Consider the following 287,392-nt stretch of genomic DNA (forward strand, 5'->3'; position numbering starts at 1 on the left):
CTCGGCTGTGGAGCCAGCGTAAACCTCACAATCCCTGCCACAAGAGAAACAGCACTCCATTTAGCAGTCCGGTCTTCCTCTTGCAAGGCCGGGACCCTTTTAGCGGCAGGTGGCAAGTGCGTTGAGTTGCTGTTGCTTAATGGGGCAAACATACACATGAGAGACTGGAAAGGACAAGAAGCTATTCATACAGCTTGTCGAAATGGCAGAGAAGAGATCATTAAGCTTTTGTTCAATTATGGGGCAGATGTGAACTCTTTAACCCCGGAAGAGGAGTCTCCACTGTTTCTGTTCCTTGAAAAAACAGGCAATTTAAGGAAGCTAAATGTGCTGAGGGAGCTGCTACGCCTAACCTATCCTTTGAAATTAATGAATTCCGAAGGCCATCTCCCCAAAGCGCTGTACAATCCCAGCTGTGAGCTACTGCATGACCTGCTCAGGGATATGGCTGCGGAAGTCTGGTCCTTGCAGGACATTTGCAAATTCAATGTCAGGAACGTATATAGAGGAGCCATGATATGCTGGCTAAAAGAGAGGATTCCAACCCAGTTGTGGAACTCCATATACATTCGTCAAGAATATTCATATGCTTCAAAAATGAAATGATTCCTTTACTTGAGGCCCAACACCCATTCTGGAACATCATTATACCAGAATAGTAGAAACTGAGTTCCAATATGCTAGCTAAATAAATGAATGTAGAATTGACTGTGCGTTTTCAACTAGTCCTAATTCTCTTGAATATTTCAGTAGTGCTAACTTACATGAAAGGTGAAATATTCCTATAATGGGACGCAGAGGTACATACAGATACATTGTCATGAAAAACAGTTTTGCCTTCACTTATGAAGGTGCAGGTGGTGACAATGATAACCAATAACAAGAATAAGATATAATAAAGCTTGGGTGAAGTTCGGAGTTATTTTTTGAGAAAGAAATAAAATAAAGGCATGGGCAAACCTGTAATTGTAAAAGGGTTGCAATTAGAAATGATTGAACAAGGACATTCTATACCTTTCCTGGATCTAAGCTAGTATATTTAATCTTTATTTTATATATTTCAACTAGTATCATATCCTTAATTCATTGAGTACCTCTAGAATGTGGGAACTGGTTTCTCTTCACAAAGAAAAAGACCAAAGTCTTCTGTCTGAAAAGTGTATTTTAACTTACTTTAATGTCCCGGTGCATGATTTCCATACTATGGATATAATACACTCCTTCAAGTAGCTCTTGGAAGATTTTTAATATCCCTTGATTGTCTACGTGGTGATATGGACCTTTAATATAGAAGTACGTCGTTATTGTTGTTGAAGCAGTTATTGTTTTTCAATATACAAAGACAACACAGAACATCTATGTTAACAAACATATTCTATCCATGTTTAATAAGATATGACAGGTGAGCCTTTCAAGAAAATGTCAGTCTAGATAATGTATGAGTAAACTTCAGCCCTCCAGGGTTTTTGGACTTCAACTCCCACAATTCCTAACAGTCTCGGGCCCCTTCCTTTTTTCCCTCAGCCACTTAAGCGACAAACAGGAAAGGATCTCAAGAGTTTTAGATCACTGTGGAGTGGCAAATGCAGAAAACTTTCAGTGGCCACATCAAGGCAGAAAGTAACTTGGGATATACAGGTTGATCTCTGGGTGATTCACAAGGAGTTCAGACTCACAACTGGGATATACAGGTTGATCTCTGGGTGATTCACAAGGAGTTCAGACTCACAACTGGGATATACAGGTTGATCTCTGGGTGATCCACAAGGAGTTCAGACTCACAACTGTTAAAACAGATGACTCTCTAACCCTCCATCCTAAATTGTATGAAGTGAAATTTAGGTAGCCAAGAATGTTTCTTTTTAGGAATATACCTCAGTTCAGTTCCAATATTTAAAACAGATACCAGAGTTCAACATCTATATCTAATCTAATCTAAATCCATAATAAAAGTGAAAACCCGTATGTATGTGGCACGCAAATAATACCATTCTCAAATGACCCGGGCACCGCCAGGTCCCTTTGCTAGTTCTATAATAAAATTGGCATATTTTGCACCTGAGTTTCAGGGTTCAAGTGCAAGCAAAGTAGATCCCATAAAACGGACACTTCTTTCTGCCCTGGAGAATAATGACCATTTAGACATGAGTTCTACCATCAGAAGCAGAAAATAACATTTCAAAATCATGGCAACCTATTTTTTTAAAAAAAGTTTAAAGCTTACTGGAAGCATCCTCTGCTTTGAAACAGCTTTTATTTCGGTCAGCAATCCAGTCCCACAAGGATATTTCACACAGCTGCATCTGTATGTGAAGCATCAGATGATACTCCATCTGAAAAGGAAGGATCAATAAAGGTTCTCTCAATGTGCTACATGTATATTCTTCTAGGGCTGTATCCAATATGGTCTTTGTGCCTTCCAAAATCCCATGCCTCCTCCATCATCCCCCAACACACAAAACCTCTTAATGTGGAGAACTGGACAATGCCAGAGAAAGTTACCAGAGGGAACCACCTAAAATTCCTGACACAATTAATGGATACAGTGTTCCCTCACTACTTCACAGTTCACTTTTCCGGATTCACCGTTTCGCGGTTTTTCAATAAACTTTAAAATAATATTATAAATCATAAAAACTACAATTTACAGCCTAAGGAAGGGAGGAAGGAGAAGCCGAAGGGAGACAAAAGGAGCCCAAGTGGCAACGGGTGGAGGAGGCGGCGATTTATCAACACACGATTGGTTGATAGACTAGTGTATAATTACTAAAATAATGTATAATTATTAAAATAAATATAGTGCCCCTACTTCGTGGATTTTCACTTATTGTGGGTGGTCCTGGAACCTAACCCCAGCGATAAGTGAGGGAACACTGTATATATTTTAGGCATGGTGCAGGAAACACACATTTTTACACAAACAATCTGATTTCTACCCCTCCAAAATGTATAGTACTGGGGCCTGTTTGGGGAGGGAATAATTGAGGCTGCAGTGGACCTATAGAAAAGTTGTAGAAGAAAGCAATTTAAATGTTGATTTCCAAAAGGAATGAAAACCAAGAGGAAATATTGTTGGCAAGGAGAATATTACATACCAATCAAAACTGTCACTTCAGAGCTTGGGAAATGGCATTTTACAGCAAAAGGATGTACTGTATATCATCATGATGTTTTTTTCAATTCCAATAAAAATTGGGTGGATTTTGTACCTTTTGGAAAGAAATATGCTTACATTCTGTGTTTACCTCACACTGCTGCAGCAAAGAAACCCCTTTCTGGGATGACTGTTCGTCACTGTAAGAATCATTTGTGCTCATGTTATGTTGCTCGTGATCACCGTGAGGCACAACGGACGCAGGATTTTCATTGTATTTTGAAATACCGGAACTGTCATTTGAGCAGCTGTTTTTGTTCGATTTGTGTACAGCGTTGCTTTCAGAATTTTCATCAACAGAATCTTCAGGGTTGAGATCGGCAAAGATAATGGAACTACCATCTTCCATATCCTGATCACAGCATGGGTCTCTGCAAAAAATGTGAGGGTGATCCTCAAAACACTATGCAAAAACTCCCATAAGAGTTCACAGAATGTTGTACTAGAACTCCTCTTTCTGATATTTCAATGTATTTTTATTGTTGCTATATAGCCAACACAAGGTACAAAGAGGAGAAGCAGGTTAAACAGTTGCAGAAGTCCTTAAAAAGAAAAAAAGGTCCTCAAGTCTCCTAAGCCTTTTCACTTAAGTACAATTCTATTGAGCTCACTGAATCTCACTGTTTGGAGAAAGAATTGAGAGTAATAGGAAGAACCTCTACACTTCTGGGTTTAACTTTTGAAGATTTAATTAATATGTTCTGTCTCGTAATCTCTAGCTCTTCCATGACGACTGAGAGCTCAACTTTCACTGGAAGGTTTCAATTCATGGATGCTGACAGACAAAAGAAACAGCCTCTACTTCTTTGTTAATTTATGGAAATACTTGCTATTAATCAGGCATTATGTAAAATATTTATCTTCTTCAATCTCCTAAGATAAAAATAAAAGTCTTTGCATGTTCCTCAGGCTAAAAAAACATTCCCATGGTAAGATCAAAACATTCTAAAGAGCTATTTGACAATATATATGGGATACATACACAGAACTTCCTTGCTCAGAACACACTTTGAGTGATGGCAAATTTAGATTTGATTCACCTATAATTGAATGAGAAACATTAAATTTTATTAATCACTTTACAAAATACCCCTACATTCATTTCCCCAGCCTCAAAAGATGATGATGAGAATTATTATTAATCAACTTTATAAACGTATAGGTAATTTAAATCCCAATATATTCACTAAAAATATTAAGGTAGCCACCCTGAGTCTCTTCAGGGAGATAAGGGGGAATATAAATAAAGTTTATTATTCAGTCATGGCAGTTAAAGTGATGATGGATGCAACCTGGGATGCACTGCGTATTAACTCCTGCATGGCAAAGTGCAAGTGACACACAGAAGTCAGAACGTTGATATGCTATCCTCACCTTTCAGGCATGTTGGTTGAACATGCTCCATCCAAGCAGTGTGGTAACCTACAATATTTGGGTGCTGCAGCCCAGCCAACACTTTCACTTCCCGTAATACCTTTAAAAAAGACCAAAAATAACACATTGAACGCACTGGACTAACCAGCATCTAACATGTAACAGCTCAGAAGCAGGTACCAAAATAAAACAAGAGGTACCCCATTCTTAAACCAATTAAAAGTATAATTCTTGTGGCAAAGGGTCAAAGCTCAAGCCAGAAGGCATGCTTTCCATGCTGCTGAACACAGAGTTAACTCCTGATGTCTCCAGGCTAAAGAACAGGTGGAAGATTTGGGAAGTTCACAGGAGGAACCTATAGGGTAGATGGATAAATAACCCAATCTAGAACAAGGCAGCCTCCATTCATGTAGCAAAAAAAGGCTTTTTTGATTCAGAGTATGTGAATGGTTGAAGAATGCATACATACACACCTTCATGCAGTCTCTTTTGGTGGCCTTCTTAATAAGAATCTTTTTAATTGCATAGAACTGACCATCAAGCTTGTTTCTGACCTGAAAACAGATTGTCCACATGTCAATTAACATCAAATTTAAATCAACATTAGCTAAATGACATTCTATATGCATCTCCACTCTATATCACTTTTGTCCACTCACAATACTGCAAAATGATTCCCTGAGCACTAATACAAAGAAAGGTGGGATAAAGATGGAAGAAAATATAAGGCAATCAGGCAGATTAATCACCAAGAGAAGTCTTTTGGCTTCACCTTCTGCTTTTAACTCACCCACTGAAAACTCAGATTATTATCACAGCTGCAAACTAGGATAGTTGCTAAACAAGTGTAATATCCAAACCTTGTCCCAGGCAAACTGATTTCATTCCTTTTTTATGAACAATACTTCTCAATTAAATTAGTAATTGGTTTGTTCTCGTTAGGTCTATCTATACTTTTTATCCCAAACTCCCTCCAATATGAAATCCAGCCACAATAAAGAGGGGAATACCTCCTTACTGGTACAATTTTCATAGAAATATTAAAGAGGAAGAATAATAGGATGGCTAGGATGATGTGTGGCCAAACCAATCAGAAAAAAAATATTATACAGAGAATTCTTTAATCCAAGTGATCATGAAGATCAATGGCCATGAATATTTGTTTAAAATACCATTTTGAGAAAACATACTACTTACTCTGAAATCCTGTACAAATCTATCAAGAAGTAAATTCCCACTAAATTCAGAATGCATATCCTCAAATGATAGGGTACAGGATTGTAATCCTGCTTGTTTTTCATTTTAATGTAAATAGTTCTTAATAAGTTGCTGATGTATAGCATTAAAACACCTTGTATACTGTTCCGTAGCCTCCTTTTCCAAGTCTTGAAATCTCATCAAATTCATTAATGTAGCGAGAAGTCTGTGCTTCAAAAAGAATACTTTCCCTACTTTAAAAAAATAGACAACAGTTGTAACTAAAAGAAATGTTAGCAAAGGCATCATAATTTTTTTGAGGTAAAAGAAACACATACATTTACTTTAACTTATTCAAAAATTAAAAGTACTGAAAAAAGACCCTTCTTTTAAAAGACTTTTACATTGTTCAGTACGGACAAATCACAGACACAGGTATGACATTACTAGATGCTAGAGACACGTTTTGATGTAAGATACACATTGACTTGTCTGACAAATAGCACCACTACAAATTTCCACATTGACATAATAGTAAATCCCAAACATCTATATATATGGACTGTCTATCCAAAACTCAGGAAGTTCTGCAGAATTAGCTTCTTGACCCTCATGAGATATCACTATCCTTGTCAAAACAAGCTGAGAACATGACAAACTCAAAACATGCTTTCAAATCCTGGTTTATTCTCAATATATAGTTGAAAGAAAATATAGTTCACTGAATTCAGAACACCACAGGCAATTCTGCTCTATTTAAAACAAAAAATAAAGCTTTCAGTATTATCTACAGCTTGTTACCTAACATTAAATGACCTTTTGTTCTAAGTCTAATACTAATTTGCATTTTATAACTGTGAAATGGAGACTCTGATAATTATCTTAAACATGTGCACTGGGAATAAGCCTCGCCGAGCTCAACAGATCCCATTTCTGAATAAAAATGCTAAACAATACAGTTGTCATAGTTCTCTGTTTATAACGTTTTAGAGTTTATAACGACAATCTTTGTTATAGTTCTTTGATCTCTTACCTGTTTGTGCATGGATTGCCATTACCAAACTCCTGCAAAACATAACAAAAAGCAAACATTTCATAAACAAATGGCTGAATAATGTATATGAATGTAGTAACGTATACAGTATGTTTAAAAACAGCTACTAGTTACTTCTTCTAGCAAAACTAAAATTAAACAAATCAAAGAAATGTCAGCCTTAAACTTTTATTTAGGTTTATATTTACATAAAAGCTAGACTGTCACAATGCTCACTCTCCCAACCATATATCCTCTGTCGATTCGCCATTAATCCAGTCAATTTTGGGAAGCGAAGGACCAAATTGGAATGCCAATTTTGTTTTTTCTAAACCTATACAATTTCTCTCAATTTATAAACAGATTCGTGAATTACTACTGAGTGCATTAATATTTGTCCAGAGAAGACCAACAATACTCAAATGGATAATCATTATAGCTCTCTCACCAAAGCATGGTCAGGGAAATATAACTACAATTCTATAAGTCTTGTTTAATTAAAATTGCACTTTCAGTTCAAAGCTGTAGCTAGCACAGTTCATCACAGAATATTGTGTCCAAATGAACTGCAACGTATTCTCTTGCCATGAAAGTGGCATTCCAGTACAATAAAATAAGTGTCAGAACATGAAGGAGGAATATTAATATAACAACATTATCACATCTCCAGCATCCTGTAGCTTGTATATTACAGCAAATCTGAAAAGATCTGAAATCCTATGGTTTGTATATTAAAGCAAACCTGTTCCATCTTTACTAATACTGACAAGTGCAGAAAAAGGATAAGACAGGTAAGCCTACCTCATTTAGTATTTGTTTGTTCGCTGCTTTCATTAATGCGGCAATGGCCCTATTATGCTGCAGTCTCAGACTACTAAATTCTTCACATACAGCAAAATCAGATAGCAAGCGCATTTGAGTAAATGTTTTACAAAGTACTGTAGAAACAAAAATAAAACAAAAATACTTTATGAAGTCGGGAAAAAACTTGCGTTTTAGGCAACACTAAGACTCTTAAAAGCTCCATTATTTTTTATGCCCTGATCCTTCTGAAATTGCAATTACCTCTTAATAAAGAGTATAATAAAATTCAAAGATGCCAGTGCCTGCCTTCAGTCACTGATAAGCATCTCCCTATTAAGAAGCCCAAGCTAAACTCTTACTAACATTGAAACAGGCGTCTAGAGCGTGCAGGATCTTGTGCGTAGATGTGGCAAAGATGTTCCAGCAGAGAAACAAGCAACAGCTGGTTGGCAAACGATGATGTGATGTTCATTATCTTTTGAGAACCATTTAAACCTCGAAGCTCTGTAGGCCAATCAGAATCTGAAAATGAATGGGCAAAAATTGAAGATGAAAAGAAATAAATTGAAGAAATAGAAACATTGAGAAAGCAAGTGTCCCATTATTAATTCTCCCCTATATTAATGCTGACACAAGATGACATAACTTCCAGACAGTGAAAAAAAAATTTGATGGCAAAAACACTGCTTTATTGCCATGCAAAAATTGTAACCCCAATCTCTGAACTGGTTTCAGCAGTCTTCATATGCTTAAGAAGATTTTTTACCACATGGATACTGGAAAAATGAACTTGTCACAATCCATCCTTTACCAATAACACATTTATAAAGAACATTAATCTTTCTCTAACCAAAATAGCCCCGTCTCAGTACTGGAAGAAATACTAGCATATTTGAGGGAATGCCTATGTTCACAGAAACCTAAAAAAAACCTTTAGATTAAAACCTATATCATGAAGAGGTTGAGATCGAACAAGATATTCTGTGGGCACATAAATGGTTTTAACTGTTTGCATAGGGGAATGGAGTGTCCTCAAATAGAGCACGGTTGGCTGGTCAACTGGCTCCTTAATTGGCCCTCCACACACTAACATTTTAGTTACAGATTCTACTTTTTAAGTGCAGTACGTAACAGACTTACCCCTCCAACATGTAACAACAATATTCAAGGGCAGCTTCTATTTAAGCACCAGCCTAGCCAAAGATGACAAAGAACTCTTTGAAAGTAAGTGGTTGAAATAAAAGTTAATACAGGAATCCATCATCCCTCTGCATACAACACAAAAACTTCAGTAGGAAACTGTAAGAGGAAGGCACTCTCCACCCCAAATATGCAGCAAGTCTGTAACATTTCAAGCCTTCTATAATGAGGAAAGTATGACATGACTGAAATCCTCGCCATCAGGAACCCATTATCTGTTATCCCTACCTATTGTTGTTTCTTTTTTGCTTTGCTTTTGTGTAATGTATCATCTAATTTTAAATAGGCACAGCATTAGAATTAAAAAGAATATGGTTGGCTTCCGTGCAATACAAGGGGGATGAGAATCATGTGACTTTCCAGTTATTAAACACCAATCTCCAGTGTTTCTCCTAATATTTATTGAATACTGGGAATTGTTGTCCAACAGCTGAAAAATCACATGATTCCAACCCAAGTCCAATAAAAAAAAGAAACTGATGCAACACTACAGTACCCAAAAGCCCTGGAAAGAAAGCCATAAAACAGATTGGAAGAAATGGTGAAACATCCGCTTACTTCTCTGTCTCTAGAGAAAACTGATGCAACCACATAACTCCTTGGTTATGTAAATCCCTCCATTCCTAACACTGAGACGTTAAACAATCTAGCTTGACTAGCAGCATTCAGAACATATCAGAATCTGTGAAAAACTCAAAAGGATATTAAACTGTCTAATATATCTGACCATTACATGTCCTACTGCTGCTCTTCTCAGATTACATTCATTCCTTAACCCTTGTGAAATCCTTCTATACCAAGCAATTTAAGTCACCCTACCAGTTTGTTAATATACAGCAAGTCAGCTGTGAAGATAAAAACAACTAGCATACTGCTTCAGGAGAGGTTGTTTAGTTTAGTTTTCTAAAATCCTGAAGGCTGGGTTATTTGCCTACAGGGAGTCTTTTGTTGGGTTTGCTTTGTTTTTACAAGATAGCAACCCACAGAACAATAAAAATGACTGGAAACAAATTAAAACCACTAGAGAGCACAAAAACAACCTTTCCTACCCCCACGGAGAAATCTCTGCAATCATTTGAAAAACTCTGAGAACCCCTGCATATTAATAATTATATATCTATAGCTTTTGAAAATGTGGGGGTTTTTTTCCCTCTAGTATAGGCTAGTTGTCCCGACATGAAATCCTGCATAGAATAGTTGTATGTGGTTATATGTACTGTAGTGTTTTTCCCCCAAAATAAAATAAGTTATTATTAAAATGCCTGATCTTTTACTGAACCCTTAAGCAAACTCTTGAGGGCTCCTGATTGAGACTCTGGGCCCTTCCACACTGCCATATAACCCAGAATATCAAGGCAGATAATCCACATCTGCTTTGAACTGGGTTATCTGAGTCCACACTGCCATATAATCCAATTCAAAGCAGATAATGTGGGATTTTATACAGCTGTGTGAAAGGGGCCTCAACGTAACAGTGGGGTTCTTGCAATTCCATACTGATTTACGGATTGTGACTCCACATTGATACTAAGGATTGCCACTCCCATCAGTCCCAGCCAGGGATGTTGGGAGCTGCCATTCATCCCATCTGACAAGAAACACTTGGCCTACCTTTAAGTATAAATGAAATATTAAATTATAGGGTTGTTGTATGTTTTCTGGGCTGTATGTATGGCCATGTTCCAGAAGTATTCTCTCCTGACGTTTCGCCCACATCTATGGCAGGCATATACCTCACCACCTCTGAGGATGCCTACCATAGATGTGGGCGAAACGTCAGGAGAGAATACTTCTGGAACATGGCCATACAGCCCGGAAAACATACAACAACCCTGTGATCCCGTCCATGAAAGCTTTCGACAACATATTAAATTATAAGTTAAAATGCAAAGATGAAAATACACTTAGGACAGAATTCAGCAAATTTAAAATTCATGGTTGAAAATTGCCAGAAGCACCTTAAGAGTTTGGCCCTTTCACACTGTATCTACAGTAGTCTCACTAATCCAAGCTAAAGAGGCCGGCAGAAGCTTGGATAAGTGAGTATCTTGGATAATAAGGAGGGATGAAGGAAAAGCCTATTAGACATCAAATTAAGTTATGGTTTTACAAATTAAGCGCCAAAACATCGTGTTATACAACAAATTTGACAGAAAAAGTAGTTCAATACGCAGTAATGTTATGTAGTAATTACTGTATTTACGAATTTAGTACCAAAATATCATGATATATTGAAAACATTGACTACAAAAATGGCTTGGATAATCCAGAAGCTTGGATAAGCGAGGCTTGGAAAAGTGAGACTCTACTGTATTTGTTTTCTAACTTGTGTTTCCCAAACACAGGCCTTCCAGATGTTTTGAACTTCAACTCCCAGAATCCTTGATCATTGACCAAAGCAGCTGAGGCTTCTGGGAAGTGAAGTCCCCACCACCTGGAGGTCTAGCGTTTGAAATAATCATACAAATTATGATATTGACTGCGAAGGCCATTCCCCCCAGAGCTTGTTATGGCTTTATGAAAACCAAGTCCTAAAACCAAAGGGCGCTCGCTTCTGAGGAAAAACATTTCCAATATGGTTGCCCCCCCCCCCTTCATTCGACCTAAACGCACCGTCTAATTCCGGCCCCGCGGCCTGGTCGTCTGGGAACTCCAAAGCCGGGGGTGGCGAGGCCTTCTCGGCTCCCCGGGGCCCCCTCTGGCCCACTTTCCCTCGCCACATGGCGGCCAACCGACCCCTCTGAGGCCCCACAGGTCCCACTGAGGGAAGACGATGCAGGCCGCGCAGGCGCAGTCGAGGCCCAAGCCTTCCGTCTGAGGAAACTAGGCCCGATAGCGCCCCCACAGGCCGCTGAGGGCAGCACATGCCACTTCCACACAGCTGAATAAAATCCCACAATATCTGCTTTGAACTGGGACATATGGCAGTGTGGACTCAAATATAACCCACTTTAAAGCACATATTCTGGGTTATGTGGCTGTGGGGAAGGGCCCTACGTTTCTTCCCTCTGAACAAAAGGCCTTTGGAAGGCTGAATCTGTCAAAGGTCAGACGCCAACTGAGAGCCAAAATATAGTTTATTAAAGTAATAGTCCAAAAATAGTTCAGTAAATTAACAGAGACTTGAAACACTTAATCTTCAGTGTTATTAGGCAGTCAAAGCAGGAAAAACGCCAAAAGCATTAATTGTCATATAATCCGGATTAACGAGAGAGATAATCCGGATTTAACATAGAAAAATAATAATAATAATAACTTTATTTTTATACCCCGCCCCATCTCCCTTACATGGGGCCTTGCCCGATAAAACAATCAAATATCAAAACACAGCAATAAAACAATTATCCAATAAAAACATCAATTACAGTAAAAACAATAGTTAAAATCAACATAAAACATACAATATTAACACTGGAGACTAATTCATAGAACCCAGGCAAAGTGCAACATGTGCCGAAATGGGGAAGGTAATTTCACAGTTGAAATGGACAAAGTGCAATATAACATTGGCAACACCTCGAGAATGGGGCTATTATAAAATGGGCAGATAGATCAATCCGACACCAAATTAAGTGTTAGAATACTTGAACTCAGCCCAAAAGCTCAAAACGGGCTTAAAATGTCAAAACAAACAAAGGCAAACAGTTATGAAGCCCCAAAAACTTTCCCAAAACCCAGAAGTACAACAGCGATTCCAAACTGAAACAAGAACCCAAACCAGGCTAAAACGCTCTTTGCTGTGAGTGGCAAAAACAAGTGAAACTGGAAGAAGCTGAAGAATTAGCGGCAAACCGCTGCAGAGACAAACACTGAGCCAGGAGTTAAAGGAGCAGAACGCTGTAACGTAGTCAGGCCGGTCCGAAGTCGGGATAAGGAGAATGCGTCAGGGTCGGAAACAAAGCCAGTAGTCAGCAACAGTAGACAGCCACAAAGACAGGAACGACGCCAAGCCGGGTTTGGGAGCAAAGAGATAAGCCGAGTTGGGTTCCAGTCCAAGGTCCAAGGGGTGAAGTTGTCAGAAGAAGGTCCACGTCATGGAATGGCACAAAGAGCCAAGACAACGGAGGCGAACAACAGATCTGTTGCAAAGTCCCAAGCCAGTCTTCAGAATCACGTACAGGAAACCCAATGGTGCCCAGCAACACCTTGCCACACGCAAAGCATAGTGACCCAACATCCCCAATTTATTTAGGTTTCCTTGGGCGTCCAAACCTCTAACGCCCTTGGATCAGGTGTCCCAAACTCCTCATCAGAATCTGAGCTCCAAACAGCCAACGCCCTTGGATCAGGCATCCCAAACTCCTCATCAAAGATCATCCTGCCCACACCCAACTCTATCCACACCTGTGGAACTACCCTCATTCCTCCAGGCAGACCATGTGGGATCTGCTTCTGAAGATACCCAAGTCTCTCCAGCATTTACAGCATCCATGGACCCTGATTCCTCCCCAAGATCCTCCGGAGCCCGTGCCCAATCTATGCCAACTTCCTCCATCACCACTAGTTCCTCAGCATTCATTTCCAGCTCAAGATCCCCTCCCAAGTCACCACATGAATCTTCCTTAGAAGACTCCTCATCAATCTCCCTGTATAAATCTTCCAGCGAGCCCTCCACGCGAGGGTTCTTCCTTCCTCTCCTGATCCCTCAGAAGACTCATTCACAACAGAATCAGTGGACACGGCGGACCGACTGAATATGTCCCCTCCACTGTGAAACCAGCAATGGGTGGATTCTTCCCCTTGGACTGTTTTGGCTCTGGCTAGAGTCTGATGGCCTTTTCAAGTGAAGAATGACACAAATCCTTAAAAGAATAGCCTTTTATATATTGCCATGGGTGACCAACTTAAAAATATTTATATGATGCAGAGGAGGGTGAAGGGAGACTTGCAGGCCACATGTTCGACTTCCAAATCTGTAGGACATGTTTGTCACATGTCTTTAAGTCAACTCTGACTTCTGGCAAACCTTTTATATCAGTAGTTCCCAAACATATTTGGCCTACTGCCCCCTTTCCAGAAAAAATATTACTCAGTGTCCTGGAATTTTTTTTAAATTTTAATAGCAATTAAACAGAAAGTTATATGTACCTGTGGCCATCACCGCTCCCCTGGATTACTGCAGCGCCCACTAGGGGGCAGTAGCGCCCACTTTGGGAATCACTGTTTTATATGGTTTTCTTGGCAAGATATGTTCAGATTGTTTGTTATTGTATGCGGCCGATCGGGTTATTGCAACCCCATAGCATCTTATTTAGGTACATTTCCACTGTAGCATTCATGCAGTTTGATACTTTAACTGCCATGGCTTGATGCTATGGAACCATGGCATCAAGTGATAGTTTGTGACCTACAATATCTGCTTTGAAGGGGAATATTTGAATCTACACTACCATATATCCCAGTTCAAAGCATCTGTGGGATTTTCTGCCTTGATATTCTGGGATATAGAGCTGTGTGGAGGGTCCTTAGGCTACCCGAGTCCACACTGCCATATATTCCAGTTCAATGTGGATTTTATACTGAAACAGCAGGCAAAGGTTTTGAGGCAAGAAAACAAAGAGAGTTCTGAGTGCTGCAGAAAAACGAACGTTTATTCTCAGTGGCCACAGAGAATAAGCATAGGAAGGACCCTTTCCTGTAATCAGGAAAGTAAGGGTACCGAACAAAGAAACACCGGACCTTTTATATCTTTTACAATGGTATGCATGCGTCATTATTAGGCATCTTCCATCATCCATTAGTGTCAAAAAAGTCTTACTTTTGCACTTTACTAAAAGCTACTTTTGCATTTTCCTAAAACATAGGCTCCTTTCAAGACCTCTGACCCTCTATTAGACCTTATCTAACTGAGGAATTTCCCTATCCAGGCTTTTTTAGGGTCCATTAGCCCCTTCATGGAGCCCCGATGGCAAAGTGTGTTAAAGCGCTGAGCTGCTGAACTTGCAGACCAAAAGGTCACGGGTTCAAATCCCGGGAGCGGATTGAGCGCCCGCTGTTAGCTCCAGCTTCTGCCAACCTAGCAGTTCAAAAACATGCCAAATGTGAGTAGATTAATAGGTACTGCTCTGGCGGGAAGGTAATGGCGCTCCATGCAGTCATGCCCATGGCCACATGACCGTTGTCTACGGACAATGCCGGGTCTTCGGCTTAGAAATGGAGATGAGCACCAACCCCCAGAGTCAGACGTGACTGGACTTAACGTCAGGGGAAAACCTTTACCTTTTTTAGCCCCCTTTATGGCACCAGGTTACCTTAAGCTTATTTTGACACCCAAAAGCCTTAATTTGTCTTCTGTCCACTGGCACGGAGCTTATCTGGCTTTTTGACACTTTAAGAGATGTCTCTGCCACTTAGGGTTGAACTTTGGTCTCTGCGATGAGGAGACTAGGTTTTTGCTCGGGCAGAATGTATTTCGGGGGAATATATGCTCACACTCTGCTGTGGTTTTATATTTTGCTTATTCCTATTTCTAATATGATTACATTCAATATATGGTTTCCAATACAAGTATTATATTTTTCCAATTCACCTTCATCAATACAGCTGTGAGGAAGAGGCCTAAGTAGCCGATGATGACGCTCTAATGGATTTAGTAGCCTTACTCTTGAGCAGGCATGTTTTGGATTTCAACTCCCACAATTCCTAACAGCCAGTAGTTGAAGCCCAAACACCTGGAGGGCCGAGGTTGGCCCATGCCTTCTCTTGAGCATAAGCGCGGGTTCTTCCAAAGGCGGGTTGTGATTGGCAGCCGCAGCAGCTGACTTCCTGTTCCTTCGGCCAAGCCCTCCCTGGCCGCGCCTGCGCCCTCGCGAGAACCGCCTCGCCCTTTGCGCATGCGCCCTCAGCCACGCCCCCTCCTCGCCCGGCCTGCAGTCAAGTCCCCGCAGCGCCCCCTGCCGTCCGCCTCGGGAGCGCGCAGGGGCGGTGCTGGTCCCTGCGTGACCCGGAGCCCGCTTCGCCTTTCCCGGCTTGGCTGCGGGGGCCCCGGATGCTGGGACGTCATTGTTCCCCGACGCGGGCCGAGCTGAGGCGGCGGAAAAGGCAGCCGGCAGCAGCAGCGCCGAGCCAGGTAAGCAGCGGGGGCGCCTCCCCTCAGGCCCAGGAGGAGGCCCACGCGTGCCCGGCTCCCCACGCAGCCGCCGCGGGAGAGACAATGGCGGGGGGCGAGCGCCGAGGCCTGCTTCCAGGCCAGGCCCAGCCCACGCCGGCCGTTAGCCCGGAGCCCTCAGGCCCGGAGCGTGCCCGCCTGCCTCCCTCCTCACTCACCTCGGGGCCTAGTCAACTCCACATCCCTCTCCCACGCGTTGAGGGTTTGGGTGTGCTTTTTCTCTCTTCATCCCACAGATTTCCATAGCCATACATACCCTCGAGTCTCAGTTATCTGGCCCCCGTATGGCTTGAGCGTCCACTGTTCCAAATGGGCCCACAACATGTGTCAAACCACAGGCCCGCCCTCAGGATCCGTGTCCATTTGTGTGGCCCTCCAGATGCTGGGATACAATTCAAGGGGCCTTCCACACAGCTGAATAAACCCCCGCATTTTCTGCTTTGAATTGGGATATATGACAGTGTGGACTCAGGACCCTTCTACACAGCCATATAACCCAGAATATCAAGGCAGAAAATCCGACAGTATCTGCTTTGAACTGGGTTATCTGAGTCCACACTGCTATTTATTTATTTATATATTTATATATTTATTTATTACAATATTTATATCTCGCCCTTCTCACCCAACAGGGGACTCAGGGCGGCTTACAAAAAACACACATATAAAAATTACACAGTGCAATATAAATCAGTTTTAAAAAAATTATTATTACCTTACATCAATATTCATAAAACACATTATAAAATACAGATAGGCATGTTCAAAAAGACATTTATTTACAGCATTTCTAGCCCGCCTTTCTCACCCGAGGGGACTCAAGGCAGCTTACAATAATAGGCAAGAATTCAATGCCTGACACAATACATTAAAACAACATATATCACAGTTCAAAGTAGAAAATGTGGGATTTTCTGCCTTGATATTCAGGGTTACAGTATATGTCTGTGTGGAAGGGACCTTGTATTGTTGTTTATGCCCTGCTTTTTCCCTCCAGACAAGATAGACAAAATTATACGATACATTTAAATCCCTGGGTTGCTGTGAGATTTCCCAAGCTGTATGGTCATGTTCCAGAATCATTCTCGACTGACGTTTCGTCCATATCTATAGTAGGCATCCTCAGAGGTTGTGAGGTCTGTTGGAAACTAGGCAAGTGAGGTTGCCTGCTATAGATGTGGGCAAAACGTCAGTAGAGAATGCTTCTGGAATGTGGCCATACAGCCCGGAAAGCTTGCAGTAATCCAGTGATTCCAGCTATGAAAGCCTTCGACAACACAATTGGTTTTATTTATCTTATGTTGAATGTATATATAAGGCGGAACAGGTACATTTTAAAGTGTAACTCCAGCTATGTATTTGTGTGTGTGTGCGTGTGAGCTTTGGATAGCATAGCGAAGGGTTAACACCCATATGGTGCGGGGTTTTTTTTTTACTGTCTGTGCCCCTGTTCAGAAGATTCCACCTCACTTGCAGTCCCTGTGATAATTGGATTTTGGAAAAATTGGCTTGTTGTGGAAACAAGGATTGGTGATACAGCTTCAGTGGAAACATCTTTCCCCAATAATAATAACTCTTTCAGGAGTGAATTTACATTCCAAGGGGTAGTTTCTCCCACTTCCTGTTGTTTTACCCCGCTCCCTTTTGAAACTAGGAGTCCTTTGTAAGTTGAATGTTTGTAAATGGGAGACTACCTATATATGTATTTTATGGTCCATTGTTTTATCTGGATATTTTAACTATGTGGTACCCAGCCTCCAACCATGAGGAGAGCCGGGTAACAAAATAAATTTTATTCTAAATGTTGTTAGTATTGTTATTATTATTATTATTATTATTATTATTATTATTTAATGAAATATCTTGAAGAGGGGACCCAAAATTCACTTTTGTTTCATATACCCTTTTTACTTCAAGCATTTTGTATAGGAAACAAATGTTAACATACATTGAACCATCAGAAAGTGGAAGTGTCATTATCTCAGCTATCCACATGGACTTTTTGGATATTGATGTATTGTGATCTCGGAGTTCCAGATTAGGGATGTTCAGTCTGTCATTATTGGGCTATCTGTATGTCTGTATTTCTGATGATAAAATTATATGCTAACTTTAATATGTGATTGTCTTTGAGTGTGTGCTTTATGAGTAATACTTATGTGTGTCTGTATATATTTGTGAATGTGTGAAGAGGTAAACTTATGTTTACAAATGCACTCATACAAAGTTTGGAGTGTGTATGTATTGTGCACACACATTCATTTTGATGTGGGAACCTGTATAGTACTAGTGATAATTTTGTATGTCCCTCACCATCCCCTGCTTGTGGGCCCTTGCACATTCATCTTTAAGTTGGAATGGAATTTATTTACAGTTATTCCCTGCATCATCCCCTCTTTTGGAGGAGAAAGTTCTAGTTGGGCATTTCTTATTCAAAATATGGGGAAGCAGAAGTGTTCTGGATTTTGGATTTTTGGGATTTTGGAATGTCTGCTTTTCTATATACAGTACATAGGTAAAGGTTTTCCCCTGATGTTAAGTCCAGTCATGTCTGACTCTGGGGGTTGGTGCTCATCTCCATTTCTAAGCCGAAGAGCCAGCGTTGTCCATAGACACCTCCAAGGTCATGTGGCCACTGGCATGACTGCATGGAGCGCCGTTACCTTCCTGCCGGAGCGGTACCTATTGATCTACTCACATTGGCATGTTTTCGAACTGCTAGGTTGGCAGGAGCTGGAGCTAACAGCGGCCGCTCACACAGCTCCTGGGGTTTGAACCTGGGACCTTTCGGTCTCCAGCTCAGTGCTTTAACGCACTTCGCCACCGGGGCTCCTATATACAGTAGATAAAAGGTAAAGGTTTCCCCTGACATTAAGTCCAGTCATGTCTGACTCTGGGGGTTGGTGCTCATCTCCATTTCTAAGCCGAAGAGCCGGCGTTGTCCGTAGACACCTCCAAGGTCATGTGGCCACTGCCATGACTGCATGGAGCACCGTTACCTTCCCGCCGGAGCGGTACCATACAGTACATACATAATATCCTAGAAATGGGTCCGAAGCCTAAACAGGATTTGTTTAATGTTTCATATACACTTTATACACCTAGTCTAGAAGTAATTATATAGAGTACACAATATTTTGTCCATGAAACAAAATCTGTGTACACTGAACTGTCAGAAAGCGAAGGCGGCATCATCTCAACCATGCATGTGACAATTATGGATTTGAGGGTGTTTTGGATTTCAGAATTCCAGATAAGAGATGTGTAACATGTACCCATATGTCATGTCTACATTCTTCTCCCTCTCCCCTCTATTTGCAAGGGCATTTTCACTTTCCTTTCCTCTGTGTGTGTCCCTCCCCTTGCTGTGGAAGGGGATTTGCTTGGGAAGTCTGTTGTCATTCCTTCACAATGTGAACTTCCCAGTGCTTGGTTGCCATGGACACTGCCTCTCAAACGAAGGATTCCTTTGCAGTCCCTTCTTCTCTTCCCTCCTCCTGTGGCAGAATTGGGCCTTGATGTGGCAGGGATGAGAATTAGCATCAGCTAGCACTTGTACCTTCTCCACTGCCTCTTGGCCTGAAGCTGAAACAGCCACCCCTTACTCTCCTGTTTGTTTCTTTCTCCAGCTGGGTTGCAGAAACTATTGCTCTATTTGAGCAGCGGTCCTTGTCTCCCATATGGATGCCCTTTTTCCTGTATGCACGCTGGCCGTGTGACATGTTGACATCCAGACTGTGTTGCTTTGTGTTTTGCGTGAGTGATATTATAGCATCAACACAATAGATATGTGGCTAGCAGAGTTGGCTATCAATATGCCTTTTTCTTATAGGATCCATCCTCTCAAGGGAGGAATGTATCAAATGCTGTTGCCTTCCAGTTGTGTTCATTTTTAGGGGTAAAGGAAGCAGACATTCATAGAGGCTGTGCTTTCTGTGCATACTGGCTAGCCCCCCTTCCTCTTCAAAGGCAATTTTTAGGCTGCGCTGTTGCTAACATTATACTCTGTTTATCCATAAATGATGTTGCAAACACCACAGTATCTTAAAATCGCCTTTAAAACAGGCAGATCTCCTTTTGCAAGTAAATTGCTTGCATTATAAGATAGTGGAATTGATTATTTCAAGAAGACCAGTTAGTTGTAAAAGACTATTCTGCAATTAAGTTGAAAGGTTCAGGTATGAAGCTAACATGCTGTCCTGTTTCTTTTCACTCTTTAAGTTTTTTTGGCATTTTTCTGTTTGCCTTTGATCTATTATTGTCGCATTTCAAAAGTGTTGGTGAAACACCTTCATTTTGTAAAAGAGGAAAGAGGGGGAAAAACCTCTTCACGCAGGCTCATCCACTCTTTGAAGTTACTCTTTTGTCTGGGTTCACATCTGTGTTTGTTGTTGAATTATCTTATCTGAGTAGCTGACAGTTCTGAGTTTTTTTATTACTAGATTTGCTCCAGGCATTTTCAGGATTAGGCCCTTGAATTGCGGTTTACTCTTGTCCAAATGAATTATGGCTGCTACATTTTTAGCTTTTATGCAAACATATCTGCTGTAAGATTTGCAAGTGAAATCCTGCCCTGTAATTGTGCAATTGATTTCTTTGTATGAAAACTTCTTAACTCTGCAGTCCACCTTCTTCACTCTCTTTTGCACATTGTACCTTTTTCTGATTAATGAGAGAGAGAGTTATATTTAAGACCTCCTCTGCTTTCATTGCTATTCAAATTAAGACCAAACAGGCACAAGCAGGAAATGAGTAAATACTCAGGCATGTTTAGTGTCAGTGCAGAGACGGTTTCCTTATGTTATTGGGCAATTATGATGATTTAAGCCCTATAATTCTAACAGGAAACATTATTTAACAAGGACTTTGGAGAGCTGATAGTTTTTGAGAACACTGAAGGTTTTTATGTTTAGTTGATTTAATATTCTGTGTGTGAAATGCTTCCACTGCAGACTAGCAGTAATGGCATTGCCAAGGGTGTCATTGTTGATTGGAGGCTGAGAGGTTACTGAACCTTAAGAGTTTCCTGGTGTCCAAGAATTGAGGATTGCTACAGCAAAATGTATGGCACCAACATCAGCTGTCCAACAAACACATTTTTTCTGGGATTTCCTTGTTCGCTGAATGCTCCCTGTCTCCACTTCCATCCCTACCCCATGGATCATTTGCACTGGATGGAGCCCTGTTTCTGGGTGACCCACTTTGCCATTTTTGGGGAGCAAGGGACCATTGCTCATGTCCACATCTGAACTTCAGGGTAGCTCTCCTTGTGCGTCTGTTGTTTCTTCCAGCCTGGAGAAATACAGCACTGATAAATATAGTCTGCATTGTAGCTTTAGTGGGCCAATAATCTCTTCTCACCAAAAGTGAAAGCAGGGCAAGCTGATCAAGTGTAGCCCTACATTTCTCTGGGCAGCAGGACTTTTGTAGTTATGTCAACATATTTAAACCAGAAAAAGTAAGGGTGCAAAGACAGCAGCATGAGTCATGCAGACAATTACTCTGCCACCCAGGATATTCTGTGTTGTGATAGCTTTATCTCCATTTCTAATTTTCACATTGATTCCAGGGGCAAAGTCATAAGTATGGCATTTGCTAAACTGGGGGTGGGAATGGTGTAGTCCGACACTGGGAACAGATGATTCTCGCCTCTGTATACAATTCCCAACCTTCAAGGTTCGTTGCTGTAATTGGGGAGGACAAAATGAAGCATGCAGATAGAACAATAGGCAAACCTCTGAGGTATACTTGCATTCATATAGATACAGGACTACCCTTGTATCCACAGGAGTTACATCTTGGATTTCATGTGGATATGTAAAAGTGTGGATAATAGCAAACACGATTGAAGTGAAGGACTCTTGGCCCAAGAATACCATGGAGTCACATTGGAGGGCCTAGAAAATGGCTAGAGATGACATATTTTGGTCACATATGGATGAATGAAACAGCGGCAATCCATTCTGTGGTTATGGTGGTCATATTGTTCCTTATTAAATTCATTTAATAATTTGATTTATTCCCAAGTAAACATGGTGGTATACCCTTTGGTCTCAAGCTTCTTAACCCTCATCTCTGTCTAACAAACTGAATAAAATATATTATTGGAAAAGGAAATTTACAGAACTATACTGATTCACTATATAGGAAAGAATGTGCATCTAAATATATTATGTTTATGTCAAGTGAGAAAGAAATGGAAATACATATTTTAGTTAGAAAATAGTGAAATGTGTAAGTGAGCAGCTAAGCTGAAATATGCTGGTCGAGGTACATCCTTAGGCTTTTCTTTTTAAAGAAAACTGATCAGCATGGCAACTGTAGCTCTTATTTGTAGCACTGATAAATTTAGTTGCTGTGTGCTGTATCTTTGTAATGACTAGAAAAAGCTGTTGAATACTCTTGAACATAAGAGCCTTCCTGTGTCTGATGAGACACAGCTCAATAGTCCTGCACGCTGCCTCTGAAACTGGAGGTAATGCATGGCCATTATGTCTCATGACTCTATAAATTTATCTAATCCCCTTTTATAGATGTCTGTGTTGGTGGCCACTACTTCCTCCTGTGGAGATCTTTTCTCATTTCCTTTAGACAAAATGCAGCTCTCTTCAAGTTGTTTACACCTGTCAAAATCATTTAACACCTCAGAAGCTTTTTCCAAAAAGTTGTATGCTGTCCAAGAATATATTCAAGATTATACTTGCCATTCAAGCAGAAAGAAAACAGTTGCTTTTTTTAAAAAAACAACAACGTTTGTACATATTACATCAGTTGATAGAACACAACCATTGCATTTTCTTTATATTTCCATAATGTCTTTAGGGTATGAAAAAGAGCATATATGTTTTTGCCAAACAAAAATATTACAGTTCCAAAAGGGGTGAGAATTGGGGGGGGGGGGGGGATGCATGGTGACTGGCAAATGTACTCTTCTACTTTTCTCATTTCCTTGTTGATTTTCCTTTTAATAGGAAAAAAGAAGCATATTGTATCATAAAGGTGAACTGAACTCTCTTCTTGTCTTGCCATTTGTCAAAGTAATGTTTCTCCCCCCCCCACCCCCTTTTGTTTCTCAGAGATGAACAATGACCATAGTTGACAAGACGTCTGAGTCCTCAAAGCCTTCGGCTTCTGAGAAGCAGCCTCTCAGCTCCGTGGCACCAGCTTCTGGAGATATGGACTCAGGCTCTGCAGGATGGGGTGCTGTGTCGTCTTCTCTGGAAGCGCCAAAACACAAAATCACTTTGGGACCAGTACCAGGAGCTGCTGTATATTCTAATTCATCTGTACCTGATAAATCCAAGGCCTCAGCTCAGAAAGATTTGTGTAAGGATTACTATTTCATTTTATTAAAGAGAAAACACTCCCACATTTGTTCAATCATTGTGTTGTCATTGTGTGCATTCAAGTAATTTCTGACTTAGAGCAACCCTAAGAACAACATGTTATTACTAGGGAAGGGGGAGGGGTGTGTTGGCAAAATTTGTTCAGAAGGGAGGCTGAGAGAGAGCAGCTTGCACAAGGTCACCTTTCAGCCAAAGTTTCCAGTTTATTCATTTTTTAAAAAAAAGGAAATAAAATTAATTATATTTAACAGAAGTCTTTGTGACATACTTGCCATTGTTTTCATTACTGTGTTGTTCTCAAAACATATAATTGCAGCGATTGGTGATGGCATCGCAGCACCCCAGAAGGTCCTTTTCCCAGCAGATAAGATCAGCTTAAAATGGCAAAAAATGCACAGAGTTGGAGCTGGTCTCCAAAACCTGGGCAATACGTGCTTCCTGAACTCAGCTTTGCAGTGTCTGACCTACACCCCGCCACTTGCCAACTATATGCTTTCTCACGAACACTCCAAAACATGTGAGTATATTTTGACATTTGGTACATTTCTCTGAATATGTCCATTAAAAGTTGTTCCCTACCTGGCACTGTCCAAATATGTGAATTAATTTGCCTTTCTGTCTGCAGGTCATGAGCAAGGATTTTGCATGATGTGCACCATGCAGAGTCACATCACCCAGGCCCTTTCGAATTCTGGCAACGTTATCAAGCCAATGCCTGTCATAAATGACCTTCGACGTAAGCTTGTTTATCATCTTTGACATGTAGTGCATGCAATATGGTTTGCTCCCAATTAGGCCTGCAAACACAATAACCCCCCCAGCCAGACCTGGCTTTTCCCTGTTCGGTAGTTCCTAGAAAGCAAGAAATGCAGGAGCTAAGCTATACTTTTAGGGGCATCATAGATGGCTGGTGTGATGATCTCGGTATAGTAAGTCCTAAGCTATGTGGGTTTGATCTCCTTATAGGATGAGGAAGTCATGCCCTGGAGCCAAATTCAGACCTCCTCGGATTCCCACTTGGCTCTCAAGGGTTCCCTAGGTGAACATGTCCCCTTCCAGTTATATAACTGTTGGGTTTCCTAGTTCCACACATGTTTTTCCTCATTTTGAAAGGCTGAAATGCTTTAAGCTAAAATTGGCTGGTGTTTTTGGCTCCACTTTTTTGCTTTTGGCAACCCTCCATGAGCTTATCTGAAATTGAATTTGGCTCTTGGGCTGAAACAGGTTCCCCATCTTAATAAAAACATAAATAAAAATAACTTAACACTATTGGTATAACTGTATTCTTTGCTTCTTAGGGATAGCAAAGCATTTCCGTTTTGGCAATCAGGAAGACGCACACGAATTTCTACGGTACACTGTTGATGCTATGCAGAAAGCATGTTTGAACGGTAGCAACAAGTAAGTTGTAAACACAGTAATAGTAATTATCCCTATCCCTTTTTATCCCTTTTGTTTCTCTCATTTCAAGTATGTTTTGGCTTCTCATGCATCCTCCTGCTTTTTCAATTTTCAGATTGGACAGACATACTCAGGCTACCACGTTCATTCACCAAATATTTGGAGGGTATCTAAGATCTAGAGGTATGTCCCAAAATAACCCCAATTCTGTCTGTTTTTGAAATTTATTAGGGTGCTGTAACTCCTAGTTTTGATTTTGTCATACTATGCTTATATTTTTTTCTTTGAATTTCAGTAAAATGCATGAACTGCAAAGGAGTTTCAGATACATTCGATCCTTATTTGGATATTACGCTAGAGATAAAGGTATGCTAATTGTGGACAATTTTATGCAGTTCTTCTACCACAGTAGAGTAATTTGGAGGGAGGGTGAGGTTTATACATAAAACACTTCATTGAAACAAATATTACCATGCATTTTATTTTCCAATCCAGAATATGGAAATGCTGCCCGATCATGAGCATGATCAATAAGCCACTGACAGACCAATCCTGCATGAATTTGTCTAATTCCGTCTAACCTTACGGGTGTCACCACATCATGTGACAGTGAATTCCATACATTTAATTATGCATTCTATGAAGAAATGCTTTAACTCAGGTGATTTCCAAAGGATTAGTTGTGTTTGTCAGTTGCAGCTAAACCAAAGTGCAGTGTCACCTTTTAAAAAATAACTAAAATTGCAGCCAGCCCTCCGCATTCACTGGAGCACAGATTCCCACGAAAGTAGAAAAAATACAAATAAGCATTGCTATTATTTTTAATCTCTCCAGGAATTTGCAGACCTTCAACATGACTCTGTGATCAATTCCAGTAGAGGTTGACCACAGAGTAGCACTGGAGGATCTAGAGCAGTGGTGTCAAACCCGTGACCCTCCAGGTGTTTTGGATACCCAACTCCCTGAATTCCGGCCCATTGGATAAGCTGGCTAAGGGCTTCTGGGAGTTGGAGGCCCAAACATCTGAAGGGCCATGGGTTTGACCCCTCTGATCTGGAGATTCCTCGAGATAGTATTTCCATCAAATCCGTGAATAAATATCTGCAAAAGTCAAACCCGCTAATGTAAAGGGCTGACTGTAGTCCGAAGCTCATGTTATAGTAAATGTGTTGGTCTTAAAGGTGCCACTGGACTGTTCACTGTTTCAGGCAGCATGTGTCCTGGAAAAAAACATGCTATGCCTATGACTAAAACAGAGATGGTTAATTTGTGGTTCTACAGATGTTTCAGGATTGCAACAGCCATCATCCCTCACCACTGGCTCTGCCAACTAGAGTTAATGGGTATTGTGATCCAACAACTGATGGAGAGCTGCAAGTTGCACATCCCTGATTTATTACTGTGAAATATGGGTTTACAAAATGTGTGGCTCAGTGCAGGTGGAATGTGTTTGATTCTTATTTGGAAATCCCAATGCGCTGATTTGAAGCACTTGGTATGTTGAAGGGATCTCCATGTAATGAGTCAATAGATTTTAGAATTCTTGTTAAAGCGAATATGTTTATTTATTGACATGTGATACTCACTTCCATTTTCTTTTCCTCTCATTTTAGTCTGCTCAAAGTATCAATAAAGCTCTGGAGCAGTTTGTCAAACCAGAACAGCTTGATGGTGAAAATGCCTATAAATGTAGCAAGTAAGAAGAATATTACTTTCTATCTCTATTAAAAGAAAAACCTGGATGGATTTGTATGTCTTGCAGTTGGCCCTTCCATATCCATGGATTCAACCATCCACAACTTGAATTGCATACATTTCCCCTTCCCCATTCCCACACATAAACCCAAACCTTGATTTTGCCATTTTTATAAGGGATAGCAGATACCAAGCCCTTTTGGATTTATATATATATATATATATATCAGCCAGATTTTTAAACCTTACATGTGTATAATGCAAAAATCCAAAACTAAATGGCATGCCCCCCTCCTGACAAATAAATGAGACATGGAGTGAGTTGGAAAAATGATTGTTTTTGCTTAGGAGAGTTAACCTGTTAGAATCAGCTATGTTGAACTGACAGAATTTATTTATGACTGCTGGCATGTATACCAATGACCGATCACTGTGTAGATTATAGAAAGAAAAGTAAATGCAAAAGAAAATAATCCTGAAAGATGAAGAGGTTGTTCTCTGTATGTTTTAGATGTAAAAAAATGGTTCCTGCGTCAAAGCGGTTTACCGTACATCGAGCCTCAAATGTCCTCACCTTGTCCCTGAAGCGATTTGCAAATTTCAGTGGTGGCAAAATCACGAAGGTAACAGTGTGCTACAGTTGTACCTCAATGACATTTTATAGTGCTACATATGAATATTACAGCACGTTACAATCAACATGCTGAAATCGAATTTGAGAAACAATAGTATAAAAAGACTAGCTGTGCCCGGCCACGCATTGCTGTGGCAAAGTGGTGGTGGTATTGTTTAAAAGTTGTTGTGGAATTTTTATTTGACGTTATTTGTATTTTTTTAAATTAATTTTATTGTAACTTATCTTTTTTATTTATTATATTGTACTGTTTTGTTGTATTATTTTTAGTTATTTTGTTATAGTATTTTATTATATTAATTTTTTAGTGTTTTTAATTATTTTAGTGTTTTTATTATTTTTTATTGTATTATTTGTATTTATTTTATTTTTTATTCTTTTATTAACACTGGGCTGAGTGGGTTGCTAGGAGACCAAGTGGGCGGAGCTTAGCCTTCTAAACTGGCAGCAATTGGATAAAAACAATTATTCCTCTCCCTCTAAGTAGGACTTTATTTTTCTTTTCTTTTTGTTATATCAACCTAGAGGCATGTATGATGGGTTGTGTTGTCAAATTTCGAGGTTGGGGGGCCTGTAGTTTTGTTGTTTTGTGGGTCGCCGTGATGCCATCACTCATTTATATATATAGATTAGGAACCACTTATATAGAACTTATGGAAATGTAATTTTTGTAATGGCTTCTTTTATACATACGATATTGATTTGTATCTATTTTAGTATAAGGTTTATTTTGTTTCCCATTTATGATATTTTACGCTTTATAATTTCATTCTTTATAATTTTTATGTTGAATAAAGACATGTATTTTAAAGGATTTGTATTTTTAAACCGAGGGTAACTGGATGATTTGTCCCACTGAAGTATTTCCCCCAAAAATGCAAGTCTTTTTCCTTTTCACTTTAGGAGGTAAAATATCCCGAGTATTTGGATATTCGGCCATATATGTCCCAGCCAAATGGAGAGCCAATTATTTATGCATTGTATGCCGTTCTGGTCCACACTGGCTTCAGCTGTCATGCAGGACACTACTACTGTTACATTAAAGTAAATATACCTTTCATTTCCTCCCTCAATATTTTCTATGTGTAGCCTTTCTGTGAAGTATTCAGTGCTTTGTAAGGTTTATAATGATGACTTGCCATCTAAGAATGTTGATTCAAGTGGGGTTCTTTGGCTTTAGGATCACTTGATTTGTGAAGGCCTCAATGGAGTACAAGTTTGCCCACCCCACCAATTAGCTGATTTAAGCCCATAGCTGTTGATTTGCAATTATCTGGAAGAATGTCTCTCTTCCTATGGCAATTTCATCCTCTTTTTGTAAGCGATTTTTAACTAATCTGTTAAACAAGATACTAGTTATCTTGTCTTCTTTCACCCCATCTACTTGCTCTGTAGTGATAATTTCATTGCCTTCTCCCACTAGAGGGCAGTTCATCTTGCTTCTGGTTGGCAAGTTTTTCTTCAGTATAAATCAAGGCATTTTCTTTCTAATGTTCACAACCCCACTTGATGTTTAGAATTGTAAGCACATTGGAGTGTTATGAAATGTTGGCCATTGTGGTGATGTGGGGTAGAGGAGGAATCTTTTTATTAATTATATTATTATATATTTAACTATATCTGCTGCCACCAATATAAATAGGTTTTATTTAACCGCAGCCACCAATTGTGGAGAACTCAGGCAGAGGGAAATTTCTTTATCTTTTCTTATTCACTTTAGATGGTATCATAACTTAGTTTTGAATATATGTGACAGAGACTTGGATATGGAAGAACAAAAAATAAGTTTATTTCAGGCACAGAGCTTAGTGGTTACAGTAACTTCTTTAGAGGCACTTTGATAATGGTTTCAAAGCTATGAACTGATCACTTTGGATCTAACTGGGATTGCTTTCCCTTCCTACTCAGACTCTACAAATAAACCTAAACCAGTCACCTAACTTGCTTAATTCAACACCACTAGAGATCTGAGTTTCCCTGGTTTCCCTAACCTGGAACCAGTGTCTTCCCTGTGACTAAAAATCACAGACTAAACTTTTTAAAACATTCCCTCCTTTTCTTCCAAACGGCGGTTGGCTCCGCCCTCGTTGCTATGGTAACCTGCCTCAGAATGCTGAGCTGGCTACCATCCCCCACGCAATGGTAACTAATACCCTTTTAAACATAGTTAAACATGACTTTTTAAACGAAATTAAACAAACATGACATCTATAAATCAAAATAAAAACATTTCTTTACAGCCATAATAATAATAATAATAATAATAATAATAATAATAATAATAATAATAATAATAATAATACATTTTATTTATTACCCACCTCTCCTGATGACTCAAGGTGGGGTACAACAAATTTTAAAACATATGAAAATAAAAAATACAATACATTACATAAATTAAAACACACACACACATATATATATATATAGCAGGAGGGGAAGGCGTTATCTGTTTCTTTGGTGGGTTTCAGCAATCTTTGTTTCATCAATCTTTCTAAGGATTCCTTTGTTTTACGCAACCCTCCAATTTGTTTGAATTCCAGTAGCAGAAATTATTTATGTGCTTTAGTGATAACAATAGCACCAGAGATGTCTAGCTGAATAAACCTGAATACACTCGCCTTGTTTAGCTCCCCATGCAGGTCATCTGTGAAAATAGTTTCAATCCCCAAACCAAACCAGTAGCTTGATTGGGATGTTTCTAAATAAGGGCTAGAAACCATGTAGTCTGGCAGATGATGTTGGTTTGCTAATCATGGTTTATGCTGACCATGATTGATGAAAGCTGCATTGCAACAGCAATGATCCCTACTCCAGATCTAGAATTCAGAAAAACTTTGAATTCAACTGTTAACATACACCTGAATAAATATCAGAGCACTGCAGTTTTGTAATCAGCTCAGTAATACAAAAATACTAGGCCAAGATTGCTGAGAGGGTTCCTCGCCTGTTCTCTCTTACACACCACATTAACTCTCTAGTTTTCTATATCTTCTAAAAGGGCATATCATGATCAGTAACATATTTTGCTCCTAAGGAATAAGAAATTTGCCTATATAGTGACTTCTTTTTTCCCCTTTTATAGGCCAGTAATGGGCAGTGGTATCAGATGAATGACTCCACAGTCTCAAACAGTGACATCAGGACGGTATTGAATCAGCAAGCCTATGTGCTTTTTTATATCAGGTAATATCAATTATTCCTAATGCTACTTTCCTTTGTACACTGTCTTTCTATAATTTCAGCAGACAAGGGGGACACTGTGGTCACAAAACAGCAAAAAGTCTGGAGGCAGATTACACATTTATGGACCCTTTTGTTAATGTTCATCTGATTTAAATGGGTTGGCATGTTTGAAAGTTGATGATAAATAAAAAATATCTTAGTCTTTAAGGTGCCATGAGATTCTCATTTTACATATCAATATAAGCCTACTGCTAATTGAATTCAAAAAGTAAAAGGGACTTAGTATATTAAATCCATATTTTTTTCCTTATTGCCTTTTGTTACTGTTCAAGAAAAAGTTGGTAACGTAATCTTAGAGAAGAATCAGTAATTGAGTTTTGTGATACCAGAATGATGATTTTTGATAGGGATGAAACCTAGGTTGAGATCTTCTTTGTACTAGCCTAGCCTTCCTTGTTGCTGTAAAGGGAAAACCCCACTTCACAACTCTTGGTGAAAGAGTTGGGACACATTAAATATACCACCTTAGGAAACAAGATTGAATTATGCACAATACAAGGTTGTACAAAAAGCTCAATCAACAGGCTCAGTTAAGAAATTGTATCTTTTTATGTATTCCTTTAGGTCCCATGACATGAAAAACGGTGGCGAACACATTCATTCGGCTCACACTCCAGGGCAGTCTTCTCCCCGGCCAGTCATTAATCAGCGAGTGGTCAATAATAAACAGACTGCCCCAGGATTTATCGGGCCACAGCTCCCTCCCCACATGATTAAGGTAATTCTTTCTTGTGGAGATTGACATAACATAAGCTAGATAAGAGAGCAAGTGTTTATTGAAGGCTTTAGCTTCTAAAATAGCATTATTGCAACTCTACTCATTTGCAAATCCAGAAAATGTGACAAACCATGGTTCAGAAAACTTAAGCCTTGTCAGTAGGGTTTCTGAATGGGACTAGTGTAAATATGGGATAAGTGAACAGAGAATAAGCTCCAAAACTACAAAATGTTTTGAAATGTTAGCTGTTACACTTTCGTAATGGTTGTTCTCTTATTATTGCAGACGTCCAATCATCTGAATGGAACTGGATCCCTAAAAGAGACGGCCAGCAGTTCTGCGATTGCTAGCAATGCCACCCTCAGCAGGCCGTCTTCTGCCCCTCCGGCCACATCCATCCCAAACTGGACTATGAACAGGCCCGCCACTGCTACCGCGCCTGACCCTTCCAAAAAACAAAAAATAACCATCAGTATTCATAATAACAAGCTGCCTGGTCGCCAAAGTGTCTCTCATGCCAGCTGTACCTTGGACAACCTGAACAAGCCAGCCCCGTCCTCAACCATTTCCAACCCTTCTGCAGTGCAATCTACCTCAAGTGCTTCGACAGCATTGGCTGCTAACCAGGTCCCCAAACAGACCGCTCCTAGCGAACCCTCTTCCAAGCTGGTAGTGAATGGCAAGTCCAAACTCAGCCCCAGCATGTTGGTCCCTTATGGGGCTGAGTCTTCAGAAGACTCTGACGAGGAACTGAAAGGACTAGTGAAGGAGAACGGCCACTCCAAACCTTTCAATGGCATTTTAACTGAAAAGGCATCCACGGTGTTAGAGAGCTCCTGTTCGTCTTTTCACAATCCTGAGAAGGAGGTACCGCCACATGAGCCACCCAAAAACATTACAGTCGTCTTTTCCATTAGTCTAAATGATTCCTCTAAACAAAATGGACAAATATGCAATGATTCCACTTGCCAAGCAAAGCCTGTGAAATCGTCAGAAAACCCATTTTCCAAAACAAATGGATTGCCTGGAAAAGTGAGTCCATTTCTACTCTGGTTTCTAATAATGTCTCCTCCCTCATTAAGGCAAAATGTTTTTATTCTCATCGTGATGCTGAACTACACGGTTGGTTTTATCTGCTGCCCATCTTCAGAGGGGAATTGTGTCCTGTAATTCCGATTGGGCTCCAGAGTCTTATTTGGTCCTTTCATTCTCTGTTCTAATCTTTCTCCATTTCTAATTAACAGGGTACACCCATAGCTTTGACGCCTGTTCCTGAAGACAGGATCGTAGACTCTTTCAGATACAATCAGCTGAAACCTTTTTCAGGAGACATAAGGTAAAAAAGGCCATCCATGCCTTTCCTTGTATTATCTCTTAGGTGTTCATCAGGACTTCAGAACACTTTTAGGAAGTTGTCACATTAGTGTCATATTCTAGTCTTGTTTATGTCATGTAGTAAAAGGAGAAGCAGTCTGTGCAAAATGATTGCACATTTCTTGTTTACTAAAGCCTTCCCCAGTCTAGTACTCTCCCTATGCAGTGGATAACAACTTGTGTCATCATCTCGAGAATGCCAGATGGGAGAAGGCTGGTCTGCTATATATTTCATATCCCCTTTTTCCTTCACTTCCAATTTCCAGTGTCGCTCTTTTAAATAGAGGCTGGATGGCCATCTGTCGGGGGTGCTACCAAAAAGTTGGTAGAGTAATCTTAGAGTAGAGTCAGTAGTTGGGTTTTGTGATACCAGAATGATGAGTTTTGATAGGGATGAAACCTAGGTTGAGATCTTCTTTATAGTAGCCTAGCCTTCCTTGCTTCTTGGCAGGGGGTTGGACTGGATGGCCTACGAGGTCTCTTCCAACTCTATGATTCTATGGAGCTATCTATTTATTTGATGTTATATCTTTGCCTCTAGTGCTACATTGCTAGACATATTTAAAGTCAAAATTGTAGCTCTCGTTCAGGAGCTGAAGAAGGTATGTTTTCAAATCTGTCTCACTGTGTATTGTTTTTCCTGGCCAGTTCTAAATATCTCTTTCTCTCTTGGTGTCTTATTTGCAGTGCTAGTGGATCAGAAAAACCTTTGGAAGAGGGTGGCTGTTCTGAAAAGGTTCCCTGTCCCCTCACCAGTGATGTCCAGAATCTGTTAGCTCCTTCGGACCCTGAAATCACGTCTACCACAGAAGACCCCTGTGAAAGGGTTCCCTCCCAAACAGGTGCCGTGCCTCTTGAGAGCCTTGGGCAGCACGGCCTTCCATCCACCCCCCTGAGAGCAAAAGAGGACTTCCCTGGAGAGAGCAATGTGGAGGACCACGCAGAAAAGACGAGAGGACCAAAAGAAGGGAAGGCAGCTTGGGAAAAGAGCGCCGAAGTTGCCAGAGGAAACGCCGATGCAACAGAAAAAGGGCCACAGAGCCCTCTTTTATGGGCTGACAGTGAATGTAGTTCTCAAAAGCTTGTTGCTCTAAACATGGCAGACAAATGCCAGGAAACGCAAGACAATGTGAAAATGTATGAGGATGCCTCGCCTACTGAAAACTCCTGCACTTTGAGGCCAAATGTGGTTGGGGAGAGTTCGAAGGATGACCAAGGAGAGAATAGTGAACAATTCAAAGGAAACACAGACAGGCAAGAACTGAGATCCCATTCTCCCTTCAGGGAGAAAGTTTGCACCTCCAGAAAAACTGACAAAGAGCACTATCGTTCAAAAAGGAAGCACTCGGAAAGCGAGGAGGAGGTGGAGGCGACAGCAGGAGCGTCTTCCCGGAGCCAGGCGGAGGGACACCACAACAAGAAAAGGTGCTCCTACAGCAAGGAGAGAGTGAGGCCACAGGAGCATTATCGGCGCGAACATTACAATACAAACTATTATAGGTTCCCATGTAGCCCGGATCCTGGGAGAAATTTCGGGAAATACCCCCCTTATAGATCACGCAGCCGAGGGAAAACAGAGTCTGAAAGGAGCAGACATTGTTATGAACGGTCTTGGAGTCGAGAGAGATATTATCAAGATGTGCCCAGGAGATGGGAAGGCTGTCGATCTTCCGATTACTATTATCCTTCCCACGTCCCCAGGTATAATCAGGATAAAAAATTCACTCTTTGTGAAAGAGACTATAACAAGTCGAGTCATGTTTACAATAGCCCATATAAGTATGATTATTATAAAAACAGATGGACTCATGACCAGGAAAGGAAAAGGAAATGCCAGAGTCCTGAGGGGAGCCAGGGCACCCCAGAGAAGAGGCCCCAAAAGACCGTGCAGAGTGAATCTCTGGATGAGCAGAGAGGGCGGAAACACAAGAAGTCCAAGAAGAAGAAGAAGTTGAAAGACAAACACAGAGAAAGAGATCACAGGTTAGTGGCATCGCAGGGAGCGGGGAAGGCGCCCTTTGAGGATGAGCAGTTGAAAGAATTGAATATTTTTAGTCTGAGGAAGATTGAGAGGTGATAGCCATTTTTAAATATCTGAAGGGCTACCATATGGAAGATGGAGCAAACTAATGTTCTGCTGCTCCAGAGAATAAAATGTGGATCAGAGAATTCAAATTATAAGGGAGAATATTCCGACTACACAATAGGAAGAACATGGTGATGGCAAGAGTGGTTCTGCCGGGCAACCTGTCACTGGGTGCAGCTGTAGATTCCTTTACTGGCAGCAGTTTCCAATGCTATGATTTGATGTTAACACTATATGTTGTGGCTTTTAAAAATCCCAAAATGGGTTTATAGTGGTAAAAAACACGTGTTCAAATCCATAGCAGAGGCTATGTGACTCACAACAATACGAGTCATATTTCTTGCTATAGTCACCCCTCGCCCTGTCAACCTCTCTGTTTCAGAGCATTTTAATTCTGCTCTTCAGATAGGAAGTAGAGATGAGTAATAAAAAGGCTCCTGCCCTCAGGCTTACAAGACAAGGCACCGGTGGAGAAAGACACGGGGAGGGAGCCAAAATGAATATGCCTTTGTGGTTTGTTGGAGAAATCACCTCTAAAATCATTACATTACTACAAAGTTGGAAAGACAAACACTGGGAATGCACATCCCCTCCTCCTCCTCGTATTCCCCCAATTGTGGGACTCCAGTAAAACAATTAAAAATTAAAATACATGAGAAGGAATTCTATTAAGCTACATGGGAGTTTGCTGGCGGCTTAATATATACAGGACAAGGCAGGAAATTATTAAAATGTACTTGGCTACAATGAATCTGAGTGGGAATAGCCATCGCCTCTTTTCTGTCTCCTAAACCTAAATCTGCAGCATGCACTTCTCTAAGATTTGAAAAACCAAAAGACTGGAGCCTGAACTCATAACTCAGAAAATATTTAAAATGAAGTGCATTCTTCCAAATGTTGGTTAGCTCTTAACTAACAGTCACCCCTAGCAAGTATAGCCATTACTAAAGATTGATGGGAGTTGCAGCCAATGTTCGAAGGGCCCTCCTGACTTCTTCTCCTTGCATAACTATGCCGAACCATTAGGATGATGGGTTGATTTAGGAAGGATAGGATGAAAGGGATACCTATATGCAAACTCAGAAAGAGTGCAACAGGACAAAAATAACAAAAATCAAAAACCACACTCTCAACTTCAGAGAAAGTCAATGGCACCCCCTTTGAAGAAATCTTGCCAAGAAAACATAGGATAGTGTTGCTATATAGTGAAGGGACATAAGGAAAAGCTAAGTTTAACTTATGTACCAAGCTGACCTTGATGAGAATCAAAGAATGAAGTATAAAAACAAAAATAGGGAGCAAAGCTATGAGTGTAAAGTATAAGGCCATAGGAAGTGGCCGCGTTTCTCACTTCTATGGCCTTGTCCCATGTTTGGCAGTGGGGTAAATTGAATTACTGTTTGCCACTTGTGCTGAATCTTTTTGAAAAACTCTGCGCCGTTGATTTTCCTGTTGACGTCTTTCTGCTTCTTCCAGGCATCACCAGGATTCTGACCCGTCGGCATCCAGCTCTGAGGCTGAGGTTCACAGGCATAAACACAAGAAAAAGAAGAAGAAAAAGAAGAAGCGTACGAAGAAATCCGAAGACTGTAGTGAAACTCTGGTCCCTTCCCTTCCAAAGGCAACAAGTTTGGAAACCAAGAATCTCAAAACCTGGGAGGCGACAAAGTCTTCTTTCGAGGCTTGTAGAAAGCATGGCAGGGCCCACCAAGACGGAGACACAGCTGTTTGCCAGAAAACAAAAAGTATAGAAGGCTGCAACAGAAATGGCTCCTCCCCTTCTACAGATCATAATGTAGGTAAGTGACTCCGAAGGAAACCTTGAGAGGCCTCCTGGGAATTACTTATCGGTATTAGATTTATATCCCTGCCATAGGATTGCACCAGAATTTGTTCCCACGGTGTCGCTGCCTTCGTAATGTCAGTCATAGCCTTTCACATTCCAACCAAGGACTGGGCATCCTTCTCACCCCAGTGGATCATTCTCAGCACAAGCTGTTGCCGTTACTCACTTTCTAAAGTGTGTAAAACATTGTTAGACACTGTACCAACACACAATGGGCCTCACCCATAGGCCTGCAAGGAAACAGGCAAAGAAAATACTTTGGCAGTGATGCTTAAGGTTACATAATTCTTTTGTATGGTGGCCATATTGAACAAGAGATGGATGGGAACTTCATTTTAGTTCATGTTTGAGAGGTGGTTTATCAAACATCTTCACACAGTTGGTTCGGGAAATAGGGATAACTGGAACTAGCCTGTAATCCTGATGTTGTGTTGTGGGATTAGGGTTGCCACATAGAACTGCTTCTTTCCATATTGGGCTTTGCTGCCTGTTCCTGGGTGATAATCTCATTTCAGTTTAGTTTTGATAAGAATTAGCTGAAGTTTTGTATCTGATGCAGAATATGAGGGTTTAAAACAATAATGCAAGATGCAAGGATAGATTTGCCCAGGACTAATAGAGACTGGTCAGAGAGAAAGGGGCCCAAATATCAGCTGGTCTCAGCTGCTGTTGCAGACAGTGTGGCATATGAGCCATAAGACTTATATCAGGTCAGTCTCCAAAAATAACCTTATCTCCTTTGCCTTTCAGATCCAGACTGTCCGCTGGAAGCCATTCCACCACAGCTTGCAGGATATTTATAAACCGCAAAGCGATTAACTCTATAATTCATAATTGGTGCTTCAGAAATACTGTACAGGATTTTACCGTGGAACCCCCTTTTTTTTAGTTTTTACCTTGAGACTTTCTTTTTTAAAAAATAACTGAAATCCAAAAAAAAAAAAAAAAACACCGGGGAAACAAACAAACAAAAGAAGATGGAAACTTTCTACAATGGCTAAACGCCGTGAAACTTTACCCTGTAAATGCAACACTTAGGATTAATGCCCTGGGACAGAACATCTCAGATGCTGCTTCATTACAGACTCAGGTTGATTGTGTTCTTCATGTGCGATTGCTCCGCGTCTACATATCTGGTGCAAGGAGCGAGGAAACAACCGAATTATCAAGCTGCAATGCTCTCTATTTAATTTAAAGAATTATTTTTTAAAAAATCACACACAACTTAGGATTTTTGCAAGAGCTTCATCTGTTCTCTGTGATGTCTGCTACTAGAAACTCAACTTTGTTTCTTTTATTTCCCCCCGTTGGATTCTTGGATTTTGCAAAGCGTGCCGTTCGGACTCTGCTTGTTTTTGAATGTATCTCACAACACGTTCAAAGCCCCCCTTTTGGCACTGCTCTGGATGGGGCTGCCTCTATAGGAGGCCCTCAGAGACCTCAAGGAGCCACTGAGGTGGGGAGGCTTCTTGCCTTTCCCCAAAGTCCTTGGGCTAGTGAGGTCTGCCCCTGGCAGATGCTGGTCTCCCCAATTGCACTGCTTCCCCACTCTGGTCTTCCCAACTCTTCGGCCAGGTTTCCCTTCACCACTGAAGGGTTTTTCTTTGCCCCTTTTTGTGGCCTTCTGCATTCCCCTCCTTTCCCTCCATTGAATGTTTCTCCACCTCTGTTTTGTTTGCTCCCTCCTTCCCTTCCACAGTTGTCCCTGGCTCCTTTGCGCCCTCCTTCCATTCCCAGACTTTTGGGTGACGGCTGCAGTTTCAAAAGCCTGTCCCTACCTCGGGCCGGCACGGGCCAGAAAGAGCTGTTCTCCTCCTCCCGTTGTTTTTAGATCCTGTTTTTATTTTAATATTGTAATGTGATGGTTGTCTTGACGGATCTCAGTTCTCTGGTTTCTTTTTTGTCCCTTCAAAGTTTCTAGTTTCAGACACATTCATACTGTGATTTAATTTTTTTTAAAATGATGAAATGCTATCAAACTGTGATACACTTAATTCACTGGTCCTGCATCAGGAGACGGAGTGGGGAAAACTGTATTAAATACAGTTCATCTGAATAATCTGTCTGGTTTATACAAGCTGTGTTGTTCAGAGATGTCTCAAGTTTGATCTTTGTTTTTTTAAAGATAAAAGCACTTGCCCCACTTGTAAATATGGCATGTAAAATTTATATAGTATATAAATACAGCAAGTCAAAAAATGTTTTCCGGTGTGTACTGTGCACTTTGCTTTCTGCCTCGATTACCTGAGTGGAGCTAGTTTCTGTAAGCAATCATCTTGGCAGCAACTCTGTGACTCCATCCACATTTTACAGCCTCTTAGGTTTGGTCATAAATTGATAACATTTAGATTTAAACCAATGATAATATGTATATCAAAAATCTTACACAATATTTTGGAGTAAAGAGTCCTCAAAAATTGCTGCAATGAACAAAATACCTCTGAACACATCTTGCCAAGAAACCTCCCTGACGCTCACCATAGGACCGAACATACTTGAAGGCACATGTGTGACCCAATGTTCTCATGCTGTGGGCTGCTCCAGGACAATGGATTCCTACAGTGAAAGTCACAAAAGCATTTTATCCAAAGTTACATACTAAGACACCTGCATTTTGGTGGTGTTTCTTTTGTTTTAAAAAAAGCACTTTTGTACAATTTATACTTTTATTTCTGAAAATGGAGCCTCCGTGAAGTCTTTTCTTCAATAAATGCTTGTTGACTATTTAAAACAGCCACACAGAGGATTTCCACTCATAGATATTTGTGTAACATAGATAACAGACTATTTCATGCAATTAGTTAGCATACAAGATTAACAAATCTTCAAAAGTTCAAATAATACACAGATGTACAATATATACATTATACCTTACATTTAAATGTCAATATAAGAAACATTCTTCAAGAAAAATACAGAAAGAGAGAAGTGGTAAGCCACTTGCTAGGTTTGCAGCATTTGGGCTTCAGAGGGCCAGTGCACAGGCAGCCTTGGCCTCCTTCATACATCGGGAGCACAGGCTTCCTGAGCCATGGCCAGGGCTGGCCTTGGGGCCAATGTCAAGCTAGGAGAGAGATGGGAACACGTCCAAATGCAATGCCCGTTGTCACTCACCTTTGGCTGCACTGGCTCAGATGATGGAGAACCCAACACTGAGACATGGCCATCTCCAGTGACCAGAAAGAAAGGGGAATTGTAATGTGCTCATTTCCAAAGCTGGATCTTGGTCTTGTAGACAGTAATGTTAAAAGCAAGGCAAGATCCAAAAACCTTCCTTTTGACCTCCTGCATTAGAAAGATATGTGCTACATTGTTTTAAAAATAAGAATTTATTTTAAAAATATGAAATATTCCAAAGGTTTTATATTTTGTACCACACACTTCCATGCCCTCCTAAAAACTAATCAGTGTGAAATTCCCAAGCACATTTATCTCTTTCTCCTCGGCTTCATTACCTGCCAGGCCAGCTGAGCTTAAAGTGCTTCAAAACTTAACCCTTCAAAATCCAGAGTCTGCAAGGTTTAAATCAGTGGTTCCCAATCTTTGGGCCTCCAGGTGTTTTTGGACTTGAACTCCCAGACATCCTGGGCAGTTTACCAGTTGCTAGGAACGGTGGAAGCAGAAGTCCAAAACACCTGGAGGCCCAAAAGTTGGGAACCACTGGATTAAATAGTAACACTGGAGAAAAGGCAGCCCAGTCTAGAACTGCATTTAGTTTAATGTTTCTACTCTCATTGTGGGAAGAAGCCAGAGGGAATGACAGCCTGATTCTTCTTGAGAAGTACAACCGACTCTAAAGTATGTTATGGATTCAGAGGAGGTCCTCTCCCTCGCTTCTTTCACAGAGTCACCCTTTTAGGAAGGGCTAAACTTGTCTTTTTTGTCTACTGAATGTGGCCCTCATTGCAAGGCAACCTAGTAGTAAATACATGTTCCTGCAGAACTTCAGCAGGACCCCAATAACTCTGCCATATTAGGAGATGGCCTCTGCCTTTGAGGGCCAGAATAATCAAAATACTCCCTATGATCAAAAGGGAGCCTGAATAGGGAATTTTACTTCTTCATAAAGGTAGTACCTCAAGGAGCCAAAACTTTCAAAAACTATTCCTAGTTTTGGCTCAGATTTGAATCCCTGCTAATACTGTCGCATACAAACATCTGCAGACTTTCTATATACATCTAGGCAGAGAGCTACTCTTCCATTTAGCCTAAAGCTTCTGAGCACCAGACTTACTTGGTTTGCACGTTCTTCACTAATGTGACTTTGCAGTGGATGAATTATAAGCAGCAGTATGTGTTGTCAAAGGCTTTCATGGCTGGAATCAATGGGTTGCTGTGAGTTTTTTGGGCTGTATGGCCATGTCCCAGAAGTATTCTCTCCTGACATTTCACCCACATCTATGGCAGGCATCCTCAGAGGTTGCCTTTGCAGATGTCTGCCATAGATATGGGCAAAACGACAGGAGAGAATGGTTCTGGAACATGGCCATACAGCCTGGAAAACTCACAACAATGCAACAGTAATTCTTCCCACATCCTTACCTCCTGTTTTAGAAAGAGTGGGACAAGAGCACTAATACTTTTTTTTTGTCATGAAGATTACTTTTAAATTACCAGAATCTCAGGGTAAAATCCTACATAACTATCTGCGATTGCAAAAAGTAGATCATTGGCCAAAACGGATTCGCTCTCCACTCCATGGGACTCTGCATCTTGGATGTGCCTCAAAAATGGACAGGAGAGGGTTCAGGGAGCGCAAAATTCCACACAAAAATACACAAGATGAAAGGATCTGCCTAAATAGTAAGAGAAGTGAGGGAAGAGACATGGGACGAAAACACACAGCAAAGCAGAAAGCAGAAGACCTCACTGGAAGAAGAGCGAGACCAGAACAGAAATCCAGCTACACTGGGAGTGGTTCTATGAGTTTCAGCATCCTGGCTTATTGTTCTAATTAGTCCTTATTGTCCTAATTAGTCACCTAACATTATGGCACAGGTCCTTCATTTAATATTAATGGCCTTAATAAACCCACGATTGTTGTGAGAAGGTGGCACAGTGGGGCCATTGCTCAGTCGCAGTGTCATAAAACATAGCTGCTGATAAGAGACTGGACCGTAGAATCCTCAGCTGGTTATCAAAAGCAACTGTATTCATAAATCTTCATTAATACAAAAACTAAAACCAGAGTTGATTCAAGAGTTTCTGCCACCCGCAGCCTAGAAACATAGATACTTCAGGTCACTCCCATATTCTCTCTTCATTAGCAAAATAATAGATTCTTACTCTTTCTTACTTACAACACATTTAAATATTTACAGTGGGGGAAGAAAGGCAAGATCTCAAAAGGATGGAAAATTAAATTTGTAAAAGGCAGACGAGGAGGAGAAAATTAAAGCTGATTGTGAAAAACAACTCTGTAAAATCTGTACAAATGGGCAGAAAAATGGCATTAAAATGCCATTAAAGCAGGCATGGGCAAATTTGGGCCCTCCGGGTGTTTTGGACTTCAACTCCCGCAATTCCTAGCAGCCTCAGGCCCCTTCCTTTTCCCCCTCAGCTGCTTAAGCGGCTGATGGGGAAAAGGAAAGGGCCTGAGGCTGTTAGGAATTGCAGGAGTTGAAGTCCAAAACACCCGGAGGGCCCAAATTTGCCCATGCCTGCATTAGGGGGTGAAATCAGACTGCTGCATGTCTTCACAAAACAATATAAAACAACAAATGACACCCGACATAGCTCAGATTCGGAAGACATTTCAGGTTAACATCTGGAAAAGGGAAATAACACATTTCCAAGGCATCTAAGAACCCAAGATAAGCTGCAGCAATACTGCCGAAATGCATTGTTTATGACCTTTTTCTTCGGGAACTTCATGTTTTCAGTACATGGCCAGATGTTTATGAGAAGGAGGTCTGTTAATCATATAGCTGCCAGACTAGTAATTTCTAAACGAAGTGCTGCAGACTGGATGTGAGCTGTATGCAAAAATCATCTTAGGCCCAAAAGGCCTCTGTGTTGCAAAGGCTAAGTAGAATTTTAGCAAAAGAGAGCAAGACATCTGCAACCATGGCAGGAATAGGGAGTGCTCTGCTAGTTGTGAAGGCTAGACTCAGCAATCCTGGGCAAAGGCCCCAGAGGACAGGAGGGAGAGATCACACATCCAGGTTCAACAACACAAAAAACAGCACACACTTCCTTCCAAAGTGTAAAGTTCATCTATAGATCAGTCCGTGGACTTGGGGCCTCTTCCAGCATCTCGTGGAATATTAACGATCACAGACTCCATATACGCTGCAGGAAAGTGGCTACGCTTCTAATACAAATCTTGTTTTCTTTGAACTTTACCTTGGCTTTATGATGCATTAGCAATTTGGCTTAGGTGGGTCCGCGGGATTAGTGTTATTTTTTGTTAGCAATTCTTCTCTTCCTGGTCGCCAACATGTCATAAAAAGGATCCTTGCTGATACTTGCCCTAATAAAAAAGGAGACAGAAATTTGTTGTCAGCATGCACATTCGTTAGTGCACTCTACAGACCTTTCTTATATTGCGATATCCTCCATTTAGGTGAGTATGGATTCCATATTTTTGGAGGGCTGAATGCATAATGCATTCAGATGGGATGCACACTGACCCCATCACACCCAATATGTACATTTTGAAAATACTGTGCTCTGACTCATCACACCGCAGAAAACGAGCTTCTCCCAATCCGTTCAAATGCCTCTCTACGTTCAAATCCCTATTTTTCCTTAATATACTATAATTCATAGCAGGGTTTGGGCTGCCAAATGTACAGGCAAACCATAATTTGCAGTTGCCTGAATCATTTTGTTCTGTCTTCCATCTGCTTTACCACTTTCATTTCTGCAGGTGCAACAGTCCTAAAAGTTTAAACAACAGCCCTAAGTTAAGGCTGATCAACTCAAAAAAATGCCAAATCATCGTGAACACAATCTGTAAGTCTACAAACCCATTTCAAACCATGGTTTCCTATACTGGTCAGCCAGTCAATCATAAGCCATGGTTTGCCCTTTCAATAGTCACGCTAATGTGCCTTCATTTCATTTTTATAGCAGGCATACCATCTTCAGTATTAGTCTTTAGCTAGTAGTTCGTGTTCCCTGCTCATAATGTGTTGAAGCCAGAGACCAGATGGCACAGATGGGATTGAAAATACCTCTCCTTGCAGCACAAAAATTGCTCCATGGGCTATTGCCGGCCCCATAAAATGCACAATAATGTGAGGATTCCCACTGAGAGCATCTACACTTTCCAACTAATGTGAAATAAGGTGCATGCATTTAAAAGCCAGAATCTTGTTAGTGACATACCCTGGCATAAGCTCCTTATGTGCTTTCAGAGGTTTTGTGGAAAAAGAGATTCCACATCTTGGATCTTTGCAACTCCCAATCATGGTCTCTGAACACTAACTGTCTTTTCTTTGACCTCCCCCCCCCCCCCCCCCGATGCCTGTACTTATTTCCTCATTTTGCATTTATTCTGTCTGTTGGTAGAAAAGAAGAATTCGATAAGCTTATCATGTTTCTAAACACTTAAAAATATATCAGAAATCAGTTTTCAATTCACCATCATAATTTTGCTCCTTTTTCTTTTGCTTATGAAATGGAAAATAATTCTCTATTAACTACGTACAGACTTCCTAGAGATAGTCATTAGACCAGATGGCCGCCCTAGCTTGTGTTTGTGACTGATTTCACGGTGCACTAAACACAAGGAAATGTGGAGTTTAGTGCCAGGAAGTGGCCATAGAGCCCAGGCTGGGAGCCTTTAAGCCAGGATGCAACACGTTTACGGGATCTGTGGGTCACCTGACACAGGACGCTGCTGTGCCTCTGCTTTAAGGAAGGACTCACTTGATGGATTTGATCCACTCTTCCTTCTCTTCTGGAGTGGGAGCAGATATCCTGTACACCACATGGTTGCCTTCTACCACTCTGCCATCAGCTTCCGTCTTGCAGGCTTTAATGACTTGCCCTTTATGGCTAGGGTTATACAGTTCAAAACAATTCTGGGGAAGAGAAAACAAGTTGTCATTGAAAGAGCACTCTATATTTGCACCAATATGACAGGTTAGTACATGCAGTCCCCAAGTTACAAATATCCAAGTTACATCCGATTCTTAGTTAAGACTGGAGGTGAGACAACAGAAAGAGAAATCTCATCCTCAGAAGGGAAATCCACTCCTGAAAGAGTATCATGGGGACAAGGTGCTTCCACTGAAGCTTTATCACCAATGCTTCTTTCCACAACAAACCAAAAATTTCAAAATCCATTTATCAAAGGGACAGAAAGCCAAAGTTGACTTCTGGAGGCATTTCCACTTCCATGCATTCAAAAAGGCTAGAAGCCCTGTCCAGGGATTGATTGACTAGTTAGGAATTTGGAGACCGCTTTTCTTTATTCCACCGAGACACCAAGGTATTTTATGTTAAAGAAAATATGCTATAATTTGATTATCTTGAAGCAACTGGTTTTCTGTCATCTATATATATAAAAGGGTAATGAAATTTCAGCCTAGGACAAAACAACAAAACTACACATCCCAGAAACACTAAAATTGACAGCACAACCCCTCATCCATGCCTCTATGTTCATACAACAAAAAGAAAAGAAAAATAAAGTCCTAATTAGAGGGAGATGAATAATTGTTTTTATCCAATTGCTGCCAGTTAGAAGGCTAAGCTCCGCCCACTTGGTCTCCTAGCAACCCACTCAGTCCAGGGGACAGGCAGAGTTAGGCCTCAGGCTTCTTTCACACTGCCTATAAAATACAGATTATCTGATTTGATCTGGATTATATGGCAGTGTAGACTCAAGGCCCTTCCACGCAGCTATATTACCCATTTATAATGGACTTAATGTCAGGAGAAAACCTTTACCCTTTACCTTAATTACTACCAATTCCTCAATAGTTTATTTCCCATACCACCATACTTCGCCACAGCAACGCGTGGCCGGGCACAGCTAGTTTTAATATAATTTCTCTTGTATAACTTGTACTGGTCAGGGGTTCCTGACTTCATATTTGTATTGTTTTTTCACTTTCAGTGCTAGAATGTTAAGCAGAAAGGGGGGCTTTTAGAAACCTCAAATGAATACCCTCCTCGCTACTTGAGTATTTATTTAAAAAGGTTAGATCAAGGGTCCTCAAACCAAGCATGTGGCCTTCCAAGATCCTTTCCCTGGCCCCCGCCCTAAACTTTAGACAAAGGTCACCTTATGTTTGAAATGACTTGAAGGTGCACAACAACAATCCTAATTCACTTCTCCTCAACCCAAACCATCACAGCTATGGAAGTATGCTGCCAGATGCTGGTGTTTTACAATATATCTGCAATAATCCTAACTCCACCAGGTTGGAGAAGGCGTCTCTGAAGGAATGAGCTCCTTAATATGAGACTATTGTAGACGTGGAAAGCTTGCCTTCATTTTGACAGCTTAACAAAGGAGAAAGCCTTACTGGTTTTCTCGGATCCTCCACTTCTCGTATGCTGAGGTTTTCCAAGGGTATAATCCCTCTGGGCTCCTTGTCCTAGAGGTCAAGGAAATATAGTGTTTAGTATACAGTTTGGAGTTATTTGGAACTAGGAGCTGAGGGAATATGATCTGCAATATGACATACTCACTGTTGTGTATTCAAAATAATACAGGCAATTATCTGTCAGTATAAACCACCTCCTTTTCCACGTTTTCACTCTTCCGCCTATAAGACATAAGGCATCCTCAAGTTATATCAGCTCAATTCCAAAGCCCCATGCATTGGGCAAAAAGGTTAGGTTGGTTACCTTGTTACTTCATTAAATAGTTAAGGCTCGTAAAAAAAAGATGGTTTAGGTGGAAAACAGACATTTGAACCAAGGTTAAATAAACACAGGGGTTACTGGAAATGTCTTGTTGATCCTAAGACGATTTTAAAAGGTGATGCTCATCCCTTTTGGGTTCTTCCAGACACACGGTTCCTGATGTTAGAATGAAGGAGGAAGGTGGCTACGCAATAAAAGATTCAGCAGCAGTCTTCAGCCAAACAGTAACATACAAATCTTTCACATAAATCATTTTCTGTCTACCAAATATTCCACTCATTCCCACACCACTATACTCAAGACCTCATCTTTGTCAAAAGAAAGATAAAAAGATGCATTCTCCACAATTCAAACTCATTTTTAGAACAGGCTCAGACAATCTCCAAAAGGCCCTGCTTCTATTGTGTTCCGAAAGTTCTCTTTCCTCAAACCTCAAGGGGGAAAAATGAAATAGAGATATGACTTTTGATGTTATCAATGTGCAGGCCTGGTTTCTCTGCAGTTAAAGAGATTGGGAGTTGCATCATCCATTACTTTGCTATTTAATCCCATTAGCCTTCGCTCTCAGCCAAGCTGATCTTGTTACTAAACAACACTTTGAACATCAGGCGCTCATTAAAGAATATGGTTCACCCGAAGATTAATCATCTTAAATCAATCACGTTGCTCAAACCAAGGCAGGGGCATAAAAGCACTTGCAGTCCCTACTCGGTGTCCAGAAAAGTTTGCATGCATGTGCTGGTGTCATTAGAAAAAAAAGGCCCTCTGAAACTACGGAACCATTGCAGGAATACGTTATACATCATGGAGTTTATTTACCATCAGTGTTTATTTACCATGAAAATCATAGTTTATGTTATTTTAGATGCCTGAGCTCTCACAGCACTGCTTATGATATCTGCCATAATGGTACATTTATGTGTGTTGGTGTTATATTCCAATCTCTGCCACCTCTCCTTGGCCAGTCCTGGCCACATTTCACAAAGCTTCCTATGTATTCAGATGGAAACAAGTAGTAACACTAAACCACCAGTGGGTTGCTGGTCTACCTGCCACATGGCTGAAATTGTTGATCCCTACCAACAGAATGGATGTTGCTCCATTTCAGACACAGAAGGACAGCCACTGTCGCTCTCTCTTAGGACCTTTACTTCTGCAGTTCTCAGAAATGGATAGAAAGACACAAAGGCTACACTGTGGATGCTTCTGTACAAGATGACGCAAACCCAAGCGATGTAAGCAGAGCTTAAAGAAGCACTAATGTTTCAGGGATAATTGTGGATAATGACAATGGTTCAGATACAGCTTTTCCCAACCTGGTATCCTCAAAGTTTATTGGCTTGCAGCTCCCATTACATCTTCATCAGGTGGGGATATACTGCCAGAATAGAAGACTTCAGAGAAGGCAAAAACAGATACCAGAAACTAACTTATTTACCTCCTGAGCACTAGAGGAAATAATTAAAGCCAGACCTTTGTTATTTACAGCAAATTCTTCAATACCAGACAGTTTAGCTGAGCAGCTGCCAGCAGACTCTGTTATTGGAAGAAGAATAAATACAGCCCAGAAGACTCACATCCTGGGATTTGTCGCCTGTAAGATCTTTGTCCAGCTGTAAAGTCTGCTAGGAAGGACATGAGGAGGGATCTTATTTCAACCACCGCCCCCTCAATTGGCCCACAATTAATCCTGGTGCAATGCCTGAAAAGTAACCCAAAATAAACTCATGTCTGAATCTGTTCCCGAGACCTTGGGTTAGCCTTCTTTGCCTGTATATACATCTTTTTTCTTCCTCCCACCTTTGATAAGGGGAACACCAACTCCAAGGTATCAGCAACTTCTGTTCACCTGTTAAGAGGCCTTATTTTTACAAATGAGGGAGCAAATCCAAATTCTGGTTTCGCAAGAACTGGTATGTCAAGATCCCTGATGAGAGCTGTAGAGAGCAAGCACTGCAACCAGTACTGCCACTGAAGACATGTGAAAGATTGGGAGCCAGAAATTCTGGAAAGAAGGTGAAGGCATTTCCTGTCAATATGGAAAATACAAAACCATATTAGCCCAAAGAGCCTCTGTAGCTTCCTGGAAGCATGAAATACTCCCTTTCCTTGCCAAATCCATGGCTCACCTATTCTCCTAGGGCAAACCTCAATTCTCTTGTGTGTGTGTGTGTGTGTGTGTGTGTGTGTGTGTGTGTGTGTGTGTAGTTTTGACTATCATAGAGAAGGGTGGACAACCCTGTAGTATTTCCTTTGCTGTCTGTGCCCCTGTTCACAATATTTCACCTTACTTTCTGTCCTTGTGATAATAGAATTTTGAAAAATGTGGCTTGTTGTGGATACAAGGATTGGTGATAAAGCTTTTCTAGAAATTGATTTTCCTTCCGAGGGTAGATTTCCCTCACTTCCTGTTGTCTCACCTCTGTTCTTCACTGTGCGTTTTTTGTAAGTCAGACATTTGTATCTCAGGGACTGCCTGTAGTCCCAGCGATGAAACACAGGCAGGGACCTATGTGGCCAGTGACACGGAGATTATAACTGGCCACTGCCATATCAGGCTGTACACACTTGGCTCTCCATCTCCTTCCTATAGGACTAACTTTCCACAGTCTTTGGTGTACAGTAGAGTCTCACTTATCCAACGCTCACTTATCCAACGTTCTGGATTATCCAACGCATTTTTGTAGTCAATGTTTTCAATATATCGTGATATTTTGGTGGTATATTCGTAAATACAGTAATTACTACATAGCATTACTGAGTATTGAACTACTTTTTTCTGTCAAATTTGTTGTATAACATGATGTTTTGGTGCTTAATTTGTAAAATCATAAACTAATTTGATGTTTAATAGGCTTTTTCTTAATCTCTCCTTATTATCCAACATATTCACTTATCCAACGTTCTGCAGGCCCGTTTATGTTGGATAAGTGAGATTCTACTGTACTTAGAGATCTGTATGTCTGCTCAACACAAGTTGACACAATTGCCCCTGCTACTGCTGCTGTGGTATTATCTCAAGAAGCCTTCCTTTCCAACTTACTGCAAGGGAAAATATACCTATGTTTTAATTTCAATTAAATGCTGGCTTTTCACCATTCACATAAAACGACTCTGGCATCCACTTGCCAATATAATGAGCCCCAGTCTGGACAGCCTACAAGTGTGGTTCTAATTACTCATTTAAGTGTTCAAGTAGCTCTCTCAAACTCAAGTGAAGCTGAACAGATGAGCTTCAAAGAACTAGCCAAAGTCTGTCACTAGGTATCAAGCACAGGAGGGAAAGGTACAATTACCTGATCAGAAAGACAAACCGAGTCTATCCAATTATACCTAACTAGCTGTGGCCGGCCACGTGTTGCTGTGGCGAAGTATGGTGGTATGGGAAATAAAGTATGCTTTTTAACATCTACATGAAACCGCTGGGAGAGGTCATCCGGAGTTTTGGAGGGTGTTGCCATCTCTACGCAGATGACACACAAATCCACTACTCGTTCCCACCTGACTCCAAGGAAGCCCCTCGGGTGCTGAACCAGTGCCTGGCCGCTGTGGCGGACTGGATGAGGAGGAACAAGCTGAGGATCAATCCTGACAAGACAGAGGCCCTCCTGGTCAGTCGCTCGTCGGATCGGGGTATTGGGTGGCAACCTGTGCTGGACGGGGTTGCACTCCCCCTGAAATCACAGGTCCGCAGTTTGGGGGTCCTCCTGGATTCAGCGCTGACGCTTGGAGCGCAGGTGTCGGCGGTGGCCGGGAGGGCTTTTGCACAACTCAAACTTGTGCGCCAACTGCGACCATACCTCGTGAAGTCTGACTTGACCACGGTGGTGCATGCATTAGTTACCTCTAGACTGGACTACTGTAATGCGCTCTACGTGGGGCTGGTCCAACGTTCGGCCGCCAGACTAATAACGGGGGCGAGTTACAGGGAGAGATCTACTCCCCTGTTTAAGGAGCTCCACTGGCTGCCGTTCATCTTCCGGTCCCAATTCAAGGTGCAGACCATCATTTATAAAGCCCTAAACGGTTTGGGACCCGCCTACCTTCGTGACCGTATCTCCTATCATAAACCTGCCCGACCTCTCCGATCATCAGGGGAGGCCCTCCTGTCGCCACTACCTATATCTCAGGCTCGCCTTGTAGGAACAAGGGAGAGGGCCTTCTCTGCGGTGGCCCCTCGCTTGTGGAACTCGCTGCCCATTGAAATCAGGCAAGCCCCCACCCTTTTAGCCTTCAGGAAAGATTTAAAAACATGGCTCTTCCGGTGTGCTTTCGGAGAGTAAATGTTCTATGCTACTCCCCCCCGATATTTATCCTCTAGACTGGTTCACTATCTGATGTCCCGTCCCTCGAGGTTTTATTCTGATCCCTTTCTCACCCAGAGTTTTAATTTTTAATCTAGTTTTTAAATGTAGTATTCATGCGGCCCGCTCGTGTTATATTGCTGTTTTGATCTTATGTTGTACTGTTTATTTTATGTAATGTATTATTTAATTGTATTATGTTATGGTTTATTGTATTGTCTTGGGCATGGCCCCATGTAAGCCGCCCCGAGTCCCCGTTGGGGAGATGGTGGCGGGGTATAAATAAAGTTTTATTTTTATTATTATTATTATTATTATTATTAAAGTATTGAGGAATTGGTGGTAGTTAAGGTAAAGGGTAAAGGTTTTCCCCTGACATTAAGTCCATTATATATGGGTTATACAGCTGTGTGGAAGGGCCTTGAGTCTACACTGCCATATAATCCAATTAAAATCAAGTGGGCGGAGCTTAGTCTTCTAACTGGCAGCAATTGGATAAAAACAATTATTCCTCTCCCTCTAATTAGGACTTTATTTTTCTTTTTGTTGTATGAACGTAGAGGCATGGATGAGGGGTTGTGCTGCCAAGTCTAGTGTTTCTGGGATGTGTAGTTTTGTTGTTTTGTCCTAGACCGAAATTTCATTACCCTTTTATATATATAGATATGGGGAAATAAAGTACTGGTACACCACACCTGGCTACTAATTTCACAGAGTCGAAGATTCACTGAACCAGGACTGAATGTCAACTAATGTGAAGCATTAGGAGCACCTGAAGAATCAGTGAGTGTTTGGGAATATTAAAAACATTGGAAATCCATTGGCTTCACCCATCTCAAGTTAGTCATATTAAGTGACAAGCAGGGTAATCCCACAAATGCTAAAACGAAGGAAAGTGAGCAAAACAGAAGGAGGAAGGGGAAAATAATGAAAGAACAAGCAACAGAACAAGAGAGGGGCTAGAAAGCCATCAGGTACGTACCTCCTAATGCAGAATAAGCAGAGACAGCCAGTCACAGAACAGAAAGGTGATAGGGTCATAGGCCAAAAGGAAAACAAGAAGGCACATTTAAACCACTCGTTTAAAAAATCATAGCCAAAAGTCAAACCAACAGAAATTCACAAATATGGGAGTGAACCTAAAGACACATAGGGATAACCTTTGGAACAGACAGGAGCACTTCATTTGTGTTCGGAAAAGAGAGAAATCTTAAATATTTTATCACAGTTGTCTTTGGAATGGTAGAAAATGAGCATAATGGTTATCTATTTGTCTGGTATTTCTGTAAAAAGCAGAGATCAATTTTTACTGACAGGCTTAGTCCTCAAATACCACACAAAATTGCAAATTAGGAAGAGGTACAAAAATAGTGGAAAATGTAAATTACTTGGCAACATTTTGATCAGAAATAAGCACAAATCCCAATGCATTGGATTTTCACAAAAGCAGGGTCAGGGGACAAAGCACAGATGAATACAGAAGGCAAAAGGGGAAATTATCCACCTACTGACCTAATTTCAGCAGCCAGCCTTCTCGGTCTGGATTAAAAAACGTATGGGTTAAATCATTCCCATCATCTTCTGGAATTTTAAAGGGCTCGTTTTTAATGCTTTCATATAAATTCTGAAAGAAAATGGGGAAAAGGTTTAACCTCAATGCTGGGAAGGGGCAGGAGATGGCCAACAGATTCTGTTGAAAGTTCTCAGAGACTGTTCTTTTCAGAGGATTTTCTTAGGCAGGAAGTGCAAATATTTACCTGATGATGCGTGATTTGCTCAATAGGCAGTTACACAGCACTTAAAAGGAAAGCATGGTTTGGATCACAATCTGCAAACATGTCTGGTCGTTCAAAACACTCCAGGATCACACAGAAACCAAACGGATGCATGGAATTCTCCATGTTACAAGTAACTACTTTACAGAATGTTAAACAAAAAGATCTCTCTTCTAAAAATAAAACATTCCCTTTGAAGAGCTACAGGAAGATGCATCTACCCATAAGGCACACATCTCTGTCATATAAGAATGATAAGCATCTCTCCAGATTGAGAAGGAAAAAAAGAAAAGAAAAAGAAACAAAACCACAGAGCATCCATTGCAACAGTAGGACAGATACACGTCTCGGGATCTTATGAAAACATGTTTATTTTAAAACCTTTAAATACTACAATCTCATTTCATTAGCATCCTGAGATGTTTTCTTTCCTTTGTGCGCTCATATGTGTGGCCTTTGTTTATTTTCATGTGTGGGTTTCAAATGTGGAGGTGGAAAGCAAAAGACAAACCACCCTGGTAAAAATGATAGCTGGAGCCCCTGGTGCAATGGGTTAAATCCTTGTGCCAGCAGGACTGCTGACTAAAAGGTTGGCAGTTCAAATCTGGGGAGCGGGTTGAGTTCCCGTCTGTCAGCTCCAGCTTCCCATGCAGGGATATGAGAGAAGCCTCCCACAGAATGGTAAAACATCCAGGTGTCCCCTGGGCAACGTCCTTGCAGACAGCCAATTCTCTCACACCAGAAGTTACCTGCAGTTTCTCATGTCGCTTCTGACACACACACACACACACACACACACACAAAACCCATGATAGCTTAATCCATGGTTTAATGCTGGAAGGATTTTCTACTCTTCAGAAGCTGAGTGTGCAGCAAGGCAAAGGTCTAGAGCTCAATGGCAGAGTAAATATGATTTGCAAAAAATTAAAAATGCCAGATTGAAACAGCAATTTGAAGGATTCAACATCTGGTTCTTTGGTTCTGTCAGTCAACAAAGTCACTCTCAACTAAATGGACCAATGGATCCAGTAAATTTGAAAATAATAATAAATTTTATTTTTACCCTCCACTATCTCCCCGAAGGGACTCGGGGCGGCTAACAAAGTACAGCGAAGAGCCGCATATAGACAATACATAAACCTCAAAGAATAGAACCATAAAATTGCAATCATACACATACATAATTACAATATAAAACATTAAAATGCATAAAATGCAGTCATATAAGAAAATGTGAATGAGTCTGTGGGCCATAAAAGATGGATCGTTGTTGCTACAGAAATGCATTGCCACATGAGAAATATCCTACGATGCTGGTTCCCATAGGGATCAGTGCCAGAACTGAACATGTATTCCCTGGGCAAACATCAAAGCAACAAGTCAGCAGCACACTGACCACTTTAAAAGCAGCTTACCCGTAGTAATTCTTCTGGGAGGTCCCCGCCTTCATTAATGCCTCTATTCATAGATATGAATCGTTCTACTGTTGGTTTGTCTCTCACATTGTGATTGTGAAGGCTAGTGTTTAACATAATGATTGCAAAAGAGAGCACGTAGCATGTATCTGAAATGCAACATTAAAGCAGATTGATTAGTCTTGGCTGATCATTATAAAACCAGGCGACAACTGGTTATGAGTAAATATGCAAGGTCAGGGTTGCAGTAAGTCAGAAGTGACTAGAAGACATACATCAAATGTCTAAGCTGTCCTATAACATGAAGCTCTCTTGAGCAACTTCATCACATGATTCCTTCTCTTCAACGCCACTTGATTCCACAGCTCTGATAATAAGGTTGTTACCAGTTTCACTGTTACTATTATCAATTCATACCAGACTCTAGTGAGATATAACAAACATGAATGGGAGTCCTCACTACTAACCTGTAGACTGGAAAACTCCAGGGTTACAAAGGCAATAACGTGAAGCGAAAGCTTCCATCATACGATCGATTTTTTGAGCCTCTCCTGGAAGCCGGAAACTCCACAGGAACTGCCTGTCAAGATATACATGAAACTGCACATCAGACAAGAACTGTTGCGATATCTTATCCTAAAACACTAGTTATGAGCTCATCTTTATCAAAATTATTTAAAATACTTTTCAAAATACAGAAATAGCAGCATAGCACCATATTTCACAATTAGGGGTCTATCCTTTTGAATGTGTTGTGTTTGATATACCTGTTTTAACATTTTATCTTGTAAGATTGTCCTTTTCGATTGTTTTACCAATATTATTGATTTATTGTTGTAAATTTGTGTTTTTGTTTTGATTTTATATTGTGATGTTGGGCAAGGCCCCATGTTAGCCGCCCCGAGTCCCTTCGGGGTGATGGGCCTGGGTACAAGAATAAATTATTATTATTATTATTATTATTATTATTATTATTATTATTATTATTATTATTATTATTATTATTATGTTGTAGACCAAAACACCAGCCTAGAGCTTACACAGAGCATTGCTCGCTGAGTTTATAAACAAAACCCCTTTCTTATCCCTCCTTGGAGGTTCTACAAACAATGTGAAAACTTGCCTTTGAGGCAAAGAAAACCAACTTTTTCAAAATATAGGAGCAGACTTCTTTTGAAATACATGAGCCCATAGCAGCCGTTAAATGAAATGTTGCATATGTCAACATAGTTAAGAAAGGAGGGGCAATTCAAGCAAAGTTCAGCACATTCAAGATCAATACAAGATTTAAGCACATGGAATTTGTTTATTACCGTCCGCCTGGGTTCTACCTCATTTTAAAAAGAGAACAAATTGTCCCTCTTCTGATGCTGATGCATGCTACACATTTTGCTTTGCTAAGTCACCACCAGTTTGTGCACTCTGCCATTGAGAACGTTTTACAGTTTTGACCAGATGATGTCTGTTTTACAGTTATGCGTATTCTTAACATTTAAAAATAACAAAATATTCAGGAATTCTTTCATCTGTTCTTATTAACTTACCTTAAGGCTTGTACAAGATTAAGATCTGCAAACTCATGGAGTTCAACAAAAGCCTGAAGTACTTTAATATTAAAGTCATCCCTGTAAAGCAAAACATAAAAAAGAAGTAAATTGGTGGCTAATTTTTATTTTAATATTCAGAATCATTTATATTTTAGCCTATATATTTCCAAAGCAGGACCTATCAATAGCAAGGCCATGTTCCAGAAGCATTCTCTCCTGACGTTTTGCCCACATCTATGGAAGTTGTGAGGACTGTTGGAAACTAGACAAGTGAATACAAAATATACAAAAATATACAATATACAATAATGAAGCATGAACTATACTGGATAATATATGTATTTTGATTTTTTTAAAGGAAAAAAGTAGATGATATATAACTAACGCTATTACTCTGACTAGGCACCATTCTGAATTTTTGCAACATTAACACACATCAGTATGAATGGCTGCAATCCTCAGGGTGTGTTTGAAACACATCATTAAATTAAAATGTTGTCGACCAACTTCCATCTCAACAAGGAGGTGGATTTTTTGTCAAAGATTTTGCCTGCATGTTATCACCTTCTAAGTGAAACAAAACAAATATTTTCCAGTATATTAACGGCTGCATTTTTGTTGTATAAATACTACAAAACTTCTTGCCAATGGGAAACAAGCAGATCAACATACCAAAGGAAGCGTTTTTGTTCCCAAAAGAATTATACTAAGATAAGAATTCACATTATTTACGGTACCTAATATATGCAAACATTATATTTTGGGGAAATATATACCGTATATACTCGAGTATAGGTAAAAGGTAAAGGTTTTCCCCTGACATTAAGTCCAGTCGTGAATGACTCTCCTCGAGTATAAGCTGACCTAAACATAAGCCAAGGTACCTAATTTTTCCCTATGATTACCTTGTGGTACAAAACAACATACATACATTCATACATACTCTGGCACATTCATTTAGAAAATGGGAACAAACAGTGAACATTTGATTTTTGGGAGGATTATTTTAGGGGGAAAAAAATCTGCTTCAGCTGGACAACATGTATTTATTAAACTTTCTCAGCTGGAATTTCCCATTTCATACAATCCAATTATATTCATATAGACCAATATACTTCTCCCTTGTAAGCTTATACTCCTCAAAGACAGATGGGCACAAAGGAATGTGTCTTAGATATATTCTTAGCATGCATATAGGCATTTAACCAATGGAAGAAATGACAGGAAAGAGAATGGAAAATTCCTAGACATTGCTATAGCTAATACCCACTTGGTTAAAATTTCAGAGATGATGTATCACAATACTAAGCTTTGTTGAACTAAAGAATGAATTCAGCAGGACTTACTTCCATTTAAATATGGAAATGCACGTGAAATAGACAAATGGATCAAATCCCGAAAGTTATGTAACATGCATCTAAAAGAGCGTAACTGAAGCAATGTAGGCTCAGAGGATCATCAGCTGTACAAATGATGTAAAACTATCCTATAAGACTTCTGTGGGCAGTAATCCTGCTAGTAGCAAACGTGCATGGAACTCTGTATTTGGACTTGCTAATTAAAATATATTCCAAAGAGCAGATCTTGGATAGCCATCAATTAGTTTAGTTTTTTGATGCCGAATATGAACAGCACAAAAAACAACACAATTCTATTGCCCAGTTTATATTAGATCACTTTGAAAACTTGCTGTGCTGTGCATTCAAGAACAGCACACCCCCCCCCCCCCCAAAGTATGTTACTGCTTTTATTTCTGCAATTTTATGAATGCAACCGGGTTTGTCCCATATCCTTGTCTCCAAAAAGCATTACATCACAACAGGGCATCTGGTCTCAATTAAAGAAATTTCAATGCTTGCCAAAGTCTGTACTATTTTGAGGCACTTAGAGGGGAGGCAGTGTTTGTGGGCCGATTTGAAAACTGTTTGCCGACTGGGGAATCAAGACGAAATTGGAAAAAAAAGTTCTCAAGAACTTTGCAAATATATTGTGTATTATAGTGCTTCTTCTTTCTAAGTGATTTCCCCATGGGGGCAGGATGATCACTGTGACTGTTGTTTCACAGGCTTTGTTTTGGGCATCCTCAGATCTCAGGTTGGCAGCACGAATGTCTTTGTTGATGGTATCCATCCATCTTTTCTTTGGCTTTTGTCCATGTGGTACATCATGTATGTTTATGTGATCATACAAACAGCCTCAAGCTGTGTTGGAGAATGTGCCTGGCACACAGGAGGTCCCATGATCAATCTCTGGCATTCCCAGTCAGAAGGAGCACAGAGCTGATGGTGAGCATAGCCAGCATAGTACCATCTTATTTAGTCATTATTATTTTAAACAGCCCCTAAACCAAACTTATATGGATGATTTACAACCATAATACACTTATGGATCAATATAGGAAAGAGATAACTAAATGGATGAGAGAAGGATCATAATTCTATGGCTCATCCATAGAAAGTCCTTTCATCCATAGATTTACCTTTCGCCGAGATAATCTCCAATGACCGTTTTATTTAGCCCTTCTCCTTTATAAAGGAACTGTGCAATGTCCTCAGCCGTATTCTGCAAGAGGTCGTTTTCTATCAGAAACTGGATTCCCTAAATGCAGAAGGAAAATTCAGTATTTTTCCCCTTGCTTGATGTTTGTTGTTATGTGCATTCAAGTCAACTTCTGATTTATTCAGAGCCACAGTTGCCATTTTCTAATTGAGGGAAAATGCTTGAACAAGGTAATCCAATAGGTTTCCCCAGCTAAATGGGAATTTTAACTCTTGCCCTAGTTCAAAATCCAAACTACTTCATGACTACTCAATCCGATTGTCAGTCCCAAGTAGACAGAAATAATGGAACATTCCTAGATCTTGACTTACCAAGTTGGTTCAATGGATTGACCCTTGTTGGGACTAGAAGTTAGGTCATATTATGGAAATACTAGGAAACAAGCTATCTTATAGTAAGAGCTTGCACACAATTGACAGATACAGCATTATATTGTGTTTGGCACAGCAAAGCCTCATTCACAGATGATGGCCAACTAGGGAGGGGCGTCTGGCACAAGCAGCACAGCTAGAAAAGTCAAGCAGAAAAGCAATTACCCACTTCCTTGAACGTGGGAGTTCCAAGTTCTAGGCAAATGTGGGGGGCGCTTGTGCTGGAGACAGCCAAAATGAGTTTGAAAGACTCACTGACTACAACAGCCACAAACACAGACACATAGAAACCAGGCTGCCCTGTCTCTACTGCTTCTCATTCAGAGGCAAAGATACAGAAGGTAATGTTGCAACTGACAAAGAAGACTAAAAGGCAAGAGAATAATAATAATAATAATAATAATAATAATAATAATAATAATAATAATAATAATATTCTGCTTCTTCTATCTTCTTCTTGACTTTGTAAAGAGCATTTGCTGGATGCTGTTCTCCACCCCAATTGGTATATGCAACACATAATGTTACATCATGACAGCTCCATGCGGGGACATGAGAGAAGTCTCCCATAAGGATAGTAAAACATCAAAACATCAGGGTGTCCCCTGGGCAACGTCCTTGCAGATGGCCAATTCTCTCATTCCAGAAGCAACTCAGGTTGCTCCTGACATGAAAAAAAAATGACAGAAAGAAAGTGAGGTGAAATCTTCTAAACAGGGCACAGGCAGGAAAACAAACAGCACAAGGGTTAACACCCTTCCCTATGCTATCCAAAGTGTGTGTGTGTGTGAGAGTGTGTATGAAAAGGGTTACACTTTAAAAATGTACCCGTTCCGACTGACAAACAAATTCAACCTATGAACAAATCTACAGAACCTGTCTTGTTCATAACTTGGAGACTGCCTGTACATATATTTTCTCTATATGTATTTATCTCTGTTTTAATAAATAGGCCAGAGTGAAGAACCGGGGGGCCAGGAAGACATCATACCAACCTGAGAGCCAGGAAGATAGTTCCATCTTGTCTCCTGTGCCATAGCAACATGCTATGCTAATTTTATACACACACATATATATATAATTTATAATAATTTATAAATATATAATATATTGTATATACATATAATATTGATAATAATATTATAATGGGATACAATATTATACTACTAATAATACAATATAATAATATTAATTATATATTATATATTAAATGTAATATTACTAATAATATTACCTTATAATGATATAGTACAACATAGTAATTTAATGCTTATATTGTGCTATGCTAATAATATATTGTATGTTCATTTGATTTGTAAAACGCTCTGAGACCCCTTCGGGTGAGAAGAGCAGGATATAAATGTAATAAATAAATAAATAATCACTGCTTCTTTTTATCTTTTCCCCTTATTTGTTAATAATTGTTAGATACAAGTAAAATAGTTAACACTTGTGGTTTTGTTGAAGGTAATCATTAAAAAATCTAACAAAAATGAATTAGATAGTGTATGTTATTATCTATTCTATATGAGTCCTCAGATGCAAATTACAGAGTTAATCTGCTCATAATAGAATTGATATTTGCACAGGCTAATGATCTGACAGACAGCTTGATTTGGGAAATTTCATTGTGAACAGATAGAGGAGATACCATCACATCATTACAAAGTACATTATCAGATAAATCATTTATAATAATTGGAACCATGACAATCAACTGCAGCATTATCTTCAATAGCATTTTAGTATCTTGACATTTACATGGGATTCGAAATATAATGCATTGTACCATTAACCGAACTTGTGCTTTTCTTTTGATAAGAATTATAGTCTGTTCACCCTATTAAACATAGTGGCACTTATCTCTGAGTAAAACATATATCTATATACTCCAAACTAAAACATAAGGGATGTACTATGGTAAGTCGTAAAACCAGTAAAAGGATCTCTAGTTTCATTAGATTTTTTTAAAGAACAAACACGGAGGATGTTTGATAAGAATAAGAGCATCATATAGTGGTCTGGCCCTACATTCAGCGGAAAATCATCCCACTAAGCAAAGACAATGTGCTCAACAAGTCCAACCTACTTTTATCAGAGTAAACATAATGCCATTTGAACAGTCTGGGAGGCTATTTTGAGTCCATGCAACAAATGTGCTTTATCCCCCTCCTCCTTGTTTCAATTTGTTTTCTTCTGGCCACTTTCTCTCTCTCTAAAGAGTGTGAAGACTGACAATCAGCCCCTCTTTTGAAATTACAAAAGGAGGCGGCACATTTCACTACAAAAGGCACCATGTATGCCAGCCATGTTTCCCCACATACTGGCAGCCATTAGCAGCTAAGGAACTCATTATAATCCTAACTATCATACGTCAACTCAATTTTCCCCATCTGCATGCTTCTAAAATTACTTTGTTTTCAATGCTTCCTGGATATTCAGCTGTTTCAAGAAAAAAAATTACCACCCTTCAAAACAAAGTAAATAAACAGAAAACACACATTTAACAAAAGGCTAGCAAAATGATATTAGTCCTGACCAAAGGGAACAAATAAGGAACAAGGAGTTAAGGAGGATTACATGTTTCATTTTCTCAAATCTGAACATAAACTGAGCAGCTTTATTTATTGTGCTTTCCAATAGGAAGAGTATTATGCACATATATGGACAAAGTTAGGAACAATTCTAAAGCCAAACCCTACAAAGCAGCAGCCTAGAAAAGAACTGGGCAAATGGAAACACTCCTGGGCAAATGGAAACATTAGCTATAAAGCCCATCAAGCAGGTTCCCTTAAGGCAATGGTCAAAACATACATACGGTATTTCACCAGGCTTTGGGACTGACTATTTTACCTGGCACTGCAAATAGTTAAATATTTTCCAATTTTCTGTTATGCTGTATTTTGTTATTAGTTGTTACTTATCTATAAGTTATCTTGCACTGATCCTACTCAGGTTTTTTGCTGCTTGAGGTAAAGGATAAAATGCCACCCCTCTCCAATTGCATATATGAATGCCAACCAGACCAGGAACTGAAACACACTTCAACACTTGTGAAGTGACATGATTCAATAAGAAGCACAGATTCTCAAGTGAAAAAGACAAAACAAAACCACCCTACCTTCTTGGGATCCATGTTGAATTTTTTTCTTCCCATAGCAATTTGTTTATTTCTTTGGGTGGCTTTGCTGTTTTGGGGGTGACAGGAAAACAGAAGTTAAACATCTTGAATATTTATATTTTAAGCTTTTGCCACATGTTCATCTTTAGGGGATACAACAGCTAGGTATCCTACCTCAAAGGGAAAAAGAGACACTTACCAGATAAAGCAACTCAAAGTAGCTTTTATTTTATGTTAGATTTTTTAATAAATGGTACCAAAATCCCCTGACACATATTAGAGCAACAGCAGCATTAAGAAGAGGATAATGCTTATGGTTTCAACCCACAAACCAGTTAAACTGGATTATTTCAATCCAAGCCAATTGTATGTAATCTTTTGAGCCGCTGCCCTGGCAAATAAGCATCTGGAACTTCTGCTTTGCCAGCACATACTGTTGCAGTGGTTGAGCAGGACATCTGCCAATGAAGCCACAGAAGTCTCCTAAACTGTGCCACTAGTATCACACAAAGATGTTTTGCAGGATAGACTTCAAGGCGTGGAAGGCTGAGGATATCTGCACAGCATACCAAATCAATAATTTGTCATTTCAAACCCAGATGCACTAGAGCAACACACTCAGTATTAGACAGAACATGATAATAAAGGTAAAGTGCATCCTTGGTATATGCTGGGGTTTGATTCCAGGACTCATCATGGAGGCCAAAATCTGTAGACGCTCAGGTCTCATTATATACAATAGTATAAGAAAATTGTGTCACTGAAGCCTATGCTGCAGCTATTTTTCCCAGTTGAAGTGCCAGCAAAAACCAAGTGGTTGTATCCTATTCACACCAACAAAAGCACACACTCTCCAAACCAGTGCTTTATAGGCATGTGCAGTAAACCAGTAACTGTACAGAGGTATGTCAATTTCAATTAAGCTCTTAAGCTGCAGTGTGTCTCTTCTTCATCCCCAAAAGAGGCAAGACAGATAGTGTACTGGTGGCTATAAAGTTTGATTCCTCCAAGATCAAAAACAAAGAGGTTTCCAAAAATTCATTCAAAAAGGTATAAGGAACAAGATGCTATCTGTCCGTAAAGCACACACGTTGGAAAGCAAGCTTACCTTTCCTCCACACTGGTTAGGTTATCAATTTCTGTCATAACCTCAGCAATTTCAAATTTTAACCGCTGTCAAAAATAGAGAAAAGTACAAATCAGTATTAAACAGTTTCTCTAGCAAGCGTATAATTTTATTAAGATGACCTATACAACCTAACGCAAATATCTACTTCACTCTATCTACTTAAAATATCATTATATATGCTTCATGTCAATAACATTATCTTAACAGCAATTTGCATTTTAAAACTATGTCAGTGTAACATAACTCAGCACATGGTGACATGCAGTACTGTTATTTGTAGTAGGGGAAAGAGTCTTTATTTAAGAAAAATGATTACCTCTATATCATCAATTAATTCTTTTTTTCTCCTTCGAATGTTTAAAAGCTCTTCTCTCTCCTCCACAGAAAGGTCACTGGGCACTATGGGGAAAAAACGTACACACAATTATATATAATTGATTTAGACTCTGTTCTACAAGTAAAAACCACATTCGCATCAACAGGGCTTATGTCAATGCAACACAGATGACATTCACAGTAACTAACCTTTAGCAAAATAGCAGTGTAAGTACATAGAACTATGAATTAATTAACAAATGCAGTGATCTCTCAAGGCTTGGAGGAGTCATGAGTGATTCTCTCACTATAAAAGGCAAAGTACATTTCATTTGATTCTGTATTGTGTTCATGCTACACTTATTATTCCAGAAATAAGGAAATACTGAAACATTCTTCATCTTAATTCTATTATCATTCTGTTTTATATCCAACACATCAGTTTACCATTTAAGCCATTGCTAAAGAAACTAGAAACTGTTGTTAATTAGAGACATTTTGGTTTCATGATTCCTATTGCAAAAGGGAGAGTAAAGAGGCTGCAAGTGTGGGCTAGAGGATCATACATATATATCATATGAATTACAGTAGGAATTTTGTTGGTATGCAAGACTAAGCCACAGTTTAATATTATATGCACATGACTGTTCCTTTGGCCCCGGCCCCTGGCTCCTGTCTAAAAGGAAATTAAAACCATTTTCTCAATTTTAATTAACTACCATTTGCTTGGAGCTATGGCTATTTTTAACCATTATTATCAGACAAGAAAACTACACATAGCATGTTTTGAAACTGGTTTGCTTTGACAAACTATAGCTATGTAAATAATACAATTTATAATAATATATAATATTATTATATATTGTATATGCATATAATATTAATAATATTATTAATACTAATAATACAATATAATAATGTTAATTATATATTATATACTAGCTTTGCCCAGCCACGCATTGCTGTGGCTTATGGGAATCCTTTGTTGGCCAGGTGGAATAGCAGTGAATAGCCTTGCAGTCTCAAAGCCTGGCCGTTTTCTGGAGTAGCTGGAGCTTTTTGTTGTATGAACGTAGAGGCATGGATGAGGGGTTGTGCTGCCAAGTTTAGTGTTTCTGGGATGTGTAGTTTTGTTGTTTTGTCCTAGGCCGAAATTTCATTACCCTTTTATATATATAGATTACATGTAATATTAATAATAATATTACAATATATTGATATAGTACAATATAGTAATTTATTGCCAGTATTGTGCTATGCTAATAATATAATATTGTGTGTAAATTTAATTTGTAAGGCGCTCTGAGTCCCCTTCGGGGTGAGAAGGGCACGATATAAATGTATTAAATAAATAAAACCAAACATTTTGAGAAAACATAATTAGTTGGAAATGGTCTGTATGTCATATATTTTCTTATTAAGATAAACTTTTGTAATTTGGAGATAGCTTTCCCTTTCTGACAATGAACATCTTCAGGCTCTCTTGCTTTTCCATACAGAACTCAACACTTGAAAGTTTTCAGATAACTGTATTAGCACTTCTACTCCATGAACATGTAAGAGAATAATCTGGAAACTTTGAAATTAGTCTACAAATGATAAAAGCTGTTTTTGCCTAAACTCGTTGAAAAGCTTAAGCGGCTGAGGGGGCAAAGGAAGGGGCCTGAGGCTGTTAGGAATGGTGGGAATTGTCCAAAACACCTGGAGGGCCCAGGTTTGCCCATGCCTGGTACACATTCAAACACACATATACCAGATATCTGAAACCCTGTATTTTGACTATACTTGGACTGAAAGCATACTATAGAACTGCACTGGAGGTCTTAGAGAAAACTACTGACACTTATGGGAGGGATATATTTTTCTGAAGTGTGTCTAAGTGAAACTATTAATATCGAATCTATGGATAAGGGAGTTATACTATACTTCTTAAATTAATACAAACCAGCCCAGCTTTCCACACAGGAATGTAACGTCAAACATACATGATATTCTAGCTGTCAAATTGCTGCCAACTTGTAGCCCAATTCATACCAGTAGGAAGTATTTCAGAGGAAAGGTCAAGGATGTTATTTTAGAGAAAGAAACGGTGATTTCCTGCACTTGGCAATAAGCTGTTTCAGTCCAAATGACCAAACAGATGAAGCATACCATGATGTTGACATGATGTTACATAAGGAGTTTCCACTTCTTTTAGTGCCAGAACTCACAACAAGTTATTTAATAGGATAAGTATAGTACAGTTAAACCCCTTTATATTTTCATTTTGATTTCAAACAAAACCACAAAAATCTTGTACATATTTGATGTCTTATTCAATGGCAGACTGAATTCTTCACAGTGAGGGCTATCTTTGGGTTGCTGTGAGTTTTTCAGGTGATGCGGCCATGTTCCAGTAGCATTCTCTCCTGACATTTCACCTGGATTTATGGCAGCTAATGTTCTGGGCTCCCCAACATAGTTTATAGTGGGATCAACTCTTACCATTATCTTTCCAACTACAAAAGAGTTCTAAGGAAACCATGTGTTTATAATCCTGAGCAGAGCCAGCAATCCTATACACAGTTTCCTTTCTCAAAGAGGAAGGCAGGAAGTCATGTATGGAACGGGCTCCACAGAATCTTTGGATGAGAGCCACGGGGTACAGATGCTCCTAGTTAACAAAAGACTTGGTATACATGGTCTATTTTTGTGAAGTTCTCCAAAACCCCCTCCAGGCAGGCGTCTCATATTTTAGTTTCCACCTTTGAACGCTCAGGCTGATAGGAACACAATTTGCAATCTGGAAAACCACCAAGCTGCAACACTACAATTTATTCATATTCTCCCTCATCTATTTCTGTTTTAGCCATCCCCACATCCACATATTTTCAACCTAATTCACAGTGTTACATAAATACCGCTTCCTCTCAACCTTTTCCAACACTTTCCATGCCTCATTCAGGGTTAGCAGGCTTGTCCTCTGATGTCTCAAAGGGTAGAACTAGATGTTGTGGTTTTGAGTTCAAGGAGGGTAGTTGTCAATCTAACGTTAGAAGGAACATCTTGTCAGTAAGAAAAGTTTGGCAACAGAACCAGTTGCCTTGAAGGGACATCCTTCTCTACATGTCTCTGGACAGCTACCTGCTAGAGATGCTCTGGATGGAGTTGCTGCATTAGGTATACTTTAGACCTGAGGTCTTTTCCAACTCTATGATTCTATAATATGCATGTTTCTATAATGAATAAGGCACATACCTAGTTCCACCCACTCACCAATAATCAAGTTTTGAAAATATGTATTTAAGCAAAGGTAAGACATGCTTTCTATTCCCACCTACCCTTCTTGCATCATGTTTTCAAACCTGTTACCAAGCATGCTTTGAAATGTGTGCTTTGTTGATTTTTTCCATAATGAATGGCACACTATGGACATAAACGCATATTCAAAACAGAATGAATGGACAGACACAACTCCACTCACATTCCCAAGTGACACCATTGAGGAAGTTATGCCTTCACAAAGTTTATGTAAATGGACACACCCTGAGTTTATAATATGTAGGCAACATTCCAGTTATAGTTTTTTACAAAGAGCCTCAAGCTATTTGTGTCATTTCAGATCATTAAAATACTGTCTGTCCAACAGAATAATCATTTGCACTGTGATTGACAAGTTTTACATTCTCAGTTTTACCTTACAAAGAGGAGTGCAGTTTCCCTAAACTCATATCATCCCCACTTCTCCCCAGAGCCCCAGAGTGACTTGGTTTCCAGTTTTATTGCAGCTTGCGCTCTTGTCAAAGCCAGATCAACAGTTTCTAATACCGTGTTTCCCCGAAAATAAGACAGTGTCTTATATTAATTTTTGCTCCCAAAGATGCTCTAGGTCTTATTTTCAGGGGATATCTTATTTTTCCATGAAGAAGAATTCACATTTGTTGTTGAACAAAAAAATGAACATTTATTATATACTGTACAGTAGTTGTCATCACAAACCAGCATAACCAGACAAACTGTGAATCCTATCAAGAATTTCTTGTTACTACCATTATTTCCATGTACAACAATCTATGGTACGTACATTTACCAAATCTGCATGCTCTGGTGTTCTGTTTGGCAGGCATGCTTCCAAACACAAACGGTGCTAGGTCTTACTTTTGGGGGAGGCCTTATATTTAGCAATTCAGCAAAACCTCTACTAGGTCTTATTTTCTGAGGATGTCTTATTTTAGGGGAAACAGGGTAGTTTAGAGGGAATAAGCCAACTCCAAACCTTGACTTGTTTCTGCTAACTATAGTTAGGATTCGTCGTTATTTATGTTTTGGCAACATGATAGTCAGTGGTTAATCCAAAATTTATGTTTCCAACATCTCCACAGAGACCCAGGAGGTGAAAAGGAGAAGAATATGTGGACCTAAGGGATTCTGGGCTTGTTTTCATAACTCTAAACTATGCTTGGTAGGTAGTTTCAAAGTTAGACAAACTCTGTGATAAATGATTCAAGAAATTACCTAATATAATATAACAAAAGTAGTAGAGCTCTGGAGTAGAACTCTGGAGAGTAGGATCCAAATCCTCCCTCAGCTATGGAAACCCATTAGGCAAATCACACTCTCTCAGCTTCAGAGGAAGGCAAAGGCAAACCTTCTCTGAACAAATCTTACCAAGGAAATCCTGTGATAGGCTTGTCTCAGCATCACTATAAGTCAGAAAGAACGTGAAGCCACACAACAACAAATAAAAAGTATATTTTAACAACTGAAACATAAAAGTGGCAGCATGATCAAATAAGCAAGAAACTGTATTGTGCACAGCAGTACAACTCACGTCAAGAGATACTAGTAATATACTGGGTACTATGGGAAAAGGGAAGGGTTCACATAATTCATTGGAATGAATATGAAATATTATAGGAAAGGGCCTCCAAGTTTTGTTCTGCAAATGTACCACAAAGAGCTCAGAGCAATAACAAGGAGGTCCTTTCCCATATTGTTTCTTATCCATTCTGCAATGGGGGCAATTCTCATGGTTCCATTGTGCAATAAGTTGCACAAGAGTTTGTATAAGCTCGCTTCACCAATTTCTACTCATGCTGCAGCACATGAGGAGAGAGCGGTAGTTCTGTAACTCTGAGCCAAATCCATCTCATAAGCTGCCTCTATCATATTAAAAGCCGTCGCACAGAAAACTGCTGTGAGGAAAAACTTGAAATACAACAGACACATGCCAGAAAATACCAAACTGTCTTCTAAAATTAAACATCATGGTAGTACAATGTCCATATAGAAAAGAAAATGAAAAGGGAAAATAAGGAAATGCGTTGGTCCTGTGCCAAGCTTTCCCTCTTGAGGAAAACAGGAAAAAAATAAAATTCAAATATTCCCATATCTAAACACGTAAGATATGATCACCCCAACTGAATTTTTCATACTGAAGAGGAAGTGGGGAGATAAGCAATAAAGTCAGCTTTTTCATCCAGATCCAACATCAAATGCCTTTGAGAGTGGCCTAGCTGAGGTTGCTTCCTTCAAAAAAGCAGAGTGAAAGAAAAATAAAGTAAGGATATTGCAGCTATGAAAACAGTGACAATTAAGGTAAAGCTTTTCCCCTGACATTAAGTCTAGTCGTGTCCAGTCACATGTACCTAAGGCTCAGATAAACTGAATTCTGAAGTATGTGAAATTTTATGTTCTACACTTTAAAGGAAAAATATTTTCAACACAAAGCCTATTCCAAATCCGAATGAAACTTGTAGGCTTTGTTTAATTATTTCAATGTGTGAGTTGAAGAATATATTTGAAATAGAAGCACTGGATGTACTGTTGCTTTTCCCAAACATTTTCACACCGCATCGTTTCTTTCCCACCCTACCCTTTTCCTTCACTGGATTTTTACACAATGACTAAGACTTGAGCACTATCAAATCATACTCTCTCACACACATGGAAAAACCACCCTTACAGCTGGATCCTGTGTTATTCCCAGATGTAGAATGATTATGTGGTACATTCACGAGAGCCAAGCAAGAAGTGGGAGAATTTTTCCTACATCCCAATAAATTAATTTTTCAACATGGAACCAAATAGCTTTGTGTTTTGACATTCATCAACTTTTTCCCGAATTTAAGCTTCAAAATGTTGGAGGAACTTTTTTTTAAAAAAGCAACAACAATAATGACTACAGAAAGCCAAAAGGAAATAATCAGTTCCATATGGACTTTTAAATTTAGCACAACGAATGAATGTGTGTGCCAAGTCCATCCACTATCAGCTCCACAGGCTGCTGAGAATTATGTATTATTCATTTTGATTACCAATTCCTTTCAACCTCTCAGAACAATAAAAGGAATTTGATCAGCCCTTTAACACAGGTTTAAAAAACAACACCTTAATTATGCTCCAAAGGTGCACAAATATGGTCACATGTAGTGAAAGCACAAGTATGGGGGTTTTTTTGCCTGCATTACATTAACATCTATTTTTTAAATCATTTATTAATCTGTCATTGTGAGAGAGCCTATATGCATATCCTGAATATCCATAAGTATAACCCAGATAAAATCATAAACAATTTCCAGAAGTTGAAAACCATCCAAAAATTGCTAAATTGCATAGGGGATGATGGGAGTTATAATCCCACAACATGGAGGATGTTCTTCAGCCCCGATCTCTAGTCTCAACAAATTAACTTGCTGAGACAGTGACTCATGCAGCATTGATAGAAAGGGGGTGATACATCCTCTCACACAGATGTTAGGAATAGAGATGGACAGATTCATCTGTTTCTCATCTGTGCTATTTTTGCATGTATGTCCATTCCAAAGAATGTATTCTGCTTCTGTGTTAACTTGGTTTTTTAAAAAAAAAATCTGCAAAAATACATATTTTAATACATTTTATGTGGAATTTTGTATGTTTTAAATTTGCAAAAATATTTTTGTGGCATTTTATATTTTCCGAGTCTTACAGATGCCCCACTCTCGTTGACTCACCATGCCTCCCTCTTGCCCCAAGGACTTGGCACTAGGTAGAACATATGGAACATGAAGTTCAGAAAGATCACATGGCACAGCATTCCCTAGACAGCTTTCATCCTGCTGCTAGCAAGTATTGCTTGAAGGCTTTCCCAGAAAAGGTGACCAGTGCCTACTACTCATAGCAGTGATCTCCAGGTTGCTGGGGGGGAAATGGCAGAAGACTTCTTGCCCTTACATGGACTTTCCATAGGTATCTATCTCACTGGCCACTGTGAGAAATAAGATTCTGGAGTAGATAAGGTCCTTCTTATGTTCTCTCTGACTTGGGAAGATGAATGCAACAGGCGGTACACCTTCTGAAGTGAAAAAAGGCACTAAAACAGTTTGTTCTTCTTTAAGACCCTGACAGCACAAGGGTTGCCCCTCTGTTATGAGGAATAAGGCAGATCCACACCACAAATGAGCCATTCACCAGTCTTTTAGCTGTTCCAGATTTTGGCCTTAAGGACAGTTGCAGAAATTTCCTCTTCAGTTTTTTTTAATCGTGTCAGAAGCTAATCGAAACAAGTTGCTTCTGATGTGAGAGAATCGGCCGTCTACAAAGACATTGCCCAAGGGACACCCGGATGTGTCACCATTCTGCTGGGAGGCTTTTCTCGTGTCCCTGCATGGGAAGCTAGGGCTGACAGATGGGAGCTCGCCCTATCTCACGGATTCAAACCTCTAACTTTCAGGTCAACAGTTCAGTTGGCACAAGGATTTAACCCATTGTGCTACCACGGCTCCACTCCTCTCCAGTCACTTTTATATACTCTTATGCATTTTCACTCTCAATCACAGGAATTCCTGTTTTGGTATATCTATATTTTAACCTCTCTAATGTGTAATGTTCTCAAACTGTGCTCCTCCAGATGTTTTGGACTTCAGCTCCCACAATTCCTAATACCTGGTAAACTGACTGGGATTTCTGGGAGCTAAAGTCCAAAACACATGGAGGAGCACAGTTTGAGAAACATGTTCTAATTCATTATGCTTCATCACACCTAAAAATGCCTTGCCAGCATTAAAACAAACCCCAATCACTTAAATTTGCTTTAAGAGAGAACAACGATGAGGATGAGAATGACAGTTTTCAGATTTTTGAAATGTTTACATATTTTAATGAAACAAATTGTCCTCTTCTTTGAGAAAAATGTAGACCCTTTTGCTGAACAAATGGAAACGTACGACGCAAACTCTGCAATGCACTCTACTTCCTCACAGTCAGCATCTGTTAATGTTTCGTTCTGCAAATGTGTTGCTATGAAACAGAGAAGCAGCAACCAGAACTTCCTCTGTGGCAAGCTATATCCCACGTTCTTACCAGAAGTACACTTTCCTAGTTACAGTCCCAAAACATTTCTTAATTCACTTTAGGAAAAGTTAATCTGGGTAATTCTACTACGAAGTTGGACAAGATGCAATGACTACTCTGGCAACTATGTAAGGATCAAGACTTACACACATATATATGGCTCTTTCACACTAGCACTATTAGTCTACTTTTAATTGCCCAGTTATTTATTAGATTGCTATCCTATTTTTCTCATCCAAGACTTTGAACACTGCCTAAATGCAGATACAGTGTTCCCTCACTACTTCGCAGTTCACTTTTCGCAGATTCGCTGTTTCGCGGTTTTTCAATACACTCTAAAAGTGTGTTGGGTGTTGGAGCCCCGGTGGCGAAGTGTGTTAAAGCGCTGAGCTGCTGAACTTGCAGACCGAAAGGTTCCAGGTTCAAACCCCGGGAGTGGCGGGAGCGGCCGCTGTTAGCTCCAGCTCCTGCCAACCTAGCAGTTCGAAAACATGCCAATGTGAGTATATCAATAGGTACCACTCCGGCAGGAAGGTAACGGCGCTCCATGCAGTCATGCCGGCCACATGACCTTGGAGGTGTCTATGGACAACACCGGCTCTTCGGCTTAGAAATGGAGATGGGCACCAATCCCCAGAGTCAGACATGACTGGACTTAATGTCAGGGGAAACCTTTACCTTTACTAAAAGAATATTATAAATCATAAAAAATTACAATTTACAGCCTAAGGAAGGGAGGAAGGAGAAGCCAAAGGGAGAGAAAAGGAGCCAAGCGGCAACAGGAGGAGAAGGAGGCGATTTATCAACACACATTGGTTGATAAAGACTTAAAATAGTGTATAACTGCTAAAATAATGTATAAATATTAAAATAAATATAGTGTCCCTACTTCGCGGATTTTCACTTATTGCGAGTGGTCATGGAACCTAACCCCCGCGATAAGTGAGGGAACACTGTACCTGTAAAGTAACAATGGCATTTTCAGATTCCTATATTTTCTTCAAAGATAGGAAAACATTGCCTTTCATTTTCCCCTTAATGTAAGCAGGCAAGGCAAAGAACCTGAAGAAGACCTCTGAGTACATAATGGAATCTTTCTAGCAAAACTAATGGAGAAATATATATTTTAAAATAAATGCACATTCTGTCCGAAGCAGAAATCTACCTGGCCTGTTTAAGAAGGCTCTTTAAGGCAGGCTTGTATACAAGTGGGACTCTGAAAGATCACATGCCCCATTTCCTCTCTAGCCATAGGGAGGCAAAAGCAAGTCCTTTTCGTGTGAACTTTCAAAACGCCACAGCTGAGCATTTCACAAGGCAGACTGTCTGCCAGAATAAGGCCTTTCCTCCATGGAGCCAGGGCAAAGATCAACATCTCTTCTGAATGTCGCCTGAATATTTCCAGTTTCTCCAGCTGCGTCAATCTTGTTCTCTTCCAGGTGCCCTGGCTGGTATCGCAAAAAGAGATTAAACGAACAATTTTTCTATGGTGGAATGCTATGGAGCAATGTATACAAATAAATAATCTGATTAGATAGTGGTTAGGGACATGGAACAAAGCACACAATCCTGCCAGAAGATGAAGAGAGGAAGCAGATGCTAGAGTGATCGTATGAAAAGTTCATACACTAAAGAACATCCTTTACATTCAGATCTGTGCTGCAATGTTAAATTTATAAATAATCCCTTTGAGCTATTCCTAGACATATGATTGCTTGAAATGCAGAAGTCACATTTAGACCACCAGATGGTTTGCAATGGCCTAAATTCTATACATTTTACAACAGCAACACTTTACACATACATATAGCGCTAGCCTATTTCAACTCAAACTAACTCTTCACTGATACAGTACTTGCTTTTTCAGCACTCCAACTTTTCCTTTACTAGAGAAGCACTCAAGTAGGAGGCAACTTGTAATTCTCCATGTGCTCCAGCTCCCATGTGCTCATAATACAAATCCATTTTGCCATCCAGCCTCTGTTTAAAAGCCTCAATTGTTTTTAAGCTCCTTCAATGTGCTTGGATTTCCCCCCAAACAACAAGCTACTCTTGTAAGTAGGAAATATATGCTCCACATTGTCCCAAATGTGCTTCTTGCCACAGAAATTTAATAACCACCACTTTTACTGGATGCCACAAACATCCATGGCACACACACAGAGCAAACAATACAAAGTACATTCCTTTCCTGCACAGAGATTATCTCTATGTTGGGAAAATATATGTGAGACTGACCTCAGCCTATGCACACTGTTTTTTCAAAGGTGACACATGTTCTCTTAGATAAGAACATTGCATACCAAGGATGGGAAAGTGTGTTCAACCTGAGGGATGAATTCAATTTCTGAGAAGTCCCCCACAGAGCACTGCAGTAGCAGTGAGGGGCAAAGACAAAAGGGCAAGACCAAAAATACAAGTCTGTTGAACCTTAAAGCTCTTGCGGGAAGTAACTAAGCATCAGATGAGAAATTTGAAACATTTAGAATTAGGAAAAACATGCATAAAAGCCAGGAAACCACAAAATGCTATGAAGAAGAGGGCATTGCCATCTAGGCAAGTAATTTAGGACTCTAATAGACTTAAACCAAGGTCCTAAATTCCCCCTGATGTAGAATACGGACATGGGAATGAATGGGTTTGTGGGCATCCCACAAATACCACAAGACTATACATTGCAATCCTATCCCTAGCCACATTGACCTACAGACCACTGCAAGTGACATTTCTTCCCCACAGTGCAGGAAGTAAACCCCTTAGCAGCCATGTCTCATTCCACCCTCTGAAAAGAAAACATTGAACTGTAAATCCTTACTCTTTGCTCAACCTGTTTAATAATTTAAATCTTCCGGAAGTGTCACCAAGGTCCTTCCCTATTCTGTCGCCTTCTCCTTTCAAGATCAGACATGCAATGCATCCTACTAGATGCATCATTGGGACAGGCAATTTCAGAGTGAAACAGCACCAATATTTTAAATAATCTCCAAAAAAAGGGAATTAAATAAATTAAACACAGATGTTCACAAAGAAACCAAGCAAGTGTGTTTTTACTTCGTAGCAACTAAACAGGTCAAGCCATTTCCTCCCTCAGAGAAGTCTCATGGGACCACAAAAACACAAGAAGAAGGAAATACAGCTGTCCAGCAGTCTGCTGGGCAAATATTTTACACAACCAAAAACTGAATAGGATAACAGAAAATAAAAGATCCAAGTAACAATACAAGGATGAATAATGACTGTCACAGAAGAAGAACAAATCAAAAGAACGTCCAAGCTACAAGGGGAATCATTTAGAAATAAGAGATGCTAAAATGAAAGCTGCCAATGCAACTTTTTCTTGTTCCAGTGATTATGTGTGTATTTTACATCAGGCTGCAATTACACACTCACTATTATTGGAGGATGTCTGCCTAACTCAAACAAAACATTTATAATTGTCAGTGGATGAGTGGATGATACAGTTGTTAAATATCCTTCATCCTGCACCTGAACACCCACAGGCCTCCTAAGTTGTACTACACATTTAAACCTTGCTGTATGACTGCTTTACAAGTCATCTGGCTGAATGCCTTTCAGTTGGCATCAATACTTCCTGGGAAACACCCAGAACTTAATTCTCCTCCCTAGAATAGTGCAACTCTCCAGTTGGTCAATGGAACATTTTTTTCTTTGAAGCACTAAAAAAAAAAAGCAAGAACAGCAGGAGCAAATGGTGACATTTATATTGAATTGAAATATGGATACACATTTTCCTACTGGAAATGAATGAACCACATTTGGATTGCACAATGGATACTTATTAAACTTAAAAATCTTGCAATGTTACATATTTTATCAATATGTATATTTCAAATATGGTAAAAACGTTTGGCCCTGTTGTTTTCACTGCTTTTACCATTTTTAGGTCATTCTCTAGTTGATGAAGACACATTGTCTCAATTTAAAAACTGTGAAATCAAAAACCTATATTGTTTGCAAGATGTATTTACAGGGCAGCAACATAAGTCATGGGCTAAAATAACACAACAACTGGATAACATCTTTGCTTTATGCTTTCAGATTTGCCAGGTCTTATGTTTTATATCCCACTCTGAAGTAAAAATAAAGAAAATTAATTTAACTTGGGTCACTATTATTTCAAAACAGAGAGTAAATCCCTCAGACAATACTATGCTATATTTAATTTGCTTTCATTCATGCAGACATTCATCTTCTCTCACAGAAAACTGAAAGACTAAGAAATAGGATACTATTTCTCTTGAGTCACTGCAAAAATTAATAGGCGACATTACAACTCTTGATGTCCGACAATAGTTTTCATTGCCGCTTTTAAAATGTTCAGCTTTTTAAAAAATCAAGAACAGAAAATCCTCCCTAACAGTGCAAAAAAAAAACATCCTGATAACACAGTCTATTCATAAACAGAACTCTTATTTATTAGAAAAAAGGAAAGGCAACTTATAAAGCAGCTACAGTTTGGAAGCTCATTTCAAGAAAAGAAGTAATAAATCAAGCACAATTTGTATGCAAGCTATATTATATGATGAATTTGTATTCAAGGACACTCTTGCTTTTAAACTCAGAATGGCATTCTATCATCAAAACAAAGTCTTACTATTTTAATGACAGAGTCTACTGATATTGAAAGGACACACAAAATCTATGTCCAAAGCTACTAGCAACAAAGATTCTCAGAAAATCACAAAGTTGGAAGAGAACAACAAGGGCCATCCAGTCCAACCCACCTTCTGCCATGCAGGAACACACAATCTCATCAGTAGAAGCTACAGAAATATAAAAGAATGCTAGCCAACCAACAGAGAAATCCGTGTCATCTCCAAAATTAAACTGAGCACAAAGTTCATTGTAATCAGAACAGAAAAAATTAAGACTTATTCGCATGCTTCAATAATTATGCTATATATCTTTTCAGCAACAAAACTGTATTCATCTATTAAAATGCTGCCTATGTAGTAAACATATAACAGGGGGAGCTCAAAAACTCTGGAAAGTTCAAGAAAGTTAAACCACAAAGCCTTGCTTTCCATTCCAAAGCTTTTTGTTCAATACGTATATTTGTTTGTAGCAGCACTTACATGTTAGTATTATACTGAAACTCATTCAGGCCCCCAAAGAAAAAGACTTTAGTGGCAGGGAACAGCTACCAAGGCTTCTCCTCTCTACTGCCCCTTATCATTCATAGTTGACACAAAAATGCACTATCAAGAGAGCATTCATACAAGACTGAGATAAAAGAGGAGACTGCCTCAAGGGCACCAAATTCTTTGTTTAAGTTAGATAAGTGACATCATATGTAAAGGCTATTATTATTAGTAAACATAAGCTACACCCTATTTTTAAAATGCAAAATCTCAACTTGCTCCTTTTGCCTACTTATCCAACCTTCCATGGCTATAATATCGTATATGTAATATGTGTATTCCTGTCCTAGAATATGTGTAAGAAATCTTTAAAGTAATGTCTTAACATCTACTGCTAACTTAAAGAGCTAAGGAAATACTTGCTGGGAAATCTTAATGGCAGCACTGCTTGTTTATGGGATGCCTTCCTGCAACATGTCACTGATTCATCTTAGCCTTTTTTTCCCTCCTGTGAAGATAAACACACCACACCCACCCAGCTTCTTATTCCTGGTACTGAAGTAGCAGCCATAATACTACTATTACTCATACCACATTTAAAGAGCGCATATTTGTATAATAAATGCAATCATCAAAACAGAACAAACTTTATTCTCAGCACTGAAATGATACCTTGAATTTGCATATGTAACAGCTAAGAAATTGTGATTTTTATCATCTGCTAACCCTAAGGCTAACCCACACAAATCCTCTTAAACACATGTGAAATAGCTCAATCTCTTTTCATTTTAAATTGTGCATACATTATCATACAGCAGCCAGAAAGACCACACATACTGTAGCTAAGGATACCATCAGTTGTGCACCTTGGCTATTAACGAGATGTGTTTACAAACACCCAAGCAAATGGCTATGGAAACTGCATCCCTGGTTGGAACTGGATTAGCCACTCAGCCATGCCTGCTGCACCTTCACTAAGACAGCAATACTCCCTATGTCCAACTATGCAAAAATCCTGAAGTAATTAATCTTCCTGTTGCATAGTTTTCAGCAAATTATATGCTGAATTTCAAGCAAGAAGATATTGCAGCAGCATAAAGAGCACAGAATTATTTCACTGTGTCAGGAAAAAAAGAACAAAAAATTTGCTGTCAACTACAAAACATCACTGGCATGAATCAATGGTTTAAATCAATGCTCTACGCGTCTACATGTAGCTTCGAATCTTTCCAAGACAATCTCTCTTCCTTTCTATGAGATCTTTATACTCAGGCTTCGTCTTGCATTAATACAGCCCCTTTTCTAACCATTGACACAACCCTTAAACACTATGCATTCATTTAAACAGTTGACCTTTCAATCAACTAAACTGAGGAGGGGGAAATTCACAAATTAATGGGTAGACCACAACACAGAGTTCTCTATTGTCCTCTCTGATGAATGAGGCAGTCCTAATAAGATCAGCAAACGCAGGAGTTAGCAAACGCGGGCAGCGCTTCTATTCCCTTGTCAGAAAGACCAATCCTGCTCCTCCTTCAACAGCCCTTCCTTTTGTGCAGCAAGCAGTAGTCGGAGAACTACTCATTACTTATGATACCCACTTCTCTCAGTCCCCCTCCTGATCTTAAAAGGCACAAATGAATATATGAAAAGGCAATCTGTGGATGGTAATGTGGGCATAGAGTTAAAGGTAAATGAATGGGAGTTGTGTGTATTCGGAGTACAGGGAAAAAACAATGGGAGAGACACATGCAAAGGAAGGGTGCTGTGAACGACAACAAACAGGAGAAGGTTTGGAAGCAATACCTTGAAGCCAGGAAGGGTAAGAAGGAACAAACAGGAGAACGGCTTGGGTTGCTACGTGAGAACATGAAATGGCAGCTGTGTACAGAAGCAATGTGAAAGTTTTCAGAGACATCTTGTTAATCACATCTTTGAAACCTGAGATTGTTCAACAAGACCCCCTATAGGTTTGTTGTTAAGTTGAATTTGTATGTGAGCTGGAACAAGTACATTTTTAAAATGTAACTCCAGCCTATCAATCAATGTATCCATCCATCCATGTATCCATCCATCCATGTATCCATCCATGTATGTACCTATTCAAAATAGCACAGAGAAGGGTTAACACCCTTGTGGTGTTTGTTTTGCTGTCTGTGCCCCAGTTCAGGAGATTTCACTGCACTTTCTGTCCCAGTGATCATTGGATTTTGAAAAAATGGCTTGCTGTGGAAACACAGATTGGTGATACTGCCTCAGTGGAGACACCTTTTCCCCATGATAATAACTCTCCAGGAGCGAATTTCCCTTTAAAGGGATAGATTTCTCTCACTTCCTGTTGTCTCACCTCTGTTCTTAATCGTAATGTTTGTAACTCGGGGACTGCCTGAAGAGACATTCAGGGTATACACCTGCAGAGAATACCATCATGCTTGTGATGGTAAGGGGACATGATAAAACATAACATTGGAATCAAAGCAGGGATGGGAGATTTTCCCCTGAAATGCAACTTGCTAATACTAAGTTGTGTCTGCTGTGGCTAGCTTAAAGAGTTTTCTCCCACAGGTTTGCTTTAAAAACACATACAGAGCTATCCAAATCAAACTCAACTCTCACAATATGTAGAAAAACTGGAGCCTGAGAAAGAACAGGGCACAAGAGAAGCAGAGCAAAGATCACATGTCATTTTAATCACTTAAAGGGTTGATCCAGCAGGACTTGGGCTGCCTGCTGTCAGTTTTCTAGCTGATACATTTCCGGTAAAGGGGTCCATTGCGTTCCAGATTTCAAGACACTCAGGCTTAGGGGTGTAGCCAAGATGGACTTTAATCCTTACAAGAAACTGCAAGTACAAAAAACAAGGCTATCCTTGGAAAACAAGGGTGTGAACCCATGCAATCGTTACGGGATCAGAAGTCCAGCAAGAAAGGCAAAAGCCTCCGGAGAGAGTCGGAATCCAATCTTCTAATCCATCCCTGTCCACTCAGTTCTCCTCCAGCTCAAAGTATGTTTCATCGACACATGGGGAAGTATTGATGGAAGGATTTAAAATGTTCTAACTAGATATGGGAGAAATTGAGGCACGTTTCCATCACTGTCCTGAGGAAGCCACACACAAATACTAACGCAATTTGTGAAGAAATATGCATACTAAGAATGCCAGTAGCTAGCCTTTTGGACTTGAAGCCATGCCCCATGACAACTGTAACAACATGAATGTTCTGAAAGGAAGGGGGTTTTCCTTATCTGTCACAATCAAAAGGGGGCAAAAACTACTATCACAAAGCATTTTGTGTTCTTATTTAACCCAAGACTCTGCAAAAAGTGTCCTCCTCCAAAAATGCATACACCTTTTAACACAGGAACAGGCAAACTTCAGTCCTCTGGGTGTTTTGGACTTCAACCTCCACAATTGGGAATTTGGGAGTTGAAGTCCAAACACCTGGAGGGCCAAAGTTTTGCTGTGCCTGTTTTAACAGCTGGATAATTTGCCAGCTAGATTACTGAATGTATAATAGAAGAACACATATTATAATAATTATATGAACAGAATAACAAACTCCATCTCAAACTATAATTGTAAGTCAGGCCTTCGAATTGTCATTCCCTTCCGCACTATCAAAGCACAGAGTGGTAAAACAACACTGAAAAGCGTCTTTTGGAATTGCGTGAAACTTCCCGACTATTGGAATCATAGATTCAAAGAGTTGAAAGAAGCCCCTAAGGGTCATCTAGTCCAGCCCCTGTCTTCCATGCAGGACAAGCACCATCGAAGCAGCCCTGACCAATGGATACCACGTGTGTTTTCACAGACAAGAAAGACAGGAAAGAACTCTTGTGTTGTCGAAGGCTTTCATGGCCAGGATCACAGGGCTGTTGTTCTTCTCACACCCTGGACTTTCCACATATATATATTAACCTTCCTTGCTTACTTTCTCCATACCTCACAACCTCTGAGGATGCCTGCCATAGATGTGGGTGAAACGTCAGGAGAGAATACTTCTGGAACATGGCCATACAGCCCGGAATACATACAACAACTCTGAAAGAACTCTTGTCTGCCTGAGGCAAGTGTGAATGTTGCAACTGGCCACCTTGATTAGCACTGAATAGCCTTCCAGCTTCAAAGCCTGGCTGCTTCCTGCCTGGGTTGTGAGGTCTGCTAATCAAGATGGCCAATTACAACATTCACACTTGCCTCAGGCAGACAAGTTATTTCTCCCACCCAGATATATAAACTAACCCACTTGCCTAGACCTCATAACCTCTGAGGATGCCTGCCATAGATGTGGGCGAAACGTCAGGAAAGAATGCTTCTGGAAAACGGCCAGACAGCCTGGAAAACTCACAGCAACCCAAAAATATCACAACTTAAAATATACAAAAATAAAACAGTATATTATTATTATCAGTAGTATTATATTTAATATAATGGTATTATATTAAATATTTTATATTTAATATATTAGTTCAAAACACCTGGAGGGCCGAAGTTTGCTTAGGAACAGAGATAGACCAAGAGGGTGAAAAGGAATTGCGCTCTGCACATGCTCAGGGGCAGTGGGGGGGGGGGGGGAGAGGAGCGCCATGGGAAGCGCCCCGAGGGGCCTTGGAGGTCTAGAGCTCCCAGTGAAACCCTCCCTCACTCACCGCTCCCCCCTCCGCCACCGCCTTCCTCGTCCATGTCGGCTCGTGATAGACGTGCGTCCTCCCCGCCTGCCTTCCGCCGCGTCTCTCAACCTTCTCCTCAGCGGATCCGACGAAGCCTCAGCCTTGGCCCCGCCCCTCCTCACGTGACCTTCCCCCGAACGCATAAATATGCGTCTCCTCAGCGACGGCCTCTCAGAAGAGGAGGAGAAAAGAGCGGGAATGGCCTTTCTGTGGAGAATGGTGGGCCAACTGGGCCTGTCCAAAAAACAAAACCAAACAAAACCCCAGCTTTCCCTACAACTTTCCTGTGAAAACAAGAAAACATGTCCCCAAAAGCCATCAGCTTTCCCCACAACTTTCCTGTGAAAACATGTCCCCAAAGCGGATCCCAGACATGGTCCCCACAAAGTATTGTGAGAGTGGCCTCACAAAATGGCTTCCTCATCCTGTATAAAGTTATCTCCAAGCTATAGGTAGGAGACGCATAGGACAAAGTGCTCTCTCTTTTATATTATTTTAATTCTACCTGCGGTACCTGGCGTTGCCCAGGTTATTTTAAAAAGTCAGTTTTTACATTTGTACTAAATACAAATTGACTACAACAGGGGTCCCCAAACTTTTTAAGCAGAGAGCCAGTCCACAATCCTTCAGACTGTTGAGGGACCGAGTTATCATTTGAAAAAAAATGCCAATTCCTATGCATACTGCACATCTTATTTGTAGTGCAACTACAACAACAACAACGAAAGAACAATACAATATTTAAAAATGAAAACAATTTTAACCAACATAAACCCATTAGGATTTCAATGGAAAGTGTGGGCCTTCTACTGGCCAATGAGAAAGTCAAGTTAATTAGGATTGTTGTTGTTGTTGTTGTTGTTGTTGTGTGCCTTCAAGTCATGTCAGACTTTGGCCGAACCTAAGTCTAAAATTAATTATTTACTGCATTTATTTACTACATTTATTCACCCCGAAGGGGACTCAGAGCAGCTGTATGTATATACAATATATTATATTATTAGCATAACACAATATTAGCATTATATATTACTATATTGAACTATACCACTATACTATTATATAATATGTAATATATAACATATAATTAATATTATTATATGGTATTACTATTAGTATTATATTGTATAACATAAGATTATCACTATTATATGTATATACAATATATTATATTATTAAAACTGATATAAAATATTATATTATAAAACTGAGGGCGGGGGCCAGGTAAATGACCTTGGAGGGCCGCATCCGGCCCCTGGGCCTTAGTTTGGGGACCCCTGAACTACAACATTGACATTATGGCAGGCTAACCCTGAGAAACTCCATCAGTACTTAAAAGTTTGTTATATTAGGCAAGTTTGCACTACATGCATCATCGGTGGGGTTTAGTGTGCTCTCTGGCCGTAAGGTAAACTACAACTCCCACTATGGTGAGTCCGTCCCCTCAAACCCTTCCAATAGGTTGAATTAGTTATGGGGATTGCTGTGTGCCAAATTTGGTCCAGGTCCATCATCGGTGGAGGTCACAATTTCCCTGGTTGTGGGTGAACTACAACTCCCAGAAAGGAACTCCTAGTTCCCCCCCAAACCCCTCCAATAATCAAATTTCGGTATATCTGTGTGTCAAGTTTGTTCTGGATCCATCGGTGTCTGGGTTCATAGTGCTCTCTGGATGTAGGTGAACTATAACTCCAATTCAAGATGAATTTTCCCAAAAAGACCTCCAGTATTTTTTGCTGGTCATGGGGGCTGTGTGTGCCAAGTTTGGTCCAAGTCCATCTTTGGTGGAGTTCAGAGTGCTCATTGATTGCAGGAGAACTATACATCCCAGTACTTACTTTCTTAAGCAATCCCTTGTAGCTGAAGGATGGTCCTCCAAGTGTAGTGTCTTGGCGATGGATACATAGGTGATACATCCCAGCAGGGCCGTAGCCAGAAAAAAATTTCGGGAGGGGTTTTGAAAATTTCGGGGGGGGGGGGGTTTGAACCCCTAGCACATACCCCTCCCCGCTACAAACCTGTCAATATCTGCTTGAGATAGTGCCTGGAGGGACTCTTAATGTTTTGCATCTCATAGACTTAGCATGGGGATTTGGTTAACCAGTTAAAATTCATGAGTAAACGAAAAAATTTTTATAACTTGAAAAATTTGGGGGGGGGGGGGTTGAACCCCTAACCCCCCCCCCCCCCTCGCTACAGGCCTGCATCCCAGTATCTACAACTCCAAAATGTGAATGTTGCAATTGGCTGCCTTGATTAGCATTGAATGGCCTTTCAGCTTCCAAGCCCGGCTGCTTCCTGCCTGCATTGTGAGGTCTGCTAAACTTGCCTCCAACAGACAAGAGTTCTTTCCCCCATCCTAGACATCATTCCACAGATATATAAACCCCACTTACCTAGTTTAAAACAGACCTCATAACCTCAGAGGATTCCTCCCATAGATGTGGGCAAAACGTCAGGAGAGAATGCTTTTAGAACATGGCTGGAAAACTCACAGCAACCCAGTATGCTGATGCCTCCCTTTACTATATAGTGATATAATGTTGTTTGGGCTATACAAAAACTAATATTCCGTCAACGTACAGCTATTAGAGGATATGATTCTGAACAAGAGAACCCTGAACACTTTAACTCCTTATATCTTTTAGGTAGTCTTCTTCATCTTTTCCAGGATCTTCTTCGAACCTAACTGGAGTAGATCTGGACCACTGAATCAATGTTAATTGTTCCACATTTGATTTTAATGTAGGGCAAACATCAATAAATGAAGAAGAACGTGAGACAAATGTTTATTTTCAGTCTACAATGATAATGTATAATAATAAAATACATAGTGACTAACATATATGATGGAAATAGATATATGGAATGTAATGCAAATGTTTAAATCCTTCCAAATAATTGTAAATGTAAATATAAATGTAGGGCGTATTGGTGACCTAGATTCTAGGACCTAGAATCAAAACCGGGTTGATTTTTCCTTTCAGATTTCCATTTAAAGTCAGATGTTATTCATCCCCTCTGATGTGTCATGGAAACATAGTGATAAAGTGTAGTACTCATAATGTTTGAAGTATGAAAACATAAAAATAGCTAGAGAAGCTACTATGAAATGAGCTTCTCCAATCGGATTATAAAACTAGAAACACTAACTTTGTGCATTTTAAATAGACTATAATCTCTTTTATCTGTTTTTCATCAGTAATTGATCTGGGTGGAATTTAAGACTCTTCAGAAGCAAACTGGGTCATTTTATTCTGTTTAGCAGATAGGCCTTAGTACTTAGTGGCGTATCAACATCAAATGCATAAAACTTTTATAATTTGTGTCCCAATGCATAACAAAAGGTCATTTATACTACTACAGCCAGGTTGCTCCAGCCAGAATTGGCTAGGGAATTTAGGGACTTGTATACACTAAAGCAGAGCTTTCCAAACTGTGTGTCACATTACGTTAGTTTGTTCCCTGCAGTGTGTAGCTGTGTCACATGAACATAACAAGACACGTATGGTGTTACCATAAAGCCACAGGTTGCTTGAAGGCACATATATCCACATATGCTAAAAACGTATTATTCCCCACATACTCGCTTTTTCATCCAAGTAAAGAAGTGGCAACTTTTCTTACACACATCTACACACCCAAACAGTCACAAAAATCACATCTCCAAGACCGGAGATCAATACCAGGCCTTTAATGATAATTAAAGTCCTTTTCTCATCTCCCTCCTCACCCATCAGGTCCTTCAGGCAAAACCTTGGCAACAGTCTTATTAAAGCTAATTGAGTCAGTCAGACTCGTAATACCACAAGAAGAACTGGCTTTCATTAATTAGCCAGATGTCTCGATGTTGGAGGAAGTACATTGGCAATTTAACAAGCCTACTTTTACACAATGTTGTAAAGAGCAAATACAACTTCTGAGGATAGATCTTTCAAAGCACTGTGAAAATAATAAACATAAAATATACATGTTGAGTTGCTACTTCACCACAGCAATATAAATCCAGGGCTTAGTTTCCGGTAAACATTTAAAATGATATTGAAGGCTCATTAAGTATCCATAAAGAGAATAAAACATTAATTCACAGCACTGAGTATGTACACAACATAAACACAGGCAATGTTATCTACAGAGCTCAGAAAATTTGCCTTTTAAATGGATTGCTCTTAAACTTATTTGGTAGTCCAGGAATGATAATTCCAAGAAGGTAAATTTTCAAAGATCCATTTGTGTCAGAATTAGTGTATCAGTGTTATAAGAATAAAAGCGGAGCACAACCTCTCTCCTTTCCCATTCCTTTTTGTTTTAGAAGGTAATCTTGATTAATCATACCTTGTAATATTTCACAGATTAAAACAGGGCCATTTGTGGCCATGCATCATTGGTCAAGACACAGATATTAATAGGAAAAAAACACACAAGCTAGGAAATAATCTAGAAGTCGGCTTTTGTTTAGTATGAATGCTGAAGGTGCATCCACACAATTGTCCATGGTTACCAAAGGTGTTTCAAAATGCGCCAGCAATGAAGAGGTTCCACAAATCTTTTCCCACCCCTTGTGGTTTTGATGGCCACAGTTTTCAAAGGATGACTCACCATCTGTTGAATTTAATAACTGGAGAACTGTACGCAACATTGGCATATTACTGTAACTTCACAGCCTCTCTTTTCCAGTCAATGTTACTTCAATTATATGAACTGTATCACATTAAAACAATGCAGATTCAAAGATGCTCCAAAAAAAAAAAGCTATGACCTTTTTGGGATGATTCTAATACAATTCAACAATTGCTACTCCATCTCAAATGAATGCTGCAGGTGCATCCACACCACGCAACTGTAGTACTTTAATATCACTTTAAGTGCCATGGCTCTGTCCTATGAAACCGTCAGTCGTTTGGTGAGGGCTTAGACTCCTCTATCAGAAAGCTATAGTCCTACAGTTCCCCAGGAGCAAAGAACATAATTTTTTTGTACTGCACCAAACTACAGATCTCATGTTTCTACGCTGTGGACATTCACTGCTGGACTTCATTCATTCCAGCCTGTGTCTGTTGCTGTCATCAAACTCAGCATGGAAAAGCAGGACAAGAAAATCAGGAACCAAAGCATTTGAAATGGAAATGGAGTAAATAGCTCAAGCAGCACTGCTGTAAAAAATGCCATCCTTTTAATAACGAAAGCACTAGAACTTCCCAGATTTGGGAAATACATATTTAATTTAAAAATGAGAATGGTTACATTAAAATAAACTCTACAGAATTGTCATTAGTAAAGTAGATCAGGCAAACAGTTTATTTTCAAGCTTAAATTTCCTCACATGCATTTTTATAAGGCCAATTATAGTTTCATTACCAAACATTTCTGCAAGTTGCAATGGTGTTAATCCTCCCATTGGACTTTGTACATCAGCAGTGGCATTCAGCAATAAATAGCAAATTCCCAGATGCCCTGAACGGATATGAAACAAAGAAAGTGAGAGAGGGACAGATTGATTAACTTTTAAAATATAATGTATTTTATGAAGTAATAGGGTTTCCCAACACATTTTTTGTCCATCTAACATAGAGGGCCTAAGGATTCCCAAACGGAATATTAAGATATTTACCCAAACTGTTGGGGAGTCCAGAAGAACCTCAAATACATCTGAAATTGTTACACTACATCCGAGGTCCTAATGCAATTATAGTTGTGTGCTATAGAATATTCTGCCAAATGGTTAATTATCCCTGACCCCTTATTCCATTTATTTCTGGAAAAACCTCTATCTCCACATTCTTAAAGTTCCCATTAGTCTTATCAAATAAAAATACCTGGATACTGATATGCATAGGTCCCCCATCAGGAAAAAGCCAGAGTATAATTGAATAAATAAATAAGGTCTCCTTGAAATGACAAACAGGAGCTAGAGGGAATAGTTTTCATCCAGTATAATAAAAAATACTTGATTTCCCAAGTCAAAGTACTGCCCTTGCAGTCAGAAGTGTGTCCCCTCAAAAAGACATCGATTGTATCCCATTGAAAAGCTCTATCAACTTGTCTAATCTAGCCTTTAAAAAAGACGATGGTGCAATCTATGCACTCCTTTGTTACTGCAAAACTAAAGTGCTGGCCTAATATTTAATCTGTTAAAATATTTATATTCCAGCATTCTGCCTAACAACCAACCTCCAATAAGGGAGATTAAATGTACAACAACATAGGAAGTTCTTTTTGAAAGGAAGTGATGACTTAAAAAGCTCTGAAGAAGTAAAGATGAAACATGTCCATGACCTTGGGCCTCAGATAAATAAAAACGTATTGGCAAGTAATACTAAATGAAATAAAATGGCCCAAAATATTACCATAAACAATAGCAAAATGTAGAGGTGTTGCTCCATCACACTGTGGATTTTGGACATTCACATTTATACCAGGGTAATGCAAAAGCAAAGAGACGAGATGCATTTTCCCAGTGTTTACAGCGGCATGAAGAGGTGTGTTTCCATTTTCTGATGCTTGGTTTACATCAGGTATAGGAAATGCCTAGAGGAAGAGAAGGAAGAGAAAGGGACAAAGCAAGAAATACATACAATGTTGTTCCTTAACCCGCTCCTAAACCCCTCCTTGGGTTCCCTCCAGAAGCTCATTTCGTTCCCATTATTCTTTGGTGATTATATAATACAATAAAAGTACCCTAAAGGGCTCACAAGTCAGTGCCACTGTGTCCTATGGGATTTACATGCAGGTAAATGTGTATGCAGCATTAATACATTTAATTCCTCCTAATATTAGCAGAGATCGAAAAGGGTAAATAGAACAAAATCTACACTACTGACCATTTCCAGGAAATAATCCAAAATCTTAGACTGATCATATATAGTGGCTAAAAATAAAAGGTTTCTGTTTTTTTCATCCACAACACCAAGATCCAGCTTTTGGCTTCTAACAAGATAATCCAAGACATCCGGGTATCCCAGCTGAACTGCCTGGAGAGCTCTGAGGAGAAACAAAGCAAATATGCCAACAGTTAACCCTGGATGGAACAGAATGCCAAAAAAGCAAAAGACTTTGCATAATTTACTTTTCTAAAGAGATTGATTGGCAATGGCCATTTACATTTCTAAGATCTTTACTCAGAAGCAAAGAATACCAAGGACAGTGAGACCGAAACCCTCGGTCAGAGGAAGAGCTAATCTAACTAAAAGAATCAGATTGAGATAACCTGTTGCGATTGGTCATATTCATAGTATCATGTCTTTCTAAGGCTTCAAGGTACCAAATATCAGTTTAGAAGAGGCATTCTTCTTTGTCCCACATAATAGACAAAAGACCCCTTAAAGGCACTAGATCATGTCTGTTCTTAGACATACACACAAAAATAAATGTGCATCTTCTAAAAAGAAAACCAGTATCCAAATAATAATTTTTATTCACCAATTAATCCGTTCTTTAACTGATCAAGTCAGATTTCTTGGTGCTGGCAACAGTTTCTTCCATTTTGCATCTGAGAATCAGACAAAACATCCTTGGCTGCAATGCAGCACCTCAGATACAGTTCCCTAATAGACTTGTCCATGAACAGAGGGATCTTTCTGAACATGTAGAGTATTTTTGGTTACAAGAAACAGCAAGAAGCCCCCATCCAGTCAGCTCTGGAGTGTTCCCCAGACACCTGGCTCAGCCTCCTTTCTTTAAGAGTAGATCGTCTTTTCCCTGGTGTGATATGATGCAAGCTTATGGCAAGACTGAGCAACATCTGGGGGTGGTAAATAAGTTTGTGTATACACACAGTATGCCAGTTGCAGAATGCTAAGGCAGCTCTGTTTTCCAAAGAAAAATGTCCTGAGAGGGCACACACTGGCCAAACCATTAAAAGAATGCCCACTGCTAAATATGCTAAAATTTAATGAGATCTGTAGGCGGACTCAAATACTAAAACACTGGTATTTGGGCAAGCTACATCAGACTAAATAGCCTCTTTGTCAGATTAATGGAATATTCAAACAAATACTAATTTGGTCTTTCATAAGTTCAACCCTCAGAGATCCCAGTAAGCACAACAAATGAATAGTGAGACTGAGTTGGAAGTCCCAAACATTGAAAATCTGTGATATCGACTATAAACCAGTAGCTAGGCAGAACAAGAGTAATTTTTCAACTTGCTACATAGTTCTGAAACAATGGCTCCCCTCCCAATATTATTGGACTGCAACATGCATCAGCCTTAGTAGTATCAATGTTGAGCCAGCATTTAACTATTGCTGGAAAGCCACATTTTCTACCCTGATGCAGCTCTTACATGGCCATGCTCTCTTTGACCTCATTGACCTTGTGCCATAGATCTTGCAAGCCCTAGTCACTCTCACTATCTGAATGTCCAATGTTACATGAAAGCAGAAGGAAAAATCAGAACAAAATAGATTCTTGTGTCCAGTTACACAAGATAAGATCAAAGAATGACAAAGGTGAGAAGCAAGATAGAAAAAGGCAAGATTGTTTAGTGTTCATCAAGATTTTATTTTTTCTTCTTTTCAATAGTTTATTTTAAAAAATAACAGTAGCACAAGCAAATATGTAGTTTCTACAGCTCATACATCATGCTGACCATTCTAATAGTAAGAGAAAGGTTTTGGATTAAGATATATTTTAGGTGACATTGGAATGTTGGGAAACTGAAAGACATTTCTTTTAAAAACCCAATATTGAAATAGACTTCAAACTTTTGGCCTCTATCTCCCTCCTGTGGTGCAAGTAGGCAATTCCCAGACCGGTTTCAAAAAACTAGTAGTTCTGTAGATTCCGAATTTGTTCCCATTTGCTACTGCTTGACTGAATTGAAAAATGCAACTGTTAATATAGTTTCCCATGACGTATAAATGTTGACCACATTTGCACAGCAAAACAAGTCATGGTGTGGTTTGCTAACAATTGACATGTTATGAAATACAAATCTTTCTCTGCTAACAAAACATTTTTCTAGCACTCACAAACCACAATCTGAATCCATAGTTAACGGTGAGCTTACAAAGGATGGCTTATGATCCAACCCACAACTGTGGCTTTTTTCTTTTTCTACTCAAGTCAGAAACATAGGCAGGCAAAAGAGACAGGAGATGAACAAATAGAATCATATAGTGTTTGCCTGTCTGTCGTGCAATTTGGGATATAAAAACACAAACCATGGATTATCAAGACATGCAAATGTTGAAATGAAAGAGCCATGTTCACCCAGAGCTAGATGGAGACAATTAGCAAAACATAACAAATGACCAGATTTATGGAGCAAGAGGTGAATGGTAGATTACTGTATTAAAGAAATGTTTTCACTGCTGAAGGGGTTGTATGTCGTGTGTTAGGATCAAGGCAATTATGATCTTTTTAAAAAATCAGTGTAGACAAGATCTCAGTTACGTATGGCAAAGTAGCTTCAGTCTCATGCAATCTTATAGTGATTTAGCTATGCTGATCCCAGAAGCATCAACAACTATTAAGGATATGTAAAAATCTCAGTTTTTCTACTGCCTGGAGTATATATTTTTTATAGAAGAGAAAACCTAACAAATGAAACTAGCAATGAAAATAAAAACATTGATAGTGTATTGTGACCTTTAGTGTTACATACAAAATTGAGTACAGGCACATATTTAGTTCAAGGTTATTTGAAAGTATTAATTTGCAGATAATGTCCACAATCCAACAAAAGTCACTCCCTTGTGCAAGTTCTGTAGAAAAGAATTGATTTTAATGCATGTCCCCAGTGATTTCATAAAGCAGTGTAACATTTGTATCAGTTCTATAATAAGGAAATAAGGAAAACACACTACTTAAGGAATTCCTTTTCTAAAGTATGCTTACCTTTCTTTAACCACTTCATTGGATTGCTTTCTATTGGCAGAAACAGAACTCTTGTCAGGTTGTTCAGAAGACTGCTGGGTATGGACCAATGTCTTATAGAACTGAATTTTAAAAAGCACGACATTTAGTGAGCAATCTTATATCTTAATTCCAATTCTGTCAATACTTTGGAAACATACACTTAAAAAAAATAAAACCACTGAATGCTTTTGCATCATTTTATATAAAGAAATCCCCTTTATCTTAAAATTATATGCAGGCTTGCTAAGGAACCATTTTGTTGTATTTTGATAGAATCTTAGCTTGACAGTGTAATAAAATTGATTTTATGAAATACACACAGATGTTCCAAAAGTAGAAGGTGCCAGCTTTACAAGTACGTTATAATCTAATCCATAACTTAATTAAATTGAACCATCTGAAGTTTTGTTGACAATATATAACTCTTTTAACATAGCAGGATTTGAAGGTGAGCATTCAAAGAACCTGGAGACCTGGTTGAGATTCAACCATATACTTTGTCTCCCAACTGGTTTCTAGTTATTTCAGCATCAGCCATTGATGTGAAAAGGTTTTGAGAAGAGTGAATAAGTACAGTTTATAAACAGTAAACAAGGAAACTGGCTTACTACCATTATAGCCAAACAAACTGTTAAAACAACTTGCACAAGATGAGGTTGAATACAGCACTTCCCTTAAATTCTTCAGTTTAAAAGTGATGTTAAGTCATACTGTCACAAATTTCAGCAAATCCATTCCATTCAGCTCTACTGGAATATTTCAAGTGTTTAATCATCAAATTCAAGTCAAGGATACAGTTTGCATTAAAATACAAGTACATCAAATCCATTCATCAAGACACTTTTGAAAGAAATGCTATAAAGTTACATATGTATATACACACAGATTTTAAGCAAAGCCAAGAGAGTCATTGCAAGCATACCCAGCAGTCTTCGAATCCATTTTAATATGAAGACAGGTGTGCTGTGTAGCACTGCTTTTCAAGAAAAAGAAACTCAAAGTCCCCTGGCTTGCAGAACAAACTGTGTCATTCACTGGATTCCAGTCCTAATAATTCATTGCACAGATCTTTAAAAGCTGTTGCAGCTCAAATTCTATTTTTCACAGCAAAACACTAAAGACCAAGAGCCACCTCCTTTTCCCCAAATGCTTGAAGACAGGGCTTTGGAATACATGATGTTGTAGTTTCTAATTTCACTATGTTCTAACTGGACAGGCCCACTTCTGAGGAATTATGGGAACAGCAGATCACCAACATCTGCAGTTCCACAGATCCCCCAGTCCTGATTCAAGAGGTAAATATTCCCATTGGCTCCTGCAGTCTAGGTCTCCATCTTCAGAGGTTTTGTCAAATACAATTTAATACAACAAGCACACAGGTTTTTTTCAAGCAGAGATGCCATTCAGGGAGAGATGAGGTGCTTCAACTGACATCCAATACTGTAAAATACATGTGATTATTCTTTAGAAGCACTTATGCCACACTTATGAAGAGGCACACAAGAACAGCAGACACTGAAAGCTGACACTTTAGAATATAAAATAAACAGCCACCCTGGAATCTTAACTCCAGACCCCTACTGAAACTGACAAAGGTGCCTCTTCTTAAGCAATACCTAAATGCATCATGATGATGTATCTGTTTGTGAATATCAAATGACTTAACACCAAGTAATAGTTATAAAGCCAGTTATGTTTTGCAGAAAACAGGATTATGTGATCATGCCTTCAGCATATTACAAGAAGTTTCTTGAATATTCTTCAAAAAGAAATTAATTAGTGAAGACAGTTAACAGCATTGTCAGGATCTACACAATAAGCAGAGAAGAGATTTCCAGATAATTTTACTATCACAGCTCTATTAAGGAATAGTGCTTGGGAAGGCTATTTTTAGCCCCCAGAATTTCCAAACCATCAGAATGTGCAGTTGTTACCACTAAAAAATCTCACAGTGTAAACAAAGGCAGCTACATTTAGAAATGACCCTTCAACAACAGCCAAAATCAGAGATACACGTCATGTTTATAAGTCCCTAAATTACTTCAGGAATGGTAGTATATGCTCACAGTAACATGCACAACAGGGTTGCACAGAACAGAAAGCAGGAATTTGGTGTTTTTTTTTTACCATGTGTAAATATGATGAAAAATTGATATGTACTACCATCACATGCATGAAACAGATCACAGTACTGCAGCATTCAAATACATCCCTGTAATATGATGTATATTCTATGTTAATTCACAAGTGATTCTACAGAGAGGGCAATCTATGGCCCCACAGACATTTCAGATTTACCCATCCAGCCAAGCTATTGGGAAAAAAGTATGGAGGCTACTGCTGAAACCCCATTGAGGGCCATAAGCTCCCACCTAATGATAGCAGGATGGGGTCCTAAAGACTGTTTTCCAGTCTCCAGTCATTTTGTAACCCCAATGTTATCCAAAAGGCTTGAAAAGCAACCAAAATATTTCCATAATATCTAACAGCTAAAAAGTATTCTGACATTTCACTGTAATGCTAACTTGGTAATGCTATTCAATCTCAATTGTCTAGGTTCTTAATAAAAACACATTACCAAATAAAAATAATTAAAGTACTTCATCTTGGCACCTGGTGGATTTTAAAACAACCTTGCAGGGAATACATAAAATAATCATAATTAGCATTTCTGAACTACTGTGTTTTTACCTTCACTATTGCTTGCCAAAGACTGGCGAGTGCAAATGCTCGTATAGCTAGCAACCACTGAGTTATTTGAGGGTTCTTGATTGTGTACTGTATGTTTGAAAGCATTTCCTTATATTCAGATGCATCTACTGAAGACATGAGGTTTAAGTAGTCAAGAAAAACTAATGCATTCTGGTTGTTCAGAAGTCCCATGTGATATTCACTGAGTGAAGCAGCAAGAATAGAGTTCAACTCTGAAGGCTGGATTTCATTGGAGTCTGGTCCCTCAAGAAACGCAAGGCGAACTTCATCCTCGATAACTCCCATTTCCAATTCCAACAGTTGTTGTTTTTGATTTAACTGGAGCTCAGACAGCCAGAAATGTGCAAAGTGAACAAAGTTGTCTCCAGAACAACTCCATTCCCCCATCTCACTAATGAGGTTTTGGGCTGTATCCAGCCAGCCCGCCACTGCAGTACTATCAAAATTATTAAAGTGCTTCTCAAATAGATCTTTTTCTGGGGAAAAAAGCACACCAAGTGATTCCTTGGAGAAAGCAACTCCACTTGCCCCTCCACTCTGATGGGGTGATGCTTTTTTGCCAATATGAGGCAGCGGGACAGCTTTAAAAAGAGAACAGTTCCTGATCTTGAGAGAGAAGAACTCCTTTTGCAAATGATTATTATCCACTTGAGAGCTTTTCACTAATGAACAGATATTTGGAAGATGAAGGATCTCATTCTGTTGATTCAGGGCATTTTTATGTAGCTGCTGATGTCCTAAATCATCTTCCTGTTCCATATTAAAACAGATATGCATCATTCGCCTGTCCTCCAAGCTCTGCATTGTATTGAACCACAGTATATGGTAGAAAGCCTTTTAGTTGCAGCATGAATTATGAGTTAATGAATCTCAATATGAACCTGAAAAAGAGCATAAAATAAATTAATATATTAATATACACATTATTACCAGGTCCATAAAATGGGATCTCCATAATTGTAATCTACTAGGAGCATATCTGTTTTAGATAGAAAGTGATCCTTTTTATTATAAATCGGTTTGTTGGGCTAATTAAACACACACACATAAATCTATAGCCACAATAGCCACCATTTCACAAAGATTTGTGTTATACACCCACCCTTAAGAATATCTGCACAATACTTTCAATCTTCACAACTAAATAAATGAGATTTTGAAGCTGCGAGTGTTGAATTCATGTTGTTACTAACAATGTCCTATAATAACTCTACTGAGTAATCAACTGCCATAATCTAAGTAAAGGGGTTTAAGACTATTGTTCTGTTCTAGCATACCTTACTTTCTTTTTAGAAGTGGAGCACTACAACTTACTTTTGTCCTTTACTTAAGTGAAGGATCTTTGCCCAACAAAACTGACACCAGAATTTTTGTTACATAACAATAGCTTACTTTAGCCAATAGGATACTAGTAGGTGATCTATGATGTCATAATCTGAACTCAAATAGAATATAGGAGTACTGTACTCTCATTTTTAAAAGGAGTTTGCTGCTGGAGATGATAACGATAATATTTATTTTCCAATTTGAGGTTGATTTATAAATGAATATACAGTATATGGTACTTGTCTGAATGAAGAAAACAGGAAATCTAACTTCCCAGATAATCTGGGATAAACAGAAAATCTGTTTCACGTCAGATGTATCTGTGAGGGTGGTGGAACAGAAAAAGGGCTTCCCAAGCAGATTTCAAAGCATGGGCTATGACATTTCCATTCTTCAAATAACCTAGACTAGAGCATACAATAATTTATAGATGAAAACCAATGCAAACTATTCCTGGAATCAAACTGGCAAGCAATGAAGTTGTTGCAACAAGGGAGTTTTGTATTCCCTGTAGTAAGTCCAAGATAGTGATATGGTTGCAATTCTTTGGACAGTTGAGGTTTTTGAACCTTCTTCAAAAGCTGGTCCACATACAATTTGTTACAGTAATTCAATTTGGACGAAATCAATGTGATCAGAATTGATGTCTCGGAACAGATGCAGCTGGTGGACAATATTTAACTGTGCAAATGCACTCCTAGCCACTGCTGGAACCTGAGCTTAGGTGCACACTGAAGTATTATCCCATCCGGGACAGGCTGAATACCTATCCCAGATCTCTTTCAAGGTGACCTGGGGCACCTCTAGCCTTGACTGGATTAAGTTTCAGTTTGTTTGCTCTCGTCCAGTGCATTACTTATACAAGACACTAGTTTAGGATAAAATCTTGGTCTGTGGAAGAATGGAGAAATAGCACTGGGTGTCATCTGCAAATCGATGGCACCAAACCCTAGAACTCCAGACAAGCTCTCCCAGGGGTTTCACACAAATAGCCTAGGTAACCGAACTGAGCCCTGAGCTAACACTCAAAAGGTTGTACAGGAATTCCTCAGGACTACTTTCTGGGCTTACCTCTCAAGGAAGGAACAAAGTTAAACTCTGTCCCAACTCCCATTCCATGGACAACGGTATCAAAACCTGCCAAGATGTGTAGCATAACCAAAGGGATATACTTTATCTGTCTAGCTCCAAATGTACATCATCCACCAAGATGACCAAAGCTGTCTGTGTCATTGGCCAAAAAAACCAGATTCAGAACTCATCTCATCCAAAAGTCAGTGCTAATCAGGATAATCCAATAGTTTTGGGATAGGCAATTTGGTGCTAAATATTGGACTATTGGATTATGACCTGTCAGGATCAAAGCCTATCGCGTAGCAGTTTCAGAGGTGTTCTTTTAATTTATTGGGTAGCTTAAACTGCTGAAGGGAAAAGGATGGGGCCTAAGACTGTTAGGAATGGTGGGAGTTGAAGTCCAAAACACCTGGAGGGCCCAGGCCTGTTTTAAAGTGTACTTCCAAAGAAATATAGGTCTCTTCTCCCTCACAGACCTCAAGGCCGAACTCTAGCGAGGCTTGTCTCCCTCCTGGTATGCCTCAAGCGCGGCCCCGCCCCTTTTCCCTCACCTGCAGCCGGACGTTGAGCATCATGGAGGCCACGACGTAGAGGTAAGGGAAGTTGATGCGCAGCTTCCAGGCCAAGTCGAAGAAGATGAGCAGCGTCCGCGTGAGGCCCTTGCAGAAGACCCCGTAGGAGCGCGCGGCCACGGACTGCGAGAGCCGGGCGGACAGCGCGGAGATGAGCGCCGCCACAGCAGCCATCGACGCGCCGCCCAGGCCCCGCCCCCACAGAGACCCGGATGTCAACGGAGAGGAAACACAACAAGGGAAGGGGGCGCTCGCGGGCTGAAAACGTTGGGTCCGCAGACTCGGCGGCTGACGTCACCACGCACGGCCCGCCCCCAGCGTGCCTCTTGACCAGTCGCTGCTTTGCTTTCCTCCAATGACACCTGCCCCAGTTTGGCGCCTAAAATCTCCTCCCCTTTGCATGAATTGGCCCTTTTGTACATTAATAATAATACAGTAGAGTCTCACTTATCCAACACTCGCTTATCCAAGGTTCTGGATTATCCAACGCATTTTTCTAGTCAATGTTTTCAATATATCGTGATTTTTTGGTGCTAAATTCATAAATACAGTAATTACTACATAGCATTACTGCATATTGAACTACTTTTTCTGTCAAATTTGTTGTATAACATGATGTTTTGATGCTTAATTTGTAAAATCATAACCTAATTTGATGTTTAATAGGCTTCTCCTTAATCTCTCCTTATTATCCAACATACGTATTCGCTTATCCAACGTTCTGCCGTCCCGTTTACATTGGATAAGTGTACTGTAATAATAATAATATCAATATTAATATTACAGTATAGTGTCATAGTACAATATAGTAATATATAATGCTCATATTGTGCTATGTTAATCATATAGCATATTGTATATACATATAATTTGTAAGCTGCTCTGAGTCCTCTTCAGAGTGAGAAGGGCGAGATATAATTGTAGAAAATAAATAAATAAGAATACTAATAAGGAAGCAGCCAGGCTTTGAAGCTGCAAGGCTATTCAATGCTACTCAAGCTAGCCAATTGCAACATTCACAGGCAGTCAAGAGGTCTTTCTCCCACCCTTGACATTCCACAGATAAATAAACCCCACTTGCCTCGTTTCCAACACAACCCCTGAGGATGCCTGCCATAGGTGTGGGCAAAACGTCAGGAGAGAATGCTTCTGGAACATGGCCAGACAGCCTGGAAAACTCACAGCAACCCAATAATAATAATAATTGATTACCTGCCTCTCCTCATAGATTGAGGCAGGTTACAACATACTAATAATAATAATAATAATAATAACAATAATATATCTGCCTCTCCTGATAGCTTGAGACGGGTTATAACAAAATCGTAATAATAAAAATAATTATTTATTGCCCACCTTTCCTGATAGCTTGAAACAGGTTACAGCAAAGTAGTTAATAATAATAATAATTTTTTACCTACCTCTCCTGATAGCTTGAGGCGGGTTACAGTAAATAATAATAATAATAATAATAATTTATTGGGTTGCTGTGAGTCTTTCAGGCTGTATGGCCATATTCCAGAAGCTTTCTCTCCTGAGAAATTTAAGGACCAAAAGGCCATGAAGCCCAGTTTTTCACAGTTTGCCACTTTGTGTCTCTTTAAGAAATTAAAAAGAGACATTATAATAGCAATAACAACTAATAATGTTTATAGTGAAGGTGGTGGCAACATGCCATATATCATCAGATATCTTTTACTTCGTACTATTTAAAAAATACAACAAATAAAAAGGGTGGGGGTGTTGTATTCATCACCATGGACATTATTGCTCTGATCTTGTATATTCTCTGTCGTTCTGTCTCAGATTTTCCAGAATGACATCAGCATGATTCTTCTTGCAATCCACACCCACATACAGTAATTTTGCTGCTTTCCTGCCAAGATACACAATGCAAAGCCAATATAAAACTAAACTTCCTCAACTACACTCCTGCTCACTTCAAGCGAGGCTCGAGGATTGCCGGAAACACACGAAGAGCCGTACAATTCCGGAGGAAAAATCCCCCCCCCCCCATCCTGAATATTCCTGGCACAGAAAACGCACGGCGGCCGAATCTTTCCGAACATTGACGAACGCCGCCTTAGGCCAGGATCTGCCTGAACGGAGGAGAGACTTGGCTTCCGGATATGACCGAACTCTCCCGAAGGCCTTCATCGAAGGGGCGGGGATTAAACGAAGAGGGGCCGAGTGTTTCCGAAGCTCTCCCATCCCTCCTCAGCGGCCTGGAAGACTAGGCCGGAAAGTGGAGCTCGAGCCGGAAGTGAGCGGGGCGGCCGCTTCCTGTTTCCTTTCGAGCGCCACACTCCTCCGCCCCGCGTTTAGGGTGGTGGCTGTTCCCTCAGCAGGGCTTTCGGCGGTTATTTGCCCCTCAGCCGCCTCGAGGCCCACACTCTTCTCGACGAAGCCTCACAGAGAGCCGCCCCGATGCAGGCCATCAAGTGTGTGGTGGTGGGAGACGGGTAAGGGCCTTCTCTTCCCTCCCTTTCTTCTTCTTTCGAGGGTTTGAAACAGAGGCCGGGTGGCCATCTGTCGGGGGTGCTTTGATTTTGCTTTGCCTGCATGGCAGAATAGGGTTGGACTAGATGACCCCTTGGGGGTCTCTTCCAACTCTCTGATTCGCCCATTGAGAAAAAGGAGGGAATTGTTGCTATGATTCTTGGTTTACTTTCTCCTCAATGCTTGAGATCAAAAAGTGTTTTGGATTTCAGATTTTCCCCATACTTTGGCCCTTTCCACATAGCTAAATAAAATCTCACATTTTCTGCTTTGAACTGGAGTATATGACAGTGTAGACTCAGATATCCCAGTTCAAAACAGATATTGTGGGATTTTTTGCCTTGATAGTCTGAGTTATATGGCTGTGTGGAAGGGCCCTGTGACTCCAAAGCAGGCCTGGGCAAACTTGGGCCCTCCAGGGGTTTTGGACTTCAACTCCCACCATTCCTCAGGCCATTTCCTTTCTACCCCTCAGCCCCTTAAAAGAAAAGGGCCTGAGACTGTTACGAATGGTGGGAGCCGGATTCCAAAGCCCTTGAATGGTCCAAGTTTACCCAGGTCTGTTTTATTTATTTATTTATTTCCGGTATTTCTACCCTGCCCTTCTCCCCTGGGGGACTCAGGGCGGCTTACAAATTGGCAACACAGTGCCATCACATAAACAATACAATACAAAAGGCATTAAAAACTAAAAACATTTAAAACATCATAAAAACCAATATACAATAATAAAACATTACCATGCACCGAGGTAATGTCCTTTCATTCACTAGGCCTTGTTAATCCAGAGTCTTAAAAACCGACCGTGCCAAGCTCGAAAGTTCATTCATTGAACGCTTGAGCACATAGCCATGTCTTTAGTTTTTTTCTGAACCCTAGAAGGGAAGGAGCCTGCCGGATGTCACTGGGGAGGGAGTTCCAAAGCCGAGGAGCCACCACCGAGAAGGCCCTGTCTCTTGTCCCCACCTGCTGTGAAGCAGGTGGGATCAAGAGCAGGGCCTCCCCAGATGATCTTAAAGTTCTTATGGGCTCATAGGATTTTAAAGTGTAACTCAAGCCAAATATATATACATATTAGTTTTGGATTGCATTGGGGGTTAGCAGCCCCGTGCTGCTTGTTTTTCTGTCTGTTGTTATTCAGAAGATTTCCCTTCACTTTCTGTCCTTGTGAGAATTAGATTTTTTTTAAAATTGGCCTGCTGTAGACAAAAGGATTGGAGATAAAGCTTGAGTCGAGATCCCTTTTGCCATGATAATGACTCTTCCATGAGTGGATTACCCTTCTTAAAAGTAGATTTCTGTCACTTCCTGTTGTCTCAGCCCTCTTATTAACTAGGAGTTGTTTTTAATTCGGATATTTATAACTCCGGGACAGTTTGTAATTTTACAGCCTTTTTGTCATTTATAGAAACAGCCACGTTTTGAATACTTGTCCTCCCCATTTCTATGGGGGAGGGTACAGAAGTCTTGAAGGGGTCTGATTTTATGTTGAATACTTAGGTACCCAGCAATGCCCAGGTTAGGTCTTTTATAATGATAAATATAAGCAGTAGTAATTGTTTATTTTGGGGTTTAATGAATAGTCTCATAAGATAATGTGGAAAGATATGAGTGAAGGATAACTCCCATCATCCTGGATCAATTCCCCAAACACTGCCAGTATTCAGAATTGGTCATGTTGGGCATGTGTGCCAGGTTTGGGCCAGATCCATCATCCCATTTGGTTCACGGTGCTCTCAGTATGCAGTTGAATTGTAACTCCCAAAATTCAGGGTCAGTTCCCACCAAACCCCAAGTGGCTTCTGTTAATACAAACTTCTTTTTGTTTATTTCAAGTTTGAGAAGTGAACAGATTGGGAGAAAGAAAAGAAAAATATGGAAACAAAATCCAAAATAAATTAGGAATCAAAATTCAACTCAATTGCAAGATCTATATTTGTCTCAATAACAGCAGGTCTAAACATTTGACTAAGGACTCTTCATGTTGAAGCAATCACAGACCAAGGGCAGGCTGTGCTATTGGGTATCTTCTCCATATAGGAACTACAGTTGTTTGTTTGTTAACTTGGGCTGAGCTGGTTGACATAAGACTGCAGTACTTCAGCTGTAACCCTGGTATTGGTGACAAAAGGAAAAGATATCTCACTATGGAAGACAAGTCTGGTGTGTGTTAAAAACAAGGGGGTAGGGTGGTTTACATGGAATAAGAAAGGACAAAGAAGGGCAATAAGACTAAATATCGGGTATTTCAAGCGTGTACGTGAAATTATAACCATATAGAATCTGGCAAGGCGTGGTGTGTATAGAATTACTAGCAGAAGAAATTATGAACTTAAAATATAGTGGATGGTATTGCTTTTAAACCTGCTGTAGTATTAGTGTAAAATCTCTGTTCTGTTTTGAGGTTAACAAAGGAAACCCACTTCCTGACACCATACTGTTCAACCTATTTATCAGGAAGCCATCAAATTGTATTCATTGGCCTGGTCTTTAAAAGTTTTTTTTAACTCAGAAGTAAGTCAGGCTTCTTGATCAGACTTCTTTGGGATATTAAGTTACTAGTCTGTGTTGTCTTATCAGTTAAGATATTAGGTACACCTAAAGCATTTACTTACAAATTATTTAAACTAGTGGTTTTCTCTGTGTCTCTAAAGTTTATTTGAATAGTAAATAGTTTGCACAGTTTTAGCTTTTAGAACATAGTTGAATTTTATCTCAAAATAGGAGCATTCTCCTCTTAAAGGATTTGACCTTCAGAAATCCCTAAGCACCTGGTCATCCAGATATCTAAACTTATAATGGCTTTTTTCCTACCTCTGGGTAGTATTTTATGTATGATCTTAGTTCTCAAGAATTTGAAATATTTTTCTAGCCATGCCTCTATTGGTTTTTGATTTTCTTTTAATGTACATGGAGGAGCAGAACATATTCTAGAGTTTACATTCATGTACTTACCTTAAGGAAAGGGGAAAAAAACTCTTATCTTCTTGTGGTTGCACTCTTGGTTTCTTATTAAAAAAGTTTTCAGAAGGAGCCTCTTGTGAAGAGCAGAGTGACTAATTTCTAGTCATACGGAGAGGAACCTGAACCCTTTTTCTTTGTATACTGCAAATTCCCTGTAGTGTATTTTTACTGTCGAATCTCTGACAGTGAAAGTCAGGTCACTCAGGGCTCTTCCAGACAGGCCTACGTTTTCTGTTTATCCCATACTATCTGGCACTGCGGACTCATATGATCCAGTTTAAAGTAGAAAACCTGGAATCAGATCCTGGGATATAGACCTGCCTGGAAGGGCCCTGAGTGACCTGACAAGACAAGTATGGTATTCAATTCTGAAAATGTTGATAAAGAATCTAAAGACTGATAATGGAATTCAAGATGTAGACCATTTTGGTAGTAAGCGAATAAAGTACCCCTTTCAGGATATTTATTTAATATATGCTAACACTCATACAGTTGTCAAGTGTGTAGGCTGAATGTGTCTTGGAAGTCTGGATACACCCATATGTTTAGCACACTTTGTTCTAATGTCTTGTTTTGGAAGGTGTTTCCATGCAAAGAAATCAGGGATCACAAAGGTTTGAAGGTACTAAACATTCCCTAATTTTTAAAATCCTACTTACTTATTTCCTATAACAGTTTGTGCCTAAGAATGCTTTTATGAGCCACAATATACATAGAAGTATAAATAAATATGAAACATTTTAATCTCAAGGGTTTATTTTATTTTACAAAATAGGTGTAGTAGGAAAGGGAGTGAATTTTTGTAACTGTCTGATCCTACTTTCAGTGTTGGCAGTTGGACTAGACAGGAAAGATCAGGCAGAATGGAACTATAACAGCCACTCACCTATTTTGTTTGTGGTAATTCTTCCATAATTTGAATAGTTACATGCCTGGCATCATTATCTTGTTACTTAGAGAGACATTGGCCTTAACTGAATCTTTTCAGAGCTTTTTGTGTACTTGAATGGAATGAATTGTTGCAGAGTTTGGGATGATTAAACCATGTTGAAGTTGAGTTTCTGTACAGAACTGATTCACAGGGCACAAAGCCAGAAAGCTGAGAAGGCAGGAAGCCTAGAATGGAAGAATTTTACAATGGAGGCCTGTGGGACTTGCTTGTTCCTGTTGGCATTTCCTTGTCTTAGTGTTGCGTTTCCCAAACTGGAGCACTCCAGATCTGTGACTATAATAATTTCTCTAAAAAAGAAATGTGACAGAACCTATAAACTCCAGAAGTTCTGCATTACAATAAAGTTCCTAGAGAGGGATGGGGGATTTGTTCCTTGGTACACAGTAAATAAGTCCTGGCCTAGAATGTTATTCATAAATAGAAGGGGGTAAGTTCATAAAAAAGACAAAATAAAATATCCCATAATCGGATTTTTGGAAATTGTTCTCCCCCAAAATCCCCAGGGCAAACAGCTCAACATTCTTTTTGGGGAGGGGGAATAGGATTGCTCCCCTCAGAAGACCCCCCCCCCCTTTTAGGCCTACAACTATAGAAAATATTTCTTGAGTATAATACCACATAGCTATTTTCTGGATTATAAATAAGCAGTATCTGAATACATTTGGTAGCCTCCATCCCATTTTGCTCTTCCTAAAACAACCTTTTCCCCCTGTGGCTACAGAATTTCTAGAAATTGTACTTCTTCCGTTCTTGTCTGAGACATGGAAGTAAAGCCGTTGGTTGTCTTGAAGTCCTGAAATGTTGACTTCAGAATTTCTAAAGGAGGGTCAATTAATGAAAGACTTGGCAAGTGTGTGGGCCAGTTATTACTGCATACGTGGGTGGGGTAACAATGAGCTAACAAACCTGACTTCCTTAATAGTTTTGTGTTAACAAGTTTCTTAGTAGAGATTAAAAGCCTGAACCTAAAGGTGCATATTTCTACTTGCCTGATGCAAACATGAAGAAATGTAGCTCTGTCAGTCTACAGTAGAATGATAGAAATGTACACTAGCAAACAAACTGCAATTCATACATTTTTAAGAAGTTGAGAGATAATTTTATAGAAACCACTATAATGTTGCAAAAGGAGTGCATATTGCAAAGTGATGTGAGCCTGGAAGTTCCCAAACCCTTCCTTAAGTAAGATGGAAAATAAAGAAATAGAAGAAACAAAAAGTCAGACTGTTTGGACTTCATTTTTCATATGTATGTTGTTTGATTTGAAGAAAAAGTTTGCTGAAACACATTACTCTAGCCTTCTAGGATGAAACTGAAGCTCCTGCATTTCATTGGGGGGGGGGGGAGGGGGGTGTAGTTAGAGTTTCATGGTTAGAGTTTTGAGGGTGAAGTACTGTCTGGACAGGTCTGTTATACTCCTTCAAATGCATGGAACAACCATAACAGGCTTTTCAAGGAATGCTAAGTTATATAGCCACACCTTGCAATACCTGTGCTCACTACAAATGTCAGTATGCTTAATGCTTACATAGTGGCTTTCATTTTCCATGTTCTTTGCAGACTGTGTGATTACAGGAATAATCAGTCCTTTGGAAGGCAGTTAGTGCGTAACTCTGGTTAAGGAAGCAATCCTGGAGGTGGGATTGCAAGTTTAAAGTCCTGGTCTTGAGTTTATATTGCTAAATAGTCTTGCGAAATCATCCTATGCTGCTACTTCCTCTAAGATCTGCTAGAGCTGTTTAATATCTCCAAAGCTAAAGCTCCCTCTATGCAGACATACCCCATCATAGCCAGCTAGAGGCATCTGGAAAGTCCACAGACAGCACAAAAAGTCACCAGTTAAGACTTTAAACCACAATCCTAACTGATTCTGAATGGATACTACAGTTTTCTAGTTCATGTACCAAGTATGAGTGATGTGTTGAAAATTTCTGTGGTTAATTCTGGTACATCTGAGAAAGGGAGAAGCTACATCTTATGAGAGTATAAAACTTACTAAGTTGAGACATGATCATTGGGAGATATCATCCAGTGTTTTGAACTTGGGAAATTCTGTTCCTGTCTGACAGGGACTTTCTGTAGATATATCTTAATATCCTTTTAAGAGAATAAAATTGAGCCCGGGCTGTGGCGCAGGCGGGAGAGCAAGCCAGCTGCAATTAACTGCAATGAATCACTCTGACCAGGAGGTCATGAGTTCGAGGCCCGCTCGGAGCCTATGTTTGTTTGTTTTTGTTCTATGTTAAAAGGCATTGAATGTTTGCCTATATGTGTAATGTGATCCGCCCTGAGTCCCCTTTGGGGTGAGAAGGGCGGAATATAAATGCTGTAAATGTAAAGGAATGCGGAAGTACAGCCACTACTGGACGGTGAAGCAACAGCTCCCCCTGTGGCCGGAATCGTGAAGCTGGAAAAATGTTAAAAATGCCTCTGAGTTTGTCTAATGTATGTTGTTTGTCTGTTGGCATTGAATGTTTGCCATATATGTGTTCATTGTAATCCGCCCTGAGTCCCCTTCGGGGTGAGAAGGGCGGAACATAAATACTGTAAATAAAATAAATAAATAAATAAATAAATAAATAAAATATAAATTCACATTTTCCATACCAATTTTTGAGAAGCATATTGAAAACTGGATGGAGACTAAAGAAAAGAAGAGGTAGCTGATGACAAATGGTCCCCAGAAAGCGGGAACTGAAACAGATCCTTTGTCTTGAATAACGTCTGTTCATTTGGTAGCAAGAGGGGAGATCAAATTATTGTTACGAGACCTTGAAAACTCAGATTCCTGCCACTCAGACCCTGCAAATGAATTACTGGGTCTGATTATCTTCAGCTTTTGATGCAATTTCTGTAACACTTTCCAATGTGAAAAATGTTAGGCCTCTGTTTTCATGGCAACCAAGTGAAGGTTTAATTTGGGAGATACACTTCACCCAGTGCAAGTACAAAATTAATTTATCTTGATTGAAGGCAAATTGCTTCATGTAATATCAGATGTTGATGCATAATTATCTGTGCTGAAAGACTTGGTTGTTATTCTATTGTGTCAATGTGTTCTTATTGGGATTTTTTTTCTTTTACAGTGCTGTAGGTAAAACATGCCTACTCATCAGTTATACAACCAATGCATTTCCTGGAGAATATATCCCCACAGTGTGAGTAACGTTCCTTTTTTAAATTGAATCCCTTTCAATATCTGAAGCTAGGGTTCACATCTCCACCATGGAAAGCCAGTGGGTGACCTTGAGCCAGTCACACACACTCAGCTTCAGAGGGAAGCAGAGGCAACCCCCCCCCCCCCCCAAAAAAAAAAACTTGTGTGAAGAAAATCCTATGATTGCCATAGAGAACCACCACTAAAAGAAATGACAAACTGCACAGGGCGTTTTAGGAAAACTTTAGGAAAATGCAAGCGGGTTTATTCTAGCACCCAAAACTCACTTAAAGAGGGGCTAGATCAGATCTCCAGATAATGGAGTGAGCAGTTGCAGTGGGCATGACATAGGGGTTTTGTTAGTGTGGCTGCAATATTATATTTTTGGCTCAGGACAGATCCCAGAATTAGCCAAACGTCTAGTCTACTCCCAAATTCTTCTTCTGTATTTTGCAGCTGGTTTGGGGTGGTGATGGCAGGAAAGTTTTTAAAAAGGAAATTGCTGCTCCAGGCAGCTTTCTCGCATGTGCTTTGCGTGTTTTTGTTCCCCTTTTTAAATGATAAGGCCTGGTGACTGCAGAAATTCTGCTGAGAGCCACAAGTGGGCAGGGGGCTGCTTTTTCTTCCTCCCTGCTGCATTGGATATTCACAGCTGAACCAATACCGCAAGAAAACCCCTATATCTCACTGGCTTTCTAATTTTTAGCAGTGTATTTCATAGAAAGAAATAAACTCAGTATTAAAGAATTCACTGACCTTTCCGTCTTGTCCTGTAGCTTCGACAACTATTCGGCAAATGTGATGGTTGATGGAAAACCAGTCAATCTGGGCTTGTGGGATACAGCTGGGCAAGAAGACTATGACAGACTACGCCCGTTATCCTATCCACAAACAGTAAGCCTTTACAGTGGAAGACTTGAAATATGTTAGTGGGTGATGGGGGCTTCAGACAGTAGGTTTGCAGAAGATTGAGCATGCTTCCAGTTTAGCTTCAAATGTGTTGATCCAGATACAAATGAGGATGATCCTTGTTAGTCTAAACAACAGACCTGGGGACGAGTACCTTTCTGTTGGATATACTGTTGGATCTCTGCACTTCCAGGCTAGCTTTTTGGGGTGCTGACACAGTTGGCTTTCCTAATCCCCCATCAAGAACAATTTCAGGTGCAGTGATCTTGCAAAGTCAGCCCAGTGAAGAGGTCAGTAGAAGTAGGGCAGGTCATGATAGTTAAAAAAACAATTTTTTCAGGTATGTTTCTGTGCAGCAACCCAGTCATGAAATTAACTGCATATTATTTTGCCTGTGCCAGAGTCCTGTTGTCTAGCCACCACAACATAAGCAGCTGTACTGCAAAAGTATGCCTCTCATTTGTTTCTGCGGGGCTCTTGCAGTCATTTCATACAAGCGTTCTCACTTTTTAACATGCCATGATGTAATTACAAACCTCCCTTAATACAGCTGCTTTCTGCTGCCTTGCTTCCTTTTCATCACAGTTGTATGTGTCACGCTTTTAACACGAAAGCTTACTCATCTGGTGTTCATTAGTTGCTCCCAGGAGGATGGGGTGGGGGAGAGAAGTGGAGGCAGCACTGTTTGCTTTCCTTGGAGCTCTGCATTTGCTCTGTGGCTGAGCTCAGTGACTTTTAAAAGATTTTTAATTTAGGGATATGTCTGTTGAGCCAGAGAGATTGAACTGTGTTGCCCAAACGATGTCCACCCATACCTCACTCAGAATATACCAGAAGAATGTCACAGTTAAATAATGGAGCGAGGGCACAGACTGGATTGGCTAGCAAGCCCTCGATGAGAGGTCAGCAACTCCACTAAAAGGCAGCCTTTGTTTGTGCTTGCTTGTCAGGCACGGTCTGACACTATCTTTGCAGAGCGCTGGTGCTGATCAGCTTTTCACTGGGGTGCAAGGGATGAATTGTGACAGAGGGGCTCATTGAAATGAAAATGTGGGCTGTAGTTCTGCAACGGGTTCATTTGGATCCTTTTGGATGGCAACAATTGGAGCAAGTGTATTGTGTGCCGCAAATGGAATTGCCATGTACTATCCTTTGCTCGTTCTTGGGTATAGGACAAGAAAGGAAGGATGCAGCCTATTCTTAAATTCAGCAGCTACTGCAACTCAGCTCTTCAAAACCTACATTTTCAAAGATAGATTAGGCAGTTAATCCCTTGCTTTGAGTTAATGTCTCCCCCTAGACATGACAGATTGACAGTTTTATTTCAAGTAAAATCTTTTATTATATAGTCAGATTTTTAATGACGTTTCATCACAAATAGGTAAAGTAAAAAAATACAATGGCACCCAGAATAAAAGCAGTCAGTAGAACAAACAGGATGCATATATCAACAATCAATACACTTGGAAACTTTTTGATAGTTAACATTATATGTGGTCTGTGCAGTTCCAGCAAGAATTGTGGGTCCAAAGAAAACATGTTTCTTTGTTATGGGACAAATGCAGGGTTTTTTGGTACACTATCATCAGAATTGGGTCCCACTTAATGGATTCAGTTAATTTTTGATTATTTGTCACATGGAGTAAGATTCAAGCATGAGCATTTTTATTTTTCTAATCTCATTTAATAATAGTCTAGGAACATAGGTTACAATTTTACTTGCTGTTTCCGTACGGTGGCCTTTTCCTGATTTCGTTTGCAGACTATTTTATACTTAAGTTTCCTGGGAATCTATTTCTGATCCTGGTATTTGCTTGCTCACACTTTGAAAAAGACATTTTCACCCCAGGTCTTAGAGTACGGGATTGGCAGTGTTATATTACTGTTTCTGAGAGAACTGCCGGAAAAGCTAGAAAGAAAATAAAAAAGCCTTCTTTGTTCCTTAAGAAACTCCACTGTGACTCATCTGGGGCAAACACCGAGTGATGAGGAAAGCGCACACCTCAAACATTAAGCCCCAACAAAAGGAAACCCGTCACTGTTTTTATGTCTGTCCAGCTCTGATTGCTTACCTGTTCTCTTCTGTTAATGGGTCAAAAGCAAACGAAAGATCACTGCTGTGACAGCTACAGTACAAGAGGTCTTCCAAGGATAAAATGGCCAAAAGAGCCTTTGGTTCTACAAATCTAAAGCACTTTCTATCTCTTGCAAGTAAAAATAAAACGCCTTCTAAACATGCCCATGCAAACCCCATGATTTCAGGGGAAGAATATTTAATTGCTTGGGGCCAAATGTGCTTCAGCAAGAACATTTGTGCCCCTCTGGCTATCTGTGAAGTTTGTGCTCTTAATTTACAGTACAGTAGTGTTTAACCTGGCTTGGTTGAAATCTCTGCAGACTTACTGTTCAGTATGTTGCAGAAAAGTACTAGCTGGTCCACTCAAGTGCGATTATCAGGGCAAGCTCTTAGAACTTTAGAAGAACTAGCTTTTAGTTCATCCTAGTTGAGTTCTCTATCCGGATTGATCACAAAATGGCTCAGGAAAGAATTAGGCTAGCATACTTTCCCCAGGCAGGCAAACATCTTTTAAGTAGGGAAAGGTTAGGAAAACACTCAATGGTGCTGTTTGCCTTCCCATCTTTCTGAAGCTTGTACAATCCCAGGAGGGATGCACCATGTGATTCAGCTGATCATGTAAGTGTAGAAAATGATGGACAAAGCGCTGATTTTTTCCTTTTTAAGCCTCTCATAACCTTAACCAAAGTTGTTTCATGCTATTACTAGGTTGAAGGAACCAATGGTAAGGATTTAACTCCCAGGGTGAAACGGCAACAGCTCTGCGTATGTAATACTTTCAACCATTAAGCTCCAAGCTCTCTCTTTTTCCCCCTTTTTTGGCTTCTGCTTCTGCTGCCATTAAACTGGCTTCCCATAGTCTAGTGCCTTCATGTTGTCATATGGATTCAAACAACCCTAAGTCTGTTTTTCTCTTATAAAAGTGTTTGACCTTTTTCAAAACCATACATCAGATTAGGCTTTTATTGTCCAGAGTCCAATTATCTGAAAGTTTTTAGGCAATCTCCTCTTTTTCTGAATGGGGAAACTACAGAAGAGCCTGGTGGAAGGAGGCTACAGTGTGGCCAGGGGCACTTCATCACTGGCAAGCCGGAAGAATCGCAGAGGGCTATGGGAGCACAAGGATGCCAGGCGCTGCTTTTTGCCAGTCAGTCTGCTGCATGGATGACTATTGTTGCCAGGGCTTAGCTGCTGAGGGATTCTGACCTTAACAGAAAGGCTGGAGCTACAACTCAATCAACTAACACTCTGAAACACCACTGATTCGTTAATGACTGATCTGCACTTCACAAAATCTAGATGTAGGTATGGAGGAGACTAGAGCAGAAAATGCCCATTTTCTAGTGATTAAAGATGAGCAGGACCTCACACGGGGCACCTGAGCAATGCAGGGGGTCACTGCTTTGGCCCCTTTGCAACGGGCTCAGAAGACTACAGGTAACCTCTTATGAACAAGGCATGCCAACTGGAACACTCCCCAAGTCATGATATGGAACTAGATAAGCCTGTCGGGAATTGAACACGGCTAAAGGGCCTGTATTGGGCTAAAAACAGAAGAGGAAATAGTAATGCAGTTCATGATTCAATTCAGTAGCATGCATAGGCAGTGATGGGTTTGAATATTTCCCTGAAAAAAGTGTGTGAGGACCTTTAGGGAGGAGGCAAAATTCTCTCTTCAAGGCTTTCTGATGATTTTGAACAGCATTCTGTTCATTCGTTGTATCATAAAGTGGATTTGTGGTATCATAGCTGCTGGGGATTCATCTATGTCACGACCCCCCAAAAATTGCCTTGGCAGCCTCCTGATTGAAATTTGTCTTGAGATGCTGGGAAATCAGCATCGTTCCTAGTCACTGGGTGTGTCTTGGCACAAACCGTTGTGGTTGGTCCCATCTTTCTGTTTCCAAGGCACCTCATAACTGGGAGTCCGACATCATGTCCCAGTGCCTCCGAAATGAGATTGGGGGGGGGGGGGGGGCTGCTAGGCTGAAAACGTCATTTTGTTGAGGGGAAGAGTGCATTATCAATTGCATTATAGTTATGATGGCAATGCAGGATCTTGGATTTAATTTTTAAAAAGTGCATTTAGCTATCTGTTCCATTCTGAGGGCAAGTTGAACATCTCTGCCGCTCAAAGTCTATAACTTGTCCCAAGACAGCAGGGCATTGATGTTGCTTTAATTGGAGACCAGTGAGAGTCAAAATACGTCACATTCATGTTTTTTGTAAACTTGAGATCACCATGTTAAAAGTGAATATAAGGAAGGCAATGAACGTGCTTCCAGGTAAGTGTATTCATTGTGCTCCAAGACTCCGTACAAAAGCCACATTTTTATCTGTCTTGGCAAGAAATGCCCAACTGAACAATTGTTTCACAATTCGAACCTCATGACAAAAAGTTTTCCTTGGACCTGTTTCTGGGGTCAAAATGTTATGTCTGTGAAGCTAATTAGTTCATCAGTTCCTTCAGTTTTGTGTGTGTTAATACTGTTATTGCCTGGAAATGCAGGCAGATGAGGTTTTAAGGTGTTTCCTTGCCACCACCTCAACAGGCTATCTTTTTTGTAACTGGAAAGCTCTGTGACTGGAACGAGAAGGCTGATTAAAAAAAAAACCCATTAAGCCAGGGACGTAACTGCTGGAAACTAAGATTCTTAAAATAATGTTTTACAGGATGTCTTCTTAATCTGCTTTTCCCTTGTGAGCCCTGCATCCTTTGAAAATGTCCGCGCAAAGGTGAGTAGAAAACTTCTTTAATCCTTTAGGTAGTATTTTCTATAACATCTTAATTTGTATGTCTTCCAGTAATAGAATAAATAAGTTTTTTAAATGCTGAAATGAAAACAGAAAAACTGTACTTCCTAAAATGAGGGTTCTTGAATAATCCACCATGATTTGTTTTAAAGTATACCGCAATATATCCGATTGCAATGTTGCTAGAGAATTGCACTCAGAAAAAAAACTTTCCGGAAGTTCTATTTTGCATTGTTACTTTATAAAAAAAAGTTGTGCCAGTGTTTGCTTGACTTCCTGTTCTTTCCCCATTCTTTTCTGTTATATCTACTAAACGATAAAGTGCAGGCAAGGATTGTGTGGGTTAACCTTTGTACACAACTAGAATCCTTTACAGCCATAAATAAATACAGTCCTTCCCGATTCCTAGCTCAAGTCCTGGAGGAAAGGAGCGGCTGCGTCTGCTCTCTCAAGCGGTTCTCAGAGAAAAGAGGGACGTGTGTTCCAGGCCTGCAGCTGGGCGCTGGAGACTGGGCTTCTGTGCTGTGTGTTGGAAACAAGGGCATGATTCACGCTTTGGTTTTTATGTGTTGGGTACTGATCAGTTGGTAGGCAGTTCATGAGGGCCTAAGGCTTCTTTGAAGGCTGCATACTGTTTTTCCAAAACTTGAAAATAATCATCCCATTTGTTTTAAGTTGTTTATCAAATAAATGCTGGCACTTTTAGGCAATCCTCGGGTTATAAACAAGATAGGTTCTGGTGGGTTATAAATAAAGTATTATATTATTGGATCACATAGGGAAGAGTTAACACTATTGTAGTGTTTGTTTTGCTGTCTATGCCTCTGTTCAGAAGAGTTCACCTCACTTTCTGTCCCTGTGATAATTAGATTTTGAAAAATGTGGCTTCTTGTGGAAACAAGGATTTAGTGGAGACACCTTTTCCCCATGATAACTTTTCCAGAACTGAATTTCCCTTCTAAGAGGCAGATTCCTCTCACTTCCTGTTGTTCTTAATCATGAATTGTTTGTAACTTGGATATTTGTAACGTGGGGACTGCCTGTATTTTTAAAAATACTGTATTATGTTCCTGATCATTTTAGTAATTTAAAACTAATTAATTAACAAGTATGATAAATTCCTTCATATTTTACCTTTTACTGATTTCTTTTCAAACTTGAACTTTTGATATGTTGGCACTAAGACCAAGTGTTTTCAAGTGCTGTGTTTCCAATCCTAGTTGAGTAGGCTCTCATAGAATCTGTCCAAATGGAGCCGACCGTTGTTTTTCCCTCTCTGCAGTGGTATCCGGAGGTGCGGCACCATTGCCCCAACACCCCTATCATCCTGGTGGGGACCAAACTTGATCTCAGAGATGACAAGGACACTATTGAAAAACTCAAGGAGAAGAAGCTGACTCCCATCACCTACCCACAAGGCCTTGCTATGGCAAAAGAGATTGGTAAGCCAGTTGCAAGACTGTAGGAATTTGGTCAGGCTAGAGAGGGATTTCAGGCTCCGTTCTCATAGAATCCTACAGTTGGAAGAGACCCCAAGGGACATCCAGTCCTGTCCAGTCCCCTTCTGCTATGCAGGAGCAGACAATCAAAACACCCCTGACAGATGACCATCCAGCTTCAAAACATCGGATGGAAACATATTCTATTGTGAAACAGCTCTTAATATTAGGAAGTTTTTCCAATGTTTAGATAGAATCTCTTTTCCTGCAGTTTGAACCCATTGCTCTTGTGTCCTAGTTTCCAGAGAAGCAGAAAACAAGCCTGCTCCCTCCTCAACGTGACTTCCTTTCAGATATTCAAATGTGGCTCTCATGTCCCCTTTCAGCTTTTTCTGCAAACCAAACTCAGCTCCTTGAGTTGTTTCCAATCCTTTTGGTCACCTTCCTCTGGACACATTCCAGCTTGTCCGTATCCTTCTTGAATTGTGGATCCAAGAAATGGAGACACTATTCCAAGTGAGGGCTTACCAAGCAGAATGGAGTGGTACTATGACTTATACTATTGATGCAGATTAGAATTGCATTGCCTGTTTTAACTGCCACATCACCCTGTTGATTTATGTTCAACTTGTCCACTAAGACTCCTGGATCCCTTTTACATGTCAAATCAAGTATCACCCATTCTATATCTCTGCATTTCATTTGTATTGCTTCAGTGTCCTGCCGTACATTTCTCCCAATTTCTTTTGGCCCAACTTTAATCTGTTGAGGTCATTTGGGATCCTGATGCTATCCCATCCTATTTGGTCTCATTTGCCAATTTGATAAGCATGCCTTCTCCTTGTGCAGGTGCTGTAAAATACCTAGAATGCTCGGCCCTGACGCAGCGGGGCCTCAAGACGGTCTTTGACGAAGCCATCCGGGCCGTTCTCTGCCCTCCTCCCGTAAAGAAGCGGAAGAGAAAATGCCTGCTGCTGTAATGATGCCCCGACCCCTTCTCCGAACCTTCTGTGCTTTGCTTGGAACAATGGAGCATTCACATCAATGCCAAGTTCTTCAGTTTTTAAAAAAATTAATTCTCTTCCATCAAATTTTTTCAACCCGTCATCAATTTCATATGCCCCTTTGTTTAAAAGGTTAGATTCTTCTTTCTTCTACTAAAGAGATCCTAAAAAAAAGACAAACCTATATAAAAGCCTTATTTTCTTTCCATGTCCTTTTTGCTCAGATTAATCAAGTGTTGCCAAATTATATGCTCATTACTATGTTGCATTGTTGTGCTTTGTTATATGGAGCACAAAACCTGTTTTTTAAAGTCAAACAGGTGTCTTTAAAGATACTAATGTTTATTAGGAATTGCAGAACTTTATAGTTTTTTTTCCAGATATCGTATCAGTAGGAAAACGCTGCTGTTTTAATGCATTCACATTCAACCAATGAGAATAGTATCCTTTCTCATGCTTGAACAAATGCAATAATTGACGACATCCAGATTCCACTTTTTTGAGGGGGAAAAAAACTTTCTTGCTTCTATGGACTGTAACTAAACTGTTTTTCCTTGAAGTGTATTGTCTTCCTTGACAGCAGCGTATTGTTTTGATGGGTGAGAAGTTATCTTGTTCAAGGGAGATTTCCCAACAGTATTTTGACACTGTTAAGATCAATTTACACTACATTGTCAATGCTAGTTCAATCAAATGCATTTTTCTCGTGTGTATTAAAACCAGTAAGACAAAACCCTCTGTTGCAGCAAAATAATAGATGAAGAGATGGTTGGTGTTTTTATAGATCACCTGTTTGCATTTCCCAGTAGGGCATTCATTTACTACAATTTTGAACTGGTCATTCCCTCCCACGTCCTTGCTATATAGATGCTTTTATTCTGGAAATCTCTTCCTTCTGAGCAATATATCTTGTATTTTAAAACCTGAGTATATTTGCATTTTTTGTAGACTAGAATATTCAAGCATAGCCTTGTTTCTGTCTTGTTTTCCCTCCTTCTACCTTGATATTCCTGCTTTTGAGAAGCTTTTTTTCAGTTGTCTGGTGACTTGGTGTAAAAATCACGTGCAGCAGATATATACCACTTCTAGTAACCTTTTTTTATATGTATATTTCACACCACCTTAATGACCTTTCTCTAATGTCACCATTTGCCAGGTGTTCTGACGCTGTAACTTTACTAATGCTGACAATTGCCCTCTTAACCTTGCCATGAACATGTACTTCCTGTTGGTTGATCTAGTTGCGGTAATTGGGTCTGTAACGTAGTACTAACTAATCATGTTCCCTACATCCCAGAGGCTGGCAAGAACACACTGAATGACGACAACCTGTCAACTACTACTAGAACAAACAAAACATTTAAAAATGCGAGTGCAAGATTATGAAGTTTTTACATTGATCTTTTTGGTAATGCAATTTAGCAGTATGTTTTGCATGTATGACTTAATAAATTCTTGAATCACACTCGTGGTGGGACTTGGATTTCTAAAGTTGTATTGATATATGGCCTGTATCCCTATAGATGACACAAAATCTGCTGATGCTGCAAATGCTGATTAGTTATCAGTAAATGATTTTTATATCTATTTTATATACTTATATACACCTGGGGCTGCGTAAACGTTTCTTGGGCAGAAAGGGGTCACAAAAGGAAAAAAGTGAAGAAGTCATGGGCTAGAGAATAGGAGTTGCTTAATTCTGGGTTTGCCTTTAAAGGAACACACTATTCCAAACTCAGTTTGCCTTAAATAACTATCCCTCCTTCAGAAAGGAAGTGTTGATATTCCAAATCCTTTATAAGACCTTCCTTACATGACTAGAATCCAGGTTAGACTGTGGCCAGGAGGAGTCGTTCATTTTTAGCGCAACACACAGGATTTTGTAATACAGGCGAAAAGGAACTTGCCTACTTTCTTTGAAAGTGAATCAGGAACTTAATCTATTAAAAGCATTAGCTAGAATTCTATTTAAGTTCTGCATTTTCTTGAAGACTTTTCTCAAAGTCTTCAAGAAGAGCCACAATGCAGTTGGGAGCCCCCCCTTCCCCCAAAATACTTTAAAGGGACTGGGATGAAGAGGGAAGCTTTCTGTCAGAAATAACAGACTCATGATCATCATTTTGATTTTAAAAACAGAAAAAGTCTTACGAACATTTTATCACACCATAGTTCTAGCGCCACCACAAAATGGCTTAAGTCCCAGTAATAAATAATCTTCATTATGAGAATGTTTCCCGTACACACACATTTTCACTGTACATGGGCATGAAATGCTTTTAAAACCACAAAGTTTTGATTAGACTAAGCTCTTCGGGGTTCTCCTCATGAAGCACATCCCTGCTTAGAATAAGGGGTTTCAACCCTTTTAAAATTAAATATGTATTTATCAGGGCTGAAGACCTGTAAACAAAAATCACAAGTATTGCATATGTATCCCAAGTATTACTTAAGCAGGAAAGTAAACCAAACGTTCCTAACATCCATGATAGTGCAATGAAAGGCGCAAAGCCCAGCTCACCTTACTAGGACCTTTGTGTCTATCCAGGCAGTCGATGAGTTGTCTTGAATTTAAATGTTCTTTCCCTGTTAGTGGTTTTTTATTTCCATGTTGACAAGCACCTATTAAACCTGCAGGCCTGTCCAGTTCTATCAGGGAAGCATAAATGAAAGGAGGCCCAATGCCTTCTGCCTCACAACTGCCTCAAAGCGAAGTCCGGAGTCCACTGTAACCACTCTTTTCTAGCTTCCCGCTCATCAAATTCACTCCTGCAGAGCTCTGGATTATGCTTAAAATCCACGATTGGCTCCTTTGCTCCAGTGAAACTGAAGGGTGTCATCTTCAAAATGACATGATACATTGAACAGTCCACAACGCCAGCCACAGCGTGAAGTGTTGTGTGCTCGTCATCCTGGGAATTATAAAAACACAGCTTCAACCTCTATGTTAGGCATGATTTCAGTACAGAGGGGCTGCTGCTCTCACAAACAGATACATGGCTGCTGTTTCCCTAAGTCTACAGTTATACAATGTTCACAGATGAGTCTCCTTGTGCTTGACAGGAAAGGAAAGACGTGTTGGCTTCAATAAGACTGTTGAGGGCTTTGAGGACGACATCTGGCATGTGATCCGTCAACATCTTGGGGCTGATTAAAATGTTACCAAAGGCAGTTTCTTTTGACCAGTTGGCAGTGTACCTGACGTCTGAAGTGCACCACCTGCAAAAAGGGACAAGAGATGTAAGATGTGAGCATCTATATCACACTATTATTATTACTACTACTACAGCTACTATTACTATCATTATATTTATATCCTGCTGTTTCTACAAAAGAGACTCAAAGCAGCTTACAGTAAAACCAAAGGAAATACAATTTAAAACCTAAAAACATTTAGCTATTAAAAAGTAAACAGTTAAAATCCTTAAAGACATACAGTTCAGAGCAGCAAGAAGCAGGAACAAGCATTTACCTATTCTAAAGTAAGGGCTCACTACACACAAGTGCTCTTGAAAGGCCACCATATTGATCCTCAAACTCTTAACTGCTCTGTGTTGGAAAATTAACCTGTCTGCCTGGGGGATTATGAGGGTTTTTCTGATGGCTAACACACATCCAAAAGGTCCCAGGTTCAAATCCCAGGAGCGGCGTGAGCGCCCGCTGTTAGCTCCAGCTTCTGCCAACCTAGCAGTTCGAAAACATGCAAATGTGGGTAGATCAATAGGTAACCTCCGGCGGGAAGGTAACGGCGCGCCATGCAGTCATGCCGGCCACATGACCTTGGAGGAGTCTACGGACAACGCTGGCTCTTCGGCTTAGAAATTGAGATGAGCACCAGCCCCCAGAGTCAGACATGACTGGACTTAACATCAGGGGAAACCTTTACCTAACACACATCCACACTCCCTTAATTTTTCTAACAGTTGTTAAAAAATATCAAAACTCCTTGAATGCAAAATATTAATTCAGGGATCAAAAGAGCAGCAGGAAGCCTCCAGGCGCCAGTAAACAAAATGACCCAGCAATTTACCTTCTTGTGCTGTTTTCCTCCACAATGTGAATGATTCTCCCAGGGAGAAAGAGGTGAGGATACTGAGGTGGAGAGTTTAAAGGTGAGTCGTCATCCAGACTGTTGTAAGAAGGTGACCGGTGGACCATGAGGCTTTCTTCGGCCAGGAGAGGCTGAGCCAAAGCTACCTCGTTCCGACCATCCAGTTCAGTGGGGAAGTTATCCGGTTCCCCTCCAAACACTTCGTACCAACAGCCGTGCAGCAAGATCTGATACTGTGTGGCACCAAACAAGGGAATAAACAGAACAGATGGTAAGTGGTGAAACCATTTGGCTAAGTGGGATCACACCCAAATCAGGACGAATACTGGCACCCACAACGGCTGAGGGGGAAAAGGAAGGGGCCTGAGGCTGTTACGAACCGGTGGGAGTTGTAGTTCAAAATACCTGGAGGGCCCACGCTTGCCCATGCCTGAACTAAGCCCTGCTTTAATGCCTCACCGTGGCAAAACCCCTGTCGTATTGTTGTAGTGTTTACCTTGGGTCTGTTACAGTTGGCCACAATTCTAATGATCCTTCTCTTCAGGTCTTCCATGTTGGGCATACTTAACCTAGAAGGCAGAAAAAGCAAAAGCAGTGCTCAGGTTCTCCACCAAAAAAAAAAACAAAAACACACATTTCAAGTTGGATCACATAATAAACTGTGCACATTCTTACCTTGGAACGACGTCTTTTCCAAGAATGATGGAAACAATGAACTGCTTACTGTAGTCCGCAAGCGATTTACTTAAAAAGAATAAAAGAGAATCAACAGAACCAAGTAAATGGTTAGCAGGCTTCAGTAACTAAAATACTCATTAAACACAACAGCCTCTTTTCCAAGTGTTATTTTTGAGCCAATTTTTTTACCATTTTCTCCTGACGTATACACAAGTACAGTAGAGTCTCACTTATCCAACACTCGCTTATCCAACGTTCTGGATTATCCAATGCATTTTTGTAGACAATGTTTTCAATATATCGTGATATTTTGGTGCTAAATTCATAAATACAGTAATTACTACAAAGCATTACTGCACATTGAACTACTTTTTCTGCCAAATTTGTTGTCTAACATGATGTTTTGGTGCTTCATTTGTAAAATCATAATCTAATTTGATGTTTAATAGGCTTTTCCTTAATGCCTCCTTATTATCCTACATATTTGCTTATCCAACATTCTGCCGGCCCGTTTATGTTGGATAAGTGAGACTCTACTGTATATACAGTAGGGTTGTTTTCTCCTGACGTATACACAAGTATATATAGTAGGGTTCTCTCCTGACGTTTAGCCCACATCTATGGCAGGCATCCTGAAAACGTCAGGAGAGAATACTTCTGGAACATGACCATACAGCCCGAAAAACATACAACAACCCTGTGATCCCAGCCATGAAAGCCTTTGACAACACATATATACAGTAGCTCCAGCTAGAACAGACCCACAACACTGCTTCTGATCCAAATTTCCCCAGTTTAACAAAGTTCATTAAATTAAGCAAACCTATGACTCTCCACCCTCAGTGGATTTCTGCTTTTGAACAAAGATAAACAACTGTTTATGATGTACCTTAACAGACCTCCTGGTGGAGAAAAAGCATAACACTTCAGGTTTGGGAAAGCGTTTTTGAGCATGATCGCCAATATGGAGGCCGTTCCTCCTCCTAAACTGTGTCCCACGACAACCAGTTTATATTCCTAGAGATGGGAGGAGAAAAAGAAAAGTGATAGTAGACATCCGCACGAAATCATCAGCTCAAGTCTTTTTATCGGGACTATGTGACGACATCGGCAAGGCCACAACTTACAGGAGCGATGGTGAAGGCTTGGTTCAAAATGCCATCGTTGATTAGTCTCTGGTAAATGTAGTTGGCAGCCTGGGTTATCCCCTAGGAGGGAAGAGTGAGAGAACTCACAAGCTGTTTCTCCAGTTGACAAAGCTGGTGAAGGTTCTGCATTGCCAGACATAAATACAACGCTGCCTACACAGTAGAGTTAATTCAGTTTGACACTACTTTAGCTCCCGGTGCTCAATCCTATGGAATCCTGGGAACTTTAGTTTTATGAGGACTTTGATGCTTTCTATCAAAGTGTCTCAGCAAACTACAAATCCCAGGATTCCACAGGATCAAGCTATTAAAGTGGTGCCAAACTGCAGTCATGCCACAGTGTAGGGCAGGCCTGGACAAACTTGGACCCTCCAAACAGACAAGAGTTCTTTCTCCCACAATGAACTTTCCACAGATGTATAAACCACAGATAACAAAAGACCTCACAACCTCTGAGAATGCCTGCCATAGATGTGGGCGAAACATTAAGAGAGAATGCTTCCTGAACATGGCCATACAGCCCGGAAAACTCACAGCAACCCAATCCCACAATTTCTTATTTCACTTAAGAACATTCATTTTCCCCTAGTCAAAATGCAAGAATATATACTGGCTGACCTGCCCAAAAGATCAGAGCTAAGGTAGCAAAATCCATACTTGAGGTCAGAAATGGAAATGGCGATGGCTTGGGATGATACAAATCAGACACTGTCATTGTTATGTTGCTGCTATCATAATTTTAAAGAGCTAGTTTTAATTTTTGAATAAGTTTTAATGTTTTTATTGGAAAGTGTTTATAAAGGTTGTATACTACTGATGTCATGCCCTATTGCTAGTAAAATAAACAATTCATTCATTCATTCATACTGGCTGACCTTATGTACAAGACCGTTTTCCAGGACATCTTCTAAAGTTAAATTTTCACAATCCGCTGACAGGTCTGTGAGGACGTCCTGAAAATAAAAAAAAAGGAAGCAAAGGTCAAGCTTTTTCATTGCTTGGCAGACACCTCAACTGCAAAAGTCTGCTGTCAACAGTTATCTTTCCAGAGATTTCATCTGTCATAAGAAGACAGAGGGTTCTAATAGCAAGATATTCTCTGGGAGCAAGTTTAAAAAATAAGAAAGTAAGTACGTATATACTTGAGTATAAGCCAACCCAAATATAAGCCGAGGCACCTAATTTTACCACAAAAAAACTGGGAAAACATTGACTCCAGTATAAGCCGAGATACCAATAAAATTACATTAATTGAGGCATCAGTAGTTTAAATGTTTTTGAATCTTTACATCAAACTGTAATTTAAGATAAGACTGTTCAACTCTGATTAAATCATTATTTTCATCTTCTTAAATGTAAATGTGCTTATGTATCCTTTTAATAATAATAGAGTGAAATAATAAATGCAATAATAAATGCAGTAAAATAATAAATGTAATAATAAATAGAGTAAAATAATAAATGTATTAATAAAAATAGAGTAAAATAAATGTAAAAGTAACAATAATAGCGTAAAATAATAAATGTAACAATACCAATAATAATAGAGAAAAATAATAAATATACCATATATACTTGAGTATAAGCCCACCAGGACCCTCACTCGAGTATAAGGCGAGCAGGTTTTTTTTTTCCAGTCCTAAAAAGGGCTGAAAAACTAGGCTTATACTTGAGTATATACAGTAATATATATATGTAGTGGTTTCCCCAAGTGATTCAATTATCTAACATTTTTTTCATCTGCAAACGTCTATCCAAAACAGTAAGTGCAAAGAAGCATAAAACATGCAAATGAATACTACCTCAAATGACAAGGTTCCTCTCACAGCTACAACAATGGCCTCTTTTTTGTGATCCAAAGCAACAAAGAACGGTATCTCATAAATCTGGAAACAGAAAAAGCATGATATAAAGGGCCAGGCTTTAGCACAGCAGGTTAAACCACAAGCAGCGGTAAATCTTGTCAATCAAAAGGATGACTGTTCAAAGCCCAGGTCAGGGTGAGCTCCTGATCTTTAGCCCAGCTTCCACCAACCCAGTGGTTCGAAAGCAAAATGTGAGTAGATAAATAGGTACTGCTTAAAAGCAGGGAGGTATTTTAAAGCTCCCATAAGAAAAATGCCAGCAGTTCAATCAAGGCGGAAGTTTACAAACAAAGCTCTTCAGCAGAGAGATGGAGCGACAGCCCCCCACCCCACCACCCAGGCACAAAAGCCTCCAAGATGCCGAAGATGGGAAAAGCCTATATATACCTTTATCTATGTACAATTATCTGTCTTGTCAGTAGATAAATGGCATTGAATGTTTACCGCATATGTATGCTTTGGCCAAATGGCTCACATCAAAGTCCCAGAGAGATTAGAGTACAAGTAGGATGTTTCTAAGAAGGAACGTGCTAGAATGTTTACCTTATTGTGAAAACTGATGTGAATGAAATCTCTGTATTGCAGCCCTGTCATTTTTAAGATGGATCCAAAATGCATGTTGAAACGGTCATCACCGATGATATCCGTCTCTACTGGGCTCCTTCTGCAGCTTAAGAGGGAAAAACAAGATGTGCAAAAATTAAAACATTATAGCAAAGAGCAGCCTTGTATTATTTTAAGGAAAAAAATCAGTGACTATATCATAGAAATTCCTTATTTCTCTGTTAAGAGAAAAAGAGGCACAACAACATCTACTGAAATTATTTTTTAAGAAAAGCTTAAGTCTTAATACACTCATAAACAACAGTTAATATTACCAATAATATTACCATATAATTATATAGTACAATATAGTAATTTAATGCTTATATTGTGCTATGCTAATAATATATTGTATGTACATTTGATTTGTAAGCTGCTCTGAATCCCCTCCAGGGTGAGAAGAGCGGGATATATATATATATAGTAAGTAAATAAATAAATAAATAAATTCATCTAAACACATACAGTAGAGTCTCACTTATCCAAGCTAAACAGGCCGGCAGAAGCTTGGATAAGCGAATATCTTGGATAATAAGGAGGAATTAAAGAAAAGCCTATTAAACATCAAATTAGGTTATGATTTTACAAATTAAGCACCAAAACATCATGTTATACAACAAATTTGACAGAAAAAGTAGTTCAATACACAGTAATGTTATGTTGTAATTACTGTATTTATGAATTTAGCACCAAAATATCATGATATATTGAAAACATTGACTACAAAAATGGCTTGGATAATCCAGAGGCTTGGATAAGCGAGGCTTGGATTAGTGAGACTCTACTGTACTTTAAAATGGGATTTCATCTGCTGAATTATGGAAAATGAATTCTAGCAGGCAAATCCTCAAGCAGATCCTTTTCAAATGTTACATGGCATGCAGCAGTGTTATTGCTCAATAGGCTTCTACAGTGAACATTAATACTAATGTTTTATGTAGTTTAATAGATTTGTTGAATGGTTTTATTGGTTTCGACTATGTATCTTTAATATTTCTATGTTAATGTTTATATGTGTTAGGTTTTAATTCACACATTGTTATGGTTTCCGTGATAGTTGCTTTGAGTCTCCTTTGTCAGAGAAAAGGTGGGGGTATACATATTAATAATATAAATGTTACTACTGTTGCTAATAACTTGCTATATTTTTTTAATGTATAGGCCAACCTACCAGTCACCTTTAAGCTTACAGAGTCCTGTAAAAGGGTTTGTCATGATATAATAGGGCCAACCATAGGTAGCCGCAGCAAACTTCATATAATGAGCAGCATTTTCCAGTTCTTCATCCAAATCATTTGCCTGGGAAATGGAGACAAAATGCAATCTGTAGCAGCCTGCTGTTTCTGGTTCAAAATCAGTCTGTTATGTCAACAATGTGGCCATAAAATGCTAAAAGGGGGAGAATCCTGCAGCCGATGGCACATTTATCAGACCCAAGGTCTGTAGGCCAAATCCAGCCCACCCTGTCCTCCTCCAGATGCTGGACTACAACTCCAATTCGACCTCATGACTAGAGTGGGTGGGAGTTGGGATACAGGAATATCTGGGAGGCTGCAGTGTGTTCTGTTTAGTCAGGAAAGGGGGGGTTGCATTTAGATACAATATAAATAAATATAAATATATTTATATATTTATATAAATACTGTAAATATATAATATTTACAAATATAAATACTGTAAATAAATAAATAAAATAGATATAAGGCTTATGGGTATGATGTCTGACATTAAAATCCTCCTCAACCTTTCCCCAACCTCAGAGCTACATGTGCTGTTGGGTTGCCATTCCCATCATCCCCAATGCACATGGAGAATAATCATGGAACCTATGGGCTCCATGTTGCCCTGAATCCACATTGCCATATAACACGGTTCAATGTGGATTTTATAAATCTGTGTGGAAGGAGCCTTTGTTTTCTGAAGCAGCAAATGCTGGGAGGCAGCAGGAATTGGGAGGAAAGAGCTCTCCATCCCTTTAAGGAAGGCAACTGCTCTCATGCAAAGTGAATGGCGCAGTCCCATCTCCAATATCAGAAAAGGAGAAGATTCAACAGTTCAGCCCAGTGGGGTGATGCCTGGAGATGGCCCTGAGGAACGTACCACAGGAGACAGTGGCGACTGCGTGAGAACATCATCAGGCTCTTTAGGGCAGTTTTCCACTTTATCTTGCTCTTGGTGAAGCAGAGTCAGGCCTGCTGCCACATCGCTAGGCACCAAGTCAGTATCCTGCAGAGAAAAAAGAAACACATTACTGTAGGATTGGGGGGGGGGGTGGATTCAAAGCATTCTGTGCAGCTTCTTGGAGACAGCAAGAATCTTTTTGGTTGGAATGTGTTTTATACACAGGCATACATAAACAAATATAACAAATATACCAAATAATTGCTGTATATACTCGAGTATAAGCCTAGTTTATCAGCCCTTTTTTAAGATTGAAAAAGCCCCCCTTGGCTTATACTTGGGTGAGGGTCTTGGTTGGCTTATATTTGGGTCAGCTTATACTCGAGAATATATGGTACATTTATTATTTTTCTCTATTATTGTTGCTACTATTACATTTATTTTACTCTAAGGTAAAAAGGTAAAGGTTTCCCCTGACGTTAAGTCTAGTCATTTCCGACTCTGGGGGTTGGTGCTCATCTCCATTTCTAAGCTGAAGAGCCGGCGTTGTCCGTAGACACCTCCAATGTCATGTGGCCGGCATGACTGCATGGAACGCCATTACATTCCCGCTGGAGCGGTACGTATTGATGTACTCACATTGGCATGTTTTCGAACTGCTAGGTTGGCAGAAGCTGGAGCTAACAGAGGGCGCTCACTCCACTCCCCGGATTTGAACCTGGGACTTTTCGGTCTGCAAGTTCAGCAGCTCAGCGCTTTAACACACTGAGCCACCGGAGGCTCCTTTTATTTTACTCTATTTATTATTACATGTATTATTTTCCTGTATTTATTATTATTATTATTACATGTATTATTTTACTCTATTATTATTAAAAGGATACATAAGCACATTTACATTGAAGATGATGAGAATAATGATTTGATCAGAGTTGGACAGTCTTATCTTAAATTTGAGCTTTATGTAAATATTCAAAAACATTTACCCTACTGATGCCTCAGTTAATGTAATTTTATTGGTATCTATTTTTATTTCTGAAATTTACCCCCCCCGGTTTATACTGGAGTCAATGTTTTCCCAGTTTTTTGTGGTAAAATTAGGTGCCTCAGCTTATATTCGGGTCGGCTTATGCTCGAATATATACGGTATTTTAAAAACGTCTTCCTTCTTACTGCAAAATAGCTGCGGAAAAGCTCAGCGATGCTTGTAAAAGCCACTCGGTGGTCATCATCCTGCACGATGCAGCAACACAGCAAGCGGATTCTTTTCTCCCAGACGCGAGTTGCTGTCTTCTTGACATTGTAAAAGAGCTGGTCGGACTGACTGCTCTCCAGGTTGCGGTTGGGGCAGTGAGCCACGTAGAGCATCTTCTTCCCACCAAGAGGATCAAAGACGACCACAATGGCCACCACAGTGAAGACAATGATCACCCAGCTGCCAAGGAGAACAGGACATCAGAGCCAGTCAAGGAGGACATACGGGCACCCCCCCCCTCCATTTTTTGGGTGTCAAAATTGCATTTTTGTTTTCCTTGCCTAATAGTTTCACCCCCATTTGAAGCTGATTCTCCCTTCCTTCTCCAAAGGCAAGGCAGTTTAAAAACTACAAACTCTGATGGGCGTCTACGAGATGGGAGTCTCCTTACCTGGCAATGACTGTTCCAAATATAGCACTGATCATTGTCTTTTCACAGTTTATTCTGCCATCTGAGACCCAGACAGCACCCACAACAGCCCAGACCAGTTCGGGCAAAAAAAGACCGAGGCGCAGGTACAGCAATTTTGGAAGAGTCTTCCTTGGCCCAGGGTTGGAAATTGTTCCTGGAAAAAAATGGTTGAAAGCTACTACATCTGCTGTATTAACTAATCCATCTAAATGGGATTACTATAACACAATATGAAATCTAAAGAAGCTTCAAGTGAAGATATTAATACATGAGTTTGCCAAACTGAGTGGTCTAGATGCCTTCCAGCAGGCATCCTCAAACTGCAGCCCTCCAGCTGTTTGGGCCTCCAACTCCCAGAAGTCTTAGCCAGCTTGTTGAATAGTCAATAGCTGGAGGGCCTCAGTTAAGGATGTCCGCCCTAAAGGTATCGGCTCCTGTTTGATTTTGGAAGCTAAGCAGGATCAGCTCTGGTTAGTATGGGAAACTGCCAACAAATGCCAGGCATCACAGGCTCTGTTTCAGGGGAATAAACTGGCAAAACCACCTCTGAGTATTTCTTGCCGAGGGAAATCCTACAAAATTGCTATAAGCATTGCATAACATAATGTAAAATGTCATTTACCTTGCATGCTGATGTACAAAATAGAAGATAAAGCACATATTACAGCCGCCAGGAGAATAAGGAGGACAAGAAGGTAGCTGTGCAACAGTCCTCCTCCATCACAATTAAATTGTCCTTTGTGAATAGAATACAACACCAAAATCCCAATCCACCTGCAGGGAAGACACAGAAAACACACAAATTATTTATTTATTTTTATTACAATATTTATATCCTGCCCTTCTCACCCAATAGGGGACTCAGGACGACTTACACTAAAACACATATATAAAATTGTGCAATACATTGTGAATCAATTAAAAAGTTATTAAATTACATCAGACATTCTTAAAAACACTTATAAAATACAGATGGGCATGTTCGAGTCTAAAAGACTGGGTCTGTCAATTGAGTTCCAGCATACATAACCAGCTGAAGAATGTTGGGGCACACTGTGGTTTCACATGGGAGACAAACTCTCTGAGGAGAGCCTTTTACCCCTATATAGGCCTTTCTGGATGCTGCGAACTTTGCAAGAAGCCCTTCTCTTGGTCCTGCCCACTTCAAATGCAGATCTGGGAGAAACATGAGAAAGAGCCTTCTTGGTGGCTGTTCTCATAAGGCTAGAATGGCTCCCTCCTTTCCTCTCTAGAAGCTGATGATGGCATTTTTATTCCAGTAAATATAAGGTGTTTCAAAATGTGGGCCCTATTTCAAAGCAGTATATTTATTTATTTATTTATTTATTTATTTATTTATTTATTTATTTATTTATTTATGTATTTATTTATTGTTGTTATTATTATTATTTTATTTCTTACCCGCCTCTCCTCTTGTCTTGAGGCAAGTTACAACATAGCTAAAAACATGTAATCATCACAAACATGGTAAAATATACATATACAGTAGAGTCTCACTAATCCAAGCCTCGCTTATCCAAGCTTCTGGATAATCCAAGCCATTCTTGTAGTCAATGTTTTCAATATATCGTGATATTTTGGTGCTAAATTCGTAAATACAGTAATTACAACATAACATTACTGCATATTGAACTACTTTTTCTGTCAAATTTGTTGTAAAACATGATGTTTTGGTGCTTAATTTGTAAAATCATAACCTAATTTGATGTTTAATAGGCTTTTCCTTAATCCATCCTTATTATCAAAGATATTCGCTTATCCAAGCTTCTGCCGGCCCGTTTAGCTTGGATAAGTGAGATTCTACTGTATTAAAATGTATTTCTACAAATACATTATTTTATGATGGCATCATGGTACAATTACACAAAGAGTCACAAACCATTTAATGAGTTATTATCAGGTTTTACTAACCTATAGCAAAATGTACTGCTTGATGTTCCTCCCGCAAAAACAATTCTTTGGCACTTTAATAAACCTTTGCCATGTTTTTATGATAGAAGCAATTAGGAAATGACATGTATAACCCATGAACAAAATTGTGTTACACAGTGTAATCAGATTGGCTAATTCAAGATATTCAAGTAATTGCCCCTTGGAAATATCACAGAAACTACCAGCAGAGTTGCACTAAGCAATTAACGTTACACAACCAATTACAGTATTTAAGGAACAGAACTAATGGAGATCAAAGACTGCCTAACAAAACTCATAATTCCATGCATCATTTCTGAGGACAGTAAAAACACATGGCTGGGTGGTTGTGGCTACGTAAGACTAAAGGGTAAGCAGCTTTGCTCTCAGCTTGAAGCTCTCAGTAAAAGTTGATGGTCAGCTGTGCCTTGCCTCAGAAGACCTGTGACTATAAGCTCAGAAGGGCCTGGATACAGGATTACCTGCGGCCTAATACTGCTCTAGTAACCTACCTTCAGCAGTGATTGAAAGCCAAGGGGGAAAACAACACAGTAGTGAATGCCCTCCAGTTGGATTCCCACACTGTGCGGATTCATACATCCTGATAACCCAAACTGTAGTGGTCAAATTCTTACATGTGTTGCGCCTTTGAAAAGCTACCATTCCCAAAACTACCCAGTCACTGACTAAGGACTATGATCCGAATTATAAAAAAACCCCTACAATTTGAACCAATTCCACAACAAACCATAGTTTGTAGCCAATCACCACCACAATAACAAGTCAAGGTTTATTATCAACTATGCCTTATTTAAATCTGCTTTGGTTTGTTTTCATATCCAAAGCCAGATCCATTGCTTGTTTCCCCAAATATCCTCCCTGGTCCACAAACAGAAAAACAAAACAAAATAGGCTGGAAAAAACAAACTGGTTTGTCTGGTCATTTCTTAGACAATTTACACCTAAAGTAATAAACTAGCCTGGCTGAGCAAGATCTATAAATATTCCTGGTACTTGCATTTCTCAAAACACTTGAATTTGAAGGACACAACAAAGTAGTGGTCAGGGCCAAAGATAAAAGTATGTCACCCAAAACACCAACATATTTAGTTTAAACCTCTAGCCACTAGCTAATGCTTGGGAGAGACATTTGAGTCTTTTAAAATGGGGGAAAATCTCATACTGACTTTGAGAAAACACCTAAGGAAGTGACATGGTTCTCTACATTCAGATTTGATCCTGAGATTCCCTATCCTTGAGCTAGATACAGCTTTATATTTTTACTTGCCAGGATGGCTATATGGAAGCTCAAGGGTGAAGGATAATATATTATTGAGTAATAGCTGCTGAGAAACAATGCTGGGTGTGGGTGAGTTCTGTCTTCACATCTTGGTTATTTATTTCCTCAAGGCATGTGGCTGGCCAACAGGATGTCTGATTAGACAGTCGTTGGCTTCAATCAGAACTACTCCCATACAGCTTATCATTTCTAATTCACTGTATTGCAGATAGGATAATATCCTTAAGCAAAATCAATTTAGCATTCATAAAGACTTGGACTCTTGCCATATTAACTGCTTTCGTTTCTCAAAAGGTAGGTGCTCACTAATAATTTGAGTTTACAATTGTACCACTCCAGAGAAGACATGTCTTTATCCAATTTTATCATCACTTTCCCCAAGAAAAATGGAGAGTTATAAATGTGCAGCAATGTCAAAAATGTGATAGATATCATTAGCTTCTCCTTAGGATTTCAGTATACAGATCCTCCAACTGCGCAAACAAGTAGTTAAGAACTTAAGATGACTCATGCTGGATCAGAGCAAAGCAAGATCTGGTCCATTCACACAACAGCCAACCAATGTACCCCCAGTTCATGAGCAGGATATAAACATAAAACACATTCTCCTGCACCTGTTCCCGGCAACTGGCATAGTGAAGCATATAGAGATAAATACTGGAGGCAAAATATAAACATCATGACTAGTAACTGCTGAAAGCCTTATCCCCGATACATTAATCTAATCCTCTTTAAAGGGGTTGCTGTCTCTTCCTATAGCTTAAGGCCGCAAGTTCCAAGTCATTCCTCCGTTATATCATGTTTGAAAGATGAGACTTTACGCAGCCTATATTACATTTTTAAGCATGCAATTAAAACAGAAAGAAAACCAAATATCAAAACAGAATTATGTTAAAAGCACACAGTTCAAAAGGAGGACACTAAAAAAAAGAAAACATCCAATGAGTAACAAACTCCACCCTTAGCAGCTAGCCAAATGTTAAAGGTGTTTCCTTTCCTTACTTAGTTTATCCATACCTCACAACCTCTGAGGATGCCTGCCATAGATGTGGGCGAAATGTCAGGAGAGAATACTTCTGGAACATGGCCACACAGCCCGAAAGACATACAACAACCCAAATGTTAAAGGTTTGACTCTTTTTCTTTTAATGCTTTTCTCTGTCCTTTTAGCTTGCTTACATTTCTGATACAGGTATACGAGGCTGTGATATATGGGGCTTAATTTTAATACTACCTATTCGGTTCTTTGCCCCAGCATCTGCTTTTAAACTGAATGCCAAACTTCACTATTGATAAATATGTGGAGTTACGAAAATTATTCATTTTTTTTAGTATCATTAAAAATATTTTGGGTTCTAGTAAAAAAAAAGTTTACATTTGGAAGAACTCCATTGTTTTTGTTCTTATTTTAGAAAAATAATATATTTTTTCCTGAACAATACTCAGACCATTGTTTGACAATGTAAGTGAGACAAATCTTACCAGATCAATCGGATGAAGAGCTCAAAGGCTCCCGGGAAGACAAAGTCATCGCTGCCGATGGCCCAGCGCCTTCCAAACATGACCATCCCAGGCATCGTGGGGCCCTTCTAGATGCTCTTCCTTAACTCCTGCAGAAGAATTAAAGCATGAAAGAATTACCAGCTTTTTATGCCAATCTGATTCAAATTTTATAAGGTTCAGAATTACTCTACTGCTTCCCATCAATGAGGCAGGCCTCAAATAACGCATGACAACCTGATTCATATCTTTCTGCTCCTATTAAAACTGGTCTTGTAAATCTTGTAAATCCACATGTTCAAAGCATCATATAGATTTACAACCAATTTGTTCTTGTTGATTTAAAGAACAAGTGTACATACAACTTGTTATTCTCAAATGGAGAATGATATTTAATTGTCCTGTTTGTATTACTCCTCTTGCTCCTGGCAAAAACAAAGGCATTGAGGTGGCACTTGGTGAATCTAGGAATCCAGTTCAGTATTTGTCTTACCCTGTTTATTAAAACATCTTTGCCCATAGACAAGCCTTTGTTTTCAAAAGCAGAAGCCATGATGTATATGTTCTTTTGCCTAATAAAGGTATAACTACAATATGGACTTTGAATCCAATCTACATACACAATAGAGGGAGTGTTGAAGCAGAACAAAACATGTTTTCCAGTTGAAATGGAAGACTTTGGAGAGATGGGGCAGGATATAAATAAAGATTATTATAATTATTATAATAAACAAAACGGCTGATACTGGTCCTGTGGATATAGTAGTCGTATTGCCGCCAAAATACCAAAACATTGACAAAATCCACAATTTTTCAAAATGCTTAAGTGGCTGAGGGGGAAAGGGAATGGGCCTGAGGCTGTTAGGGATTGTGGGAGCTGAAGTCCAAAATACCTGGAGGGAGGGCCCAAGTTTGCCTATGCCTGGATTAGAAGCACAATGTGCTAAGGTGCATCTACACTGGCGACTTAACACAGTTTGATGCCACTTTTAACTTCCAAGGTTCGCTCCCAGTTCCCTGCAAGCCAGTGTATTGGGAGTTTGGTGAGGCACAAAGACCCTTTGGCAGAGAAGGCGACGGACCCTGTCAACTCCCAGGATGTCTCAGCAGTCCAAGTGGTGTCAAACTACATTAAATCTACAGTGTGGATGCACCCACAGAGGTGTCAAACCTGGGAAGGGCCCAAAAGTAAATGAGGGTGGGTATATATTGATACAAGACATATAAACATATATAGGTTTAGATTAAAATATGAGGAATTGTATATAGGCAGTGGGCGAAACGTCAGGAGAGAAAGCTTCTGGAACATGGCCGGACAGCCCGAAAGACTCACAGCAACCCAGTCAGTCCTGTTTGTTGTCAGCCCCCGTCGCAGTGACGTCATTAGGAGGCGCGAGGGGGGACTGCGGTGATGACGTCACTGCGACCAAAGCCCCCTCCCCACCTGAGAGCGCCCCCTGTTGGGCTTCTTTACCTGCCGCCTCGCGCCACCTGCCCCTCGCAGAAGCAGGTCATCTTCTACTGACCGCATGACGTCATGACGCACGGCGCCGCCCGCTCTCCTCCCCGCATGCGCACTATCCCCCCTCCCCGGCGTCCCTCTCTCCGACGGCTTGGAACAGAAACAGAAAGGGCCGGCGCATGCGCAGAGAAGGAACGAGGCCAAAGCTGTCATAGAGGACAGGGTTTAGAGACATTGCACCTCCGGTTCTTGTTCGAACCTTGAAGGTGTCAAACAATGAATGGGAGCAGCATGCATTGGAGTTTCCTTTCTGTAATCTCCATTAAAGCAGGCGCCTGCTTTCAAACGGGAACCGGACTTCTCGTTGGGAATATTAAATGCGAAACGCTTTGCCTTTCTGAGTGTTTTTATCCAGGCGCACGCGCAGTGGCAAGTTTGTGTTTCTGTTGACTACTGTACGGCAGTGGTGCTCAGCCTCCACTCAGACTACAACTCCCAGAAATCCCAGCCAGTTTACCACCCTGAGCCCCCCCCCCCCCCGTGAGAAGGGCGGGGTATAAATGCTGGAAATAAATAAATAAATGCAAAAGCATCTGAGGGACCCACAGGTTGAGAACCACTGTATTACTGCCTGATCAAGAAGCCAAGGGAGCTTCTAAAGCTTGCATGCTATCTGCTGTGCTTTGGAGTTAGCCCAGTAAAGTACTATATTATATATATATATATACACACACACACATACATATACAGTAGAGTCTCACTTATCTAACATAAACGGGCCGGCAGAACGTTGGATAAGTAAATATGTTGGATAATAAGGAGGGATTAAGGAAAGGCCTATTTAAAATCAAATTAGATTATGATTTTACAAATGAAACACCAAAACATGTTATACAACAAATTTGACAGAAAAAGTGGTTCAATACACAGTAATGCTATGTAGTAATTACTGTATCTACGAATTTAGCACCAAAATATCACGATGTTTTGAAAACATTGACTACAAAAATGCATTGGATAATCCAGAACGTTGGATAAATAAGTTGGATAAATGAGACTCTACTGTATATGGAATTCTTTATCCAGTGACCTGTTTGCAATGTGACTCCTAATGCCTCTTCTTTTCCTGAACCCAGCTGGAAACCCACCTAATATTTCTCACTCCACATATAGTAAAATAATAATAAATATTAAATGGATATATATCTAAAAATACCTATTTCATATTAAATAGTAATATATTAAATAAATATCCAATAAAAGCATATTTAATGTTAAGCAATAATATATCAAATAAATATCCAATAAATACATATTAAATAATTATATCCCACTTTCTCTCAAAGGAGAGACAAAGCCGGATGTAAATACATTTAATACACACACACACGTGTGTGCTTTCCACCTACGTAACCGTGAAGCCAACAGGAAATTGAACCTCAGAGGATGCCTACCATAGATGTGGGTGAAATGTCAGGAGGGAATGCTCCTGGAACATGGCCATACAGCCCGAAAAATGCACAACAACCCAGTTTTCCAAACCTCCCAACTGCCAGTGATGTACACTAGTTTAAAAATTATAGTCTAAATCTGCTCTTGCAGCTGTTTCTATTATAGAATCATAGAATCATAGAATAGTAGAGTTGGAAGAGGCCTCATGGGTCATCCAGTCCAACCCCCTGCTAAGAAGCAGGAAATCGCATTCAAAGCACCCCCGACAGATGGCCATCCAGCCTCTGCTTCAAAGCCTCCAAAGAAGGAGCCTCCACCACGGCCCCGGGGAGAGAGTTCCACTGCCGAACAGCCCTTCTCACAGTGAGGAAGTTCTTCCTGATGTTCAGGTGGAATCTCCTTTCCTGTAGTTTGAAGCCATTGTTCCGTGTCCTAGTCTGCAGGGCAGCAGAAAACAAGCTCCCTCCCTCCTCCCTATGACTTCCCTTCACGTATTTGTACATGGCTATCATGTCTCCTCTCAGCCTTCTCTTCTGCAGGCTAAACATGCCCAGCTCTTTAAGCCGCTCCTCATAAGGCTTGTTCTCCAGACCCTTAATCATTTTAGTCGCCCTCCTCTGGACGCTTTCCAGCTTGTCAACATCTCCCTTCAACTGTGGTGCCCAGAATTGGACGCAGTATTCCAGGTGTGGTCTGACCAAGGCAGAATAGAGGGGGAGCATGACTTCCCTGGATCTAGACGGTATTCCCCTATTGATGCAGGCCAGAATCCCGTTGGCTTTCTTAGCAGCCGCATCACATTGTTGGCTCATGTTTAATTTGTTGTCCACAAGGACTCCAAGGTCTTTTTCGCACACACTGCTGTCTAGCCAGGCATCGTCCCCCATTCTGTATCTTTGATTTCCATTTTTTCTGCCGAAGTGAAGTATCTTGCATTTGTCCCTGTTGAACTTCATTTTGTTAGTTTCGGCCCATCTCTCTAGTCTGTCAAGATCGTTTTGAATTCTGCTCCTGTCTTCTGGAGTGTTAGCTATCCCTCCCAGTTTGGTGTCGTCTGCAAACTTGATGATCGTGCCTTCTAACCCTTCGTCTAAGTCGTTAATAAAGATGTTGAACAGAACCGGGCCCAGGACGGAGCCCTGCTCGTGGCACTCCACTCGTGACTTCTTTCCAAGATGAAGACGACGCATTGGTGAGCACCCTTTGGGTTTGTTCGCTTAGCCAATTACAGATCCACCTAATCGTAGTTTTGTCTAGCCCACATTTTACTAGTTTCCTTGCCAGAAGGTCGTGGGGGACTTTGTCGAAGGCCTTACTGAAATCCAGGTACGCTACATCCACAGCATTCTCTGCATCGACCCAATCGTAACTCTATTGAAAAAAGAGATCAGATGAGTCTGGCATGACTTGTTTTTGGTAAATCCGTGTTGACTATTAGCAATGACCACATTTGTTTCTAAGTGTTCGCAGACCACTTCCTTAATCTTTTCCAGAATCTTGCCTGGTATCGATGTGAGGCTGACCGGACGGTAATTGTTTGGGTCGTTCTTTTTTCCCTTCTTGAAGATAGGGACCACATTCGCCCTCCTCCAATCAAATTTGCCCTCCTCCAATTACAATGAAATACCTTAAGACTTTAAAGCATGAGTGTTTTGAAGACTGCTTTTTTGGCAGATAAAGATTTCTGGCTTTTCTAGATACGATCAAATTCATTTTGAATGGCTACACGTTTGAATATTTCTTCTTCACAGGCTGTCACTGAGGAATAGTTCCACAACATCATCACAATGTATACCACTTCATAAAATGTTTATTTATTAAGGATGGTAACACAGGATAGGTCATGCAACAGCTCAATTAAAAAAAAGAGAGAATCATGGAAAAATGATAAGAATAGGACTTGGTGCTGCAGATTCAGGAATAGGTTTATAAAAATGATACTAGTGTTCGAAACTGGCACATCTAAAACTGGTTGAAAGCTGAACACGGACAGTAATTACTTGTAAAAGTATTTGTATATTTTTTTAAAGGTTAAAAATTTGCCACCAACCAATTACTTCAATTGGATGACGATCACAGGTTTACCCTGACAGTTGCAACACAAAGATTGCTATTAAGAAAAGTAGGGCTTGACATAGCCCTAAAATGTGGAGCAATTTTGTTGTGAATAAAATAAAAATCACAACTGTCTGACACCGAATCACAAAAGCAAGAAACTCTATAGTCAGAAAAACTTGCATTGGCACCAAATACTTTCAGACGAATGTCTTCAGAAGATAAAGAGAGGACAATATGCATTCGCAGACATTACAAGAGAATCACTATTTTCAACGGGAGACTAAAGTCATACATGGAAATCATGAGACATTTCTGCTATATCTAGTCTGAGTTCAATTGATACACATTGTTCAGCCTCTGGGGGAGGGGGGAAATAAATACAGTGGAATGAAATTTGAAATCAAAAGAATAGTTACCATCCATCAGTCAGCACACAGTTGCGTGCACCAAAATAAAGTCGGAATTTAAAAAGAACCCTTTGAAAATAAGGAAGTGTTTGCACTTATTCCTGGTCATAAACAACCCCACAAAACTTCACTTTTTTTGGAGCTATTCCAATTGAAACTACACACTGAATTAAATTCACACAGTATTAATTTTCTTTATGTAAAAAATCTTTATACATAGTAATAAAAAAAGATGAAGGCAAGATGCATCAAACAGAAGTCTGCTAGTTCTTCGTCGGTCCTCCAGAGCCCGGTGGCTGTTCTTGGCAGGAGAAGGAAGGAGACTCTCTGTCTCAAGCATCTTCACCTTCCGCTTGTGGTAAGGATTGTTCTGTCTATGCACCCGGGACGAGGGGTGCCGTGGTGGGCTTTGGCACTTATGCTGGCAAACTGAGCTTCTTTCCTTTGAGTACTAGGAGAAAGAGGGGGAAATACCATATTAAATCAGCACAATCAGTCCGTCCTGTCATTATGATATAAACAGTGCCGGGTTTTCAGAGTATCAAGAAAAGAAAGCTCCTTGAGCTCCACTTATAAAAACCAAAATATGTTTTGCATCAAAGTTATATTTGTTTGAACTACAAAGGCCATGGCTTGATGGGTCTGCACCGAACACAATCAAATCACTTAAAATAGCTGAGAGGGTTCAACTACAAAACGCCCCACCCTTTCAAGCCTGGGGGATTCAAAAATTACTAAAAGATATGTGGCAAAGCAGGTTAAACCACTGAAAGGTCGGTGGTTCGAATCCGCGGAGCGGGGTGAGTTCTCACTGTTAGCCCCAGCTTCTGCCAACCTAGCAGTTCAAAAACATGCAAATGTGAGTAGATCAATAGGTCTGGCGGGAAGGTAACGGCGCTCCATATAGTCATGCCGGCCACATGACCTTGGAGGTGTCTACGGACAACGCTGGCTCTTCTCAGCTTAGAATGGAGATGAGCACCAACCCTCAGAGTCGGATACAACTAGACTTAATGTTATTATTATTACTACTATTACTACACTGTTAATTCTACAATTTAGCTATACCTAAGCCATCCAGAACTACATAACAGGAAGACTATACATCTTGGCTTACCTTTTGTAACATACAAATAGAAGAAGTCACAGTACAGGATAGTCTGGACCACACCAGCCACAACTGCTATGAGATCAAAGAATCCCTCAAAGTAGTAGCGCCAGATCCAATTGATAAGGTACAAGGCACGGTACAGACCCAAAAAGAAAAGGTAGTGAGTAGTGATGGTCTCTGCTTCCCCAGTTTTACTGATCATAAAAAGTTGGGGAAGAATAGCAACAGATTCCAAATAGATGGAGAAGGTCCACAAGATCTGGAAGAACAAAAGAATCATGTTCATGTGATACTACCATTCATATATTATATTTTATACTAACATGCATTCATTTACTTTGCTCTATAAACTTTGTCTTTTTATTCAACAGTGTGTATTTTCTTCCATTTGCATGTAATTAAATCTATTTGGATAACAACATATATCTATTTACATATATGTAAATATGCTTGCTATGTGGCAGTATCATCTCTGTTTGAGAATATATAGTTCTATAACTGGTTTCTATTCACTTATTACAAAGTCAATCAACAATGGTTATCTCTGTCTCTTTGGTGTTGTTATGTGTTCTGAGCTTGTGAAAGATAAGGCTGACATATATCCTCATTCTCTAAAGAAAGAAATAGCAGTATGGACTCATACACAGATCAGCTAAAACAAGAGATGTTATTGCCATATTTTCTACTCCAACTTTAAAAAGAAATACAAATTAATGAAGGACCAGTAGTTCCCCTTACATTCTCTAGGTGGCACCAAACACTTCTCTTCTGCCTTTTAAGTTACAGAAAACTAAGACCGCAAGATCAATTAGACAAAAGACTGCACTGTAATTCCATTAGTAATAACTGTAATTATGTTATTGTATGGAACCTCTAGGTGTGAGTCTGTGGTCAACTGCCATTGAAGGTTGGCCATAGAATCATTTGGAAAACCATGAAATTCCTAGAAAAAATAAGAGCTTCAAGTGCAGACATTAATCATAATAATATTAATTTTAATTAATATTTTTATGTTTTCTAAAGCTTTGTATCACATGTTGTTTTAACTACAGTAGAGTCTCTTTTATCCAAGCCTCACTTTTCCAAGCTTCTGGATAATCCAAGCCATTTTTGTAGTCAATGTTTTCAATACATCGTGATATTTTGGTACAGTAGAGTCTCACTTATCCAACGTAAATGGGCCAGCAGAACATTGGATAACCGAATATGTTGGATAATAAGGACAGATTAAGGAAAAGCCTATTAAACATCAAATTAGGTTATGCTTTTACAAATTAAGCACCAAAACATCATGTTATACAAGAAATTTGACAGAAAAAGTAGTTCAATACGCAGTTATGCTATGTAGTAATTACTGTATTTATGAATTTAGCACCAAAATATCACGATGTATTGAAAACATTGACTACAAAAATGCGTTGGATAATCCAGAATGTTGGATAAGCGAGTGTTGGGTAAGTGAGACTCTACTGTACTAAATTCGTAAATACAGTAATTACAACATAACATTACTGCATATTGAACTACTTTTGCTGTCAAATTTGTTGTATAACATGATGTTTTGGTGCTTAATTTGTAAAATCATAACCTAATTTGATGTTTAATAGGCTTTTTCTTAATCCCTCCTTATTATCCAAGATATTCGCTTAGCCAAGCTTCTGCCGGCCTGTGCCGTCGCGCCTGGGGCTGTACTCTTAGTGAAAGAGGCATGGACGTGACATCTTTCCCCAGGGGATTGCTTCTTGCCCTCCTTTAGGGAAACTGGAACTCCCAAGGACCAAAACACTGTAGATAACTCAAAAACTGGGTTTATTGTTCACAAAGGGGGTAAAAGAAAATATACATTACAGTCTTTGATTGTTTAAGTCCGTGGAGCTTTTCCAGATCCCTCTTTCTCTGGCTGTGAATGCCGGAGCAAACTCAGCCTCAGTCCAATGACCTATATCTGAAGACAGAGTCTTCCTCTGTTGCCAAAGGACTGATGTGAAGGCGCTTGAGACTCCTCAACGTTGTTTAGGTTGGCCCTGAACATGAAGTGTGAGTCCCAAGGGTAAGAACCTCAGAATTGGTGCTGAGAGGTAACTTTTCAAGGGCTTTCAGAGCCAAGTCTCTCTCTCACGTCCATCTGGTAGAGAGCTTGCTGGTGGAATGAAAGGAGGAAACACTGTCCTACTCCAGGAAGAGGTGGAGCCAAACAATTTTGCTGAGGGAGCAAATAACTGGTGCAAACAACATTGATTGACAGCTATAAATAACCAATCCAACTACATTTACAGGGTAAAGGCAAAATCAGGCATGATACAACAATTCAAATTTTGCAACTTATAGTTTGACATATAGATGGCGCCACTCGCGCCGTCACACGGCCCATTTAGCTTGGATAAGTGAGACTCTACTGTATTTTATTTTACCTTATATTGCAAGTCATTTTGGTTCCCACAATGGGCGAGAAGTGGGATATAAACAAACAAATTAATGAATGAAAATAGTCAAATGAAGGAAGCCTTAACCTTATAACTATATATTAGTGAGTGATTAGAAGAGAACAGAATTCTCTGCAGTTACCCTAGTTTTCTTTGTATCATTTCAGAACCAAATGCTTCATGAAAAACACTAACCTCTAGAGGAGAGAAGTCATGATTGACTAGAAAAGACAGACCGCCAACTGGAACAACAAGAAACTCAATTCTGAATGTATCGTGGTTTCCATCATAAGTAGCCTTGAATTTCATGTAGATCAGGTAGACTGTGGCATACGAGCAAGCAACGTAGATTAGCTGAAAAGAAGGCGCAGAGGAGTTATCAAGCTTTTAATCTCTGTTTCCACCACAAAACAGCATTTTATACATACAATATGGAACAAAAGGGATCTTTGTGGATTGTTCGAGTGACTTGTTCCACACTCTGTCCCATTTGCTTGGTTCCATTCACCAGCATGGTGCACTGTCTACAACTGAATGTATAAATCTATTACCCATTTTCTTCTTATGATTGGCTATTTTATATTATATGGAAAATATATATTTCATAAGAGGAGCGGTTTAAAAAGCTGTCTGTTTAGCCTCAGAAGAGAAGGATGAGAGAAGGGGACATTAGAGCCATGTATAAATATTTGAAAGGATGGCATAGAGAAGAGGGAGCATGCTTGTTTTCTGTGGCCCTGGAGACTATGGGTTCAAATGACAGGAAAGGAGATTAGGAAGAACCTCCTGACCATAAGAGCTGTTCAACAGTGGAACTTTCTGCCTCTGAATCTGGTGGAGGCTTCTTTTTTGGAGGCTTTTAAACAAAGGCTGAATGGTCATCTGTTAGGGGTACTTTGATTGTGCTTTTCTTGCATGGCAGGGGGTTGAACTCAATGGCCCATGTGGTTTCTTCCAACTCTAGGATTCTATGATCACACTTCAAATGTCATGATTTGAAATCAGGATGGTCTTTTGATTCTAATGCTGTCTCTCCAGGGACAGAAACAATTGTAAGCCACGCTGGTTCTTATACTTTTGAATCAGTAAAACTTGACTACAGCTGTTTTGTGCGTAACTGCTCACACTATCTTGTCATTGTTTTTGCTGAAGTGGTCAGAAGAAAAATTTTGAGAGCCCCTCCCAAAAATCAGAAACTAATGGGCAAAGGAAGAGAAAATCCTTGGCAAATGTCAGAGCTGGTCCCTGAGACTAAGTCTATAAAAGAAATGTCAGCTAGATGTCTGAAGATGCTGGACACCATTTTCGGTTTATATATTAACTTAAATACTTAAAATAATCTACTGCTTCCTGAAGAACCAGGGTACTTCAAATCAAGTATGATTTTAATCCATTACATACTGTGGCTAGATAAGAAGTTATGATACTCTGAAGTCTTCAAACCATATCATATGGTATCAGTACCTCTATAGTTATTGTTATTAGCAAGCGTACAATGCTTAAGGCACAGTACATTTATTCTTAGAAACCATAGAGCACATGCCCAGGCCTATAATCTAATACATAAAATAGAAGAGATGGGGAAGAAAGAATGGCAGTAGTTGTTGATAAATTCTCTGGAGGGACAATCCCCTGTGATTAGATATTAATATTGTACTAGCTGTTCCAACTGCTGCTTTACAGAGCCAGAATGAAGACCTTCAACCTTCCTGGAAGATTGCGATCTTGTAAAATCAGGACCAGGTAGCACTAGATGTTTCAAACTCTAAGATCCTTCAACTGGAAAGCCATTCCTGGTTCTTCCTTGTGGCAGGCACAAAGGAGACTCCTCCTCCAAGTGTGTTTGGGCCACAACCTAAATTATCGTCATAATGCTGCTTTAGTATATCAGAAAAGTATTTCATTGGTAGAGAGCTGCCACATATCAGCAACATCACTTAATTACACAGCTTATCATTTAAAAAGAAGAGATCCCATTTGCTATTTTTGGATCTTCTGAAAACTTTGAAAAAGAGGTTACCTTGAGGAAATTAGGTTTCATTACACTCAAGACAAAAAAAAAATACTGTACGCAGATTTCATTTAAAAAAGAATGAGTGACTTGCTCAAAGTCACATAAATGGTAAGAGCTGAAATCCAGGTCAATGTCAAAAGGAAGCAAGATCCTGCTGGACCAGAGTTCCTGTAATCTCTCACTCCTGGTCATGCTATCTGGGCAGATGGGAGTTTTAGGCTTACATCTACACACACCCCACCTGACTCAGCCCACTAAGCCACAGTAGGTGAAAACCAATATATGCATTTCTCAAGAGTATCACCTGCAAAGAATACGTATGGGTTTACTAAGCATAAAGTAAGATCAGCATAAATTGGCATTGTTTCAGTAGTATTGAAGTAAGCAATCACATAGAGAAAAATACACAGAAAGTAGCAACCAGATTAATAATAATGATACCAGAGAAAATTACTGAAAGCAATAGGATGACTACCAGACCAGTATCCATGGATGTCAAGATCCATAATATTCAGTGGTGTAAAACTTTATACAAAATTGTGAAATCAGGGGCCGCTTTTCTGGATTTTTTGGGGTGTGCAATATTTTCAAACTATCGATGGTTGAATCTGTGGGACTGTACTTTCATCATCAAGAGCAAGTATGAAGAAAGGGGGAAAGGAATCAATAACATGTTTGGCTCAATTGTTTTGCTTTTGAAAAAAAAGGGTAATCAGATTGGATGAGTTTAATCTTGGGGGAAAAGATTTCAAAACATGTCTACTACCTGAGGAAACTGACTGTTCCTAAATCAATATTAGACAGAATCCAGGATCACGGGATTCTGTTTTTATTAAACTAAAGCCCTATGGTCAATCAACTGGAGGCAGACGAAAAACAATGGCTTGGGCAGGCAAGCCTATGCAAAATGGGTACCTCTGGCCCAGGAATTTGTGGTAGAGGCTTGGCCCAAGAATGTGTGATCTGTACCAGAACAGTCCTTTCACATATCACCACCATGGGATCACAAAACTCTGAATAAGATGTCTTTCAGTCTTTCATTCTTCTTATTTGATGTACTATGACCACTGGGCGTAGCCAATTAGACAAAGAACTTTGACTGTTACAAAATAAATGGACTAACAAACACTGATAAGAACATTTTGTCAGACGCAAACAGACAGTTTGACTCCAGCTTCTCAGTACTTTTAAAAGCATGTATATTTATCATGATTTGGAATGGGTTAAGCCTCCATCAATACAGTTTCATAACCTCAACAACATAAGGCCTCACAAATTTTGACTCAATGCACCATACCTTCATAGAAGTGTTATAAAGTGAAATGAATGAAGTGAAGAGATCCAGATAACGAGTGGTGAAGACCAGTCCAAAAAGAAGCTGACTTTTTCCAGATATACCTAGATCAACAAAGAAAATATTATGAGAAAAGGTCTTTAAAAGCCAAACTGTGTAAATAAAAACAATGAATTATAAAAGGGACTCTAAGTCCCCAAAGGTAAGGAGAATGCTATGGGGTAAGGCCAATTTCAGCCACCAAAACAGAAGGCCCTAGTAGTGATTACTGTTGGATCTTGGGAGCAGTATAAAAAGGCACGATTGCTTGCAGAGTATCTTTCTATCCATCAATTTCACAAAGAGTTCATTTTGCTGAGCAGGAATCATTGTGGATTAAGGCTGATCTGGAAGGACTTTAAAAAATAAGCAATGAAAGTTTTGCCCATCTCATAATTATCACTGGGGATTTCACACCATCTTCAGAGAGCAGAAATACCCGTTTCAGCCAGCACTTTTTATGTACACTAAGGATTAGAGCACATAGAGAGCAGCTCTGTGCAAATGAACTTGCTTTATAAGAAGATCTAAGATCCTCTGTTTTCAGTGCAGTAGGTGAGACTGATACATTCATATCATGTCATTCTTCCCTAGCTTCCCATCCCATGGGTGAGGCCACATTATCTCTCTTTTGATGCTAAATAAAGGTGTGGTCTGGTCAGCTCTCTTTCTTTCTTTCATTCACTCACTCACTGCTACCAGGTTCACAAAGGAGTAATCTTGCCTTGGTAAGACCCACTAGTCCTGATTCCAGTTTGTGAGAAATCCCCATAGAAACAGTTGCCAAGCCCTATGCCAGTCCACAACCCCAAGCAGCCATCATCCATGGGGAGCTGCTCAAGAGAGACACTGTGCCCTGATGTTCTTCCACTGGCCATTATCTAGCGCACACTGATATGCCTCAATCTCCCACTGATGTGTGCCTATGATTGAAACTGTGACAAACAAGCCATTAACGATCTCTTTCCCACTACAGAAAGTTCTCGGGTCACATTTTTGTAAAGATTCTGTCTCACTGGGTGCAAAATAAAGGTTGATTACAAATTCATGCCTCATTACATTATCATAATGTGATGGCACATGCCCTCATTTATTAGCTTAGTTCCACACAACCCAGTGAAACACAAAACTTTTAAACCATATTTCAGTATGATAAAAACAAAAATAGGTACAGTATGATTATACCTAATTCTGAACATTCTCTTTTGGTTAGAGGAGAGAACTATTACAGCATCCCTCTTCTACTAATGTCAATATCAGCATACCTTCCAATAAATATGATACAAAGAGAGAAAGGATGGGGGAAGAGGGGAATCAAATCAGAGCCACATATCTAGCATTATGTAATAGTTATAATTATCAGGCAAGATAACTAAGGGAGATACTTCTAAGACAAGAAGTACTAGATAACAACTGGTCCCAGATGAACTGGCACAGTGGGCCCTGCTGCCTCATCTCTCACATTGATTGTTTTAGAGTGACAGTAGTTGCTAGTAAGACACTGCTGATATAACACCTAGAAGTGTAATTGTCCAATACCAAGATGGAAGGGATAAAAGTGTGGCTGATAGGAGTGACCCCATCCCATGTCCACATATTTCAGTTAATGCTATAGCCACCTTAGTTGCTTTTTTACACTACCAGGTACCTTATATTTTCTTTCATTAATCATTTGAACAATTCAAATCTCTATCACCGTAACCTATTATAATATCCAGTTCTTTCATTGTAAGATTTATTTAATGTGGGAAAATTAACTAAAAGGAACCACAATTGTAACAATGTATATTGCAACAATTTTGTTTCTCCCAGATAAGTTTCTCATTCAGAAAAGATTGTTGCTATGCTAAACACATTTCTCTGGCTATACAACTAAGTTCCAGAGAAGGTTTAACTGTAAGCATCAAAGCTGCATAATTGTGTGAGTTATCTACTTGTTTTAATGTCTCTATAATCAGATCTCTATAATACAGATCTGATCTACTTCATTTGATGCCACATTCACAAAGCCGATGCTGAATTCCAGGCTATTCTGACATCTTTGAAAATATTACATATATTTCAGGGAGTAGATATGTTAAGAATGTCCAGAATAAGTCCCATCTTTTTCTGGGCTATCCAAGCATGAATATGACTGCACCCCAATTATAATCCTATGTACATTTACTAAACAGCAAGTCCCGATGACCAAAGCCAGACTTACATCTAAGCAGGAATACTATAGGAATATGCTGTAGAGATGTGGCTGTGTTCTGTAAATAATACAACTGTGTCTCCCTATACTAGGACAATGATTCATAATCCCCAATTATTCTGCATACAAGGGATGCCTCCAATTTTTCAGATTCTGGTTGCTTATCTACTGGAACACAAGTCTGCAGCTTTAAAAATCAGCTCCAGTAAAATACCAACTGATTAGTCAACTGTAACTTATCCATTTTGCCACCAGACAGCATTCTGTCTTCCTTACAGAATTAACTCTTCCAAGCAGAATTACAAACACCAACCAGTTTAGAAAAGCCGTTGGACACTGCAACACAGCCCAACATCAAGTCATACACAAGGATGAACTGAAATGCTAAATAACTGAATTATGACAAAATAGCTTAAAAAGGAATCAAAGGACAGAAAGGAAAATGCCAGCAATAAGACAGCAATGATGGCATAAAGTTTTTCTTTAAAACGTTTAACAAATATTAATGAGGAACTGTCCTTTCTATTAAAAACGGGTACAGGAGTGCAGCAGGAACATAAGCCATAGGAACATATCTTGGAGTTTGCCACACCTTCTGTTAGCTGCCACGTCAGACTAGGCCAGGAATCCCAATTGAGAGCCTATTTTCCCAAGCCGGGATTCAGTCATTTGCTTCCAGATTTCAACTGCAATTGGTAATGCAAGTAAAAGAGTCTGCCAAGACTTTGAATCAAGCTAGACTGTCATTTAAGCTCTTCCAAAATAAGAAAGAAAGAAAGAAAGAAAGAAAGAAAGAAAGAAAAAGAAAAGAAACTAAGAAGCGAACTATCACAAAAGTTTAAAAAGTCAGGCCTCAACAACTCAGGAGCATAGTTTTGGGAAATGCCAACTCTGCATAAGAATTTGCAATACTTCTGTTCAGCAGGATAACTTTGTCTATGGCATAACTCTCCTCCTTCCAAATTTATTTTGCCAAAACTATTAGCAAAGAACAGCAATGTCTTGATTAGGATGCATGCAACACATTTCCAGAATTTTGAAGCTGTAGCCTTACAAAAGCAAGCTAATTATTATCTTTGATTCAAAGTCCTTTCATACTATCTATGCACATCAGTTCCGTAAAGAATAAGATACAAGAAAAACAAACTGCAGAGAGAAAAAATAAGCATGCTTCCTTCATTTGTCTTAACACAGAAAACAATTTTTCTAGAGCACTACTGTATTTTTGTGCAAGTATGTTACATCTCTATGTCTATTTAAAATATTTTCTTATAATAAAAGGAGACCTAAATACTGAGTTAAACTAAGGCTTGCCTAGATTTTGACCCCTTTTCAAACTCAGTTTCAATTTCACCTGCAGTGCAGATCTTTGTACATAAGAACAAAACTCATTTTTCCAATGAGTTAATTCATTCAGGATCAGCCTGAGTTTCTATTACAAGCATTTAAGAGTAAGGATCCTCTGAAGTGTATAAACCATTTTATATTAAAACAATGTTTCTAAGCACTGACATCCTTTCAGACCAATTCCCTGATCTTCAAAAATTGCATCCAGTGGAAAAAAAACTGTTATTTCTAGAGGCACCTTATTTTCCTCAATCTTCTTAAAAAACAAAGCTGTCAACTTCAACCTCCTTTTTAGTGTATCAAAGGCTGCAAAGGTGATAATCATATTTACTCTTTACAAATATGTGGGTCACAGAGCCACTGAAGAAACATCTTTTCCCATTAAAAAATCTAAATTCCAAGCTTTTTCTGTGGCACTTGGGAGAGTTGCACAGTTTCCTCTTCTGACAACAAACATAAGAGGGAATTCAGGCCAAGGTGGAGTGGTGAGACATAGGGCCCAAGGTCATCCATGAAGCTGAGCTGGAATCTGACACTCACCTGGCTGGTCCTGGTGCAATGCCTTGCGGTTACATCACATTGACTGCCTCACACAGGATCCAGAAAACCTAACGGAGACTCCCCTTCCTACACCAACTCTCAGGAATATCTTTCATGAAATTCCCTCTAGGAAACTGGCATTTCTTACTACCGTTTACCTTTCCAAAGGCTCCCACACTCAAAGAAATACCTTTGCACTGCAATTCCTACAAAGAAGTGAGTGCATATGTGCCTTCAGGTTGGTTGTTGGGTTTGAGTGACCCCAGTATTTGCATAAGAATGCACAGATCCCTTCTACACTGCCATATAATGCAGATTATCAAAGCAGATAATCCACATTATCTGCTTTGAACCGGATCATCTGAGTCTACACTACCATATAATCCAGTGCAAAGCAGATAATCTGGACTTTATATGGCAGTGCAGAAAGGGCCAAGTTTGCCCAAGCCAGCTCTAAAGAGAGGAGAGGACCCTAATCTCCCCCTTTACCTGAAGGGAAGATGTCAGGCCCCTTCCACACAGCTGAATAAAATCCCATGTTAACTGCTTTGAACTGGAATAAAACTGCTATGAAGCAGTATTATGGGATTTTTCTGATTTGATATTCTGGGTTATATGGCTGTGGAAAGATCCTCAGATTCAAAAGAAATAAGATAAAGTGGGTTGCTGTTGGTTTTCCGAGCTGTATGGCCATGTTCCAAAAAGATTCATAAAATCATAGAATCAGTTGGAAGAGATTTCATGGCCATCCAGTCGAACCCCCTGCCAGAAGCAGGAAGCAAGACGCTCCACTGACATTTCACCCACTTCTATAGCAGGCATCCTCAGAAGTTGTGAGATCGGTTGGAAACTAGGCAAGTGTAGTTTACATATCTGTGGGAAAATGTGCTGGGCTGGAAAAAGAACTCTGTTTGGGGCAAGTGTGAATGTTGCAATTGGCCAGCTTGATTAACATTGAATAGCCTTACAGCTTCAAAGCCTGGTTGCTTCCTGCATTTTTATTTTTCCTGGTGGAATATATGTGAATAGTTTTGTCTCTTTTTTGTGTTTTTAAATTAGTAACAATTTAAACTTCAAGATTGTTTCTCTGATATGGTATATCATAAATGTCATATTTTTGTTCCATATGATAAAATGTTGCTGCTCAATTTATTTACTACATCTCTGTTCATGTTTTGTTGTGGAATCAAGTTCCTTTTCATCCTGGCAAATATTCTTTGTGAACCTGGGATTTGTCATTTGTAAGAGGCACCGCTTATTGCTTAAAAATCTCTCCTTACTGCAACACTTTGCCAGCCTGAGGGAAAAGCCTCCCAAGGATTCCCCCAGGCAGGAAGCAGCCAGGCTTTGAAGCTGCAAGGCTATTCAGTGCTAATCAAGGACAACCAGTTGCAACATCCACACTTGCCTCAACCAGGAAAGAGTTCTTTCTCCCACCCTGGAGATCATCCCAGACATATAAACCCCACTTGCCTAGTTTCCAACAGACCCCACAACTTTTGGGGATGCCTGTCGCAGATGTGGGGGATACGTCAGGAGAGAATGCTTCTGGAACATAGTCAGACAGCCTGGAAAACTCACAGCTAGCTATTGATTCCGGCCATGAAAGACTTCGACAACATAATCAGATAAAGGTCACAGGAAATGGTGATAATGGCAAGGAGAGGGCATAGATCCCAGACTTTGGTCTTTGGAAATTCTGGACTACATCTCCCAGAATCCTTCGCAGTGGGCCAACCTAGCCAGAGCTTCTGGGAGTTGAAGTCCCAAAGGCATCTCTGGGGGGAGAAAGCCAGGCATCTTGAGGGAGGCTCCAGGTGTTTTGGACTCCAACTCCCACCATTCCTCACAGCCTCAAGCCTCTTCCTTTTCCCCCTCAGCCGCTTAAGCCAACTTGGGCCCTCTCTCCAAGTGTTTTGGACTCCAACGCCCATCATTCCTCGCTTACGGCTGAGGGGGAAGAGGCCTGAGGCTGTGAGGAATGGTGGGCGTCCAACGCACATGGCGGGAGGGCCCAAGTCGGCCCATGTCTGAAGTAGGCCCACACCCTCCCCTTGCGTTCCCACAGAGGCCTGAGGGAAGGAACAAGGCCTACCCTCGCCCCTCACGCACTCACCGGCGCAGGAGCGGGTCTTCCAGATCTTGAGGAGCAAGATGATGATAGCAGCCAAGTGGGAGAGGTCCCCGGTGAGGCGGAAGACGTTCATGGCGGTTATAACGGCGCTTCGAACAGAGGAGCCGGCGAAGATGGCGAGCGCTCAGCGGGCACCGAGCGACGTGGCCCGGGGACGTGGCCAGAGACAGCCAGCGCGGGCGCGGGGCACGCCGGGAAAAGCCAGCAATTACCATAGGGATGGGGCTGAGGGGGAGGAGCGAGGGAGGCGGGGCACGTCTAAGCCCCGCCTACCGCAGCTTTCCCGGGCGCGCCTCCACTTTCGCATTGCGCCTGCGCACTAGGGTCAACATGAACTCCAGAGTAGTCGTCTCTCTGAATGTGGATTCAAGCTGGGGGTCCTTCCACACAGAATATCCCACAATATCTGCTTTGATTTGGGTTATCTGAGGGCCCTTCCACACAGCCTTTTATCCCAGAACATCCAGGCAGAAAATCCCACAATATTTGCTTTGAACTGGTCTATTTGAGTCCACACTGCCATATATTCCAGTTCAAAGCAGATAATGTGGGATTTCTTAGTTTCTTCATTGTCCAAGCTACACAATGTAGTGGTGGCCCTTCGGTCCCTTCACCCTTTCCTGATCACCTTTAGACTATTTATGAGCCCTATCCAGAGTTCTGCACAAGTTTCTCTGCACGTGTATTTTATGTCTAGATTTTTAAAGCTTTTGATGTGTTTTATGTTTTATATTTATTTTGTCATATTGTTTTAATTCATGGATTGTGTTCGATGTTAGGTTTATCCCCATGTAAGCCGCCCTGAGTCCCTTCAGGAAGATGGAGGCGGGATATAAAAATAAAGTTGTTGTTGTGTTGTTGTGGCCATTGATTCCCCATGAGGCATGGCACAATCAAATTAAACATCCATGGAGGAATGCCAATAGCTTTTAGATAAAGGTCGTGATAAATCCAAAGAAGGAGCCTTCACTGCACTCCGAGGCAGAGAGTTCCACTGCTGAACAGCTCTTACAGTCAGAAAGTTCATCCTAATATTCAGGTGGAAACTCCATTCCTGTGATTTGAATCAACTGCAGCAGAAAACTCTTCCTTATGACATCCTTTCACATATTAATACATGTATATCATGTCCCCTGAACTCAGCAGAAGGTAGTAAGGTAAAGGTTTCCCCTGACGTTAAGTCCAGTCGTGTCCGACTCTGGAGGTTAGTGCTCATCTCCATTTCTAAGCTGAGGAGCCGGAGTTGTCCGTAGACACCTCCAAGGTCATGTGGCTGGCATGACTGCATGGAACGCTGTTACCTTCCCACCAGAGCGGTACCTATTCATCTACTCTCATTTGCATATTTTTGAACTGCTAGGTTGGGAGAAGCTGGGGCTAACAGCGAGTGCTCACTCCGCTCCCCGGATTTGAACCTGGCACCTTTCGGTCTGCAAGTTCAGCAGCTCAGCGCTTTAACACACTGAGCCACCGGAGGTATTTGTGACTAAACGCACATAGGTTTACATATTTTATCAAGGAATCTAGTTATAATTTTTATATATAGAGTCAAGACTTTATTTTTTTGAGGGGGGAGGATATATAGTAGCATGTATACAATATTGACAGAATAAAAAAAGTTACAAAATCAGTGCTGCTAAAAAAAAGAAACCGTTAGCATATGCAGCACAATGAATCCTAAAAGGGTGTCCCTTGAATAAAAGATTTTTAAAGCATGTTTAAAAGCATAAAGGCAATATCCGTGATGAGTTGAAAGCATGATGTGAAGTGGCAGGTTTAAAGTACGACAGGCATAAAAACTGTTTTCAAGAGGAACATCTGCAGCATTATCAACCTCCATTGGGCCAGAAAGTGTTCTGGAAGAACACTCTCCACTACGACGCTTCTTCTTCAATGGACCACTGAAAGTTTCCTACAAGAGAATATACATTTTATTCAAGATAAAGATTCTTTGATCATGAAACACTCCACCCTCTTATCCCAATGTTTACTGTTAATATTAATCTTTTATTTGTTGATGATTGTTCCCTTGTTATTTGTTGGACTGCTTGTATATGAATGCAATAAGCATGCAATGTACTACTACAGAACCTAACAAAATGTTCAATAAAAATAAGACTTAAAAATGTTTTCCAAAAGTTTGTGCTTACCTTTAAACTGTGACAGTAGGTATGGATGCAGGATACCAGATGAATACAGCCAGTACCCAGAGACTTAATCGACATGAAAACGAAGCACCTGGGAAGGAGAAAACATCATGGATCAGCCGCATAAACAACTTGGCCATATGTCTGCTCCTGAATTGAGCCAAATGAGAAAGCTATGGCATAGACTAGAAAGATGCCATGACTCTCCCAGCAAGGCAAGGATGTGGCTGATGTTCTGTATAGAATATTTTCTTATAATAGTGCTATCATTTTGCAGTGCAAATGGGCCACTGAAAGGTTTTCTCTTACAGATGTCCTCCCTCAAGCTTTGTTCTTGCTTCTTTCTGCTGTCTAAAGAGCTCATCTTGCCACTTGTCTCATCATTGCTTTGTTGCCTTTTTTAAATTACTAATATTAAGATCCATAATACCCTTCAGATTGGGCAGCCTCAGAATGGCTATGAGGTGACATCCTGGATAGAGGTATGGCTCAATTTCATATATTAAGGCCAAAAAATAGCCTTGGTTTTGAAAAGGGATTCCTGAAATAGAGGCAAAATTCACACTTGCTGAAATGCAATGACTGGCATGTTAGTTAATTTATTCTGGTTGACTTCTCCAGTCCAGATTTGTAAATTAGTACTAAGAAAAAACAGAGGTACAGTAGAGTCTCACTTATCCAACACTCGCTTATCCAACGTTCTGGATTATCCAACGCATTTTTGTAGTCAATGCTTTCAATATATCGTGATATTTTGGTGCTAAATTCATAAATACAGTAATTACTACATAGCATTACTGTGGATTGAACTACTTTTTCTGCCAAATGTGTTGTCTAACATGATGTTTTGGTGCTTAATTTGTAAAATTATAACTTAATTTGATGTTTAATAGGCTTATCCTTAATCCCTCCTTATTATCCAACATATTCACTTATCCAACGTTCTGCTGGCCCGTTTATGTTGGATAAGTGAGACTCTACTGTACTGTATATACTCGAGTATAAGCCTAGTTTTTCCGCTCTTTTTTTAAGACTGAAAAAGCCCCCCTTGGTTTATACTAGGGTGAGGGTCCTGATTGGCTTATATTTGGGTCAGCTTATACTCGAGAATATATGGTACATTTATTACTTTTCTCTATTATTATTGGTATTATTACATTTATTATTTTTCTCTATTATTGTTGCTACTATTACATTTATTATTATTATTATTATTATTATTAATGATAATAATAATAATAATAGAGTGAAATAATAAATGTATTATTATTTCATTTATTATTTTATTCTATTATTACATGTATTATTTTACTCTATTATTATTAAAAGGATACATAAGTACATTTACATTGAAGATGAGAATAATAATTTGATCAGAGTTGGACAGTCTTATCTTAAATTTTAGCTTTATGTAAATATTCAAAAACATTTAACCTACTGATGCCTCAATTAATGTAATTTTATTGGTACAGTAGAGTCTCACTTATCCAACATAAATGGACCGGCAGAACGTTAGATAAGCGAATATGTTGGATAATAAGGAGGGATTAAGGAAAAGCCTATTAAACATCAAATTAGATTATGATTTTACAAATTCAGCACCAAAACAGCATGTTTAACAACAAATTTGGCAGAAAAAGTAGTTCAATATGCAGTAATGCTACGTAGTAATTACCGTATTTACGAATTTAACACCAAAATATCACGATGTATTGAAAATATTGACTACAAAAATGCGTTGGATAATCCAGAACGTTGGATAAGCGAGTGTTGGATAAGTGAGACTCTACTGTATCTATTTTTATTTCTGAAATTTACCACCCTTGGCTTAAACTGGAGTCAATGTTTTCCCAGTTTTTTTGTGGTAAAATTAGGTGCCTCGGCTTATATTCGGGTTGGCTTATACTCGAGTATATACGGTAGTTAATTTGCTTTACATCCAAACATCAACTGTGTTTCCTTGAGAAAATAGTGCACACCTAAAGGAAGCAATGTAGGCTCAGCTGGGAAACCACAGAAGAGATAGAAGAGATAATGAAGTTCCCCTGTCAGCTGGCAGCTGTTTTTGCTCAAGAGAAACCCACAGGGAGAATTCGCTCCCACTGAGAGAGCATCCCTGCAGAGTAAACGGGCTACTGAGTACTGTACAAGCAAATGTGATTTGCTTCCGTTTGTACCATCCTGGGGAATAAGTTCCTTGTGGCAACATGTCACAGATAGAGAGAATGGTGCCCTAAATCCTGCTGTTCTTCTGTCAATATAAAAGGTCTCCTTTATTTTAATTCAGAGCTTTTTGGCAGCCCACTAGCTCCTACAAATACGGCTTGCTGTTCCAAGCTGGGTGCTGTACCTTTATTTAGTAATTGTTTTTAATTGTGCTTTTAATTTAATTCTGTTTGGGGAGTTCATCTTGTGTTGTGTTTTAATGTTATTCTTCCTTGAGTCTCATTTTTGTGAGAAAGGCAAAATATAAATCCAATACATAAAAATACATAGATACTTGAACAAAAGGAAAAAAAATCTTAATTTGAACATTTCCATTCCAGAGTATTTTATACCCAACATTTTGCCTTTTGCCGCTATCACAATGTGTCAGTGCTTCATAGATCAGTTCTTTTATTTGTTTTACATGGGCAGCTAAAGATTAAATCTGGGCTGGAAATAAGGCAGCGCTCCAGATGTTGTCTGACTGCCAGGTCCAGTATTCATTGACATTGGCTCTGCTGAAGAAGGTTGATGGCGGCTGCAACAGCTGGAGGATCCATGTGATCCCGATGCATGGATTAAACTGGAATATATTTAAGTACCAAACAGCTTTAAAGGAGTGCAAAAGGGCTAAAAGAATTTCATTGCAACATGACGGTGTCTCCGGTAGTGCAGTGGGTGAAACCCTTGTGCTGGCAGGACTGATGACATGAAGGTTGTGTTGCTGACCTGAAGGTTACTGGTTCGAATCCAACCCGGGGAGAGCGCAGAGTAGCTCCCTCTATCAGTCCCATGTGGGGACATGAGAGAAGCCTCCCACAAGGATGCTAAAAACATAAGAACATCCGGGTATCCCCTGGGCAACATTCTTGCAGACGGCCAATTCTTTCACACCAGAAGCGACTTGCAGTTTTCTCAAGCCCCTCCTGACATTAAAAAATGCAACATGATGCTACATGCAATTGGGTTGCAGGCTCTTCCCACCTCTGTGACTGTCCTTTCTAGTTAAAGTTCCATGGAACATTATACAAGGAACTGTATAAGTGTATAAAACACATCTTTGATTGGTCCAAGAATGTAACCTACTCACCACTCAGAACAGAGGTATATGTTGGTTTGATTGTACTTTCCCCAAATGGAGACTGGTTGGTGCTTCTTCTGGTTCCATCCAATGCCTGCTGAAGACTCTGAAGCTGCAGCTCATTTAGATGTCGGTGCTGTGATTCTGTCACCATGGCTGCATTTGTGGGGCCAAGACTGGCTAACTGCTCGGGAGACAGCTCCTAGACAAATAAGACAGGGTGCTTTCATAAATATTCATATTCTACTCTATCTCCCCGAGGGGACTCAGAGCGGATTACAACATACACAGATAGGCAAACATTCAATGCCTGAATACACTGGAAAAGTCAAGATTCTATTCTGGCTGACTTCCTTCCCTGTGCCTTTCATTATATTCAGGGATGGCGCAAACATATCCAAAAACAAAGAGAAAGGCAAGAAAAGAAGTGCTCCATCATGTGTTCTAAATAAATGTATCTATTTCTGCTGCCATTTATTTAAAACAAAGCAAATGTAATTGGGGAGGGGGGGTTAAACTGAATCAACCACATACTTACTTTGAACATTTCATCAGGGATACATTTTATTGCTCTGGGGTGGAAATAAGGCATCAATTCTTTATCAACAGCTTTTAATTCTGTGTCATTTAAACCCGCTGGAAAAGGAGAGAGAAATTGAGAGAGAGAGAGAGAGAGAGAGAGAGAGAGAGAGAGAGAGAGAGAGAGAGAGAGAGAGAGAGAGATATGAGAGATCAGAAGAGCATTGGCACATTAATTGGGAGACATTTGGGGCTGATGCACATTTCCGAGCCAACTCTAGCTCTAACTGATCAATATTTGATTGTAAAATGTTTTCAGTCGCCGCTGGGAAATCATGTCTTTAAGACAACAAGGAGAACCACCAGAATTAAATGGGTATTTGATGTGAAGCAACTAAAATGCACTTTATTAATCCAGTGTTTGCTTTCCTTTGATCCCATTTCAAAGATGCCATTTCCCTTTCCTGCTCCCATCCCTTCAATGTCCCTGGGAAATAACTGGCACCTTGTTTGCACAGGAACATCACCAGTTACATGCAGAAATCAGTATTTTGATCCATCATGTTATCTCTTAGATTGACTGATGACACACAATCCAGGACAACATTAAGCAGATGTAATTTTAGGTGCATCTACACTACAGACTTAATGGAATTTGAAACCACCTGGGAGTTCTAATTTTACAAGCTTTTTAGCCTTCTTTGCCAAAGAGTGCTGGGGCCTCACCAAATTACTTCACTTCACTTTATTTCTTAATCCCAGGATTCCATAGCATTAAACAAGAGCAGTTCAAGTGGTGTCAGACTCCAATAATTCTACAATGTAGATCAGGCTTAAGCAGCTGAGGGGAAAAAGGAAAGGGCCTTTGGATGTTAGGAATTGTGGGAGTTGAAGTCCAAAACACCTGGAGGGCCGCAGTTTGCCCATGCCTGTCATAGAGGCACACTGGAGGGCCTAAAGAACTGATTCTTTTTAAAACCCTTAATATTTAATTCTATTTTAATATTTGTATATTTTTAGGTTTCAAATTGTATTGTATTGGTTTTATTGTACGCTGCTTTGAGTCTTTTTTTAGAGACAAAAAGCAGAGTATAAATATGATAACAATTCCTATAGAGAAGATGTTAATCAAATCCACAAATAATCAAACCTGCAAAAGCCAAACCCACAAACATGGAGGACCGACTGTAAGTTTACCAATATCCTAGTTATTCTCGCAGTATTCTTAACATCCAGAGGTCACATTGAAGGATTAACAAATAGTCCATTAGGCAATTGAACAAAGGTTCAATTAAGAGCATACTCCAGGGATAGAAGAGGGAATAGTGGTATTCTGACAGAGAAAAACCATTGTGATGGATGCTGCCTTACCTGCGATGGTACCAATCTCCTGCAGGATAGATTTATCCCAGGTTGCAGCGATCCCGAATACAGACTCTGCTTTCTTTTTAAAACTTTCCAGGACAATTGAGCTACACAACAAAGAGCCAATTCTTGCAACGACAGCACTGTGAAAAGGGGAAAATATTCACATCCTGCCTTGACTGACACAGTTTAAAGATGAAGATGAAATAACTTCAGAACACAAATGGGGTATAAGAATATCTGTTTCCCAAAGCTTTTCTGAGCATATATATATCAGCCTCTGAAGTCTTCCATCTTCTCTTGTGAGTGTGGAGAGAGGCGCCAGAGATAATTCATACAACAGAAAGGGCACATGCGTCTGCTGGGTCCTGGCAGAGCTGCGGCTTCTATTTATATTATTTTATGCTATTTCATAATTTGGGGTCCAATTTCTCAATATCAATCTTCTCTGCCAAAGAGGGCTGGTGTCTCACAAAACCACAAATCCAAGGATTCTGCAGGATTCGGCATCGGCAGTTCAAGTGGAGTCAAACTGCATTAATTCAAATGTGTAGATTACCCCTATGAAAATCTCATACCTGAATTCATTCGCATTTATGGCTGCAATCTCTGTAGAATTCAGGGCACACAGGCTGGCACCCAGTCCTGCCAAATCAAAGCTTTTCAAAGTGGACATCTCTTGTCCAGAGTCTTCCAGAAAGCCATGTAAAATGGACTGGGTCTGGGGAAAAGAATCATCCAACAACAATGTAACTGTTTTTAATTAGTTAAGAAAAAAACACGATTCTAGATCAAATGAGAAGTTATATATGAACATGATTTTTCTGGAACTTCTAATCAGGAACATATCTTGGGATATTTTTCACGTTACAAAAACGATGCATTGGATGTAATGGAAAAAGTAATGCACTACAAGTAATACTTTAAACTGTTAACCAATTGCTTTGTGGTAATGCCCTTCCTAACTAAGAAATGAGTATTATTATTATTTGAAACATAACAAGATGAGTCCACAGCAGACACTCTGCTGGCTGTTGTATTGGATCACACGTCGGACACTTCCCAAGTGTCTAGGACTATGTGATGTATCGGCGAATAATGCGTGCAGATCCCAGTAAGGTGGCCTTCTGCAGCTGGCAGATGGTAATTTTGTTAGCGCCGATTGTGTTGTTGTTGTTGTTGTTATTATTATTATTATTTTATTATGACACAGCAAACAAAATAGATATGCTGGATTTCATATCACAAAATCACAAGTTGAACACTTCCCAAGTGTCTAGGACTATGTGATATATTTTCGGATGATGCGTGCAGATCCCAGTAGGGTGGCCTTTTGCAGTTGGCAGATCATGATTTTGTCAATGTCTATTGTTTCCAAACGCTGCCTGAGATCTTTTGGCACGGCACCCAGTGTGCCAATCACCACCGGGACCACCTGCACTGGTTTCTGCCAGAGTCTTTGAAGTTCAATCTTGAGGTCCTGATAGCGGCTGAGTTTTTCCTGTTGTTTTTCATCAATGTGACTGTCACCTGGGATGGCAACATCAATGATCCAAACCTTTTTCTTTTCCACAACTGTGATGTCTGGTGTGTTGTGTTCCAGAACTTTGTCAGTCTGGATTCGGAAGTCCCACAGTATCTTTGCGTGCTCATTTTCCAATACTTTTGCAGGTTTGTGATCCCACCAGTTCTTTCCTGCTGGGAGGTGGTACTTGAGGCATAAGTTCCAATGAATCATTTGGGCCACATAGTTGTGCCTCTGTTTGTAGTCTGTCTGTGCGATTTTCTTACTGCAGCTGAGGATGTGATCAATGGTTTCGTCGGTTTCCTTGCACAGTCTGCATTTTGTGTCAACAGCTGATTTTTTTTATCTTGGCCTGAATTGCCTTTGTTCTGATGGTTTGCTCCTGGGCTGCAAGGATCAGGCCTTCTGTCTCCTTCTTCAGGGTCCCATTCGTGAGCCAGAGCCAGGTCTTCTCCTTATCAGCTTTTCCTTCAATTTTGTCAAGGAACTTTCCATGCAATGTTTTGTTATTTTTTGTTGTTGTTGTTGTTATTATTATTATTATTATTATTATTATTATTATTATTATAGATAGCTATTATAATAATAATAATAATAATAATAATAATAATAATAATAATAATAAAACTTTATTTATACCCCGCCACCATCTCCCCAATGGGGACTCAGGGCGGCTTACATGGGGCCACGCCCAAAACAATACAATGTAAACAGCATATAAAAGCTAGGTCTTAACTTTCCTATACAGCAGGTAGGGGCAAACCTCGGCCCTCCAGGTGTTTTGGACTTCACCTGGAGGGCCGAAATGTGCCCATGCCCGATCCGACCTCCCATTGAAAAATGGGAGGACCACCTAAAGTTCCTTGCATCCAACCCCTGATCCACTTACCTGTGAAGGGTTCCATTCTGTCTGCTCACTAAGGGCAGCGATAGTATCAATTGAACTTAGATTGAGAGCTCCAATTTCAGTCTCATTTAATGTGGTGGCAATCCGCCCAAGAGAAACTATGTGATAATTCTGCCAGCTTGTTAATGGGCCCCAGACCTTTAAAAAAAACAATCATGAAATTAAGGATGAAATTAACGTTAGCTTATACAGAAACACACATGTTACCATCTGGAAAGTATGAATGGGACTGCATCCCATATTTCTTGTACCTATAGAAGTACAGTAGAGTCTCACTTATTTATTTATTTATTTATTTATTTATTTCCAATATTTCTACCCTGCCCTTCTCCCCGAGGGGACTCAGGGCGGCTTACACAACTGGTAGGATCACTACCAGTACATCATAATACAATAAAATAAGAATAAAACAGTTAAAATAATTAAATAACATAGTAAATACAATATATAAAAAAATTTAACACAATGCAACACCAAATATATATACCAATCATCCATCAGACCTTGTGCAAAAGCCTTAATCCAATCCATGTCAATGCTAACTGAGTTCATTCATTATCCAACATAACTTATCCAACATAAACGGGCCGGCAGAATGTTGGATAAGCGAATATGTTGGATAATAAGGAGGGATTAAGGAAAAGCCTATTAAACATCAAATTAGGTTATGATTTTACAAATTAAGCACCAAAACTTCATGTTATATAACAAATCTGACAGAAAAAGTAGTTCAATACACAGTAATGCTATGTAGTAATTACTGTATTTACAAATTTAGCACCAAAATATCATGATGTATTGAAAACATTGACTACAAAATGTGTTGGATAATCCAGAACGTTGGATAAGCGAGTGTTGGATGAATGAGACTCTACTGTACCACTCATTTGGGCATCAGATTGTCTTGGGTGTTTATGTGTTGAGTACCTTTCTACCAACACTGAGACTCTACAACTCACCTACCTTCATCTAGGATTAGGGGTAAAGTTTAAAATGGCAAAGAGGGGTGCAACCTCTGACTTTTTGAAATGAAGCCTGTTTCAAATTATTTCAGAGCCATGGCTGTGCCTTGTGTTTTGAGCTTAGTCGTGTAGCTCTGCTAAAAATACCTGCTAGTTGAAGGATTACGCGTGGTTTAGCACATTACAGAAATAAGTATGTATCTGCCAGATGAGCACAGTTGGCGGATGTTTAATCTTTATAGTAATTTCTCTAGGATGAAGATTTCCCTCTCGGTGGAATGTTTAGAAAAGAAAATAGGAGCCGTTCCCAGGCTCATGACAGCAAAGCAACCGATCAATCTTGCTATTATAGACCAAAGCAGCCTAATTTTGTTCTATTATCGCAGTGTTTGATCCTTGAGGAGAACAGCAGCAGCCGTTGTCAGAAGTGGGCTTTTTTATTGGAATGGGAAAACGCATGGGCAAACTTTGGCCCTCCAGGTGTTTTGGACTTCCACAATTCCTAACAGCCTTAAGCCCCTTCCTTTTCTCTCTCAGCCGCTTAAATTGAAGTCCAAAACACCTGGAGGGCCAAAGTTTGCCCATGCCTGCTGTATAAGTGCACCCCATATGCTTTTTATTCTCTGCTAAATTGTCTCGCTCTATTGTAAATTGGGTTCTCTCGTGTACACATTTAAAGAAGTTCCTAGGAATCTAGATTTCACCTTTCTCCCCCAAAACCCAGCCCCTATAGATACCTGCTTAGCTTTCTCTTTTAGCACAGTAAGCTGTGATGCACTCAAACTGCCCACGGAGCCAAGGAGTTCCACAGTCTTATTGAAAGTGCCTGGATCCATGCAAAACAATTCCTGATCTGACCAAAACTTATTTGCTTCTGACAGTTTCATAATCTCATCTGAGGAAGGTGCTGCAACCTCTGCACAACCTAGAATGGAAGAAAATAGGATTTATTTCTGAATCGCTTACATAAGCAACATGGCATTATTATTGTGATGTAATGGGTACCATTTCTTTGTCGTTATGGAAGGGGAGCCATTTCTAAAGAACTATTTTATTATCTGCAGCTGTTGCACAAACATCTAACCCCTGATGTGATACTCTGTATTTTCTCTCTTTTTTTTTTGGTCCAATTAAAGAAAATGTAATAGAAAAGACAAAATTCTTGGCAAATTTGTCAGCCATTTATTGACTTTTCTTTTCAAAAACCCAATGTTAACTAGTTACTTGTTCAAATTGCAAAAAAATTGCAAATAATTATCTTGAAAGCCAACAATCCATGATGTAATCAAACGTGATCAAGCAAGTGTGAAATATCAAGAAAAATCAGCCAAGTATTTGTTAATTACTTTCTTATTATATTTATTCTATCAGGTAGAAGGAGAAGGCACTTTATTTTAATTTGCTGCTGGCAGACTAAAATAATTTGGCTTGCTTTAGGTCCTCCCTACATTTTGAAGTGAAAGGGTGGAAGCATTTGCTGCTTTGTGTGAAATGGGGGAAGCAGGCTTGTTCAACTGTTCCTGAACATGTAAAACCTTAGTGTTATGGTTGAGCCTTCTGGCTCCGATACTAGGAGACGAGGTCGTAAGACTCCTCGAGAGTCAGACTCTTTTGAGGAGCGTGAAAGGAAACGGCTCCGGGACTTATTTGCAGAACCAACAGACGAAGACTCCTTTGAGGGTTTTACCGAGGGAATGGAGGAAGAGATGGTTAGCTCAGAGGAGGATGACATGGAATGGACTCGTGTGAGGGAGGATTTGGGTGTTACTGGCAATGATAGCATGGGAGGCGACTGGCGGGTTGCAGGATCGGACCCGTGGACGGGCTGGAGGGATGGAACGGGATCCACAGCTGGGGATGCTGTGGGGCGTAGTCAAAGGTGTTTTAGTTCTAATGAGGATGATGATGAAGAGGCACCTGGAATTAGGATAGCAGCTGACAGCGATGAGGAGTTATGAACTGGCATAAAATGGGGTCTAGAATCAATGGCTAATTGCGTTGGGCAAGGTAATCTGGACGAACGCTTGGGCTCTTGTTGGGGAACTTCCTGAAGACGGGTGTGATTCGTTTGCTGGATACCTTGGACCTCCGTCGTCTTTTTGACGGACATTATTTGCCAACTCTGGATTGACACTGGACTGACTGACTGACTACGACTCTGGACTAACCCTTCTGTGGCTATCGGTGGAACTTGTGGAACCTTAGATGTCTGCGTTTGGCTTTCGACCTCGGACCGGATTGGGACCCCGCTGACCGTCGTTACCCTGATTGATGTGCCTGGACCTGGTTTTCGCCCGTTGCACGGAGGAGCAACAGCCCGAGTTACTTCTGTAGCTCTTGAGTAGCAGAGGGGAATCTGCTGCTGGGTTTTGTGTTCATTTTGACCTTTTGTTAACCAGTTTTTGTTTGTTTAATTGCCAGGCTGAAGTAAGCACCTTTGATTTAACCCGGATTAAACTTCTGTTTAATCCGGTTTATTCTTTTGAACTGTTTAAACTCAAACGAAGCTATTTTTGTTACTTTTCATACTGAAGACAAGTGTTTGCCTAGTCTTTTGTTTCCTACGGGCAATTTTTAGTTCTGTAACCTCAATAAACTGTGTTGTATTCTATTTGGAGGCGTTCTGTCTATGACACTTAGATAATTTCTTTTTGCAGTTCTGCCTACAGGTCCCAGCAACCTTGGATTTGACCATCCTTTGAAATAAAATAGAATCACAGCTGCTGCTGCAAAGCTGGGCTCTCTCCACAAAACAAATTACAGCAAGGATGTACCAAACAGATTTGTGATCGGAACGGAAGCCAAAGGAAGGATTTATCTCAATCAGAGCCATGCAGAAAGCAGCAGAACACCCTAACAAGATTTCATCAAACAAGGGAGAGATAAGACACACACGCAAAAGTCTTATCTTCTTCCCGAAGAATCCCTTCAAAACAAAATAGCTCAATGGTTTTACAAACAAAAGAAGAGGTGGTTATATGCCTGTGTAGAAGGGCCCTTAGCTAGATGAACCAAATGTTAAGGCGGGGTTTTTTTTGTTCCTGTAAGTTCCAGAACACATGAAATGAACTTCATAACCAACAGCGCAATCTAAACATCTTTGTGCAGAAAGAAGTCATGCTTTTGCTCAGTGAGCATCCTCCAAGGGCCAGTGGGTCCAGCATTATTCCAGCTTCAATCATGTAAAGCAAAACAAAGTTCCATGCATTTCTATTCCTTATGAAGCAAGCCAACTCTTTTAGCAGTTGAAGCCCATGAACGCAGTAGTTACTGGAAACACACCGAGTGATAATATTTTAAGTAACAGCACAGACAGTTTATGAAGGGCACAATGTCACAATGCTAATGTGACAATGGATTAAGGAGAAATAATCTGTAGGCTCAAATTTACACAGACTTTCTCTTTTACAAAGAAAAAAACCCAAAGTTAAATTAAATCAATCAAAATAGTGATGCACAGTATATTCTTAATGTTATGCTTGGCAGGCACATTATAAGCCAAACAAATGTGACCTGCAACATAGTGTTGTCGTATGGAGTGACCTTGATCTGAATTTCAGTCCATTTGTGACCCTATACTTTGATATATCGCTCCCTATGTCAGTCAGCATTCTAGGTCCATTAAAATACATTAACTGGTTGGGTTTGGGTCCCCTGCTCCCTTAGGTCCTCCATTAAGACTCCATAAACAAGAGTAGTCAGAGCCTGAACATCAGAAACAAGAAGGCAATACTTATAAAATGAAAGAAGCAGCACATACTGCTTCTGTAACAGTTGTGTAGGAAACAGCTGAATCAACATACACTGATGTGTGACAAAGGATTAAGTGGGAAAATAATCTGTTGGTTCACATTTACATACTTTCTGTTTGGCTTGTTCTTTTAAGCAGGGAACACAACAAATTAAAATAAAAAAACTGTTGTTACCCTCTGAGGTTTTTTCCTAGCATAGATTTCAGCAGATATTTGGAAAGTTCACAATCAGACTTATTTCAAAGAGCAAAGACTTCAACCAAAAGACCAAAACTACATTTTAGTTTTTGATTGTCTCAAAACACATTTAAGTTCAGCAAGATGAAGAAAGAAGTTAGCTGGACTACAGCACAAAGGCAACAAAGAATTACTCACCAAAGGTTCCGTTTGGCGCACTAAATGGGATGCTAGAGTTGCGAACCCATTCAAAATAAGCCAACAAGAGCTCTTCAGACGGAGGAACTGGTCCAGATTTCTTTGATGCGATATCTGATATGAAACCAGGAAACTTTTGTGGGGTGGAGGAGGGATAAAATGTGATTATTTAAAGAGAATTATTGCTTTGATAAAAGGAGGTTCAGAAGTAATAAGATAAAATAAGACAAACTGTGTTTTAGTTTTATTGATAGAATAAAGCTGAGGTAGTGCATTCCCTGTAAATAATTTATATGTAGTGATATCCAAATTTCAGTGCTGTTTAAGAGATTCCCCACTTCTCCTTCCATCATACCGTTTAATTTCATTTTTAAAAGGAAGGAAGGGAAAATGAAATGGAGAATACTGGAAAAGTTTGAATAGAATTTTGAATAATGCAACACTGCATCATTTTGTTGCAATTCTCACTTAGAATTAATAAAATAGTTGCCATACTCTTGCCTTGGGAGAAAGACGGGATATAAATAAATTAAATAATATCAATTTAAGTAGAAATACTAACTACAGAAATACCTTTTCCACAAGGATGCTCAAATCAGTCTTTGTCAAAAGAGCTATAAATGGACCAATGTCTTGTGTTGTCTCAGTCGTCCAGTTTCTCGGAGAACTGAAAAAAATGTTTTGGAATACTATCTGAGTGAAGTAGTCCTAGAACAATGTTCAAATGCCATAAGGCTCAAATAAATTATGATGTACATATTAAATTCAAATGTTGGAACAACAAATACAAGTTCCAGTAACTATTATCTCAGTGCTTTCCAACCATTTCATATTGGCGACACACTTTTTAAAAATGCATCTTTCTGCAACACGGTAATTCAGTTTTACTGGCAAACCAAAAGTTAAACTCAACCCGTTATAAGAGATATGGGCACATATATAAACTGTAATATCAAAATGTATGGGACACAACATCTCTCGTGAAAACCTTTCATTTATATTTTTAAAAGGATATATTGCTTATTTCACATAGTCAGAGGTTTCTCATATTCTCGCAACACACCTACCTACACACTACCACCAATACGTGAACGTGTTGCAAGCTGCAACACACCGTTTGGAAGGCTCTGCTTTATCTGAAACACTTGGGAACAGAAGCGTGTTGGATTTCAGATTTATTTATTTTGGAAAACTGTATTTGCATGCAATATCTGCTTATTGCCACACAACTAAAGGCTGATGGGACAAAGTCCAGAAAGACATACGCTGACATTTGTTCTCTTTGATTATTGTTATAAATTTAAGGAGAAATTGCTATGAAGACAGTGGTAGATTGTTTTTTCTCCCACTACATTGAGTTTTGACCCACACAGATTATTCTCTTACCCATACAAATCAATGATCCAGCGTTTAATGTCCATCTCCTGTTCATGGCTGAGATGCTGGCATTGTCCAAACTGTTGAAGGGCTGTGGCCATTGTCTCCAATGATCCCACACAAATTAATGCTGGGGATAAATGGCAGATGAGGTTGCCAATCAAGTCAAGGTCATATTCATCAACGATGGAGCCATTCTGAAATAAAGGAGGCAAGAGTTAATGTGTGAATGACTGTAGAGCTTGGAAAAGTCAATGGCCAAGCTGGTTTTGGGGATGGGAAGTTCTCTCAAGCCACATGTTTCTGTAGAAAAGGAAGGATTTTATAGTCTGTGGTTATCCTGGAATAACTGTGCCACTTTCTATAGATGTCTACAGCATTGAAGCAGTTAATGTGGTGTAAACTACTACACTTCTGCAGTGTGGATACAACCTGTGTCTCCTCGTGAGGTGGCTAAGACTCTAACATGGCCCACAATAACCAGCTTCATTTTCTGATGGGTCTATGGACTGTAATAAATGTTGTTGTATAACCAAGCTTCATTTGTGGCCTTTGCATACTTTATAATACAATCCCACCTTCCTCAACCTTGTGTCCTCTAGCTGTGCTGGCCCCAAACCCAAATGTATATATCTTTTAACAAAATAAAAATATTTCTACCAGGCAGTTATGGACTTTTTGCAGAATTGCATTTTTCTTCTGCTCATTTAAAACGAGACGATCAAGTTCAATCTTCCTTAGGCTGGTTATGAAAGGGACACAGAGCGATCCTGTAATGGCTTCCAGATACTCAGGACTAGAGGAAAGATTTATGACAACAATTTAGTGCAGAAAAACGGAGACCCGTTCAAAATGCAGCAGCTGTAACGTATGGGAAAGGGGACAATTTCACCCCTAGTCCCTTTCTGCAATTTGGAGATAGTATTATTAATGTCTGTCCGGGGTTGTTGCAAAAACGGTAATAAAATAATGTATGTGGAGCATTCTGAATACGTCAGATATTCTATACTAGGCAAGGGTAAACTTCGTCCCTTCAGGTGTTTTGGACTTCAACTCCCACCATTCCTAGCAGCCTCAGGCCCTTTCCTTTTCCCCCTCAGCCGCTTAAGCGGCTGAGGGGGAAAAGGAAGGGGCCTGAGGCTGTTAGGAATGGTGGGAGTTGAAGTCCAAAACACCTGGAGGGCCCAAGTTTACCCATGCATGTTCTATACAGTTGTGCATTAACATTATTCAGTTCAAGTGCATGCATTCTTGATTACTAAAACATTTTTTCCTAAAAATAATGGAACAAATGTAAGAAAATTAACTGGAAAAAAACTGGCATTCTGGGGGTCTATCATATTTCATTTTCAGACGTCTATTAAAGCTTTTGAATTAAAAAATTAAGTATAAAATTAAATTAAAAAGAATAACTTACGGAAGCAGAGCTAACAAGTAGGGAGGTGTGGATATATTAGAGATCGTCCAGTATTTCCAAGCCATACAACTGATCTGCAAATAAGGTACAGTAGAGTCTCGCTTATCCAAGCCTCTGGATAATCCAAGGCATTTTTGTAGTCAATGTTTTCAATATATCGTGATATTTTGGTGCTAAATTCGTAAATACAGTAATTACAACATAACATTACTGTGTAATGAACTACTTTTTCTGTCAAATTTGTTGTATAACATGATGTTTTGGTGCTTAATTTGTAAAATCATAACTTAATTTGATGTTTAATAGGCTTTTTCTTAATCCCTCCTTATTATCCAAGATATTCGCTTATCCAAGCTTCTGTCGGCCCGTTTAGCTTGGATAAGTGAGACTCTACTGTAGTTAAAAATCATTGAATTCAACCAGTTACTCCCACCCTCTCTTAAATACAAGAAGGAACAACATATTTTAAGGGGAAAAGAAATAAAGGAAATGTGGAGGGTTCTTTATGTTGTGTTGTCAAAGGAAAGGGCCTGAGACTGTTAGGAATTGTGGGAGTCCAAAACACCTGAAGGGCCAAAGTTTGCCCATGCCTGGCATATACCCATTCCTACATAATTTCCACCGTGAAAATGTCAAGAGTCAACATCCCAGACATGACCTCTTGCAAGCAAAATAAAAGAAACACACGATGCCATTTGGTCTGTTACCTGATATGGTGAAAGCAAGTGGAGATTCTTTTCAAAATATTTGAAAACATTGACAAAGGTGATTGGACTCATTCTGTCAATTTGCCAGCATGTTATTCCTTTCACCATTTGGTCGATGCTGAATTGAAGAAGATGGAGGAGGAGAAGGGAAGTTATGTTGTAAACATTTACAGGATTAACACCCAACATTAAAAATAACTTTTTTTCTCCAGGTGTTTTTGACTTCAGCTCCCATAAGCTTCAACCAGCTTGACCAATCAGGAATTTTGGGAGCGGAAGTCTTAAAACTCAGGGAGGAACAAAGGTCAGGAACCCATCAGATGTCAGGCATTGCTTTATGTGGGTAAATTTTGAGCATCTGAACCACCATTAAAAGAACAAGTTATGGATGCTGGTCCTGTGCTTCTTGGTTTGCTATTCAACCATAAAACAAATATTAAAACAGGCTTAGCACAATGGGTTAAACCACTGTGCTGCAGAAAAGTCCTACCGATCAAAAGGTTGGCACCCATTGCCACCCCTAGCTCACCTGCCCACCTAGCAGGACAAAAGCATAACTGCAAGTAGATATATAGGTACTGCTTCTAGACAGAAGGAAATAAAGTGCCCTTAAGGACATCGATCAGAAGGAAAGCTCCTTGGCATAGAAGATGGAGCGACAGCACCCCTCCAAGATACTAGAAATAAGATGGGAAAACTGCCTTTATTTCTGTTTGTGTTGTCTGTCCTGTTAATTGTATAATCGGCATTGAATGTTTGCTGTATGTGTGTTTTGTAAGCCACTCTGAGTCCCCTTCGGGGTGAGAAGAGCGGGGTATAAATACTATAAATAAATAATTAAAATGTGCAGCATTCAATGTCAAATCATCACACCTACCTTAAGAGCTCAGAAAGAGGTGTCTTCTTTGATAATAATTCATACAGGAATAAGGCCTGAAATGAAATCAATATAAATAAATAAAATACTTAATATCTATCTCACATATAGTAGTCTGCCTGTGTAGGTACGCATATACTACACACAAGTATGAATTCTACCACAAAATGGGACTATGCCCCTTTTCAGGGTTCCCATCTCATTTCCTCCACCTTCCAGATGATATTTCAAAATCGGCACTTCTTGATTGTCAGGACAGGTTAATGCGTTTGTTCTTTTTGTTGAATCCTCTTTCTGTTTTTTTACATAAACTTATGTATTTCTGCATGGCAAGGAGAGCCATATTCAGCCTATAGCATATCTCTGCATGTTGTTTTCTCCCTTTGTGGTTCATGTCCTCTCCCCTGTGCACTGACAATTTGTTGGAAACAACCACTATATCAGGCATGGGCAAACTTTGGCCCTCCAAGTGTTTTGGACTTCAACTCCCACAATTCCTAACAACTTTTCTACTGGCTGTAAAGAATGCTTTCCCATGCCTGCACTATAGCAAGGCTAAATGAGATAACTATTAATATTATCAGACTGCTTCCCTCCCCACGTCCCCTTTTCATAGGATTGCCAGATTCAAAATAAGAGAGGGCTCGTATAGCTTCGATGACTGTGACAAAGGAAGTTTAGCAGGTATTATCTGTTGCACCACCAATGCTGCTGAAATTCCTTTATCTACCCAACAAATTTTGTGATTCTGTGACTCTCCTATCCACCGTGTCAACAAAATGTGAGATAAGAAGGTCCAGCCAGACATTATTTACCTGACTCGGCCTCAGTTCCCTTTCTTTCACTAGGGAAGAGTTGAATCCCTCTCCCGTCCACAAATCAAAAAGCGACAGCTCCTTAAAAAAGGGTCCTTGCATATCTGCAAACACGGATGATAGTTCTGTGGATGCAATAATCTATAGGAGGGAAGAACACCATAGTGTTATCATCTATCTATCCATCCATCCATCCCTGCATATCTGGATTTGCCTGAAAACACTGAATTTGTGCAAAGGTCAAAGTCAGCAGTGATTAACAGACTTATTTGGAAATACATTTGATTGAACTCAGTGGGACTAATTGAGAACAAAGTGTGAGAAATATGAACTGTTAAAGATTTGAGAACCTCTATCCATGAAGTTCCAGATCCACCTCAGAAATGCATTTTAAAAAGGATCTTACAGAGCACAGGGTTCCTACAAGCTTCCTACATCTAAGCTAGGATGTTTTCTCATTTGTGAAGTCCATGAGATGGGACAGAAAGGGCAGGCATTAGGGACGGGACCTTTTCCATCTCATGGGCTAAATTCGATGTCAGGAATATCCTTGAGAAGATGATTCTAAAGGGGGGAAAGCAAAATGACGCAATCTCAAATACCCATCTGTAAGGATGTTATGAGTTAACAGAAATTATTATTAATATGATTTTATTTGTTTGTTAAAAAAAAAAAAGAAGGAGTTATATATTAACGAAGGCAGGCCTCGCATAGAAGCCAGCTGGAAACAGTATACAACAGGTTGCCATAGCAACATAGGCTTTCTTTGGAGGAGAAGGGGGCGTGGCTTAGTTGGCAGTTAAAGCTTAAACCCTTTTTTAAAAAGTTAGTTGCTGTTCGACTTTTGAGGAAGTGAGGGGGCTGTTTGAATCAGCTGAAGAGAGGTTGCTCTTTGACAGCTTAGAAAAGCTGGGAAATTGAGGCTTGTTCACACAAGCAGACGGCAGCTTATTGTCATTCAGGGAAAGGCTGAGGATATAAGCTGACCGGGAGTTTAGTCTAGAGGGAGTCAGTCAAAAAATAAATAAATAAATAAAAAGATCAATCCACGGCTTGATTGTTAAAGTGATAGTTTGATCTCTGTTCTTTGAAGAGTTGTTTAAGAAGTATTCATACAAATAAGACTGCACTGTAACTCAAGATCCTGAAACGTCTATATATTGCAACCACAAGCTTATGTACAAATAAACTTGAACTTCGTTGTTGTTCATAAAGATCAGTCTCCTTGCCTCACTCTGCACCTGGGGGAAAGCCATTACCATTTACCATTTACCATTTACGTTTAAAGACATTACCTCACGTTGGTGGCAGTTACTGTACCTTATTATATAAGTTACCATATTTACTCATATAAATTCCTCAGTTCTGTTATCCTTCCTTATCCTCCAATTCCTCCTGATATATATACTCCCTCCAGACATATTTTCCCTCCATATTTTAAGGACCGTTCACATCATCTATTTCAGGTTAAAGTTCTTATGATCAGTAAATAAGCTTTGCAAGAAGCATTTCAATCTGGAGGGAGGAGGCTGCAGAAAAGGTGGGAAGAGGTTCAGACACTGAGAAATCTCCAGACAGATGGATTGGGATTTCGGAATCCTCACTTACCTTGCGGAGGATGCCTTGGCGCTGGGCTGGAGATAAATCGGAAGCACGTTCAGCTAATGCTCCTCTGATTAACTGAGACAGCTCTTTGGGGCTCATACTGTGGAAAGACTGAGTGCTTATCCCGGTCACCAAAGCACCCATCTGGCTGATATTATGAAGTGAGAGTATCTACATGCGAGCAGGAGAAATATAAGATAGGAATAGCATTTGAGCAGCAAATGGCTGAAGTGTCAGACAATAACACTTTTGTCCGATACTCATTTCGAGGTGTCTTTAGCCCCTTCCCTGAACCCTCTATTTTTCCCCATCTATATTCAGAGTCTATGGGTGGTTTCCATGCTGGATTTCAGTCTGATCAATGCAACGTGTTCAAACTGTTTCACAGAGCATGTGTTGTATCTGGAATAGTTGCTTCCCACTTCAAACTAAAACAGTCAGATGTGTTTATGTGTATCATAAATAAAAGACTTCTGGAATACTTGTGTTCCATTATGTTTTTGTTTGTTTGTTAATGCAAGATAGAAAGCAAAGTCATTCTAAACACACACACACACACATACATATATCAAGATGATATAGTTAATAATATGATTCCACTGCAAATGCAAGAAAACCACAGTATGTTGTTAAACCTATCTGTGCAAATGTCCTGAATCCAGCCCCTTAGAGTTTGCAACCTATAATAGTCGCCTCGAGCAGTCATTCATGATTGCAGAGCTACTCTGAGGCTTTTTGCAATCCACATTTTGGAGGAATTACAGTGTTCAAAGCTAGATTTGTAGTTCCAAAACCTGCTTTTTATTTTGAATGGTTTTATTTGTAGTATTAATATCCAGCTTTTTCTCAAAGGAGTTCTGCACAGGAACCCTTTATATGTGTTTAGGCTTATAGAGAATGAATGGCCCAAGGTCACCTAGTACCTAAAGCACACTGCCTAATCTCTCCTGGAAAAGTTACTTTTTTTACTAGAGCTTCTGAAACCCCCTAGCTAAAGCCAGAATGTGATTGGGATCCTAAATCTCTCCCAATTATTCAGCCTGTTAACTTTGTTTTGTAAAATCAATCATATATAGAAAGCTGAAACAATATGATTTACTTCAGAACCTATATGGAACCAACTTGCTTCACATTTTGCAGATTTGGTTGAAATGGGATTATGGAACTGATACATTCGTTTGTGTGAGCCCAATATTAAAGCTGTTTTTAATTCCCTTTACAAAAATACTACCATACCTTTTCATACATCAGATATTTCCTGGATAGAATCATGATTTGGCTTCTCGCCCACCCTGAAACCTGGTTTAATGTTTGGATCGCGTTGTGCACAGCCTCCGGGGAGAGAGAATCCAGCTGGTTGGTGCTAAGTCCTACCACCGCGTCCGAGAGGGAGCCAAGGGACTCATTCAGCGTCTGGTTTTGCAGGGCAAGGTCAAGCAGCTGGGATTTGAGCTGAAACCAGTTGGAGAAAGGGATTTGAAGAGCCGACGATGAAATGCTAAAAGGGGTTCAGGGACACATTTTGAAATGCAGGAGTGGATCACGATTCTGTGGGGTGTGTATATTTGTGTGTGCATGCTTATTTATGAATGGTCAAGATACTACAACATCAGACATAACAACAACGATGGATCTCCATCTCCATTAGTTACACCCCAGGATGCTACACCCTTTCATCCCCATCTGAAGATTTTTTGATATGCTGCATTTCAGGATACTAGCAAATTATATCTGCAATGGGATCTCTCAGTCATAGGGTGCATCACAGCAGATGGAAAGACTCCCTCCCCCTTGGGGTTCTATCATAACTGTTTGTCTTCATGTGCTCTGTAAGTATAAGAATGCTGCAGACACCTATCCTCAGTGTTTCCATCGGCAATGGCTCAACTTTATTCCCCCCTGAGGAGGTGGGGGTGGGATACCAGTGCCTCCATTATCCTTCTGCAAGACAAGGCTGTGGCACAGGCTGGTGAGCAGCCTGCTTCAATAAATCACTCTGACCATGAGGTCATGAGTTTGAGGCCAGCCCGTGGCGGGGTGAGAACCCGTCAATTAAAAAATAAAAAATAGCCCCTGCTCGTTGCTGACCTAGCAACCCGAAAGATAGCTGCATCTATCAAGTAGGAAATAAGGTACCACTTATAAAGTGGGGAGGCAAATTTAACTAATTTACGACGTTGGAATGAGGCAGTGCCATTACAGTGGATGATGAAGCAGCTGCTCCCTCCTGTGGCCAGAATCGAACATCCCCTCAGGAGAAGGTTAAATTGCCTCTGCATCTGTCTCTGTCTTGGTTCTACCGTGTTTCCCCGAAAATAAGACAGTGTCTTATATTACTTTTTACTCCAAAAGATGCGCTAGGTCTTATTTTCAGGGGATGTCTTATTTTTCCATGAAGAAGAATTCACATTTATTGTTGAACAAAAAAAATGAACATGTATTCTATACTGTAAAGTAGTTGTCATCACAAACCAACATAACCAAACCAGACAAACTGTGACTTCGGTCAAGAATTTCTTGTTACTTCCATTATTTCCATATACAACTGGTATGTACATTTACCAATCCTGCATGCTATGGTGTTTTGTTTGGTGGGTGCCGGGCATGCTTCCAAACAAAAACTTTACTAGGTCTTACTTTCGGGGGAGGCCTTATATTTAGCAATTCAGCAAAACCTCTACTAGGTCTTATTTTTTGGGGATGTCTTATTTTAGGGGAAACAGGGTATGTGTATATGGGCATTGAATGTTTGCCCTATATGTATATAATGTGATCCGCCCTGAGTCCCCTTTGGGGTGAGAAGGGCGGAATATAAATACTGTAAATAAATAAATAAATAAATAAACATGACACGCCAGAGCTAGTAAGCGTGAACTCGACACCAACCTTCTGAATGTCAGCCTGGGACCCTCTTAGATGGTTGCATTTAATCATCTGATGAAGTAAAACCCGAGCTACATTGGCATCCATCTGTTCCAGGTCATTGTAAAAACAAACCAACAAGCCTAATCTGTGTGAGAGAATGCAGTAGGTTATTGTTTTTATTAAACAACAACAACAATAATGCATTTTATTTGTTACCCACCTCTCTTAACAGCTCAAGGCGGGGTACAACAAAGTCAAAACTTAATTGGGAGTTTCTGAACTTGGTACAGAGGTAGACCAATGTACAGCACATTGCAGAAGTTCAACCATTAGCAAGGTTATTTACATCTTGCCTGTTTCCCAAGGTAGTAGATAAAAATGGTTTACAAATAAAAATGATTACAATTTCAAAGATCCTACATCACTTACTTGGTTACACACGTAAGGTCTTCTGGTCCTAACTCCCAACTGTCCAAACTTACCTTAAGGAATAAATTCCACTGAATATCAAAAAAACTAATTGGTAAATAGATGTGCATTGAATCAGAGCGACATCTGAAAACCTCCCCAGTTTGACTTTCTTCTTTGCCATTAATTCATTCATTGACTCCAGCATCTCATCCAGGAATAAACAATGTGGCCTTCCTTTCCATGATTGTTTTGAGGATCAGAATAATAAAATGTTTTTGAATACACTTAGCACTATATATGGTAAGTGTTATATAGGGTTATAGCAAATTATTCTCAGTGACATTATACATCCAGAAATAACACAATCCTTTTGGGAGTGCACCATATCAGAATGTAAGATGGAATGGGTTTGCTCGAGCACTCTCCTCTTTAAAAAGGAGGTATGATAATGTGGCATGCTCCAAAACAGAACCATTCATTAACAGTGTTTAAAACCTCTATTTTTTCTGTTTTCCCAAACTCAACCAGCAAAAGGATTCTTCAAGATCAAATCTTGAATAATGGAACTTGCCTATAAAGTGTTGATATGTTTTTCATGTCAAATCCTGATGCGTTTATTCTTTCCAAGAAAGCTTGTGCAAGGTCTGGGGTGATATCATATACGGTATCGAGTTGCTTTGTTGCATTGTCATAACTGATGAACAATCTCATCTAATTGGTAAATAACAGAAGAGTGTGTTATTAGACACTGAACAAACAAAGTATATTAAATATGCATATTCAGGGACAGAGTGGAGATGAATGGAAGGCTGGTTAATAACAAAATTCTGGTATAATCTTGCAGCAAAAGACCCCACAAACCTACAAGAACCTTATTTTAGTGTTGTAGACAAGTCAACCAGAGTCCTGTTTTAGTTTGACAAGGATGAGGAATCAGTGGACATTCATTTGTTGGACTTATCAGCCATGTTTCTTTAGAGGTTTACAAAATTCTTAAGAGGATTCTGCAAATGACATTCGTCTAAGCAACCCAGCAGTCTTTGGAAAAGAATGTGACTACTTCCTTTTTTTAGCAGTAACTCTTATGTTCTGGGAGTAGTCCTTTATGAAAGTAAACTCCCTGACTTCTGAGCATCATGCCTACAGAGTATTACAGGTTCCACAAACAATATCCTATTGTATACTTCAATTTACTTACTTCGTTAGGGTGAATTTTCCAAATTTCTTCGAGTGGGAGATGAACCATGTATCTTCCTAGAATCCATAGGTTTTCTGCACTCACCCATGAAGTGGCATTCTCTGAATTGAGAAGAGATTAAATGAAACCATTCATAAACAAGTATGGTAATACAATCTGGATTTATGAACAAATATTAGTGAAATCTGCAAATGCTGCAGGAGGCAGAGCTTGTATATAGGGTTCTATAGCCAGATAGTCATAGCTTTTGTTCCTTTCCTGTCCCTGCCATTTCTTCTTTACTCCCTTCCACAGCCTTAGAAAATAAATACTTTCTAAAAACTTCTGTCCATTTACTGATTCTTAACTTACCACTGATATTGTAGGATTTTTGTAGGATCTGCATCATCCAGTCATATAGAGCCCTCTGTGAACTTGCAGTTATCCTGTCATATAGATCTCTGAATACTGATGATCTGAAATACAACAGAAGAGGAAGGCTATGGTGTTCTGTCACGCGCTGGGCCTGTGACTGATTGTCTATTATATAGGACGTACGCTTTACGCCCAGCGGGAAGCCAGGGTGCCTAAAGAAAGGTTGTTGAGAAATTTCCTTGAAAAGATGGCCTTGAAGTCTTTAAAGAAATAACAAAGTCTTTATTGACGAACAAATAATAAATCTTCAAGGAGTCCTGTCCCCACAGGACAGGCGATAGGCTTTGAATAACTGTGAAACCCTCTTATAACCTCTCCCAGGCTATCTAATATCTGGGCCTGGCTGGTCTGGGACCCACTGCCAACTCCAAGTGCGTCTGGTTGTTGAGTGAACCTACCAGCCAAGGCTTGCAGATGTTTCTGTGCTGTTGTTCTGTATCCTCGGACGGTCAATATCCCTGGTGTTCTGGTATATGAAGCTTTTCTATGGGACGAGCTGGTCTATGTGCTATAGCTGAGCTTCCTAAGTGAGACTAACTTAAAAATGGCTCCTTCCCTCCCAGAGCCCTGAACAAGGGGCGGAACCAAACTTAATGGTGATTGACAGGTGGCCTGTCCTATTATTGCAAATTTTTGCAGAAAGAAAATAAAGCTGAAGTTTCTGGTACAGCTGTACCAGAACATATGGACAAATGGATGAATTAGCAACATTTGGTTCTCTAGTCAGGACGCCTAAGAATCCATCAAAACAATTAAAGCTAAATAAAACTGAATATGATTTGAACTCCAAAAGGAACCAATGGGTTCAATTTCAAAATCGTCACTACCTTCAGTTATCAATGGCAAGAAACTACGGTAGCTTACAGGTTTCGAAAAGCATCTTCTTGAAGGTCTTTGGGGAGGTTTGGGATGGTGTGGACTTGGAGGTACATAATGGAAGATGCCCGGAGGATCTGGCTCAGGATGTTCACACATTCTGCGGAGCTCAAACTCTGAAAGCACCTCTCCAAAGTAGTGAGGAATAATGTTCGGTTTCCTCCTGGACTTTGGAAAATTCTCTCTCTTATCCCAGCCAGGTCGATAACAACATTTCCCAACTCCTGCTGACACAAGTTATATATGAATTAGCAATTGTATTATTTCTACAAGCCTACTGGCTGTTAGGAATTGTGGGAGTTGGAGTCCAAAACACCTGGAGGGCCGAGGTTTGCCCATGCCTGTGTTACATAGTAGGGAGGCAGAACTTTTGGCCCTCCAGATCCTTAGGATTACAACTCCCACAATGTCTTCCCATTGGGCTTATTGGTTTTGATCTCCAAAAAAAGAGAATTAAACAGCCCATTGCTTCTGTTATACAGCATGCATTAAAATAAATTAATTATGCAGTGAGTCACTTTGTGTCTCAATTAAGAGATAGAAGTGGAATATAATAACAACAATAATAGTAATAATTTGGAGCTAATGGTGTTCCTATTTGGCATATTCTACAATCAAAAACAATTTACCAAATATTCCTGCTTGTTGCCAAAGAGATATTTCATTGCAGTCTGGAAACGCTGAAGATTCATTTGTTGAAATTCAGACAGTAGCACTCTGGGGTGGTATAAGAGGTTTTCCAGATAAGTTTTAACAGAAGCCTAAAAAGAATAGGGTGGGAATGAGACAACACAAGAGAAATACACAATTGCAATATTTCAAACTGCTAGGTAAGCTGAAGCTAGGGCTGATGGCAGGAGCTCACCCCAACCCGTGTGTTGAACTGCAAACCTTTCAGCTTCTGTAGCTGGTGGTTTATAACCCACTGTGCTTGGCAGTTAAGACGGCGTCAAACTGCTATAATTCTGCTTCCAAATCAATCAAAAATTGATGAATAATCTTTTAACACTGGAATTTCCAGAATCACAAAATTATTTTGCTTGGGATGGATGCCTGGCTTTTAGGACGGACTTCAGGGGGATTTGCAGTTGTGATGTCATAGTCATAAATGTGAATGCAAAACAGTGATGGGGTTGAAAACCTATCTCATTGCATAGCAGGATGACAATTTTTTAAAAACGTACTTAAAAGAAATACCAGTATTATACTGTTTAGCATGCCTACTTCCTCTGCACACCTACCTCAAAACACCGTGGCATCAATAACAATTAGCATTCCATGTATAAAAAATATTGATTGTCCACATAATGGGACCGGCCATCATGCTGCCTGCTAATTACAGCAACACCAAACAACAACAATTAATAACCAATAACAAAAACAGCCAATCATTTTAACACTATTTGACTCCTAATTGCTTCCCAACCGTATTGGAAAGTTTTAGGATCTATACAAACCTGTATGTTGCTATAAGTAACTATAATATTCTGAGCATCAAAGTATGCCAAGACTTTGTTAAGGAGTTCGGTTGTCCACATATGAGTGCTGTAAAAGGGAGAAGAAAAGGAGGGCAAGTATCTCCCATGATTTATATTGCATGGATAATGTATCTACAATTATACAACTGAGGGCATTACTAGGTTCTTCGCCTTTTATATACATAAACCAGGGGTCCCCAAACTAAGGCCCGGGGGCCGGATGCGGCCCATCGAAGCCATTTATCCGGCCCCCACGGCACAAGGGCAGAAGGGGGTTGGGCTAAATGACCCAAGGGTCTCTTTTTCTCTTAAAGCTATTATTATTATTATTATTATTATTATTATTATTATTATTATTATTAGAAACCCAACAAGATAAGTCCACAGCAGACACTCTGCTGGTTGTTGTATTGGATCATACGTCGGACACTTCCTAAGTGTCTAGGACTGTGTGATGTATCGGCGAATAACATGTGCAGATCCCAGTAAGGTGGCCTTCTGTAGCTGGCAGATGGTCATTTTGTTAGCGCCGATTGTGTTTAAGTGCAGGCCAAGGTCTTTAGGCACTGCACCCAGTTTGCCAATCACCACTGGGACCACCTTGACTGGCTTGTGCCAGAGTCTTTGTAATTCAATCTTTAAATCCTCATATCGTGTCAGCATTTCCAGTTGTTTCTCCTCAATCCTTCTGTCACCTGGGATTGCAACATCGACAATCCATACTTTGTTTTTTAACACAATTGTGAGGTCAGGAGTATTGTGTTCCAAAACCCTGTATTATTATTATTATTATTATTATTATTATTATCATCATCATTGAGGCTGGGTGGCCATCTGTCAGGGGTGCTGTGCTTGTGCTTTCGGTGCATAAAGGCAGAAGGGGGTTGGACTAAATGGCCCAAGGGGTCTCTTCCAACTCTCTTTATTATTGTTGTTGTTGTTGTTATTTATTATTATTGCTCGGAGGCCAACTATAGTCCGGCCCTCCAACAGTCCGAAGGATCTTGAACTGGCCCCTTGTTTAAAAAGTTTGGGGACCCCTGACATAAACCTTAGAGAAAGGAACAAATGCCACCAGGTGGTGTAACAGGATAGTGCACACTGTATTTATAAAAACTGCATGGAACTACAGTATTTGCATATTAAGCTTGTAACAACTGAAACAAGCTAAGGCAGGTATGGGCAAACTTCAGCCCTCTAGATGTTTTGGACTTCAACTCCCACAATTCCTAACAGCCTAGATCTTTAGGGGATTTAGGTCCTATTCGAAATTGGATAATGGTGAGAAAATGGGCTGTCAGTCAGTACTATTTGCCCCATAGAACTTGGACCTAACACTGACATTAAGAGAGAAAATAAATATACATCCTAATATTAGATTGCTGTAAGTTTTCCAGGATGTCTGGTCATGCTCCAGAAGCATTCTCTCCTGACATTTCACCCACATCAATGGCAGGCATCCTCAGAGATTGTGAGGTCTTTTGGAAACTAGGCAAGTGGGGTTTATATATCTGTAGTATAATGTCCAGGGTGGGAGAAATAACTCTTGTCTGTTTGAGGAAAGTGTGAATGTTGCAATTGGCCAGTTTGATTAGCACTGAACGGCCTTGTAGCTTCAAAGCATGATTGCTTCTTCCTCGTGGGAATCCTTTGTTGGGAGGTGTTAGCTGGTCCTCACTGTTTTCCGTCTGGAATTCCTGTTTGTTTTTTAGTGTTGAGGATGTCTGCCAAAAAGTGGGCAAAAAGTCAGGAAATAATACTTCTGTAACATGGCCATACAGCCTAGAAAACTCACAACCCAGCGATTCCGGCCATGAAAGCCTTCGACGACATATCCTAACATTATTTTGCCAAACCTGACCTTGATTCTGTATCCTATAGTTCGATTATTCTCTAACTCCCATACAAACGAAAGCCTCATAAATTACCTTTGGTAATGAAGGATATCAAGGAGAGCTAAGGAAGAAAGACACACAAAATGTTAATGTACACAGTCATACAACTGGATGGCAAGTCATAAGTAGGAAATGTGCACACATTTACCATTGAGATAATTTCCAGCCATAACTTCTTCCTAAAAGAGATAGAGAGAAGCAATGTGTGCAAAAATTCAAATATAACAAAAACATGAAATGTTGCTAAAAATATAAAAATACTGACCACAATGTTTTGTAGTTGTGGTGACAGGTCTGAAAAGAAATGTTTAATATGGTGAATTGAAATAGCAAAAATAGACACAGTTCAGTCCTAGGTAAGAATATGCTTTATGACAGGTATGGGCAAACTTGGGCCCTCCCTCCAAGTGTTTTGGACTTCAACTCCCACCATTCCTAACAGCTTCAGGCCCTTTCCTTTCCCCCCTCAGCAGCTGAGGGGGGAAAGGAAAGGGCCTGAGGCTGTTAGGAATTGTGGAAGTCCAAAACACCTGGAGGGCCCAAGTTTGCCCATGCCTGCGTTACAACTTTCTTGGTTTTATTCTGCAATAAACATTTCCCTGCCAAAAAAAATTACCAACTTTGTAATGAATCTGGTACTTATTTTTCCCAAATGATATCCAATTTGTTTTGTATCTATAGATGTCTTAATGCAGACGTTTTGATGATACAGAAAATTTTCTTATTTATTTATTTATTTATTTACAGTATTTATATTCCGCCCTTCTCACCCCGAAGGGGACTCAGGGCGGATCACATTGCACATATAAGGCTAACATTCAATGCCATAACATAGAACAGAGACGGAGACGGACGCAGGCACGGGCGGGCCTCGAACTCATGACCTCTTGGTCAGAGTGATTTGTTGCAGCTGACTACTAATCGGCCTGCGCCACAGCCCAGCCTTCTTACCTTGACCAATGTCCTGATGTCTTGTAGCTTCTGCCTGACTCATTAAAACCAGCAAGAAACATATCCTCAGGTGTGGTGGCATTTCTCCTAATGTTTCCTGGAGCTGAGAGAGAGTTAGATGATAAAATAAAAAGAACAAGAAAGAACTTCCACGAAACTCTTACATTTAAATAAATAATACTTGCACACTTTGCTTGGCTTGATGGTATTACATAGTTTTTTCTTGTCTGATTGTTTTAATTGTGTATTTTAGATACTTCTACAGCGGGTTAACTGCCAGCGACAGAAGATCTTGCTGACCGAAAGGTTGACAATTCAAGCTGTGGGTCAGGGTGAGCTGCTGCCATCAGACTAGCTTCTGCCTACCCAGCAGTTTGAAATCAGCAATGTGAGTAGATAAATAGGTACTGCTTTAGCAGGGAGGTAAAAGGCACCCCTGAAAAACATGCCGGTTTGATCGTGGAAGAATAGAACAACAGCACCTCCGCATAGCCGAGTTGAGCACAGCCTCCAGATGCAGGAAATGGCAGAGGGAAGCCTGCCTCTGTTTATGTGTTGCCTGTCTCTGTCAATTGTATAATGGCATTGAATGTTTGCCATACATACCTGTAAATTGTGTCAAATTGCTAGTTCTACACAGGGTTTTCTACTGCGTAGCTAAGTGTATATCTAACTACATAATATACATGGTGATATAGGATTATTTTTAGGTCAAATAAATAGTTAAGATGCCCAAAACAGTTTTGCCAGGTAAAGCATTTGGTTTGAATAAAGTAACACCAACAATAGTGTGATTGAAGATTAAAAGCATTTGATCTTGGGAACAAGCTTGACTTTATGAGGCCCATCTCTCCTCACTGCGTGAAAAGGGACCTGTACTCCTCATTCAGCTCCTTCACAGAGAGTTCTCCAGTCATTTATAAGGATCCAGTTTCTCAAACAATGAACTTGGTTGTTTTTTGTGTCTGCCTTTGCCCTCTTCAGTTTACAAGATGGTTTGTGGTTACACAGCAGGGCTCAACAAATCCAGCCCTCCACTGATTGTCATCCCAGATTTAAATGGCAATTCTGAGCAGGTTTACTTAGAGGCGAATCTCACTGAGTCCAATGGGGCTTACATTCGAGAAAATAGGCACTGATTTTCCACCTCCATTACTTGCAGTTTGGAACATTACTGCAGTGTAGACTCATATAATGCAGCTCGAGTTAGACTGGAGTCTCTGAGTCTACAGCAGGCATGGACAAACTTCAGCCCTCCAGGGGTTTTGGACTTCAACTCCGACAATTCCTAACATTAAGTCTAGTAGAGTCTGACTCTGGGGAGTGGTGCTCATCTCCATTTCTAAGACAAAGAGCTGCCGTTGTCCGTTGATGCCTCCTAGGTCATGTGGCCGGCATGACTGCATGGAGCACTGTTGCCTTCCTGCCTAAGCGGTACCTATTTATCTACTCACATGTGCATGCTTTTGAACTGCTAGTTTGGCAGAAGCTGGGGTTAACAGCGGGAGCTCATCTCATCCCATGGATTCGAACCACCGACCTTCCAGTTAGCAAGTTCAGCAGCTTAGTGGTTTAACCAGGCTACAAATTAAGGGGGAAATATATTTTCAGCAATTACAGCAAAAAGAGCTAAAAATTCCTCTTTTAGTTTTAAAAATAAACTCCACATCCAATCATATATTCTCAGCTTGCTTTCAGTTGCAGACTACCCTCAGCCCTTCAGTTACTCCTTGCTCACAGAGGAAGATCTCTGAAAAACAGGGGGGGGGGGGGAGAGAGCACTAAACACAATCTGCCTTGTACTCGGAATGATAAAGTTTCTTTCGGGGGAAAGTTTTCAATAGTTGATCCAGTAAATGAACAGGAGCTTCTATTTTGCTTTTGAGGTCCGGGTGATAAGGCGAACAATCCTTATCACTGGATTGTTTGAGGAAAACAGTGCCCCAGTGAAAGCCTCTGTCCTGATCTCTAGTTGGCATTGGCATTATGCTCAGCAAGACCCAAAAAGCACAATGAACAATAATAACAGGCACTAAAAGATAGCCAATAGCAACATCTCACCATTGCCAGTTGATTAGTTTGAAATTTATCAGGGCAGCATTTTAGTTCTGGAACAGGTCTGGGCAAACTTTGACCCTGCTTTGAAGTCCAAAGCACATGGAGGGCTAAAGTTTGCCCATGCCTGCTCTGGAAGGAAACGAAATGTGGCTAAGTCTCCCCAACAGGAAATCAATCTTTCAATGAAATTTCTAGGATTGTAATGATTTAATTTTTATGTTTAACTCATACGTGATAAGGGATGTTATTCTGTATATGTTGGGAAGCGAGTCCCCTCCTATTGGTTATACTATGTAACACTATTTTTGTTCCTGGGTTATAAATAGTTCTATCACATTAAAGCAGATCCTAAACTACGAATTGAGTTCCCGGTTCATTAGTGTTAAATACTACTACTTAATAATAATAGCAAAGCAGATCCTAAACTATGAACTGAATAATAATAATACTCATAGCAAAGCAGATCCTAGACTATGAATTGAATTTCCGTTTCATTACTGTTAATATTACTGCTACTAGTACCGTGTTTCCCCAAAAATAAGACAGTGTCTTATATTAACTTTTGCTCTCAAATGTGCTCTAGGTCTTATTTTCAGGGGATGTCTTATTTTTCCATGAAGAAGAATTCACTTTTATTGTTGAACAAAAAAATGGACATTTATTATATACTGTACAGTAGATGTCATCACAAACCAACATAACCAGCCAAACTGTGAATCCTATCAAGAATTTCTTGTTACTTCCATTATTTTCATGTACAGCAATCTATGGTACGTACATTTACGAATCCTGCATGCGCTGGTGTTGTTTGGCGGGCATAATTCCAAACAAAAAACTTTGCTAGGTCTTACTTTCGGGGGAGGTCTTATATTTAGCAATACAGCAAGATCTCTACTAGGTCTTATTTTCTGGGGATGTCTTATTTTCAGGGAAAAAGGGTAATAGCAAAGCAGATCCTAAACTATGAATAATAATAATAATAATAATAATAATAATAATAATAATAATAGCAAAGCATATCCTAGACTATGAATTGAATTCCCATTTCATTAGTGTTAATATTACTGCTACTAATAATAGCAAAGCAGATCCTAAACTATGAACTGAATAATACTAATACTAATAGCAAAGCAGATCCTAGACTATGAATTGAATTCCCGTTTCATTAGTGAATACTGCTGCTACTAATAATAGCAAAGCATATCCTAGACTATGAATTGAATTTCTGTTTCATTAGTGTTCACACTACCACCACTACTACTACTAATAATAATAATAATAGCAAAGCAGATCCTAGACTATGAATTGAATTCCTGTTTCATTAGTGTTAATACTACTACTACTACTACTACTAATAATAATAATACAGTAGAGTCTCACTTATCCAACACTCGCTTATCCAACGTTCTGGATTATCCAACGCATTTTTATAGTCAATGTTTTCAATACATTGTGATATTTTGGTGATAAATTTGTAAATACAGTAATTACTACATAGCATTACTGCGTATTGAACTACTTTTTCTGTCAAATTTGTTGTATAACATGATGTTTTGGTGCTTAATTTGTAAAATCATAACCTAATTTGATGTATAATAGGCTTTTCCTTGATTCCTCCTCATTATCCAACATATTCGCTTATCCAACGTTCTGCCGGCCTGTTTATGTTGGATAAGTGAGACTCTACTGTAATAGCAAAGCATATCCTAAACTATGAATTGAATTTTTGTTTCATTAGTGTTCATACTACCACTACCACTACCACTACTAATAATAATAGCAAAGCAGATCCTAGACTATGAATTGAATTCCTGTTTCATTAGTGTTAATACTACTACTACTACTAATAATAATAATAATAATAGCAAAGCAGATCCTAAACTATGAACTGAATAACACCAACAACAATAATAATAACTTTATTTATATCCCACCATCATCTCCCACGAAGGGACTCAGGGCGGCTTACATGGCAACAAAAGTGCAATACAGAACATATAAAATACATAAAAGTTTGCCCACAAAAATAATAGCCAAGCAGACCCTAAACAATTAACTGAATTCCCAGAGATTATATAAATGCAAGCATGTAATCATTAATATGACCATTGTCATCTCATAAATATAATCATGAACATGACCATCATTACTTCAGCCAATGCAAAAAAGTTACCATATGGGAAAATACCTTATGAAAGGTAATAATTGGGAAGCCTCCAGTTCGGACTCACCTTCTGCAAAACCTGTGAAGTTGGTGAAACCGAGGATCCCAGCAAGTCTTTCTTTCCCTCAGCTTTAGGGCTGTGAGTCAAAGATGTTCACTTTCTGGAAGAAAGGACCACTACAAAAGGTAAATTCTCCGCCTTGAAAGGTGAAGAGGGGGAGACTGAGGAAGAAGGAAAGAAATAAAGGGAAAGGAAGTCTGGAATGCAGAGGGACAGAAGGGACTGTTGAAAGGCAAGCGAGAAGGAATGAAAGGAGGAAGGAAAGAAGCACATGAATGTGAAGCAAATAGGAGATTCCAGGAATGTGAAGCCTCTTGTGTCCCCTCACAGGAACAACACTTGCACACCACACACAAACACACTCCTGTGATTCTGCTGCTTCTAGATCAGTTACCAAGCAGCTCTGAACCCAGCAAAGCAGTTAACTATACCAGAACTTTCCAAACAGTGTGTTGGAACACACTAGTGTGTCACCTGCAGTCCACAGGTGTGTCGCATTAACATTGCTCTCCCTACTCCACTGGAAGCAGCCCAGGAAGGGCATCCAGTCCAACCCCCTTCAGCCAGGCAGGAAGACACAGTCAAAGCCCTCCCAATAGATGGCCACCCAGCCTCTGTAACTCTTATAAGAGGTTGGTTTAACCTCCAGCTTGCTAGTAAAATGGAATTACTGTGTTGTGAAAAGATAGTGTGTGTCACTAAGGTCCCTTCCACACAGCTGAAAAAAATCCCACATGATCTGCTTGGAACTGGGCTGTGGCGCAGGCTGTTGAGCAGCTGCAATAAATCACTCTGACCATGAGGTCATGAGTTCGAGGCCAGCCCGTGGCGGGGTGAGCACCCGTCAATTAAAAATAAAAAATAGCCCCTGCTCGTTGCTGACCTAGCAACCTGAAAGATAGTTGCATCTATCAAGTAGGAAATAAGGTACCACTTGTAAAAGTGGGGAGGCAAGTTTAACTAATTTACGACCTGGAATGAGGAAGTGCTGTCAGAGTGGATGATGAAACAGCTGCTCCCCCCTGTGGCCAGAATCGAACATCCCCTCAGAAGAAGATTAAATTGCCTCTGCGTCTGTCTGTCTTGGTCTCTGTTTGATGTGTTTATGGGCATTGAATGTTTGCCCTATGTGTGCATAATGTGATCCGCCCTGACTCCCCTTCGGGGTGAGAAGGGCGGAATATAAATACTTTAAATAAATAAATATATGGCAGTGTGGACTCAGGCCCCTTCTACACAGCCATATAACTCAGAATATCAAGGCAATATCTGCTTTGAACTGGGATATTTGAGTCCACACGGCCATATTCAAAGCAGAAAATGTGGGATTTTATTTAGCTGTGTGGAAAGGGCCTCAGATATTCCAGTTCAAAGCAGAAAATGTGAGTTATTCTGCCTTAATATTGTGGGTTATATGGCTGTGTGGAAGGGCCCCAAGAAGAACAGTTTGTAAAGTTCTGCTTTTAATAGTTGTGTGGAAGCAGGGCTTTCAACATGCGTTCGCGGGTTACCTGGTGGAACTGTTGAACACGGGACAGCATTAAAGCTACATGTAATAGCATATCAAAGCATTTGGATGTGAATGCACATTTCCATTGCAGGGATGTACTGCACATTGCCCTGACATGGTGTGTTGTTGGCCAAATGCCATGACATTGATCTGTGGAAGCTGTGCTGGGTTTATGTTCGGTACAGGCACTCTCTGAGTTACAAACACCCGACTTACAAAGGCCTCATAGTTAAGAATGGGGCTGAGACAACAGAAGCAGGAAAAATCTGCTCCTCGATGGAATCACACTTGGCACAGAGAAGCCCCATGACCAACTGAACATACTGCAGGGGTTAGTTGGAATGGACCTTGGTTTGGGGAGTTATAGTTCACCCTTATCCAGACAGCACCGAACCCAGCCAACAATGGGTCTGGACCAAACTTCAGTGATATTACCTAACACCTAACATCCTAAAACAATGCCTTCTTCTAATAACCCGGACACCACCGGGTCCCCAAGCTAATATATATATAGTCTCACTTATCCAACACTCGCTTATCCAACATTCTGGATTATCCAACGCTTTTTTGAAGTCAATGTTTTCAATGCATCGTGATATTTTGGTGCCAAGTTCGTAAATACAGTAATTTCTACATAGCATTACTGCGTATTGAACTACTTTTTCTGTCAAATTTGTTGTATAACATGATGTTTTGATGCTTAATTTGTAAAATCATAACCTAATTTGATGTTTAATAGGCTTTTCCTTAATCCCTCCCTATTATCCAACATATTCGCTTATCCAACATTCTGCCGGCCCATTTATGTTGGATAAGTGAGACTCTACTGTATAACATGTTTTGGTGCTTAATTTGTAAAATCATAACCTGATTTGATGTTTAATAGGCTTTTTCTTAATCCCTCCTTATTATCCAACATATTTGCTTATCCAATGTTCTGCCAGCCCATTTATGTTGGATAAGTGAGACTCTACTGTACACACACACACACACATGCATATACAGTAGAGTCTCACTTATCCAAGCCTCGCTTATCCAAGCCTCTGGATAATCCAAGCCATTTTTGCCATCAATGTTTTCAATATATCGTGATATTTTGGTGCTAAATTCGTAAATACAGCAATTACAACATAACATTTACTGTGCATTGAACTACTTTTTCTGTCAAATTTGTTGTATAACATGATGTTTTGGTGCTTAATTTGTAAAATCATAACCTAATTTGATGTTTAATAGGCTTTTCCTTAATCCCTCCTTATTATCCAAGATATTTGCTTATCCAAGCTTCTGCTGGCCCGTTTAGCTTGGATAAGTGAGACTCTACTGTATTGTTGTTTTTTTCGTCACCAAGACTAGTCTGAAGACATCTGCTACCTGGATGTATCTATCAGTCGAGGCAAAGGCCTAAATCACTTTGGGCTTGGCTTCAAGGCCTGGCTTCTCCTGACAGGTCCAGGTTGCCTCAAACCCCATCTTGTTCTCAGAGCCCTCACAGAAATAACACAACTTGGGGATTCTTGCATTTACTGATACATTCAAAACACTACAGTTCCGCAACATGCTGTAAATCTTAAATAACATTTAAGGGGTGGTTGAATCTCCTCTGCTTAAGAAATGTATTAAACGTGAGGGAAGCTTCTTGTCCACCAGTCCATTTTGTTATGTTTCATCTCATTGTTTTTAGGCATTTGCACTGAGATCCTTGTCTGCCTTTTTCCCACCGCAAAAATTGTCCAGCACAAGGAAATACTCAGGGTTCGCCATACACAAAACCTGCTTTCTTAAAGCCACACAACGTCAAACCTGAGCTGCACTGCCATCTAGAGAGAAGGCAGTGGGACAACCGAGGCCCAGATGCCTGTCCTGGTTCTGTCATCTGTCCTGAAGTCTGATGGTAGTAACTTAACCCACGAAGAGACTGATCTGGGAGGAATTGTCATGGACGATAGCAGTCAACCATGCTCTCAATCTCCTCGGGATGTGGAGATTTGTGTTCACAATCTGTTCGCTTAAAGATAAACTTAAGGGAAGTACATTTCAAAATTGTCCCTGAACAAAACTTACGGCGGACCTCCGTTCCATCTATATATATAAACTAGCTGTGCCCGGCCACGCTTTGCTGTGGCGAAGTCTGGTGGTATGGGAAATAAAGTATTGAGCAATTGGTGGTAGTTAAGGTCAAGGCTAAAGGTGCCAGCCTGTTTATGTTGGATAAGTGAGACTCTACTGTATATTTATAATCTTATATTATCTGCTTAGAACTGGATTATATGAGGCCCCTTCTACACAGCTGGATAAAATGCACACTGAAGTGGATTATATGGCAGTGTGGAGTCAAGATAATCCAGTTCAAAGCAGATAATATAAGATTCTAAATGGGTTATATAGCCTAGTCTACACTGCCATATAATCCAGTGCAAATTAGATAATCTGTGGAAGAGGCCTAAGTGAAGCCTAACTCTGCCTGTCCCCTGGGCTGAGTCAGTTGCTAGGAGACCAAGTGGGCGGAGCTTAGCCTTCTAACTGGCAGCAATTGGATAAAAACAATTATTCCTCTCCCTCTAATTAGGACTTTATTTTTCTTTTCTTTTTGTTATATCAACCTAGAGCCGTGGATGATGGGTTGTGTTGTCAAATTTCGAGGTTGGGGGGCCTGTAGTTTTGTTGTTTTGTCCGCTGCCCTGATGCCATCACTCTTTTATATATATAGAAGGGTAATGAAATTTCGGCCTAGGACAAAACAACACATCCCAGAAACACTAAACTTGGCAGCACAACTCCTCATCTATGCCTCTACGTTCATACAACAAAAAGAAAAGAAAAATAAAGTCCTAATTAGAGGGAGAGGAATAATAGTTTTTATCCAATTGCTGCCAGTTAGAAGGCTAAGCTCCGTCAGGGGAAAACCTTTACCCTTTACCTTAACTACCACCAATTCCTCAATACTTTATTTCCCATACCACCATACTTCGCCACAGCAACGCATGGCCGGGCACAGCTAGTCTATATATATAAAAGGAAAATGGCATCGCTCCACCGGGCAAAACAAAAAACTAAAGGCCCCCCCAACCTAGAAAATTGACAACACAACCCCTCATCCACATCTCTACGTTCTTACAAACAAACTACACATCCCCAACCTCCATGGGGCCAAAACAACAACAAAAAAACCCAAAACTGGAATGCACCGGTTGAAGGGAGGACGCAAAGGAGAGAGGGTGCCCCTGAGCATGTGCCGAGTGCCAAGCAAGGAAGAAGGAGGAGGACCCTCCTGGCTGAGAGAAAGAATGCTGGGAAAAAGACAGATGCTAGATACGACAGGGGTTTGGGAATGTGTCCTCTGAGCATGTGCAGAGTGCCCAGGACCACAATGGAAAGGGCTGTTAATGATATCTGGTGTATATATGTGTGTGTGTATACAAGCATATTGATATTCACACTGCATCTCAGAGACTGCAGACCATGTACAGACTCCTAAGCAAAGCATTACTACTACTACTATTATTATTATTATTATTATTATTATTATTAAAACACTAAAATTAGAATACAGTAGAGTCTCACTTATCCAACATTCGCTTATCCAATGTTCTGGATTATCCAACGCATTTTTGGAGTCAATGTTTTCAATACCTTGTGATATTTTGGTGCTAAATTTGTAAATACAGTAATTACTATGTAGCATTACTGCCTATTGAACTACTTTTTCTGTCAAATTTGTTGTATAACATAATGTTTTGGTGCTTAATTTGTAAAATCATAATCTCAGTTGGTGTTTAATAGGTTTCTCCTTCATCTCTCCTTATTATCCAACATATTCACTTATCCAACATTCTGCTGGCCCATTTATGTTGCATAAGTGAAAGTCTACTGAAAGGTCGTAGGTTTGAACTGGGGGAGCACCCTCACTGTTGGCCCCACCTTCTGCAAACCCAGAAGTTCGAAAACATGCCAATGTGAGATCAATAGGTACCGCTCCGCCGGACAGGTAACGGCGCTCCATGCAGTCATGCTAACCACATGACCTTGGAGGAGTCTACGGACAATGCCGGTTCTTCGGCTTAGAAATGGAGATGAGCTCCAACCCCCAGAGTCAGACGCGACTGGACTTAATGTCAGGGGAAAACCTTTACCCTTGACCTTAACTACCACCAATTCCTCAATACTTTATATTTCCCATACCACCATACTTCGCCACAGCAACGCGTGGCCGGGCACAGCTAGTTTTATTATAGAGTTGGAAGAGACCACATGGACCATCTATTTCAACCCCGTCATGAAGGAAAAGCACCATCAAAACACCCCTGACAGATGATATCCAGCTTGTTTCAAAGCTTACAAGGAGCTTCCACCAGACTCCGAGGCAGAGAGTTCCACTGCTGAACAGCTCTTACACTCAGGAAGTTCTTCCTAATGTTCAATGGAATCTTCTTTCATGTTGAATCTGTATGAAAGCTGGAATAGTACAATTCCAGCCATATATATTATTGGATAGCACAGGGAAGGGTTAACACCCCTGTGTTGCTTCCTTTGCTGTCTGTGCCCGTTCAAAAGATTTCGCCTCACTTTCTATCCCTGTGAGACTTGGATTTTGAAAAGTGTGACTTGTGGAAATAAGGATGTTAATTTAATAAGTTATTTTCCCTTCTGAGTAGACTCCTCTCACTTCCTGTTGTCTCACCAGTTTGTAACTAGGTAAGTCAGATGTTTCTAACTCGGAGACTGGTTGTACTACGTTTCCTGAATCAGTTAATATGTATATCTGTTGGATGGCTTGGAGCGTCCCAAAATATGCCCAAAAGCTTCAACCTTTTTTGGCCCAGCAACTACTAAAAATGGGATGACAACAGGCATGGGGAAACTTCAGCCCAACAGACCTCACAACGTCTGAGGATGTCTGCCATAGATGTGGGCGAAACATCAGGAGAGACGGCTACTGGAACATGCCATACCACCTGGAAAACTCACAGCAACCCAGTTCTAGGAGTTTCAGTTTTCAACAGGAACAAGTCATTTTTAAAATTCAAAGGTATTAAATGCTTCAACATCACCAAGCACCAAAACACATTAATTGACAATAGGGCAAATGCAAAACGAAATGTTCCGGGACAAGAGTCATGTCAAAAAAGTTTTATTAGGCATGATTAAAAACATGTGCTGAAGACCAACAGATAAAATAACTTCATAAACATGGAAGAAAATCTATCCCAACACTTCATCAACCCAAATTTTATACCGAGCAAGCAGCTTTATCGCCAGGGTTCTCTTCCGATGTCCTGGAGAAAAACAATGCACACGGGTTCAGTTTGTGCAACCTCCTGGCTATTGTTGAATCAAGTCCTACCGTTGTCAGGTATAAAAATATCTTCTCATTGTTGGACTGCAGGGACCTCGTGGGGGTTAAGAAATCATCAGCGGAAGAGCTCTGTCTTTTTTTCTTTTTTAAAAAAGATGTTCTTTTTAAAAAAACATACTACAAGAAAATTAGTATTTTTTTGACCTTCAGACTTCATACATGACGTCGATTTAGAATGGACAACCACAATTTTTTCCTCCTTTCCTGTAATTAATAATAATAATAAAAAACAAAAAAATCAAAACGCTTCATTCACAGGCTGCTTCTTGGGTTCGACTCAGAAGGTACATTTACACTGGTTTGAGGACGAAGACAGCATCATCTAAGACATAGTAGTCATTATACATATCACCTTCACATAAGTAGGGCAGTCTAGTGAATGCCTCTATGGCAAAGCCAGCTTTTTTGAAAACCTCTGGCAGGCTGTTCACTTGTTCCTCCCATGTCAGTCCTTTGATGTCCAAAACTTCAGAAGGTTTGTCCCACTTGCCACCTACTGAGAGAACATACGGGTTTTGTTAGGTATTTATTTTTAATAATTCATATCTGGTTTCAATCCTGCCATCTATGAGGTGAAGTCCATTTATAAACAAATCTGGTACAAAGTGGGCAAAACTAATTGGTTGGAAAGCACAAAAAAGGGAGGGCAAGCATTTCCAAAACATTAGGAAACTACTGGAGGCTTACAAATAAAAGCAATACTCAGCTCAACAAACTAAAAATAGAGGGCAGAATGAATTTACTTTTAGGTTGAAATGATGAAGAGACCTGTGGCACTTTAATGACTTATAGTAAAGTTTATGCTATAATAAATTGGGTTGTCTGTAAGGTGTCAAACCATTGGTTTAACTCAATCAGACTGACTTGGCCACTCCTTCAGATCCTATTAGGCTGAGCAAGGTGGACTGTTGAGGCCCAGTCGATGCTCTTGGCTTGCAACATCAGCTTAGGCACCATTGTAATCTACTATTACAACCTCGCTGTTTTTAAATTCTATGTTTTTAATAAGTGTGTTTTTATTATTTTTGGTTAATGTGCAAATATTACAATTTATTATTGTTTATGGATGTATTGTATATTGTTATTGTTTTGTATTTGATATTTCTGTGAGCCGCCCCAAGTTCCCTCAGGGGGAGATCTTATTATATAATAATCTTATTATTATATAATATAATAATCTTATTATTATTATTGTTAATGGTGAAGGATTCTGGGAGTTACAGTCCAAAAACACTGAGGCCACACCATCTTACCCTTGGGTCTGGGAATCGCAGTGTTTTTCACATCCTGGTGTTCCTCAGGTTTTTAACTATGTGCGGACCCATAAGATTTTCATGAATGGTCCATGGCTGGGCTAGAGACCCATGAACAAGGTACTATTTTTGTTCTTCTGATTTATAACCAAGAGGTTATAAATATTGCTTTGACTAATGGTCTCTTGGCCATGCTAAGCTTCCTGCATGGCTGTGTTTTTCTATGTTAAGGATCAAAACACCAGTGTGAAAAGAAGCCCATGAAATTTAAGCTTCAGGAAAACTTCCACTATGTGCCTTTCCCTCTATCAAGCAACATTCCCCATTATATGTCTGGTCTTTCTAGCCTTCACTGATGTCTGGACAAGATTGTAGAACCAAGCATGTTGGTTTCGATGAGTGAGTGTGAACAAACTGCAGTGAGCATGGGATCCGCTTTCAGTTCTGACCAAAAAAAAACCCCCACTGAAATTCATTCTAACTATAGCTGAAATCCAGAACACCTGACCATTTATGCTGGAGAGAGAAAATAAGTCCAATGATAAAACTGATATGAAATCAACACCTAAAATTAAAAAAATGTTTCAGGGAAAAAGCGGGGGAAGAGTTGAATACACATGCCATTAAAAGTGATGCTTGTCTCAAATGATCTTGAATGCTCTTAAAACTGTGTCATGACTTTAGCCTAGAGTTATGTTCAAGACAGTTTTTCAGTGCGGTTTCTTTGAGGGAAGTGAAAGAATAACTTGGATGAGAGAGTGCAGTCTCAACCACTAAACCACTAAACCTTACAAGACAAGAAGAACTGCTGCACTCTGTACAGTACAGCAGATAGACAAACAACTTGCAACTATGGTCTGTTTTCCTGCCAGGGAATCACTTGTGGAATGTTTTGTTTTAGGAACCAAATAGATTGACTACTTTTGAGTATTGCTTTGGGTAGGTTATGTAAAATGTAATTTCTTGAAACACTTCAGACAGCAAAATGTCTCAAGCCTATCCTGGAGAGAAGACACATGTATGGCATTGGAATCAGTTCATTCAGAAGGAAGACAAACATGATCTGTGCTAAAAACTGCGACATCAGCTTTCATCAAATAAGCCAAGATATTTTCAGAAAACAGAGCCTTATGCTTCCCCATACTCTCAGGAAGTTCCTTTCTTGAGTAATAAGAGGGCATTAACTACGAAGAGTTTCCTATTTTGGTGCTATTTCAGAGTGACTTACTTCCACTTTCTGAAGCTAAACCCTCTCAGAGAAAACTCACAGGCAAAATGATAACCTCCACACGATGGGTTCTGATTCTGGAATTTACCTGGCTATCATATTGTGCTGGTAAGGAATCTTTTTTTAATCAATGCTTTCAGTTATTATTGAGCTTTAAAATAACAGTCAACAGGGCTAGCCTTATCATAAAGCAAAATGAAGTAATTGCCAGCTTAATGTGTCGTGGTTGCATTTTTCTTGTTAGCGGTGGGGAGAGCTGCTTGAGAAATTTTCTACTTAAATCAAAATACTTTGATTGGCTTTGCGGACTATAGACTTGAATTTAACTGGGGGCACTTGTGACCCTGTCTAAGGATGGTTTTGGATTCACACAGATTTCTTACAGAGAGTAACAGAAAATGAGTGTTCTGCGTAAGCCTGGACGGGAATGGGTGAGGCAAACAGGGGGAAACAATTTCCTAACCAAGTTATTTCACAAATTTAGAGGGACACACCACATCTTGCCTCACCCTACCTTCTATTGAGCAGCTGACAGTTCTGTGGAAATAAACCACGATAGTTCAGAGGATTTAGTCGCTAATAAGTGTGCTTGAGAGTGACCACAATCACTAGTAGTCCTAGCTGGGCTGAGTAGAAGAAGCAAGAATGAGAGCAGATCTCAAACATCAATGCAGCTCACTCTGAAGATTACCAATGCACATTTTCCCTCTTTTCAATAGGTAACCAATGTACAGTGAGTGTAAGACAACCTCAATCCTTGGAAGGTTTTACCGAATCCAGCAACATTACTATATTGTGCACCTTTTCTGCCCAGAAATGCCCCATGTCATCCCTTAATATTCTATGGTTTCGGTATCTTGCAAAAACCCACGAGGATCTGTGTACTCCTGAGTGTAAAAACAGAGACAAATTCGAAGTGCTTCGCCCAGCAGATAATCACACTTTGCTTCAAATTAACATGCTCAGTGCTGATGACAGTGGAATTTATTATTGTGGGATAGCATTTCCAGATTCCAAAGCACCTACCTCCAAGACCACAGGGGAAGGAACACTGCTAGTGATCAGAGGTCAGTTGCACTTGTATTTTGAGTTTTTTAACACTTTATTAAAGAGATTTAAAATCCACTTTCCTATCAAAGAATGCCCCCAAATATAGTTTATTGTGTGATTTTACAGGCATAATCATATGGTACCGGGTATGCTCTGTATACAGAAACCACTAATTTCATCTTTAGTATTACAAATGGAAAGAAAAAAACACCCTTACCGGAGACTCTAGGGAAGTGTTACCTATTGTGTTTAGTACAAACTGCCTGATTACTTCCAAGTTGAACTCAAGAGGCTGTTACTTCTTTACAAAGCCTTCATTTTGAGGTAAAATATCTGAAAGGCTGCCTCTTGCCCAGATTTTAGGACCCTCAATGGAGGATCTTTTGTGTGTTTAATCACCCCAACTGGCTGAGTTAGTGGGCACACAAGGGAGGACCTTCTCTCTTGTATATCTGCCAACCTGGAATTGCATTGCAAGGGAAGCTTGGCATATTTTAAATATATCTGAAGTACCAAAGGTGACATTTGAGGGTAGGAAGCAAGATATAAAGCATTAATATAAAACCAAAGCCCAGAGTCTTCGAATTGTAGTGAGGATGACAAAATAATTCATACTATAAACCTGATACGAAATGGGGAAATGAACGACATATCTTGTATTCTTTTTTTGTTTACTATTAACAAAGAAACTAAGATATACAGCAAAGGAGCTATCAACATCATGGTGACCATATCACTGCTGCTGTTCTTATACATCACTGCAATTTTGGCAATTTTGAAGTTCTTCTCTAAGGTAGATTCATGATTGCATCTTTCTTTATTTGCTTCTGCATAAGTATCCAAACATGTACAATGTTTTTGCAATGACTCTGAAAAAAGTTCATTTTTGGACCACGATTTCCAGAATCCTTGAACTAGAAAAGTATCTGTAGGTTGTATAAGAGATGCATGACTTTGTTCATGTACACATTTATTATAGAGACAATAACACCCTTTGCACTTCTGCAAATTATCTCAATCTGGGGCAAAGTAGAAGTGAGAGCACCAGATTTTCTTTTAAAAGTGCCAAATGCACTTATTGCATTTATTTAGTTAATGTAATACTATTAGCCCATTTTCTGCATTGGATAACTACAATATACTCTTTCATCTGAACAGAGTTTACAAGCTGCATCTGGTCCAAAATGTTCTGCCCAGCCTGCTGCCCAGAGCAGTTTATAGAAATAATGCAACAAAAATGAACCACATCCTCTAACATCTGCAAGGCTACCATCTTTGTTATGTACTCAAACCATTCATATTTACTTTCTTTTATAGCCAAAATTCAAGAAATCTGAAAACGAAGACCTGAGAGGGAAGCAAAATGTTCATGTAAGTGTTAGCTATTTGAGAAACTATGGTAATAGCAAACTCATTACCTGGCTGTAGCTTCTGGAGAAATAAAGGAAGGAAGGAAGGAAGGAAGGAAGGAAGGAAGGAAGGAAGGAAGGAAGGAAGGAAGGAAGGAAGATAAGGGGAAGGGTATCAGAAGGTACAAAACAACCCCAGTCTGCAGAAGTTAGAAATAACTTGGGGAACACACTGAAATAACTATGTATATGGACATGGGCTGGAATCCTCTTGGTGATTTATACTGTGCAAATGGGGTTGCATCCCTGGAAATGCTCTACTGGACATTGCAAGAGGAGGTATGCGATAAAGGTTTCGCCTCCTTTCGACCACAACACTATTCAAAACCTTTTTTTAATTTCCCAGGCTAAAGAGACCAGAGATGCTTGTCAAGCAATTGCAAAGGAGATCTATAAAAAGAAGAAAAGAAAGCAGTGGCCTGTAAGTAGCCAGTAGCATCAAAATGGGTGAAAATGGGTTTGCATGTATATTCCCATGGCATTACAAAGGGAAGGAAGTGATATACTAAGAGGCAGTAATGAGATTGGATGCTGTACTAATATATTCTATATGAATGAGAAGTGAAATAGCAAAGCAAGCTATAGAATACTGGTTTTACCTGTAGCTGGTCATGTTATAAATATTCTTTAAAATATATTTAATTGAAGCCTGATATTTGACTTTGTCAGTGTGTGACAGTGTGTGACATACAGATGCTTTCAGCAAATGGATCTTGGAAATGTGCAAGGGTTTGGGGAAACTCAAGTCTAATTTTCCTCCTCTTATACATATGGCATTTGTGAAGTATCAAGTCAGATTTTTTTTTAAAAAAGAATGGTTTATGACTGAAATCCATATTAAGATGCTACATGATCTTTTTTCCTCTGTTTTCTTTTGTTTGTAAATTATTGAATGTGCTATTTTCTTTTCTTTCAGGGGCATCTGGCTAACTTCGGCAAAAGACATGTACCATCCTAGTTACTTTTTTATTTCATGAGTCCCACAGCTGAGCATGTGATTCAGATGCTCAACATCTGCAAGAAAAATATCTCTATGAAGACTGCCACTTACCAGCAAAGTATTTTGCACAGGGACTAAGTAGAATTGTTCGCCCTTTGTTAACATCTGTCCATGTTTGTTTATTTTCACTTGGGTTGTTTGCCTTTCATTTAATTGTAGTTATCCTTTTGATTTATTCATTTTACTTGATGTGTATTCACACTGGATGAAACTAGTATGTAAGAGTTTTGTATTTTGATAAAACTAAACGAAACAGGACTTTTTAAAAAAGAACATTTATGTGCACACATGATATTTAAAAAACTGAAAAATCATACGTTAGCTTGGTTTTGTGATGAAGAGGGCTTCTGTGCAACTAGAGCAAAACTCTTTGAACCTGGAGACAAATGCAGAACATTTGGAAAGTGCCTGTTCTTCTGTTCTGACTGTGGTCCATGGTTGTCTAAAGTCTCCAAAATAAGTCCTTGTAAGGACTACGTCACATGTAATTAGAAGTAGGGTGCCTGCTTCTTCTGCACTGACTTTACTACAGTTCTATGGTTTGGCTGTGCCACTTGGCATAAATTTTAAACATTCCCACACAGTACAAGAACAGCTACAAATGTGATGCCTACCACAGAGCAACCGGCAAACCATAAATCAGCCTCCAGTTCTAAGAACTCTGTCATAAATAGTCCTTCTAGTATGCCACAGCTTGCATTCCATACCAAGCATTTATCCATTCTCCCTTTCTCAATCACTGCCTCTACTGACCTGCTTTTAATTTGGAATGACATCAGTTTCTTAAACTTGCCTGACTAAAAAGACTGAGCATACATCCTACTGAACCCCGTCCAGCTAGTAATAAGCCTTAAACATGACAAGACTTAAACATTGTTAGAGCCAAGGATGCAATACTGGAACTACAGCAAAGCATTTATAAAATGAGATTCAGATCAACTCACCATAATGTGGTTATTTGCATAGGTTGCTTAGAAAAACATGAATTTAGTCAATGTGTGAGTCAATTTTCCCTATGGCAAACAAAGTGTGCCACACCTGAAGGAGTCAAGGCATAGTCCTTTAGTGTGCTCTGAAGGAAGCAACAAGAGGCAATGTTTTGAGGCCATGAGATAAAGCAACTTTTCTGGACTAAAAGAGATGTGGGGTTGGCTCTCATTTGAATGGGTTTTGCCACCTTGAGTCCCAGAATAAATACAAAATACTCTGTATTTTCAGGGCATGTTTTGTGAGGATCAAAATTACACAAGGTTTTAAAAAAAATACACCTTATGTCCTATTTGTGAGGTAGGGGAGAAGTAAATAAGTAGTGACAAAATACAAATGGGAAACAGCTTTAACACACAGTAAGTAACGGAGTCAAACTAGGCACACTTAATCATTTTCGTATCTAGGGTTAAGATCACCACAACCACCTAAAACCATACTTTCATTAGAATGACAAGATAAGGAAGGGTTAAACTTCAAATGGCAAAATGTTCTAGGCTCACTACATCACCTTTCAGAAAACTTTGGTACCAGCATATCCATTCTCAGGCAGCTCCCGGCAGCCAACCATGGATAGTGTGTCAGATACCTGTCCTGTGTATTTCTCTGATAAAAGAGGAAAAATGGCTGTATCTGGAGCTATTATTTTAGTTTTCCACAATACCTTGGAGTACTAGTATATTAAGGACATTTTTGGAAATTTAAATCAAGATTTCCAGGTACAACAAACTGGTGTTTCAGCTGCATAAATGGAAGACGGTCTCATGGTACATGGCTATGGAGGACAATAGAGGGCCCGTTATTCAGAATCCTTCAGCACTGGAGGTAGCTTTGGTTGTTGTCCTTCTGGTCAAACCCAATCCCAAGCTGATAAGAAGGTCCCAGAAGATTATTTTAAATATATATATAGGTGTTCTTTACATGGGGCAATTCATATGTGCCTTTTTCTCAACAAGCATCAGGTAGATACTTACCATTTTCCACATACGGATGAAAAGGCAGGACCAATGCCAGGATAACTCTGCCTCTCGTAGGCTCCAGTACACTTCTAATATCTTTTAATACAGTCAATGGCTGATCACAGCGATCAAGCAGATTCAAGCAGCTGATGACATCATACTGGAAGCCCGCATTTTGCCATTCGTTGATGCCGAGTATTCTGAAAAAGTTTTTAAAAAGCACAGGCTTACACTTAGATAATGGCTTATTTGCTTACAGCAATGAGAAGGTGAGGTAACCAAAGAAAGACTTCACCTCATTAAATCTAATCCATCAATAATAATAATAATAAAATAATAAAACTTTATTTATATCCCGCCACCATCTCCCCAACGGGGACTCGGGGCGGCTTACATGGGGCCATGCCCAGAACAATACAATATAGCAAAATATAAAAACAACATATCATAATACAATTACAACAATACAAAAATAATCATGTACAGTACAACACAAAATCAAAAAAGCAATATAACAGGGCGGGCCGCATGAACACTCAGTTAAAACCTGGGGTGAGAAAAAGATAAGAATAAAACCATGGGGAGCAGAGACATAAAATAGCAAACAGTCTGGAGGATAGATGATGGGGGGAGTAACAAAAAAGTGTGTAACAGTTACTCTCCGAAAGCACATCGGAAGAGCCATGTTTTTAGATCTTTCCTAAAGTCTAAAAGAGTGGGGGCTTGCCTGATTTCAATGGGCAATGAGTTCCACAAACAGGGGGCCACAGCGGAAAAGGCCAAGCATAAGAAACTTGACAAAGAAAAGGTGATTCATTTCTCCTTACATTATTTATGGATATAATCACTATTATGTTAATTTATATTAATATTATACATTAATAGTATTAATAATCCCCCTCTCTACATATATAGATCTTTAATAAATATTAAAATATGTTAATATGCATTTGGTGAGTGGGGGGTCTAGAAATTGGCAAGACCCAATTGCACTGCAGAGTACAATTGAAAAAAGAGGTTAAATGGACATGAATGGCCAAAATGGGCAATACCCCAAAACTAGCTGCAGAGGATTTCAACTAGGCTTGAGCGATCCATGAAAAAATTGATTCTAAACTCGTTTCAAAAGCAGGGGGCGCCAGCGTTTCGTTTCTGATGTCATTTCCGAATTTTGCCCCCCAAAAAATTCGAAATTAACGAAAATTCGTTATTTTCTAAATTAATTCGTTAATGGCGGACGCGCATGCGCAATTTCCAAAAACAGCACAGAGGAAGAGGACTTTACAGGACTCTCCCACCCTCATTTTTTGAGTGATCTTCTTCAAACTTGGTACAGTGGTAGAACACATTTAACACTGATAGCTCACCAAAATTTGGAACGTTTCCCTTATCCTCTGATTTTTGGCGAATTTTCATAGCTTTTATAATAAACCATTTTTTAATAATTGCAGAAATCTGTTCCTGGTTTGAAAGTCTTATTTCCTGTTAAATTGGGTTGTCTTTACTGTGAAAGTCATTGTTCTACTTCAGAAACTTTGTTTTTGTGGCTGAAACTTTGTTAAATTGGTGTGTGTGTGATATATACTGTGTATATATATATAGTCCCTGCATATGTGTGTGTGTGTGTGTGTGTGTGTGTGTGTGTGTGTGTATATATAGGTAAAGGTATCCCTTGACGTTAAGTTCAGTCATGTCTGACTCTGGGGGTTGGTGCTCATCTCCATTTCTAAGCCCAAGAGCCAGTGTTGTCCATAGACACCTCCAAGGTCATGTGGCCGGCATGACTACATGGAGTGCCATTACCTTCCCGCCAGAGCGGTACCTATTGATCTACTCACATTGGCATGTTTTCAAGCTGCTAGGTTGGCAGAAGCTGGAGCTAACAGCGGGCACTCACTCTGCTCCCGGGATTTGAACCTGGGACCTTTCGGTCTGCAAGTTCAGCAGCTCAGTGCTTTAACACACTTCGCCATCGGGGCTCATGTATATATAATATACATACACATACACACAATGTGGAGAATATGTGGAAAGGTAGATAGATAAGTTGGGAGCCACAGCGAAGGCACCTTCCTGGGAGCAAGGTCTAATAATAATAATAATAATAATAATAATAATAATAAATCCCTTACAATATCCAAGATGGCTCACTGCTACAGAATCTTGGGAGGTTTAGTTTGATATGGTAGCATTATTGGCAGAGAAAGCTAAGCTGTAGGAATTGAAATCCAATCATTTATCCTCCCTATAGAATCAATTTTATATGCATTTTTAGCTACAGAAAAGCTAAAATCAGGACAGTAAAAGAACAACACCAAGAAAATGGGAATTCCAGACAGGAAACAATCAGGGCCAGCTAATACCTCCCAACAAAGGATTCCCCCAGGTAGGAAGCAGCCAGGCTTTGAAGCTGCAAGGCTATTCAATGCTAATCAAGGTGACCAATTGCAACATTCACACTTGCCTCCCACAGACAAGAGTTCTTTCTCCCACCCTGGACCTTCCACAGATATATAAACCCCACTTGCCTAGCTTCGCACAGACGTCAAAACCTCTGAGTATCAGGCCTGAGCTGAGGCGAGGCGGCGGCGGCCATTTTCCCCCTCCGTCTTCCTCCTCCTCCTCCTCGGCCTCCTTCCCCCTCGCCCCCTCCCATTGGCTGAGCCCGTGACGCCCCTTTTGCTGAGGGGCAAAAGGAAAGGGCCTGAATGGTGGGAGTTTGGGTGATTTGCAAAAGCTTTTTTTTCCTAACGAAAAAAACGACGACATAACGAAAAACGGCCTCTCGCGATTCGAAACCGCGATATCCAGACGTGTGGACAATCAAGGCCGTATATTGCTTCAAAACAAACGAAAGTAACGAATTAATAACGGGTAACGGGGAAATCGAATTATTTGAGCAAGCCTAATTTCAACTTTCCTGAATATACCAATATGGGGCTTACAAATGGCAGTTCTAAACAAAAAAAAATCAAAGAAAAGAAAGGCAGAAAAATGAAAGAGAAAAAGCTGAACTCATAAATTCCAATCCATTACACAGCATGCTGTATAGGCTAATACATCAGTCTTTGTAATTGTACACATAATAAAGGAATTTTCAGGAGGAAGTTTTTGTCCTTAAGGGCACTGGCTTCAGATAAGTAGATTTAGTGCTTGTACAAATCAATACTAATTAATAACTTTAAAGATTTGGGAAGCATCTATACCCTCATAAAGTTCTATAAAGATTTATAGCCTGGGCCACGATTTTTTTTTTTGTATTTTGCAACCTTCTATCATACACCCACAATTGTTTAATTGCACTTAAAATCTGTGGCTTTAATACTACTTCATCGGTTCATCAAAGGAAGTGGCATGACATCTATGAAAACTAAAATAGCTAAAATATAAATTATTAGTCTGAAATGTACTGTTAGATTCCATTTAACTTTTACTCCTATTTTACTACAGCATGGAAGATAATCTCTGGATTGTGGAGATACCACAACCCATAGATGCCCCAAATCTGTTCCATTGAAAGTCTGATAGCAATTCTCCTCCTCTGTGCAAAGTCTCTGATTATTATTGTGCAGCTACAAACAAAATACTCAATAGAAGGACAGAAAAAGTGGAAGAAAGAACAAGTTTCAAAACCTCAAGAGTGAAGAAAACCCCATGGGCAAATCATTTTCGGAATTTGGACACTGGAGATTCTTCTTTGACAAATATTAGTTGAGCAAAGGCTCAACAGGCAATCTGACTTCCTCAGCCACAAGCCATGGGTTTGCTCCATCATTTCTGACTTGCTGTTGCCTAACTGCTTTCCTTGAGCAAGCACAAGGAACACCAACTCTTGACAATTCAAAAAAGGATATTTTGTAGACATGAGAACATAATTCTTGATAAGGAAAATTTAAAAGGAAAGCCAGTAACAACTGTCTTATTTGTATATTTCTTGGGAAAAAACTCAATGTCCATATCCTGGGATTCTGAAACATGCAAAAGTCTACTTCACTATGTGTCCTGTAGCACATGTAACACTTCTCACACAATCTTTTTTCTTTATATGTTCTATATTTCATGGAAATCAGCAACAGAATTATTGCTATAGGTTACTTTGAGGCTATGAAAGAAGACTGGGGGGCGGGGGCGGGGGGAGGATAAAATTTTGATGTCCCAGTACCTATGCACCATCATGCCAATTTCTGTGATACCTGTATTTCTTCTTCTGAAGCTGCCATATCATTGTTTCAGACAACTCGGTAACATAGGTTTCTTCAAAATGGGGACTCATGACTTTTGTGACTTCTCCATCTCCGGCTCCTAAATCGAGAAGCCTGCGGGATTTCCAGTCTGGATTTATTGTGAGCAGTCTCTGAAATTGTTCAGGTGAAAACACAAACATTGAACCTCTTCCCAGCAACCTGAAATGTTAAAAGATAAAGATTTATGTACCTCTTTATTTTGGAGGAGAAACATATTCAGAAAAAGGTCACTTTTCTTCAGGATTGTTTTAGACACAGTGGTTGGATAAAGGAGGGCTTTGAGTTTGGACTCGTGGTTTTTGCAAGCATGAGGGTTTAAAGGAGAGGCACACGCTACAAGACTGTACTGTGTAACTTTCTCCCAGGCAGGGCAAGCACACTGCATGCCCATCTGTGTCAGGTAACTTCCCCCCACAGGCCGAGCACTTCTTTAAAAAGGTGGTAGAAGACATTACTGGCCTGATCCTATTCACATAGTCAAGATAGTCCGGGTCAAAATGTATAGCTGAAGGAGAACTAGAGAAAGAATAGTCAAAAAGCAGTCCTAGCCAATGATGAAGAAGAAAAAAGAGCAGGAATAGTCGGTAAACTGATCTGGGTCAGTAACAAGGTAAGTAAGCTAGTCTAAAGAGCAAAAAGATTCCTGTATATGTGATTTCACAGAGACCACGAAGAAAAAAAGAATTAGAACAATTTAGACCAGAAGGTCATGTTTAGACTTCTCTGACTGATGACAATTCTCAAAAGTTTCACAAAGAGGCCATTTTTAGTACAGGCTACTTAAGAGCCTTTGAAATAGGTATTCCAGAAAATGAAAATAGGATTATCTCTGTGTGTGCAGAAAGTGGACAGACAGACTCTTCCCTGTGCTCAGTATCAGAAGCCCAAGGGTGTGTCTATACTGTAGAATACAGTTTGACACCATTCTTAACTGCTATCGCTCAATGCTATGGAAGCCTGGGAGCAGTAGTTTTATATAGTCTGCGGCCTTCTCTGTTTGAGAGTGTCTCACTAACTACAGTGATGCAATTGGATGGTTGTAGACAGCAGACAAACCAAAGCAACTAGTTTTTCATGGAATTTGCTGCCACAAAATGCAGCAATGGTCACCAACTTGAATAAAGATCAAACAAACCCACTTTGATGAAGCTATGAAAAGTGATAAATCATGATAGCTATGTGTCAGCGGCAATGCAACTCATATGCTAGCAGTAAGAAACACGAACATGAGGGTTACACCCTGCTTGTGGGTTTCCATTGGGCATCTGATTAGCTACAGTGCAAAACGAATCCTGAACGACTTAGGCAAAGTGTAAATCAGCATGGATCAGGAAAAACATGTTGCACCACTAAGCTATGGTCCTTCCTAGAAGGCTGGAGGATCATACCTTCCCTCCCTTTCAGAGGGAATTTTCCTGCTTATAATGCCGCTTGAGGACTACTCATTTAAAAACTAATTCCACTTTTTGTTTTTATTCAAAGTACTTAAATAACAAAGAAAATATGAAACAATCATATTATAATATCAAAATATTATTATCATTCATTTTAGTACCTATTTAAAAGATAAAACCTAATTTATATTGGCACAGCATTTCATATGAATAATGACAGCGTGGAGGATACAACACCATGCAGAGGCACACATTAACTTACATTCACAGGGCATTTAGAGACAGAAGATAGCAGATTGTATCCAAAAGACTGAGGTTTAAAAAAAAAACCGACAAGGAAGATGTAAAAGAACAGAAATACCAGAGTGAAAGAGAGGCTGAAGGTGACATGGATGAAGCAGTGGGAGAGGAGATTAATATTTTAAAACTGTATAATCTATCAGCAAAGGACTGCAGTAGCTACCTGAGGCTCTCTTGGATGGGAAAGAACATAGAATAGCAAATGAGCTGTTCATTAAGGAATGTGTGGCAGGGGACAGGCAGGGTCTCTATGGATCATGCCAATGGCATCACGGCCTGCTCTACTTTGAAGACTATATTGTAAGATTACAGTAGCAGCGACAGAGGTTCAAGCAGATGAAAGGATACATAGAATATACAGGGGGAAAGAAAATAATTGGTTAGCAAGAGAAACGAGAGGGGAGCAAGGCATTAGTCTGGTCGACATAGCTAGAGAATCCAAACTGGAGTGTAAAAAGCAATTGGCGCCAAGGCATCTGCCGCTGCAAAGAGCAGATTCATGATCAAGGGAGAGGACAGAGGAAGGAGAAAGAATAGGTAGCGAAGACAATGAGGGCAGATGAAAAGTGAGAAAGCACCGCAGATTTATGTGGGTGGAATATAATGGTCCATAGGAAATGACCTGTTAAATGTTGATAACAGTGTTCAAGGAAAGCATTTTGTACAGAATACCACTTCGGTTAAAAGACCAACCCCCTGGTGGTACTTTTCAGTGTCAGATAAATTGGCACAAGGGTATTATTCCTAAAGGCATGGGGAGAAGAGGTTCAAAGCGATAGAACCCCTTTTTGAGCAGAGGGAAAATGGCAAAGAAGGCAAGAGGGTGGAAAGTAGTACTTGACTGCACACTCCACAGGAAATGTCTAGCTGAAAAGTATGATTGGCTCTTAATATAATATTATCCCTCTCTCTCGCGTTCTCTCTCCCTCACACAGACTTATGCCAGCTTCAGCAGATCAAACTGCAGAAGAGGAAAATGCGAGGTGGTGGGAAAGGAGGTCAAAAAGTGTAGTGCGATAGTCATTCTGCTAAAGAAGATGTAAAACCTACGAGGCATGATGTTTTGGATTTTAATGGGATCATTCAACATGATGGAGCCCCCAACAGCGCAATGGGTTAAACCCTTGTACCGGAAGAACTGCTGATTGAAAGGTCAGCAGTTCAAATCCAGGGAGCAGGGTGAGCTCCCATCTGTCAGCTCCAGCTTCCCATGTAGGAACATGAGAGAAGCCTCTCACAGGATAGTAAAACATCCCAGCATCCCCTGGGTAACATACTTGCAGATAGTCAATTCTCTCAAACCAGAAGCGACTTGCAGTTTCTCAAATCACTCCTGACACACACACACACACACACACACACACACACACACACAATGCTCTACTGGCAACTTTGTGGGCTCCCTACTCACAATGTGATGAATCCTAGATTTAGGGTTCATAATAGGAGCTTGGACAAAGCACCCCTACTTTCTGAATAACCTCTTTCCTTGGCCCTGTTATTACAGTCAAAAAGTACAGGTCAAAAACATTGACTGGTATAACATTAAACCACAATTAAGCAAATGGTAATATAAAAGAACAATGGAATGAAAGATAATTTAAAACAAAATCAGCAAGGTACAAGATAAATCCATACATTCACCAGCAGATTTTCCATTAGGTCCTTCTGAATTAAAAGGCTTTGAGCCAGGGTCTTTGCAGTGCAACACAGATACTACATTGTGAAATTAATAATGAAGAATTGTCAGTGCGTTCCAATCAAATATCTGCCACAAGGCAAAGGATCCTCATGTGCCTTATTCAGCAACCAAAAATAAATGAAATGTGTACAATGAACACTGTCAGGAATGTTTGTGACTCAGGACAAGACACTTGGGACACATCTTATCCAAACACATTGGCATTCTTCAAAAAATATTTTATGTTGTCTAAGGCAAGCTTATACCCAATTACTTCCAAAACCCAATGCACAGCCAGCTATCTCCCTGCAAGCAAGGGTTTTAGATCAAACATTGGATTACAACACTGAGGGCAATTCATGGGCAACTTTCCTATTTCTGTACCCCTATTCATCCTATTTCCCTCTGTTCAGTTGGGTGGCAATGAAATTTAAGAAGCAAAATAAAATAACTGTTCTGAATTAAGGCATGCTTCCCCGTGTGCCTCATTTTAATGTAGAAATGGCACTGTGTATGTATGAAATTGTTGGTAGATTGCCAGACTAACATGTTCTCTTAGAACGACTGTGTGGCCCACCCTGAATCAAAGTGGACAAAATGGAGCATATGAGACACACATAGTTCCAATTAGTAGCCCATGAAGCACCCCAAACCTTCCAACCTTCCGACAATTTTTCAGAATCCAAAGCCCCAAATAGGTCCAAACCACAACAAAACGTAGCAGTTTTACCTTCACAGGCCCTCAACCCCACATGTCACAAAATCATTTTAAAAAAACCCAAAATTGGTTGAAAAGCAATTGAAGCTAAAACAGAAGTAATCTATGTTGTCCATTTCTAGATCACATGGCCCTCAAACAAGAGAACCCAGGATAATTCAACAGAGCTTACATTTTATTGTAGGGGCAAACAGACTGTGTTTGGTGCTTTATTTGTTTTCATTTCTGAGAGACACCAACTTGAAACTGATAGATAACATACATACTTAGAATTAAGACATTCCGAGCCCAGCAGTCTGTTTTGAGCATTAGAGATAAACACAGCTCCCAGTTCTGCCATGCAAAAAAAGACAGTCCTTTTCTATCCACAATTTTCTTCATTTCTGTATAATTTTGGCAAGGAAGGCTGTCATTTTGGAGTGGTTGTTAAGCAATTGAGTGTTAGAAATGTTTTCTGATCTATTGCAGATCATCTGGAGATCTGTTTTCTGCACATTCTTGCCTTAATGGTCAACAGGAACAGCCCCCACTAAGAAAAAAAAAGTAGCTCACACAAGACTAACATTTGCATTATAGGTTTACCAAAGGTCAGTGCTAAACGATTTAATCAGTAACTGACCTCCATCATTGCTATTGAAACAACCAGGGCTTTGCCTGGTATTTGGGATTCTGATATATGTTTTGGTTCAAGTACACATTATGTGTTATGAACACATAGCTTCTTTGGCTAGTTGATGCTGTGGTTAGAACTTCCTGACCCAGTCTGTGCAATTATGCTGTCTAGGGATGTGCTACAGCTGAACACGACACAACAGTGATAGGCTGTCGAAGTTTAGAACACTACAGCATTCATTCTCGTTGAAGTCGACAGTTTGCACTGACATGTTCCAATAAGATATGGGGTGGTTTGATATCATGGATCAACTTGCCTCGGATATCAAGCTATCGTTTGCTAACCAGCCACAAACCACAATCTGAATCTACAGTTAGTTGCTGGTTTATTACCGCTGATTTTTTTAAAGCATGGCTTTCTCTGTTTACCTTTAAACAGTTGAAATAGGCAGATAGTGGTGAGAGAAAACATGAGAAATTGTGAAGATAAACCATGGTTTGTTTGGTCATCTGGCATGCAATTACTATAAGGAAAAATGGTTCATCTTAAAGGCAGTTTATAGTGACAGTTTGGCCTGTTAGAACATAGGCCACAAAAAAGCATGAAGACAACAGTCCATGCCTAACTGTTATTCAAAGAGATATTGCTTTTGAATATGAAGATCTCAAACAGCCTCAAAATCAATTTGGTTAATTCAACTCAGTTGAATTTAACATTTCTTTATCCATTTTGTACAATTTTATGCATGCTTGAAGTTATAGCAATATAAAAAAATTAAGAACACATTCCAAGCTTGATGATTCCATTTTTTTCACTTACCCATTAATAGACGTCCTAGACATAAACAAGCTAAAAACGGAGGACACGAAGGAATGGTAAAGTTGAATGAATAGCCAGCCAGATTTCTCAATGCTGTTATCTAAGAAGATCTGTGTTCCTTGGTCAAGGTAACTCTGGACGAACATAGGCTGAAGAGATTCACATAGCTGCTCTCTATTGCACACGTACCACTAAAAATGAGCAGGGGAGAAAAATAACCAAGAATTATTATTCACATTATTCTCACTGCCAACTGAGACGTTAGTAAAGAAGAATAGTCTTGAGAGAAGTGAATGAATATAGCTCAACTGTAGAGTATGTGCTCTGCATGCAGAAGGCCTTACATTTGATCCTTCACATTAGTAATTTTAAAGATTAGGCACCCAGATATGGCAAAGAGACTCCAGAGAGCTGCTGTCAGTTAGAGCAGACAAAACTGGGATGGATGGACACAATTTGACTTAGTATGACAGTCTGATAAACACCTTGAAGATTTTTCAGAATGGCTTAGAACTTTGCCAAATATTATAGGATGTCTTTATTGAACATATATAAAGCTGAGCAGACAATGTGTAATTTGCCCACCTGTAGTTTCCAGGTCAATTTAGGCTGATGGTATCAGAATATCAAGATTATGATGCTAACTTTGAGGATCTATATTGCTGAGGAGCTCAATAAGAATAGACAGGAGTGTGGAGTGGAAGAGTCTCCTTCTGTTGCAAGTGATTTGATTGTGTTCCTGTATGGCAGAATGGGGTGGGAACTGATGACTCTTGGGGTCCCTTCCAACTCTATGATTCTATGGTTATTCCTGCCTACCTGCCAAAGACCTAGTTCTCTTATTGCAACGATCAGGATAACACATCAACCAATTGTGGCACAAATCAGAAGGCTACAAAAACCTACAGATAGTTGCATCATTCACCAAACAGAGCTTAGACAAGGTAGCCTTTGGACTATAGCTCTCCGAATCCCACAAACAGAATAGCAGATTATCCTTAAGAAAATGTGGCTCTAAACAGAGAAAAAAATTCCCAATTATTGGCTAGATAAACTCTAAATATAAGACAATTTTGAGCAAATGAGGTATGAAATAAGCAGTCTGAATTGTTTCAGCTGCCTATTGATGAAAACAGCTCAAATCTACACATCATCATTGCCCAGGATCCAATTATATCCTGGGCCTTAATAATTGGTTCTAGTACACTGCCAACACCTTGTTTTGCATTCCTTACACATAAGCTGTGACTCAAGTTCCTTCCCATTCTGAGCAACTGTGGACACATCTCACTAGCACTTCCTCTGTATTCCTGGAAATGTCCTAATCACTACAGCCAGGTTCTCTGCTGCTTTAGTTAAGTTCCATAAAGCTTATGATTTTTTTCTGTCTTTTCCTATGTTTCTAAAAGTGGCAAAGCAGGGGGAGATTGAAATTTTCCCCATTACAAATAGCCTAATCAAACAGATTGAAATTGTTACAATATCTCGTGAGAAACTACCATTTACATAAAACTTTTTATCATTTCATCATTTTAATTGACTTGGGAATCTGTTTTGTGTTTTAATTGGATTCGTTTTGCTTGATAGTATCATTATTAGCCATCTTGAGAGCTGTGCTTCAGAAGCAAGCTGGGGCATAAATCCAATAAATTAATAATTCCGGATTCTAATCACATAAATTTCAGTGGCAGCAGGGAATGACCTTAATAAACTTGGCTGGCAACCTGTTCAGTAGTTACAGGATTGGAAGGTGGATTTACAGTCTTGTTACTTCTAAGGATTCATGTTTATAGTCTATTATTACTATTATTACTATTATTACTATTATTACTATTACTATTATTATTATTATTATGTTGATTTATACTCCATTTTTTCTCTCCACAAGGAGACTCAATAACTGCATACAACTGAAAACAACTAGTTTCTATTTGGCAGCACGACAACTTAATGATTTCCATGGTGCTGCAGATAGCAATGCCCTTCCAGTTGTGTGGTGCCTTCAGACAAGTAGTTGTGGCAGGACCTCAATATCTCAATGTGTCCCATAACTAGAGCAAATTGCCGATGTTATTTCTTTTTTATTATTTTATATTTTTTATTATTATATATGAATATTTTAATTTTTTGATACAATAACATTTTTAAAACATTAATAGTATTAATGATTACTTTGGGAGACTAAACAAGGTCTTACAAAGGACTACTTTCCCATTACAACTGGTGTGTGGCAATGGGAGATAATGATAATAATAACTCTCCTTCTCTCTCTCTTATTTATTTATTTATTTATTTGCGACATTTATATACCGCCCTTCTCACCCCGAAGGGGACTCAAGGCGGTTTACAAGTATATATACATACAATATATTATATTATACAACTATATTGCAATATTATTAGTAATATTGTATATAATATAAATATACAATTATAATAGTAATACAACATAATATTATCATTAATATTAATATTATATATATTCATGTGTGTGCATGCGCACACACACACATATATATATACACACACAAACACACACACACATATGTTATTTCTGAGTGGCTCAATCTACAGAAACCTTTCAACTGAGGCATTCCTAGGCAGAAACAGTATGGGCAAACTTCGACCCTCCCGGTATTTTGCACTTCAACCGCCAGGTGTTTTGAAGCTGTAGTCCAAAACACTTGGAGAGCTGAAGTTTGCCCAAGCCAGCTTTAGAGCAACATCATCATCAGACATAACTGTAGTTATGTAGGGCTTTAGCCATGAATTTTGAAGTGACAAGAGTGTATTAGCAGAAAATACATCTCTTCCACTTCTTTCAATGAGAAATTATTAAATCATCTATGAATTAAATATAAACATATAGTATTTTATCCTTACTATAAATGATGGAAAAACCTGACACAAGCTGCCCTGATATCTAGGTTGGAGAGTAAGAGTATAAAGCTGCTATCCACTGGAAAAAAACTGATAAAAATGATAGGCAAGGGAAAAAATAGAATGAAGGAAAAGCAATCCAACGAACAGATAAAACCAGTCCACCAGTAGATAAAAGGATAGACAAACAAATATTTTCACCTAGTGGTGAAAACTCATAAACAGTCAGCAGGTGCTGGGGGAATCACCCTGGACTAAAGATATTCCATAGCTGGAGCATTACAATGAAGAAAGCTGAAGCATCACAATGAAGAATATCCACTCCTTGGTCAAGGTGCCTCACTTTAATAGGAACGATACTCAAAAATAATATCCCTAGATGATTTCAAGGATTAGACAGGTTTATTGAGAAGCAGTAAACTATAAGAATACACATATCCAAAGTGATCACATGGCTTCTGACTGCACAACACCAAAAAGAGAGGTCAGAAATAATCCTGTTTAATGATAGCAATCATAGATATGGTATCTGGAAAGCTTTACACCAAATAGCTTTAGTATTCCAGTTTTCCTTGGTCCCAGTTCATGGCATCTGGAAATGTTTACACCTACTGTTAAAATAAACATTATCAATATTCATATGATATCCATTGCTACTGTCAGTTTAACTGTATAAAAATGTACATATACATCTGAAACTATTCAGGTGATTCCCTGAAAATGAATTCTTTACAACTGTACAAAATAAAACAGGACCAAAAAGATGGTCCATAAACCCCCATAGATTCCAAGTTGGTTTGGGTATTTTTCATCACAACTCTATTTTCCCCGCTTGGCTTTTAAACAACTAAATACAGTACAGTACTCTAAAGGTAATGTTCCACTTACTCGTCTTCTCTTCGTAGTTGCCATTGTACACTAAAAGGAGCCGAAAAGTGTCCTAATTTACCTATAGCCACGTTACTAGAACAGATGGATCTGAAAGTTTTACGGAACTGTAACATGCTTTTATAAACATGTGTCTAGGTAGTTTGCACAACTGCTCCAGTATTTCTTTTTTAAACAACTCCGCCTTTACTGATTCTTTTCCTGTTTGCAAATATCTCAATGTATTTCAGTCTACACATCCCTGCTTTGGAGGTCAAATTGCAACATTATTATCACTAGGCTTCCTTGTAGGACAAACATCTCCAGAGAAACACAATGAATGAGATCACATTCACCCATTCGAAGGAGAGAACTTGTCCCTTGAAAAAGGAGGAAATTTGGGGGCCTTACTAGAGCAAGGAGAGAGCAGCAGGTATATAATTCTTCCTGCAGATACGTCTGTGATGCTTCAGGAGAAAGCAGAATAGAGGGGAATAACCACATAAAGATGGATGTGTAGATGGAATTAAAAGAGCCAGAGTTGGGTAATGATTTTGAGTGTTGGACTATGACTCTGCAGACCAAGATTTGAATCTCTGCTTGGCCATGGAAACCCACCAGCTGACCTTAGGCAAGTCCCATTTTCTCAGACTGAGAGGAAGGCAAAGGAAAACCAACAAAGGATAAATCTTGAAAAAAATGATAGGTTTTACCTTCGGGTCACCATAAGGTAGAAACATATTGAAGGGACACAACAACCAATATAATTAGAATGGGCTAGCATGTTAATTGCACTCAAATTGTGGCAATAAACGGATAGTTCCTGAAAAGCTAAGGATGCATCTACACTGTAGAATTAATGCAGTTGGACCACTTTAACTGCCATAACCCAAGGTTACGGAATCATAGGAGGTGCAGTTTTACAAAGCCTTTAGCCTTCTCTGCCTCACCAAACTACAAGTCCCAGAACTGCGTAGTATTCAGCCATGACATTTAAAGTGCTGTCAAACTGCCTTAACTTTACACAGTAAATGAACATTCTGACTCTTTGTATAGTTTCCTTTCCCTTATAATCTAAACCAGAGCTTTCTAAACTTTGTGTTGGGACATACTAGAGTGTCGCCTGTAGTCTCTTGGTGTGTTGTGTGAAAAACGCCCCCCCCCCCCACACCCACAAACAAAAGCTGATGCTGCCCAAGTGTAGGTACTGTTATAACTTTGATAATTTGCACAATTTGTTGATTGATTTGCAGTAATTGCCACTAAATTGGGTAAGATTCTATTTAAGAAAAGAAAATCTGTTAACAATGATGTTTGTGATGAACCACAAGGAGCGGCGGTACAGAATACTACACAAGAATAAACTGTACTACATAAGAAATATACAGTAAAAATCCAAATCTCGTTTATACAGCAAATATTATATGAAACACACACATATATAGGTTGGTTGAACCTCTAGTTTGCCATTAAACTGAATTACTGTGCCTGGATATTCTGGGATTTAGGGCTGTATGGAAGTGCCCTGAGTCCACACTGCCATATATTCCAGTTCAAAGCAGATATGGTGGGATTTTGTGCCTGGATATTACTTCTCTGCCTCACCAAACTACAAGTTCCAGAACTGCATAGTATTCAGCCATGGCATTTAAAGTGCTGTCAAACTGCCTTAACTTTACACTGTAAATGCACATTCTGACTCTTTGTATAGTTTCCTTTCCCTTATAATCTAAACCAGAGCTTTCTAAACTTTGTGTTGGGACACACTAGAGTGTCGCCTGTAGTCTCTTGGTGTGTTGTGTGAAAAAGATCCCCCCCCCCCCGCACACCCACAAACAAAAGCTGATGCTTGTGATGAACCACAAGGAGCGGCAGTAGAGAAAACTACACAAGAATAAACTGTACTACTTAAGAAATATACAGTAAAAATCAACATCTCGTTCATACAGCAAATATTATATGAAACACACACATATATAGATTGGTTGAACCTCTAGTTTGCCATTAAACTGAATTACTGTGCCTGGGATCTAGGGCTGTGTGGAAGGGCCCTGAGTCCACACTGCCATAGATTCCAGTTCAAAGCAGACATGGTGGGATTTTGTGCCTGGATATTCTGGGATCTAGGGCTGTGTGGAAGGGCCCTGAGTCCACACTGCCATAGATTTCAATTCAAAGCAGATATGGTGGGATTTTGTGCCTGGATATTCTGGGATCTAGGGCTGTGTGGAAGGGCCCTGAGTCCACACTGCCCTAGATTCCAGTTCAAAGCAGACATGGTGGGATTTTGTGCCTGGATATTCTGGGATCTAGGGCTGTGGGGAAGGGCCGAGTCCACACTGCCATAGATTCCAGTTCAAAGCAGACATGGTGGGATTTTGTGCCTGGATATTCTGGGATCTAAGGCTGTGGGGAAGGGCCGAGTCCACACTGCCATAGATTCCAGTTCAAAGCAGACATGGTGGGATTTTGTGCCTGGATATTCTGGGATCTAGGGCTGTGGGGAAGGGCCCTGGGTCCACACTGCCATAGATTCCAATTCAAAGCAGATTTGGTGGGATTTTGTGCCTGGATATTCTGGGATCTAGGGCTGTGTGGAAGGGCCCCCACCTCCCTGCGTGCGCGCCCCCTTCCCCCCAGCAGGAGGCGCTCTCCCCGTGGCTCTTTGGCGTGAGGGGGGGGGGGGTAAGGAAGGCCCAAGGCCCGCCGCCGTCGACAGGGCCACTGCTTCCCCGGCTCCCCCTCCGGAGGAAGAGGCCTCCCTGTGCCTTTATGACGCCCACACAAAGCGCAACACGCCGAGAGAGACACCTTCCTTCCCCTGACTGGATCCGTGCTAGGCCTCTCTTTCCAGGGAGACAGGCTCCGAAGGAGACTTTCCCTCAGAGAGAGAGAGCTCTTCCCCTCCCTTCTCGGCAGGCCCCTACCTGGTGGTTCTCCTTGAGGCCCGGCGCCGGCTGGCCGTGGCTGCCCATCATGTTGGCGTAGAGAGAGCGGGATAAAGGGCTCCTGAGGTAGCGGGCAGGGCCAGACCACATCCTCCTCCTCAGCGCCCACAGGGACAAGGTGCAGCAGCCCAGCCAGGCCAGCCAGAGTCTCATGAGGGGCCCGGAGTCGGAAGGAGGCCGAGGAGGAGGAGAGGGCCGCGCGGTCACCCCCTCCCGCCTCCGCCGCCTCTCTCCATGGCAGCCGCCCGCGCCCAGCTCCCCATTCAGTGACCGCACACACAGGCCGAACGCGGAACCCCAGGCCTCGGGGAGAGCGGGGCCGGCCGGACGGGATGGCCGGGGACACACACACTCACTCACACAGACACACACACAGGCACTGGCCTCGGGAGCGCGCACGCCGGCGAGCCTCCCCCCCCCCCCCGAACCGCTCCGCCAATCAGGGAGCGGCGCGAGCGGCGCCTCTGGGGGCGCTGCTTTTGAAAGCTCGCGGAGGCACAATGGGGCCGGCGGCGCGCCTCTGTTCCTAGGTGGGCTCGGGCGCGCGCCTCGTCCCTGCCAAAGGCTGCCTCCTTCCAAAGCGCCTGGCCTAGAGCAGGAGACTCTCCTGAAAGCAAAGCCGCTTTCTGATCCCCCCAAAAGCCCACTTTATCTTTCTTTTATTGAAACAGAAGGCCCTAGACAGCTCTAGAACCCATCATATCCAGGCAGATCATCCACAATATCTGCTCTGAGCTGGATAATCTGAGTCCACACTGCCATATAACCCAGTTCAATGTGAGTTTTATACAGCTGTGTGGAAGGGGCCAAAGTCGCATAAGCTATGGATAAATGTTTTCATCATTTGAGGGTTTCTAACTGTATTTTGTGATACTGTTAATACAGACATGGGCAAACTTGGGCCCTCCAGGTGTTTTGGCCAGTAGGAATTGTGAGAGTTGAAGTCCAAAACATCTGGAGGGCCCAAGTTTGCCCATGTCTGCATTAAAATGTGTAATTCTATTGCAATGTTTTGCGGTTTTTAAAAATTGCATCGGTTTTACTGTCAGCCACTTTGAGGCCCCTTCTACACTGCCATATAAATTCCAGATGATCTGCTTTTTTATATGGCAGTGTAGACTCAGATAATCCAGTTCAAAGCAGATGTGGATAATAATAATAATAATAATAATAATAATAATAATAGGCTCCCTGAGTCCCCTCGGGTGAGAAGGGCGGGGTATAAATGTTGTAAATAAATAAATAACTTATTTGTTTCTAATTCTGAACACTGAAAACTAGGAAGGAAAATAGGAACACTAAAAGAGGTTAGAACATATTACTCCTATTTATTAACAAATCAGAATCCCATACAGAAATATTTTGTACAGACTTAGACACAATAAAATCTTCACTCCATTTTCAAGTAAACATTCTTAATGGAACAAAATCCCAAAGTGATTTCCATAATTTATAAGTTAAACTGTTTTAAAAGAACACAAGCAAACTTGTACAACTCCTACTCACTTCAATGGGGCATGAGCAGGAGATGCTGCTGGTTAGCTGTGCAAAATAAAACACCACAATAATTGCCACAAATGTGCAGGACAAAAAAAATCTGAACTTGAAAATCCATTCCTTATGCATGCCATTAATATAAATTTGTTCTAATATATAAATGAAAGGTACCAGAAACATTAGTACAAATAAATAAAAATATAAATAAATTTGGCATATTACTGCATTTAAACATAATCAGGCATGTGTACCATCATTATTAATTGTAATAAAATGCACTTTTGCTTTATGAACAGTTTAGTCCAGTGCATATAAACCTAGGTTGAAAGATGCTGCTCAGATCTATGACTTTTAGTGTTTAAAGGCAACATTTTAAATTTAATGTAGGCATTTTCTATCAGATCTCCTTTAATACATGTTCAATAGTCAATTATTTCATTTTACTAAGCAATCAGGGACATGAGGGAAAATGTTAACATGATTTATTCCATCTCATAGAGGGCTAGAATCTCGTTCCAAATTTTTGTTGGTCGAGATTAGAGAACTACAAACTTCTTAACTAGGAAAAATGTCTGAAATACGTTCTGCTTGATTTGACCTAATTGATTTTTAATTCATCTAGCATTTGTTAACATGAACTTGTTGAGTCTATAGACTGTAATGGAGTGTTGTCCTTATAGGATTTAATAATCTATCTACTTAGAAGCAATCCCATTGGAGTTAAGCTGTATAACAAAATAAAGTCCAAATCTCATTGTGAACAAGTTTTCTAAGAAGTCATTTTCTTCTTCCCATGTTGTATTAAAATTCAGCTAAATGGTCTAGACATTTACTCTACTATACAGCGTAAAATGATTCTATATATAAATTACAGGGCTAAGATAAGGATGGTAGTACTTATCAAATCATAATTTAGGCTTTATGACATATCAAGTAGCATTACCTTTTCATTAGGCGTGATTTCCATCTAGAAGATGAAAATTATAAATGTCTTTAATAGTCAAATTCAAAGGACAGTTCTCAGTTATTAGAAATAATATAAATAAAACTGGTCAGGCAATCCAGTTGGACCACCAAAGCACTAGAATGATACATTATATCCCTATTTGCATTGATAAAACTATCCAAAAAGTCCAAAACCTTCTAATTACTAAATGTGCATGTGTGTGTGTGTACATTATAAATACATATTCCTTATGTAAGGAAATGCTGTTGGAAGTCATGGGGTTGCCTTGAAGCCACATGATAACAGCAACGACGACTACTATTGTAGTCTTACAGTCCAAAATTCCCAAAATGTTGGATTTTCCAAATTTATTGCAACATGTTTAGGAAGAACAAAACCCCTTTTTCTTTCATTATGAATTATCTATGAAAAGATTCAGGCTTGGTGGAAGTGTCTGCTTTGTCTCAGGCAATAACATGCCTGCTCTCCACCCAGATTTCCTACTTACTAACCTGCTTCTTTTTCCTACCACTTCCTCTTTTACAATGTGACAAATGGCAGTGTTTCTAATATAACCCCTACTAAATACATATATTGATGTCTGTGCCCTCCACAAAGCATCTACCTTCATTCCCCTTCAATTACGTTTCCCCTTGATTTTTGTTTTTTTACTAAACAGTTCTTATAACTTCTACTCATCTGCTTTAAATGGTTACAGCCATTAATTCTTCCCTGCAAAGTATCTTATTTAGGAAAATCATATCGAGTTTTTCATACTGGATGTTAGGAAGAGAGAAATGTAATAGATTTTTCTATATTTCCTGGGGGGGGGATGACATCTAATTTGCACATGTGGAAGTAACATTCCAGATTTTCAGAATATTCAAATGCACCCTTTTGAGGTTATTGTGGGCCTTTACATACTCTAAAAGGAATCCAATTTGAGGATATGGAGGTAGCTCACAGAAGTCCAGTTTACCACTAACTTTAATATGACATAGCAGCATTTTAGTGTCTTCCTCAAGTCTTTTGGAGACCCTGAACATCTTCAGTTACTCAGCTAGAAAGAGATACTTACTTCATGTCATGATAATCAGTGATAGAATTTCCAGGGCTAACAATTAACCAATAAATGGCTCAGGTTGCATTTGATCTATATGTCCAAAGATACAAAGAAGTCCAATGTTTGAGTTCACAGCTGTCATTGGCTATTGTGTGAAATTCAGTGCCTGGTCCCTCGAAGGCCATGTTTACAATTTAGTGCATTAGGTGGCTATTTTGGATAGAAAAAGGTGTCCATATCAAAATCTGTATGACTGCAATGCAGAGAGGAATTAGGCAAATCATATAGAACATGGCATCAGGGAGACCTAGAAACAAACTGGGGGAGAAAGAGCACTCATCACAAAACCCAAGTAATTACAGTACATATATAGCAAAATTCTGTTGTCCTAACAGAAAAAAAAATAAAATCATATTAGCTTTCTTTTGCTGAACAAGTAAGTAGAATGAAAGAACTACATGTCAATTCAATTTAAACAAATAATGGCACATGCAATTCTGAACAAGTGGTGCTGTTAAAGCCATGTATACTCTGTTTCTATATAACATTTTTTCATGTTTTGCTATCCTTGAATTTTACAAAGATGTCCTGCAAAATATGTGCCTCATTCATTTTAAGAGTCCATACAAACTGGGGAATTCTCTGGAGGTGTATGCTTCTGGAATACTTGAGGTTTAGAAAACAATATTTAGTGACAGCTCGACACAAGAACTTTACTTCTCTGCATGTCCATTCATGTCTATTTCTCAGTTAACAACAAACAAGTAATTCTGTGGGAAAATGGAGCTGTGAGTCAGGAATAGACATTTTTTCCCAATTGCTCCAAACACAGGATTCACTATAGTCGTGGTCTGTGCACAGACTAATTTGTATTTTGGTTATTTGTTTAATATACTAAAGGACAGACTGGTCTGACTGTATGCGATTCTGCCTTTGGAGACCTATTACTCTGGAAGTGATGATGAAATCTGCAATATACTAAAACACATCCCCGACTAGTGTATCTATGCATGTGTGTGTGTAAAACATTTGCAAACAATAACATTTAATATCTTTCTGCCACTTACAGTGGGTCAGGCTGAATGGTTTTGTTATTCAGTTGTGCGTATCCAAACTGATTTAGTATTGTAACCACAAGCATAGGAGCTAAAGACTGGGCTGGTTTTGTAAACAGGGCGTTTGTTCCAAAGACCATAGAAGAAAGTGGTGACCTGAAAAGTCAGCAGAGATTTTATGTTGCAAGCCATCAATGTGAATAAATTGTAAGATGTCATTTTACAGTAAAACAGACAATGGTTGAACAAGAATTAGAAAGGGAAAAATGCATTGGCCAGTTATACTCTGGTTTGATCAATTAACTTTCACTATGAACGTAACCATGACCAAGCTCGGATTCTGCATTCTGATTTTTCAAATCCTGATACAGAGGGTGCTTTTCTTATCAATAATGAAAAGAGCAACTCAGCTTCCAGAAACATATAAAGGTGTATCTTCTATCCCACAGTTCCCAAGATATAATTAACATAATTATTACAACATCTCTATATCGTAAGATCTTGAAGTGATGAGCACATAAAATCAGTATAAACAGGTTTAAACAATTTTAAATAGTAAAGCATTAAATAGTCTAAAAGAATATTAACCATGTTAAGAAGTTAGAACAGGATAAAAGGCTCAATGTATAAGGTTTAAGTTATCATCTTCAGTAGCATTTCTATTTTATATTCAGAAACTCCTCCTAAAACCTGTGTCGACTAAATTTGGCTGAGTCACCATTTAGTTCCATGTGTAAGAAAAGAAAAAGAAATAATGTGTAAAAGGGTTGATACAGAAGAATTCACCAGTAATAGTTTGCAGTGAACTCAACTCTTTGCTGATCTGCCAGTAGTCAGTAGTATGTACAAAATAATTTAGCATTATTATCTATGATAAATGTGTATATAAGGAAAAATACTACCTTCTTTTATGTTTTTTTAAATCTTCATCCACAATATCAGCCAAAGGCAGATTAAACAAACTGAAGGCAGCTTGAACAATTACCCTAAATAGATAGGAAAGCAGGTTAGATATTCATTATTCTGAAGAAATAAAATGTGTATATGAAGCATTTTAAAACCACAATATTTGCATAGTGTACCCTCCACAAAAATACTAATAAAACACAGAGCTGGAAATAAATATCAGGACTCAACTAGTTGCCAAAACAAACATTCCAGAACTGAACAGATAAAAATCCAGTGCACTTGAAATGTGTTAATAATTGCTTTTTCAACCCAAAATGTAGTTTGTTTACCTAATTTCCATACATTCCGCATTTGGATAATTATGGAATCTCACTGACTTTCATTTTAAGACAATTGCAGTTTGTTCTACACTTAAATTACATGGTGAACCTGTGTTCCTTATTTCCTTGAATTAATATTAAAAATAACAGTAAACAGATACAACAGTATTTAATACTAACTTTCCCAATGGTGTTAAAGTCTATTATTAATAGTTCTAATAATTACTATAAAAATTCAAGAGTCCTTGTAGTTCAGAAGTCCATCTATTCCAGCTTTCTACAACTTCTCAGGTGCTCTACCTATAATTTCCATCAGTCCCTAGATTGCCTGGCTAATGTAGGGATGACTGAATCTGTAGACCATAGGTCTGATCTCTCCAACCCGAAGAGTTTGCCATGAGTATAAACAACCAACAGTTTCCAGGAAATGCACAATCAGGATGTGAAAGGAACTTGTCAATAGTAAGGCCATCCAGATGAAAACGTGCAAACAAAGCATTTGTATATGAGTTTGTCTAATACCCCTTTAAAGGCACAGAGGTCTTCAGTAATATCTTCCAGGTAAGTTAGCAGTACTGTATAAAAAACATTTCACATTGCCAAGACTGGGAACAGAAACAGCCATCTTTACAGCCTGGCGGTGGTTTTTCTTCCACCATTCTAAGGCATAGTAAGCCACTGGCAATATCTTGCCCAATTCATCATTGCCCTTTTCTCAAACCCAGGCAACTTTTGAGCACATCTAAAGGAGCTTTCTGAAAGGTATTTAGCACGTGGAAAATACTTACATATTTCCTGTAAGATAGGCAGCCAGAAGGTAGTAGTGTTCTAGGCCTAGATAAAACATGGCAGCTGCAGCCATCCCTTCTAAGTAGAAGGAATATAGGACAATCTTATAGTAACCAAACTTCCGCAACAAAGTTTGACTGATGAGCACAAGGCACTGAAAGATAAAAGAAAACATTTATCTCCCTATAATACTGTAATCCCGCTAAAGAGATGCTAAATATTGCTAGCCATGCTTTACCTGGATTTTAATAATTAGAAACAAAGATAAAAATGTCACTTGAGAACATTGGTTTTTGCTCAGTAAATTGGCTCTCTAATATCTATATACTGTATATAAAAGGGTAATGAAATTTCGGCCTAGGACAAAACAACAAAACTACACATCCCAGAAACACTAAACTTGGCAGCACAACCCCTCATCCATGCCTCTACGTTCATACAACAAAAAGAAAAGAAAAATAAAGTCCTAATTAGAGGGAGAGGAAAAATTGTTTTTATCCAATTGCTGCCAGTTAGAAGGTTAAGCTCCGCCCACTTGGTCTCCTAGCAACCCACTCAACCCAGGGGACAGGCAGAGTTAGGCCTCACTTAGGCCTCTTCCACACTGCCTATAAAATACAGATTATCTGATTTTAACTGGATTACATGGCAGTGTAGACTCAAGGCCCTTCCACACAGCTATATAACCTATTTATAATGGACTTAATGTAAGGTAAAACCTTTACCCTTTACCTTAACTACCACCAATTCCTCAATACTTTATTTCCCATACCACCATACTTTGCCACAGCAACGCGTGGCCGGGCACAGCTAGTATCCAATATAATGTTCCAACATCAGGAAATACAGGCTCAGTCAGTAGAGGACTCAAGGACACAGTCAGGGTGTGCTGCTGGATTCAGCACTGCCTAGCATTTGGCAAGAATGAATTGCACATTTAAGACTAGTGACAGTGAGTCAACTGCACTGTCCAGAAATGCCTGAACTGACTATGGTGACAGACTGTTGTTCTTTTATTTCCACACCAAAATGACATTTAAGAATGGCCACGCAGTTCTTATCACTGCAAACACACATTCATGTGCAACTGCATCAAGTACACATACCGCTCACAGTCAGAGGCACGTAACGGTTGACAATGCAGACAACTGAATCTTCTCAGCTGTTTTATTGCATATATTTTCTAGAAACTCACATGATATAAATTCATTTCAAAATGTGAAAGGCAAATATTTCATCCAGTCAAAACTGCAAATATGGAGGAATGACTGTATTGTCTTGTTTTATTATTTAATACATGTGGGGAAATGATTTAATAATAATAATAATCATAATCATAGCTTTATTCTTGTATCCCATCACCATCTCCCCAAAGGGACTTACACAAGGCACAAGGTGCCTAAAAACAAGACATGAAATAAAACACAATATAAAATAAAACACATAAACATGTAGCAACGCCATAAAACTCAGAATAAAACAGCGCTCATCCATCAGTGGCGATAGCTAATGTAAACATGGACAGGTTGCAAACAACAGGGCCAGGGAACGGGAATAAGTACAGAGCTGTAACCATGTGACGAGGGCATGGGATAAAGTGCATGGGATAATAGATCAACTAGGGACTAGGCATTCTCAAAAGTTTAGTTAAGTATTAATTGTTCCTAGACCTTCTCCTTTTAAAAAAAGGATAAAATAAGTTTGTAGTATAAATGTATATGAATTTTAAAATATATGCTGGGAGAAAATGGGAAAGAATTGAAGCTTCTTTGTACAAATCCATCATGTCAAAAGACATATGATTACTGTAGAGGAGGAAGACAATAATGCAGAATTATTAACATCAAGCAATGAGAGGAATTTTCTAGGATTTAGTACATTTCCTTTTCAAGAGAAATAAAAATGAGTTTGTTTGTTTTGCCTACCTGAGGACAAATAAAGCCTGCTCCGTACATGATACTTCTGACAGAGGATGCAAGAACATCTTGGGGGATTAGATTATCTGCAAAGATCATCATGAAATTGTTGCAAAAGGCTAGGTGGAAGACTTGAAAGAAGTTCATGGTCACAAAAAGCAAGAAGTTTTTCTGGGTCATGATCTGCCTGGTCAACAAAATTATAGAATGCCAAGACAGAGACCTCTCAGTGCTTTCTGAAGCAACCCCTTCTGCAAGAGTCTCCTTTTGTTCATACTCAGTTGTGCTGTAGAGTCCAGTGTAGCACATGCAAGCTGTTGCGATAACTCCAACTAGAACTGTAAAGCCTTGGAAAGAGACAAAGTTCTCCATATTATCTGTAATTAAACCACAGAAAAGGATACTGGTAGATCCAACTAAGCTTGCCACCTGGTTATACTTAATCAGCTGGAGCCTACTTTCATGTCGAGTGGAAATTTCAGCAAAAAGCGCACATTGTGCTAGTAAAACAAATGTAAGCAGGCCGTCAAAAGCGCACAAAGCAACAATAAGATGAAGCCCGCTAAGCCAGTCATCATCTTCATATTGTTTCCAAGGAAACCAAGGAAGCAGAAAGGCCAAAGCATACAACGGAGCACCATACAGAATGGAAAACTGGCGTCTAGAGCAGCACGGTACTCTGGAGTTATCTTGTATATACCCAAAGAGAGGATCATTAATGGCATTCCAGATCATAAAAACAACCTAAGTGAAAACAGAATACAACCATGTGTTATTAAAATACTCCCCCTCAATTGCATCATTCAGTCACAAAGCATGCTATACACATGAGCACAATATAGCAAATAAATACAATGTGAAATGGAAATATTAAATGTGTTAATTAATTAAATGTGTTAATTAAATAATTGATAACTGATCCATTAAAAAATGATGTAGAAAAAAACATAGAAAAATAGTGAAATGGGGAATAGATTATGGTTTGGTGCAAGAAGTGAAAGCTTACAAGAAAATTCTGTATACATAATAAGTCATTTTAAAATTGCATCCTTCATCCAAGAAACTCAAAACCATGTAAGTAACCGCTTCCCTCTTATTTCTCCACAACATTCCTACAAGGGATGCTAATAAACCTAATGAATTTACAGATCCTTAAAAAAGGACTGGGACAGAATTGTAGATTCAGTAAATATAAGAGATGGTCAAAAAGAAAAAAACCCAGCATCTAAATTTATCAACGATATATGATGGCTAGAGTGACCATGTTAGGCAATATACTCAAATCAGACAATTATGAACATGAAAGGGAACTAGAACTAACTACAATTAAGAAAGGGAAACTTAAAAATTATAAATATTTGAAAGCTGACTACTGGAAATAAGCCATTTTGGTCATGATCATCTATATATATAAAAGGGTAATGAAATTTCGGCCTAGGACAAAACAACAAAACTACACATCCCAGAAACACTAAACTTGGCAGCACAACCCCTCATCCATGCCTCTATGTTCATACAACAAACAGCTCCAGCTACTCCAGAAAACGGCCAGGCTTTGAGACTGCAAGGCTAGTCACCTCTATTCCACCTGGCCAACAAAAGATTCCCATAAGCCACAGCAACGCATGGCCGGGCAAAGCTAGTGTCTTATAACATGATCCATTAGTGGTGGCTAGGTACAGTCTCAGCCAGCATTACAGCATAATTTTTGTAACATACTATTTGAATCTGAATTCAAAACATTTATCTACTGAGAAGCAAACCCCCAAACCCAATGTACCTGTGCTTGATGGAATGCGGTTTCTGAGATTTTGTATCGATTTAGAAAAAGTTTAACATAATAGAAACTGAAGATACTATTCATCATTCCAGCGCCCAATGTGGTCATGGAGTATGCCAGTGCATTGCGATGAATTCCAGAAATAAACTTCATTTCTCAAATGTAAGATCTCTGTTGTCCCTAGGATAAAATACATACTTGTGAAAAACAGTATAGATGCTTGTAATTTTTATCAATAGCTGAGCATTGAAATAATATTAGTAAGCCAGTCTTATACAGAAGTAAATCCTGCTTTCGGAGAGGTAACGCTTTTACCTGAGAGAAAACCTTTCTAGGGATTTTCAGGTCCTCCAATATGAGTCTGTGGCCAATTTTTGCTGGACATTGACCACATAAATGCACTGCAGGATCTAGAGATTCAGAGAAAGAGGATTATAATCAGATCTACAAAAGTCACACAAATGTGGAGAGCTAACTTATCTCATCATCCATTTGCCAGAGTAAACTTGTGATAATAGCAACATGTGCCTGTTAACATTAAATATTAAAGCCACAATTCAGCCAATATTTGTTGGCAAATACTATTGTTATGTATTGTGTTCAGTTAGGCATTGTGTTCTTCTCCTGTTAATATGCATGCACTTATGTGTATAAATTTATTTATTTATTTATTTTTCAAACTTATATGCCGCCACTCCCCTAGGGCTCAGAGCGGCTTACAAGAACCGGCTAAAATCAACAATTTATGTAAGCAAGTGAAAGCTTACATAACAATAAATGTAAGCAACAATAAATGTAAGCAAGTTTTGTGATCCTTTACTATGGACAATTTTTCATCATTTATGAATTCCTACTGTATGAATAATTTTGTGGTTTTATTGATAATTTGGTGTCAAAAAGGGGATTCAAATTTCTAGTGGGAATCTACAATAAGGAAGCCACAATAAATACTGTGTGACAGTTGTAGTAAAGTATTGACGTATATGACAGAACATAAGATTATGTTGGATTGTGATGTGGCATAATAGATGGTTTGGGGAGAAATGAAATTTGTGATACACATGATGTATGCTTTTAATCATCTCTCTCTTATTTGAATATTATGGAAGTGATGGAACTGAGTGCTTCATTTCAGGTAGATTAAACCAATGTTAACTTTTCCACTTAATCCCTATTAAAGGGATAATGTGTTGCTTCAATCATAGCGAATGTAATCAGACCACACATCTTTATGCACATTAATTACAATCTTCACATGATCCATAAGAGGGCAGCATTTCCTTATCTATTTGCCCTTGCTTCACTGTATGCTATGGGATGGTTCTGCATTTTGCCAGAGTTCCAAGGAAAACAAGCAAATAAGAGAAGTGTAATTAAGGGACAGGTGAGGAAGAACATAAGCATATCTCCCCTCAGTTTTCAAGATAATTTCTTCCAAAACTGGGATAATTAGTCCACAACCACAAGCCCATTTTGGTTCCAGCAGCCTTGGCTATAATAAGAAATGTTTTTGGGGGACAAGCTAAAAAAACTGCACAATATTTGGATTCAATCATAGGGTGTATCTACCATGTATGTATATGTATGTGTGTTTTGTGTATGTATATATGTGTGTGTGTGTGTGTATGAAGAGGGTCAAAGTTTTGCCTTCTGTGTCATAAAAATGTTATGAACATATAATAGCAGAAGTTGCCACAGATCATAGTCTGAACTATCCTATATGCCAAACTATGTTCAACATAAAGGTAAACGTTTTCCCCTGATGTTAAGTCCAGTTGTGACCAACTCTGGGGGTTGGTGCTCATCATTTCTAAGCCGAAGAACCGGAGTTGTCCGTAGACACCTCAAAGGCTGGCATAACTACATGGAGTGCCGTTACCTTCCCGCCGGAGCGGTACCTATTGAACGACTCACATTTGCATGTTTTTGAATTGCTAGGTTGGCAGGAGCTGGAGCTAACAGTGGGCGCTCATTCCGCTCTCGGGATTTGAACCTGGGATCTTTTGGTACGCAAGTTCAGCAGCTCAGTGCTTTAACACACTGTGCCACCAAGGCGCCATCGTTTAACCCAGGCATCAAAACCATTTTGGAAAAATTAGTTTTGTTTCGTGACCCATGATTTTAAAGCTGTTTTAACATCATTCAAGTCATTAAATTTGAGACCACGTATTGTCTTTCATGGGTCCAAAATGACAACCTATGAGCTGATGTGGTTTATTCAATGCAATTTTTCTGAATCAGCACCCCAAATAACCAAACAGAATCTAAAGTTGACCAAAAAACTGATTCGTAACCCACATTATCTGCTTTGAACTGAAATATTTGACAGTGTAGACTCAGATAACACAGTTCAAAGCAGATAACATGGCATTTTCTGCCTTGATATTCTTGAGATACAGGGCTGTGTAGAAGGGCTCAGTTTTCAACCCAAATGGCTCAGCAGATTTCCCAGGTTAGCCTACTTTTTTCAATGATACTGAGAGCAGGGTTTGAACTCAGACTAAAAACAATGTACAAGGCGTGCACTGTGTGGCATTTAGAGAAGTTGGGAGGCAAAGGTGGTCATCAGAAGCTTGATGCATTGGTTGCTAAACCATTGGTGCGATGGAGAAATGCATTAGAAGTCTTCAACAGACACTAAAAAAAACAGAGTACCACCAGGACAATTTATGCTTGGCTGAAAACTTCTGCCAACTATGGAAACTATTGTCCTTTGTGGCTGACAAGAAGAAGCAATGATTCAAGGTCTATTACCTGTGAAGAACCTTTCAGGGCCTTCTTCCAAGTCTGGATCCCACTAATGCAGGCCTGGGCCAACTTGGGCCCTCCTTGCAGGTGTTTTGGACTTCAACTCCCACCATTCCTCACAGCTTCAGCCCTTCTGGGGCCCGAGGCTGTGAGGAATGGTGGGAGTTGAAGTCCAAAACACCTGCAAGGAGGGCCCATGTCTGCACTCGGGAAGCCATTTCCGCGTGTATCCATTCTAAGAACGCGACACGCAACAACGGCGCGTGACAAAGCCCAACGGCGTCCCCTCTGAGGCAACGCGTGGGAAGAGGCCCCTCTGGCCTGGCGAGGTTCCCTTGGCAACGACCGCGCCCTCCCTCCTTCACGACGGACTAACCGTGCCTTCCGTCTCGAGCGTCGCTGAGGAACACCAGAGGCGGGCTCTCTCCCCGAAGCCGCATCCCCATTGGCCGGCCGCGCGGGATTGGAGGCCTGCCATTGGCTGCCCGGGTCCAGAAAGGAGGGGGGCGCGTTTTTGAAGAGCGCCTTTGCCACGTTGCTGTTCGGAGGGAAAAAGGGAGGAAGGAGGGGCCTTCGGGCAGAGCCGGAAGCGCTCGGGAAACTTCGGAGGCGGCTTTTAAAACCTCGCTCGCCTGAGGAGAACAAGAGGCGCGGAGGAGGCGTCGGCTGTGGCTGTTCTCCGCGATGCTGACCGACAGTTTGGTGGAGGAGTTCGAGATCCGCGAGGATGAGCCTTGGTACGACCAGCAGGACCTGCAGCAAGGTGAGTTCGGCTGAGGGAAGGAAGGCAACAAAGGAGGCCACTTGCCGGCTCCTGTCAGGCAGGGCGAGGGCGAGGGCGAGGGCGGGCCCGCCTTGAGGGGAGAGAGAGGGACCAGCCGCCCGGCACCCGCTCCTTCCGCCGCCGCCTCACCTGCAGCGCCTTTCCTCATTGTCTTCCCTCGCAACGCCTTTCCTTTCCTCGTTACTTTTCTTCCTTTCCGTTCCTTTCTTCCTTTCCTCGTTCCCGTTCTTTCCTTTCTTCCCATCCTTTCCTTCGTGCCTTGTTTCCTCTCTCCACTACTTCTTTCTTTTCATCCTTTCCTCATTCCCTTTCCTTACCCTTCTTTCCTTTCTTCCATTTCTTTCTTCCTTTCCTCCTTATCTTTTTCTCTCTTCCCATTACTTCTTTCCTTACCTCCTTCCTTCCATTTCCTTTTTTCTTCCTTTCTTCTTTACCTTTCCTCATTGCCTTTGTTTCCTCTCCCTATTATAGTAGAGTCTCACTTATCCAACATAAACAGGCCGGCAGAACGTTGGATAAGCGAATATGTTGGATAATAAGGAGGTATTAAGGAAAAGCCTAATAAACATCAAATTAGGTTATGATTTTACTAATTAAGCACCAAAACATCATGTTAGACAACAAATTTGATAGAAAAAGTAGTTCAATATGCAGTAATGCTATGTAGTAATTACTGTATTTACGAATTTAGCACCAAAATATCACAATATATTGAAAACATTGACTACAAAAATGCGTTGGATAATCCAGAACGTTGGATAAGCGAGTGTTGGATAAGTGAGACTCTTCTGTACTTCTTTCCTTTCTTCCATTCCTTTCTTCCTTTCCTCCTTATCTTTTTTCCCTCTTCCCATTACTTCTTTCCTTACTTTACCTCTTTCCTTCCATTTCCTTTTTTCTTCCTTCCTTTCTTCTTTACCTTTCCTCATTATTGCCTTTGTTTCCTCTCCCCATTACTTCCTTTCCTCATTGCCATTTTCTTCCTTTCTTTCCCAATTACTCATTTCCTTACCTCCTTCCCTTCTTTTCCTCATTTCCTTTTCTTCCTTCCTTATTTCCTTTCCTTTCTTTCCTTCCTTAAATGTCCTCCTTACCTTTCTTGCCTTTCCTCATTACTTCTTTCCTTTCCTCTTTACCTTCCTTTCCTCATTACAGTAGAGTCTCACTTATCCAACACTCGCTTATCCAACATTCTGGATTATCCAACACATTTTTGTAGCCAGTGTTTTCAATACATCATGCTATTTTGGTGCTAAATTCGTAAATACAGTAATTACTACATAGCCTCTGGTGGCCTAGGGGATAAAAGCCTTGTGACTTGAAGGTTGGGTTGCTGACCTGAAGGCTGCCAGGTTCGAATCCCACCCGGGGAGAGCGCGGATGAGCTCCCTCTATCAGCTCCAGCTCCATGCGGGGACATGAGAGAAGCCTCCCACAAGGATGGTAAAACATCAAAAACATCCGGGCATCCCCTGGGCAACGTCCTTGCAGACGGACAATTCTCTCACTCCAGAAGCAACTCCGGTTGCTCCTGACACGAAAAAAATAGCATTACTGTGTATTGAACTACTTTTTCTGTCAAATTTGTTGTATACGATGATGTTTTGGTGCTTAATTTGTAAAATCATAACCTAATTTGATGTTTAATAGGCTTTTCCTTAATTTCTCATTATTTGCTTATCCAACGTTTGCCAGCCCGTTTACATTGGATAAGCAAGACTCTACTGTATCTCTTTCCTTTCCTCTTTACCTTCCTTATTTCCTTCCTTCCTTTCCTCCTTACCTTTCTTTCCTTTCCCCATCACTACTTGCCTTCCCTTTTTCCCTTCCTTCATATGCCTATTTGTTTTATTTAATTGCATTTTATATTTTTATTGTATGTTCTGTTATTAGGTACTTTTGTGCCGTGTGTAAGCCGCCCCGAGTCCCTTTGGGGAGATGGTGGTGGCATACAAGAATAAAGTTATTATTACTACAGTAGAGTCTCACTTATCCAAGACTTGCTTATCCAAGGTTCTGGATTATCCAATGCATTTTTGTAATCAATGTTTTCAATATATCGTGATATTTTGGTGCTAAATTCGTAAATACAGTAATTACAACGTAACATTATTGCATATTGAATTACTTTTTCTGTCAAATTTGTTGTATAACATGATGTTTTGGTGCTTAATTTGTAAAATCATAACCTAATTTGATATTTAATAGACTTTTCCTTAATCCCTCCTTATTATCCAAGATACTCGCTTATCCAAGGTTCTGCCGGCCCGTTTAGCTTGGATAAGTGAAACTCTACTGTATTTCATATGTATAAAGCAGCCACAACAATCACAGAAGAGCAAAAACAATCCAAAAAACCCCATCCATACATCTGTGAACTAAAACTGACAGTCTTACCCAGTCCTACATATAAGCCCCCATTAACAGATGCAGTAATTCTCTATTAGTACATTTTAAGTCTTTCATGTAGTATCAACCCAGATCTCATACATATATATTTGAACACACACATATTTCGTTATGACAATCACAGCAAGTCATAAAAAGAATTTAAAAATACCTACAAACCAAGAGTAAAGACATAAGCTATATCTAAGCTCTCCCCCCCCCCCCAACTTAACTGATGGCTACACCCCTCTATTTGAATGCATCCTTTAAATACAATCTTGGTTACACTTCCACTTTAAGCATTCATTTATCATCAATAAAAACCTCTTCCTGATTTAGTTCTCCTGGCCCCATACACCTGTGCCTTAAATACATACCCTCCTCATCCCATGATTTCTCCCACTTGCCAGGCTCATTTTGAGCTGCTCCTTTTCACCTTTGTCACGTCCTGTTCCTCTCCACTTTGAGTGTATCCCCAGGCCTTTCTCTTTTTCACCCCTTCACATTCATATTTTCATAATTAGTCCTCTTTAACTTGGATTTTTCTACCCAAAAGTCCACTCTAGGGAAATCATCCACTAATGCTTCAGGGAGGTGCTCTACTTCTGATAGTCATTTAAAGACTTAATAGCTATTTAGACCTCAAAAGGTGGCTCCTGGCATAATTTTAAAAGCACATTTAAAGCACATCAGGCATGGGCAAACCTGGGCCTTCCCACAATTCCTAACAGCTTTAAGCGGCTGAGGGGGGGAAAGGACAGGGCTTGAGGCTGTCACCACTTTAACTTGCACCATGGCTTAGAGGCAGAAAAAGAGTATCTTTCTCATAGCAAATGCAGCTAATCCAATACCGTGCAGCTCTGTGCTAGTCACCCTTGAGGACCAAGAATTAGACTTTGCCTTACACCATAAGTTGGAGGTTACAGGGTGCCACCTTATCAGGAAACCCTTGTACTTGTTCACCTTTGGATGTTGAAGAATAGCTCCTGTTCCAATGTGTACCTATTCACATTACATATATTTCCACCAGATATGATATATAATACTTCTCCTTGTTCATTAGGATTATGTCTTTACAACCTGTAAGTTAAACTGCTCTGACTGTAGTTGCGTATACTTAAAGTGGGGAACCTTTTTCAAAAGGTATCTAGGACTTGCCTTATAGCTTGTCCTCATTTCCTGGCAATTTGAAGGTTTTGGAACTGGACCATACAGATCCAAGTGAGAGATCTTTACAGCCAGAGCACCCACTCTCTAAACTGTTACACCACTGTGTTCTCGAAGGCTTTCATGGTTGTAATCACTGGGTTGTTGCGAGTTTTCCGGACTGTATGGCCATCTTCCAGAAGCATTTTCTCCTGACATTTCACCCACATCTATGGCAGGCATCCTCGGAGCTGTGAGTCCTTTTTAATTTCCAGCTGTTGCCCCTTTCGAGGGTGACATTTAAACTGCTCTGAGTTCTGCATTCTTTTAGTGATTGTCTCCAAGTATGGCAGCAGCTGTATTCATGGCAGCTCTGAAGAATGTTGGAAAGGATTATGCTAAATCCTGATTTACCATAGCTACCTTTTGAAAGAAAATAAATCTTTAGTTATTTAATTTAAGATGGATTGACAGAGAAGTTTTCGGTATCTCCAGGGCTTTGAATAAACCTTATGGTTTTCCTAAAATCTTTTCTGCTTCCCTTTTCTGAAAAAATGCTTGGATACTAGAAGTAAACTTCATCAGTCAATTAAAAAATTGGAAAAAGTAAACTTACAAAAATAAGTTAGGACAACAAAGAATGTAATTATGTAACGGTGCTGTTCACATGTACCCAATTTCAAAGAGAACATTACAAACAGCTTATTACTTTGATGGGTTATATTAGAATGTTTTTCTCATCATAGTTCAGCAACAAGAGTGTTGTAAGTTCTCACAGTAAGAACAGAGGTGCTAGTGGCTGGGAATGCCCTTGAGCTTGATATAATAGTTAGTGGGACAAGTTTTAATTTGACCAGCGTTTAATGAACTTCTGAGCATGCAAGGCTTGCGCACACACTTTATATCAACAGAAGTTGGTTTGTTTAAAAATAGCTTGCATTTTCTGGTTTGACGCCAGCACTTGGGTCTACACCAAACTTCAGTGAAGTAACAGAATCAAAAACACAAGAAACCTGGCCCATCAGACTACCATGGCTTCCATATTTGGTTGAACCAAATATGTCCCCTTAAAAGATTTTGTTCGGCATAGAAAAGCGTAAAAATACTTGTCTTGTATTGAGAATGCATTTTTGTGTTGGAATAGATAACCTTGAAATCACCAGCTTCCATAACCCAGTTGTAGAAAAAGTCAGGAAATTCGTACTACTCCCAAGAAGAAAATGAGGGAAATGTAGACTCTTATTTGTATCTCTCAAAAGCTACAGAAGCGCAATTAGTTTTGTTTCTCCTTAGTTTTGAAACATGTGTTGGAAATAATATGGTAACCTAGCCATGGCATTGGGTAAAATGATCACTATTCATTTTAGATCTCCATCTTGCTGCTGAGCTTGGAAAGACACTGTTGGACCGGAACACTGAGCTGGAAACATCCCTACAGCAGATGTATTCGACCAATCAAGAGCAATTGCAGGAAATAGAGGTAACAACTCCACATAGTGACATAAGAGTGTCTATAAGTACTCTGTTTTTCTCATGCTGAGCAATGACTAAGACCAGGTATATGGTGTGCCATAGTACCACTCAATATGGGTTCTTCCTGTTAATATATGCATGCATAAGTTTCTTTTTTTACTTTGTTACAATGTGTTCTCCTTGTCTTCAACATGGTAGACAAAATTAATGTGCTTCTGGTTACACTAGTGTTCTGGCTAATGCTGCCCTTGACTAATCTCTGTGTTGTTCATAGTCTGGTTATAAATGGCAACAGGTAAATAGTGTCTAACTGATGTGCACAGAGTGAAGGTTGTGGGTGGTTGCTCTAGATCCAGTTGTAATCCCAATTTATACTTCTAAAAAATGTAAGCTTACCAGTCTTTTTTTTAATGAAGTGAACTGTCAAGCACATAAGATTTGATTACATAATCAATAGGCTACTTACAAGAGTTGGGACTCTGAAACTTCTAAGCTATCTAAAAGATTTACAGATTTAACCGTTCTCACAAAACTAGAGTTAGGGGTTCAGATATTGTAATAGGGTTTGTGCAACCTGAGTGGCGCATTTCTCCTGTTTCTCCCCTTATTGGAGAGACTTCAAGTGTATTTCTTTCTCCCCTACTTGGAGCATGAGATTAAGTAGTGTGAAGTGGAAATAGAAATCCAGGGTTTGACACTAAGATGCCTCTTGCAAAGCAGCTTAAAGCTAATGGTTTAGTGCTCTTATACAGGAGACCTCTTATCCAAGGCTTTCTGAAAGCAGTTTTCACAACTATAAACAACCTGTTGTGTTTCTTGAATAAAGATGATTACATTTCATACAGATTTAAGCAAAACAGGAACACCCTGACTGAGATTAAATAACATGTCTCCTTCAGTAATTCTCTCTAAGGGGAGAGCAGGAATATTTCATCAGCTAGTACAAATCAGCCATAGGGTGCCGTCTTACTTCATATTGTGTAATTTTTGTTTCTACAATGTGAAGTGCCTGTTTTTCTTGTGGAAATAAATGCTTGCTCAGCATTATTTCAGGTGCATCCAAAGGGGATCTTTTAGTTTGAAACAGGAATCTCTTAAACTTTTCATTTACAATGTGGTTTTTCCATGCAACACAGAGGAGATGTGGAAGGAGATCATTCTTGGGAAGATATAGTCCAGTGCCTCCTTGGCCATGTAGTCATAATCACATTATTTTGGGCCCTGGTTCTGATCTCCTTTCCATTTCCTTTTAGTGTAGAAACAGTATGCTTTCAGAGCTAAAAACAGGAACATTCAACATGTTTGCTTTTATGCAGAGTTATAGAAGACTGGGAGATTACTCTGCCATTATTTACCAATGCAAGGAAAGCAGCCAAAAAAACCCGGCCCTTTTAACTGCTGGTTGAAAGCTAATCATAAATTATTTTTCAGTATCTTACAAAGCAGGTGGAACTTCTGCGTCAGATGAATGATCAACATGCCAAAGTTTATGAGCAGCTTGATGTTACTGCCAGAGAACTAGAAGATGCTAATCAAAAACTGGTTGCCGATAGTAGAGGTGCACAGCAAAAGATACTAAGGTAATGTTTTATTGCAGTATTGTTTCCCGTCATTTATCAACATGCAATGCATCTATATAGTCAGAAGGAAAACTATGTAGAATAGCTGTATCAAGGGCCTTATTAAATTGTTATACTCCTCTCCCTTTGTTGTTTTGGACCTTGTTCCCACCATGTCATCCCCCCATGTTCAACAAAACTTGAAGATCCTGTTTATCTGAATGCAGGGTCTCCCAAATGCTGCAGAATGGAATATTATAGAAGAGGGGAATCCCTTTCTAGGATTATAGTAGTAAAGAAGGAGGCGTGAAGATTCTCCCAGTCTCATTTTGCAGGAGGAGTAAGATCCTGGGACCACTAATTAGATAGCTGCCAAAATCAAGAACCTGAAACAAGCATTTCTCCAAGAAGCTAATATTAAAAAGAAATCTTGATGTCCCACATGAGGTAATCTGACAACTTTTCGTACTCTTGTGCATGTTTTCCTTTTTTTAGCCTAACCGAGACAATTGAAAGTCTTCAAATACACATTGATGACCTCCAGAGGCAAGTGGAAGAGTTGAAGAATTCTGGGCAAGGCCTCGTGAGCCGGGAAAGGCCTGAGCAGCCAAGATCGGTTCACAGTTTTCCATGTCTAAAGGAACTGTATGACCTTCGCAAGTAAGGCACAAGCTTACACTAACATTAGTTGTTTTCGCGCGGGGGGGGGGGGGGGGGTAGCTTAAATGTACTTTCCTGGTATGACTTAATAAGGAAAAGGGAAGCATATGTAGACAATATAATATGTTAAGTTTGGGTAGTGATAAAACAGTATGAAGTCACAATGCTGAAGCTGCTGATAGATTGTTCTGACAGCTTTTAAAACTTAAGTCCATTAACGCTGCTTTCTCTGGGTTCTACCTTGCTTTTTGCCAACATTATTTTCAGGTAGAATTGCAAATCATAAAGGTTTTTCATAAAAAGATCCTGAAAATGATTGGTCTGCTCTTTTGCAGTAGCTATTCAGGCCACATAATCTTCTTTGCAGCCTATTTATCATTTACATCTATGCCACAATGAAAAAAAGCCTGCTTCCTTTCAAGGCATTTTTTTCCAAGGAAACATCCAATGCTTCCTATTTTCTCCCTGTTAATTCTACCGCCATCTACCACTTGGAAAAACAGATGTGTTAAGGGAAGCTAACTTCAAATATTTTCTCCCATCTTTCCAGTATTTTTCATCAAGCCCTCACAATATAGTTGCCTTTTCCAGCAACTGGTAGTCACAATGGCTTTTACTTTGAGTTTCTGGGACAGATAATGAGTGGGAAGATGCCTTACTACTTCCGATACACATTTGAAAGATAAAGTAGCATGATGCCTATTAATGATTCCATGCTTACGTTGGAATTAGTATTGTGATTTTATGAGTATTACTTGGGGAGTCTAAAAGTTACGTTGCTGCTCCAGATTGTGTAGAGGCTCGATACCGATACTTACAAATGCTTGAGACAGGTGAGTTTAATATGATTCTAGGACAGGATAGCAGCAATAGTTAACAGTGTCTAAGAAGTACAGTCCAGATGCCTCCTGCCTATAGAAGATTAGCTATGTTATATGGTTAGCTCTGGCATGCTTAACTGGCCAGTTCTAACCTGTTACAAGAGCAAAGCATGATCCTTTTGCTTTAGACAAAATACAGCCAACCATCCTACATAAATGGAACATATTGGTGAAATAATCCATATTAATTTTATAATGAACTGTATCTATTGAGGAAAAATGGATTAATGTTTTTAATTGGCTCTTTTTATATGTACCCAGGTATTTTGTTTACGATCATATCTTTGCGGAAAAAATTACTTCAATGGACAGTCAGCCAAGTCCTCTAGAGGAAGAGAACCAGAACCTGAAAAAGGCCGTTACGCTCTTGCAAGCTCAGCTGAATTTGGAAAAAGAGAAGAGGATGACCATCGAGGAAGAGTACAGTCTCATGTTTAAGGAGAATTGTGATCTTGAGCAGCGGCTGGTGGATGTTGATCTGTATCGTGCCAGAGCTGAAGAGCTGGAGGTTGAAGTGGCAGAAATGAAGCAGATCTTTCAGTCTGAAAACACATTTGTGAATGGGGTGGAAAAGCTCGTTCCGGAGTCCTTTTTTATTTCCTTTAAAGACTCTTTAGAAAGAGAGCTGAGTCAGAGCCCTTCAGAGGGGCTGTCTTTAACTGTTCCGGAACTGGACAAACGGGCTCTCAAGAGGAGCAGCAGCGAGACCATACTTGCCAGTGGCGCAGGAGGGGACCTCCTCAAAGGCCATGAAGAGACCTGTATTCGGCGGGCAGAAGCCGTGAAGCAAAGGGGCATCTCTCTGCTTAATGAGGTGGATGCCCAGTATAATGCCCTGAAAGTCAAGTATGAAGAACTTCTGAAGAAATGTCAAATAGATGAAGAGTCATTGAAACACAAGGCTGTGCAAACCTCAAAGCAGTATTCCAAAGATGTAAATGTGGGAAATGTAGTATTGGACACGTGTACTAGAGCACCTGAGCCTACACCCAGCTCATCTTCATGTAGTCCACCTGAATACAAACTGCTCTTTAAAGAAATCTTCAGCTGCATCAAGAAAACTAAACAGGAAATAGATGAACATCGGGCAAAGTATAAATCTTTCCCTTCTCAGCCTTAACATTTTCCTTCCCTTCTTTCTCTCTTACTTTCTGTCTCTTTCTTTCTGAATGTACATGTTAATATTACATTAGGAAACAACCATTCCTGACATTGCCCTTTAATGTTTCATATGAAACACAAGCTTGCATGTATGTATTTTTCCAGGGTGTATGTAAGATTTTTTGTTGTTAGAACGGCTTGATTCCACTATATTTTAATCCAAATTGCTCAGGGTCAGTTACTGACACTGATTCGTTAGAAAACGTGGTGAGTTGTTTCAAATAACTGCAATGGTCAGTAACACAGGAGATATGAGAGCCAACCAATAGTTTGGTATTGGTATACTGGTATAGCGTTGTCACTCTTGAAATCCTGGTTTAGATTGTCTGTGGTCACGTGTTGAAAAATAGAAACTCATATTTAGTGGCAATTCAGATACTAAGCATGATATAAATTAAGTTATTTATAAAACTAACACTACTTTATTTTCATCCCTGATATAATGTTGGCACTGAATATTATGTGATTTCATCAGAAATACAATTTTAGAAGAGTAAACAATTCTGGACAGATCCATTGTATGTTTGATTTCCTTAAATAGACTAAAAATCCAATCCTTTCTCTCTTAAGAGGAAAAAATTATTCATAAGGAATTAAGAGGAAGGAACTGCCCACTGATCAATGTTAATCTTTGACTTGTACACTTTACAATATCTCCACTGAAAGTTTCCCAGTGCCATAAATTCAGAATTACTTTAGAAGCAAGCAAATTGTCTCTAGGCTTCATTGGGATTTTGGAAGCTCTTTTAATTTCACTGAAAGCAGCAATAAAAATGCTTTCTGTGAAGAGAAGCCACTACTTTCTCTAGGTTTATCCATAATGTGACGTAAGTCCCAGTCCCATAGGCCCTCCAAAACCTTATGTTACTTAAAGAATTTGACTACCTCAATCTGAATAAGATTGGAATTGAAAATCTGATCGTGGTATATAAAGTCCACTGGTTAAATGTATTAAAGTAAAAAAAAGGCACTGTCATACATACTTTCCAATTTCACCACAAACTAACAACTAATTACCAGTATATGAGAATCCTCTTTCAAACAGCTAATTTAGCCCGTATCAGTATTGTTTCCTAAGTAATGTGTGAGCACAACCTGAGAAAACACTATTGCAGCCTTAGTCAGATGTAGCTTAAACAAGTAAGTATCCCTCCTGTGCACTTGAATTGCTCTTGTTGTAGCAAAGGTTGTGTAAAGGGCTACGAGGTGTAACTGTTCTGTATGTAGTCTGGTGTAGGTATTTGAGGAGTGCTTTGACTGAAAGCAGGAGTGGGGCAAGATATGGCTCTGTAGATGTTGGACCATAGCTTCCATCAGTCACGACCAATGTGATGGGAGCTACAATCCAGAACCACTCAGGGCCAGAGAAAACCCACCTCTGACTTAAAGCCAAAGACTGTGGACCCTGCACACAGTTCTAATATTGCTGCTAATGGGATACTTGATTTAAAATACCTTTGGTTCATTTTTAATTGTTTAAAAATGCATTTAATTGAAGATGGGCAATGTTTCATATAAAGCCTTGAGAAGCTGTAAAAAGGGAACAAATAGGTTTTAATATATACTATATCATGGCTGCAGAACTTGGTGGTGTAGTTTGGGAACCTCGTTGAACCACCTCGGTGTTGTTGAAAAATTCTAGCTCTAGATCTTCAGCAGCTTTAGTGAGCAGTTCTGAGAAGTCCCCAATACAGCAAGATGACTGGCTCATAATGGAGCTAAAAAAATTAGAAGGTGAAAACCAGTTCTCCAGCATTTCAAAGGGTGATTTGTTAGACTCCGTACCTATAGTGATGCATGATTGTTAATTGTTAGGAAAAAATAAGACTTGAGCCTCCCCTACCAATGGTATCGCAGCTTTAATTCAATTGCTGCTATTTGCAAACTTCTCTGCCTTATGTTCAGTGTAAAGTGGGGATTGTTTGTTCTGTTTTGAATAAGCTTTCTGTAGATGGGAGACTTCCCAAACTGCTTATTTAAAGTTATTTAAAGCGTTAAGCTATTGCAAATATTTTGTAAGAGGCAAATAAATCCCTTCAGCAACTAAGTTTGTGCTGCTAGTGTTTGTGTGTACACGTGAGCCTGGCTGTTACTGTTGTGGACCTTCAAGATGTTTCTGATGTCTGATGACACAAAGGTGAAAACTAACCTGAACTGACGGATAAGCATGTTTTTGTTGTATCTAGCTTTTAGTCTTAACTCACATGACAAAAGAATGTTCCTTATAAAAGTTAACCACCAACGATTCCCTTCTTGTAATAATTTTGGCTGCTACTGTACTGCTTATTTTCTACTATGATTCACTTGAAAAACAGGCTTTCATAGCAAGGGTGGAAATGGTGACAGGAGGAAATAAGTGACGGATTGTATGCTAGAGCAGAAGCCACTTATATTCTCAGTTGAAAGTCACTGAGGTCAGGACCTTATCAGGTCAAACTGCTGGTGTAGTGGACCATCTCTGGATGGGTGAGGGGAGAATCCTGCACAAAAAAGGATTCCTTAAATCAGGCATGGGCTGAGGGGGAAAAGGAAGGGGCCTGAGGCTGTTAGGGATTGTGGGAGATGAAGTCCAAAACACCAGGAGGACCAAAGTTTGCCCATGTCTGAACTATTGGCTGTTGGAAGTCCAAAACACCCAGAGGACCAGAAGTAAAAGCATTTCCAGCTGTTCTAAATCATGAATCAATACAGATGCTGTCATGTGCTCATAAGTTTGGGGAATTTGTTTACAAATCTTGCCAAGAAAACCCAATGACCAGATCACTTTAGGATGGCCATAGAGTGGATATGATTTGCAAGCACACAACAGGAACAGTTCTGATAAGGACGTTAACACACTTGTGGCAAAATAAAAAGTACACCGTCAGGCAAAAAGTGTTCAACAGGGGAGATATAAGGGGAATTTTGTTGGCTAAAGCTTTTTCCAAACAAGTTTAGACTTTTGCCTCGAGCAAAATACCAAAGAAAAACGAGAACACTTGTCTGTGTGCACGAAAGCCAGGTCACACCTTTCTCTTGAGACCTGCCTTTGAAATATTTCTTTTTCACTTTTAAAAAGGAGTAGTATACATGGAAAACAATTTTCTTTGTAAATAAACTGATCTTCTGAGCAGAGGAAGAGTGTAACATGATACAACCTCCTTCATAACACAGCTATTCTTTGCACCCACGTAAGTGCTAAACCTATACAATGCAAAAATTCTAACAAGTTGCAAAGCGAGTGGGTGAGGAGTTAACTCCAGTCGAAACACTGCTTCCACAGTCAAAACGTGTTGAAATATGGCAGCGAAGGGAGGGTAGATGTTCTTTGAAAGACAAAGTCTTGCTTAATGCCACTTTACAACAAGATGGGGTCTTAAAATGCCTGAATGACATGGTTGTAAGGCCTCTTCTGAAAGAAAAATATCCCTGGAGCCCACAATATTGAATAACTATAGGCCAGTCTTCAATATTCCTTTCTTGGTCATGTATGTGGTCATTTCTTAACTTCAGAGATTTTTTTTGCTTAAAATCTACATACATTTCATTCCAGTTTCAGGTCTGGTTACTTTGATAGCATGAGTATTTATCGAGTGTGATGGCAAGTTGCACATAATCCCGGATGGGAAAGTATACATCTGTTGACAGATGCATTTGATTATATAAAAAAAACATCCCTGGAAAACCTAAAAACTCTTTGAGTGTATAGATGTCTCTGCACCTGATTAATTTTCATATTACAAATTAAGAATGCCCTTAATAAGTCAGGAGGACGTATTCCCTGTCCTCTAAAATGGCAAGGAGCAAAACTAGAATATTTCCCTCCACTCCCACCCCCAAATCTGGATATTGAAGTGTAAACTTGCAATTTATTGGCGTTAGTTACAAAATAAAATGTTAGATCATGATCTCCTATAACATGTGGGTCAGTATGTTTCTGTCATTGCTGTTATCAGAATGAGAAGCAAAATATATTAGGAACTCCAAACACTTCTAACAGGCCATGTAGGTCCGCAGTTCCTCTTCGCGTTCAAGGCTGGCATTTCAGATGCCACACAGATATCACTAGGTCCATCGTTTCCTCCATCCAGAGCGAAACCAGTTCTGCCCCATACAAAGGGGAATCAGAGCCTCGATGTGGCTTTTTTGCCTGCTTCGTTCTTGTCTCTCTCTAGTCTTGGGAATTAACCTGATGTGATGATAAGCACAGTCCCCCCTTTGTCATGACGCTGGCTGTTGCACTGTCCCTTTAAGATACCACATGCCTCCCTGGCTTACACAACAGTCCTGGAAGAAAGGCAAATATGGTTAGAAGCATTCTTATAATCAAACAGGGGAATTCCAGACAAGAAACAACCAGGGCCAGCTAACACCACCCAACAAAGGATTCCCCTCAGGCAAGAAGCAGCCAGGTTTTGAATCTGCAAGGCCATTAAATGCTAATCAAGCTGGCCATTTGCAACATTCACACTTGCCTCCAACATACAAGGGTTCTTTCTCCCAACCTGGACTTTCCGCAGATTTGTGAGAATACAAAAGAATACCTTTTAACACACAGAGGGAGGAGGATCAGTCTAAAGAAAAATGACTTTCAAAGGTCTCCTAGGGATTTCAGAGAAGGCTTGAAATAACACCTGCCAGCTGGCCCCATTATCCTGCTGCTGCGGGATAAACAAATGCTTTTTAAAGGGGAATCTAATTAAAAGCTTCAAAATATTGATGCAGCAGGTAAAAGTATGACCGCAATTAAGGAGACGGACAGCAGCCCTTTGACAATAACTCTGAAAATCCGACTGAGTGCACTACAGCCAATATCACCCAATTTATAACTGAATGTACACAAACGTGTGAGCAGTGATGGCCATGTCTTGCATGCAGAGCAGTGGTTTGTTTTATGTCAATTAAATATTCACAGGGATGAATGCTTGGAGCGCAATTGCATACTTTGCATGCAGTCGATGACAGGTTCAATCCCAGAGATCATTAAGGAGAGGATGGGGATGATGGGGATGGGCCGAGCCGGACCGGGGCGCAGGCTGTTGAGTAACCAGCTGCAGCCAGCTGCAATGAATCACTCTGATCATTCATAAGTTCGAGGCCAGCTCGGAGCCCAGTGTTTGTCTTGTCTTTGTTCTATGTTAAGGCATTGAATGTTTGCCTTATATGTGTAATGTGATCCGCCCTGAGTCCCCTTCGGGGTGAGAGGGCGGAATATAAATACTGTAAATAAATAAATAAATAAATAAATGATGCCTGAAGCATGGAGTGAGTAACGCAGAGCCATGAACAGACTCCATATAAAGCGACATCCAGCTACGTTATGTTGCATCTCCTGCTCTTCCCTGCAGGATACCTTCTTTGCCTATTTTCCACCTAATGCATGTTGCAAATAGAAAGCAGGGTCAATTGAGTTGCAACTCTTAGCTTGCTGATTGTTACCTTCAAGACTTTATCCACCTCCTGCTTATCGATGCCGTCTCCATATTCCTGGGCAAGCCGATTTTGGATGACATTTCTACGCACTCTGTAGTTTTTGGAAAAAATATCAAGCAAAATTTGCCTGTGCTTTGAGACCAAGAAAGAATGAAAAAAGAAGAAATTTCAGGTTAATATATTTAAAAAATGGACAGAGGCAAACGAGAAAATCAGTATTAAGATCAAGCATGCAGCCCTAGTATTAAACCAAGATGCCGCTAACGAACCATAGTGCTCTGGACTTGGAATGTATGGTTACCAATTTCAGAGTAAACCAAGATCCCAACACACTCCAAACTTGGTTTAATAAAAATTTGGGGTTTTTTATCGTGCCAAAAAGACTTGAGAACATACTTCAAGTCGCCTCTGGTGTGAGAGAATTGGCCATCTACAACGACGTTGTCCAGGGGATGCCCGAATGTGTTGCTGGGAGGCTTCCCCGCAAGCTAGAGCTGACAGACGGGAGCTCTGTCTCGCAGATTCGAACTGGCAACCTTCAGGTCAGCAATTTAACCTTCAGATTAGCAGTTCAGCTAGCAGAAGGGTTTAACCCTTTGTGCCACTGCGGCTCCTATAAAAATTGGTAGTCATAGTTTAGATAAAATGAGAACTTCCACATTGCATTCAGTTGTGCTGCAACATGGGGGTTCCATGGTGTGAGGAAGGTGGCAAATAAATAATAAATAAAATATAAAATATGAAATAAATGTACTGGTAATATAAAGCAATTAAAGCAATCTAAAATAAAACGATCTATATGCATGATAAGCAATCTCCAGGTTACAAACATCCAACTTACAAGCGGACTCATAATTAACAACAGGGATGAGACAACAGGAAGTGAGAGGAATCTACCCCTTGGAAGGGAAATTCCCTCCTGGAAGATTTATTATCATGAGGAACAGAGGTTTCCACTGAACCTTTCTCACCAATCCTTGTTTCCACATAATGCCACATTTTTCAAAATCCAATTCTCATTGGGGGAGAAAATGAGGTGGAATCTTTTGAACAGGGGCACAGACTGCAAAACAAACACCGCAAGGATATTAACCTTTCCCTGGGCCATCTCCCTGCTCTTCTAAAGAAAAACAGAGGGATGGGGGGGCTAGAAGTGTTTGTTGTTTTTTGGGGGTGGCAATCTGCAGCACATTCTTCACAAAATTGCCCCCCATAATTCCCAACAAATTGATGTTAACCAACACTGACCAGAAGGACTTAATTCTCCAGGCTCAGGCTCTTTCTAGTGAGCTGAAGCCCCTTAACCTGACAAATAATGCGCAAAATGCCACCCTGAATCCCATTTGGGGAGAAATGTGGGATCTACATTCAAGAAATAAATGGGTTTTTGTCCTTTGCTGGAGGGATCATTGCAAAGCACGGAGTCCGCCAGAGCTTACCTGGTCAAACATGTCACCGACTTCCCATAGTGCAAAGACCTTTTGTTCATCCGGTAATGCAGCCGTCTGCGGAGGAAACTACAAACAGGTTGTGCCAGTTAGGATTATTGGCTTTAGGGCATTAAAAAAAACAACACAGGAAAAAGGCTAATTCAATTAAGATTTTGCATTGGTCCATTGCATGCAGAAGGGAGAACATAAGGTTTTACAATCTGTGTCAATCAAAGGCACTAACAATGGGATAGAACAATCTATAAAAAACACCTGATTTTATCTCAAGGGCATAAGGCAGTGGTTCTCAACCTGTGGGTCCCCAGATGTTTTGGCCTTCAGCTCCCAGAAATCCTAACAGCTGGTAAACTGGCTGGGATTTCTGGGAGTTGTAGGCCAAAGGACCTGGGGACTCAGAGGTTGAGAACCACTAGCATAAAGAAAACAGGAGATGGCACTAAAGTTGCTTCTGTGGGTTTCAAGACATAGGGTGATCAATAATTCTACCTGCGCTTCCTTCTCTAAGAGGAATTGCCAATTGCAAAGAAGTTCCAAAATCTGCCAAAAACACATTTCTGCCAGAAAATGCCCTAAATGGCTAAATCATCAATGGCCACGCTATTCTGGGAATTTCTTGTGAGGTCTGTTGGAAACTAGGCAGATGTATAAACCCCACTTGCCTAGTTTTCAATAGACGTCACAACCTCTGAGGATGCCTGCCATAGATGTGAGTAAAATGTCAGGAGAGAATGCTTCTGGAACATGGCCATACAGCCCGGAAAACACACAACAAACCCTGTGATTCCGGCCATGAAAGCCTTCAACAACACAGAAGATGTACTGTAGGGCAGGGCTGTCAAACTCAAACTCACAGCATGCCAATCTTCATTTGCTAATGCAACACATAATAATTAGTAGCAAAATAAGATTAAAATAAGAGGATCACTTACAGGCACCATGATTTGCTTGCAGCCCAGGTCCAACACCATGTCCTGCAACGTTTTGTCTGAAATGCCGCTAAACAAGAGGTTCCCAGGAGGAAGGCTGGCCACGTGGAGATTAAACAAGCGCTTCAGCTCATTCAGGGTTAAGACATACTGTCTCCTAAACGTTGCCACCAAAAAGGCTCTCAGTTCTTGGGTGACCCTCTCCTGAACTGGCAAATGGCCGTTTAAGGAGTCCACTGAGTTCTCTTCCAAATGGATACCGTTGGCCAGTCCGTTATTCAGGCCATCGCAGGCCGATGTGTCCATTGGCTCCTCATCGCTAAGGGGCTCCTCCTTTATGCGGACCCCAAGAACGTCCATCTGACAGAAGGCTTGGCTCTCGGCCTTCCGCTTCTGCAAGTCTTGCTCCAGTTGCCCGTAGCTCTGCTTAACTTTTGCGATGGCCAGGTTGACCCTCTGTTCTCCGGAAACCAGCAACGGAGCAGCTGCACATAAAAGGAGAACAGGTATGGATGAATTTGGGCAAAGAACCTGAGATGTTAAGCTGAATTAATTTTGTTTACTCAAGTGTACCATCACTCATAATGGTGGTTTGCTCATAGCAGCTATCCTGAAGCCTCTGGGTCTGGAGCTACACTGTCATATAATGCACTTTTAGAATACAAATTAACTGCATTAAACTGCAATTTTTGAGTCTATACTGCCATATAATACAGCTCAATGCAGTTAATCTGCATTCTGAAACTGCATTGTATGGCAGCATAGATCTAGTTTGGGAATAATAATAATAATAAATAATACTTGTGCAACCAAATGAGGAAATTGTCAAAGAAACAGGTCTGTCATGGAGATGGGAAACTCACTCCCCAAAAGCCTGTTTGAAAAGTCAGTTTTTTAGGGTCTTCCTAAACACACAAACAAAAAACATTTCAGAATGATAAAGGTTTGCCTAAGTGCTGTTTACAGAAACTAGCAAGAATCCTGTTGGCAAAATACAGGCGCATAAAGGTAGCTTAACACACAGCTGGAGTTCAAGGAATGGCTCTGTACTCAGTTAAGCCCCAAGGAGACCATTCCCTGTTGACACCTGATGCAATGGAGAGACACTTCAAATGGTATAAATGAGGGGAAGGAATGGAAAGTGTACTTTAACAGGAGTGGGAAAGATATGGCAGTATCCATGCAGCCATATTTTTATCTCCTCCTACCATTTTAGGCCCAGGGAGAGGATTTTAAGAAGTGAACAAAGCAACTTTTCTTGTTAAAGAACACTTCTCCTGAATCTATCTTGACCCAGGGGGCCAGAGATGCCTATTTATTTATTTACCTATTTATTAATAGGATGGTGTGTTCTTCAAGAAAGTCAGTACTAATCCAGTATCTCATACATTTTGGGTGGGGTGGGAAAAAAGAGCAACACAAGCGGATGTCTATTCACTTAAAGTCATTTGCATGTTTTGATGGCCCACAATTTGCATCACTTTCCATAACCAGTGAATCCTCCATAAGCATCCAGTAATTAAGGGCCTCTACAAAAATTCTCTAGGATTGTAGCAAAGATTCTCATCCAGCTTCCTTTTCTGCCAGAACGTATATGAATACATTATAAGTAACCCTAGTTAGCCATAATGACTTTTATTGTTTTTTAAATGTAAATTTAAAAACAATGTAATTTGGTTGTTTTTTTTTCAAGCATTCTGCCATTTTGTCCCCATTAGCACCACTTTGATCATTACTTATTTGCACAGTGTCATCAGTATGCAATGTATGAATTCTGCAAAACCTTTGCTTGCTCCCCTTCAGAAAGAGAAAGCAATGGAATGAAAAAAACTGGAACCACCCCTTTAAAACAAAAAAGTGGTGACTGTGTATGTTCACTAATTTCCTTGGGGAGGGTTTTGAAATCTGTAACAAAAGCCTTTTGAAAAGCAACTACCAAGGTCCAGATCCTGTCGGCTTTACCCGACAACTTCCAAACACAGAGGAATGTCAAGGCCCAAACCCAAGGGAGCCGAAAAACAAAGCCCTCGATGCATAAACACCCAGGACATCTGTGTAACACAGACTCCTTTAAATCAGGGCTGCCACTAAGACTGCTAATCGCCTTTCAGACTGCCCAGATAGTAATCCTTCCAAGCAGATCTTGGCTGGGAAGAAAAACAGGAAGGGCAAAGGGGAGGGGGAAAAAGCAAGGTCCATTCATGCTCTCCGTGGGTCAATTCCTCTTATCATTTCCAGAGTCTGGAAAGAAGCCAAATGTTGAATTTGAAACTGCCACGCTCACTTACGCGAATTCTTTACTCAACTGTCTCAGACTCGCTCTCTTTTTATTTTACTTCCCAAATCTCTCCTCTAAGCTTTATGATGGAAGAAGAATGCCTTTGGAGACCTCACCTGTTCCCTCCTCTGGAAGAGCCACAAGAGTCTTTGGGGCAAAAGACTGGTGGCTAAACCAGTTTAAAAAGAGCGGATATGATTATTTCAAACAAGCTTGGTTCACTTCATGGAAAATATTCATGAATTTTCTTCTTACCTCCCAGGAAGGGTGTGCCAATGTGTTGAGACAGCTTGTTGAAAAAAGCTATCAGCCACTGCAAGTTTTCCCAGTCCTTTTTGGCCAACATTTTGGGAACCAAAAAAAAAATTTGTGCAAAAAAAGTATTGCACAAAATATACTGCTTTGCACTTTTTAATGCACAAAAACAGTGTTATTAAGTTTTCATGAGTCCTAGAAATGTGAAAAATCACCAAATGTGTGTGAACCTTTTCACAATCTAATCTGTTGGGGGACAAATTTTGGTTTCCTTCTTGCACATAAGAATTGAGCAGGAAAAGATCTACATGCCTCCTGGTTCGGATGCAACAACTACTTTGGTTCAACGAACTGTGTCAGTCTTTCTCTCCATCTCTATTGTAATCTCATTTAACTCTACTCCTTTCTTAGACCACAGTTTCCTCTGCTGTTTGATCAGAGAAACCGTGGCTCAAGGGATCCCTGTAAACCAGAGTCTTGAACTAAAATATAGAAATAAAACCCACGTCGACGTAATGCAAGGCTGCAAAAGCAGTAGGCAATAAAGCATTAAAAAGAAGATTGAGATTTTTTTTACCAGTTTGAGCAGCCTGTTTCTTTGGCGCCATGTGTTCTTTTGCCAGGTTGTATACCTTCTCTAACCTGAAGAAAAGACAAAAGTATACGTTATTTGTTGTTTCCAATTCATGATAATCCTAAGGTGAACCTATCACAGGGTTTTCTTGGCCAGATTTGTTCAGATGAGCTTTTGCCTTCCTGAGATTCAGTGGGTGGGACTTGGCCAAAGCTCCTCATTGATTTCTGAGCAGGGATTCAAACCTTGGTCTCCAGAGTCATAGTCCAGCACTCAGATGACTACACAAACTATATATATTTTCCAGAATATCACCATAGTGTTTTGAATTAGATCAATTCACTAATAAGGGTGACACATTCATACATACAGTACACACACGCACGCACACACACACACACACATAGTGTGTATGGATGTATGTAACAGCCTAATCAGTGAATTGATCTAATTCAAAACACTATGGTGATACTCTGGAAAATATAAGCCACTCGCCCTTAAAATTATACAAGGGATAGAAATCACATAGCTGATTCTTCAGTTATTACTGAAGACTCCAGAAGACAAAATAAATGCTCCCAAATGGGGGAAGATAAGACTCCCTTCCCTGAAATGGGAAAACCGTTTCTAAGTGGCAGAAACCTCCACCAAAAAAACACCCTTCCATGTTTTATTTTAGCCAAAAATCAATTTAAAGACTGAAACTCAACCATAACATTCTGGTCACTTCCAGTTTTGTTGTAAAGTACTGGTGTGGCTCTGACAGAGTCCCAACGCAGGGAAAAATGTCCCCGGAACCCCTGGAAAATACCCAAGTCTACATGACACCATAGATATTTAAATGGCATTTTCAGGATGTACTCTGTTTGGCCAAACCAATGGCTCTTCAAATCAATCTGCCAATTTAGGGCCACAGCCAAGCGTCACATTCTTTATTCTTCACTGCATGCCCTTCTCACCCCGTTCCCTGGGAAAGGTGAATCAAACCATTTACTTGGCCTGGATCCCCATCCAGAGCATCTGCTGCCTCTGGACCACGTCCGGATGCTTTCTGACAAAATCCTCGTCATACTGGAGCTTGAATTCCCAGCCTCTGTTTATCCTCAGGAATGACATGTGCTCCAAGAAGTCCTTCACATCTTCTGGGCCAAGCTAGAAAAAAACCAAGAATTTATGTATATACAGACAGTCCTCATGTTATGAACAGGAGAGGTTCTGTAGGTTGGTCTTAAGTTGAATTTATATGTAAGTCGGAACAGGTACATTTTAAGTGTAACTCCAGCCAAATAGATGTATAACTCCATGATAACTTTCAGGATTGCATTTATCTTCCGAGCAATAGATTTCTCTCACTTCCTGCATCCAAGTGAGCTCCCCAATATCAGAAATGGAAACCTGAACTGGGGAAAAGGCTGTTGCCACTTTGTAGATCAATGGAAGTCTCAACCAGACCTTCTCATAATTTTTCATAATTTAAATGGATTCAGATCAGAATGGGGTACTCTATGCAGGATGCCTAGACATAGACTTCATCAGACGTCTTTCCTGGAAATTCCCATTTGGGTGAACCACAAGGTTTTGGGATATTTTGAAGACTGGGTCTTGAGACAGACGGTCGAGTAGAACATCAAGCCTGAACCCCATTCAATTCACTGTAAAGGAAACTCACTTTTGTTACAGTTGCAACTTCTTTCCGGACCACCCAGCGGTCTTTTGTGAACTTCCACATCTGAGAAGAGATAATCACAATTGAAATTATACACACACACACACACACACACACATAAAACTTTGACATTTTTACATGATAGTGATTGGAGACTAATTGAGACAGGATAATAGATGTCTTTGATACTCACAACAAAATCTCTTCCACGGCAAAGAACTTCTGCTGGGACTCCGCTGTGTGGGCTGGAGGTGTCCTTTGGGTACAGGACATCGCTGTTTGTGAAGATAAAGCCTTGTGAGTTGCAGCTCCTCGTGTGATTAATACAATGGCTCCAGGCACCTTCCCATTCAGCCTGGATTACAAACTGCTCGAGTCTCTCAAAAAAGACCAAAGCCCTTGATACATTACACTCCAAGGGATTTCACAAAGCAAACAGTACATTAAAACCGGTCATGTCAGGCCTGGCAGGGATACAGAATGCACTCAAGAGGGGGGGGGGGGGGGGAATTCAGAAAGACCTTTCAAAAACGTTATTTTATATTGTTTCAAAACCTAAACACTACACCTACTTCTCAAAGCATGGAAAGTTTTTTTGGATGCTCATATTTTCCAAAATTTCAAATGTGCTTTGAGCAATATCAGAAAAACATATAAAACCCACTATTTTATGCCCAGAAGCCCTGGAATTCATGGATTGGGTTTAAGAAAGCCTTTTTTAAAGCTACAAAATGGGTTTACCAGCAATGATAAGTTGGTTCTCGCAGAAGCAGAGGCAGCAGGAGGACATTTTTGCTCCCTGGCTTCAGGTAGGATTTGGCTAAGATTTGGCTAAGATTTTAAACTGAGTGTGGGCTTGGCTCCTGTGGTCAAAGTCTAACTGTTGTGTGACTGTTGTGTTGAAAGAGAGCCAGGTACTTAAGTTGATTGACAGCAGGCATTGTCCCCTGTTAATTGAGTTTCTGGGAAAGCTTTATTAGCCAGTGAAAAAGGCACCTTTACTAACTATCCTTTGCAGTACATACAGGAAACAAAGCAACATAAACAAATACACAAAGAGGTGGTTTGTTGCAGTTTGCACATAAAGTGCATGCATATTACTTAACTGTACAAAGATCCCACTTGGCCACCACGCTCACCAAGAGATGCAACAAAAGCAAAACATTCCCATCACATGCACCAGCTGTGGCATGTTCCGCTTTTTCACACAAAAACTAGACAACTACATCTGCTCCAAATGCAAACAGATGACTCTGATGGAGCAGAGGATCCAACAGCTCGAGCACCGTATTAAGACCCTTAAGGACATTCAGGCACTCGAGCTCTTCTTGGACACTGCACAACACGCTGCTGTAGATCAGCAGCCTGCATCACACCAACACCACCAAGACCATGATCAAGAACCTTATGGGGAGATCAACTCAAAGGTAGACAACCCTCAGGCTTGGAAGGAGGTCACCCATAGAAGGAGACGCAGGACCAGGCAGCCTCCGCAGAACTCCTCTGCTCAGCTGCATTTACACAACAGATTTGAAATTCTTACATCATTAACATACAATCAGGAAACACATCTTGTGGAGGACCACAGTTTCTTAGATACCACTCAGTGGACCACCCTGGATCAATGCGCAGGGGATAGCCCTGACGGGGACAGTGCATCACCACAGTCACACTTATGTAATCATGCAAATGCTCCATCCCCAATCATACAGCAACAGGAACATCCTTGGGAGAGTAATGGGCTCTCGGATGTATCTCAATGGATTGTCATTGATGAATGCACTGGGGATGTTGAGGAGGAGGACAACACTTTACACCTACATGATTCACTTCAACAGGAACACTCTTCAGGGGACATACACACTGTCTTGCACAAAAGGGACCATGTCAATCCTCAAAGGAAACAGGTCTTGGTAGTAGGTGACTCCCTCCTTAGAGGAACGGAAGCCATCATTTCCAGACCGGATGGGATGGCTCGAGAAACATGCTGCCTCCCGGGGGCAAAAATACACCATATCACTCAGAGGCTCAGCAGGCTCCTAAAGCCCCATCACCCTCCCCACCTTATGTTGATTCATGTAGGTACCAATGACACCGCTAGGCATACTTTTCAAAAGATCACAAATGATTTTCGAGCTCTGGGAACAAAGCTAAAACTGTATAATGTACATGTGATCTTTTCATCCCTCCTCCCTGTTGTAGGACACGGCTCTACAAGGGCCGGAAAAATAGTACAGGTCAATAACTGGCTCAGAAAATGGTGTCAAGAGGAGCATTTTGGCTTCCTTGACCATGGTCTACTCTTCCAAGAGGATGGACTACTAGCAAGCGATGGGGTGCATCTCACACAAGTAGGAAAACATCTTTTTGCACACAGACTCACAAACCTCATCAGGCGCACTTTAAACTAGATCCACTGGGGGAGGGGAACAACAGCCTGGCGAACACTATATTACCCACGACCACAGGAAACCGTCGAAAGGCTAAACGGAGGGCTGCACAAACACAGCAAGGACCAAGTACAGAGAGCACAATAATCCCATATAAACAGTTCGAGGGGAGGTCACAGGGGCTTACATGTCTTTACACTAATGCTCAGAGCATGGGAAATAAGCAAGACGAACTCCAACTCCTAGCACAGCACCACACATACGATGTCATAGGCATCACTGAAACCTGGTGGGATGACTCCCATCACTGGAATTTAACCATTGAGGGCTATAACCTCTTTCACAGAAATAGAACAAAGGGCAGAGGAGGGGGAGTAGCTTTATATGTCAAAAACATTTACGTTGCAGAAGAAATGCAAGACTGTAATCCGGGAAACCAGCTTGAAAGCATCTGGATAAGAATCAAGGGAACCGGGACTCAAAAAGATCTTGTCGTGGGTGTCTACTACAGACCTCCGAGTCAGGATGAAGGACTTGATGAAGCCTTCTGTCAACAGCTGACCAAACAGGCACAAAGAAGAGATATAGTAGTCATGGGCGATTTCAATTATCCCGATATCTGCTGGAAAACAAACTCAGCCAAGAGTACAAAGTCCAACAAATTCCTCACTTGCCTTGCAGATAATTTTATGGTCCAGAAGGTAGAAGAGGCAACAAGGGGATCAGCAACTCTTGATCTAATCTTAACAAAGTGGAAGACCTGATCAATACAGTTGAAGTGGTTGGATCCTTAGGGGCAAGTGACCATATGCTCCTGCAGTTTGCAATACAAAGGAATGCTGAAACTAAGACAAGTCAAACACGCATTCTGGACTTTAAGAGAGCTGACTTCCAAAAAATGAAGGAATTACTGAGCGGCATTCCATGGACACCGATATTAAAAAACAAGGGAGTTAAGGATGGATGGGAGTTTTTCAAAATTGAAATACTCAAGGCGCAAATGCAAACAGTGCCAACAAAGAAGAAAAATAAGACAAGTGCAAAGAAGCCAGAATGGATGTCCAAAGAACTTCTAACTGAGCTAAAGCTCAAAAGTGACATGCACAAGAAGTGGAAAAGGGGAGAAATCACCAAAGAAGAATTCAAACGTATAGCCAACACCTGTAGGGAAAAGGTTCGCAAGGCTAAAGCGCAAAATGAGCTCAGGCTTGCCAGGGACATAAAAAACAACAAAAAAGGCTTTTTTGCTTACGTTGGTAGAAAAAGGAAGAAAAAGGAGGCGATAGGGCCATTGCAAGGAGAAGATGGGGTGATGGCGACAGGGGACAGGGAAAAGGCAGAACTACTTAATGCCTTCTTTGCCTCGGTCTTCTCAGAAAAAGAAAGCCATCTTCAACCTCAGCAACACGGAATGGACGAAGGATTGGGGGAAATCCAACCCCAAATAGGGAAACAAGTTGTCCAGGAACACTTGGCCTCTCTAAACGAATTCAAGTCCCCAGGGCCAGATCAGCTACACCCAAGAGTACTGAAGGAACTAGCGGAAGTTATTTCAGAACCACTGGCAATTATCTTCGAGAGTTCTTGGAGAACGGGAGAAGTCCCAGCAGATTGGAGGAGGGCGAATGTGGTCCCTATCTTCAAGAAGGGAAAAAAGAACGACCCAAACAATTACCGTCCGGTCAGCCTCACATCAATACCAGGCAAAATTCTGGAAAAGATCATTAAGGAAGTGGTCTGCGAACACTTAGAAACAAATGCGGTCATTGCTAATAGTCAACACGGATTTACCAAAAACAAGTCATGCCAGACTAATCTGATCTCTTTTTTCGATAGAGTTACGAGTTGGGTCGATACAGGGAATGCTGTGGATGTAGCCTACCTGGATTTCAGTAAGGCCTTCGACAAAGTCCCCCACGACCTTCTGGCAAACAAACTAGTAAAATGTGGGCTAGACAAAACTACGGTTAGGTGGATCTGTAATTGGCTAAGCGAACGAACCCAAAGGGTGCTCACCAATGCGTCGTCTTCATCATGGAAAGAAGTGACAAGTGGAGTGCCGCAGGGCTCCGTCCTGGGCCCGGTTCTGTTCAACATCTTTATTAACGACTTAGACGAAGGGTTAGAAGGCACGATCATCAAGTTTGCAGATGACACAAAACTGGGAGGGATAGCTAACACTCCAGAAGACAGGAGCAGAATTCAAAACGATCTTGACAGACTAGAGAGATGGGCCAAAACTAACAAAATGAAGTTCAACAGGGACAAATGCAAGATACTTCACTTCGGCAGAAAAAATGGAAATCAAAGATACAGAATGGGGGACGCCTGGCTTGACAGCAGTGTGTGCGAAAAAGACCTTGGAGTCCTCGTGGACAACAAGTTAAACATGAGCCAACAATGTGATGCGGCTGCTAAAAAAGCCAACGGGATTCTGGCCTGCATCAATAGGGGAATAGCGTCTAGATCCAGGGAAGTTATGCTCCCCCTCTATTCTGCCTTGGTCAGACCACACCTGGAATACTGCGTCCAATTTTGGGCACCACAGTTGAAGGGAGATGTTGACAAGCTGGAAAGCGTCCAGAGGAGGGCGACTAAAATGATTAAGGGTCTGGAGAACAAGCCCTATGAGGAGCGGCTTAAAGAGCTGGGCATGTTTAGCCTGCAGAAGAGAAGGCTGAGAGGAGACATGATAGCCATGTACAAATACGTGAGGGGAAGTCATAGGGAGGAGGGAGCAAGCTTGTTTTCTGCTGCCCTGCAGACTAGGACACGGAACAATGGCTTCAAACTACAGGAAAGGAGATTCCACCTGAACATCAGGAAGAACTTCCTCACTGTGAGAGCTGTTTGACAGTGGAACTCTCTCCCCGGGGCCGTGGTGGAGGCTCCTTCCTTGGAGGCTTTTAAGCAGAGGCTGGATGGCCATCTGTCGGGGGTGCTTTGAATGCGATTTCCTGCTTCTTAGCAGGGGGTTCGACTAGATGGCCCATGTGGTCTCTTCCAACTCTACTATTCTATGATTCTATGATAAGGCCCCTCTGCCCCTTGCTTAGCTAACTGAGGGCCCTTCCACACAGCCATATAGCCTAGAATATCAAGACAGAAAACCCCACAGTATTTGCTTTGACCTGGGTTATCTGAGTCCACACTGCCATATATCCCAGCCCAAAGCCTAGCTGCTTCATGCCTGGGGGAATCCTTTGTTGGGAGGTGTTAGCTGGCCCTGATTGTTTTATGTCTGGACTTTCCCTGTTTCCTGGGTGTTGTTCTTTATTTACTGTCCAAAAACAGGGGAATTCCAGACAGGAAACAATCAGAGCCAGCTAATGCATGTTAATAATTTGGCATTCAATTTGGCTCTGCTACCCCCCCCCCCCCAAAGCAAAAAAAAGAACAATAGAGCTTATTTCATAATGAGAGGCACTGGAACAAAAGGGACCTTTACCTTTTCACCACCCAGTTTCCCTGCACCAACAGCGCCACCTGCTGGATGCAACGCAAGGCTGCTGTGGGATCCGTCCCAGAAGCCAAGAGGCTCATCAGGTTTGCAAACGCAATGACTTTCACTGAAGGTGAAGACAAACAAAACAGAATGCTTTAGAGATTCTGGAAATTATGTAACTCTGCCTCCTTCTTGACGTGTTAGACTAAAACCCAAATAAGCCACAGCCAAGTTGGCTGGGAAAATGGGAGTTGTAATCCAACACATCTGGAGAACAATATAATGGAGCTGGGGCTTTCAGGGTTGGAAGACTAAGGGCATCTTCATTATCAGAGAAGGTGATAATAATAATAATAACTTTATTTTTATACCCCGCCCCATCTCCTCGAAGGGACTCGGGGCGGCTTACATGGGGCCTTGCCCGATACAATATAATAACAATAACAAAACAATAACACAATTATCCCAACAATAAAAACATCAGCATCAATAAAACAGTCATTAAAATCAACATGCAGCATAAAATGTTAAAAACAGGAGACTAATTCATAGATCTAGGCCAAAGTGCAGAATATTCCGAAATGGAGAGAGGTAGTTTCACAGCTAAAATGGACAATAAAGTGCAATGTAATAATGGCAACGCATCAACAATGGAGCTATTTTAGAATGGGTAGATAAATCAAACCCACAACAATTAAACATCAAAGGCCTTTTGGAAGAGCCAGGTTTTTAGGCTCTTCCGGAAGGAGAGGAGGGTAGGGGCCTGTCTGATCTCTCTAGGGAGCAAGTTCCAAAGCCGGGGGGCCACGACGGAGAAGGCCCTCTCTCTTGTCCCCACCAACCGCGACTACAGTAGAGTCTCACTTATCCAAGCTAAACGGGCTGGCAGAAGCTTGGATAAGCGAATATCTTGAATAATAAGGAGGGATTAAGGAAAAGCCTATTAAACATCAAATTAGGTTGTGATTTTACAAATTAAGCACCAAAACTTCATGTTATACAACAAATTTGACAGAAAAAGTAGTTCAATATGCAGTAATGTTATGTTGTAATTACTGTATTTACAAATTTAGCACCAAAATATTATTTATTCCCCCTCCCCCCCCCCCCCCCCCAGATGGCGTAGTGGACTAAGTGACTTGAAGGTTGGGTTGCTGACCTGAAAGCTGCCAGGTTCGAATCCCCCCTGGGGAGAGCGTGGATGAGCTCCCTCTATCAGCTCCAGCTCCATGCGGGGACATGAGAGAAGCCTCCCACAAGGATGGTGAAACATCAAAACATCCGGGTGTCCCCTGGGCAACGTCCTTGCAGACGGCCAATTCTCTCACTCCAGAAGCAACTCCGGTTGCTCCTGACACAGGGAGAAAAAAAAACCCCAAAATATATTACAGTAGAGTCTCACTTATCCAACACTTGCTTATCCAACGTTCTGGATTATCCAACACATTTTTGTAGTCAATGTTTCCAATATATCCTGATATTTTGGTGCTAAATTCATAAATACAGTAATTACTACATAGCATTACTGCACACTGAACTACTTTTTCTGCTAAATTTGTTGTCTAACATGATGTTTTGGTGCTTCATTTGTAAAATCATAACCTAATTTGATGTTTAATAGGCTTTTCCTTAATGCCTCCTTATTATCCAACATATTCACTTATCCAACATTCTGCCGGCCCGTTTATGTTGGATAAGTGAGACTCTACTGTATATTGAAAACACTGACTACAAAAATGGCTTGGATAATCCTGAGGCTTGGATAAGTGAGACTCTACTGTATCTGCATTTCTCATCAGGTTTCCCTGGTAACTCTGAATTTAGCTGTAATTCTCATACTAGTATTGGGAGGATGGACTTGAGCTTTCCCTGTAATAACAGAAGTTTCTTTAGATGTCGCAGTCTTGGAATTAAGGCCCATTAGCTTTACCAAAGACCTGTTCTGCATGGGAATGAAAACTGCTAGGACTGATTTGATGATATGCATCAATCTTTACGTTTTTAGATTGTCTTCTTAGGAAGCTGACTACAGAGACTGTCACAATAAATACTCATACTTCAAAGAGCTTAGTTTTTAGGAGCATTGACAAGTGGGATAAATGCCATAACAACATACCATTTTTCATTAAGATCTTGATTTGATCAGCAAGGGGCAGAGTTCTCAGCTGAGCCATGGAGAGGACGTTGCTAGGAGCCACAGGTTTGTCCCTGCAGGCAAAGGGAAACGCATTAAGACAACCAAAAAAACAAAACAAAAACACTCACACACCCCAACACATTGGTTTCTCTGCAGGACAGCCCTGGAAGCGAAGCAGGAGGAGACGGCATAACTACATTTGCAAATAAAGGTTGGGCCTCCCTTATACAAAATTATTTGGACATCATGATCTACAGATTGCCAGAAATTATCTGGTTTTTCAGATGTGCTAGACAGAGACATGCTGGTTGAAGAAATACCATATTTACTCAAGTGTCGTGCATTGAGCCCTGACCATTAAATTAGAGGTGATGTCCCTTAAACAGGAGCTCCAAGTGCTCCTGAAGCAGATTCCCCTTTTGCTTTGACTCAGCACTAAGATTATTGTATTACACAAATCTCATGTGGTTTTGGGAAGGTAATTTAGCCAAAAAAGGTGAACATTAGTTTCATATGGTACTTGAGTAAATCCAAAATCTAAGCCTTTTCATCCCGATCCACTTACTTCTCCTCTTCCACACTTGGCGGTACTAGCATCATCAGGTATTCACTGTAGAAAGACAAAGAACACATCCTTACAACACTGCCATTCAGGGAACTATCAGACAACAAAAGGCTTCTTGAGAAACTGCAAGTTGCTCCTGGTGTGAGAGAACTGGCTGCCTGCAAGGACACTGCCTAGGGGATGCCCAGATGTTTTACCATCCTGTGGGAGGCTTCTCTCATGCCCCTGCATGGGAAGCTGGAGCTGACAGATGGGAGCTCACCCTGCCCCCCGGATTTGAACTGTCGACCTTTAAAACTCTCATTTTAAAGGCTGCTGCTACAATTAGAATATAGGTTTCCCCTGAAGTGAGAACAGTTCCCCACAAATAATCCAAGGAATTAAAAATGTTTTTTTTACCTTGGGGATTTAATTAATTCGGTATTTCCAGCTATGCCATGACCTTGACTAAACAAATACTGGCGTTCATGTTCCGAGCGGCTGTCCTAAGAAACATGGGGAGAAAGCCCAAGATTCATGATGGGATAGGGATTCCAAGCAATCTTTAGGCATTGAATTGGTTTGCACATAAACAACCATCTGGATCCCACTGTGCTTAAATCTCCATGTAAGTACTGTACAGCGTTAAACAGAATAGCTGGAATTCTTTTCACATTGCAATCAGAGAGGCACTCAGAAGCTCAGAAACAAAGATGCCTAGCATTTTTATTGTAAAAACATCATTTACTTGTCCTAATGGATGAGACAATTCTCTGGAAATGAAAGAACCTTTGTGCACCAGTCTACATTCCTACAAACAACTAGTATTAAAATAATAATTTTTATACTCCGCCTCCATCTCCCCGCAGGGACTCGGAGTGGCTAACGTGGGGCCAAATAACCACAATAAAGCAGGATAAAATACATACAAAACAAAACAAGCATCATCAACAAATGGTTTAAACAGAATAAAACATCATTTAGAACAATAAAGTAGCAATTAAATAAAAACCGCCATATAAAAGTAGTTTTATAGGCACTGCATCTATGGATTCAACCAACCACTGAACAAATAAAATAAAACATCCCCCCCTCTCTTACTCACTCATTCACACAGACACACCTACAGCCAAAAGATGCAAACATTTACCTTTAAACCGTAATAATGGAGGTGGACCCAATGCTCCTCAGCTTGTCTTTTCTGCAAGAATTCGTAAGACTGAACTCGTCGCTGGCGTGCCTGCTCTGACTCCGGGCGGGAGAACCTTACCTGAAAAGTGTTATTCTCATTACAAGCTGATAGGACCAAATCACTTCAAGTGATTTCGAATTGCTACGTTGGCAGAAGCTGGAGCTGACAGTGGGAGCTCACTCCACTCCCCGGATTCGAACCGCCGACCTTTCTGTCAGCAAATTCAGCAGCTCAGCGGTTTAATCCACTGTACCACCGAGGGCTCCATACACATAATAAAAATCTGTAGGTGTGTGGCTGAGGTGTCCACTTACATAGACAAGCTCCGACTTCCACAAACAGCCCTAGCTCCCACTACTCAGGAGACACCAATGGCCCTCCCTCCAATGACATTGCAGGTTATAGAGAGCACCATGAACATGTCCAAGAGCCCTGTCAATGTCCTCCACAAATACCATACTGCCCACCACCCAAGTCAAGGCTTTCATACAGGGATAATTTTATCATAGATTTTATGTGTTTCTTCCACAACAGACATCCCAGTGTTCGTTACTCTCTCCATTGGTGTGGAATTTGCATGATCCCGTCCACTGTCTCTCCCATAACTCTTTCCTATTCTTGCATTAAAAAGGTCCCAAGTTCAATTGCAGCATCTTCAGTTATGACAGTCATGCATTCCAGCATTCCTCTCTACTGGTGGTGCTGGAAGGAGTTGACTGGACTTGCAGTCCAATACCTGGCTGAAGCTCCACTACTGACAATACTGGATTAGAATCTTTTGTCTTTGTATAAGACAGCTTCCTCAGTAACAAAGTGAAGCCAAACTTACAGTTCTTACATAGTTAGAGGGGGTTCTACGTACCGTAATCTGCTTGACATCTTCTTCGGCTTCATCTTGAGAAGAATCGCCAGCTGTGGCAAGAAAAACAAGACCATTAGAATGAACGTAATATGATGATCAAAGATCTGGAAAATACTGTTACGTTTTCTGGAGCTGTTGAAGGAACTATCTTGTCCTGTTTTGCATCTTGGAAGCCTACAAACAGGACCAGAACATTATGGTTTAGGAATTATGGAAGTTAGGGATTAAAAAACCCTCTAATTTTCTATCAAGCTTTTAGAAATTAATTATCTTCCTGGCATTGTTGTTCCCGAAGCAAACTGCTTCTGGACCTGGAAATGGCACATTTATCACATTTGGTTGGACAAAAGTGAGGCTGGAGGAAACATACGACTCCCTTGTTGCAGTAGTTCCACCGTCTCCCATTCTGTTTCTGGGCACAATTCAAAATGTTGGTCATAATCTATAAAACTCAATATGGCTTTGATCTGACAAGTCTATCTCCTCAAATGAAACTGCTGATCTTCAGGGGAGGCGCTTTCGCTATTTTGTAAGCTGCCTTGAGCCACAGTTTGAAGAAAAGGTAAGATATAAAGAAAGGGATGGATGGAGATGAAAAAAATATGTTTCGTTCTCATTAAAATGCACAAAATTTTGTCAGCAGTCTTGTCTCATGACAGTTGTTATCAGAGCATGAAATATTTCCCTGTCTGAATTTTTTTTACAATAGATGGCTCTTTAAAATCATGGATATGTAAACAGATATAATTTATTTTAAAAGGGTTTAAAAGGAATTAAAAGAATGCTACTTAGAGTTTCCTATAGAGGATGAGAAACTGAAAAATATGCCTGTGCTCTCATTAACTTAAAGACTGGATGTGAGCTGCCCCGAGTCCCTTCGGGGAGATGGTGGCAAGATACAAAGCATTATTATTATTATTATTATTTCAGAAATAACCTTGGTTAATACAAATTTCCTCTCCATCTGACACTGACAGCCTCACCATGCATTAATTTTCTTAATTCACATGGAAAGCCCACTTCAACTATTGGTGTCATCGCAAGGGAGTCCCTATCAAGTGACTCACGTTCATTAGCAGCTTCTCTTTCCCGGTATTTAGCATCTGCTTTGTCCAAATAAGTGAAACTGGGCCTCATTTGCAAGATTCCATGCAGTGGTGTAAGGTGGAGTTCACCTGAAGGGAATACAATATATTTTCATTCATTCATCACATTATAATAGTAGTATTTTAATAGTCTTTCACTTTATGGCCAAAATTCTTAGCTTTAAAAATACCACTTCAAGAAATAATACTAAAAAAGAAATAAGAAACCCCACTTCAAATAGTTTGGTGTTTAGTGATATTGCTAGCTGCCTTGGACGCTTTTGTTACAGTGGAAAGGTAGAAAAAACATTTAACAACTTAATAAAATAAATAAAAATTTAAAACAATGACTCTTCTTTTTAAAAGGTGATGGAAACCTTGAGATTTCAAGTTACCTTTCCTGTAGATAGCAGCAGCGTATCGTGAAATGTTACTGGTGGTTTGCGAAGAGCAGAAAGTTTGCTTGTCCATCAACTTCCTGCAAAATATACAAAGTTGCTTAGATTGTGACCAGTTGAGAGAAAAATGTCAACCACTCAGGATCAGAGAAAAGATAGTTCTAGAGTTAGGGTTAGATCTCTGGGTGATCCAAGTAATATTATGAAAATGTATACCACTTGAAAGCTTAAGGACTTTTATATGAAAGGACTGAGAGGAACTCCCATCGTCATCTGTCCAAACATAATGACAAAAAAGGGATCTGAGACCACGCCTCTAGGATACATTGACACACAGCACCTGGATCCTAAACCGTGGCCACACTTACGAGGAATACGTGTTTGTTTCATCTGTACAGGTGCCGTCGACGTTGAGCGCAATTTGTTCCCCTTTGCTGCGACAGTAATTGGGATTCAAGGTGTCAATAGCCATTTCCAGCTCAACCTAGTAGTTGAATAAGGACAAAGGAACACTTAAAATGCAAGGGAATATCTACAACGGTGTTTCTCAACCTGAGGGTCGGGAGCCCTGGGGTGGGGGAGGCTGTGAGGAAGGTGTCAGAGTGGTTGCCAAAGGCCAGTATTTTCTGTTGGTCGTGGGGAAGGGGTTGGTCGTGGGTTCTGTGTGGGAAGTTTGGCCCAATACTATTGTTGGTGGGGTTCAAGCGGCTCTTTGATTGTAGGTGGACTATAAATCCCAGCAACTACAACTCCCAAATGCCAAGGTCTATTTTCCCCGAAATCCACCAGTGTTCAAATTTGCGCATATTGAGTATTTGTGCCAAGTTTGGTCCAGATCCATCACTGTTTTGAATCCATAGTGCTCTCTGGATGTAGGTGAACGATAACTCCAAAACCCAAGGTCAATGCCCACCAAACCCTTCCAGTATTTTCTGTTGGTCATGGGAGTTCTGTGTACCAAGTTTGGTTCATTTTCATCATTGGTGGAGTTCAGAATGCTCTTCGATTGTAGGTGAACTATAAATCTCAGCAACTACAACTCCCAAATAACAAAATCAATTCCCCCCAACCCCTAAAGCAGAAAATAAAAACTGAATATTTTAATATTTAACACATCAACCAAGAGGCAGCGAGATGGGCTAAGAAGGGAATATACCTAGATGGGATCCTTCACCCCAATAAACCTTAATTTTTTTAAGTAGTTTATGGTAATTTGGAGGGAAAAGAAACCTCCAAAAAAGAGGTTTAAAATTACACTCAACCTTTTGCTGCTTCGGTTTTATCTTGGCTGACAAGTGAGTAACTTCATCGTATGTCATCGATGCCGGACGAATGGGATACTAGAAAAGAACAAAATTGCTGAACTAATTCATTTTTTAAAAATAGTATAGCTTTAAAACATGCACTTTCATTTCCCCACTCCCCCGCCCCAAAGTTAATTCAAAAATACCTGGAACAGATAGAGTTTCTCGGACAGACTTTTGGCCAGGTACACGTCAATCTAGAAATAGGGAACAAAATAGACATATTCCACTGGTAGTAGAACAAAACATATATTTGTCTCCCCCATCAAAGACAGTGGCCTTATTTACTCCCAATGAATGTAAGAGTTGGATGGACAATTTTTTTGCTGTTTCCCTTTTTGCTGCAATTCTGCATTTGCTGCTGTGACACCACTGTCACCTATGCCAACATGAAGGTTTTTTTTGGGAGGGGTGGGGGGGTGGGTGGGAAGGGCAGAGCCATTTGCCAGAGAAAGCTGAAGATTTGAAAATCTACAACTCCTGTGGTCCCATATCCATTAAAGTGGTGCCAAACTGCATTAGTTACATTGTGCAGATGCGCCCATTATTACAACAGCCAACAAGTTCTCAGCCTGAGGAGGCTGCCCCTGTTTCCCTTGAAGTAAGAGCGGCCCCAATTGTAAGACACTGCTCTTAATCATCAAACCCCAATTTGCCTTCATTCTGAACTATTCAGGCTGACAAGTCCAGAGAAGACAGGGAACATTCTTTGATCAGTGCAAACGTTAACACAAAAGATGATAAAAAGAAACAAGACCTATTTATTTACCTCCTGTATAATTGGGTCATCTTCTTCATTTGCCATAGTAGCATCGAAAGAAAAATGGACTTGGAGTATTGCCTAGAGCTGGCTGAAAGAAAACATAGCAAGGATCAGTTAGGTCATCACTACTCATTCCATAATAAACACACAGAATTGGCAACTGGTAATTGAAAAACTCATTCAACCCCATCAATTGTTTACTCTTTACTTCTTCAGTGGGGAAAAGATGCAGAGGCATGCAAGGGATCCCTTTCCTTGTCCTTTCTACCATATTTCTTCAACCTCTGATTCATGAAGACAAGAAGAGCAAGAAGGAATCTATATAGTCTTTCTGCAGATCATTGTGGAGAAAATGCACATAGTGGGTTGAGTGTCAGACTATGACGCTGGAGAATCTGTTTGGCCATTGAAAGCCATCTTGGGCAAGTCATACTCTCAAAGACCTGAACCAAACCTTAGTGGATATAAGGGACCAATGTAATATTTATCTCCATATGATTAAAAACATCATTGGTAAGGTTGGAAGATTAAAGTGCTTGCATAAAGGCACAGAACCAACCACAAGAAACATGTTTACTAACAGAATTACCAACACCAGTGGTTTATTTAGATTGCAATATTGTATTATGGCTAATGTAATCAATTAGAAAAAAATCATTCAAAAGCAAGCTAAGCTACCTGGGTAGTGAGTCATGGTAAACTTCATAGCTGATTAAAGGGATGAATCCTGCCAGGGCTGAACAGGCTGGGCCTTTGCCACTGAGCCACTCCCTGCTCAAAAGTCAAGGAGGACAGAAGCCCCAAAGACAAACTCAACGCCACTCCTTTTCACCAAGATTGCAGCCGATACAAAACCCATTTATTGATCTCATATAAACACACACACATAGACTCTCAGTTAACCACCACTGGGTTTAGGAGATGCTATGTTTATTTTCTAATTGCTTGACATTTTTTAAAAGGACGAATACTAAACCATAAACTCTGTAATGATTTGATATTAATATTACATACAGGGATTAAAAGCAAAATGATGACAAATAAATACAAACTTAACAGTGGAACTCTCTGCCTTGGGGTGGCTCCTTCTTTGGAGGCTTTTAAACAGAAGTTGGGTGGCCATCTGTCAGGGGTGCTCTGTATGTGCTTTATGGCAGAAACGGGTTGGACTGGATGGCCAATGTGGTCTCTTCCAACTCTATGATTCTATTGTAACATAGTTTTACTGTATTATAAATGTATTTTTATTTAGAGTAATGATTTTGCTGGAGAGTTCTGGTTACAGTAACTAAACCTACTGTAGGTATTTGCATATACACACACACACACACCAATAACAACTCAACACTCATTCGATCAAACTATCTCCACCGACTCATGATCAAGCAATGTTAGCAATATTCCCTATCCAAAACATGTTGTCATCGGGAAGCGAGAATCTTTCTATTTTACTATGGTAGCAACATTTCCTCTACAGAAGAAGCATTAGATTTTGCTCATTTTATCTCAAGTTCCTGGGAGTGACTAAGCTTCCTAGACAAAACAAACTGATGCAATGGGGAAGCAAGACCAGCAGAGATGAGGAAAGCATATATTTTAGTCCTGGCCTAAACCATTCCCTCCCTGATGGCGCTATAACTGGATCTCCCCTGTCTAAATGTTATTTCTGACTCCTCAGGAAGGAGTCTAAAGGAGTTCTGAGTCTGCTGTGAGCGGGATATATTTTGAAATATTTTAACTGTCCATTCTTAATAACACCAATATTCAATTTGATGTCAACATTTATATAGGGTTGTTTTGGCCACTTTGGCCCCTTCTACATTGCCATATAATTTAGATTATCAAAGCAGATAATCCACATTATCTGTTTTGAACAGTATTATTTGAGGGCCCTTCCAGACAAGCCCTATATCCCAAGATCTGATCCCAGGTTTCCGACTTTAAAATGGTTTATATGAGTGCACTGCCAGATAATCTGGTATAAACAGAAAACATGGGATCAGTTCCTAGGATATAGGGCCTGTCTGGAAGGGCCCTGAGTCCACACTACAATATAATCCAGTACAAAGCAGATAATCTGAGTTTTGCATGGCAGTGTAGAAGTGGCCTAAGTGCCCTGTTTCAATGTGAAGATTAGGTAACAGAATGAATGCTACAGGATCCTGGGACTGTGAAGTTTGGGGTCCCATCTACACTGCCATATAAAATCCCTTATCTATCTGCTTCAAAATAGACCTTATGAAATAGGAATGTAATATGGACATGGCTTTAACCCTGGTTTTAATGATATTGTTTTTAATTTATTATTGTTTTTCCTGTTATTTGTATGATTATACAGTAGCTGAATGTGCTATATTACTCATTGGAATCTCATTTGGAGAGAGAAAAACCGGGGCATAAATAAACATAATAATCATTATTATTTTAGACACACATTACTAAGGGGGGTGATTGTGATGTAACTTATACAAGGAGAAGAGGAGGCAGCGGGTGTGTCAACAACAGGCATGGACAGACCTGGGCCCCCACAATTCCTAATACTCTACTGCAGTGGTTCTCAACCTGTGGGTCCCCAGGTGTTTTGGCCTACAACTCCCAGAAATCCCTGCCAGTATACCAGCTGTTAGGATTTCTGGGAGTTAAAGGCCCAAACATCTGGGGACCCACAGCTCAAGAACCACAGGCCCACAGGAATTGTGGGATTTGGAGTCCAAAACTCCTGGAGGGCCCAAATTTGCCCATGCCTGATATGAATTGTGGGATTTGGAGTCCAAAACACCTGGAGGGCCCAAATTTGCCCATGCCTGATATGAATTGTGGGAGTTGGGAGTCCAAAACACCTTGAGGGTCCATGTATTCCCAACGCCTTAACCCAGGCATGGGTAAACTTGGGCCCTGCCTCCAGGTGTTTTGGACTCCAACTCCCACAATTCCTCACAGCCTCAGGCCCTTAAGCGGCTGAGGGGGAAAAGGAAGGGGCTAAGGCTGTGAGGAATTGTGGGAGTTGTTCAAAACACCTGAAGGCAGGGCCCAAGTTTATCCATGCCTGCCTTAACCTGCTGACATGCAAAAGGGAGAGGCTGGAGGGATATTTTTCCTCATGGTTTCCTAAGAATCCCTTTATGAGAGGCAGGCTTGGGACTGAGAGGAAAATGCAGTGTTGATGGCCTTGCAAAGCCCCCTCCCCAGCCCATGACCTGCAGAGGCGAAAGAAAGACCCCCTTTTCCCTTACCTGAGGCTCCGATGGGGAGGAGAGCTGAGGCTCAGCCAGCAGCAGCAGCAGCCGCCATGTTGGTTTCCCTCAGCCGGCGGCCACGTGGGAGGCCGAGGACCGCCTTCCTCTTACCCACAATGCTCTCCGGTGTGTGTGTATGTGTGTGCACTGTCGGGCAGCAGGGGGCGCTGTGGCTGCGCGCGCACTCGCTTGCTCAGCGTCTCAAAGCAGCCGGCAGGAAAAACGTTTTGGCAGCGGTGGGATTCGAACCCACGCCCCCGAAGAGACTGGAGCCTTAATCCAGCGCCTTAGACCGCTCGGCCACGCTACCCTCGTGCTGAACAAGCCGTTTCCATTCCTTATCTATGCGATTTTTTTGGCAGTCCATGGCGTCCTCTCCTCCAGCGCTACATTTCGAGTGAGTTCATGGTCTCTTCCTGTCTGTTTTCACAACCATGTACAGTAGAGTCTCACTTATCCAACATAAACGGGCCGGCAGAATGTTGGATAAGTGAATACGTTGGATAATAAGGAGAGATTAAGAAAAAGCCTATTAAACATCAAAATAGGTTATGATTGTACAAATTAAGCACCAAAACATCATGTTATACAACAAATTTGACAGAAAAAGTACAGTAGAGTCTCACTTATCCAACATTCGCTTATTCAACGTTCTGGATTATCCAACGCATTTTTGTAGTCAATGTTTTCAATACATCGTGACATTTTGGTGCTAAATTCGTAAATACAGTAATTACTATGTAGTATTACTGCGTATTGAACGACTTTTTCTGTCAAATTTGTTGTCTAACATGATGTTTTGGTTCTTAATTTGTAAAATCATAACCTAAATTGATGTTTAATAGGCTTCTCTTTAATGTCTCCTTGTTATTCAACATACGTATTCGCTTATCCAACGTTCTGCTGGCCCGTTTATGTTGGATAAGTGAGACTCTACTGTAGTTCATTACACATTAATGCTATGTAGTAATTACTGTATTTACGAATTTAGCAGCAAAATATCATGATATATTGAAAACATTGACTACATTGGATAATCCAGAACTCTACTGTATAACGTGAGACTCTACTGTTTAACGATTCTGACTTTGGTATTTAATGTATCTTTACACTTTAGGAATGTTATCAAGTTCCTTCATAGCTGTCTTTTAGGCCTCAACCTACACTGCCAAACAAAACCCAGATTATATGCTTTGAACTGGTTTATATTTTAGTTTTGGCTTTCAGTCTGCTGAGGTGAAATAGCTTGCCAACTGTCCCACTCGGGTGGGAAGCTTCCCCTCAACAAGATGAAGTATCACAGCAATGAAGATGGAAAATAAGGTTGCGGCACTTTCACAACCCTGTTTGACACCTGATTCCACCTTAAATGGGTCACTTTGGGAGCCATTGCTGTCCAAGACAGTTGCCGTCATGTCATCGTAGAGGAGCCACAGGATGTTCACAAATTTGTCACATGTTATAGAACTCCAGTATGCCGTTGAGAACATAATCTGTGCACATTCAGAAGACCTACAAACCACTCAAAACACCATTGCAGAAGATACGAGAAGCTCAGCTTCTCATTAAACATCGAGAAAACCAAAGTGCTCTCCAGCAGTCACCAGGCAGTCCCTCTGCAATGCCAGAAATATAGCTTAATGGTGTAACGTTAGAAAATGTTGACCATTTTGCTACCTTGGCAGCCACTTCTCTACAAGTCAACATTGATGCCGAAGTACAACACCGCCTGAACTCTGCGAGTGCAGCATTTTTCCAAATGAAGCCAAGAGTGTTTGAGGATCGGGACATCTGTAGGGATTCCAAGATGCTTGTTCATAAAGCTACTAGATGTGCCCGGCCACGCGTTGCTGTGGCGAAGTATGGTGATATGGGAAATATAAAGTATTGAGGAATTGGTGGTACAGTAGAGTCTCACTTATCCAAGCTAAACGGGCCAGCAGAAGCTTGGATAAGCAAATATCTTGGATAATGAGGAGGGATTAAGGAAAAGTCTATTAAACATCAAATTAGGTTATGATTTTACAAATTAAGCACCAAAACATCATGTTACACAACAAATTGGACAGAAAAAGTAGTTCAATACGCAGTAATGTTAAGTTGTAATTACTGTATTTACTAATTTAGCACCAAAATATCACGATATATTGAAAACATTGACTACAAAAATGGCTTGGATAATCCAGAGGCTTGGATAAGTGAGACTCTACTGTAGTTAAGGTCAAGGGTAAAGGTTTTCCCCTGACATTAAGTCCAGTCATGTCTGACTCTGTAGGTTGGTGCTCATCTCCATTTCTAAGCCGAAGAGCCAGCATTGTCCGTAGACTCCTCCAAGGTCATGTGGTCGGCATGACTGCATGGAGCAGTTACCTTTCCGCCGGAGCGGTACCTATTGATCTACTCACACTGGCATGTTTTCGAACTTCTGGGTTTGCAGAAGGTGGGGCTAACAGTGGGGGTGCTCCCCCTGTTCAAACCTGCGACCTTTCAGTAGACTTTCACTTACGTAACATAAATGGGCCGGCAGAATGTTGGATAAGCGAATATGTTGGATAATAAGGAGAGATGAAGGAGAAACCTATTAAACACCAAATTAGGTTATGATTTTACAAATTAAGCACCAAAACATTGTTATACAACAAATTTGACAGAAAAAGTACAGTAGAATCTCACTTATCCAACATTCGCTTATCCAACGTTCTGGATTATCCAACGAATTTTTGTAGTCAGTTTTCAATATATCGTGATATTTCGGTGCTAAATTCATAAATACAGTAATTACTACATAGCATTACTGCATATTGAACTACTTTTTCTGCCAAATTTGTTTTATAACATGATGTTTTGGTGCTTAATTTGTAAAATCATAACCTAATTTGATGTTTAATAGGCTTTTCCTTAATCTCTCCTTATTATCCAACATATTCGCTTATCCAATGTTCTGCTGGCCCATTTAGCTTGGATAAGTGAGACTCTACTGTAGTTCAATAGGCAGTAATGCTACATAGTAATTACTGTATTTACGAATTTAGCACCAAAATATCACAATGTATTGAAAACATTGACTCCAAAAATGTGTTGGATAATCCAGAACGTTGGATAAGCGAATGTTGGATAAGTGAGACTCTACTGTATTCTAATTTTAGTGTTTTAATAATAATAATAATAGTAATGCTTTGCTTAGCAGTCTGTACTTGGTCTGCAGTCCCTGAGATGCAGTGTGAATATCAATATACATGTATACACACGCACATATATACACCAGATATCGTTAACAGCCCTTCCCATTGTGGTCCTGGGCACTCTGCACATGCTCAGAGGAGACATTCCCAAACCTGTCGTATCTAGCATCTCTCTTTTCCCCAGCATTCTTTCTCTTAGCCAGGAGAGTCCTCCTCCTCCTTCCTTGCTTGGCACTCTGCACATGCTCAGGGGCACCCTCTCTCCTTTGCGTCCTCCCTTCCTCCGGTGCATTCCAGTTTTGGGGGTTTTTTTTGGCCCCGTGGAGGTTGGGGGTGTGTAGATTGTAAGAACATAGAAACGTGGATGAGGGGTTGTGTTGTCAATTTTCTAGGTTGGGGGGCCTTTAGTTTTGTTGTTTTGCCCGGTGGAGCGATGCCATTCCCCATATATATAGATAGATAGATAGATTGTCCTCCCAACCCTATTATATGCCTGCAAAATGTGGTCCATCTACAGATGTTACACTCAACTCTGGGAACGATTCCATCAGCGTTGCCTACAAATAATCCTACAAAAACCTCTTGGGAAGACGGGCAGACAAATGTCAGCATTCTGGAAGAAGCAAAGGCCACCAGCATTGAAAGAAAGACGCAGACTTAGAAGAAATTTCATTTTGCTCTCTTTATTGAAAATGTACCCATCACAGCATTTTTGTGCTTCCTCCCTTGCACAGGATAATGTAAACATCATACAGGAACTCAAGCCTTTTGGGTTGGTGAGGTTTCGATCCTTTGCAAAGAGTGTGGCAAATCTGTAAGGAGCTCACAAGTGTTGGGTACGACTTATGGATGGCAATCAGCCTCCCTCCGTGGCTCTTACTGCACAAATAAGACTTCCAAAAGGCCTGAAAAGGAAGCACTGGGAGCAAAAAATAGAGTTTGGCATATTCCAGGTTCACTGAAGTCTAGCAAGACCAAGAGAAATCTGCACAAAGCTATGGATGCAATCAATGAAAAGTCTGCAGCGTAAATTGACATCTCCTTTTTCCCATCTGAGGGATAGGTTTGCACGGAGGAACATTCAATTGTGTGAGCAGTCACTTGTGACCACAAAGTGGTGCTGTTACAAATGAACCACATCACTACCAGCTGTTAGGAATTATGGGAGTTGAAGTCCAAAACACCTCAAGGGCTAAAGTTTGCCCAGGCCTAATCTACACTGACCATATAATGTAGTGTAGAAGGGGACAGAGATTCTGGCATTTTTCATTGAGCTGTCTGTCCATTTGTAGTAGTTATCCATTCAACAGCACATAGGACAATGTATCCTCATGGGAACAGAGATGTCACTAGCACAAACAGATTTTTAAAAATGCTATTATGGAAGCAGAAGGCTTAATTGCATAGACAAGCAAGCAAGACTACAGTACTCTCTTGCAGAATGTGATCAGAAGAGTTGCATCCCTATACTCTCAATGGACCCAACTTCCAAGTACAGTAGAGTCTCACTTATCCAAGCCTCGCTTATCCAAGCTTCTGGATAATCCAAGCCATTTTTGTAGTCAATGTTTTCAATATATCATGATATTTTGGTGCTAAAGTTGTAAATACAGTAATTACAACTTAACATTACTGCGTATTGAACTACTTTTTCTGTCAAATTTGTTGTATAACATGATGTTTTGGTGCTTAATTTGTAAAATCATAACCTAATTTGATGTTTAATAGGCTTTTCCTTAATCCCTCCTTATTATCCAAGATATTCGCTTATCCAAGCTTCTGCTGGCCCGTTTAGCTTGGATAAGTGAGACTCTACTGTATTTGCAAACAGAATTGGCAATTTTAACATACAATCCAACATCTTCTGTGTTGTCCTCATATGTTTCCCAATGTTATATGAGGATATGTTTAGTATAATGCACTGCTAACCATTGTTGGTGTTCATAGCATAATAATAATGTTTTAAGGGCTAATGTGTCTTTAAGGAAAAGCTTCCTTGTTTGCAGTCTGTTATCTGTTCAGCTAGGTTACTCATGAATAACATCTCAATTCGTCTGTTTTTTGCTGACTTTCTTTCTTGAAGTATGATGGTAGCAGCAGTTTAAATTTTTTTCCTTGACCTTAAACTATAGTATTTTGCTACAATAATATACATAAAACCGAGCATGAGAAAACCAATATGTAAAATCGTTCACATCCAAGGAGGACAGTATCTAATAAAAATAAGGGGAAATTGGTGGGACAATTAATTCCTAACTACCTAATAGCACCGAACAAGGAGGAACAATTGATAAATCTACAAGACATAAACATTTAACTAGAAGTGCAAAATATCTTTGTTGAAGCAAAGGTGTTAATGAAGATATGCTACCTATTGAACAATATTGAATTTCCCATTAATTCCATTGAACTATGCAAAGGCCTTAGCAGTGTTAAAGAACTCTGGTTTAGCAGCAACTATACGATACTATTGAATGATAGCAGCCTTGCTGCACAAACATATTATTTGCTACACTTGCATTAATTCCTACCAACTTTCCATTTTTCTTCCCATGAGCACCCGAAAGATAAACATTATCTTTCTGTGTTTACTTATTTTCTGGAATACAGGTCAACACAGAGGATTTTGAAAATGATATTTGCTCTTTGTCTCCATGATCTGACCAAAATCCCAGCAGGTTGACATCTAATAGGAAAACAAACAGAATATTTCAAATACAAATACCGATGTGGGTTTTTCTGGTGTGAGAGAATTGGCCATTTGCAAGGACATTGCCCAGGGGATGCTCAGATGTTTTGATGTTTTACCATCTTTACCATCTAGTTGGGCAGATAAAGAGAGCACTACATCTATGTAATTCTTGGAGGAAGAGTGAAAAATGAAGCTACTTCAAAGAAAAAGCAAAGAAGTGTTCCTACTTCCAGAAAACCTCACATCCAGCTCATGCCGTATTCTCTACTGGACAAGTGAATTCCCACAGAGTTGCATGCACTTGTATCAAAAAAGGCATAATGCAGAAGATCTGCATTTGTAACACAGCAAGGCTGGGATGGAAGACAGAGATGCCATTTACCACAAAGATGCAATGTACACTTTTTTTCTTCCAAGTGAAGATAATTGATTTCCCTGGATGGACAATTTACAAAAGTATCAGTTAAGACTGCATCTCTGAAATGCCATTAACAGTACAGTTTGCCGTTTCTGTTTGTCTCTCAGTTGAAACAGTTAGAAAAATCGTCATATGAAAAACACAAGTTAACAACACATACAAAAAGATTATTTTCTCTTCTCTCCCCCCCCCCTTTTGCTCCAAACCAAATAAGTCTTTTAAAAATATCTATCTGATATATATACAAGTAAACAGGCTCTTTTCAAGTGTCACTCCTCCATCATGGCCCAGGCTTCTTCCGCTTTCTGGTAATATTGGTTGGCCAGACGGCCCTTCATGGCTTGCATCGCAGCTTCAGCAGCTTCGGTGTACAGCTCACCTGGAACAACAGGAGGGAAGAACCACATTGAGAGAGCAAAGACAAAAAAACTTTCTTCTCCTATAGATGCCTGTAGTGGGCTACAGCTCCCATCATCCCCAGCCAGAGAAAATTAGGTTCTAGACCAACACATGGTTGTGAAGGGATTGATTCAATTAACTCAAACCCAAAGAACGCAACACCAAGCCTGATTCATAAAGCCTTTTTCTCTTTTCTCCTTTAGCTCCCAGTTAGCAGGTTAAACTGCTGAGCTGCTGAACTTGCTGACCGAAAGGTTTGAATCCAGCAGTTAGAATCCGGAACCAACCAGAGAAGGTGAACATCAATCAAATCTTTACTTCTCTCTCTGCCTGTTTACCTACTTACAAGGAGTTTGCTGATTTCTCACACCGGCACACAGAACTCACAATCTAAATGCCCTGAGTACTGGAAACTTTAGGTATCTTTCAGATGAATCAGTCTGAGATGCTTCTGATGGCCTGGGATGCAGTCCATGAAAGTTTATGCCAAATAAAGCATGTCTTTCAGGTACCAGAAGACAACTGGATAGTTTTGCTGCAACAGACGAACACCCCCACAAAATTAGAAGCATCGCGCCATACCCGATCTCTGTGGATCCTTGTCCAGGTTGAACCCTCCGCTCATCAGCATCTCTGCCTCTCTTGCCAAGAGGAGGTAGTGGGGCTCATCCTGCGTCCCATCGTATTCCCCTCCTTCGTCATAATCGGTCATGTTTAATGCCGCATTGTACCAATACAGGGCTTCCTTCCAATCTCGCTCTCTGAGTAATTCAAGAATGAAAGGCAAATATGAAAAAAAAAACTCCAGGAGTATTCCTCTGGGGAGGCTTTTGTTCACATCTGCTTGCAAACTGTTGAGATTTGACATTTAATTAGTACATTTGCATGAGTGAGCCCTGGATACCTATGATGAGCAATGCCATATTTGTTCTAGTAAAGGCAAATATATTTCTGTATAATTAGACAGCACAACCATCAGATTCTCAGAAAACAACTTTGAAAGCAAATATTGCAGCAGCCTATTGCCAGTTGTCTCTGAAACCTGAACCCTTTGCTGGAAGGAAGGGGATGTTTTATGTATTTAATTTATTTATTTGCAACATTTATATACCGCCCTTCTCACCCCGAAGGGGACTCAAGCCAAGTATATATACATACAATATATTATATTATACAACTATATCGCAATATTATTAGTAATATTGCATGTAATATAAATATACAATTATAATAGTGAATTATAATAATTATTACATTGTATTACATCATAATATTATTATTATTACATGTATATACAATGTATTATAATATTAGTATAGTATAATATTATTATATATCATTATATCATTAAATTGATACAGGAGACATGGTGGAAAGATGTCTTCCCGGCCCCGCCTTCTTCATTCTGCTCCAGATATAAAACTAGCATAGCATGTTATTGCGGATAGGGGCCTCTAGCTGATGTAAAGAGGCAAGATGGAAGTCTCTTTAATGGGTATCCCAATTCAAAAACCCAGGACAGATTTCAATCTATATGACACCCCCCCTGCTTTTCACTGACTCTCAGTCAAATATATTAACTGATCAATAAACTGACCATAAACCCATGCAATTGGCGAACCAAGGAATTGCCAGTCAGCATCCCAAACAACATAGTACCTGTCAGGAGCAAGACTTAGGCCTGTATCATATGCTCTTGCAACAAGGATCATGGCAGGACGGTCTCCAGCTGCTGCTGCTCGGCATAAATAATCAAATCCTTTGATTCTATTTTCCTTTGTGTCCTAAACAAAAAGACGAAAAAGAGCTGAATAATTGTGTTATTGTTTTCTCAAATCCAACTGGAGGAAAAGGCTGAACTAGTACAAAAAATCATTGTTTGGGATCTTGACCATCTAAAATATTGTTTCTGATAATCACAGTTCTCAAGGGATAATTGGCAGAAAAACATTTGGGTTGCTGTGAAGCAGAGCAACAATCAATTTAATCACCAGAATCCAACCCTCCAACTATAGTGCTGCCTTGCTTACCTTGAGAGTGACCTCAGAGAGAATGTGGTGTGGCAGCTGAGAACACATGAGCCCTAGTCCCACAATAGCTTCCAGCTCTCCGCAGTCCGCTGCGTGCTCCAGGTGGAAAATCGCAGACTCTTCATCCCACTCCTGGTCTTTCCCGCAGAAACGGCCAGCTTCATGGTATCGAACCATGGCCAAATGAACCTGTGTGAGAGAGGAGAGGGAAGAAATTGGAGGATGAGTGATTAAAAGGAAAATAAACCTGCTGGCTAAGCACAAGCACAGCTCTACAAGTGTTTCTTTGTTATGTCAAGAGTCAGACGCCAATTAGCGAACAAAAATAGTTTATTCAGCAGATAAGCCAAAAAGTAATGTTAACACAGAAAAAACCTTGAAACACTTCACTATCAGTGCTTCAAGAGCAGTTCAAACAAAAATATAATTCAGCAACACAAGCAGGTAAAAACAAAGCTAAACAAACTTAGTGCAAACTGCACTTTCTGAGTCCAAGCCCTGCCAGCCGGCTCTGTAGTTTTCAAAGGAACAGTTCCCAAAAGAAAACACCAAATTGGTCAGGAAACAAACAAACTAAGAATGCAGTAGACTGCTTCCACAATGTGGATAAAGCCGAAGGCTCCAAAAGGATGGTGAAAAGACGTCGTCCGGGATTCCAAGGTCAGGTCAGGAGATAACAGCGGTGTCCAAAGAGCAAGCCAGGAGTCAAAAGCCGATAGTAGTCATTAATCACAGGGCGAAGGCAGAAGCAAGGTCAAATTCCGATCCAAGGTCTGAAGAGGGTGCAGTCATCCAAAACAGGTCCACGATAAGACACAGCGAGAGGCAAGCTAGGTGATAACAGCAGATTCAAATCATAGTCCAAGTCCAGTCTTCATGGAAACACAGAGATCCCAATGGCGCCTCAGCAACACCTTGCCACACGCAAAGTGCAGTGGCCAAACATTCCCATTTTATTCCCCTTCCTCCTGGGTGACCAAACACTCACACCCAAACACCAGGTGTCCCAAATCTACTCAGAGTCTGAGCTCCACACAGCTAGAGCTCGTGGATCTGGAGTACCTAGCAATTCGTCGGAGTCCCAATCATCCTGCCCACACTTAGCCCCATGAACACTTAAAGAACCATCCTCCCTTCTCCAAGCATCCCAATTGGGATCAGCTCCTGCAGAAACCCCAGGTTCAGAAGTATCCATAGACCCCAAATCCCCAGACATCTCCGGTGGCTGTGCCCATTCAGTGCCCGCTTCCCCAGCCACCACCTGTTCCTCAGCATCCATCTCCCCATCTGAATCTTCCTCAGAAGATCCCCCATATAGCTCTCTAAGTCGCTTCCTGCGTAACTCCTCCAGTGAACCCTCATCACGAGGGTTTTTTCTTCCTCTTCGAATTCCATCCCCATCAACCATAATCCCCGAAGGCGCAGTCACAACATGTTATTTATATCTGCTCTTGGGTGGACGCTGATCCAGATCACTACCTGTTTTAGCAATTCCACAACAGCAAAAATAGGTAGATCTTTCACTACATAAAGCATGAAATGCATGGCCTTTCAATTATTACAACTCCCATCAGTCCAAGCTAGCCTTGCTGGAACCCAACTCTTCCACTAAAGGAGTGTGGAAACTATAAGCTGCTCTTCCCAACCCGGTGTTAGGCTTTGCTTCATAAAATTCTTACACAACTGCTTTCTCCCGAGACTACAAGGCACAGAAGTAGATTCATAGCAGAATTTAAGTACAGATTTTGTCAGTTCTCTTCTCTGAAATCTAGCCTGCAATACTTCATATTCAGTGGCAGTCTTCAATCCAAGCACTAACCAAGGTTGACCCTGTTTAACACCCAGGATAGATGGGATCTAGCGCCTTTGCAGTGTTTAGGTATGCAGTAGGCATTGTTGTGTATGTTGCACAAAGGTACAAGAGCTGTTATTATTAGTAGCTCTATTTATACCTTGCTTTCCCCCCAGACCTGAGACCCATGTCAGTATCAAAAATCAGATGCCAGTCGGGACCTGCCAGAAGCAAGAGTTTGTGGTGTTCAAACCTTCCCAAGGATGGATTTCCCAATTTTCTTCTCCAGCTCCAAGGCGTTGAGCCTCTGCACTTCCACTGCAACACAGGAGGGTCTGTGGATGTGGACTCTGGCCGCGTTGAAGAGATTCCACTTCTCCACACTGACCTAAAACAGGACAAAGGCACTGCTGACGTGAGTTTGAAATGTATTTTTAAAAGGAAAAGAAAGAAGAATTACATCTTATTGAGACCACACTGCCATCCAGAATCAAGAGAGCCTTCTCAAGCTGCAGCAGTAATTCCCCCCAAAAACAAATTTGTGAAAAGGAATTAAGTAAAACAGAACTTAATCAGGCATAAATACATATATTTATCCCAATTAACTCAGTTGGGCTTACAGTTCAATTATAGGATTGCATTGTAACTCAGAAGTGGGAACTGTGTGGCCTTCCAGATATAGTTACATTGCCAGTCCTAGAAGCCTAGTCAATGGAACAGAATGATGGAAGTTGCAGTTCTAAAATATCTGGAGAACCACCCAGTTCCCATTCATGCTGTAGCTCATTCTCCACAACAATAATTTCTTGTCAATTTGGGGAAAAGTAAATCACATGCACAAACAAACTCCTAGTTGCCACTTATTGTGGTGGCAGCAAAAGGCTAGCAAAACAGGCAATGCAAGTCCCCAATGAGCAGTGTAAGATCTAAAAGGCACTTTATTGGAAGGGCAAAGAATTGGGGGCATTGAAAAGAATTTAGAACATTTAGAAAATAAGTTAATGATCTGAAACTCTCAGAACACCCCAACCAGCATGGCCAATGGTTGCCCAAGTCTGAATTTTGAATGATCCATATTGTAAAGAAGTGTGTTTTTATTTTGATTTATAGATGTCATGTTTAATTTCATTTTAAAAGTCAGGTTTAACTATGTTTAAAATGGTAAGTATTAGTCACCAGTGCGTGGGGGATGGTAACCAGCTCAGCATTCTGAGGCAGGTTGCCATAGTAACGAGGGTGGAGCCAATCGCCGTTTGAAGAAAAAGGAGGGAATGTTAAAAAAAAAAAAGTTTAGTCTGTGGTCAGAGAACCATAGGGAAGGTTAGTTTTAGAGTCAGTGCCCTTATGAGGTACTGAGAGACTAATTCTGGTTGAGGGATCAGGGTGGCTCAAAGGATTGGACATTTTGAGTCAATTTGAAAATAAGTGGCGACTTATTTTAAGTTAGTCTGTGATTTTAGTCACAGGGAAGACACGGGTTCCAGGTTAGAGAAAGGGAAAGCAATCCCAGTTAGATCCAAAGTGATCAGTTATTAACTTTGCAACCATTATCTAAGTGCCTTTAAAGAAGTTACTGTAACCACTAAGCTCTGTGCCTGAAATAAACTTGTTTTTGTTCTTCATCATCCAAGTCTCTGTCACCTATATTCAAAGCTAAGTAACGCTACCATCTAATGTGAATAAGAATAAGAAAGCATAAAAGAATAAGAGAAAAAAAATATTTCCTCTCTGCCTGACATCTCCACAAATTGGTGGCAGCGGTGGGATAAAAAGATTCCCCCCTGCCACATCATTACACATATGTAGGTTCAAGCTGTCTTGATACCTGCACCCCACAAAGAAAAAATAGAATCAGGCTGCACTGCCATAAAAGTACAATTATTTTTGATAGTTTCAGTAATTTGACACTGTAAGAATAAATAGCCGATTGTGAGAGGTGGATCATGACAAAATGCAAAAGAGGGAGTTATGCAGTACATGTAATACATAGATATAGAAGCCCTCCCTGTTTACTTTGTGGAGCGAAAACAAGTAGCAGCAGCAAGACACAGTAGCACATTCAAATATTTGGGGTGTTTTAGAAAAATATGGATTTGAACCATGGAAACAGCAGCAGAAATCAAAAGCCAAATTCATCAGCAGGGAGAAAATAAAGCTGAGAACATTATGAAGGAATTCATGCAGATTCACCCGTTTGCTCCAGGGGCTAGTTTTAGTAGTTGAAGAGAGTTTATTTACAACAGTGTTTCTCTAATTGAGAAGGAAAGAAATTAAAAAGTGAAAGAAAATGAGATGTAAGTCATGAAAAACAATACTCAGCAACTCAAAGAAAAATAGCTTTTCATATACAGTTACGGCCCCTGTATCCCTGGGATCCGTTTTTTTGATCCATGCCCACCAAAATACGTGATCGCTGGCCATTTTCTAGGTCCATTGTGCATTGCTCTAAGGCAGCCATGGGCAAACTTCGGCCCTCCAGGTGTTTTGGACTTAAACTCCCACAATTCCTAATAGCCAGTAGGCTGTTAAGAATTGTGGGAGTTTAAGTCCAAAACACCTGGAGGGCCGAAGTTTGCCCATGGCTCCTCTAAGGTATTATTGGCCAGAAGCTTTTGCGGATTTACATAAAGAAAGGAAACATACAGCCTATGGATGCAGGGGTCATACGGCACATGTGAGTTGGAGGAATGACATAGGAGGCTTAGGGAGCAAACCAACCAAAGTCAGGTATTATCTTCAGAGAATTTCTGTCTTACTTACCCTTGCAGAACTGCCCAAACTGTCTTCGTCACTTTCATGTCTTCGGTTACAGTTGGAATGCACCTACATTAATGTAAAAAAAATAAAACAAAATTAATTTTGTTGAACATCATGACAAGAAGCTCTTGTCTATAGCTTTTGTGGGGGAAATTTGAGTGATACCTCTGCTTCAGTGACAGTCACATTAAAATATTACCGCTAAGGCCGAATCAATGAATACATATAAAAGCATAACAGTTAATTAATTACAGGATTTTAAGAGGTTGACGATATTCTTATTTCTACATTAGAGAAAGGATTTATTGATACACTTTCCTATAAAGCCCCATCTACACGGTCATTATAATTGAGATCAAACTGCATTATGCAGTCAGTGTAGACCAGGCATAGGCAACTTCAGCCTTCCGGGTGTTTTGGACTTCAACTCCCAGAATTCTTAACAGCCTACTGACTGTTATAAATATGTAGGACATGTGTAGGCCATTAATAAGCTACGATATCTTTTTGCTGCTCTGAAACGAGGACAAATACTATGTGTCAAATCTGTTTATTATTATATTATTATTATTAATATTATTATTAATATTATTAATATTATTATTAATAATATTATTAACTAAATATTATATAAAATATAACTGAATTTTAAAACAACTAAAGGAGCACTGGGGTTTCTGACACGCTTTACTTATTCTGCTCATATTCAATAATACCAACAAACTGCAAACAAATGAAGAAAAGAATATTCAAATAGCAAAAGAAGAAGTTACTTTGTGATCCATATCTTCGTGTTCACTCCTCTTTTCACTTGGGTATCCACTGTCACCTCCGTTTTCACAGTCCTAGGAATGAAAAAATGACATGAGGTTAAGGATGATGTGGTTTGTGACACTGTAACACCTGAAGAATCACAGGTTTTCCATTACTGCCTTAAAAAATCCAACAATGGAAATCATCACAACATGTCATGATGTTAGTTAAAAATAGTGAAAATTGAAGAATAGTATGTAAACATTAGAAAATGTAAATTAAGGCAGGGAATGAGAAGAAAAGTAGATGATCAAGGCCCCTGCTCACAGCTATATGACTGTAGACTTCAGTTAATCCTCTTTGGAGATATTTGGATCAGATAAAATAAACTATTTGAGTATGAGAGTTTGATGGTGTTTTACATTGTGAGGATTAAGATTAGGGGATTTTATATTTCAGTGCTCTGAAGAGAACTTTAGGCTAAAAGAGGCAGAAATGTGTTTGTTCTTGTGCATCTAAGCACCAAATTGCCACAATCAAATCCAAAGAAAGGAAGTTTTCAGAAAGAGGGACATGGGGACAAAAGCAATCCTGATAGATCTGTGTACCCCCACCACATATTTCCTGTATTATTGGGGCAGCTCTGTGTTCAAAAAGGACATACATAATTGACACAATTATTTCTAACTTGACCACTGAAGAAACACTTACTCTTTGATTGTCAAGTCCTTCATGATCATTATGAACCAAGTTGTCAACTTCATTGAATACAGGCCAATCTAGAGGAGAGGAATGTAGAGATTTGTTAGAAAACAGGTCTTTCTTTGCCAAGAGAAAGACTTACATACAACTTCTAGTTAAGGACAAGGGTGAAACAACAGGAAGTGAAATCTACCCTTTCGAAGGGAACTTCATTCCTGGAAGTGTTTTCACTGGGGAAAAGGACGTTTCTCCTTGTACTGGATTAATGGCTGAACACAGCAATTCTGCTGCCAAACCGCCACATGTCACACCAATGGCAAGGTGAGTCTAATTTATTTGGCCCATGTTGACACCCCCTGATTTTTTTTATTTGAGCAGCAAAACAAGCAAAAATAACAATATATTATTGGGAAGACACATTGGTTTGTGCACAGAAAACAATAATGTTACACAAATAAAAATGTCACTTCAATACACAATTATGAGAAATCAGGGGGGAAACTGGAAATTAATTTATAATCTTGACCAAGGAGAAATATTGAATCATATGAGAACAAAATGCAGAGATGTACATCTTAGGATAACATACGGAGGTTCTCGTTTTTGTGGCTATGGGGTGTTGCCGAAGATGGAGACGAGGGCCAGGAGTCGAAGGCCATGTCGCTCATGCTCTCATCCCCAGAGTTTTCAGACAATCGGAAAAGCAGAGGAGGCCGACTGCCGGAAATGGTTCTGACCCGGTTGCTGCCACATTTCTCTTCTGTGCCTCGCACAACAGTCTGAGCAAATTCCTTGACAAGTAGGAAAAAAAGATCATGGAACATTGCTTATATTGTTTGTATTGTCTTTTATATAATGTTGTAAGCCGCTTTGGGTCCCGTTTAGGGAGAAAAGCGGGATATAAAGATCTATCATCATCATTATTATTATTATGTGTTTGTCCCGTTTATATCCCACCTTTCCCACCATTTTATGTAGAATAATACTGTGTTTCTTCAATTGCAAGACACCACTGATTGTAAGATGCAGCCTAATTTCAGTACCACCACCATCAACAAAAACACATGAGATACACCTGCGATTCTAAGACACACTCCATTTGAAGAGATGTTTATATAGGAAAAAGTGTGCTTTAGAATTGAAAAAACACAGTAATTCAGAAATCTTTTGTTCAAAGAAAAAAGAAAAAGAAAAAATAGCTTTCTATATTCATTACATAAATAGCTGCATCATGTCATCATTATATAAATCATTATGTAATATACAGATGTTTAAAACAACACTATGTTCAGAATCCAATGCTGAAATTTTGCCTAGATCTTGTTCCTTATGCTATAATTGGTGATCTCTCTATGAGTCCTAAAAAATCTGCTCTGGAGGGGTGGAAAAGTTTCTGAAGCATATTTTTGGTATTATGAAGGGATGAGGTGAGAATTAAATCCCAATTCTGTTAATGTTGGATACACTGGATCTTGGCCACAACATATAAAACGTTAAAAGGTATGTTCAAAACCCTGCTACTACCCCATTTTCATAATATTCCCTCATCGAGAAAATTGATCTGCTTTAGTTATTTTAAAAAACTGTGGGTTGATTTGAATAATGCTATGTCAACTTAATAAACCAAGTAACATTTATTTTTAAAAATACACCAGTATTCACAATTAGGAAATTACAAGTAAGTTGTTCTCTGTTATATTCAAAGTAGGAAACTACAGTTGCCAGATTGAGAAATGGCTGAATATTCAACCAGCTCCACCTCCTGGCTTGTTTCAAACCTATTAATCAGTTTCCCAGATAAATAAAAAAGGAAACAATTGTTAATAGAAGAGATCCTTTTGTGTGTATTTGCAGAAAGGGCTTGGGTGCATACATTACTCGTTTCAGCACTATATAAAGATGCATAAATGCTAAGTGCTGTTTATTTACATTGCACATTTCCCTTTGATCTAGAGGCAGAAAGCACTTACAAGCTTTTTATTACTTTGAACTAAGGCATCTTTCTCTTTGGCGGCGAGGTCAAACGGGGTCAATCCCATGCTTTTGCAAATCTTGTTGCAGGAATGAGAATGGAAGAACAAGGCCATACCCCGAACACCTGGGAGACAGATATCAAAAGGAGCCTGTGAGGACACCGTTTCGATATGGAAAGCCCTAAATCTTCCCTGTGAATCTGCTGGGAGGTGGACACAGCATATTATTTGAGAAGACAGAAATGCTGGACCACTCTAACAATTACCATGTCAGACTACACAGAGAAGCCACTGAAATCCAGAAGCATGTGGACAATTTCAACAAAAAGGAGGAAACCATGAAACTGAACAGAATCTGGCTGCTAGTATTAAAAAAAACTCTAAAATCAGGGCAGTAAATAAAGAACACCACTCAGAAAACAGAGGAATTCCAGACATGAATCAGTCAGGGCCAACTAACACCTCCCAACAAAGGATTCCCCCAGGCAATAAGCAGCCAAACCTTGAAGCTGAAAGGATATTCAACACTAATCAATAAGTCCTGACTGGAGGGAACTTTCTCTTGAGGAAAAACATACACTTGAAATATTAAACTCTATGCATATGTGAGTTCCTCTGCTGGTCCACTCCAACTAACGTCTCTTTGAAGACAACCAAAAGAGTCATGCAGTGAAACTGAGCTTAACCCCCTTGCTCTAACAGGGCATCATGGCAAAGATTTAACAAGTCAGCAATTACCAAGGTTGCCATCCCCGAAGTCGGTGCCACTCTCTGTGTGAATCTGAGGGTCGGTGTAAAGGTCTCCAACGCCTTGGATGTCGACGACGATGAGCTGGTGCCCTGAGCGTTCAAACGTGAAATGGCTAAAAGCCTGCAGGGAATCACAAGGTCCATCAGTCGTGAGAGAAGAGAAGCCAGGCCTACTCTTAAATTTCATGCCTTGTAGCCTGCGCTTCACTTTAAGTAACTCATCTTTTGAGTGAGAATATTACCTGAACTCCTTTTCTCTCTGTCCCCCTTGACTTTTGATCCCTGGCTAATATGGACAATCATCTACTCCTGGATCAACAGTCTGAGAGCCAGCGCAAGGCACTAGCCAACTGGGCTACCAACCCACTGTCACCAGGAAAGACTAACCTGTGGAGTGAGGCGGATGTTGTCATCGCGTACAAATCCTG

The 287,392-nt window shown here is 40.0% G+C and overlaps 15 protein-coding genes, 1 long non-coding RNA gene and 1 other non-coding gene across 27 annotated transcripts in view; 6 read left to right on the forward strand and 11 right to left on the reverse strand.

Moving 5' to 3' along the window:
- The window catches only part of ankrd61 (ankyrin repeat domain 61), a 3,133-nt gene extending 2,420 nt beyond the window's left edge, over positions 1–713 (forward strand). The window contains exon 3 of the mRNA XM_003227636.4: positions 1–713. This exon is cut by the window's left edge and continues 283 nt beyond it. Within this exon, the coding sequence (XP_003227684.1) occupies positions 1–606 (606 nt within the window). The 3' untranslated portion in view covers positions 607–713.
- Positions 1–11,643, reverse strand: part of eif2ak1 (eukaryotic translation initiation factor 2 alpha kinase 1) — a 16,148-nt gene extending 4,505 nt beyond the window's left edge. Inside the window, exons 1-11 of the mRNA XM_003227644.3 lie at positions 11,376–11,643; positions 7,926–8,084; positions 7,560–7,696; positions 6,759–6,790; positions 5,880–5,979; positions 5,002–5,082; positions 4,529–4,628; positions 4,137–4,194; positions 3,246–3,525; positions 2,225–2,333; positions 1,174–1,280 (exon numbers count right to left, since the gene is read on the reverse strand). Coding sequence (XP_003227692.2) covers positions 1,174–1,280; positions 2,225–2,333; positions 3,246–3,525; positions 4,137–4,194; positions 4,529–4,628; positions 5,002–5,082; positions 5,880–5,979; positions 6,759–6,790; positions 7,560–7,696; positions 7,926–8,084; positions 11,376–11,628 — 1,416 coding nt within the window. The 5' untranslated portion in view covers positions 11,629–11,643. The remainder of the gene's footprint in view (positions 1–1,173; positions 1,281–2,224; positions 2,334–3,245; positions 3,526–4,136; positions 4,195–4,528; positions 4,629–5,001; positions 5,083–5,879; positions 5,980–6,758; positions 6,791–7,559; positions 7,697–7,925; positions 8,085–11,375) is intronic.
- An 11,312-nt stretch (positions 11,644–22,955) lies between these two features.
- usp42 (ubiquitin specific peptidase 42) lies at positions 22,956–38,419 on the forward strand. Its single transcript, XM_003227643.4, has 16 exons — positions 22,956–23,196; positions 23,533–23,733; positions 23,842–23,952; positions 24,515–24,617; positions 24,733–24,800; positions 24,913–24,983; positions 26,231–26,313; positions 26,824–26,935; positions 27,850–27,990; positions 30,032–30,132; positions 30,757–30,910; positions 31,196–31,942; positions 32,155–32,246; positions 32,972–34,267; positions 35,847–36,169; positions 36,967–38,419. Exons 1-16 carry the CDS (start codon positions 22,956–22,958, stop codon positions 37,017–37,019), a joined length of 3,897 nt encoding a protein of 1,298 aa, XP_003227691.3. The 3' UTR covers positions 37,020–38,419.
- Positions 38,420–41,809: 3,390 nt separating this feature from the next.
- Positions 41,810–80,793, reverse strand: cyth3 (cytohesin 3). The gene is made up of 13 exons (XM_008120883.3): positions 80,643–80,793; positions 62,579–62,661; positions 62,242–62,306; positions 61,134–61,200; positions 57,562–57,680; positions 55,080–55,160; positions 54,003–54,115; positions 53,536–53,684; positions 51,858–51,969; positions 45,865–45,941; positions 45,699–45,770; positions 44,092–44,246; positions 41,810–42,688 (listed from the first exon to the last, which is right to left on the reverse strand). The coding sequence occupies exons 1-13, from the start codon at positions 80,674–80,676 to the stop codon at positions 42,616–42,618; spliced, it is 1,200 nt and encodes a 399-aa protein (XP_008119090.1). The 5' UTR covers positions 80,677–80,793; the 3' UTR covers positions 41,810–42,615.
- A 5,145-nt stretch (positions 80,794–85,938) lies between these two features.
- On the reverse strand, positions 85,939–96,487 carry LOC100562111 (small integral membrane protein 10-like protein 2A). 3 transcript variants are annotated; one of them, XM_016997507.2, is made up of 6 exons: positions 94,551–94,609; positions 93,216–94,117; positions 90,504–90,604; positions 87,485–87,644; positions 87,011–87,191; positions 85,939–86,117 (listed from the first exon to the last, which is right to left on the reverse strand). In XM_016997507.2, the coding sequence occupies exons 2-6, from the start codon at positions 94,038–94,040 to the stop codon at positions 85,948–85,950; spliced, it is 1,437 nt and encodes a 478-aa protein (XP_016852996.1). In that variant the 5' UTR covers positions 94,041–94,117; positions 94,551–94,609; the 3' UTR covers positions 85,939–85,947. The 3 variants fall into 3 exon arrangements, with proteins under 3 accessions (XP_016852996.1, XP_062820503.1, XP_008119089.1); XM_062964433.1 differs by lacking the exon at positions 94,551–94,609 and adding an exon at positions 94,514–94,538; XM_008120882.3 differs by lacking the exons at positions 85,939–86,117; positions 87,011–87,191; positions 87,485–87,644; positions 90,504–90,604; positions 94,551–94,609 and adding an exon at positions 96,188–96,487 and having other exon boundaries at positions 93,372–94,117.
- A 1,931-nt stretch (positions 96,488–98,418) lies between these two features.
- On the forward strand, positions 98,419–115,428 carry rac1 (Rac family small GTPase 1). Of its 3 annotated transcripts, XM_016997506.2 has the most exons (7): positions 98,420–98,670; positions 105,710–105,781; positions 106,557–106,674; positions 109,475–109,531; positions 111,440–111,502; positions 112,803–112,962; positions 113,809–115,428. In XM_016997506.2, exons 1-7 carry the CDS (start codon positions 98,636–98,638, stop codon positions 113,937–113,939), a joined length of 636 nt encoding a protein of 211 aa, XP_016852995.1. In that variant the 5' UTR covers positions 98,420–98,635; the 3' UTR covers positions 113,940–115,428. The 3 variants fall into 3 exon arrangements, with proteins under 3 accessions (XP_062820504.1, XP_016852995.1, XP_008119085.1); XM_062964434.1 differs by lacking the exon at positions 109,475–109,531 and having other exon boundaries at positions 98,419–98,670; positions 112,803–112,966; positions 113,809–113,869; XM_008120878.3 differs by lacking the exon at positions 109,475–109,531 and having other exon boundaries at positions 98,427–98,670.
- Positions 115,429–116,075: 647 nt separating this feature from the next.
- Positions 116,076–132,452, reverse strand: daglb (diacylglycerol lipase beta). 2 transcript variants are annotated; one of them, XM_062964431.1, is made up of 16 exons: positions 132,300–132,452; positions 130,808–130,935; positions 126,716–126,867; positions 126,073–126,247; positions 125,600–125,861; positions 124,406–124,531; positions 123,477–123,604; positions 122,246–122,372; positions 121,640–121,723; positions 120,713–120,790; positions 119,817–119,897; positions 119,579–119,706; positions 118,687–118,755; positions 118,508–118,580; positions 117,991–118,244; positions 116,076–117,179 (listed from the first exon to the last, which is right to left on the reverse strand). In XM_062964431.1, the coding sequence occupies exons 2-16, from the start codon at positions 130,900–130,902 to the stop codon at positions 116,984–116,986; spliced, it is 2,028 nt and encodes a 675-aa protein (XP_062820501.1). In that variant the 5' UTR covers positions 130,903–130,935; positions 132,300–132,452; the 3' UTR covers positions 116,076–116,983. The 2 variants fall into 2 exon arrangements, with proteins under 2 accessions (XP_062820501.1, XP_062820502.1); XM_062964432.1 differs by lacking the exon at positions 132,300–132,452 and adding an exon at positions 132,159–132,257.
- A 3,079-nt stretch (positions 132,453–135,531) lies between these two features.
- kdelr2 (KDEL endoplasmic reticulum protein retention receptor 2) lies at positions 135,532–149,501 on the reverse strand. Its single transcript, XM_003227633.4, has 5 exons — positions 149,283–149,501; positions 143,050–143,150; positions 139,934–140,092; positions 137,322–137,574; positions 135,532–136,655 (listed from the first exon to the last, which is right to left on the reverse strand). Exons 1-5 carry the CDS (start codon positions 149,371–149,373, stop codon positions 136,621–136,623), a joined length of 639 nt encoding a protein of 212 aa, XP_003227681.1. The 5' UTR covers positions 149,374–149,501; the 3' UTR covers positions 135,532–136,620.
- Positions 149,502–150,814: 1,313 nt separating this feature from the next.
- otoa (otoancorin) lies at positions 150,815–185,967 on the reverse strand. 2 transcript variants are annotated; one of them, XM_062964436.1, is made up of 30 exons: positions 185,314–185,967; positions 181,025–181,127; positions 180,339–180,367; positions 180,222–180,252; positions 180,107–180,134; positions 178,158–178,245; positions 177,330–177,461; positions 176,689–176,924; positions 175,762–175,865; positions 175,411–175,511; positions 174,784–174,923; positions 173,823–173,946; positions 172,173–172,388; positions 170,940–171,107; positions 169,332–169,472; positions 168,517–168,572; positions 167,640–167,757; positions 166,933–167,006; positions 166,176–166,311; positions 165,525–165,712; positions 164,712–164,805; positions 164,139–164,271; positions 160,749–160,936; positions 159,032–159,187; positions 157,196–157,338; positions 156,624–156,760; positions 155,272–155,369; positions 154,743–154,935; positions 151,451–151,538; positions 150,815–151,212 (listed from the first exon to the last, which is right to left on the reverse strand). In XM_062964436.1, exons 2-29 carry the CDS (start codon positions 181,104–181,106, stop codon positions 151,453–151,455), a joined length of 3,420 nt encoding a protein of 1,139 aa, XP_062820506.1. In that variant the 5' UTR covers positions 181,107–181,127; positions 185,314–185,967; the 3' UTR covers positions 150,815–151,212; positions 151,451–151,452. The 2 variants fall into 2 exon arrangements, with proteins under 2 accessions (XP_062820506.1, XP_062820507.1); XM_062964437.1 differs by lacking the exons at positions 176,689–176,924; positions 177,330–177,461; positions 178,158–178,245; ... (3 more) ...; positions 181,025–181,127; positions 185,314–185,967 and adding an exon at positions 176,223–176,476 and having other exon boundaries at positions 150,816–151,212.
- Positions 185,968–191,932: 5,965 nt separating this feature from the next.
- Positions 191,933–216,915, reverse strand: mettl9 (methyltransferase 9, His-X-His N1(pi)-histidine). Its single transcript, XM_008120877.3, has 5 exons — positions 216,503–216,915; positions 209,829–210,019; positions 204,253–204,462; positions 200,075–200,259; positions 191,933–192,669 (listed from the first exon to the last, which is right to left on the reverse strand). The coding sequence occupies exons 1-5, from the start codon at positions 216,674–216,676 to the stop codon at positions 192,464–192,466; spliced, it is 966 nt and encodes a 321-aa protein (XP_008119084.1). The 5' UTR covers positions 216,677–216,915; the 3' UTR covers positions 191,933–192,463.
- igsf6 (immunoglobulin superfamily member 6) lies at positions 194,212–198,427 on the forward strand. Its single transcript, XM_062964445.1, has 6 exons — positions 194,212–194,762; positions 195,374–195,721; positions 196,391–196,497; positions 197,022–197,075; positions 197,460–197,534; positions 198,030–198,427. Exons 1-6 carry the CDS (start codon positions 194,702–194,704, stop codon positions 198,069–198,071), a joined length of 687 nt encoding a protein of 228 aa, XP_062820515.1. The 5' UTR covers positions 194,212–194,701; the 3' UTR covers positions 198,072–198,427.
- Positions 216,916–217,831: 916 nt separating the features above from the next.
- On the reverse strand, positions 217,832–230,056 carry LOC103281506 (transmembrane protein 180). 2 transcript variants are annotated; one of them, XM_008123197.3, is made up of 8 exons: positions 229,923–230,056; positions 227,114–227,208; positions 226,799–226,978; positions 225,028–225,762; positions 223,102–223,256; positions 221,987–222,070; positions 221,097–221,240; positions 217,832–220,347 (listed from the first exon to the last, which is right to left on the reverse strand). In XM_008123197.3, the coding sequence occupies exons 3-8, from the start codon at positions 226,949–226,951 to the stop codon at positions 220,224–220,226; spliced, it is 1,395 nt and encodes a 464-aa protein (XP_008121404.1). In that variant the 5' UTR covers positions 226,952–226,978; positions 227,114–227,208; positions 229,923–230,056; the 3' UTR covers positions 217,832–220,223. The 2 variants fall into 2 exon arrangements, with proteins under 2 accessions (XP_008121404.1, XP_008121405.1); XM_008123198.3 differs by lacking the exon at positions 229,923–230,056 and adding an exon at positions 229,553–229,913.
- An 11-nt stretch (positions 230,057–230,067) lies between these two features.
- cdr2 (cerebellar degeneration related protein 2) lies at positions 230,068–241,645 on the forward strand. The gene is made up of 5 exons (XM_003229224.4): positions 230,068–230,309; positions 235,232–235,344; positions 236,769–236,917; positions 237,392–237,556; positions 238,699–241,645. Exons 1-5 carry the CDS (start codon positions 230,231–230,233, stop codon positions 239,555–239,557), a joined length of 1,365 nt encoding a protein of 454 aa, XP_003229272.1. The 5' UTR covers positions 230,068–230,230; the 3' UTR covers positions 239,558–241,645.
- A 1,781-nt stretch (positions 241,646–243,426) lies between these two features.
- Positions 243,427–269,648, reverse strand: polr3e (RNA polymerase III subunit E). The gene is made up of 21 exons (XM_003229225.4): positions 269,514–269,648; positions 266,287–266,368; positions 265,664–265,714; positions 265,476–265,553; positions 264,582–264,697; positions 264,211–264,293; positions 263,798–263,905; positions 262,731–262,780; positions 261,827–261,946; positions 261,097–261,182; positions 260,698–260,742; positions 260,112–260,203; positions 257,999–258,119; positions 252,354–252,435; positions 252,164–252,223; positions 251,489–251,646; positions 250,498–250,562; positions 247,391–247,872; positions 246,450–246,527; positions 245,017–245,142; positions 243,427–243,864 (listed from the first exon to the last, which is right to left on the reverse strand). Exons 2-21 carry the CDS (start codon positions 266,320–266,322, stop codon positions 243,799–243,801), a joined length of 2,103 nt encoding a protein of 700 aa, XP_003229273.1. The 5' UTR covers positions 266,323–266,368; positions 269,514–269,648; the 3' UTR covers positions 243,427–243,798.
- A 5-nt stretch (positions 269,649–269,653) lies between these two features.
- Positions 269,654–281,654, forward strand: LOC134294229 (uncharacterized). The gene is made up of 3 exons (XR_010001196.1): positions 269,654–269,913; positions 276,411–276,502; positions 280,206–281,654. It is a non-coding gene; the product is annotated as an uncharacterized LOC134294229 (long non-coding RNA).
- On the reverse strand, positions 269,745–269,826 carry trnal-aag (transfer RNA leucine (anticodon AAG)). Its single transcript has one exon. It is a non-coding gene; the product is annotated as a tRNA-Leu (tRNA).
- eef2k (eukaryotic elongation factor 2 kinase) overlaps positions 273,366–287,392 on the reverse strand; it is a 31,329-nt gene continuing 17,302 nt past the window's right edge. For all 4 annotated transcript variants that reach the window (XM_062964612.1, XM_003229226.4, XM_016998480.2 and 1 more), the window contains 12 exons: positions 287,352–287,392; positions 286,953–287,085; positions 286,212–286,339; positions 284,831–285,032; positions 284,251–284,318; positions 283,560–283,631; positions 282,790–282,852; positions 280,283–280,417; positions 278,238–278,426; positions 277,867–277,991; positions 276,790–276,968; positions 273,366–276,187 (listed from right to left, as the gene is read on the reverse strand). The exon at positions 287,352–287,392 is cut by the window's right edge and continues 109 nt beyond it. In XM_062964612.1, coding sequence (XP_062820682.1) covers positions 276,078–276,187; positions 276,790–276,968; positions 277,867–277,991; positions 278,238–278,426; positions 280,283–280,417; positions 282,790–282,852; positions 283,560–283,631; positions 284,251–284,318; positions 284,831–285,032; positions 286,212–286,339; positions 286,953–287,085; positions 287,352–287,392 — 1,445 coding nt within the window. In that variant the 3' untranslated portion in view covers positions 273,366–276,077. The remainder of the gene's footprint in view (positions 276,188–276,789; positions 276,969–277,866; positions 277,992–278,237; positions 278,427–280,282; positions 280,418–282,789; positions 282,853–283,559; positions 283,632–284,250; positions 284,319–284,830; positions 285,033–286,211; positions 286,340–286,952; positions 287,086–287,351) is intronic.

This window comes from Anolis carolinensis, unplaced genomic scaffold, assembly GCF_035594765.1.
Source record: "Anolis carolinensis isolate JA03-04 unplaced genomic scaffold, rAnoCar3.1.pri scaffold_13, whole genome shotgun sequence".
Lineage (NCBI taxonomy): Eukaryota > Metazoa > Chordata > Lepidosauria > Squamata > Dactyloidae > Anolis > Anolis carolinensis.

What these genes read in the sequence shown, in the direction of transcription:
- usp42 (XM_003227643.4), top strand. Translation starts at nt 22,956, where the DNA reads ATGACCATAGTTGACAAGACGTCTGAGTCCTCAAAGCCTTCGGCTTCT. An exon ending in GTGGTGGCAAAATCACGAAG is followed by an intron (nt 26,936 to 27,849) that starts GTAACAGTGTGC and finishes TTTTCACTTTAG; the next exon opens with GAGGTAAAATATCCCGAGTA. An exon ending in TTCTACAGATCATAATGTAG is followed by an intron (nt 36,170 to 36,966) that starts GTAAGTGACTCC and finishes TTTGCCTTTCAG; the next exon opens with ATCCAGACTGTCCGCTGGAA.
- cyth3 (XM_008120883.3), bottom strand. Translation starts at nt 80,676, where the DNA reads ATGGACGAGGAAGGCGGTGGCGGAGGGGGGAGCG. An exon ending in CTAACCAGTGTGGAGGAAAG is followed by an intron (nt 61,201 to 62,241) that starts GTAAGCTTGCTT and finishes CCCCCAAAACAG; the next exon opens with CAAAGCCACCCAAAGAAATA. An exon ending in AATCTTGTACAAGCCTTAAG is followed by an intron (nt 54,116 to 55,079) that starts GTAAGTTAATAA and finishes ATATCTTGACAG; the next exon opens with GCAGTTCCTGTGGAGTTTCC.
- LOC100562111 (XM_016997507.2), bottom strand. Translation starts at nt 94,040, where the DNA reads ATGCAGAGCTTGGAGGACAGGCGAATGATGCATATCTGTTTTAATATG. An exon ending in TTTGGCAAGCAATAGTGAAG is followed by an intron (nt 90,605 to 93,215) that starts GTAAAAACACAG and finishes TTTAAAATTCAG; the next exon opens with TTCTATAAGACATTGGTCCA. An exon ending in AATGAAGTGGTTAAAGAAAG is followed by an intron (nt 87,645 to 90,503) that starts GTAAGCATACTT and finishes GTTTCTCCTCAG; the next exon opens with AGCTCTCCAGGCAGTTCAGC.
- rac1 (XM_016997506.2), top strand. Translation starts at nt 98,636, where the DNA reads ATGCAGGCCATCAAGTGTGTGGTGGTGGGAGACGG. An exon ending in GGAGAATATATCCCCACAGT is followed by an intron (nt 105,782 to 106,556) that starts GTGAGTAACGTT and finishes CTTGTCCTGTAG; the next exon opens with CTTCGACAACTATTCGGCAA. An exon ending in CGTTATCCTATCCACAAACA is followed by an intron (nt 106,675 to 109,474) that starts GTAAGCCTTTAC and finishes TGCTATTACTAG; the next exon opens with GTTGAAGGAACCAATGGTAA.
- daglb (XM_062964431.1), bottom strand. Translation starts at nt 130,902, where the DNA reads ATGCCTGGGATGGTCATGTTTGGAAGGCGCTGGGCCATCGGCAGCGAT. An exon ending in TTTGTACATCAGCATGCAAG is followed by an intron (nt 126,248 to 126,715) that starts GTAAATGACATT and finishes ATTTTTTTCCAG; the next exon opens with GAACAATTTCCAACCCTGGG. An exon ending in TGTAAGCTTAAAGGTGACTG is followed by an intron (nt 122,373 to 123,476) that starts GTAGGTTGGCCT and finishes TTCCCTCTTAAG; the next exon opens with CTGCAGAAGGAGCCCAGTAG.
- kdelr2 (XM_003227633.4), bottom strand. Translation starts at nt 149,373, where the DNA reads ATGAACGTCTTCCGCCTCACCGGGGACCTCTCCCACTTGGCTGCTATC. An exon ending in TTTATAACACTTCTATGAAG is followed by an intron (nt 140,093 to 143,049) that starts GTATGGTGCATT and finishes CCTTCTTTTCAG; the next exon opens with CTAATCTACGTTGCTTGCTC. An exon ending in CTATTTGTATGTTACAAAAG is followed by an intron (nt 136,656 to 137,321) that starts GTAAGCCAAGAT and finishes TCTTTCTCCTAG; the next exon opens with TACTCAAAGGAAAGAAGCTC.
- otoa (XM_062964436.1), bottom strand. Translation starts at nt 181,106, where the DNA reads ATGCCACCACACCTGAGGATATGTTTCTTGCTGGTTTTAATGAGTCAG. An exon ending in GAAGATGCTTTTCGAAACCT is followed by an intron (nt 175,866 to 176,688) that starts GTAAGCTACCGT and finishes GTTGTATTTCAG; the next exon opens with ATCATCAGTATTCAGAGATC. An exon ending in TACTTGTTAGCTCTGCTTCC is followed by an intron (nt 166,312 to 166,932) that starts GTAAGTTATTCT and finishes TCTTTCCTCTAG; the next exon opens with TCCTGAGTATCTGGAAGCCA.
- igsf6 (XM_062964445.1), top strand. Translation starts at nt 194,702, where the DNA reads ATGATAACCTCCACACGATGGGTTCTGATTCTGGAATTTACCTGGCTA. An exon ending in TTTTGAAGTTCTTCTCTAAG is followed by an intron (nt 196,498 to 197,021) that starts GTAGATTCATGA and finishes TTTCTTTTATAG; the next exon opens with CCAAAATTCAAGAAATCTGA. An exon ending in AGAAAAGAAAGCAGTGGCCT is followed by an intron (nt 197,535 to 198,029) that starts GTAAGTAGCCAG and finishes CTTTTCTTTCAG; the next exon opens with GGGCATCTGGCTAACTTCGG.
- mettl9 (XM_008120877.3), bottom strand. Translation starts at nt 216,676, where the DNA reads ATGAGACTCTGGCTGGCCTGGCTGGGCTGCTGCACCTTGTCCCTGTGG. An exon ending in TCTAGGACGTCTATTAATGG is followed by an intron (nt 204,463 to 209,828) that starts GTAAGTGAAAAA and finishes TTAACATTTCAG; the next exon opens with GTTGCTGGGAAGAGGTTCAA. An exon ending in CTTCAGAAGAAGAAATACAG is followed by an intron (nt 200,260 to 204,252) that starts GTATCACAGAAA and finishes AAACTTTTTCAG; the next exon opens with AATACTCGGCATCAACGAAT.
- LOC103281506 (XM_008123197.3), bottom strand. Translation starts at nt 226,951, where the DNA reads ATGAAGTTTATTTCTGGAATTCATCGCAATGCACTGGCATACTCCATG. An exon ending in GCCTATCTTACAGGAAATAT is followed by an intron (nt 222,071 to 223,101) that starts GTAAGTATTTTC and finishes CTATCTATTTAG; the next exon opens with GGTAATTGTTCAAGCTGCCT. An exon ending in TTAAAAAAACATAAAAGAAG is followed by an intron (nt 221,241 to 221,986) that starts GTAGTATTTTTC and finishes CTGACTTTTCAG; the next exon opens with GTCACCACTTTCTTCTATGG.
- cdr2 (XM_003229224.4), top strand. Translation starts at nt 230,231, where the DNA reads ATGCTGACCGACAGTTTGGTGGAGGAGTTCGAGATCCGCGAGGATGAG. An exon ending in CCAGCAGGACCTGCAGCAAG is followed by an intron (nt 230,310 to 235,231) that starts GTGAGTTCGGCT and finishes TATTCATTTTAG; the next exon opens with ATCTCCATCTTGCTGCTGAG. An exon ending in GAACTGTATGACCTTCGCAA is followed by an intron (nt 237,557 to 238,698) that starts GTAAGGCACAAG and finishes ATATGTACCCAG; the next exon opens with GTATTTTGTTTACGATCATA.
- polr3e (XM_003229225.4), bottom strand. Translation starts at nt 266,322, where the DNA reads ATGGCAAATGAAGAAGATGACCCAATTATACAGGAG. An exon ending in ATGACCCAATTATACAGGAG is followed by an intron (nt 265,715 to 266,286) that starts GTAAATAAATAG and finishes CCCTATTTCTAG; the next exon opens with ATTGACGTGTACCTGGCCAA. An exon ending in GGAAACTGGGTGGTGAAAAG is followed by an intron (nt 252,436 to 257,998) that starts GTAAAGGTCCCT and finishes CTTCACAAACAG; the next exon opens with CGATGTCCTGTACCCAAAGG.